General features: G+C 41.5%; 8 protein-coding genes and 1 long non-coding RNA gene across 13 annotated transcripts; 2 read left to right on the top strand and 7 right to left on the bottom strand.

The window, feature by feature from the left end:
• Nucleotides 1-22,550: 22,550 nt before the first annotated feature.
• Nucleotides 22,551-26,476, top strand: LOC139606355 (cilia- and flagella- associated protein 210-like). Its single transcript, XM_071458460.1, has one exon. The coding sequence runs from the start codon at nt 23,874-23,876 to the stop codon at nt 25,674-25,676; it is 1,803 nt and encodes a 600-aa protein (XP_071314561.1). The 5' UTR covers nt 22,551-23,873; the 3' UTR covers nt 25,677-26,476.
• A 7,940-nt stretch (nt 26,477-34,416) lies between these two features.
• LOC139637823 (uncharacterized) lies at nt 34,417-41,335 on the bottom strand. Its single transcript, XR_011694694.1, has 3 exons — nt 41,243-41,335; nt 40,509-40,633; nt 34,417-34,549 (listed from the first exon to the last, which is right to left on the bottom strand). It is a non-coding gene; the product is annotated as an uncharacterized lncRNA (long non-coding RNA).
• On the top strand, nt 39,131-42,235 carry LOC139637822 (rho GTPase-activating protein 24). The gene is made up of 2 exons (XM_071506718.1): nt 39,131-40,348; nt 41,188-42,235. Exons 1-2 carry the CDS (start codon nt 39,387-39,389, stop codon nt 41,423-41,425), a joined length of 1,200 nt encoding a protein of 399 aa, XP_071362819.1. The 5' UTR covers nt 39,131-39,386; the 3' UTR covers nt 41,426-42,235.
• Nucleotides 41,580-57,057, bottom strand: mapk9 (mitogen-activated protein kinase 9). 2 transcript variants are annotated; one of them, XM_071506716.1, is made up of 12 exons: nt 56,829-57,057; nt 51,830-51,976; nt 50,294-50,423; nt 49,764-49,822; nt 49,293-49,431; nt 48,694-48,859; nt 46,189-46,260; nt 44,978-45,160; nt 44,430-44,554; nt 44,260-44,323; nt 43,868-43,939; nt 41,580-43,661 (listed from the first exon to the last, which is right to left on the bottom strand). In XM_071506716.1, the coding sequence occupies exons 2-12, from the start codon at nt 51,943-51,945 to the stop codon at nt 43,525-43,527; spliced, it is 1,263 nt and encodes a 420-aa protein (XP_071362817.1). In that variant the 5' UTR covers nt 51,946-51,976; nt 56,829-57,057; the 3' UTR covers nt 41,580-43,524. The 2 variants fall into 2 exon arrangements, with proteins under 2 accessions (XP_071362817.1, XP_071362818.1); XM_071506717.1 differs by having other exon boundaries at nt 44,430-44,551; nt 56,829-56,970.
• A 2,028-nt stretch (nt 57,058-59,085) lies between these two features.
• Nucleotides 59,086-75,563, bottom strand: gfpt2 (glutamine-fructose-6-phosphate transaminase 2). Its single transcript, XM_071506715.1, has 19 exons — nt 75,431-75,563; nt 74,191-74,298; nt 72,922-73,029; nt 72,407-72,532; nt 71,174-71,232; nt 70,097-70,231; nt 68,956-69,017; nt 66,944-67,023; nt 64,583-64,700; nt 63,950-64,113; nt 63,592-63,687; nt 63,126-63,223; nt 62,871-62,991; nt 62,512-62,669; nt 62,197-62,311; nt 61,878-62,005; nt 61,600-61,767; nt 61,158-61,319; nt 59,086-60,270 (listed from the first exon to the last, which is right to left on the bottom strand). The coding sequence occupies exons 1-19, from the start codon at nt 75,435-75,437 to the stop codon at nt 60,226-60,228; spliced, it is 2,058 nt and encodes a 685-aa protein (XP_071362816.1). The 5' UTR covers nt 75,438-75,563; the 3' UTR covers nt 59,086-60,225.
• Nucleotides 75,564-82,825: 7,262 nt separating this feature from the next.
• Nucleotides 82,826-90,129, bottom strand: kiaa1191 (KIAA1191 ortholog). 2 transcript variants are annotated; one of them, XM_071457561.1, is made up of 9 exons: nt 89,903-90,108; nt 89,077-89,228; nt 88,766-88,892; nt 88,393-88,580; nt 88,078-88,189; nt 87,758-87,885; nt 84,989-85,140; nt 84,637-84,803; nt 82,826-84,110 (listed from the first exon to the last, which is right to left on the bottom strand). In XM_071457561.1, the coding sequence occupies exons 3-9, from the start codon at nt 88,791-88,793 to the stop codon at nt 83,905-83,907; spliced, it is 981 nt and encodes a 326-aa protein (XP_071313662.1). In that variant the 5' UTR covers nt 88,794-88,892; nt 89,077-89,228; nt 89,903-90,108; the 3' UTR covers nt 82,826-83,904. The 2 variants fall into 2 exon arrangements, with proteins under 2 accessions (XP_071313662.1, XP_071313661.1); XM_071457560.1 differs by lacking the exon at nt 89,077-89,228 and having other exon boundaries at nt 89,903-90,129.
• A 1,488-nt stretch (nt 90,130-91,617) lies between these two features.
• On the bottom strand, nt 91,618-92,815 carry LOC139605778 (C-X-C motif chemokine 11-1-like). The gene is made up of 4 exons (XM_071457554.1): nt 92,637-92,815; nt 92,344-92,458; nt 92,071-92,145; nt 91,618-91,944 (listed from the first exon to the last, which is right to left on the bottom strand). Exons 1-4 carry the CDS (start codon nt 92,698-92,700, stop codon nt 91,884-91,886), a joined length of 315 nt encoding a protein of 104 aa, XP_071313655.1. The 5' UTR covers nt 92,701-92,815; the 3' UTR covers nt 91,618-91,883.
• Nucleotides 92,816-98,608: 5,793 nt separating this feature from the next.
• Nucleotides 98,609-100,860, bottom strand: LOC139606296 (uncharacterized). Its single transcript, XM_071458379.1, has 2 exons — nt 100,653-100,860; nt 98,609-99,743 (listed from the first exon to the last, which is right to left on the bottom strand). Exon 2 carries the CDS (start codon nt 99,739-99,741, stop codon nt 98,950-98,952), a length of 792 nt encoding a protein of 263 aa, XP_071314480.1. The 5' UTR covers nt 99,742-99,743; nt 100,653-100,860; the 3' UTR covers nt 98,609-98,949.
• Nucleotides 100,861-107,720: 6,860 nt separating this feature from the next.
• LOC139605811 (A disintegrin and metalloproteinase with thrombospondin motifs 2-like) lies at nt 107,721-236,076 on the bottom strand. Of its 3 annotated transcripts, XM_071457614.1 has the most exons (24): nt 235,965-236,076; nt 230,370-230,414; nt 230,223-230,258; nt 209,139-209,563; nt 164,187-164,361; nt 134,503-134,708; nt 125,975-126,058; nt 124,018-124,174; nt 122,926-123,031; nt 122,586-122,729; nt 121,823-121,955; nt 119,785-119,898; nt 119,538-119,683; nt 119,123-119,298; nt 117,053-117,186; nt 116,839-116,962; nt 116,203-116,283; nt 115,932-116,095; nt 115,626-115,782; nt 115,375-115,507; nt 114,977-115,184; nt 114,469-114,598; nt 113,945-114,034; nt 107,721-110,530 (listed from the first exon to the last, which is right to left on the bottom strand). In XM_071457614.1, exons 1-24 carry the CDS (start codon nt 235,975-235,977, stop codon nt 108,279-108,281), a joined length of 5,433 nt encoding a protein of 1,810 aa, XP_071313715.1. In that variant the 5' UTR covers nt 235,978-236,076; the 3' UTR covers nt 107,721-108,278. The 3 variants fall into 3 exon arrangements, with proteins under 3 accessions (XP_071313715.1, XP_071313714.1, XP_071313716.1); XM_071457613.1 differs by lacking the exons at nt 230,223-230,258; nt 230,370-230,414; nt 235,965-236,076 and adding exons at nt 121,054-121,083; nt 211,239-211,718; XM_071457615.1 differs by lacking the exons at nt 230,223-230,258; nt 230,370-230,414; nt 235,965-236,076 and adding an exon at nt 211,239-211,716.
• Between the last annotated feature and the right edge of the window lie 25,669 nt (nt 236,077-261,745).

The raw sequence follows: 261,745 nt of genomic DNA, 5'->3' as shown, positions 1-261,745 counted from the left end.
AGTCACTTGAACTAATGATTACACAACAGAGCTGTGTTGTGGCGCCCGTGCACATGTGAGAAAGGCTGTTGTTACAGTTTCCAAACAGCTCTTCTAGAGCAGCAGAGGAAGCCGACAGAGGCGCATTAAAATGTTTCACGTTGCCTCTGCTCCTCACTCTCCCCTCACAGGCTCACATTATACACTGAAGGTGTTGCAACAGTATCAGTGATGGAGGCTGATTGCAGCGTTCACACTCACAATGTCTCAAAGTTTGTTTGCTTTTTTCCCCCCACTTCTTTTTTCAAAATCATTTGCATGCGGTATGTAACACCCGCATTGCGCCTCTATCAAAAGCTGTTGCTTGGTGCCAGCATGGGGGAACAACATCCCAGAGAAGTGCTGTTAATTATTTGACAGTCACAGATCAAATCAAGCACTAATACCAGTATAAGTGAGAATGCTGCTTTTTCAAATGCAGTCTTTCACGGGAACTGCAGTGTACAGTGTTACCACAATGATAAAGCCATTTTAGGCACATGGCTCTGCAAATTCTTTCATTTAGGCTTAGGCCTGACACTGAGAGAGAGGTAGCTGGTAGCAGTGGAGGTGACCTTGCTAAAAGTTAAGTTGTTACATGGGTACTGATTGACCCAAAGTCTCAGAGCAGGGCAAAGACTGTATTTTAGGACCCCTCTTTCTCTCTCTGAGCTGTGCTTTAGTTTTTCTGCTTCTGTCTCTTCCCTCTCTCCACCTCTCTCTTTCTCTAACAGCTCTGTTTCCTTGGCTCTGCTGCAGGGCCCAACATGCCCTGCCAGGGGTGTACTCATTATTTATGAAAATAAAAATGTACCAAAACAACATCAAATTGCTTTTGCGTCTGTTACAAATATAAATCATTTCTAAATGGGGCTATAAGTTCTACTGAACATATGAGGTTTTCACTCGAATGCTACAAACACACTCAGCTGTGCAGTTCGACCCTGTTAATCCTGCTGTACGTGGAAAAAATTGGTTGTAACACTCAAGAAGGGGGACCTATGATGTAACGTGAAGATGTTCTGGTAGGGACTGTTCAGCAATGCTCGATCTGCGGACAACAGGATGGACAGACAACTAGCTGCCAGAGTATGAGTGGGAGGAAAGAGAGAAAAGCGAGGAGGCATTCAGGGGAGCGATAGTTACATTGAAAAGCATGAATAGGGAGCTCAAAGACTTCACAGGACAGACTCCTGGAGGCTTTGCTTGAGAGTTGAGAGACCTTTGCTGTCTGTCATTTGTTGGTCTGCTGCTACTTGTGAAGAGCAAGCTGGCCAAAGTGTTGTTAGTGCCAGATCCCAGTCTAGTCTGCCACCCTGGCCAATCAGTCCTCATTTCCCCAGGCGCCTCTCTGTCTCTTCGGGCGAATAGCTCAGTCTGTACGCCACCCGTCCCGTGCTCCCCCCTTTCAGAAGTAGGGGATAAACAGAATGAGGTGACAAAACAAGAGCGCTTCTTTGTGATGGTTTAGGAGAGGACTGTCTGACACTCCCAACCACAGGCCCCCCTCTGGCAGAGAAATCTAGAAAGTAGCAGACACAATAAAAACGCCTGAGAGACCCAAAACAAGAGGGAGAATACTATGTTCCAGGGTAAGACACAGACGGTCAGAACAGTGTGATCTGGAGCTGACAACACAGGTAAATATGACCTGCAATGAGCATTTATTGTTAATACCAACCCTATACCGCTGGACCAGTCTTTTTAGATTCTGATCTGATCATCTACGCTGAATGAAGCCAGCAATTCAGGTTTCCAATCAAGTGAACTGACTATTCGCTGTGCCTTGCCTCCCTTGGTTTCTGCTTGTAGGCTGTGCCAGTCAAGCTTTCTGTGCACACAGAACAGTGGAACATTTTCACACCAAGATTCACAGTCCTTGATCTCACCTATAGGTAGAAAAGCACAGGTGTTTCACTTTAGTAACTGTCATTGCTGGCTTAAATTTCTGCTTAATAAACTGTTGCTGGCAGATGTTATTGTGGCAAATGTTCAGAGTGGATGCATTGTGAAAGGGGCTATTTCTATTGTAACCTGTAAGCCTACAAAATAATGTTAGTTAATGCTCTTCCTTAAGCCCCATGCACACCACTTCAGCATATTTATATATATATATATATAAAGAGGAACTTCAGACAAAAACTGAGAACAATTCTCGGATGTTCTCATTTGAAACAGAACGTTTTACAGAACTCAAGCAGAAATCTAAGAACCAGGCATGTGATCAAATGTACAGATAGATATAAAAAAAATGAAATGTGAGCAAACAAAGTTAGTTACATGTCAAAACTTTACAAACTTCTAAATCTAGGTTATATTTGGTTTCTGGGGCATCACTTCTTAGTTGTCTTGTGTGTGTCTTAGAAACCATCCCAAGTCATGTCGACTCTCTGTCAGTAAAAAGTGTGAGATACAAGCTACCGGTCGGTACCTCATATGTGTAAAAGCTCAAAGAGAGCTGTCCCATGTTTGTTGCACAGAAAGAACAGCACAAAATTGTCAAACTTTCTTCCTGGACTGTAGAGCACACAGTGGTATTTTTAGCCTTTCACCATCCTCCCATCAGCTTGTGTAACAGGTTGATAAACCGATGGCAATTCACAGGGCATTGTGTTACTGTAGCTGTGCACAGTGACTGCAGTGCAGTTGAGATGACTAAAGGTGTCTGTGGGTCTGTTGCTAACACTGAGGAATGCAAAGATGTTTGATAGGATGGAGATAAATCACACCAGTGGGAGAAGGGGAGGAGGAGAGAGAGACACAAAGAAGAGAAGAAGAAGAAAGTGATTGCAACCGATTTTTAAAAATGACTGTGTGTGACTCAGAGGGACATTTTTAACCTTCCACAGAGTGTGTGTCTGAGGGGGTGTATGAGAAAGCTTTATTAGCTTTTCTTTCCTCACCTGTGCAGCCTGCCACCTGTCATTAACAACTGGAGGAAACTGCGATGACGAGCATCTATTCACAGAGTCGTCCTCCCACACAGTACTTACCCCTGCTAATCCATCAAAGAGGAAGATGCAATTAATGACCTCCTTGTCATGTATAGTGCATGTCTCAGTGTCAATCACATGCTGAGTTTTCAAGCAGAGATTACAGTCCTTCTCATGTTTGCTCCTGTGGTGGAGGGGTCTGTCTGTGTTTAGCCGGCCCAGGACAGAGCTCCTCAAATGGGCTACAGGCCTTTGCTACTCCCCCTGTGGTGCTGGGATCAGCAGGGCACTGAGGATTACATGGCCACATACAGGGAAATGTGCTTTCTGCTTGAGACAGTGGGTTCAAGATTTGTTCCTATGGACACTTGATGGAGCTTAGATTGACAGTAATCAAAGTGCTGTCAAAATGCTTATAAAATTGGAGACATTCTCTCTAAACTCATTCAAGTTGAGGAATCTTCAGGGTTGCAATATTCCTCAGTTTTCAGACAAGAGAGGGATTATCTGATGTTTCAGTTGAGGTCTGTGCTCCTCATCAGAGGCACAGACGTGCAAACAGCACTGATCCAAATCCGTGTCAGCTGCAATATTTAGCACGACTAAGGGGAGAGGATGTGTAGTCTGGTTTGACAAACAGCCTCATGAATCTTTTCTGTTGTTTGCCCGTGCAGACGACAATTTTAGGGCGTGAGTATGTTTTATTTGAGCTGCACTGACATGGCTGTGCCTGACAGTTTCAGACATGTGTCATGTCTTATGCTGACACTGAGATGGAGAGAAAGGATATGGGACTGATTGCTTCACACAAGGTCAATGTGAAGCTCCAGGAATCCATGTTGACAGCTTTGGGCCTGACATCATGTATCTCCCAAGGCTTCAGAGCACACACTGTACATAGTGCACGTCTCAGTGGCACTCATTCTTTACAAAATATTACAGCTTCAGATCAAATAATAAGAGCATTCAGTGTTGCCTAATGCAATAATTTTCCTGGTATTTGCCTTCACAGTTACAACAGAATTAATGACACATGAAATATAAAACGTGGTATTCTGAAACCAAACATTACTTTACTGATCTTCTCAAAAATAAAACAGCCATATCAGTGGCTCTGTGAAGTTGTTCTTCAACACAGCAGTGCTTTGAGCTAAATGCTAATGTTAACCTCCTAACATGTCAATGTTTAGCAGGTTCATATGTTAGCATGCTGATGGTGCTAATTGGCATAAAACACAAAGTGCAGATGAGGCTGATGGGGAGGTTGTTAGCTTTATGGGTATTCAAATTGGGTATTATGGGTATTATAACAAATTCAAAGTCGAGTGGTAGAGAAAAAGTTAAGGGATCTAAACTCCTTACAGTTCATCCATTCAACTTACAGTTCATGTGTTTACCAAATTTTATGACGAACCATTCAACAGTTGTGTGGACGTTTCACTCAGAACCACAAAAGTCAATCTTGTAGTGGCATTGATGGACCGATTGGCACAATATCCCCAGAGTCAAGCATGATAAAAACAAATCTATAATCAAACAGTCAACACTTATTTATTTAAAGGAAGCAGAGGAGCACTTCCATTACACTGAGCCTCGCCTCCATTAAAGCAAATGAACGACTTTCATTACATGTATTATTATTACTAAATCATCAGTCATCAGTAACTGCTAAGCTAAAGAAACTAGCATGTATAGCATGCAAACAACAGAAGTGCAACTGGACATGAGACATTTTGCTTAGAGCAGCACAGCAATAAAAGCCTAGTTAAGAAATAAAGGGTTTCTTACCACTGAAACACTAGAGGGCTTTTGATTGGAAATGATTGTTGAGTTTGTATTAACATGTAATGCAGCTACTTTAACACGGCAAACAGGAGCGACTGAAAATGAGGCTTCGAACTAAAATAGGCCAACATATCAAACAGAGGGAGTTAGAAATAAAGACCTGCCTCTAATAAAAGTCTTTTAACGTTTGGGAATTGAGGTAAATAAAGGCTAAACTGGTGTGGATCCAAGCCAGAGGCTGTGCTCTTTGTGAGAGACAAAATAAGAAAGATATTCTGTCTCTACTAATTTTCTCTCTGAGTGATCATTTTACATTAATTACAACTGAAATCACAGCAGCCTTTGTCTTTAATTTATGTGTTTGGTGATTTTGTCACAACATCATGGATGTAAAAGCAGGATTTGACCATAGGTGGTTCAGCCATATACTAAGTTTTCACCTAGTCCTCTTTGTTAATTTTCTTGAACTTTCTGATTTGACTGTTCAAACAAGAGTTTAAGGTGCCTATAATCTACAAAACTAGAAAAGCTAAGTTTGAGGTAGCTTAAATAAGTCGCTTGAGGTTCAAAATGTTCTGGATGTGCGAGCTACTGTAAGCTATTTGCATTTCATGTACTATGCATAAAATTAACTTACAGAACTTTTACTTCTGAAGGCCCTACTAAAACTGGGAGCTTTGAACAGAATTTATCCAGGAACCTTGACCAAGACTTTACTTGAAAGGAACAGTGAAGCTATTTCCGTCTCAAACCTGGACGCTGCTCAGTTTTAAAATGAAAGACTGACAAGCATGTCACTGGATGGGACTGAATGAGACCCCATTAACAACAGCAACTTCACATGTAAGACATCCAATCCTCAACATGTACTTGTGCATCTGAGTTTACAAAAGGCTGACAATAAAATGAAAACAACCTTAACCTCATTCTCACTCACTGTTTTACCTCTTGTTGTCATATTTTATTCCAATACACTCTTTCCTCTCATCCATCCTTGGATGCAGGAGGTGGAGTGATTGACAGGCCTGTGCTCTGTCTCCACTGGATAATATCCCTCCCACCTCTCCCGTTGCCAGGGTGACAGATGGGTTTTCTCTGCCAAAACACTCTGTCTCCATCTCTGTCACCTCAGATTGGTGAGCGGGTGGGAGAGAGGAGGGGTAAGGGAGGCTCAGTCAATCCAACACGTCCCTTGACAAATGACAGTGCTACAGACAAACAGTGTACAGTGAGTGTTCGTTTACGTTTCCAACTGCGACAGTGTCTCATAGTCTATCACACTCTGCTCAACACCAATCTTGCACACTATTCTCTGGCTGGAGTGTAAGCCAGTGCCTGTGAGGGCCTGTTCCTGATTCACAATCATCATGTTCCTCTGCTCTGCCATAGGATGCTTAAGCACAGTATTCTGGCTGCCTGCATTATCAAAGGTAGGAGTCTCTGATTGAAAACCAGATAAAACAGATATTAAAACAGCCTGGAGGCAGCTACTCCTCCAGCTGAAGCGACTCTCGTTTTGTTTCTCTCTCCCCTTCTATTCCTCCGTTGGGCTTTCTCTTTGTCACTAAGCATCAGCTCTAACTGTGTTGCTATTAGCACAGTTCATCATTCACACAGGCAGGGCCCATGGCACAATTGGGCCAGTGCCAAATGAGATAGATGACATCATGTATTGTGCTTGTCGCCAATCCAATCAGGCTCCCAGACACCAACGTGGAGCCTTGGAGATGATTAGTGTTGAGCCCATGACATCATCCTTCAGTCAGTTTCCCTAAGGAGGCACTGACATCATCCAGCGTGAGTCGATTATTAGAATCGTGGGTGTTTAATAATCTGTTTTAGTGTCTACAGTAGTAATGATTACAGGTGCTGGGTCAACCCTGACAGAGTTAAGGCATTTCTCATCCTGAACCAGGTGTGAAGAATGACTCATCTAGACTGTCTATGTGCTGTTCCAACCTTACTGGTGCATTCAAACACTCATACATGCACGTGTCAACCTGTGTGAACGTTAAGCAAGCAGAAGCTGTTGTTGTTTCTGGTATCTATCCTATTCTGACTGATCCTAACTGATCCTGTGCTATGTGATTTATTCCTATCTCATCTTTTCCTTTCAAACTGATCCAGCGCTATCTGTTTACATCCTTGTTCCATCCCATCCTATCGTCTCTGATCATGTACAATGTGATCTTGTCTTATTCCATTACATTTCAACCCATTCCCCATCTTAGTCGCTCCTTGTCAATCTATGAAAAAAAAACAAAGGTAGCTATTATTTGAGGTATTGCTTTGAATTGTACTGTTAAGTGGTTCTGTTACTTTCTCAGTCCCCTGTATTAGTTTACTATCTGATTCAGTATCATGTAAAATCATATCTGTCACAGACATAACAAACACAGTAGTAGAAAATACACCGTAGGTTTAAAAAGTCATATTTCTACTTAAGTCGAGGAGGAGGTAGACAAACGGATCTCACTTTTATTAGATATGACTCTTGGTTTTGGAATCCAAACAGGATAGTTCACTGTACAGGAAAAGAAGACAGTGGAGCCTCTCTAATGTGACAGGGACCTTTAGAGAAAGATGTGGCCTAAACTTACTTCCTCCCTTCGCCCTCTTTTTCAGTTATCTAAACAGTGCAGAGTCTCCGCTCCCATGCTCCGTTAACACTGGCCTCCAGTCCATCCTGACAGGGTCTCCTTGGAGAGCACTCATACATACACACACACACACACACACACACACACACACACACACACACACACACACATCTATGAGAGCTACCTGAGAATAATGGAGTGTGACATTACCTCATTGGACTTTACCTGAAACATGCACACAACAAAACGCACACACACACACACACACACACACTCACACACACACACACACACACAGAAGGTAATAAGAGTTGATGGAGCCTATCAGCTTCCCGAGGGTTACCTCACCCTGTAGATGTCTTACACAGGGCCACAGGGCAGTTCAGTTGTCCAACTGGCCCACTCACACACACAAACATAAACAAACACAAACACAAACACACACACACACACACACACACACACACACACACACATACACAAATGCATATATATACTGTACTTGCAGGTGTATCACCTTGGCTACTGAAAAATTCTCTCTTTATCTTGTATGTATTTTTGTTTGTTTATAGCAGATTCCAGCATCCATTACACACACACACACACACACACACACACACACACACACACACACACACACACATTCAGTCACAGTGCATTTATGTGTGGGCACAGTGGCTGCTGAGTCTAACTAAGCAGTGGATTACTGATGTGTCTTCCTATTAAGCCCTGTCTTTTGTTAGATCTCTGCCCGACAACACACTACATACAGTAGAGTTTTGTTTTTCTCTCTGTCTCTGAAACAGGCAGACACTCTGAGCATAAATACAATAAATGGAAAAAAATCTGGGAAGGGCTCATAAGATTTCCCTACAGAAAGAGGTGAGTTCCCACTGGAAGATAAAACAGCACAACACCTCTGAGGAATAGATGACAAACATTTCTGGAACGTGTGAGCACACACACATATACACACACACACTGACAAAGACACTCGAACAGGGACTGGAAGACAGTACCAATCAAGCTCCTATCATGTGTGCTGTGAGGTCACAGCTTTAAGAGGTCATGTCCTCAGAGAGAAATCTCTGAAAGTCTGTCATCTCCACACAAGACCAGAAAAAACTTCCATTAAACTGGTTTTGCGGTTGTCATAACTGTCTCCTCTTTTTCTTATTGTCTTCTTATTTTGCTGCTACTGTGTTGTTTCCTATTGTACCCCTGGACCTTGCTTTATAAACTTTGCTCCCCCTGGTTCTGCTATATCTTCTGTGTTGGTATTTCGAGGTGAGTACCTTATCTCCCAGTTAGGGACCAGACGTGTGAGAGATGAAGCAGACGGGGGAACGAGGTGAGACGCTGAGTCGTCTACACTGATAATTAAAGAAGAACCAGGTGGACGAGTGTGACTGTTGGATTAGTCATGAGGCACTGGATACATGTGCACACACACTCTCAGACATGCATGTGTGCACACATAAGTACTCCGTACATAAACATGCATGCACAGCTGCATCCTGTCAGATTCAACAGCAGTTCAGCTGTTCTGCTCAGCAGGTATGTGACATGTTTAATTATGGGTGGATAATGAACATCATTTCAGATGCTCAGACATGGTGAATGGTGTGTTACAGCATGAGGAGGATGCTTCGCCGGTTATACCTGTGCTCTTATGATCGATCAGGATTTGGATAAGTTTGGACACGAACACACTCAGACACATACAGATGCATACAGACACACGCGCTGCCTCTGAGGTATGGTGGGCTATCAGGAGCCAGAGGGATTTGTTCAAGGAGGTGCGTTTTGATTCCAAATGCTGAATCCTGAAAACGGCTTTTCAGCGTCAACCTACACAGCTGTCGACATCACCGGTAACACACACATGCACACAGAAACATCTTTACAATGAAACTAAAGTGTTTATTAGAAACCACAAAATATAGCAATGATGCAGCCAAATATGATCAGTGCACAAATTAATTTAAAACAAGAAAAATAAAAGGAAATATCTGTTATTACAGTAAAAAAAATCTGCTCTCACCATGATTACTGAGACTTAAACTTGATTTGGGAAAATATATCTTAGTTTCCTTTGATCTTCCTCTGTGTGACAGACACACAGGTGAACACAGCACTTACAAGACAATATGAGATAAAACAGGAATATTCCACCAACATAGCTGCTACCCTTGGGGGTTTTGTCAGCATTCAACGGTGACACTAGAATAATATGCATTGTCAAAGGTGAGGGATTGTGGGTTATATTTTCAACGTGAAATTTACCATACAAAGCACATTTCTGGCTGCACACATCCTGGTGATGGTCCTGGTAGTTGCTAGTCAGCATTGTATGTATCGGTAATTCTGACAGCACCCTCTCAGTATGAGAAGGAAAATAAGGAGAGATGTGCTCTCTGCAGTAAAAAAAAAAAAAAAAAAAAGCCTCAGCATTAGAGCGTCACATCCACAGAGACATCCATACAGATCCTACCTACACATACACAGGCACACAGGAATGGAAAAGGCATGCAGACTGTCAGTAGAAATCCAAACCAAAAAAAAGCCAACATTCATTTAGACTCTGAAAACTTATTCAGTGTGCATGTCCACACAGAGGAAAAAAGACAGTCCATTAAAGCCATTATAGCAAAGGCTGTAGAGGGCCGCTTAAGTTGGCCATAGTGTGTCATCTGTGGCTTTACATTACCAGAGAATCCATAGTCCACAGATTATTACATAAAGCTGCCCTTTGGAGCATGAAAATCATTGTAGCAGTGCTCCAAGTCATGGACAGCTGTAGAGAACTATTCAGGGCCACTGAGTGGGTGTACGACTGTGGTCCTCCAAGTAGAGTACATTATGCAAAGAGCAGCACTACAGAGGGCAGCCACAGTATGACTCATAGACAGTGCAGTCTGTCTTAGGAGTGTAGGTTAGGACTTTAGGTGTGTGTGCCACCTTTACCCCAGCACGTGGTGGGTACCCTGCCATTGCTTCGGCTCCTGTTTTTACTGTAACAAGTCGACACAACAATGACCTTCACCAAAACACAACTTCATGAGACTGTTTTTGCTGTTGAATGAATCCTGACGAAAAAAAAAATCACTTTCAATATTTTTCCAGGAGACCATTCTCCCTTCGCTTCATTGCTCCCTCTATGCTGTCACATCTCCTGCTCCATATCTTTCTGTTTCTCCCTGGGCCTGCTCTGTACCCCACTGCCTTTGCCCAGATCTCAGTGTAGCTAGTCGCCCTCCAGGCCTGCAGGACTTTTCACTCCACATCCCTGGGGGAATTCACAAAGACAGCAGAATCAGCAATTAGGAAAGCAAATGTATTATAATTAGTGTGAGTCTGAGAGAGAGAGAGAGAGAGAGAGAGAGAGAGAGAAAGAGAGAGAGAACAAGCAAATCAAGAGAGGGTCAGTGAGAGAGAGAGAGACTGAGAGAGAGAGAAAAAGAGAGAGAACGAGAAAATCAAGAGAGGGTGAGAGAGAGAGAGAGAGAGGTAGTGAGATTATGTGCTTGTGAAATGAGAGTGAGTGGGAGGGAGAAAGAGAGAAAAGAAGAAAGTGAGACAGAATGGTGGAGCAATTGAAAAGATGTATGAGGAAGAAAGATCTCGTCTCATTATCTGTGATAATTAACCCGTGTTGTTCCCTCTTCTCCATAATTACTAACACACTGCTCCACCATTACTGGGGTGGATACACACTGGGCACCACATACAATAGCACTGATAACGCGCCTGTGGAGACACAAAGAAAGCACAACATGCGTCAGAGCCTATTCATAGCCTCTCTCCTTGCTTCTTTAACCTGGCTCACTGAGATGGATACATTTTAGACTGCATCAAATAAAAACCAATCCTATGATGAATTTAATGTCATCACATAGCCTTTGAAACCTATTTCCTACCTGTGGGGGAAGCTATTCATGCTATCGGTCCTCTTTCAGCCTTACATTTGTTCCATCACATCACCATGTCTGTATTTGCCAGTGATACCTTCCTTGATGCAGGGAATTTATTATCAGGCACAAGGGTGCTTTGTTTTTGACAGTCCTTCCATGAGCCCTCTGTTGGGTTTCCTAGCAACAGGTCTCCGTGAAGGCTAGCACAAGGGTGGATAGCAGTGTCACCATACTGATTACCCTCTAATTACTTTAATGACAGCAAGGCTCTCTGGGTACGCACCTCCTACCAATTCATTGTCTTTACCTGGACAGCCACAGATTGGCAGCTATCAAGGTGGTCACCCATTAGCCATTTACTCCCCAGCCACCCCTGACTCAAAGCTGCAGGGGCCACAATTTCTTTTCCTTCTTTCTTTGTCAAGTAGGAGCGAAGGAAAAGCCGAGCGGGAAGGAGGAAGAGGAAGAAGTGGAGGAGGCCGAGGTGGAGGAACATGAGACAGAGCCAAAATTTGATATTTTTGATTTGATGTTTTGCCCGGTACAGAGAGGTCCCACAGGGAATAGAAACACTATTTCTAAATTTGTGATGTGGGCTCTGATGTGTACATGTCTTTGTGTATGTGTACATGTGTGCTGATGCACATGTACCCCACCTGGCATTGTGTGGGTGGGGATGTTGTAAACAGTGCACCAAGTCGAGCAGTAATAAAAGATGTTCCTTCATGCTAAATATTCACTTCACTTCTGCAGCATTAAAACTCTTCTCAAAGGAGCTTAAAGGATGTGACAGAATAAAGCTGCAAAATCCTCAGCTTCAAAATGCCAAAGCCAGTTCGTATATAATATTGCATACTTTCTATACTCCTGCCATTATTTCTTATGTAACACACACGCTGAAATGCCCACATCCTGAGGGCATAGCTTCAAATGCAAATGAACACAGGCCAAAAAAAGAAAAATTCCACTAAATGTCCGTGATCCGTCCCGGCTCAGCGCATTTGTTTGTCATTTCCACTCAGCCTCGAGCTATGGCCCACCTTCCTGCAGAGAATGGAGTGGTTACTATGGTGAAGAGCTGGGAAACAGTGTTTACCAATGTTTCAAGACATTTCCTTTCACTACTTTCTCGTTGTGCCAGAATTTACTGGGAGCATCTCTTCCTTTAATCTTTTTTCAAAACTCATGGAATAGGGGACGTAGCCAACACACTGTTGCCACTTCAGTTTGGCAGTGACAGTGTCTATCTTCAAGACACGATGTTGAGGGCTCAGCGAGGGGCTGCTGGTGAGTCACAGTGTGTAGGCCTAGTGCGGGAGGAACAGAAAGAGGCGCCTATGTATAGAATGAGTCTTTGCATCCAGCTAAAGACTCTGACAGCTTCAATACACAGCTGATTACATAACGTCATAGCTGTCATAGTTCTATATGTACGTGGCTGAGGTTATACTCCTCGTCGCTGGGGTTTGTTTTTATTCCTACCTCATCACTAAACAATGACTCTTTGAAGATGTTGTGCCCACTACTGCCCACACACCCACACCAATCAGTCAGGGCAGCTTATCCCAAATACTATTCAAACCCACTCGTGCTGGCATGTGTGAGCTGTGTTATTAGAGGATTGGGTGATAAGAGGGGGCTCATTTTTTGTGCATGTGTAGCTGCGTCTTCACAGAATCCCCCGTGTTTACGCTTATGTGCTTATCTGTCCATGCATTTTTTTCGAGCTGCTACACAATATTTGCACATGCACGAGCGTGTGTGCATGTGTGTGAGCAAAATGTGTGTACGTCTTTGCGTGTGAACATTTGCGTCTGCGTGTTTTGTGTGCGTCTGTCATTTCCACCCTCCTGCTCTTGCTCTGTCTATACTACATCTCTCAGTGTGTATTTCCCGGCGCAGAGAGAGCCTGTGTAGTAGAAGTGAGCGAGGTGTCAGATTCTCTACAAATGTTCCAGCCACAGTTATCTGATGATTGTTCGCCACTTCCACAGCTAACTGGGAGCCAAATTGTTTTCGTGGTGTTCACTGTGGCGGCTGCTCAATTTGATTTGAAGCTGAGGAAAGACGGAGCTGGGGGATTACTAACAGAAAAACGTGCGTGTGCATGCTTGTGCGTGTCTGTGTGTGTGTGTGTGTGTGTGTGTAACAACCAAATCCCGTAGAGTTTGTACTAAGCAGTATTCTCTTGCTTGCATTAATGAGTCAGCAGATACAGGCTTCTGAAGTGTCCCTCAGGTGCAAAGAGCAGAGGGAGCATTAGAAAAGGGCATCTCCTCATTCGACGTTCCATTTATTGCATAACTACCTAACCTCCTGTTCTGTGTCATCCATGTTTTCCTGAGAGGAAATAAACCCCTGTGAGGAGGGGGAGGCTGCTAATCTCTCACTGCCTTATTGATATACAAGGAAAACATGAGAAAAGTAAATGGGAACAAACACAGCAGCAAAAAATGTGCTTGTTGCAATTTCGTGGGTTGATTTCCAAACGAAAGACCAACAATTATTTTCTTTTTTGGGGGGAATAAGGAGATTTTATAAATTTTTTCATTTACTTAGTTTTTTCTGTTGTCAACCAGCTATAAAGAAAATTAATGTTGCTTCGCCTGCCTTCTTGATAATGTGTGAGAGAGCTGTATCACACATGTACATAGATGGCTTGTGTGAATCTTTTCCGAGGCCACAGGGCAGGCTGCATTTATAAAACAGCTGCCACAATCAGACGCACTGTAATTTCTCAAGTGCATTACATTGCGTTTACAAAGAGAATTGCTGTGTTTGATTGCGCCGAGAAACACTGAGGGAATAAATATTGTTCTTATGGTTGAACATTACGCAAAAAAGTAGCATGAGTCATATAAACCACAATGTAATTGTGAAACCACTTTTTACCCTGTGCCTTTGCAGGGCTTTTTTTTTTTTTTTTTTGCCTTTCATGCTTTTCATGAAGATGTTGAAAGACTGAGGATGATGATCATTGTTTGATTTTAGTAAAACAAATTCTGAAAAAAAGCTTAGAGCTAAGATTCCAGAGCCATGTTAGTGCTTTTGTGAACGTCAAAACCAATAATACTGGAAAATTTGAAATTTTGACCTGCTGTGAGAGGAAAAGTCAGTAACCTTAGTCCTCTGGGCACAGTCAGTGAAAAATGTAATGGTAACCCATCCAATAATTGCTAAGATACAGAGTCTGGACTGAAGAGGTGGACGACTGCAACAACCTACTGACTGACTGGCATTGCCATCTGCTGCGAGGCCGTTATCCCTGTCAAAATATGATTGCAACCATAATCCCTATAATTGTCTTAAATGTGCTCTGCAATTTGGAGTCGATGTGCTCAAACGAGAACAAACTGTTGCTTATTTTCAATAAGCTTTATCAGCGGTATTTCTACATTTTCCATCACAGAGCCATTATGTTTGCCTCATCTATTACCTTGAGTATTTTAAGCTGTATGAATAGACGTCTCTACCCTCACAGTGTCTCTGTAGGCCCCGGCTGTGCACACAGAAAGCCTCGGGGAAATGGCCTGTGAAAACAGCATGGCTCGCTCCTCTCTATCACTGCTCTACAGCTGGAGCACACTCCCTCTCACTCTCCGACACTACCAATGGAATTCCTGCTCCCACCGATCATAGCCATCCACCGTCATCTGTCTTCATTGCAGGGGCCTGGAAGACAGCTCGTAGTGCTGTGTTGGGATGAAAGATTAGTCTCCACTATGTTCTGCTCCCTACATGAGGTCCAACATCAGCAAGTGGATAACTAGCCCCTGTCCCTGTTGTTCTCCCTCCCTCTCGGCTCAATCATGAAACCATTCCCGTAAGTGGGCCCTAATTCACATGAACAACAACGCTCCTGCAGGGCCCTTGGACAGACAAGCTTCCTTGTTATGCAGAAATGAGAGAGTCATTTTAAATATGGACAGGTAAGGCAGACAGTAACATCTGCATTCTTGTGCCTGGAAAAAAAAACCAAAAAAAAAACCACACAGACAGATGGAACGGTTGCATGCGTAACATCTGAACAGTTGTTGCTCTAAAGGATTCATGGAAATAAATGCAGGGACTCAAAGCCACGCAAGAGCAACATGTCCTCCTCCGGGCCCCTGGGAGTCTGGTTGATGTATAGACGGAGCTCTGCAGGCCCGGAGGCTGCTCAAGACACATGGTATTGAATGGAGAAAGCCTCTGTAGAGCAGCAGCTCAATAAGAAACCTGCTGTGTGTGTATGTGTGTGTTAGAGAGAGAGATGTGGTCTGTATTTTAGGATGATTGTGCCCCTGGGTGATTCATTACATGGTCCAGTGTTGAAGGTCTCCCCATCAGAGAGAGAGAGAGAGAGAGAGAGAGAGAGAGACTGTGTCCAGGGCCAGTGACCACAGTCTGACCATTGAGACAGGACAGAGAAAGCGAGAAAGTGAGAAGTAAAAACCGAGCCACACTTTGTTCTCATTGCTTCAGAACAAAATATAAACAGATTAGAGGCTCATATCTGCCAAAAAATATTGCTGAGGTCCCCACATTTCCTTTGCTATCACAGATTGAAAAGTTGAATATTTTATGAGAAGAAAAAGTAACAGACTGCAGAGTTAGCAGGACATAGTGTTATTGTGTTACCAACTGCAAAGAGTTACTGTGAGTGAGACAACGTGACAGAATTCAAATATATAAAAGACTTCTGTTGTTGTGCACACTGCACTGAAATGAAACAACAGTAGTCCATTTCATGTATATGCGTATAATTCTGAGAAATGCCAGTAAAGACCTCCGCATTACCTGCACCAGCCCTTTCAATGTGACATCACCAGTGCTTCAGTAATCTCATTTTGCAGAGGGGTGTATTTCTGCTCTCCAATTTGTCATCATCAGACTGTAGTTCATTACGCTGACATTTCCGGTGTGTGGTCTCACCCATACACACACACACACATTACTATACTTGTAAGGACCCTTACTGGCATAATGCAGTCCATATTCCCAAACCTTATGGCCCAAGAAACGCTACTGTTAATTACATCATCATGAGCATAATGACCATTATAGTGAAATCAAATTAAACAGATCCATTTAAATTTTATTTTTGCATTATGTCAACTGTGGCTCTTCAAGTTGTTGATTTGTCTCTTCTTCTATTCTCATAAGCATTATATTTGTTGTATCTGTCAGTGAGGTTTTAACCTTTGACCTTCCACACAATGCTTCTATTCTCTATAAAGCTGGTGAAAACATAGCAGAAAAATATTGAAACCGAGAAAACAAAACTCACAAATGATAAAATTCAACTGTAATTGTAAAATCTAACCTGCAAATGAGACAACCAATTGGTAAATGTGCACAATAGCTGTGTGGCTCTGTGTGTCTTAATGTTAATGATAATATCAATATTAAAGTAATATTAGAAATGATAAATTGCAAAGACTGAGTTTGAAAACAAATCTGTTTGCCTTTCACATTTTGTATTTGGCCGTATTTTGAAAAAGTGTATACAATGTTTGCAACCAGTGTTTTTTAATGATTCCTCAAAATAAGCCTGATAACTAAAATGTTAGAGGCAGAAAAAATGCCCTCATTCTATTTAAAACTGAAATTGCCTCTTGCAAAGATAAAGATTATTACGCAGTTATGTGTTCCTCATGCACTGGAAAGGTAGAATACAATTTCCCGTCGCTAGCACTGATGTGTCTTTCACACTAAATGTGTTATGAACTACTGAGACAGACCATCTTTAGTCAATTAGCCTGCTTCAGAGAGGAAAAGCTGAAACTGCTTTGCCAACAGGGAGCCGTGTCTTTAGTCTTGTCATACACATGAGAGGCAGCTTGGATCTGCCTCATTTATCCTCCGTCAACGGTGTCTTGGCTTTTAAGTTGAGCTGCTACAGCAGCACTTGTGTTTCTGTCTGGTATGACATTATTACAAGAATGCTTGAGCTGACCAAAATAAAATGGCAATCCAATCTCAATCCATAACATTAGCATTATAATAGCTAACTGCAGGAGGGGGGCAGTCCATGGCGGTGCCAGTATGACAGTTGATGAATTAGCCCACATGCTAAAGCTGACATGTACGTGTAAATAGCTCCAAGTCTTTAAGAACTCTGTCACAGGACAATTTATAAACAGGCTAAATGCTTATTAGATTTTCTAACAGTGAAACAATCAGACACAGTGGGCTTGACACATAAAGGCTGGGTGGCTGAGAGACTGTTATGAATGTGAAGAAGAGAAGAGCAGATAGTCCAATGAAAAGTGGGACGTTAAATCTCTGTGGGAAATAACCAGCATCTTCACTGATAAACAACCACTCACCAAAGGTTAAAACAAAGTCAAAAGAAAATGGTTTCAACTGAAGATTGATCTAATATACAATATGTGATCATGTCAACGATGCCCGGAGGACTTGACCTAATGAAGATGGTGTTTCATCCTCAGGTGGATCCAATTTTCTGAAAGGCGACAGACGTTTATCAGTAAGGCTGTTTTTTCTAAAGTGGCTGCATGTTTTAGAGGTTTTTGAAAGTAGCATCCAACAAAACTTTAATGTTAATTGTAACTTGACGATTTTTTTTCCTATTTATTTGATTATTGTTTCATTCACCACAACGCATTGATAATATGCACAATAAGCACGACATGCCTCTTACTATTAAGTTTTGAAACTTAAGGTAATTAATGAACAGATCAGGGATCATGTGCCACAGTCATTACACTCTTCTGGAAAACTTCACTGTGCATTATCCTGTGTCCCGGCCTTTTCCACTGATAATATCTAAATGCAACTCAATTTATTTTGAAAGAAATATGATGCTGTGCAGATCACCACAAAATTTTTATACACTGAACATATCTGCAGCATTTTCAGTTTTCCATACAATATCAGTTTATAGCAACTAAAATACTGAACTCGGACTTGTATCATGAGACAGGACACCCACCTTTGGTGTTGGATTCAAAAGTCAGATTCGCATAGCAGCCCACGACCCTGCCCTCTGGCACCTGTTCTATGTGAACATCACATTGCAATGTTGAACATGAATTTAAATGAGTTGTATATGAAAACAATTCATGTGAGACCAGTGATAAGAAGCCAAAGGCCCACTACCAGAGATCTGTGTTCATCTGGAAAGTTATAGTTGAAATGAAAGTTTCTCTGGCAGAGATGTGGTGTGGGGGTAGAAGGTCTCTGGGGAGGAAAGAGAAGGAAAAATGATCAAATGTGGGCGTATGGAAGGACATGTGTACAGGAAAAGCAGAGATGTTTGCAGACAAAGGGGAGGCTGAATGTGTGAGAATGAAAGTCAGAGGGAAGTGAGAGGACGGATGAAGGCATGTGAGGCGGCTATGATAGTTTTCTATCTCAGCGATGCCCAGGAGGTCCTGTTACCGAGCGCGTCAATATCCTTCAGCTTATCCTCTATATATTACATTTTGATTATGTGTAGGATACATGTTGCACACAAAGACACTGATACTGACAGAGATAGACATAACACACACACACACACACACACACACACACACACACACACACACACACACACACACAGGGGAACAAAATACAATCACTGCAATTTGCTAGTTGGCCCATTGAGAATAATTATAGGCAAAGTCATTTTGAGGTACATCATTTATTTACTGTATGTGCCCTCCCTTGGAGCATCTTTCCTCCTCAGCCCATGTTGATTTACAAAACCCACCTGCATCTCTGTTTTACTGTATTGTGCTGCTGTCATACCTGATAAGTCTTCATCTTACCTGGATAAAAAAAACAAACGAAAAAAAAAAAACAACAAAGAAAAACCAAGATGTCCATCTGTGGTTTTTACTCCACACACAATATATACTTCTTTCAGCTTATCTTCCCTTTGAGCTAATCTGCATCACCGCACTTCATTGTTCTAACATCTTAATCCTTTTGTTTGTGTCTCATTCTTTGTTTCTGGATAATGCCTTTTTTCTTAACAGGTCCTCAGCAATGCACATACCGTGTCGTCATAGCAACCCTGTGTACCAGAGACCGAGCTTGAAACTGATGTTTTAGATTAATATATCCTGTTGCTACTCATTACACATTCTTACTCATTACATTGGCCACTTGAAAGCATTCAACTTTTGCATAATCATTGTGCCCATTAATGTACAGGGTGTGTGAAAAGAAGGTAAGACAAGCATATCCAGGGAAAGTGTTTTTAGAGTTACTGAAGGAGAAATAGAAAAAAAAAATTAAGTAAACGTAAGGGAATTTAGCTCATCCATGACCTAAGTCTGGGAGGTTAGAGGAGGCTGAAGGCACTGAGGCAGACAAACTGACTGTGTCTAGAGTCTGAACCCAGATCTGCATCTAGAATCAGGCCATTTCCAGCAGTCTGGCTCTGGCTGCCCACCATCAGAAAGCCCTCCCCTCAAACACTCAGCTGCCGCAGGCCGCGGTCACATAGTTAGCCAGAGGTCTGACAGACAGAGGAATCTATTTCTACAGTATCAAACTGGGACTACATGTTGTGGTGGAAGGAATCGGGTGATGCACAGTGCGATGGCCCCGCTCCTGACCTCTTTTAAATAGTGTATGTGTGTATAGTGTGTATGTATGTGTGTGTGTGTGTGTGTGAGAGAGAGAGAGAGAGAGAGAGTCTGCCTTCCATTAGACAGTATTAGATGCTGAACCTCTGCTCTATCCCAAAGGTGACAGCAGATTGAGTGAAGATTACCCAAACAGCAGTGCAGTGTGGTGTGCATACGGCCCAGTTTCTGATGCATGACTGATCTATAAATTCACTCTGCACTACAGGGAGCGAATTTTTGGTGTATTTATGTTCCTCTGGACCACGAGTGCCCCTTGACAAGGGCATCACACCTCAACATTTCAGGTCAGATGACACACTCACAACAGGACAAAGACAAGTGAGGGGAGCAAATGCAAAGACACAGAAGTGTGCCAAAAGTGACACACGTTAAGATGAATATACGTTATTTCAGCTGGTATCTTAATCTTCACAGTCATGTGTATGATGTAGAAGCATTTAAGTAGTGGTATTATGTTGCAATACAAAAAACATGACAGTGCCTCTGTGTCAAGTCGAGTTATTTATAGAGCACCAAATCGCAACAGAGGTTATCTCAGGGCACTTTTCATATAGAGCAGTTCTGGACTATGGTTCTGGACCAGACTGAGGGTGGGCAGACACCTGCCTCGACCAATAGGGTTGACAAAGAGAGTGGGGGTCTTTGGTGTAGAAAAACTTGACTGGTCTGCACAGAGTCCTGACTCCCAATACGGTAAGACCTGTACTGCAGCTGGTCTTTTTCAGGCCCAAGCTATCAGTGGCCAAGCTCGTTAATTTTCTGAACTGGAGCAGATCCCTGTATCCAAGATCCACAACCTTGTGTAACATTTTTCCTGATTTAGTGACTGTTGCTATACAAACATAGTAACGTCCAAGGTTTTGGAAAAAGATGTTTGAGTGTTCCTGTACCTTGTTCATGTGTCCATGATCGTGTTCTTTTTTTGGCCCAAATGTAACTTAGACTCACATAATTCAAGTTTCACAACAACAGGGAAATTTACAGCTAACGATTTGGACTTGGCATTTGTATAACTAGCTCTTGTTTTGCCCATAGTGATAATATTAGAATCTGTGTATGAACAAAAAAAAAAACAAAAAAAACGTCTAACTGAGGCTACTGGAACAGAGGCTCACATGAAAAGGGAGCAGCCCTTCATCTCCCTCATAATATCTATTCTCCTGTTGAAGAAGAGCAGTAGCACATCTCCTTCAGATAGTGCAGTGCCCCATGCTCTGAACCAATGGCCACATCTCATGCATAGTGAATAAGAGACTATACAGTGAGTTAATGAGTGACCAGCAACAGGGAAACAGTCGAGAGGAACGTAATGACTGACTTGGCAAAAGTAGGTCACAGGATATTTTCTACATCGTGTTTTCGCCCATGCTGAATGCCAGCCATCCACCTTCTCCTGACTCTCTTTCATTTTTAAAGCCATTTCTTCCTCCCCCATCCCTCTCTCTCCCACCACCCATTTATTGTTACCTAACTCTTCCTCTGTCTCTCTCCACGTCCTTCCATCTCTCAGGAAATCCCTTTAACAGACTGAGGACCTTTTCCTCTCCTCCTTCAGGCATCTCTTTGGTGCAGTTAATGGGTAGTTCAGAAATGACTACCGGCAGTGGGGGAGCGGGGGGAGGAGGAGGAGGAGGAGGGCTGGCATGGGCTTCTCTTTTGTCTGTAAAATACTATGGATAGGAGACAGGCCAAATCACATCACAGCCCTTTAGAAAAGCTCCGGACACATTTTCATACCGCACACATACTGAGATGTGACCTATTGAATTTGGCTCGTGGGATATAAAAGCTATGAATCTTGGTTTAAGAAGTCAAACTGTCTAAAACGATGGCTCATTCAAACGAGGTTTACCTTCGGAGAGGAGGCACTGTAGACTTTAGTGGAGCCTTTCTAATGTGACAGGAACCTTTACAGAGACCTGGCCCACATACCCAATGCTTTTCTCTCTCTCTCTGTCCTTCCTCAACTCCCACAGCTCTCCACAATGGGCCAATTTAGATTTTTCTCTCTTTGACAGCGATCAGTAGCCTTCCTCCCTCTTCCTTTCCTTCTATCATTACTCCCACTCTGTCTGTTGTACTGGAGCTGGCTTGCTGCCTCCTCTACTCCTTGTCTGTCTCAAAGTGGATCTAATGGTTAAATAATGACTAAACATCTCATCTTTAACTGCTGCCTGATCAGGGTTAGAAGTCTGTGTAATCTTTCTCTAGGCCCTATTTGATTTCCTGAACACGAGGCCTAATAAGATCCAGGGGAATAGTCATTAAGGATGGGTGAGACTGGGTGTTGCCTCTCCTTTAATGAGGCCTCTTATGAAACACAGAAAGCAATTACACAAACCAAGGTAAGAGGATGCCTCTGTGCAAATGTGATGAAACAGGCCTAAGTAGTGTTGTGTGGAAAGAAAAGAGGAAAGCTCAGGTACAAATAACACTTGCTTCCAGCTCCTTCAGCAATCAGAGTTTCTTCTGAAACACAAATTTGATGATTAAAGGGAACATGTCAGAAAATTGCTGGGGGAAGCATAGAGCACATTGTGTGAATAAAAATATATAGAACAAACCATGTGTCTGTAATACTGACAGAACTCCTCAGAAATTCTCTATATTTGAGGTCTGATGTAATTTGCAGCAGCAATACTTTGATTTACTGAATATTAAGTCTATGTCTCCAATACACCAATATGGGAACTTGAGAGAAAAAAAAACTAAATAAGCGACAGAAAAACCATCCAACTAGAACATATAAATAGAAGAAAAAGCAAAGAAGACGTGAGACAAAGGACAATTACAAATCAAAGACATGCAGTGTTTACAATGAGATTATTATTTGGATCTGATTGTACCAAACAAGTGAGGAAATGAGACAGAAATGGTGTTGCCAAATAACAGCCGTGAATTTAAAAAAAATCCTTACTCACCAAACAAAAATGCTTTGTTTATCTTCAAAAGGACCTCTTCATTAAGCTCTCAGAAACCATCTGTGCGTGCACAGTGAGGACTGTTCCCCACAGTGAACTCTGCCAGTTTTAAAGGAACATTTCATATTCTCAGTGAGTCCAATAGGGCAAGAAACAAGAGCAGTAAAATTATCAAACCAGATGTAAACAAATCCAGAGGCAACTGTTAAAATAATGAAGGTATTTGGCCATTGCAGACTGACTTTGTGTTTCAGCTTTGAAACACAATAATAATCATATCATACACATATATTACATTTCTGTAGACTCTCTTTACACAGCATTAATGTAGGAGACTGAATTTGAATCTAACCAAAAAGAGCTGGGTCTGACTTTTTCAGGTGTGAAAACTCTATACTACTCCATATGACCCCCTAATTTCACATCAGGTTTTAAACGTAGTAGTAGTAAAATGTAGTGGAATCACAACAGAAAAGCAACAAACTTAAATATGCTCAAAGATCAAGTACTGAATTTATTCCATTTTTCAGTGCTGATGATGGTGCTGTTTTTCAGTGCTGTTTCATTTGCCCAAATGAAATAGGAGAACTTCACTTGGATGTATAAGAATGAAACAAACTAATGAAACAGAGGAGAAACAGCTCACTCATAATCTCAGAAAACAAAGTATTACATTTTAGGAAAACAACTCTGTTGTCTCTCTGTGATGTGTCACTGTAATTTTAAAGCTGCAGTTTTGTTGATGACAATTTCCATCTAACTGTAAATTAAAAAATCTGTTTTTCTTTCTGTCTGTCCTTCAGTTTCCTCAACAACCGTTCATCCATTTGAAACTGGGAGGACGTGTTGCTGACAACCTGAGGAAGCGCAGAGCTGACTGTGAAGTTTTTTTGGATGAGCGCTTGTTGAGACCCTGCACTGCTCTTACCACGGCAACCATGTTTTCTTTTGGTTAGGTCACCAAGAACTCTGATGTCACAGTTCCTTATGATGCAACACAGATATCAAAGCCAGTGATGTCGTATAGAATGACGTCAGCAGCAGCCAGGGTTAGACATTCAGAGCACGGCACAGTGTGTTACTACACAATAATTTAGACAAAATTATTTAGTCTGAAATGGCTCCACCACAAGAAGCTATTGTGTCCAGGGCTGACTGGGAAAGAATCCAGTCTCTATTAAACCAGCCCAAGACCAAAGTACCTACCAGGCAGGAGATGGTAGAGAGAAATCTTCAGCAGCAGTTATTCAGAGCAGAGGATAAACTCCTGAAAGTCCAACAGAGAAAACTACTCGCAGAAAGAAAACTTAAGGACCAGGCGAAGGAGGAGCATCTGAATATGCTTGCTGCAGAGGAGAGAGAATTGAAGAAGCAGGACTGGCAGCAAGCAGTTGACAAAGCCAACACCAATAAGTTTTACCAGAGTGGCTGTGCCAGAAATTTCAACTGTGCAGTCCAATGGACACATATGCAGAAGGAGAATGATGCACTGATGGAACTTCACAAGGAACGGCAGAGAATGGCTGAAGAACGCGAAAGACAGTTTCAAGAGGCCATGATGTCTAGACTGGAAGAAGCTCTGAGACAAGAGCAAGAGAAGGTCCATCAGAAAAGGCTAGACAACCAGTCTGTGGCTAATTATCGCACTGAGCAAATAAAGGTGAAGACACAGCTGAGAGAGAAAGAAAAACAGCAAGAGAAGGAGGAGAGAGACAGGTTCAGGTACCTCGATGAACTGCATGCTCAGGAGCTAAGAAATCTGGCTGAAAAAAAAGCAGAGTCAAAGAAAAGCTATTTGAAATGTCAACTGGAGGATATCTCCAGTAGAAACCTCCGCAGACAAAGGGAGGCAGAGAAGCTGAATACAGAAGAGAAAGAACAAACACGTGCCAAGGCCGATATAGAACAAAAGCTGCGGCAAAGAAAAAATGACCAAGCAGAAAAGTTCAGAAAGCGCCAGGTACCGATAGAAATTGCGACGGACAAATTGGCAGTCAGAATGAAGGAGCAGGCTGCCACTGCAGCTCTCATAGAGGAGGCAAGGCTTTCTAAGGAAGTGGCTGAGCAAGATGCTGTAATGGCAAAGCAGCAGAAGGAAAAGGAGGAGAAAAGGGCTGCTATGCTCATCTCTATTGCTGCTCACAGAGAGGCAAAGATGCAGGAGAACAAGCACAAGGAGGAGGCGGAGCAAAAGAGCGACCTGGACTGGTTTCAGGAACAGAAAAAGTCTACCAGCTTGTTTCTAGAAGAACAAAAACAAACGGCTCAGAGGATCCGTGAAGACAAAATCAAGGTTCGAGACTTCAATGCCACCCTGATGGCTAAAAAATGTGCCCATGTTGAGCAGCTGAAAAGGGAGGACCATGAGGCTGCCGTGAAGGAAGCAGAACAGGCTTCTGAGAAGGAGAAGAAACTCCAGCAGTACGTTCAGTGTGAACTTCACAAGGCAGCAGAGGATCAACGCTGTGTTTCACATCTTTTAGCTGCAAAGACAGGAGAGCATGGTTTCCTTCTAGATGGTGAGCAGCCGGATTACTACTGCAAAACCACTTGGGATCCTTTGCCTAGACTTGCCACTGACAAAACCCGTTTCATGAAACGGTACCTCGAGCGCAAAAGCCTGCAGCTCGGCATGGTGGATATGAACACCACTCGCCTACCACCACTTATTAGAGCACCGAAGCTGAACTTCACTGCAGAGGGGTTAGTTGGGGGACGTGTGGAGGAGTCCAACTACGGTGCTAAAGGTAAGGAGAAGTTATTACCCAGACTGGGTACTTCCCAATCCTGGCCCCCCAAGCAGAACCAGGTTTGCAACAAGGTACAGCTTGTAAATGAAGAACCAACTAAGCCCTGTCTACCAACCCGCTTACCGCCCATCTCCATGTTTCAAAAAGCAAAACAAACAAGCACAAAATGAAACAACAGAGATGAGAAATAATAAAAGAAAAACAGGCCAAATTAAACAATGCATAGAAAAATAATAAAAAAAACAAATAAAATAAAATAAAAATCAATCATATTTTTTTACAAAGTAGGAACTAGGTTGTATTAAATCACAGACTCACTGTGTTTGAATACAGGGTGGGCTTGTCAATGTACTGAAGTATATTTCATTGAAATGTTCGAGCTAGGAGGTGTATGCTCATGGTGTTCTCATTTAATTTCCTTCACGGTTGCAATATACAGATGCAAAAACATTTCTGTTATACGACTTACTTTGAATTGAACTTGAACTGACTTTTCCACGACCACAACCATGAGGTGTGATCTGAGTGAGACTGAGTGAAACACGTTGATACATTGTCCTCCTTTCTAATGTGTAAGTATCTGTAAATGTAAGAAAATACAAAGATAGAAAGAAAAACACATATGTAGCAGTGCATGAGATGATTTGGTGTTGTAGTTGATCATCATGCAGGAAGCATTGAGGTCCGTTACTGTTACAGGTTCAAATAATTAATGAAGATGATGAGAATGGTTTAGGAGAGGTTTAAATGAGTTCTCCTGCCAGTGTTTTCTTCAGGCAGGAACATGAATATAATCTTGTGAATCATGCTTTTGCTGTCACAATCTGTGCGCTGAATCACTGCGCTGTTTTTTATTTGTTTATTATAATTAATTTATGTCCATGTGCCGTAAAGGCACAAACTGCCTGTGCCTGTGTTTTTTGTCAAGAATGTGTGACCTCACCCGTACCAGGCCCTCTCCTGGAGTCAGACCTGTGAGGGGAGTTCTGATGACTGGGTCCACACCCATGGGACCCAGTTGGGCACAGCTCAAATAAATTACATGGGGCTGCCACCCTGTGAGCCCATCACCGCAGTCGAGTGCGATCTAAACTGGGTGGCAGACAAGGCTGGTGCATGCTGAACCCTTGCACTGTGGACAGGTCCAGGGGACGTGGTATGTCACCTTTCTGGCGGCGAAGGAGCAGGAGTTGGTGTGCGAGGCGGAGCAGCACCAACTATAGTCATAGTTGGACACCTCCACACACAGCACTGGCCCTGCAACTAAACTCCCGGAGAGAGGCTGGACTCAGAGGAGCTGCCCAGAGTATGAGGCCCCTGCCAGCAAGCTCTTTAACTCCCACCTCTGGAGGAACCTCACGACATCAAAACTGAAACATGTCGTTAGAAAATATGAAAAAGAGAGCATGAATTTAACAATTCATTTCAGTTCAAAGAGCTTTATTGGCATGAACAATTCCGATATTAAGATCTGACTTGCTTGTTCAAAATAAGACATTTTTATATACTAACTGCAAAAGCAGAATACTATAAAAAATATCAATAGCGTGGAATAGCCCTTGTTCACTGAGACATTTTGACACAGTCAGAGAAGTGCAGGTGTAAATAATAAATCCTTCTGTTTCAGGGTGCTGGTATTGTGCACGCTGGCTCACTGGCACACTTGAATAAAATGGAGCCATTGTTAATGTTATTAGTAACACCTGTGCTTTTCCTACTATCACAAGTCAAGTTGTTTGCTGTAAGAAAAAGGCCCATTTTGACAGTTATGAATAGTGGAGCAGAGGGAAAGCATGAGAGAAAGACGAGGAGAGCAAGCGTAACACCACATCCTCTTGACTGTCGTGTAACACGGCTGTAATGGCTGTGATAAGGATAATTTACAGACAACACTGTGAATGTCGCGGCCTCGTATCCACACAGCATCTAAGACTACTGTGTAAATCCCTGTCGATCTGGAGTAGTGGAATGGTGTGGATCAGATGTGAGCTGACATTAAAATGTGAGTGCCCTCATGCTGTTGTGTCATTTCGCTGAACAATCTTTTCATTCTAAAAATAGATTAAAGACGTCTCGCTTCCTTTGTCATTTCTCCTCATTCTCGTGCTCAAACTGCAAATGGGCGACACATCCAAAAAGATTCTAAAATGATCCTCCTTTATACAGAGAAGCAAATTACCATCCTCCTATTTTTTTTTTTTATACTCCGATGCAAATAGAAAGACTATTTCAATTGTTCTGCCTGACACATTTACTGACGGGAACCAAATCTCAAAATCTTTTTTTTGAAAAAAAAAAAAAAAAAACCTGTTCATGAAGAAGAGAGAGTAGAATTTGTGAGGAGTGAGCGGGGAGTGAGAACTGATATGTGCAAACAAGAGAGACGGAGAGATAGAGACGGAGCAGGAGGAGAAGGAAAGCATTATATTCAATAATTTGATCCTATGTGGATATTCTAAGCTTGGATGAGCCCTTTTCCTGTCATTGTGTGAGAGAATTTAAAGAGTATCTGATGAATGAGGGCCTCTGCAGCGGCAGGTACATTAAAAGATTGTCTCTGTATATTAAATACCTGCTTTATGGCCTCCGTCCTCACTCATAACTACATCTTGTGGAAGATAAGACTTGATTTATACCTGAATATTTGCTCATGGAAGGAATGATAATGGTTTGGGTCTTATGTGTGACAGATGGAGTATTGGCATTCGTATTGTGCACCATAAAACCCTCCCACATCCTTCACAGGAATTTGAATGAATATCCAGAGGAGGAAGCAAACGATTGCCCTGCGAATCTTTTATTATTGTCAATTGTTGCACAAGCGTGCACTGAGCCTGAATTAAAGAGCATGCAATCTTTCTATAGACAGCAAATGTCTGTGCTTGCAGGGCTGGAAGTGGTGGGTGTGCAGAATCACGCACAGAAGGGGACAGTTGAATATGTGATCATCGGCCCTCCCACGGAGGCAGACAGTGGTGTGAAATAAGAGACACACAGCACATGCCCCTGGCTCTTCTTAGAGTTACTTTTCACCCAGCTTCAGCTTTGCTTTCCAGTCTCTCTGTCTCTAGTTTACCCGTCTCTTTCCTGACACGCCAACTACTGTTTAGCAGCAGCAGCAGCAGCAGCAGCAGTGGAGCAGAAACAGACATAAACCAAGAAAAAAGGACAGCTGGGGATACCGACCAGCGCTCAGATATTGGAGCTAAAACAACACCTGCTATTGGGCCATTGTCACAATGAAGTTTATCGTCACACCAACTTTTAAACAGGAAGCTAATAATTTTTAATTTCAATGTCTGGCAATGAACAAGGGAAGTGCATTTAGGGTAATGTGCCAGGAACACGGATATACTTCCTCATAGGGTTTCCTGTTGTACCAGTTTACCATTAATATTCAGCTCAGCTTACCAAAATAACCGAAAAGAGAACAAGTTTCTTCTGTAACTACTCTGCAAACACAAATGATACAAATTAAATGAAATGAATTGAGATTTTCTTAAACTCAAGAAACCACATGACCATAAAAAGCTTTAAGACTGAGATGTATGTGGTTATATGTTTCTATATGTTTTATTGGCTTTGTAAAGTGTCCTTGGGTGTCTTGAAAGGCACTTATAAATAAAATTGATTACCATTATTATAATTATTATTATAACATGAGGTATGTACAGTATTGTGAAATACCACACACATGGAGCCTGTATGGATTACTAAACAGTGGAATTAATTTACAGGTGTGTTTCAGGTGTGGTTTGACTTCCCATACAACAGGTTACTGCCTTTTCTTTCTCTTTGTGTGTGTTGTTCATTTGCAGCAACATAAAGGCCATTAATGTCAGTAAAGTCCTTCCGCTGTTTTGTTCTCTACATTATGAACAACAGCTTCCTTCTTTTATTAACTTCCCTATTCTGTTCTTTTATTCATTCACCCATTAAGTTTTAACCTTCCGCCCTTTTCCCAGTATTGGTTTTACATTTTCTCATCTTCACGTTAAAAGGAAGTTCCAGTTTCACATAATATGGGTCTCGTGATCATTGTCATAACTAATAATAACATTAATAATAACAGTGTACTCATCATGTTAACTGCTGAGATGTGGGGATGCAATGACACCAAATACTTTTGGAAGAGACCGGTACATCATGATGCCCCTACACTGTACTTGCCTTTTGCCTTTTGAACAATGACAGATTCTTTTTTTAAGATTATTCTTTAAAGCCTATTTGCCTTTATTTTGACAGATGACAGTAGAGATTGACAGGAAACATGGGCAGAGAGCAAAGAGGATGACATGCAACAAAGCCAGAATCAAACAGGGAACACTGTGATTATACAGTGTCTTTGACTATAAGGCAACAGGGACTTCCCAATGAGGGATTACAAGCAACATTTAGGGAAGCCCCATTTTTAGGCTTTACTTTGAGTAAGTGGTTTAGATAATCCGGATAAAGTGTTGCTAGTTCCCAGATCTCAACAGGCCAGAACTACACAAATAAGACACACGTTGCAATAAACTGGAATTTTGCTTTGAGAGATCTCAGGTCTGTACTGTATGTTGATGTGTGAGATAGAGCCACAGTGGTTCTGTGTGTCTACTACAATAATAAAAGCCGGGCACAGCTCCTGTCCGTTTACAGTGTAAACAGCATGGAAATGGCCTTCTTCCACTGTTCTCAGAGGGGGGATGGGAGCCTGGCAGCTCTGGCAACAGAAACACATCTACAGTTACACACACACACGACACACACCATCACCACAAACAAAAATCATCACCCATGGAGTTATTATGATCGGTCTCCTGCTTTCTGTTAAAACCCCTGTAGAATGTAAAAGCAGAGCGATCGCCAAGATACATAAATGTATCTCCTTAAAACACAGCAGTCTCCCTTTATACAGCCACACTAACCATGAGCTCATTAATACACACATCCTTGTTTATCAGCAGAATAACAGCCCTCAGTTCTGCTATCTCAGTGCGTATCAGTTGTAGAAATAAATATGAGCTGTGGCTTTCCCTGAGCCTATAAATAGAAAAGGACCCTGGGTAAAGCTGGTGCATGAAGGCCTGTTAACCTGGACAGTATGCACATGTAGTGCTGCCTCACACACACACACACACACACACATTTGGGGAAAAGCCAAGAATAATGTGCTCATAAAAGATGGCTAAGCATTTATTTACACGAAAAGATTTTGTGCGTGTCTGAAAATGTTCAGGGATACTGAAGAAAGTGGTAGCTTCTTACATGTAATCCACCCTGCTGACCTTTGACCCACACATTGGCTCTTCCCATCATGCTACTGTTTACTCTCCTGGACCCAATCGGCCATCCCAGGACCGTCTCCCACGGCGACCACGGAGCTGGCCAATGAGCTGAGCTTTCCCAGGGCTCTGTGCAAACTGGACGTGTTTCAAGTGTGTGCTCAGCCACACCCACCCACAAACACACACATGCGCACACACACACACGCACACACACACACACACACACACACACACACACAAACACACACTGAGCCGACACTGTGAGCCTGACTGAGAAATTGTCCAGCCTCTGTTTGCCCATTAGCCACTGACTAGAAGGTTGGACATGTCCTTACTCCTTGCAAGGGCGTGGAAAATCCAATGGTCCCTGCAGCCCCTGAGGTGCAGTTACATCAGTTCCTATCTCTTATGTATTACCATTTTTTACCATGTTGTTTTCTTCTCACTGTTTCTTTTTTTTTATTATTGATTTGCTAATTTTTTAATTTACTTTTTTACTTTCCTATATGCTGCATCGTTTCCTGTCTTTGTTAAAGCATTTTCGATAACATCTTGCTCTCCTGCCTTCCTTCAGCATTCCTTTACTGCACCAATCAAGTGTGAGAGATCAGGATTAGCCCTTTTAATAACCCATTTTTCTGCCCTAACCTTGCCTGCTGAGGCCTGCACAGAGCAGAGGAAAGCATTGATATGCTGTCGTTCTCGCTCACAACCACTTTATTTCCAGCCGTCCTTTTCCTTCTCCTTCCTTCCTCACAATCTCACCTCCTCACACTCTGTATCTGTCTTTCTCTCTGTTCTAGCACCCCCTGCTCCACCTCCCACTGACAGACAGGCTATCACATATGCAGACACTTCAAACATGCTCCTTTTCAAAGAGATCCTTGGAAGAGAGCTCCAGAGAAACCCTGAATAAGTCATCAAATCAGCGGCGTGTTTCTTTATTACCTTCCATCTCCTGGCCTGTGTGCTTCTGTTTTCTTTCCACTCAGACAAATATTTTCATCCCTCTTATAGCTTTTCTCTTTCTCCATGTCTGCCAGGCCTCTCTCCCCTCAGTTCTCCCACATTTATTCTGTTTACTTTTTCTGTCTCTTCGTTTCCTCCTCTGTTTATTGCCATTATTTTACTCATCACTCCTCTCCCTCTAGCCATCCATCCAATATATCTGTAATAATTGCTTTTATTCCATTTTTTGTCTCACACATTTCCTCTTCTCACCCAGGAATCTCACAGCCGGACTCTCTAATTACTTCCCGGCTCAAAAGGGATTTCCACTGAAATTCTTTTTCCCTCCAATTCATTTTCAGCTCGAGGTAAGCGAACAACTGTCTCACCTTTCTCTGGGATGACAGCCGTGTGATGCAAAGTGGCGGCTGCATATATACATACAGCGCATGCATCAGTGGCTCCTGGCAGCAGTCAGTCAGAAAGACAGGTTGGTTGTTAAAGGTGTTGCTCCTGAGTGCTCTCTCCTGTCCTGTCTACTTTAAGAGAAGTTGTTCCCATGGTAACTGCCAGGACTGCTAATTGACTGTCAAAATGTGTGATGCTCTGCGATGAGAAAAAATCCTGCAAACAAATGTATATCGTCGTCTTACTGGGTGGATAATCACATCGCACAGTCGCCTCTGGAGATGAGAGTAAGAGCTATCTAATCAAAATGTTAATGGTATGAGCTATAATGAAACTGTAGAGCCTGTGGACAGGGAAGGGCAGGCGTGAACGTGTCAGAAGTTAAAATGTGCCGAGCGTTTTAATTGAGAGTTATGGTTTAAAAAAAGCAATATAATCCAATTTAACATGGCAGCATCATAACCTACCCACACACGACTACCAATGACGCACATCTCCAATGTATAAACCTATGTTTGTGGGATTGTTTGACAGTTAGAGCGGCGGTGTGCATGCATGTGAGTGCGCCCCGTTGCTCAAAGACACCTTGTTCATGTTCTCAGATAATCCACTGTGGTGAACGCAACCTTGAAAGAGACACTCATTTAAAATAGATGAGAGCGAGGCCGAGATGCTTCATGACATGAAGAGTTAGGACTCAGTTCAACGTGGTCTGGGTGAATTCAGAATTTGAAAAAAAAAAAAAATTGAAGTGTTGGCCCCCGAGCAACGCAGAGATACAGGTGAACCAACCAGTGTGATGCACACATGCGTCAGGGCATGATGAGAATGAAAATGAACAATATGTTGAGTAATGCTCTATACTACCACCATCATCAACAACAAATGAGGTAATATATGTTTTGTAAGAGCAGTGCTGAGCCCTCCCTTTGAGTTCCAGATATTTGGAGAATCTATCCCAAGTAGCACTGAAGCTGACCCATAACCCATGACCCATGTCACCCATAATTCTCTTCAGTCACCTCATTCTCACATGTACAGAAAAATACACCTAACTGTTGCCTTTACCTCCTTTAAGGATCCTGGTAGCTGTGTACCTCACTGTAAATTCATTGCATGAAAGTCAACATTAGAGAACAAAACAAGGTACAGGAGATAAGGGGTCCAAAAATCCCACTGAAGGTGACTGTGCAGGGCAATTTTTATATTCTCTTAAAAAGTTGAGACATTGAAGGGAGAACTGAAGAAAAACGTGCAGTAAATACATCTAAGATTCTACTAGAAATGAAGCAACACATCGTTGTGGATACATAATCTCATATCAGTAGCATAACATAAGGCCCCAGTGCCATGGAGATGCTCACCATGTTACTCCCATCCTGCAAACTAGCTTTGGTTCAGCACATTGCACAGTTTCTCTGACAGCCTGTCCTGGACTCAAATCTTTTGGAAAGAAAGTACCAATCAAATAAGTTGTGGGTGAAAATAATATTTATTCTTAATAAAACATGCTGTTTGGAGTTTCAGAAGGGGGTCATAAAAATTTTTAAGACCATGACTCAAAACTGTAAATGTGATGGGCCCCTGCCAGCCACTGCTCTCTGGCGCAATACTTAAGATTTTGTCAAAATATATTATATATTATATTGTCTGACATTTGATATTAAACAATTTTTGTATGTATGTGTGTAAACATATTCATCGAAACCAAGCACCGGTATGAATATCGTTATGATGCTAGCAGAGACTTTGAAAACATGTTCATTTTCATCAGTTTTTTGACCCTTTTTAACTGTAACAAATGTACAATATTATGCTGTTGCTGACATTTTTAACACTCATCTTTGTGTTATACTTAAACACACATGGCACCACCACACATTTCACTCAAATGTAACTTGTAACACATTAAGTGGATTTCAGTACAGTACAACTGAAATGATATAATATGCTGGTGCTGTCTGTGAGGACTAGCCCTCTCTCAGAGAAGTGAGAGGCAGGTTCTTTTTGATGAGAAGAAGCTTCTCTGCAGCTGTGAACTGCCTCCGTTTACATCCACAACATGTGACACTGAACTACACAGCCTTTCATTTCCCACAATACTGCATGGTGCTGGGAGGTGTTTGGCCCAGACTGGAAAACTGCTCTTTGTTAACCCCCCCCCCCCCAGTGGTATGCAGTGGTGTGTCTTTACAAGAAGCTGTGGTCTCTACTACACTACTGGTGCTCAGTGATGCTGATGCTTGCTCCTCTGCCTCCAGACTGCTGCAGGCCTGGGCCCTGAGCAGCTTTCTAGCAGGTTCCAGATCTTCATGCTTGTCTGCCTCTCTTCTAGACACTTTCTGCAGTTCCAGCATCAACATATTTTTGGCCTCTGTAGCAGTGTTGATGTTTGAGGAAAAAAATGATCTTTACACCTAAACCAGAGAAAATATTTTGTTAGCTGAAATTGTTAGAATGAATATCAGTATAATGCCTCCAGATCACTAAATGTATTATGTATCGGTGAAAAAGTATAAAGCTTTATGTTGGTCATAATGACAAAGTTGTTTTCTTCATACTCTCTCTCTCTTTCTCGCATGCTCAGCAAACACACTCACACACTTGACCTCAGATCGAGTACAGCTGCAATGCAGTAGAGTGGGGTGTTTTCTGTGTCAGTGAAGCGTCTCTGGACGTCTGCAGCTTCGTTGTTTTGATGCCATCGTCCCCGTCTGTTTCTTTGGTCAAAAATCTCTGAAGCGCAGTTACAGCAGGAATCACATCTTCGGCTTAACTCAGAAAAGATAACTGCCTGTAGCATGAAGTACATGTTGTTCCAGCAGGTCTGCACATCCAGGCAGAGCCTCCTTACAGGCTGTTTGAGCTGCACCTTTATGTCCTCCAGGCTGGAGTAGGCTAAAGTGAAATGCCTAAAATGTCCAACTCTTTTACGTCCGACTGCCACTGCATCAGTTACACTTCTCTGAGCCAAGAGACCCTAGTTAACAGCCAGCTGGAGGGTGTGTGCCAAACATGGCAGCATAGGGAGTCCAACATCACTCGTGGCCTTAATCATGAACAGAACTTTTCAGAATGCCCTGAGTCTGAAGCACTTTATCAAACAGACCTGCTGTGGCATAGCTAGTGTGCAAACCCCAAACCTGCTTTGCTTGTAGATCGACTCACCGGGGAGTAAAATCCTCATCAGTCCACTGTGCAGTTAAACTGAGAGACACTGGGGGGCTGACACAGCTGTACTATAATGTGGTGATGGCTGGGAATCACATACTGCTGCTGCAGCCCACTAAGGAGACGACATAATCGAGTATTATCTACAACTGGTAATGGCTGTTCATCAAGAGCAACGTACTCGGCCTGTTATTTTTACCACCCATGGGTTGTTTCTAAAAAACAGCTCATGTATATCAAAACCAAAATAACAGTGGCAGTAATATAGGTTGTGGAATATTTCTTTCCTGGTAGTAACCTACAGATCCAAAGCAAAGCCGATGTCAATGAATTCCAGGGATTATTAAATGAATTGAACAATGATGTCCAGGACAGTTTACATCAACACACACCCTGGAGCAAAACAAACCAATCAGCATCTCTGCTTCAAGGGCCATTTAATGAAAATAAAAATACACCTTCACACATGGTCCACGATTTTATTGTCAGCTGGATTCCCCCAGTAAAATTGCCTTTCTAACCATATCTATGTAAACCCGAGGAGTGAACAGATATTATGAGAACCAGTCGCCCACATACTGCAAGACAGAAGACACATCCAGTGACACTATGACTAAACTATAAAATGAAATATAATAAAACAACAATGTATGTTATCTTAATGGTCACACATAACACAACAATATCCAGTGCATAGTAACTTCAAAGGAGCTTTTAGAGACATTCTGGGCCTGTTGGGCCCAAACGTTTTGCAATGCCCCTTGGCGACCTCCTGGTGATGCTCAGTACTGCGCCCTGAGGCCAAAACCAAGAGTCACGATCAACCTACAGTTTGGTACAATCATAACAGACATGTTGAAGCAGAGACAATGTAAATTTCAATCTCATCAACAATGTTATGACTGTCTTATTAAATTTGAAATAATAATAAATTAAAAAGACAAAAACAGTATTTTCCTTACAACAATTCCTCGCATGAGTTTAAGAGTTGTGAACAGTTTAAAAAACGAGCATGAAATACAGGCAGAAATGATCATGGTCACGAAGTGATCCTTAAGTGCTCAAGAAAAAAATCTGAAGGTCTGGTCCTTTCATGACAACTGGGCAACCTGTTGATGAAGATCATGTGATGTGACTGGAAGCTCCACGACAGCTACTAAATGGACCCTGAGGTGAGATTGTTTTGTTACCTTAATATATAAAATTTAGTCTCTGGAGCTAAGAAGATTAAAAAAGGAGAACAAAAAAACAAACATTTTTTCAATATAAAAAAAACAGTAAATGTCGCCACAATAGAACCACCGCCACACTTGGTGTGGTGCTGGAGTTTTGTTATGTCTATAAATGCTTCTGAGGTGACTGCTGAAAAGGAAACCATGGTTGTTTTAATAAAACATGAGTAAACAGCAAGGAAACGGTATATAATCTTCTCAGGGAGCTGCAGCTTTAAAGCACACGCACAGGGAGAGGTTGGGGATCAGAGGCAAGAGAGGCAGGGATGTTAATCTCTCAAAACACACCTGCATGCAGGAATACACCTTTGCATTACAGACAAACACTGTCTGCTTTTTTCTTTATCTCTCTTTCCTCTTGACAGTCCAAGTTGCCGCCTATCTGCTCGACTGCTTGTCGCTCCTCTCCAAAACATCCACAGCTATACGTACTATATGTAACTGTATATATATATATATATATATATATATATATATATATATATAAATATACATTATATATCTCTGTAACCACTCAGCAGTTGAAAGAGGAACTGACTCTGGAAGCTTTGCCTCTTGCAGCAGACCACATCTCTAGTAGTTAACAAGGGCCCTCTTCAATTAGTCTCCATCGAGACACTTGCTAAAATAGTCACAGAGCCCTTCCCCTCTCCAACCCCCTCACTCCCTCCCCTCCCCACCTTCATCCATCCACCTTTATTATTTAGAACCAAGGGGATCTGTGTTGCCATGGATTCTGTTGTCATGGCTACAAACAACTACGCACATGTACAGGAAGTGCAGAAGGACGAAGGAGAAGGGAGGGCCGGGGCGATAAGGGGTCTTGGAGGAAGCTTAACCTCCGCATGGTGGAGATCCAGCTGCGATAAGTCTCAGGGTGACGGGGTGACGGGCGGTGAGCCCTGCGAGGTTGTCCATCATTTCATTCAATGACAGACGAAGGTCGGGGCAAAATCCTCCGAGGGATATGAGAGAGACTGCAGCAAATATGTGACATTCCAGATGTGTTGTTTTCTTTCTCGTGCCTCTGTTGTTTCAGAGGGGACATTTTAGATTTTCTACCACAACTCTTTACCCATATTCCAAAAGCATCTTTCTGTATTATTTCAGAGCAGCATATCTGAGATGCAGAAATCATTTAAATCCTGCGCTGTGCAGCTACAACAGGATAAAACACTATGACTCCCTCTCTGCCTGCGCAGCCTTGAAGGACATGGGACGATTTACATAGGGCAGATAAGAGTGGAGTTTTATCAGTGTTGATGGACAACTGACTGTTTAATGTGCGCAGGCAGAAATGAAGTTTGCAGCACGTCCTTGATTTTGTAAGGCGCTGCAGTGACACTCCAAGGCTCTCGTGGAAAGCTTTGTTTTTAGTAGAGTAAATCAGTGCTCCCATAACAAAGCACCCATAGGCACCACGTGTGATTAAAGAACAGTTTGAGAGGCGTCACTTCCTGTTGTGCAGAAAGGTGCAGAAAAATGCCTGTATAGATGTTTCCTCTGATCAAGAGGAAGTGCCTTTGATAGTGGTTCCTCCATGGCACCGGCCTAATGAGGGAGTTCTTCACTGAGCTGTTAGATCAATAGTGGATCAATCATTCTCACCTGATCTTTATAAAGCTGCAAAAAATCTCAACACCTCAAACATGGACGGTGAGAGGCAAACATCTCACAAAATTACTTATATTAATCAAATTATTATCTCAAACAGTAAAATTATATTTGAGCGTCAAATATAAATATGTTGATCTGAATATTAAAGCTCTGAAGCATCATCCTTGTCTTCATAAAAAATGCCATCATTTCAAGGTACACCACCCATTTCAAGTAGAAGCTTTTCATAATGTTGCCTGCAGCTCCACCTTGTGGTTTGAATACACACTGACAACAAAAGCTGTTACCCAGTGTGTGTGAGTGTTTATGGCCACTTTCTTTCCTCTCATTTTCTCTCTCTGCCTGTCATCACATCATGTCTTTCACCCGTAGCTCTGAAAAATAAACATCTGTCAGAATCCCCTCTCTATACCATATGGGTTAAATCTGTGATCTTCTGTGATTTGTCGCCGGGCTCTTTTTTGTGGTAGCATTTTACTGATTTTGTGCTGAGCAGCTCTCAAAGATGAGATAAATGCAGTGGAGTTCATTGCACAGAGTGAGTTCTGTCCAAAGTACAAGCACTTGGCTGCTAACACATCCTACAGTGTTAATGCAGACCGAGTGCATTGAAAGAGAGGAGGAAAATCAATGACCCAGCTGAGGTAAGAGGCCCATGCAAGAAGTATGCAGTACTTACTGTAGTAATCCTAATAATCTCTGCGCTATTTCTCTCAATGTTTCAAGTTTGTATTGGATCATATATTTCGGTGTGCGGCAGATCTCACTGCACTAATCTTGTGTATAGATTATGGGGTTCATTGTGAGTGTTTCACACTTTGTGCTCATGGCCACTGTCTATTTCTGTGGTTGCAGTTATGTGTGACTGTCTTTAGGAATGTGCCCGACTATATTATACCCTGGTCCCTCCCTCAGAAGCTGTACTAAAGTAACAGCTGATGTCACGTCAGTCTTGCTTAAAGACATACACACTCACACACACAAACAGTCCCTGTTGGTTACGCCCACACTACAACCTGTCTACCATTAGACAGTAGTGTGAAGGGCGCAGGAGAGAGCCAGCCAAAGGGGAGGAGGGCTCCTGCACCTTCCTCTCCCCACGACACATCAGCACTTGGCTCAAGGAGGCTCCAAACCAAATCCACAACCCCAGCCTTGAATCCCATTACAGCAGTCCGAGGAGGGGAGGGCAGTTATCTAAGTTTCTCAGCTCACCCATGTGCTTGGCTGAATCATGGAGCTGCACTGTCTTCCTTCTGAAACCCCCACCTCAGCCAGCTCTTGCTCCACGGACCCCCTGTACGACAACTGCCCACCTTTTACCCAGCGAGGGAGGGCCAGGGAAAAGGAAATGGAGAGTAAGGTTGTGTGCCCGGCTGTAACCAGACTCCCAGGCCCCTGCAGCCCTCTGCCTGGTCTGGCCCCAGCTGTGGCTGAGGTTCCCACACTGGTTGGTGGGGGAAGAGGGCCTGGCGCCTGGCCAGATCACAGCTACTGCAGCTGGGGAGGAGGCCTGGGGAGACAGGGCTGGGAAGCAGAGCTGGGTCCAGGCATAAACAGAGCAAGAGGAGGAGAGAGAGGAGGAGAACAGGGAGGTAGCTGGGGAGTTGAGGACAGAGCTCATCTGAACCAGAGCCCCAATACATCAGAGATTGGGCAGCACAGGAGTGCTCTGTCTCTGTATGACAACCTCCCTGACGCCGTCACCCCCGACAGTCTCCAGGAGGTCTTTCAAATGGAAACAGGTTTCCAGGAGCACGTGCAGGACCAGATGTATCAGGCATGGGCCCCTGAACAGATCCAGGCACTGATGGAGGGTGAGGGAGTGAGCCCCTGGTCGTCCTGTGAGATCATCCTTGCTGAAAGCGGTTCCAGTAAACAGGACCAGAATTCAGACAAGGACAAGAAGCATGAACAGGAGCCAGAGCTGGACTCAGGATCCTGTGGATTAAAGCAGGGGGACCGGATGTTGCATCCCCAGTTCCCAATGTCACCTCAACGCCTTACAGCAAGTTCCCCTCAGCTATGCCTAACTGAGTGCCAGGCCCAGCATGTAGAGCAGCGTTCCTGGTCTCCCAGGAGGCCCCCTCCTGTACCCCTGGCTGACCCCTCTGCCAGCGCTCTTCGCAGCCTCCTCACCAGCCTCCAACAGCAGATAATGCGACAAAGGGAGGAGTATGAGGAAAGGATAATCAGGTAATGTTCATTTTGTTTTGTTTTGAATTTCAATTTAAAACTACATGGTGCGCATCATCACTTTGCACATATTAGGCACACACCATGCAAAAGACTGAATTGTCCTAAATCTAATGTGCGTTTGCTCTGGGCTGCAGTGTTACGGTTGCAGTTCACTGACTTGACCATGAGAATTTTGCAGCCTGTGGTGTATTTCCAGCGATGTTCCCAGGCCCTGAAAGTGTGTGGGTCCACTCAGCTGTGGTGCTCTGGTCACTCAGCTGACCCCGAGCTTCACCCTATATCCTGTTTAGTTCACAGTGCACCAACAGCTGATTAAATTAAAGTTTCCCAAATCTCACATGACATAAACAGCCAACAGTTCATATTCATAACTAGTATGTGTCATATTTTCTGTTTGTGCATATATATGTGTTTTCAATTGATCTATAAGTCAAATTAAAACATTTTGTATTAGCAAAAAGCTGGTTGGAGAACACACACAGTCTGTGTGGTTGACCTATAGAAAGCTCAAGGCACTGGAAAGAGAGCTAATTTAAGGGGCCATGCTGCTGACCTAGCCAAAACACATACCTCATTTATTACTGATATAGATAGAGCAAGTCTGTGTAAGGTTAGGTGTTGGTAGTGGTTGGCAAGGACAGGAGGAAAATGACAATTCTTTCTTTACGGTAAGACAGATTTAACTGTGCTGTTTGAACCCAAACCTCAACTTCACCTGTTCTGCTTTTGCCAACCAAATCAGGCATCAAATTCAACAACCAACTTAAATATCATCGACTGACCAACAAATAAACTAATCTTTACTCTCCCTTGTCTCCTGTGTTTTTAACATCAAGCCTAGAGCAGAGGAATGAAGAGCTGCAGGTAGAGGTTGTGCGCTTGAAAACAAACCTTGCACAGCAGCGGCACTGGTACCAAGCTATCCAGGCTAAGATCGCTGAGTCTGAAAGGGCCCGGGCTGCTGCAGAGCTACGCAATGCAACGCTGCAAAGAGAGATGGAGCAGTTTTTTGACACCTTCGGAGAGCTCAACAATGAGGCCAAGAAGACAGAACATATTGTCAAAAGCTTTTGAGGAACAGTACGCTTGGTGTGTGATGGTGTGAATGTGTGAAGAAATGCACAGTACCTTGTATAGTAGTTTCTCTCTGCCTAGCCAGAACTGTTTTGTCTCTCTCTGGGAGGGATTTAAGTGATGTATAGCTATTTCTTCACTGAAAGGAAATGAATCACTGATGTCCACTTTATTAGTTGCGTAAGGGCAAAAGATGCTGGCCAAGTGATAATATTGTGGTCATTGCAATCACACAGGACATCTCTGAAAATAAAAGGAGAAACAAACTGAACAAAAGTGTGAGATGTACAGTGTATACAATGGAGCTTTTCTTTAAACATGGTAAACACACAAGATGTTCTGAACACTAATGCTCAGCTCTGATAAGATGTTCAGGAGTGCATTCGCCACTCCTCAGGTCATTTAAGGCATGACTGAAAGAATAAGGTCATGTCAAAAAAGGAAAATATAGTGTACAACATGGTGCGAAAGTCCTCAGTGACTCCATAGTGTCATATTTCTGCATGTCCATCACACTGTGCAATCAGTTCAGCAAAAAGCAGCTCCACAGTCCATTTTCAAGGTTCGCCTCAGTTTCATTTTTAACAGTTGCAAGGTCCAGATTTTGATTCAGGACTCCAGTCACGTCACACCACAATGTCTGCTTTTTGTTGCTGGGCCAACTTCCTCCATATATGTTGCCTTCACGGACGGGGTGACTGCTGTCTTTGAGGGCGATTCAAAAGAGATAATGAAGGACAGTGATGCACAGTACATTTGGTAACACATACACACATATAGGTTTACAAGGCAAAAAAAAAAAAAACATCTCTCAAATAGGCTTTCAGAACCAAGAACATCAAGGTACTGTAAGTAAAGGAACTGACCTGAACAGCTTTCTCTTTTTAACAAGAATTACAGTATCTTATAGGCATTGTTAGTGCCTTCATGCAAGTTAAACACCATCCTTTGTGTTTTACTGCCTTTGCATGTGTTCTACATGGTGTCTGATTCGTGATCAATTTTGTCACTGTCCCAGTAATAATGGAATGGTCTAGAAAAGGAGCAGCCCATGCATTTAACTGTCAATGAAATGATTTGACAAGAGGCTTGATTTCCACGGGCCTCGAGGAGATTGTGTGCAACATTTTGCAAGATCACAAAAATAAATATTACATGTAACTTTTTTGCCTCCAAATTTATATGACTATGATGTTTGATATACACATTGATAGTACCTTATGTCAAATGGGGGTGATTGTATTATATAGTTGTACAGATATGTTAAGTTTTTTTAACAAAACAAGCACACCTTATCTACTGTATTTGTCATGAGGGGCTGCAGCCACTATGAATGTCAGATCTTGACATCTTTACATACAGTACATTATAACAGGAAATAAAACTAACACTGCAACCACAAGTTCCTCTAGCTGACAGGAGGAAAAAGCTCAAAATCCACATCACTCAAGCCAATGAATTAAAAAACACTGTGCAGAAAGCACCACTGTGGAGCTAAAGCTACAGGAGCGACCAAACTGTGGATTAGTGTTTGATCATCAGATGAACATCGGACGGTTGGTGTGCTCGACTTACGGGAAGCTTTTGTTCTTATTGGCGTAACATGCATGTGAGCAGCCGGCTCTGTGTTCAGTGCGTGTCTGCTCTAATTTGATGACAATAACCTCTGGTCTCAACTTAATATTCGCTAAAAAAATAAAACTATTAAAATACAGGCATACAGAACAAACAACAATCCTCCACCTTCTCCTGGCAACCTGAAAATCAATATGGATGCATACATCTATACACTTGATCAAGTTAAACAATATCCAAAAAGAAAAGAAACAGAAACCTTTAACCCAAGAAATAGCATAGACAGCTTTGACCTTTAGGCAGCAGTACAAAACAAAGTTTGAAGGTGAAGTGGATCAAGAAGATCAACCAGATCATACAGGGAAAGAAAATAGAAAAATAGACCTATTCATTAACTTTAAATGGGGGAAACATTTAAAAAAAAGATTCCAAAATGGGAAGGGAGTGAGTAAAAAGAAAAAAGGAGGGTGGATGTTGACTGGTATTTGGATATTGTAAATGGGAGGTGGGAACATGGGCTGCGTTCACTGACTCTCGTCCAGCGGTCCCGTCAGTGTGTCGATGCTGCTGCTGTCTGTGTCCGAGGCCAAGGTGTGCTCCGTGGACATGGATGAGATGTCGTTGGCTGAAGAGGACTGGGAAGCTGAACCTGACACCACATCTGATAAATGACACACACAATGGAGAGATACAGAGTTTAGCAAGTTGTACAAATGAGAATAATATTTGGAGTTAATACAGTAGATTTCCTATACAGATGTGACCACAGTGACAGGAAAATAGTCTTAAGATGAAGCTACACCACTTCTTACAGCAGTTTTGTAACCAATACAGCTGATAATAAATGACGATGGTGGAAGTACATACCGGAGCAATCCTCTTTCATTAGTCCATTCTTGTTCCTCTCTTCCCAGTCAATCACCTCTTCATAAATGAGTTCTGTGGAGAAATAATGGTATTGCATAATTTATTTGGACACTGGGTTTAAGAATGATTTAACATGTGTTTTAGATGCGTTTTGTCATTTGCATCTAACTGAAATGCCCACACCATTCTGGTATGTGGATTTTCATGATAAAAGTCAAAATAAACAAAGGTGATGTTAAACTCTTCTTTGGACAGTTCATCACATGAATATCTACATATACATATAGAAGAAACATAATTCTAAATCAAGTTTCCTGTACATTTAATTAAAATGTGAAGGTTGAGTTAAGATGCACTGCTGATATGTTTCAGCAGAGGGCAGTGCATCCTACCTTTCCACTGCTCGATGGTGTGCTCTCTCTCTTCCAGCTGCTTATCTGAAATCTGGGGAGGAGGCTGTGAAACAAAGAGAAATAGATGCATCAGAGCAAGATCACAGACAACCGCTGCACTGACAAAGAGTTAAACCACTGAACTGTCTCGAGTGGAACAATCGCCTCACCGCGTCGGCTTCTGCAGGGTCGTACCACACGTGAATGTAGGGGTGGTTGAGGGCCTCCTCCACGGAGATGCGGCACTCGGGATCAATGACTAGCATTTTGGACAGCAAGTCCCGTGCCTGACCTGCTGTTATGGCAACAGAAGAAGGGCAGTGTTACTATGGAAACAGGCCTACGACATTACATCATTTAAGCAGTCTTCATGAGAACTGATTACTTCCCTTCATGGTATTGGGTAACATCTCTGGGAATGTCAAGATTTGTTCTCTTGTTTTAGTGATGTGCTCTCTAGCTCTTAATGCCACAGATTAGGCAGATCTGCATGGTCATTCTCTGAACTAGTTGTGTAAGAGGTCCAGTTTTCATCTTCTGTGCCCCTGTAATTTTTTTAGGAACTGTCTGGTTACATCAATATACTGTTGACAAATGCCTCTCTTTCACTATAATCTATGCTTACATCTATACATACATGGCTGTGTCCTTGGTAAGACATTTAAATCCAAGCTGAAGGTGAATTAAACTTGTGTTTTTAGGTATCCAAAATTCTTACTCTTCAGTTTGTCGTGCTCTGAGTCAGACGGAAAGGCCCAGTCGGGGAAGAGCTCAGCAAAGCTGACACCAGGATACTGTGGCTTGTTCATCACATAGTTCCTCACAGTCTCCATCAGTCGGTTCATAAACTCCAGACTGGGCGTGCCCAGAACCTCAATGACCTTATTCCACTGGTCGATGTCTGGACAACATGCTTGTTATGGAAAAACCCTGCTGCATTGTGGGCATGTATGTATTTAAGCAAATGCAAAGAACATATGAAAAGGCAAAGGATCAAGTGAGAAATACATGGAATTGATACACTTTGCAATCCAGTGGCAAGTATGTGAACTGTTTGGAATGACCTGGTTTTCTATATTGATTGGTCATAAAATGTAGGGCTGATCAATTAATATTACTGAAATTGCAATATGGCCAAGTGAAATATCCAAATCGCATGATGATGATGATGATGTGATTTTTTTGATGAAGGTAAATGTCATATTCTTCACATGTAAAGGAACTAGCTTGTTTGGTACAAATCTCAGCAAAAATCCCATCCTCATCATGTTTATGTTTTTCTTGAGTCAAAGTGTAATGATCATGACTCATATTACAATATCTGTCAAAATAATCTCAATATGATTTTTTTTTGCACATCGTTCAGCACTAATAAAATGTAATCTGATTCTCATCTATGTCAATAAGGAAAACAGCAAAAAAATGAAGCCTGCTGACCTACAAATGCAGGAAAAGACTATTACTTCCCTAGATGAAAACCAATCTATCCCAGAATCACACTACACCCTGCATCCATTCCCTGCTCCTCAGGTGTAAATGGACTGTGCCACTGAAAGGAGCTGGTGAGTGAAGAGGTGACTAAACCCATTAGAAACATAGAAATGACCAATATAAATGCAAATGATCTGAACCGCTTCAATTCCATTCGGGCTATCAATTAAGGGGGATTACAGATATCTGGACAATAGCCCCACAGATTAATAATCATTGAGGAGGGTGGGAAACACAGAAAGTTCTCTGGAGGAAATCATGAGTCGCCCCGTTGAACAGAAAACACTCAGAGGGCATGACAAGGAAAATGCCTTGACAGACAAGTGTGCAGGAAGAACCTTAACACAAGCGAAATGTCAAGATGGATGAGATAGTTTATGCCAAATGGAAGTGAGATGGAGGGTGAGCAACAAAGATGGTGAGAGCGGTGAAGGATACGGTCGGTGCCCTGGAAGATGACGCTGCCCTTTACCATCTCTCCCATGATACACCCCACTGACCAGATGTCCACTGGGAACAGAGAGCACACAAGCAAACACAAATACACACACACACGCAGAAACACACACACAAAAGGTGTTAAATAAAAATGATCACATAACATCAACCACATAATATAATGCAGACTAAATATACAGTAAAGTGACATATGGAGGCTGCACAGATGAGTAACATGCTCCATGGTTTAAATTTGAACGACAAACACTGAAATGCAGAACACCAGCTCTGGATATTTTAGTCTATCCTCTAGCTACGCCATGGCCGAATGCTTTCATCATATTCATCTTCAGGCTGGCTTTCTTTTCTCTCTCTGGCTTGGGAAACCGACTTAGCCTTCCAGGCCTTTCTCCTCGGCTCCGCTTATCAGTTTACACAGCTGTTGCTCTCTCCCTCACTTTCCCTGTGAGTTTGTGCGCTTAGCAGAGTAGGATGTTGTTTGTCTGTCTTTCGTCCTCTCCCTCTCTGAGTTGACTGTTTGCTTTAGAGCGTTTATATGTGGCAAATAGCCATTAACTCCTCTCTTTCCTTGATTTCACTATCACTGAAGCTGAAAGCCCTTTGTGCTCTGATAACAGCCGCTGATCACTACAATGGACTTTAAGTCAGGTCAAACAATGCATAAATCACAACTTTAAACTTTGGACTACTTATCATTGTAGCTATGCTCTGTACTTGGTAAAACACTTCCCTGTTAGTTTAGGAAAAGGACACAGAAAGGGCTTGATTAGTCCTTCCTGTTTTTAATCCTTCCTCTATGTGATGTTTCATGATAAAGGCATCAACTTGTAGCTAAACTAGTTCAGAAAAATATGAACAACTTTACTGTAGGTCTGACAGAACAGATAATTTGAAGCACAAGTCTGACATCACCCCAGTGATTACAGTGGATTTATTGTTGACTTGCATGGCTATCTGTAGAATATGCTCTTGGCAGTGAAATAACTGCGTAAAAATATGAGTCAAATTACTGTTTCTAGTTTTTTTTTCACACGGAATATGTTGTAATAAACTAAAACTGTTCCTGATTTAAGGAAAAAAAAATCCTTTGAGTGTCTTCTGTCTCCACTTGGAGAAAATAACTGGTAAGCTTTAAGAGACAAACAAGGAAGGATACAGTCTTTTCCAGGAAAGAGGATTTTGTGAGAGATCATTTCAGCCATTATGCAGCCAACCGACCACAGGTCCACTGCAGCAGAGTAGTAGCATAATGAAGTCATTCACTGTCACCATCAATGCCTAGTAAAACCAAATTTAATAAACTAGAGCACGACTGGATCAAAGACTTATGACTGTGTAATGTAGGCAGGTTTCTCACAAATGAACAATAAACTCATTCTCCTTAAGAGCCAGCTGTGATATGCTTCTTTGCTTACTCAAATGCTGCTGTGTATTGTAAACAATAGAGTCTATTGGACAAACTATGTAATCATTATAATGTTTTTAAATTTCCTCACGCTTTCCTCCGCATCACGTTCTGTAATGTATGTTTTGTATATTAGCTGATATAAGATTCAAATGAATGTATGAGAAGCCTGTATCAACCAATACTGATGGCTCGTTCCACACTGAACCACATCTAATGGGATTTCTGCAATGAAGCTTTGGACAGGGAAAAAAACAGCATCAACAAGCTGGTTTTCACAAAGGTGGATGACTGGCCTAAAAAGAACACGAAGCTCCGGGGGACGTGCCACCTTTGTGTTTCAAGTGATAGTTCAGGTTATTTGATTGTGTGAGGTAGTCATGCATAGTCCATGTGTTACCTGCAGTGGATTCAGATCAGTGCACTGCCAGTTTAGAAAAGCAGCCGGGAACACTGGCACAGGGGTAGAGAGATGTGCTGCTGCAGACGGGGGGCCAGCAGAAAAGCGTGTTTTAGACACTTTAAAAAGACGCCCACTGAAACAATCCAATATCTATTTAAATGTACGCTTCATTTAGAATATTTTCAGCGCTTTCTCTTCCCATCAAAAGTTTAGCTCTTTCTGATTCACTCAGCTGACCTGCGGCTGCGGTGTGTGCGCTGTAGGGGCAAGACAATGCTCTGAAAATACTCTAAATGAAGTGTATATTTGAATGGATATTGGACTGTTTCGATGGGCTTCTTTTAAAGGTGCTAAAATACGTTTTTTCTGCTGGCCCCGTGCACGGCAGCACATCTCTCTGCTAGTGTGTCGTGTTCCCTGCTGCTTCTCCTAGCTGGCAGCATGCTGATCTGATTCCACTGCAGGTAATGCACAGACTATGCACAAATACCTCACACAACACTATGTCAAATAGCCCAAACTATCCCTTCAAGCAGGTATAATTTAATTTCCTTCCTGTAAACACATGGAAGTATTGCATTGATATATAATGTTATGTTAATCAAATGATCATAATGCATTTATTGATGCCAAACCTATATGCTCAGCTACTGTTCTGCCACGTTATCCTACTCACCATTCTCCTTATACTTCATGCCCAGAATGACCTCCGGGGCACGGTAGTATCTGGTCACGACGTAGGGGGTCATCATAAAGTTAGTGCAGGCTGTCCGTGCCAGGCCAAAGTCCAAGATCTTCAGTGTGCAGTCTGACTTCACCACAATGTTACTGGGCTTCAGGTCCTGAGGGTACAGAAAATCTATGAAGCTATAGAAACATACACACACAAAAACATTACACCTGAGGTATTTATGTCTAGACTGATTGTAGCTGGTGAAAAATTAGAAAAGACAACTGGACCAAAAGGGGTAAATACCTCCACATACTTCCAAAGTGCAAATGTAATTTTAGAATCAAAGAAATTATCCATTACTCATGGAAAACCCCTTGAATAAGCAGACATCTTAACAAGTATTCATGGCAGAATAAAGGCCTGAATGACTTGACTTTCAGCTTGAAAGTAACAAGCTGAAATTTTCAATCAAAGAGGGAAGTGAAACACTGCTTCTGAGTCTGATACTCAGTCATTCTTTAATATATTTCTGCAGTGTTTAAAATGTTGTCGTTTGTCCTATTATCTCCTCTCCCCTCAGCACAGTCATTCCTTGTCCTTACCCTATGGATAATGCCAGCAGAGTGTAAGTGTCTGATGCCACAGAGAATCTGGTAGAGGAGGTAGGACATCCTCTCGTGGTCCAGGTCCATGTGAATCACCTGACATAGGCTTGCATCCATCAGCTCCATCACCAGATACCTGAGAGGGCAGGAACAAATGCAAAACAGTGAAGTAGGATTAAAATCATGACAGAGTTGTGCATTAACAGGTAAAAGAGACACAACGAGAAAGAAAAAGCAGTACAAGAAAGACATAAAGGCACAGCGACATGGGGAAAGAAGTCATCAAAGTGGAGAGAGTATATAAAATGACAGCAATAATGGAGGCTGACAAGTTAATAGAGGGATGCCAGTTAAATGGCAGAAAACACACAGAGAAAGGAAGCGCTTCAGCTAAAATCTCTGAATCCTACTGAAAAAGGAACTTAAGAGTAGATTGTTGCAGCCAAAAAACACTCCTCTGCCACTCACAGATCCTGGAATTCCTCCAGGGACTTCTGAGGCGTGAACACATTGATCAGACGGATGATCTGCAAGCAGAAAGACGGGCCATTAGTCCACTCTCTTACTCTCCCATCTACATACACTTCACTGTGGAGAGCTAGCCAACCGAGGGCACAGCACCACGAGGGTTTGCCTGGATTCTCTCACTCTGGGCAGGAAATTTTATCAGCATTGCAGAGAGCTGACTGTCTATGTTTTCTCTAGAGTAGTTTTTTTTATAACGGATAATTAAAATGATTTAGGTTTTGGCTGCCAGTCATTCCCCCTGTCCTCCTGCAAATCACATCAGAAGGAGGCTATTTTTAACCCGGAGAGGATATGAACATGAATGTTACATTTTAAATTTGACTGCCAGCAGTTTTTACCAGCCTGTATAATTTATATAATAAAAACAGCCTTCAGTGACTCACTATGTCTCTTTATATCTATATCAAACAAAAAGCACACATTCCATCAGGTAGAAAACAGTCTTGTTTTATATCAACATTAAGTCTTACATTTTTGTGGTTGACGCATTTGAGCAGCACCAACTCCCTGTAGGCACGCTTAGCATGGGTCTGATTCTGGAAGGGCCGACACAGCTTTTTCACAGCTACAGGTATACCGAGGACTGTATCTAGAGCAGAGCTGGTCACACATCGCACAGAGGAGGGAACAGACAGAGACAAAGGAAGAAAACAAATGCATATTACAGAGATTTGGTTTTGTTTGTTTTTTCAGAAAGAAGACTTCTGCCAACAACATGAGATGCTGAATTGATGATTGGAAAAAAAAAAAAAAAGGTTGCTATTTTTGAAGCCTTACCAGAAGTACAAGCAAATTTCATTGCAATGCAGCTACTGGAGCTTGTATCCAATGATGGCATTTGGGCCTTAGGGTAGAGCTGATGAAGTGTCCAAAATGGACAGGGCTCATCGTGAATATGCTCATGCTGCTTATAAGGTTTGATATTTTTTGTGAATGAGCAGAAACCCTGCCTTCATAGTGGCACCAGAGAACATGTCAGTGGTCTCCCCAGAACATCATCAGAGCCATAATATCCACAGCAAATTTCATGATTTCATTTCTTGATACTTTGTCATGGACCATGGTGTTGCTCAAGAGGAAAATTTTGAACTGGTAGCAGTGCTTAACAAAAGCTCAGCGGTTACCCACACCATCGCAAACAATCCTCTGAAGACTATGAGTATCAATTCTAAATGTAAACACTTCGTTCCCACTGTTTGCACAAACTCATGATGTGCAGCCAAACAAACCCACACAGCTTCCTTTTAAATTCCTGTGGAAATCCAAAGATACTAAACATATCAGTCTGAATTACCGAGAAATGTGTAAAAAAAGTCATGCACATGACATTTTGTACATTTCCATTTAATGCAATGATGTAGCCATAAAAACTGAGTCTAGAGTGTAAATATTTCACTCAGAGTAAACATCATGTAGCTTTGAACAAGAACAAGCTAATATTATGAGAATATACTGTATATGTGATATTATAAATGTGGCATGATTGATGATTTTTTTTAGCTTTGAAGATATTCACAGGGTAAATTAAATGAAACTTGATGTTAAGGGACTGATAGTTATCAAGGTATCTTGTGTGGATTTATGTACTGGACAGACTGACAACGCAACATTGCCATAATAGTTTTTACTTTTCACAGCAGACATTTAAATTTTTAATAGGAAAAGCACAGTTGTAATTTATAACATTAGTGATGGTTCTATTTAAGTGTCCCTGCAGAGCAGTGTAACAGGCAGTCAGCACGCTCAATATCAAGACCCTGAAAGCAGAGAAACTAAATTAATTCAGCCATCAATGTTTTTATCATTTACACCTGCGCATCTCCTCCTACAAAAAAAGTGTCAGCTGTGAAAAAGGCTTTTTAAATCACACGGCTAGCAGGGCAAAAGTTCACTTCACTCATGCAGCAACTGATATATTTTTTCTAATTAGGAGAACGCGGGGTATCAACATCACCCTGGGCTGGTGACACAACGAGCAAAATCATAATAAAAGTACAGCCTCTCACCAGACGATGCCCTGAGCCCCAGAGCCGATTGCACGGAGCTGCTGGTAGCGCTTGAGTACAGTGAAGGTGGAGTCCCCCACCTGAACGCTGTAGAACTGGCCCTCTGCCTCACTCATCCTGCTGAACAGTCAGGACCACCGGCACTGTCTGCAGGGGGTCAACAACACAGACACACACACACACACACACACACACACACACACACACACACACACACACACACACACACACACACACAGAAAAAGAAACAAAAACACAGATTAAGAACCATGCGGTTCAGCTGTGAGGCAGAATGGTAAACAAGTTACAACACATTAATAAGCCCACATCAGTGTGCGATGCAATTATTACATTGTTATGAAACCTGAACCCTTTTTCTTTAGCTCCCTGAATCACTCAAATGATCCTCAGTGAGTGGCAGGGCCTAATATGGTTCCATCTGTCAGTCCCTGGCATCTCTCCCCTCATTTTCAGCCCAGGCCACAGCCAACCAATGTATCACCGCTTTCTGCCCAGTTTGTTCAGCTGACAAAGGTAACAGTGGGCTGGAGCCGAAGTCAAGGCTGCAAATGCTTTGGTGAGTGTGTAGTGGAGAACTGAGGCAGCTGACAGCTTGGAGTTCCTAAGGCTCTCACTGCCATCTCCAAACTCATGCTGACACATTCATGCTCAGTAAACACATAACACACACACTCATGCAGTCAGCATTACGTTTGAGAATGCTCATTATTCCTTGAGCTGTTTCCAGCGTCACTACAAGTGTATACACAGCCATCAGCACATGGTTATTGAAACATGTTCATAGATGTATTGTGTGAATAGTGTTTACAAGAAGAAAAAAAAAGCAGTGTTAGCATTGATTCCTCAGGCAGGAAGTGGAGGAGGAGGATTATTCTTTGCCAGGGTTTGGGTGTGTGTGTGGGCGAGGACACACATTTGTGTAGCTATGCAACAGTGAGCAGTCATGGCTGTTTGTCATTCCTTCAGAAAACAGCCACAGGTCAAATGGAGTCTGATATTTTAGCCTTTTCTGTTTGACAGGAAGCAAGGACACGAGCACTCGCTGGTTCTCATGGCCAGAGTGACAGTGGACTAAAAAGAAAGAAGCAGCAGGGGGGAAGTTATGATCGATTAGAGCTAGAAAAGTCTCAGTCTCGGCTTTGTCACCATGACAGCATTGAAAAGAAATGCACAGTGTGAGCAGTGAGCAGCTGTCAGTTGACAGACTCCACTTGTCAAACTTAGGTCTGAAAGAATTAGTGGAGTGACAGAAAATGAACTGTGTTATTGACAATCAATTACACATTATTTTTTTTATTATTATTATTATTATCAATGACTGATGGGAATCTTTTGTGAAACTGCACATTATAAATGATTACTGAATCAATGAATATATTATTTTTATTATAACTGGCGAAAAGAGGAAAAAATATGAAGAGTTTTGGTTCAAAGTTTGACTTTTTTTGCCATTGTAAGTGATAAATTACTAAATAAAAAGTATTGACAAAAGTCAGGGCACCAATGAACTGTGAACATTTAATGGTGAAATAAACCTTAAATATCTGGGGACTTTGGATAATTTAGGGAAAACATATATAGATTGTTTTATCATTGCAATTTATAGAATCTGCCCAAGCGTTTCCTGTTCTTTTTATATATGTGTATATAAAATTGCACAATATAAGGATAAGGCAAAGAAAAATGCTTAAATAACAATCTATGTTTATCAGGCAGTGAAGTTACTGGCTTCAATAATATTCTTAAAAATAAATGAAAAACAATTTTTACTAAACTCCACATGGTCCCTCATGTCTCCTCTTCAAACACACATATTAGCATATGATACTACAGAGACACAACCCCTCCTTCTTACGATCGCTCATTCGTTTTCATGACAACTACAGTGACTTCACTGGTTGTGTTTTCTTATCTCACAGGGTCTCAGCTTGTCATCTTGTTTATTTCCTCTAATGGTTTATTCTGAATTGTTTGTTTCTTTTCTTACCCAGGGTTTATTTTTTTTATCATGCTTGAACATGCCATCTTTTCTCTTTTGTGCTGCTTTGTAATCGTACAAACACTGAAAAACAGATCCCTTCAGATGTCCGAGGTGTGGGTCTGCGACTGCACCATTATTCAGATGAAAAATGAATCCTTCTCATCACTATCTACTATCTATTCCTATGTGTCCATGCCTTTTTCTCCTTCTCACATGGACATCCAGCTGGCTCCCTCTCACTACACCCAAGGGGAGAGACTTTTAGTTTCTTCATGCTTCTCTCACTCTTTCCATTTTCCTTGGCTTTGTCTTCTTTTGTCATTCTTTCATCCTCCTGACATTTCCTCACTCCTTTGCCCTTTTCTTGTTTTCTTCCATCTTCCCTGTGGCCTCTTCAAAGATTTTCTGACTGAAGGACTGAACTGTACTGACAGATATTTTTGATGAATATTATGATTATGACATGCAGGCAGAGCTTTCCCCACTTGATTACATAAACGTTTCAAATGCAGGTGCAGAGGAAACACGCTGACTGTGGTTATTTAGAGGATACGTTTTCTTTGACATGCAGCATGGATTCTAGGTCACGTATTCAACACAACATATGAACACCTTGTGCAACAAATATCCAGCAACACCTTTCCCTCCGAGAAAAATTCAACTCTGCTATTCAGCCGCACTGTGGCTGATATTCTTCTTCTGTGTTTTATTTTTTTTAACCTTAACATCCCTTTCACTGATTCACAACACACACACACATCAAGCTGAATAACGCTATGAGAGGGTCATTAATCATAACCAAAACCCATTCCAGCAATAACAGGCACAGCGTATGTACAATCTTTCACTTGCTGTCAAGCTAAGAGTGACTATAGGCTAAATGTACAGTTGACTCAGCACAAATATACAAACACTGACAGGGAACAACTGAAGTGAAATGAAAATTGTGTGTAAGCTCAGAAAGTCTGACAGACAAATGAGCAGCCACTTGTTATAGCTCTGTCCAGCAGGCACTGAGGAAAACCACAAACCAAATGTCACAACTGTCAGGCAATTCATTGTAGAATAAGGGAGATCATGAAGTGCCAGGTACACCCGTCTATAAGGTTCAATGGCTGCACGATCAGAGATGCTTCATCAGAGGACACTGTGATTATCATGGCTTCCCAAACATCATTAAGACCGCATGCTAGAGCACTTTCACTGCAAAGAAAACCTGCCAGTGTCATGTGACAGTGTCTTCTATGTAGAGCTAGCTGGTTGCTTTCTCTTTGGGAAGATTATTGATCCAATTTCATTTATATTTAGCTATAGAGAGATAGACTGCAGATTTAATGGGATGACTTTTTTTTTTTAATCAAAAGATTAAATTAAGTTTCATTTATAGCTAAATTTTAATAATAGAGCCCACAATTAATCACATTTATCTAACAGACACTTTTTTCCCCACACAAATAGATCTGGAAGCAATGGGGTCAGTGCTCTTGCTCAAGGACACTTAAACATGTGGACAGCCCGGGATTGAACTACCAACTCCTATGATTAAGGAACAACCTGCCCGACCAAGATGGAAGCTCAGCTACAGTTGCCCGAGTATCAACCACAACAATTGCAGTGTCATATTTGCCTGAATTGTGCAACCCCAAATCCATTTAATAAAATTTATCTAATGCAAAATAAAGTCTTCTTAGTTTCAGTTTGTTTTAGGGAAATGAGATCTGTGTTTAACACGCGCAACATGTTATATCATTCAAATATCAGATGGATATACACTGGCAAAAGGCCAAACTGGCAGAAAACAGAACAGTTAAAGAGGCTGTGCTTGATTGTGCCTGATTCAGTGTCATACAGGAAATACAAATGAAAAGATGGGAGGCAAGTGCACTGTGCTCCTAACCCTATCTCTGTTATTTTGTTGAAATATGATTTTGTACTGAAGGAGTTGATAAAAGAAGTGACCTTCACACAAACATCCTCGACCCCCCGAGCACATCATCATGGTGACTGTCCAGTTCAGTCCAGCCCTTGGGTCTGACATGGCCATGGCTCGCAGCTGGGAGCTGGATGGGGAGTCAGTGAGCTGGCTATGATATCGGATTAGCATGGCCTGAAGACTCAGCATCTCATCCTGATGTAGCAGAGTTAAAAAAATAAATAAATAAAATAAAAAAATAACACAGCACGGGCGGGTAGAGCTACATGTAGGCTCCTGCTGCACTGTAGCTGTCTGCTAAGGCTGCAAGACCAGTCTCTGAAAGAGGATGAAGGATGTTATGGAAAAACGCACCACTATAAACATTCCTGCTATCCTCTCATGTATGTACTGTGTGTGTGTGTGTGTGTGTGTGTGTGTATGCCCCCCTGTTTATGATTTCACATGCTTCAGACTTCAGCCACGGCAGATTAATGCCGTGCACACATGGCGTCTGACATGTTGACAAGCTGAAACTTGCCCTGCCATTGCTCATGAAGTAGATGAGGGTGAAATGAAGCACTTCAAACATCTACACCTGCGTTAGTGGCAACTGTGGCACTGAAAACCACAACACACCCGGCCTGCAAAAATGTCATTCATCTGGCTTTAATCTACATCTGCGACCAGCGTGGGTCTACGAGTGAGCTAGTCCTATGATGTGAGGTAGGTGTGAAATTGATTTTTTTTTTTTTTTTTTTTTTTTATTTCCACACGCCGCATGTCTGCTGTAAAACACACACTCACTCACTCCGAGGTATGAAGTCACCAGTCATCCGACACACGGCGGCCGCAGCACCGGTGGCACACGGCGGCTTATCACACAGAAAACCATCGGTTCACACAGCTGAAGCCACACCAACACACACGTCGGTTAAACTCGCCTCGCCTTTGGGAGGTTACAAAGTTACAGAGGCCTGCTCCCCCCGTCTTTTTGACTTCAGCTGGCAGCAATGCGGTAGTCAGGCCGGGGCTGAGCTGAGAGCCCGGACGGACCAGGAGGAGGCGGCGGCGGCGAGGCTTACCTTCTCCCTTCGCTGTCCCCAGGGCACTCCCATGCATCTAAAACACAGATAAACCACTCTCTCCGTGTTGCAGGCGCAACCGAGGCTTGGAAAAGTTTAGGAGAAGGGCCCGCCGGGCTGTCACGACAGGCAGACCTGTCTCCGGGTCCTAGCTAACTCCAGCGGCAGCGCGGAGGGACGGGTGCGGAGGAAGGCGACGCCACAACAAGCAGGGAGAGAGCAGGCGGGTGACGTCATCACGCACATTTTACGTGGTGCAAACTTTATTTATATATATATATATATATTTTTTTTTTCTCCAAGAAAACTTTGGAAAAAACTTTGTGTTCTGCAGCTTTACTGTATCGGTATATAAGATCAAGAAATAATCAATTACAAAAAAATTCCTGCGCTCGAAATACAGAATTTGTCAATTTATCAAAAGTGTTAATACATGCAGCAGGATGACCTCAGTGTTATGCTGTATTAGCATATTGTATTATGATTACCGATTCATAATATTCACATTACATTAATGAAAGTAGTATTGGCACTGCAAAAATATCAAGAAATAATCATTACAAAAAATTCCTGCGCTCGAAATACAGAATTTGTCAACTTAAAGTATCAAGAGTGTTTATACATGCAGCAGAATGACCTCAGTGTTATGCTGTATTAGCCTATTGTATTATTATTACCTATTCATAATATTCACATTACATTAATAAAAGTAGTCACTGCAAAAATACTGCATTAGCAGTAAAAATCCTGCATTAAAAATGATAATTATGTATAAAAAAGAAATGTAGCCTACTTCAAAGGTATCAAAGGTAAAAGTACTAAATACAGAAAAATGCCCCTGTCATTATTTTCTTTATGATTGATTTGTACAAATGTTTTGTTCGTAAAAATTCAGAAAATCATGAGAAATGCTGTCACAATCGCTCATCTACTAAACTTCCAGGACAACTTCCTTTATGGCCGAAATCTCCGTTTCAGATCCCCGGCGTTTTCTCAACCCATTAAGGAGAGTATACTCGTATATTATATATATATATATATAGTATAGAGTATGCAACTTCTTCTCCAGTATCCACCACACTTTTACCTGTATTGATTATTTTATTTATCAGCTCCTTCCTTCAGTTCAGCTGTGTTCTTATAATGCTATTTTAACCCCATCATGCTCCAATCGTATTGGCGTTGCACATAAAGCGGTGTGATAACACATGTCCCCCCTGGCATCTCAATTGTCAAACAAAGATTTTGTTAAAGTTGTGTCTGACCAAATTGATTTTTTCCTTACTGTTCACAGAACTGCAGGGATTTAGGCCTCTTTTCTCTGGGAGACTTTGAAGGCAGATATAAGAGGTGAAATCATTTCATACAGATAACCAGATATGGTTCTGAGCAGAAGGTCTCCCTTTATGCGGATGATTTGCTTTTTTCTGTATCTAATCTTTCCGTATGGGTCCCTGCTACGCTTGATATCCTTTGCTCATTTGGCTGTATTTCATGATGTAAACATAATTTGGACAAAAGTGAGTTGTTTCTTTTAAATGTTGCAGCACATAATTACTCTTTGCAACACTTTCCATTTAGTATTAAGATTAGAAATAAATCTGAGGACCTGTTTAATATCAACTTTGCCCCTTTGGCAGCTCAGATACAGTAAGACTTCCAGAAGTGGTCACTGCTGCGTTTATCCCTTGTAGCCTGGGTTAACTCTATCAAGATGAATAACCTCCCCTAGCTGTTCTGCCTTTTTCAATGCATACCCATTTTTACCCCCTTAAATTTTTACCCCATTCTTCCTCTCCTTAAATTCCTTGGTTAAGTCTATTCTGAGGATTTGGAAACAACTCAGACACCATCTAGCTAATCTGGTATTTCATCCTTGTCTGATTGATAATATGTTCTCCTTGTGGTACAACTCCAGCATCTAGACTTTTGGCGGCCTATACATAACACTTTTGCATTAGCATTCAGCAGCTCTCTGAGAAGTTCATTTTACCTTGACATCATTTCTTTGGGTATTTACACATCCATTTGTAGTTTTAGCTCATATTTTCCCAATCTCCCTGAGCCCTCACCTGTTGACTCTCGCTTAACCTCATTCCCCTCCAAAAAGGGTTTGATCTCACATGTATATGATGTTATTCAAACAATGCGACCAGCCTCTGTATATAGTATAAAGACAAGACGCGATAATTTTGTGTTGTAGAAAATCCAATAAACAAATTTGTGGTTAAATTAGCAGAGGATAACACACTTTGAATAGAATGCTTTATCTATTTATTGATTGATAGTGCCTTATGTCCATAAAACATACATATAAAATAGGACCATAGTTACAGATATAAGTCAAACCCTCTCTTTAGCCCCTATAAAACAAAAATCAGATAAATACAGGATATTATAATTACTATAAACCCATACAAATAGACATCAACAAAAAAATAACAAAAGTATTATTAAATGTTACGGTACATAATTTTTTGCTGCCTGACTGCTCTTTAAATAAATCTAATGTTTGCCTACATGGAAATGCCGGAAAAGATGGTCTGGAAAAAACGTGAACTGACTTTGGAAACTGCGATTCTGTTAAACAGAATAAACATTCAATATATTTTAAATTAAAATGAAATAACAAAGAAGCGGAAATATAGAAACAATCAAGTAATAATGATAAAGTTAGACGGATGAACTTACTTCTGCTAGCTTCTGCTTAAAATTACTGAATTTATGGGTTAATAGCCCATCAGGCACAGTGATTGCATAAGTATAAAATGAAATATATAAAATGAGATTCCCATAACTCAGAGAACTCTCTGGAATAAAACTGTGTAATTCCTACATTTCCCATTGTGCAACAGAGAGGCAAGAAGCTACCCAATGGATGAAATAAATTCATAAAACAGGAGGAGGATGAATCACCTCATTCATCATTGTGTAGCCTACATTCATAATGCACATTTGGTCCCCATATTGCACAACTGTAAACACTTCATATCAATGTTTTTCTGCTGTTCCTTTTGTGTGTGTTTTTGGCTCAAGGTGAGATGAGAAAAAGGCACAGCATTATCTTTGGATGAATGTTGTTTTCATAGATTGTTCCGCAAGGCCTCAATGGCACCAGCACTTCCTCAGCAGTGTATTGGTCAGACTTCACATTTCTCTTTTTTAAAAAAAAGGCATTGTACCGCATGCCACCCTCTTTCATCTGCCACACTCGCTCTCTCATTCACACCCTCATCCACACAAACACTAACACGGCCCCTTCTTCGCCCCAATCCCACCACACACACACAATCACATACACATGTGCACACACAATCATACTTAACGTTCAATTGCACGATTGCACTGTAAATCTGAGAGCCTCCTCTCTCCTCTCTCTGTGCTTTGTGAGCTTCATTTATTCCACAGTCACAGACTTGGCCAAGTTTCTGGGACAGTCAACCTGCAAAAAGACAAAGCAGTGTGTTATAGCAAATGACATGTGATCACTGAATGTGGCTGCACTGTCCATGTTTAGCACATCAGATTGTATTACGGTGGGTGTTTTAATTATAGCACTCTGACAGAGAGGTGCCATAATATGCTATATGCTATAATACACACCAGAAGTGTTACAGAGGCTGCCATGAGAAAGTGAAACACACTGCACATACACATAATTATTGTTCAAGTTCGAGCACATATGTTGTACTCCCTAGTGATACATCAGGAAGGAACATGTTATAACCGGTGCATGTACCTGAACATGGTATTAAAACTAATTACCATATGCAAACGATAATGCAACTGACAGTGTTTGAATTGCAAATTATATGACCATAAGATATTTTACAATATCTATGCATTTAATTTCTTGTATCAGGTTTGCCTTAGTGTTGGGTGCGGTTAAAGTAGACACAATTAATATGGCTTCATCAGGGTATAATCTTGATATTGAGTGTATATCACATATCAGTGTGCATATTATATATTATTATTATATTATTAGCATAATATTATACACTGAGGTAATGAAAATCACAGTAGTAGATAGTTTTAGATATGCTAGTTATCAGGCACTCTATCTCAATATGAGGATTTTGTCCTGATAGGATTATATAGAAAGATAATGACCTTGTAAATAATCAAATCAGTAATCAAATTAGCAGACAAAACGTCTCACAGTCGCACATCTCATTGATTTTTTTGGTAAAAAGGCACTCAACTGCTCTATTACTGAAAACAAACGTTAAAGCAAAAATACTTGTTAGTTCAAAAAAAGGTAAAAAGACTCATATACATTGAACAATTTCATAGATGGACTGAGTGAAAACTGTGTCGACTGCTTACATCATATCCTCGCAGGACGGCCAAGTGGAACGACAGGAGCTGGAGGGGGATGACACTGAGGATGCCCTGCAGACAGTCCACAGTATGTGGCAGCTCGATGGTCTGGTAGGCATTTTTAGACACCTCAGGGTCGTCCTGGCAACACAGGATGATGGGCCGACCCTGATGGCAAGAACATTAACATTGGTCAGTCAATTTAATGTCATCATTTATGATGGATTTTAGTAGTTTGTGACCAGACAGTTATTAAATTTATTTCCAGTGCATCACATGATCGGTCTATATTAAGAAGATTACTGAAATAATAAATGGGCCCTTTGCTCTTTGTACCTTTTGTGTCGCACCTTCATGACTTACAAAATGTGACTTTAGTCTACTATTGCTCCCAAGATGTTATGTTTGTGTAAATGTGTCTGCAGGTCTGTGTTTTTCCAGGACCTACCGATCTGGCAGTGACTTGCTGCAGAGCATTCTGGCACTTAGTGTAGCAGGCGTCTCTCATGATAACCATGATGACTGGCATGTTTTTGTCAATGAGTGCCAGTGGACCGTGTTTCAGCTCCCCAGCCAGGATGCCCTCTGAGTGCATGTATGTGATCTCCTTGATTTTCTGCATTAGAATAAAAAGGGTAAAATATTTTTCACTCTGTGCCCATATTTTATGAACCTGTAGAGTGAATTGCAGTTTTTTGACAGACCACTGTGGCATTCTCAACTCACCAGCGCCCCCTCCAGACAGGTGGCGTAGTTGAAACCTCGGCCCATGACCAGAAGGGACCTTTGCTGATACAGTTCATTGGCAATGGCCTTGATCTTCTCATCCAGAGACAACACTTTCTTTATCAGCTCTAAGAGATAAGAAAGAAAAAAAAGTTAAGTTGAAGGTCTTATGGTGGAAGTATAAGTGTACACGTTTTACACAACAATGCAGTATGTTGTTAATGTGGTTTTGTCTGTCAGTCTACATTTAAAGATGCTATGTGCTCACTCTGGGACCATTTCGTGTTTGTGATGTATTTGTGTTTGTTGGAGAACTAACCAGGTAGCACCCTAAGGCCACTGATGATCTCCAGTCTTCTCTTCTGTAGGGAGATCCTGTCTTCACTCATCATCAGGCCAAACATGATGAGGGCCACGAACTGACTGGTGTAGGCCTGGATCAAACACACAATAAACACTAACCTATAAGCTGTGCTGAGCAGTGTGGCAAAAAGACGAGCCTATCTAGCACCACGGTTCCGTGTTGTCATGCAGCTTTTAACAAGGAGAGTTTTTTCATCAAATTGAATTGAGTTGTGGTAATACATGGTATCTTAGATGTGAGATTAGATTAGAGGTGGAATATGAACTGTACCTTGGTGCTAGCCACTCCTATCTCAGGCCCAGCATTGATGTGGACTCCACATCCTGTTTCTCTACAAATGGAGCTGCCCACAGTGTTTGTTATGCCAACTGTCAGAGCACCACGGTCCTTGCAGTAGCGCAGTGCCATCAAGGTGTCTGCTGTCTCTCCTGAGGGAGCATAGGGAAGGAAAAGATATGTTTATGGTGCAGAATTACAACTCAATGAGGCCTATTGGAGGAGAAATTCAAAAGAGGATGATATTTTCCACAGGTTTCACCCAAGATGGGACAAGTGTGAAACAAGTTCTTCTTTAAAGCCAGTTTCACGGTCAAAATGATGTTGTCTGACAGACTGTGCGATATTGTCACCTGACTGACTGATGAAGAAGCAAACATCATCTCTGAAAACAGGGGTGTTGCGATCCAGGAAGTCACTTGCCAGCTCCACCATGACAGGTAGCTCCGTCAGCTCCTCCAGGATCTGTCTGGTCTAAAAAGTGAGTAAACAAAATCATCATTGTCACCACTCTCAATATGAAGAATTTCATGTTTTATTAATCATTGCTGTCTTTCTCCCAAAACGATCATTCATTCTTATCCTAATTTTCTGACAGCTTTACTCACAGCCACTGCAGCGTGGAAGCTAGTGCCACAGCCAATCATGATTAGCCGTCTGCACCGTTTGATTTCTTTCAGGTGGTCCTTCAGCCCACCGAGAACCACTGAGGAAACAGGAGGTAAGGCAGTTACATTATACTGTTGACTTAATGCGTGTTCATTCAGTACATGTTAGTCATCAGTCAGAGCTATTGCACACAAATTCACCAAGGGACAGCCTCGTTATCTTGGATATATACTCTAAAACTAACACATATTTAGGAAGTACATCGGGTACTTACAATTTTAATATCTGTAAGTATATAAGTTCAAACAGACAGTGATAAGACAGACTATCGACAAACTGCAGATCCTGTGTGCATAGCCACAACCAGTCACTGCTAATATTGATTCAAGGGATCAGGGAGCTGCTCATGTGTCCTGCATATCCTTAAACTTTGAAGGTAGGTAATGTTATGAGATCACTGGTCACCTGTGTTGGAATCAAAACAAATCCGGCCTCTCATAGTGTTGACTACTGACTCCGGCTGCTCAAAGATCTCCTTCTGCATGAAGGCATCGAAGTTACCTGCAAGGGGGGGGGGGGGCATATATGTACATCTTGTTAGCTGGTAAACTGAAAGAGGGTGAAAAATTTACAGTGTTATGTTTTCAATATTCAGCCAGCAGAGGGCGAGCAAGCATAAGTCTACTCAAGAGACTTGACGTGGAGCACAACTAGCATATGTTAATGTTGTTAGTGTGCTCATATGTGTTTTGATAATATTCTTTTAAGATAAACTGTAAACTAAACAAAAATAGAAGCAACGGTATCCGAGAGTCTATCTGACCTTTCATGATTTGTTGCAGCTCCATCTGCAGGGTCTGGATCGCCCTGACGGGGTCCTCACCGGCCTGCCGGTTCACCCTGTGGATGGAGAGTTTCCCTTCGGAGACCACTGCGATGTCATCATCCTCCATGTACAACACCTTGTTGGTATGCTCAATGATGGCACTGTGGGTAAAGAGAGAAGACGGATACATGTGTGATGAACTAATGATGATGTCCACTTGTTGGATGTTTGCAAATTTTGTTGATTCTTTTTTTTTAGATAGATATGGTAGCAAGACAGAAGGAAGAGGGTGACAAATAAGAATTCCATGATACAGTCCCGTATTAGATCAGAATCAGAATCAGAATCAGAATCAGAATCAGAATCAGAATCAGAATCAGAATCAGTTTTACTGCCAAGTATGTCTTCACATACAAGGAATTTTTTCTGGTGATTGGTGCAATTGATCAGCAACAGTGGGGCTCTCTAGCCTTGTTGATGAGGCTAATAGCAGATGGGAAGAAGCTATTTTTGTGGCGAGAGGTTTTGGTCCTGAAGGACCGCAGCCTCCTGCCAGAGGGGAGTGTCACAAAGAGTTTGTGTCCAGGGTGGGAGGAGATTCAGCACCAAACACAACAAACGGTTTCTCACCTGGCGTCAGAGGCAAAGTAATACTCCACAGCTCTGCCATCCCCCACAGAATTGATGGCGCTGGAGCAGTCTGGGCGGTTATGGCTGTTCTTCTCCTGGAGACCCTCCTTTATGTGACCTACAGTGTCAGAAGTCAGAGGTCAAGGGTCAGAGGTTGCACAGTGACTTTGAGTGACTAAAACAATCAAGATGTGATCATCCCTTGAATTCTTCCTCTCAACTTCAAGATGTAGTCAGGTCCCGGCTGTGGAAATGGGTTTGTCCTGTCATGAAATTCTGATTTGATGGTAAAAATCTTACATGGAGCATTTAACCAAACTGAGAGGATTGACTACAACCTACTACTCATCAGTGTGCAGTATATGTAATTCTATTTTAGTTTATTTATTTATTTTTTTTTCTACTTTTGCTCAAGTTGTTGGTTATCATAAGCAGTGTACATCTCTGACAGTGTCTTGTCGTGCTGCGGCCATTTGGGATGCCAAAGTTGAATTTTTTTTAATTGTACACAAAATCTGCCAGATTACTTTACAGCAGATGACAGTGCTGTTCTTTGTCCATGACAACAAGTCATAAGATTTCAGTGTTTCATTATGTGGCAACAAAACAGGAAAGACCTCAGAAAGAAACACACAAACACAAATATGCAGAGGGATGCCAGCAAAAGGGGGAGGGGGGTGAGGTGGTGTGGGGGGTTCCTCTCTTGAGTTTACAATAACACTAGCATGACACAGAGGCAAACATGGTCTCATTTTGTAAATTTGCTCTGATGTTTATGACAACAAAGAGGATGTGTGATGAGAGAGATTTTAGTCAGCATATAAAATGTGGAAAAAATGAGGGACAAAGAGAACTGAAAGGAATTTTTTCAGCCTTTACAAGGCCACACCCAGTTTGGATTTCTCCAGAACCTAGATCACCAAACCAAGCCTTGGACTTTGGACTGGACTCACTTGAGCCATTAAGAACCATAAATTTTAAAGAAATTGATAAGATGGTGAAGACACAGTCCAACGCACAGTAGACAATTGTAAAGTAAACAAGAGTATTGTTAAACAGCTAAAAAGTCCCTCCCCCTCACTCCCTTTTTCTGCTGGGAATTCTGGGATTGGAAACCATATACTTTTCAGGAAGTACTTGAATTTCTAAAAGACAACTACATTTTAAAACTACACACAGAAGTTCCTGGCAACACCTTAGGAAAAAATGGCTTTCTAAGAAGGTTTTTTCAAAGAATCATTTCACAATAAAAAACAGAGCCAGAAAACATCTTGTATTACCGCCACAGTTAGCCAAGAGATTCATTTTGACAGAGTCAATGTGGGTTTGTTGCAGAAAATTTAAGACAATCAGTACTTAGAGCAACATTACACTGTAATCCAGTAAGAAAGTGAAGAGAAAATGCTCCCTTGATAGGAGACATGTTTAAAGCTTCTGCTCTGTATATAGAGGATTTAGTGTGTGAGGCCTCTGAACATTTGAGGAGCTGTGGCGACGTCTGACTCTGCAAAATGGGAGTTTTTAACTGACTGTCTTGCTGAATAAGTGCTTCAAGGTGTGCTATAAGTTTACTTAAAATTTAGCACACCTGCTAATACCCCATTAAAAGTATAAGTTGTTTAAGATATTTTTATTGCTGTAAACAAATTCAATGAAAAGATCAAAACCAACAATGAATCGATCCTAAATAAGTATTCCCATGTAGCCATCGCCTGATATAGCTAATTCCTCTGTGCAACAAGCCTCAATTGCTGACCAAAAACTACGCCAATAAGTCACAATGTTGCACCGGGTGACACAGGCACTGTAGCGTATTTAGAGTCCATCCCACATTTGCCATCTGTCTTTCTGAGGCTCTAAATACTCAAAAGAGCAACATATCAGTGGCTGAAAATAGTCCCCACAAATATTTAATCCTTTTTCAGTTTGCTCAGAGCTACAGTGCCTGGCTGTTTTAAGAAATTATTTAGTCTTTCTTTTTTTTTTTTAATTAAAGGATACATTCATAATCTATTTAATTGATTTCAAACATCAGCAGGAATGAATGGGTTTAGGACTGAGAGCTTTGGACTGAGAGGTTCTGGAAGTCAAAGTTTTGACAGACTAACGCATTGTCGATTCTGGTCCTCGTCTGCTTTATCCTCTTAAGATGTGTTTAAAAGTAGTTTCAGAAATGTGATAAAACACAATGTAAAGATAGAACTGATCATGCCATTTCTTCATCTGCTTTTTTTAAAAATACTTTTTGTGCTGTAGTATAACAAAGCAAGCAACTCATATGTCAAATTTCACATCTGCTTTACCAATAATTACTTGACCATTATAGTTGGAGTGTCAGACAGAAAGAGGAAAAGAGCTCACCACTGTTGTACTGGATGGGGATCTGTTCGGTTGGCAGCTCATGCTCACTTCGCACACCAATGAGCAATGGACTTCCTCTCCTGCCGGGACGAGAATGAAGCAGGTAGGGAGGAGGAGACGGAGGGAGGGAGGGGGAGGTGGGAGAAAGTGTGGGTAAGGGAGAAAGGAGCGGATTAGGCTTGGTAGATGCACAACTATGTCAGTTAAACACTGTCATGTGATGCTTTGTGAAAATATGAATGTTGAGACAACCCGACGTCCTGTCCTGCTGTATTATTCCAAAGAAGACACTCCTGGCACTACTTATGATCCTCTTTCTCTTTCTATATCTATATCTCTATCTAAATCGATATCTATTTCTATGTATTTACCCTTTACAACCTCAAATTCAATACTTCATCCTGTTGAGTGTGTGTCTGTACAGACAGGAGCTCAGATATACTCACACTTATTAACACACGTCTCTTCTAAATCTTTTAATCGTGAACATTTGACAGGTAAAGTGATCCTCCCTTCATTTACATCCCTCTATGATTTGCTTGCTTACATATCCTGGACTGAGTCACTGCTTCCTCATTGGCTACTGAGTCCACATGGGGTTTCCCTACTGGCCGTGAACCACAGGTGACAGAGGGGTATGTGAGGAGACTAACCTTTAAATAAATGCAACCATTAAAATGCTTATCCTGTGACCACAATACAAACTGTATAGCAAAAACAAAAATTATTGTGACACTGACTCTTGAGAAACTGAAAGCCTCTCCTTTTTTCTTTTCTTTCTCTATCTGGATCCCGTCTTTCTCTCTGGGGCACAGCTACACTGACGTAAGAGCGCTGGTTGTTTTAAGGGGTGTGGGGCTGAAAAAGGGAGGCTTGCAAACAGAAACATGTGGTCGCTATCCAATACAATATTTACCCTGAGGGAGGGAGAGATGAGAGCAAGGGATGAAAGAAGAGTAAGAAAAAGACTAGGTGGTGGAAAGAGAAGAGGCAGAATGTGAAACGGTAAAAGTAAAAGGGGCTGAGGAGAAGAGAGTAAAAGTCCTGCCAGGGGGTTGGTCCTTGACGACAAAGGGTGGGTGCTGACAAGCATCACTAGATAATTACAAACATTCCTCCATCCCTACATCCTGGAAGACAATGCTGACTGTTCAACATACTAACCACAAAACTACACTGAGTTTAGCCAAAGCTGAGCAACACTGATATCAGCTCTCAGAATCGTTTCTGTCAAAATCAACAGGCACACAATAGACAACTGATATACCAAAGCTTCCTGACCTTAGCAGTGGGTGTGAGGCAGCCTTTCCAACACTGGCACTGCCAGGCAACCTGTCTGCATAAACCACAAGCTACGCTTATCTGCCTTCATTCTGTTGCCCGTCTGCCCTCGTCCTTTTTCTCCCTCACTCCCGTGCTCCAGCAATCTCCCTTTGCCCTGATCCATGACGGCTCACTGAACCAGGAAAGGTATAAAGTCAAATAAAATGATGAGAAGTGATTAACCAGGAGTCTTGCTGGCAGCTGCGCTTCCCGGAGCTGAAACAGGAAACTCTCTCGTCTCTGTTAATGAGTCACAGAGAAGGAGGTGTAGGGTTGGCAGCCCAGAGGCCAGAGGCCCAGGAGGGAGAGAGGGAACCTTGATTCAACCTCTGCTCCTCTCGTTGCCTGGGTCTTAAGATGCAGATAGGACTGACACATGCGGCCGGATGGGAATTTACACACATTCTCACACGCACATGAAAAATAGCACAACTACCCATTATCGTAAGCAAAGCACGTCCCAGAGTCATAACATGTCACATGTAATGGATGTAAACTGAGATAACCCACAATGAGTGAATCAAAGAGTCTCCTGAAATCATATTTGGTATTGCTTCACAGTGATTTTAACTTGGATGAGTCATCTCCAATGAGTCTTGGATCACGGCACAGACACTGGACCATAATATGAAGTGAAATGCCAGTGAGTGTGTGTGTGTGTGTGTGTGTGTTTGAGTGTGTATACTAACCTGGTGGACACAGCCTCTCCAGGGAAATGACGGCTTTTAAACACCAGAGCGAAAGCCCCCTCCTGAGACAGCCAGAAGCAGAGGAAACACAGAGTTTACATTAGCTTGACGAAAGAGTGAAAATACACCGAGGTTAAATGAGGCTGTGAGGGAAGAGGAGGAAAAACAATTCAACATATGAAAATGTAAAAGGTAAAGTAATCTGTATATTCCTCGACAGTGTGTGTGTGTAACCTTTGAGAGAAACATTTTCTGAACACAAGCAAATGTTTCTTTTAGCCCTATGGGGCTTGGTGGCTGTGGTGGGGGTATGGGTGAGTGTTGATGTGAGTGGGGGGGGGGGGGGGGGGGGGGTAATAAGACCTCTATTGTATAACGTCAGCTGTATTTCGAAAGCACTGACTACAGTGCTGCCTGTGGTGGTTACTAGAAGCAGAACTGTGTGTGTGTGTGTGCATGTGTGTGTGTGCATGTGTGTGTGTGTGTGTGTGTGTGTGTGTGTGTGTGTGTGTGTGTGTGTGTGTTTGGTGTTGGGGAGGGGGGGGTGTCATGGTCGTGAGGCTGTTAGTGGTTCTAACTATCTGGTTCCCATTACTCCCAACCCAAAATGGCTGCTTTGCCTCCTGTTCTTGTGAACAGAGACAACTCAGCTCGGCTGAAAAGTGTGAAGCTCTGGACCATGAACATCACATAATGGAAAATGAAAAAAAGTTGGTTTCTATGACTGATGATGTCACTTGTGATGCTGTTAGGGTGGTTGCCATGGGGACTGTTTTTGTGATGGTGTACTGTGTTTTACAACACAGGGAATTTAAGCAGTTGCTTAAATGAATATATATATGTGTGTGTGTGTGTGTGTGTGTGTGTGTGTGTGTGTGTGTGTGTGTGTGTGTTTATGACCAGTCACTGACACATTTTATGACACTAAGCTACATGACGCTGCCCTTCATAGTTACCAGGAAGCTAGTTATAAAAATTTCCATCCCCTAGCACAGAGCTACGGCAGAAAAGCAAAAAAAACGTGTTGTGTCTCAGTTACAGAGGAAAGAAACAGAGGCGAAGACCTGACTTCTTACAGTATTACTGGAAAAGGAAGTATCACATTGTTTGTGTGCATTGCTGCTGTGTGTGAACTACTCACCAGCTGCTGAATGACTCTCTCGACCAGCGTGGAGAAGGTGATGCTGTCACTCTCGCGGTTGTCGTAAATGTATTTGATCAATTTTGGGATCACCTCTGTGTCCGTCTCTGACTCAAACTCATATCCTTTGGTGATCTAAGAAAGTTAAGGGATACAGTTTATATTAATATAAACACACTGAGGAGGTACTGGCTGAAATTTCTGCAGGTAACAGATTAAAGGAAATTAATGAAATTATGTTCAAACTACAAAAAAGTTGTGCTAAGCATCCAAAGTGTCTCATATCATTGTCAGGGTGAACATTAAGTGAAAATGTCCTCAACTGACCAGGTAACATCTTCATACTTCAATTGTTAAACTGATGATATAACACTGATGTTGCACATGTGAAGTAATTTTACATTAATGTTTTATGTGCATCAATCTAGTTTGAACAGACTCAAATGGTATTTTCAGCCAAAAGTTGAGCTATTTTAAACAAAAACATTTCAGCTTTTAAAAATATAATTTGCTCTCCCCATCAACAAAAATATGCTCCCCACTATTAAACAACGTCCTCACTCGAGTTTTTAATCCATGCTTCTTGCAGACTGATAACATGAAAGTTATTTTCTACAAGTTAGTATATTCCAGTCAAAAACTTCACTTAGAATGACTTTAAATTATGTGAATATAGCGCTCGTGAATGTTAACGTAGCCAAGTGTTTTCTTTATATCTATCTATCAAAAATTATTCTTGTAGATGCATTAATACGATGTTCCTCATTTTTACAGACAGTCCTTAGCCTGCAGAGGTTACCTATGCAGTGGACAGGCTGACTTATAAAACAAACACAGCTGAATATAAATAAATGGTACAGCCAGAAATTTACATTTGTCTAACCTTTGGCGAGTGTTGATATTTTGGTCAACCCTGAACACTGGGCTAAAAAGAACAGAGTCATGAGCAGGACAAAACTACCTGCCTTTAATGTTAATACTAGCTTTAACCTGAATGACAGGCCCCACAACGGCACTGAACAGAACTGCAAGTAAGTTGTTTGTACGACATGAATTCCCCATGATAGGATGACTTACCAGGTACTCCTTCAGCTCTTTGTAGTTGGTGATGATGCCATTGTGGATGACAACAAACTCTGAGAAAAGTCAGTGAGAGTGAAAAGATTAGATTAAGGGGCTAAAGGTCAAAAACTAGTCTTGTAATAAGACCACTCGTACGCTCTCTCCTGATGATGCTCGTAAGCATTTACACTCTAATAGCACAGTTATGTTGTTCAAGGACTAAACTGATAGTTGAGCAATAACTGGCTCATCAACAAATGACACATTAATGATATGGCAGGTTGAACAGGTTGTTGTAATTCAAAGAATGTTACTTGAAAAGTAGAAAATGCATATAGACAGAACAAGTCAAATGACACAAATACAGTATTAGCAGATTGTCATGGCAGAGCAGGACAACTGAAAGGGTTACGAAGAAACAAAAAGATAAGTTATCATAATAATAACCAAACTAAAGATAACAAACTAATACCCATAAAATAATACAAATAAATGTTACTTTGTAGGAGGCTACAGTTTTCCTCCTTGTGATATGGACTTGGACACTTTGGACTTTTATGGGCATATGTACTTTCGTGTACATCCAAGGCACGTTACTGACACACCTTTGAACATGGTATGCTACTGACAAAGAGATATCAGGTATACCGGTCTAAAGCATCTTAAACCTGTTATTGTAATACCAATAAGCTATGATTACAAGTTCACAATTAAATGATTAAAGACAGGGGAATCATGAGTCTCCTTTATACAGAGACAGTGAAGAACACCCACTGTTATGCCGGCTTTTCTTGTTTACGCCGAACCAAACAATGTGATTTAAGATAGCATTCTGGCGTTCAGGAGTCAAAGGCATGTGGTGTATCATAAGTGTTGACGTCTGCCGTGCCATGACATCTCACTCTTTTACACAGACGTCAATCCAGCTCTGTGACTACCTCAGCTGCCATATTAAAGGCACAACAACAATGCCCCCCACCCCATTCCATGTTTGTAGCTTTTATACAGAAGGGCGAGGTGGAATAAAGGTGCAACACGCCCACCTTGAACAGGCTACCTTTATAGTCAAAGTTGATCTCAATTTTTTTTCTTTAATGATTATCTAATAAAGCTAATGTGTTTCATTCAAGCCATTTATATTCCCTCAGTATGTTTTGCATAGATTTATAGTTAGCTGAGCTTGGGTGCATTTGTAAACTGTATATGAAAGAGTGTCAGCATGCATATAAGTACATTAGTACATATTACCATTATCCTTGTCAGAGCGATGAGGGTGGCTGTTGACAGCGCTCGGCTCTCCGTGTGTGGCCCAACGAGTGTGAGCGAGGCCAAAGTGTGTGCACAGCTGCGTGTCCAGGTCCAGTGTGTCTTTCTCTGAACAAGGAAAACACAACATCATCCTATTACTGAAATGAAAAACTGTGGGGAATTTTAAAGACAGAAAATGCTAAATGTTCAGGGAAGGGGGGCAAAGGTGATTTTAAATTGTGGAAAATTTCTTCCAAATGTTTGGATGAAGTCAAAGTAAGCAAAAAACTGAAGATGTGATTTTGAAATAACCATAACAACTACACTACTCATGCAGGTATACAAGGCAGTCACACACTAAAATAAAAGTCACCATCACATATTATTTAAAAAAATTGAATCTTGAAGTGATAATATCTCAATTTTTACATTGATCAGCAAGCACTGAAACCTATTTAACCTTTTTGAAAGAAAATCAGTCATAAGAAAATATAGTGAAATGTGCATAAACCCACTGTATAGCTCCTCATCCAGAGCCTTGACCTTCCCCTTCTTCTTGATCAAGCAGATGGTGTTACCAATGATGTCAGAGGAAGTCTTGTTAGGGCCATCCACAGCGATACCTGCAGACAGACCGCACGAGAACAGATAAATTTCCACTTTCGTAATGTCACACAGAAAGGTGCTAAACACACAAATGTCACACATTCAAAGTCATCCATATATTAGTGATGGGAGGTCGACTTCAACTCTTCACCAGGAGAGGATATTTGTGTTCTTAATTATGAGAAGGCAGGTAAAAGTATAAATATTATTTGAGATGATCAAAGTGGCTTGTGATTTAATACATTAAAATCTGATGTGTTATTTATCTTATGTTTGTTTGTGTGTGAATGTGTGTGTGCGTGTACATGTCTTTCAATGATTGTGTGGATAAATTTTGGTTTAAAAACCATCCTTGTGAGGGCATTTGTGGCCGGTCCTCACAACCTCAGAGAGCTGTTTGATGGTTAGACTAGGCTTTAAAGTCCAGGTTAGAAACAGGTTTAAGTTAAGGTAAGGGTTAGGGTTCGGCATTTGTTTGTGATTTGTACGAGGCTGGGGAATGTTCTACGTCAACAAGTGTCCTCTCAACTATAGACTGACTTACATCAATGGGCGTGGGTATGTATGCATGTAGGACACAGTATTTAACCACCATGAAAAGACTTCTTATTTCTGTGGCTTCATCCTGCTCAAATAGGATGAACAAATACAAGGGGTGCACATGTGCGTGTGCATGTCTGTGTGTGCATGTGTGTGTGTGTGTGTGTGTAAGAAAGAGAGAGAGAGAACAATATTAAGGATCTGCTATCAGCACTGTTGGCGATGAGACTCCCTCTTGTCCCTGTATGACAGCCAGCTCACTCTGACAAGTGGCTGGTTTCACCTGTTACACCAGCTTTCATTGTATTTAATAAAGTTATAAGTGGGTATCAGGCAATTCAATGGATCAGGGTGTGCGACCACAGTATCAGCTGACTGGAATGCCACCTTTAAACATACAGGTAACTGCATGTCTGTGTTTCAGGGCTGATAACAGTAGTTCAACTCAGCATTAAATCTCAGGGTATTTGTTTTTCTTCAAACTTTGAATAGTGTGAAATGTTGCCTGGATTTCATTTCTGTGGAAATGACACACAGGTGCTGCCAAGGATTACTATTAGTGTGTGTGCAGGGTGTGTACGTGTGTGTGTGTGTGTGTGTGTGCGTGTGTGGCAACTCTGTGAAGCTTAGTGTCTCACCTGCTGAATCGTACCCTCTGTACTCCAGTCTCTGCAGACCCTTCACCAGCGTCTCAAATATCTCCTTCCTAGCGCGAGGCACTTGGTAATTCAGGTAGGCAAAGATCCCTTTTAGAGAGAAAGAAGGAGAAACACAACTTGAGTCCTCTGAGATGCTCAAAGTTGTCGGCAGGAGTTTACACAATGTGGGTTAAAAGAACAAACAGCAGCCAACTCAGTCATTAGGTGACATTAAAATCCATTGATTGGTTGTTTGCTTCCAGCTCTATTTTTTATTTTATTTTTTTTACTGCCCATGGACTTCATCACTTCATCTAATTCATTCACCTTAGAAGGACAAGAATACAAACGGGCAGAATGAGAAATCAGACATTGAGTGTCACTACATTTAATCACAATCCGACCCCTCTTAAGGCTATATTAATTTAAAATAACTTTCTGTACACAGTATGAGGTTTACTGTGTGTGTGTGTGTGTGTGTGTGTGTGTGTGTGTGTGTGTGTGTGTAGGAATGTTCTGGGCAGCTCTCCTCCTGCAGGCACACAGCTGGCCATTGACGAACGCACATTGCGCGCAGTGTTGGAGCAGCCAGGTAGGCAGGCTGCGGTACGACGACCGTGACCTCCTCCTCGCAGACGTGAGGAGAGGCCGAGCGACTGTTAAAGATTTACTCTGGGCTGTAAACGTGCCTGCTTCAGAGTGGGACGTGTCAGCTTGTCAAAAGGTGCGAGAGGCACTAATGGTTCCAGTTTAAGTAGGCTAATTGCGAATGATGGAGGAGTCATTTCATGAATGCGATGCAACCTTCCCCTGTGTTTTCCTTTTTTTTTTTTTTTTCCCCATCAGTAACTGGTATGACCTGCCTGTCTTGTCGTCCACACCAGTGCGTGAAAACAACTGACACGTAGCAGTTGTGCGCAAAGCGCTTCAAGAATCCACACACTTCAGAAAACAGACATATATCCAAAGGCTGCGGGCTCAGAGTTAACATTATAATTACCAATAAAATCGCAACAAGATCGCAGCAAGCAGATTTCACCAATTATATGATCTGACAACTTTGCAAATTTCTGCTTTTACCGCCGGGGCAACAAGCAAAACATCGCTCGGCTGTTACAGCGCGGGGCACCGCAGGAGCCCGTCAAGACTACTTTCGTGGGGAATACGCTCAATTTCCTTGCAACAAGTTAAAAATAAATAAATAAATAAATAAAAATAACTCGATGAGAAGAAGCCTTACCACACATGGCTCAAGCCTTTGCCGTCGTTGTTGAAAACGTTTCTGTGAGAAAACAACCACAAAGTTCCCCGGCTGGAGTGATGCTTCTGCTTCCCCCCGTGTTAAATCCAGAGCGACTCCGGCACACACCCACCGTGCATTTAAATGGTGTTTCCTGAGGAGGCGGCGGTCCCTCCTCCTCGGACACCTCCCCTGTCCTGTTAACACTATGCTGCTCCCTCACAGGTGTTCATCCCCTCAGCTATCGCAGATGAATGGGGATTAACGTCAGCAGTAGTGAAGAGTTTGCTTTTTTTTTTTTTTTTTTTTTTAAAAACATAACACAAAACGATAGGGGATGGTTAACCTGTTGCAATGTGTCGGCCACATCTGAAGTGTGTAATTATTTTCAACTGTCACTCCTGTCTTTGACCTTTTATTTGGTGAAGGTTTGGTCCCGATTTCTTTGAGTCAACTTGGAGCCTTTTCATTAAACGTTCAGGCTGCGAGTGAAGCATGAGGGGTTTAGTTTACGAAATGAACTGAATGTTTCAGCAGCAGTTTTATACATTCATTTCTCCATCACAAGAGATCTATTTGCATTCATGTGCCTGCTGTTGCTGGTGAGTTACTAAGGAATGAATCGGGGACAAAAGGGGAACTAAATGCTGATTAATGAGGTGAATGCTTGAATAAAGAGAAAAAGACAGATTTAACAACTTTTCACTTAAGGGAGCAGAAAAATAGCAAGTAACGAGGAAGCGTCCAGTCATTGGTTTAGTGTCATCTGGCACATGATTTACGCATGAGCATGTCAGGGGCATACAGATTCCTGTACTAATCACACTGGTTCATCAACATAGAGCCTATGATTCTATTCTTAGGTACCTTGTTGTTAGCCCAGAGCTGCAGGTTCATTGTGGTTGGCTTTGTAATCTGCTGAGTCCACTGTGGGTGGGGGTTGGCTGTGACAGATTCACCATGGCCCAGAAAATGGTGAAGAACACACGTTTGGTTATGTGGTCGATGATTCAATGTTATTCAGGAAATACTCGTTTTTTTTTTTTTTGTTTGTTTTTTAAAATCTAATTAATGATCTAGTTCCTCATAACCTGATAATTACTGAAAAAAATGCCCCTTACCTCTGTGCATTCCTTCATCAGGAGGAACTACTCTGAAGAGGGAGTGACGCCTACTCAAAGTGAACAATGGTTTTCAAATTAATTTTGATTTATTTTTTTTTAAATGCAATGACTCAAGTTCACCTTGTCGCATGGAGTACAGGTGTGGACTGGTCATGAATGTGTGTGGAAAAAATATCATACATTTGTACTTTTACTGAGGATGATCTGATGTCGAGCAAAGCACAGAGCAATAAGTAATTACATATTTACTGTATTTATATGATAGATATGTGAGTTTTTCTTTTAAAGACAGACACTGAGGAAGTTAAGCCCACTGGCATCTCTTCTGCCCCTCCCCTTCTCGAAAAAAGGAGGTTGTGTCCTTATCACCTTTGAATATTTCCTGGGAACATTTGTTACTTCATTGACCTTTGAAGTCAGTTTAGGTTTATTGAAGTTCCAGACAGGAAACAGATACACTTAAATGAACGGTGCCAATAATGACAATCAGATTTACGTACTGTATTATGCAGTAGTTAGTTTCATTCATTTAGTTAGTTAGTAGTGAGCACTTTAGTTGTTTTACCATGTTACTGAAACAAAAGTCAAACTGAATCACATCCCTGAAGTCAAGCACTTCCCTTCACTTTTCACTATATCACTTAGCTGTCTCCTACTGCTTCTGGTTTTACCTGCCAGAGCTCAGATCTGATGCCAAGACTGCATTTAGAGCAACCGTGAACGATAGAAACTGTGACATGGACAGGTTTGTATGTGTTTATTGCATTTACTCAATGTGCATTTGCCTAAGCCCCATACTGAGAAAGATTTAAGTCTTGATAATATATTTAAGCCACATCTGAACTATGGTTTCCATACTAATACATATAAAAGACATAGGCTAAGTGGGAGGCAGAGAATCAGAGACACTGCTTATTTCAATTACTGAGATACAGACAACCCCATTCTGTATCTCAGTTGGATGGCTCCTAGCTGGCATTGAGAGGGCAGTGTAGAATGTACAGTGTAAAATGCCAAAGGAAGGCACAAAATCAGAAAGAATATAATGTTCTTCCTGACGACATCTTGTCCACTTACTGTCCACGTCTCTGCTTGAGGAATGTGTGAACGTCTGGCCAAGTAACACGCCTGACCTCACTGTGTCCAAAACCACGACGGCCCATATGTGATCACGATGAAGGAGAACAGGGATGGACCACTTTACAAGGCGCCTATTGTGAGTGTATTACAAAAAATCCATGTCCCCCAGCCTCACACCTTGGAAAGGCTACACAAAACTACAGATACTTAATATTTACTCAATACCATGCCAATATCATTCAATTACCGTGTGCTTGTTCATACAGTATTTGTCCCCATGTATTTGTCTTTTATATAATGTGCACACAAACTATTAAGGATATTTTTTCTGATGTTGGAGTGAAGTATATTTGCAGAATCCATGTCTCTAAGCTTGTACCTTTCAGCATCTTTATTTGTGTTGTATGCTGACATGTCCTCAGGTGTGCTGTGGATGTGCGTGAGTGAGAACCAGTGACACAAGCCAAAGAACTGCATTCCTCTCCTGGCTTAAGGGATTAATAAGTATAATTATGTGTGGACCATGACTTTGTTATCCAATGAGATCCAACCCAAAGATCAAAGGTTCCTTAATCACTGTGGTGATATAAAATGATGGGCAACAGCAGTGAGGTTTTGCTGTAGCTTATCAAGGAATTTCAGGGAGTATAATTCATCTTCACGTTTATCTTTTGAGCCTTTTACCTTTCACTTTTGTAAAGTAATGCCTTTACTTCATTACTACTATGGTGATTCATCTTCTGTAATTGTTCGATACCTGTTAGGAATACCAGGCTCTTGTGTCATGGTCGTGACAGTGTTACGTATATGAAAGGATACACCCAGATAAACTAGTCCCATGTGATGAGTGTGCATGAGCCCACGGGAACGAGAGCAGTCACAGTCTGACAACTTCTTATAATCACATCATATAACGATGAATAAAGAATCTCTTCGTCCATTTCCATTCTCACCAAATGAAAGTAGTGATTTGTGAAAAATGTAGCAGTGAAGTGAAGTGAACTCTGAACCTAATTCAAAGTTTATGTAAACAGTAATAACAATAACACATTTATCTGTTTGACTGCTGATAAAAACTTGTCAGTAGCTAAGTCTAAGATAAATGATGATGGAGACACCTCAATTTTATTGATCTCTTATGGAAGTTGTGAAGTCTGGACTATGTCATTTCGATTATCATGTACTTTAGTCAACCGTACAACACGTGTCTTAAGCTAATCTCCTATAGTAGCACATCCCAGACATGAGTGATCGCACACGCATGAAAAAAGCACGCACACACAGGCAGAGCTGAGCTGAACACACAATGCGTGGTGTGGTGTTTCCTTTCAGGTAGCTTCCTTGTATTTTCTCTTTAAGTGTGAGGCCATCAGCAGCTCTCGGAGTGTGGGTAATTCTAAATGAATGTTCAAGGTCTGAGTGCATCAGCCGGATGTGACTCTGGTGAGTTGAGCACCTCCAGCTGACTGTTCAGACCTGGTTGTATAGGGGGATCTCCCCTTCCACATCTGCTTCATGTTAGGGCCTGGGGGCCGGTACAGGAGGGCCCAACAATACTCTCTGCTTCTCTGTCTCTCTCTCAGTGGGGGATGGCAGGAGAACGCCTGAAGAACCCAACTGAGACACACAGCCAGAGGCTAGAAACTAGGTTATATAAAACAGGTAACACTTTTTACTTCAATAAATCTACTGATTTTTTTCCCCCAGTTTTTCCAAAGGCACAATACACAAAACAAAGAGAAAAAACAAAACAGTGATGTACCCAAAAATATCCCACTCCACATCACTATTACCCTCTCCACATACATACCTAAACATGAGAGGTGGAAGATAGACAAAAAACATGCATGTCTATGGTTAATTTGTTACAATGCTCTACAAAAACAGTGTAGTGCCCCAATACTTTAATAGAGGTCTGGTCTTTAATAGAGTATATTACCTTTTTCACACCAACAGGCACCTCACTTTTGTTGTCTCTATGCATTGCCAATTCTTTACCTGCAGGATACAGAAGCTAGAGTACGTCTGTATATTTCTCAGATGCTTACATCTTTATACGTTTCCTTACTGCTCAAAGATGTGAACATTTTCTTTGGGGGCCCTTCGAGGACATAGAGATGCTGTAACAGAGTCTTTAAAATTCACGAGGTACAGCAGTTTGTTATTACATAACATAAGCACACTGATTTGATTTGTGTGTGACCTATATCTGCGGTAACACTGTAACCCTATCCCTGGGTAGTAGGCTCGATTCATGCTTACTTTCTCAGGATACAGTACCTGAACACAGCCATCAGTTCTGCTCAGGGTCCCGTGTACCCCCCTCTAAACTGCTCTTAGCTTGGTCGGTTCACCTCCGGGCCATGTCACTGTGAATCAGACCCAGATGTGCTTCTGGACTGTAGCGTACGACACAGAGAACCCACCCAGCTGCAAATGTCAAGCGGACCCCCTCCAAATCCCTCGCTGTTTGTGTCATCGCGTGAGTAACCAGATCAAATCAGGAAAAACAGCAGTTAGTCATCACCATGATTGGTGACGCTTGTTACGCAAACGAGTTTAGTGGATAAGTGAAACTGTGTGTAACTTGGACGCAATAAATGAAATGTAATTCCAATAACAATGTCTTGTCTGTCACTTGTAGATATTATAATATTATTATTATTGTTCTTTATAACTTAGCAAGTAACACCTCACGTACTGCTGATAAAGGAAAAACCAAAGTACCACATACTTTGCGTCACAGGAGTCTTTGAAAGAGTTTATTGCTGCTGGAAAATAATTACTCTTTGTAGGTCAGGTATCACTAGCCCAATCACTGGCTGTACAAACTCAATAGCTGGAGAGAGGATTTCTTGGCATCCTCCTGGAGTCGCCCTGACATAAAGTGCTTCTAACACTCCTCTGTGTATCAGATGAAAGTTCACACACTCTTCCTCAAAGCTGACCTTTATGCACTGCACATTTAGTGTTTGATCATGACATAGTATCACTAACGCACATAAAAATGGATCAGAGGAGTGAGCTGAGAAAAAAACAAGGAATCACATGGTGTCTTGTAAACTGCCACCAGCATCGCCTCCAGACTATGCCATGATAGTTTGGCCAGACTGGCAAGTCCAAGTTGTGTCATAAGGGTGTGAGGAATTAAAAGACAGTCTGTGGAGGGAAAGTCATTGTTTTGAGGTTGTTAGGGAAGGAATTCAGACAGATCAGTTTTTTAAAATATAGATGAGTAACTGAGTGTGTTGTGTCAGATTACAGATTTGGACTCTACTGTTTGTTTTGGTGCACGGTCACTCCGGTAGGGTGGTGCTTGCCATTGCACATCTGCAAGTGAGCTAAATGATTTGTGTGGGATCAGAGTGAGTTGGGGGGGAGGGGCTGGCTAAAAACCACGTCATGTCGGACCCAGAGAGAGAAAGAGAGCCATCTGTATTATGTCATGACTGCCGGGGCACTCCACCCTTTGCTCTCCATTTCCCTGCTCCTCCGTTTCACTCCTTCCCAGACTCCCCCACCCACTATTTCTCTTCCCTTTGCTTTACTGCTGTGTGCGTTTTTGGTTTAGTGTTACTGACACACTCATCAGCCCAGTTGTTTATGTGCCACATTGCATGCCTCTAACAGAAATGTGACCCAAGAGTGAATATCTCCATCTGTTAGTAGTTTTACAAATCTCGTACACCAAATTCACTACACTTTCTTCATCCTATCTTTCTCTCTGCCTTTCATCTTGTGTCCGTCTATCCATCACTCTAATTGCTGCTAATGACTGTCCACATCTAGCTTTTGACCGACAGCTCTCTGTCTGCACTTGCCTGTCTCATTTGATGTCCACCTTCGTTCCTGGCGCACCATCTGAAAACCAGACGTGAAGGCTCAACAGCCTGTAATCAAGTGGAAGAGAGTTTCCTTTAAAAGCTCCAGATAATTTATGAATAAATGAAAGTCAGAATTTAGAATGAGGGATAAAGAAAGTGAAGTAGAGGCTTGCTTCAGTAAGAACACCACCAAATTCAAAAGTAAGATTCGTTATGCATATATTCTCTTCAAAATAACAACATACTGTGCAATATATTGTAAATGTTCTGTATCTACATTCTGTTGGTTTTGTAAATAATGTAACCAGGAGGGCAACAGGCACACCCTATATTAAATCTACCACATGTACACACACTGACACACACACGCTCCTGCTCTCTCTCTCTCTCTCTGTCTCACACACACACAATAAACCTAACATCAGACAGTCACTCCTGAGAGCTTTCACAAGGCTGCAAACCTTGCCAGTTCATGGCTGAGCCCACAGAGAAGTCTCTGCTCTCTACCGATCCTCCCTGCTGGCTCATTGTCTGATGGCCTGGATGTTTGCTTCATTGTGGAGGGTGGGTGTGGTGGGTTATGATATTCAGTTATCATGCTTTATTGTTGACAATGTAATTGCTGTTACAAAAAAATCTATCTCTCTGACAACAATAGGACAAGACTAATTAAATGTGTGTATACACAGCAGATTCCAGCAGAATTAATTTCCTGATTATCTATCACGCTTTTTATTTTACAGTAAAAATATCATCATGGCTACTTAATACATAATTGAAGTGATATATGTTGGCCTCTGTTCTTGATTCATATCTGATGACACATCAAGGAATTCATGTGGCAAACTACTAAGCAGGAAACAACCCAGTGATTGCATGTTTAACTTATTGCGCCACCTTGTGGACAAAGAGAGCAGTTAAACGTTGGGGCCAAATTCATGTATATTATCACCTTTATGAGCTAAACCAATAGAAATTTCCACTTAGTGCCAGTTGTATTTTTTTCTGACAAGGGGAATATACAAATACCTGGAAACAAAAGGACAGTTCAGTCAGATTTTTAGGCTATACTTCCACAGCACAATTCATATTCAATTGCATTCTGATTACTAAGCAACCATAAATACATAAGGAACTGTCCTATGTAAAAGTCAAGTCAGTCAACTTTTCTTCAAACACACAGCTGCTATACCACAACTGCTAAACACAAAAATATTTCTTCAAAATTAAATGCTTAATACTATACATATAAGTGGACACTATGGCATGTGATTAGGCTGCCTGTACACACCCCCTGTACTTGTATTGCCAATAGCTTTCATCAAGAAAAAACAATAAACAAAAAAAAAAAAAGAAAAAAAAAGCCATTTTTGCTTGTTACTATCAGATTTATTTACAGATATAAGTGGGAGACAACCTCCCTTGTGCAATTACTTATTGGAATTCATCAACTTTTTCAAATTAAACAGCAGGGATTCTTGGATTGTGATACACAAAAAAATCTAAGTTGTAAATGAGCAATGCTTTGTATTATTATAGCATTTTGAAAAAATGTGATGCAATATAAAAATGCAATAAACCAGAAATAAACCTACTACTTAGAATGAACAAAGTTGAATTAAAACTGAACAATATGAAAATACTTAGGTTGAAGAAATAATAATAATAATAATAAAAAAAATTCACTTCAGGTCAGCAGTCATACTGTCATAAAGTAAAATAGGATGCTCTTCCATATAATACAAAAACAAAAGCTGAACTTAGATGGCAAGAAAGCCAAAAGCAAACACGCCGCAAGTTTAGGCACAATATCAGTCATACCACACTATACTCTGCATGCTAACAGAGAAACGCACTACACAGCTACAAATCTGTGATCTTATTTAAAATAAAAAAATTATAATACAAATGAGGCAACTGAGCATTACGAATTGAAATAGCTGGTCAGTTTTAGTATGAGAGGCAATGCTAAAGTGATGAACTTAAGCAAAGGACTGACAAGATATTTCAATGACTTCAATGTGATGCCACCACTGACAATGGAACGAGGACAGCAACTTAATGCATGCCAATGCACCCATTCCGTGACAGAACAACAATAATACAAAGCAGTAGGATCTTTAGGGATGACAAATAAAATTACTTCATTTTGTGTTTTATTTGGACCAATGAGTTGGAAAGGATAATTAGGGGATGGTGTGTACTTTCAGAAGAAGAAGCTATCCATCTGAGTAGGTCCACTGGGAGAAGTAATAGTGTGGCGATGTCTCTGGGGCTGGTGAGCTAATACTAAAGGGGTCCTCATTCCTCGCAGCCTCAGTGAATTCAAGGAGGCAGAGGGGACAGAGGAAAGCAAATGAGCAACCAAATGGAGAGAAACAAAACACTGAGGATGTGGTACAATACAGTGTAGTTACAGAGGTGTAACTACACAGCTGGTCTGGGGTCAGAAGCCCGAAGGTGTTAAAACATTCATATCCCGAGGTTTAAGTTTGTGTGGCCGTGGGGGCACTGGCTTGGCCTCAATGCCCGAGATTTCAATCTTGGGGGGCATGAAGTTGGCATGGTCCTCCACCTTGAGGGTGACTTGGGTGTTGGTGCCATCCATGGTAGAGGACTTCTGCAGGCCAAAGTAGGACTGCAGTGAAAAACCTGCAGGAGAGAAGAGGAAGTGGTAGATGTTGTCATTAATAACCTAAATCTAGGTGTTAAGCGATCACCTTAACTGTTATGATTTTCAAGAGTAACTTTAAAAGCCGTTGTCAAGTCTTGCTTTTTATGATGCCCAGTGGTTTAAGTTCTCATCTTGCTGCAGTGATCTACAGGTGTACCCCAGGACCCCATGACATCACTGATAGGTGTGGTATAGGGTGCAAAATGGAAAACCACACGAGCAGAAAACATTTAATTTTTCTCAAATGTCAGTTTTTGCATGAAAACAACAACAATCCTGTCTAATAATACAAGATTTTTGGGTAGTGGGCAACCTTTTGTTTACATTGGGATCACAGATTGCGGTTTCAACATAACCCCACTCTGTCAATGAAAAATCCCCTTCACCCCAGTTGGTCATGGTGCAGGTTCATCCTACTACTACGACAAACTATTCTATCTATTGTGCATTAATAACATAAACAATACTGCTATACAGTCAATATCCACATGCAGGATCTCTCACCTGTGCTGCTTTCAGATCCTGGGTCAGTGGGGGACTTCTGCACCACAGACCGAGTTCCAAAGAAGCTCCACCTATCACCTCCTCCTCCCTCATTTCCTCCCATGTCTGTGTTTGGACTGTGCTCTGGGGTAGTAAGAAAAGGCGCAGGGCTCAGCTGGAACCAGCTCCTGTACTCCCGCCAAGCAATGAGCACACAAAACAACATGTGAAGGGATAAGCCATATGGCACCTCATATAGGCCATGTTAGGAAATGAAACATGTTATGATTAGGGGGTCTGGCTCCACCCATTTCAACATAAGATTTTTGGTCTGGGCTTTCAACAATGTGAACTAGTCATTTCAGCAGCCTACCTGCGACTAACAGCTGGTGATGAGTGGGGACTAACGCAGGGGGTGACGGAGGGGGTGACGGAGGGGGTGACAGAAGGGGTGCCACTTGGGGTGGATTGTGCTGATGTTGTAAGCCTGTCCTCCTTGAAGTCCCCGCTTGGCATTCTCAACTTCTGCACAGACAGAAAAAACAAACAAACAATGAAACAAAGAAAACAATGAAGGAATGACCTCCGCTGATCCAGAATCACCCTGTACATTATAAGGTGACTATAAAATAAGTTTTAATATACCATGGTTGACTGGGATCTCATTTTATATACCCTGTAAAAACAGCAAAGCTGGGACACTTTTTTCCCCCGCAACATGTTAGACTATGTTTGTGACAGATGTGTCAGAGGCACAGCATTGATTTTATTTAAAGAGCAAACACTCCTTGAATACACAATACAAAAGGTCAGCAGTGTTTTTCTGGACCTGCAGATCAAAAATGATAACAAAGTGCGTCACAGGTACTCAGAGCCTATGACCAGTGACCATGTGATGGGGGTGTAAAGAGACAGAGGGGGGAAAGACATACACAGAAAGGACTGCTCTGTTATAAAATTTTGGTGATCTGATGATGACCCACATTATTCAAAATAAGCTTTCACAGCATAAGCACTGAGCCTGAGAAGTTGCATTACTTAAAGGCCATTATTGCCATGAATATAAATTGCTTAAAACTCACTGGCTCTACCTGCAAAACCTCCAGTCCAAGTGATTATAACTTGGTCTCTTCTAGCCAAATAATAACCATGCAAAAGCTGGATTTAGATCCTGTTAACTAAAAATGCACATTCAATCATACTTGCCTTAACATTTAAGTCTACATCAGTAATTATCTCTGGAAGAAGGTTTTCAGTGTTCAGTCTCCATTCAATGTGGGCACATTCCCATCCATATGTTGCAAGTCCTTCAAAACTCATGTCAATCTTGTACATGTGGTCCTGCGTTCTGTTCAGGGCAATGGCCACCTTACAAATGAATAACATGGAGCACCCCCATGACCTTTAATACTGTCTGTATTATTTGGGTCGGTATCCTGTTTAGATTTCATCACTGCTCCATATCTGAGCTCCACCTCAGCCAGAATACTCCAAATCGGCAATCAACAACATTTTACGTATGACCTATAAAAGTGTGGGAGAGCTGCAATGGAGACAAAAAAGCAAATAAAAAAATGTTCCAGGATAGACCCCGGCTTATCATATCTGCATTAGATCCTCTCATGTGTTTATCAAAGAGAGGCACATATATTTTATTACAAATTATTTATATTATTTCATGGGAGCAAAGACTTGGCTAGTATGGATTATGTTTTCAATGAGTGTAAATGTCAAGAGGCAAGTGGAACCAGCCTAATTTTGTGTCACTCATTTATTATCATTTGGGTCGATGAGAATATGAGGAGCACAAACTGGGGCTAGCGGTTGCCTAGGTACACAACAGTTGCCTAAACAGTATGAATTAAAACAAAACGCAGAAGAGTCATGGGGAGAATCTCTGGTGTAGTAGTCTCTGTAGCTTCCATTCACGTTAAGCAATATAACCGTTTATTGCAGAACCACCGTTGGTTAGCTGGTGCTAAGCTATCTGTGGCTGGACAGTGACAAACCAGCTACTATATGAACCTATCAAGCAGCATAGTAAGCTAACGTTATCTAGACAGCTATAGTTAATGCTTGTGGCACAGTTATGAGCTCCACAGTACCTTACCTAAAGCTGGGGTAGGCTGATAACAGACACTTAATATGATAAATTAGTTTGTTCTCTAGGGTTAGCTCGAATGCCAGCTTTACTAGCTAGCCTACAGGGTTGCTTTGCTAACGGCCTGCTTTCCGGCTGAAATGTAGACATAGAGTGCTATCTTAACACAATAACTTCTCGACCTACCTTTTTATGATTAGTTTTCTTTTACGCTCCAGTCCGATATACGCCTTCATTTTGCCCATAATTTGCTGTTTTTTTTTTTTTTTTTCAAGTTTAAGGGACTATTGTTTCTCGAAAACACAGCCGGTACCGTCCGTACACACCACAGTCGGCCTCTGGAACGTCGGCTTTGTAAGGAGCTCAGTGATTGGTCCGTTTGAGAAAATAAGGGGGCTCGATTCATTTGAGGGCGTTGCCTGGCAACACCACCGATAGTACATATTACGTAATTTGTTTACCAAGGTGTTGCACAGTTGCCCTCCTCTGTGACTTTCTGCAAGCCTTGACAAATAAAGCTCAACACATAATAATCTGTTCGTGCAAGCTATATATTTAAAAAAAAACAAAACATTATTCTTGTTGTCAGTGTTTATGGGATGTTTGTGCACGAACATATTTCAGAGGTTGTGTGACATTTCCAAAGCAAATTTCCTCAGTCTGCAGCAATCTAATAAACTCAATCTTGCCAAAAGGTCACTGGTTACAGGCTAGAAAAAAAATAACACTTGAACAACAACTCTGTAATGATCTTGCTTAATCCTTGTTTTGTTATAACATTTTAGCCTAAACCAACTTCATCAGATATCCCTGATCAGATGATAAGACCTGCGACCTCTCATTTAGGCCTAAAATTTATACTGTATCAACAAGCAGTAAGTGAGACTGTGTGGGTTTTTTTTCCACCTTGTGTGATACTGCCCTTTGACACATGAGTCACACATTAACATGTAAGGATAATTATGCAAGTTATTTGAGGACAGGCACAAACTTTTTACTTCTGCACACATCAAGCTACTCACATTTGACATCAATACTCACTGGCAGTGTGCCGTCACCCAGACGGTGAAAGCGTGTCTCCTCGGTGGAGAGGCCCTTGTGAGGAGAGTAACCAGCGTCTGTCAGCCCCGCCTGGTGCTCAAATCTCTGGAGGCTCTCCTGGGTTTGCTCTAAGTAAAGATGGGCAGCGTTGCAGATGAAATTAGTCAGTGTTTTAATGTGGTGCACTCCATTATAGCCTGCTGATACTCTGAAGATTGTTTGTCAACTTAGTTTATCCGTGTCTTTATATGTTTAGGTATTTATGAAATGAAATTAAGATAAATGTTTTTCAATTAAGTTACTCCGTTTGGTTGACTTACTGATCATGAGTGAGCTCATTAGAGAGGTGGCTTTGGCTTTCACCACAGGCACTGGGGACTTGGCTGGCGTTGCTGCCTCAAAAGTCAGACGCTTCCCACCACTCTCACCTTCCTAGTCACACAAGTTCACACAAGTTGGTATTAACTCACAAACCAGTTACCAAACAGATATGTGAGCAAATCAAAAGAGTGCCGGCATGCACCTAACCTCCAAGAACAGGCTACACACCAGCCAGAACAACCAGCGTTTAGTTCGGGTAGCCAGTTCATGTCACCAAAACAACTTGGTATTAGTGCAAGCAAACAGGAAAGCACCTCTGCAGCGTTCCTGAACTTGTGCTGTGGGATGACAGGGTCTTTCCACAAGATGTTGACAGTTAGGTCTGGGGGCGGAGAATGCATGGGGGCATCCATGTGCTCATCATAGCTGATGTTACGCCGAGTCATTCCAATAGGAGACGATAAGGCCCCAAAGAGTCCAGATGACGTGTCCGACTCCAGTGCTGAAGTATGGAAATAAACAGACATGTTAAAGTTGTGTTTCATTTTGCTTAAGAAAATTATTTCTACTCTTTTACTTCTATTTCGATATCGACACAAACTCAACAATCAATTTCGCACAGTAGAAAATGTAAAATTATCATCCATATCTCTCTGTTAATATGCCAAAATTAAACTCCTACATTACCTGGAATGTCTCCCCGTCTTGAGGCCATTGTGACACCAGATCAGAGAGGATGGCCACAGGAGACTGTGGAGGCTGACAGTGTGGCCGTCAGCTATACTTGCTTGAGTTTGGACTCCAAATCTGAACACTTCATCACATGATATCACACAGTTATACAGGGCCATTAGAATTAGACAGATATAGTGGCCTGCCCCTATGGATGCAAAGTATGTAGCGCAAGAACAACACATCAGCCCTATCACCGCACTATGTTTTTATTGGCCAAATCATGGTTAAATCCGAGAATAAACACATCAGAGAACTGTATTTACTGTGCACAGTGCATGGTGTTCTGTTTCTGCCCTGCTCCAAATAGAAGCTGAGAGTCTGGTTACAGCAGTGTCGTTAATATCGGTGAATGTCAGAGTCACCCTCATATACCAGCCTCTACTTCTCTTCATGGAAAACTGTGAACTCAAGCAGACTGATAGTAACACGGAAATGAAACTTTTGGAATTAAGGAAATAGGTCTACTGTTTGTTAGACAGACTGGAACCCGTTCTGCAATAGGTTCCTCACTATGCAAATTACAAAAAGCCTCCCTCAGTCTCATGTGTTATGATGAACCTGTCTACCTCTGTTATCAGGGCTCCTTATCAGCCTTGTCTGAGCTCACTTTCCACTCACTGCAGTCCACCTGCATCTTCCTAATTTAAATGAACGATGAGAGCCACATGCAAAATCTAAACCGAGATTCTCACATTGATCAGATCTAGGTTGGTGGTTATTTCCTGGTCTTGTCTGCTCTCCAGACAGCTGCCAGTTTTCTGCTGTTCACGTCATCACTGTGGGGAAGCCAGATACGGTGACTTGCAAAAAAAAAAAACAAAAAAAAAAAAGGGAACCGAAATCATGCGACTCTCGCGTTGGAATAACGTCTAAAATAATCTGTAAACTATAATCATAATAACAAAAGCAGTTCTGATGTGGTGATAATTTACCACAGCCTACCTGATATTAAATTAAAAGAAATGGAGCCATTCATTGAAGTGGTAGCTAATATCTGCATTTTATTATGTGTCTCTTTAATAGTGCTCAGTCATTTGCAGCGTTCCCATGAAGGATAACAGCTTGTCATGCGTGCAGCTGAACACTCACCTCAACCTGCCAGTGTCTCCTCTCCTCTCCTGCTGAGATTATTCCACAGCCGCAGTGGTTTCTCTGGCAAAGCTGCGCCGATTTGACAGACTGGACAGACAAATGCTGTATGTTTGCTCAGCGGTCGGTTCATCCATGACTTTTGGACATGCAGAGGGTAAACAGAGAGCTGAGGCGGCCACACAGCACCGGTGAACGCAGCCGGCAACGCAGCCGGCGGAAGTGCTGCTCTGAAACTTCAGACTCTGCAGCATGTTGGGAATAACAAGTGTGGTGCAATACAACGACATTGTCAAAAAAACAAAACAAAACAAAATAAAAAAAACAAGTGCGAGGAAACACATATTCAATTCAAATTCAAATGATTGGTGACTTGGTTCTGTTCAGACATTTACATTATGGACACTCAGTTGCTTTTTGAAGACAATAAACTGGCCCCAGTTAGTTAAAGGTGAGGTAAAGGTTGGGTTTAGGCATGTATAAACGTAGTGGTAATGGTTAAGGTTAGGGTAAGTCCCCTGTGTGTAAATGAATGCCAGTGTGTGTGTGTGTGTGTGTGTGTGTGCACCCATGTGGGTGGGTGTAGAGGATTGCAGCCTATGAGACTCAGTTGAGCTGAGCCACCCCTGTCAGAGCTGAGCAGGTAACCGTGGTGTTTGCAGGTTATCAACCTGTAATCCCAGAGTCTGACTGCAGCTTTGGTGCCCTGACCCCACTCTGATATCTGATACACGTAAGTAGTAGTGCAGGGGTCTTCAACCTGTTTTACTCTGAGAGCTACTGCGACAAAATAAGGGGGACTGAGCACTCTCCATGTCTTATATTACTGGTTATATTTATTCAGATAAAATATTCAGATCAGATTGCTCTCCAAACCAAATCAGATGAAGAAAATAATTTAACAAGTCATCAAATGTCAATACCCACAATTTTTTACCAAAACCATCTGACACTCACAATGGTGTAAATTTTTTTGTTTAGAATATAAGTCATGATTCAGTCAACCCTGAACACACGGACATTACAAAACAATAGCAACTAAACATCATAGAAATAAGACGGAAAAGAATCTCCTCAGTAAGTAATCCAGTGATATTTGTCAGCACGTCTAACAAACAGAAACTTACAGAAACAAACAGAAATAAAAAATAAAAAAAAATAAATCGGGGCCCAAGTTGAAGTCCACAGCTTAACCCACTTAATCCACCCATTCCTGTTTCTTGGGAAAGTTTAGTTTATATCTGTTCTGTTACCCAGAAGTTACTATCACTGCATGTCGCCTACAGCATATCACATGTAAACAAAGTTGACAGTGTAACTCATTTTACAGCTTACAAATGATGATTTGGTGTTGAATGTCTGTGTATTTGATTTAGTTGCATTTGGAGTAGCTTTACTGAATGAAGTTGTTTATCCAAAAGTTTGAACTATGCATCCACGGTTTGTACAGACTTTATTCTCAGAACCTTTGATGAACTACTCTAAACCAGGGGGTGAGCTACTGGTAGCTCGCGAGCCACCTGTTGGAGACCCATTCATTGTGTGTAAAATACATCTTGAAGTGTAACTCTCTCTGATGTTTCAAGCTTGTCTAAGATCACAGGATATTTGAATTGATGAATATACTGTATTTTATGCATTGGCAGCTCTGAACCACAAGATAGCACTGTTGATACTGGACACAAACAGTGGAACACAAAACAATTACTCAATGCTGCATTGATTTTTTTCTTTTTATTTCAAAAAACTGAAGCTATCAAAATGCAGAAAAACTTGGTTTACAGCACATAAATGTATTTACAAAAACAAACAAGAGGAAATAAGATAGAACGGAGATATACTGTAAGTGCACACCAGTATAAATAGAAGATAAATAGATTAAAAGCTTAATTCATTTCACATCTACAGTCATCTGAAGATGCATTTGCTGGGGCAGGTCCGAGGTCATATGAGCTTCTTGTTCACCGAGTTTAAGAGAGAGTCAGTTGTCAGCTGTGTTGGTGCTAGCTGGTCTGACTGTGGTCAAGGTTTTCTTGTTCTTTCTACAAATGACAATAAAACAAGAAGAGCAAACATTAGACTCTTTACAACATTATTATATATTTCTAACAAATGTGGTGGTCAGTATATTCTTAAGGTGAGGCTTGAATTCAGCGCTATATACTTACAGGATGTTAACCAGGAGGTTTTTCACTGCCTTGTTTTTGGGGTTCAGGCAAAAGCGAGCATTGCTGGCAGTAACACTGTTGAAATTGACAATGGAAATAAGTTCAGTTGAAGAGATTGAGGGAAAACATACAACATAAACAGATATATAGATGAGCCATGCAGGTAGACTAATAGAGGTATTTCTCAGAGGATTCGCTACATTAACTCTATATTAACATCAATTCTCCCGATAGCATCCTACTGTCGTACTTAAAAAAAGCAGTGTATCTTACACAATCTCCACTTTGTCACAGAAGATGGTTGCTGGGTAGATCTGGATGTCCTTTATTTCTGACTTTGTAATGCTGTTCCTGACACGCTGACACAGACACTGCTGTCCAGATTCACCTAGAGAGGAGGACAAGGAAAGAAACATTTTACCATAATCCTTTTGACAGCACAGAATGCCAGTTTACATCCACCAAAATTGATCAAAATATATAAACAATAGTTTTGCATGAATGCAACAAATCTCTCGGTCACTATATTAGAGTCAAAAATGATGAAAAATGGGATAAAAACTTACGCTGGGCATTAGAGATGCAGACCACAACAGCCAGAAGCAGAAACACTTTGATGATGCCAGACATTGTTGGTTTCCTCTTTGGTCACGATGACACTGGTGCTGGAAAAAAGTCTTAGTTTTTGTGTTGAAGATGAGAGATTAGCTGGTGTGTTGACAGAAGCAGTGTGAGGGGTAGAGGCAGAGGCTGGCTTTAAATACAGTCTTTAGCACATACATCATGCTTCAAGGGAATTTTTTGCAAGTGGAAACCGAAACTTCAAAACCACAAGAGACAAAAAAAAAAAACAAAAAAAAAAAAACCAAACCTACTTATTCCACTGTCCTTTCCCTCTGGTTATATCAATAATTTGAAAAGATTTTAGATTATAGAAATATATTAGATATCATGTTGTTTCATTCATGAGAATGAAAATGTAAAAAAAAAAAAAAAAGTTGTAAAAACTGGCAGGTATAGTTAAACTTTTTCATCAAATTTTTACCTACTCTGTTTGTGTAAATAGCCATGTGTCGAATCTTATCTTATTGGACCTTTTGCACGTTTTCTTCATGTTTAAACAATGAAGAGCAAAGCTCCAAACAAATGGGTCATATCAAAATAAAACTAAAATATGTTGATATTAAGATCACTTCCTTTCTGTTTCCGTTTTCTACCTATTTGCAAAATGAAGTGAAGCTATACAAGAGTACAGCTCTAAGCTTTGTGTCTTCATGTTGAGATGAATTGAGTTCATGCAGGAGTCATAAGTTATCGAGCAAAGACACAACTGAACTGAATATGTATCAATCATGATGACGACAAAAGAATGACAAATTAAATCCTTGTACTTTGGCATATTGTTATATTCCTTCTGCCTCAAGATAGAGAAGATAAAGTTAAATATCAAAAAGGTCACATTATTTGACCTATCCGTGAGAGTCATTCTTATATTTCGGATTTACTTGGTAAAAATGTTTTCAGTTGTTTTTTTTTTTCATCCAATTACTTTAGTTTTTTGTGGGTTATTTTGTATATGACAGTACAAAATGTAGGTGGTGAGCTTTGCAAGATGCTCTGTTGTATTTTGTGTGCATCCGTGGTTAACACCTTCAGTGTGTACCAAATCAAATGTGTGAGTCGGAAAAGACTGAAGGCACGATTTCATGTCTTTCCGCTGTAGTTCCATTCTTGCTACACTTATGTGACTTGTGTGGTGAGAAAAAAGTCAGTAGTATTGGGCTTATCTGATAGATTCTTATCTTGATTTCCTGATTATATTTTATTTTTGATAATAACACCACATCAAATAGATCCGATGTTATATGTCCTCCTAAGGTCACTGGTTTGAAAGGAAATGCTTAGTTTCAGCAGAAAGCTTGGTCTGGGCATGAGTTTCAGTTTTATGTCCTCTTTCACTTTTCTGGACAAGGTCAATTTCTATCACAATTTTTGTCCATTTCTATTTTGGTGCCCTTCTCTTTTCTATTGTATTTACGCAACAAAAAACACAAATCTGGTAGGAAACAAAAGCAAGATGAAGTGTGAAGATTACTGAAGTTATTGTAATGTGACATTATGTAGTATCATGGAACACGTGACTGTTAAAAAGAAAGGATGGTAAAGTCAAATGAACATGACTGCTGAATTGCTGTAATTTCATAGAACTTTGACACTTACTGTACCTCCATAGTCGTCTACAGCCATACTGATAGTTTTGGTTTCAGTTGTGCAGGTTTTGAGATTTCTGTCTCCTTTGGACTAAATATGGGAGACACATCTCCAAACCAGGGCAACTAAAACCAAAACCATCCATATAGAAACTACTACATAGTTATTGTAATCTGGGTGATTCAACCCCAAAAACATGGTGACAATGAAAGTTAAGATTATAATATATATCTTATCTTGTCTTATCTTATCTTATCTTATCTTATTTTATCTCATTTTATCTTATCTTATCTTATCTTATCTTCCTCTGGTTTTGACATGCCAACAAACAGATTACAGAATTCTTTCGAAATCTGTCAAGCCGTGCTAATTTAAGACATGGGGTCTCCCCTGACAATGAAGTACAGTGACAGGGACTTTCATCTATTGCTGCACATGGAACAGGCTAAACATTAATGGTAAGGTTGTCAGAAATCGTAACTTCTCCGTTCACAAAAGATAGCTTATAAAACACATTAAATTCTATTACAACACAAAATGTGTGTTAAAATGTGAGTCATGAATCTTGAATTTCTCTGGTTGACTAATCAGGGGCATTTAGAAAACACATGACGGCTGCTACAGTACAGCGCCAAGATACAATTTCATCCTGACAAGCAGACTGCACTTAGCAAGCTTGAATTTTTTATACATCCCTTCAGTTAATATTTCATAGGTTTTACTTATTGGGGACCGAAGAGTGCACCGCCTCTCATCAGTAAAGTACAGCTTGTTCTGCCACTCACTGGCACAGGAACAAAAACATGTAGCTGCAGGCTAATGTATATATGACCACTAGCATGGTTCATGGAAAAAAGGTGTTTTTTTTAATTTGGCCTATTCACTGTGGAGGGGGGTGAATGTGGATTTGTGCAAGGGGATTGCCAGCCGTAACTGTTATAAATTATTCATGTTTCCTTTTTGTGAGGCAGCTCATCTCTCCACCAAAAGCAAATACCACAAAGTGTGACCATAAACCAACAGGAACTAATAACATCAGCAAAGTCTCTTCCTCTGTAGGCTTTTGGTGCACGGCTTAGGGTGGTTGCACTTCTCATTTCATTTGAAAAGTCATTTTTACAATCAGCGACAAGCTATGATTAAATAAAAAGTGAATGGTGAGAGAAAGTTGGATGTACAGTACACAAAGTCAGCGGTGGAAGAAGTATTAAAATCCTGCAAAAGTACCAATATAAATATTAGTATTACAAACTCCTTGCACCTTTTTTTTAAGGCAGTAGTAGAGATAGGCTATGCACAGGAAGTGTAGGGGGGTAGATGGAGGGGTATGACATACAACAAAGATCCCCCAGCCGGCAATCTAACTCACTCTGCATGTTGAAAAATGACCCCTGTCAATGATCATCACATGATTAGATTGTAAATATTGATGAATTAATTAGGTAGGAATTAGGTAGTTTACAGTTCAGCAGTTCAATCCAGTGGTTCAGGCCTGTAGGGGTCCAATCCTCCTCCAAAGGCTCACAATATAAATTTGGTGTGTGAAATGATTTATGAGAAAATAGAAACAAAACATTCTACCATACAAGTTAGGGAGTCTTTTTTATCTATCTATCTGAACCTATCTGAAATGTGACTAATGGCTTGAAGTAGTCACTGATTTTGTTGTAATAGGTCAGAAGCCAAAAAGCTTGAGAACCACCTGTTTAATTTTTAACAATCTATTCATTATTTTCTATCTTATCACATGCTTTTAAAATGGAAAGGCACAAGTAAAGTATTTCAAAACTCTACTTAAATACAGTACTTGATTAAATGTTATTATCCACTACTGCACAACATCTGTCACACATCCACCTTATCCATCGCCTCAGCTACAAATCCTGGTTGATCAATGTCTACACAAATATACTGTATATTATTTTATACATTGAGGATAAGACTCTGGACTTGTGGATTTTCTTCATACATAAATGAGAGACCTATTGCTGTATTCTGCTGTAGAAGGAGAGTTGTTTTTTGTTGCTGAATTGATGCTGGAGGTTGAAAGGTCAAATGTCAGTTTCATTTGGTGATCCGAGGTTTGTTCCTCTGTGTGGTTGTTTTCCTCCACTACAGTGGTTGAGATTATTCCATATATGTTAAAGGTCCCATATTGTTCAGTTTTCAAGTTGTTCTGAAATGCTATATAGCCTAACCCTAACCCTAACCCTAATAGTTTAGCTATATAGCTAAATGTAAGAATGATGTTTTGCAAATTCATTTGAAAAGAAAGTTTTTTAACCTCATAGGTCAGTAACAAAAATGAAACCAAGCTATTTTACAAGGAATCAAACAAGATTAGGACAGTTACTGTAATCTGTCTGAAAATGCATCGTTTTCAGAAATTCAGTAATTTTATACTAAACTAATCAAACAAAATATTAAAAATGTTGATGTATTTGACCTATATTATACATGCTGATTTGACTGGAAACCAGGAAGGTAGCAACAGGCCTTGCTTTCATCCGGCTGTGCTGAGGTGTGAAAAGACAGAGAGCTGAGAGAATCTTGTCCTTTGCAGTGACAGTGAAGATGGTTTTCTGTTCCTGGAACCATCGACGTTTATGTTCCCTGCTTCGTTCTAGCATTTCTTCCAGTTGATGTCCACGTGTCTATGTTCACCGACAAGCTTCTTATTAGTTAGTTAACAGGACTATTCTTGTGCTGCCACAGTAGCTGCTGAGATCTGGGGTCATGGCAACATGTGGACATTGAATAAAGTCAGAAATTAATTTAGTTTAAAAATATATTTGATTAGTAGTTCAACAGCAACATCACTGTCCAGAAACAGTGTCCTTGTTACTCTGGATGATCTATTTAACACACTGGGAACAATTTAAGACTATTTCTACAGGAGAAACTAGTTCAGACAGATTCAACCTGTCCACACCTTTCATTTAAAAAGTGACCTCTTTTTTCATCACTAAAGGAAAAAAAAAAAGCTCTGACAAAATAAAAAGGAAATGTGTGGGACACAAATTCAGTGGTAGAAGAAGTATTAAAATCCTGTAAAAGAACCAATACAAAGATGTTAGAGTACTCTATTATCAGTAAAAGTCCTGCATTGAAACTCTTTAAGTGAAAGTACAGAGGATTTTTTTTCGTTTTTGTGGCATTTTTACTTTATTTCACAGCGGTAGCAGAGATACAGACAGGAAATATAGAGGGGAGAGAATACAATGACATGCAACAAAGATCCCCTAACTGGGGTGGGGGTGGTTATCACATGCTTTCAAATTAAAATCATCATTTGAAAAACAACTGAAGAATAGATTGCAACACTGTTCCTGGAAATATGTTTTGTGTATTTGTGTACTTTATATATTCATAGTTTAACGCTGTTGCCAGGCTGTCCGAGACAAATTTCAATTCACAATATAGTATTAGATATTGAGTAACTAACTGCATGGCCCTGACATCACTACAGGTGACTGATAAAATATGTTTTTGCTTTGTTTTTGTAATTTGAGTGAACTGACCTTTTACCCATAACCTCTGCCAGTTTAGAAAAAAAAATCAGCAGATACTGTTGTTTCCTTTACACTTTTGTTACAAAAGGAAAGAAGGAGGGTCTGAAACATGTGGGTGCCAACGCAGTTTTTATTCTTGGGCGCAGGTCTCTGATCCTTAAATCTTTAACTGTCGGGTTAGAATAACTACACACACAGGGTTACTTCAATAACATTAGTACTGCAAGGGATTCTGCTGCTTATGAGAGATTTAAGGTTATAAAATATGTGATGGGTTGATTATGTAAAGTATTTTCATGAGGGGTGAATGGTATAAACCTGCCCTCTAGTGTTTCACTTTCAAAACTACATCCAAGGCTTACTTTGTGATGGCCTGTGTTTCCAGCAAAACCCACTCAAACGCCTCACTAATCATAGCAGATAATATTTGTAAAATGTTTTTCTACAGTTAAAATCTTCTTTAGCCTGTTGAAATGTATGTTGAAATGTATTAATGTGAATCGGAAACCTCACTGGTCAGGTCATGATTGCAGTTTCCCTGCTTTTTTCTTGTGACATGCAGGTGAATCTAATGTAGCAGTGAAACAACAGATGACCTGCATCTCGTGTGTTTAGGTTCAGCGGTGTCATCCCCTCTCAGCTCTGAGCTTCTCCACTCTTGTGTTTACCAGCGCAGGATCCCGCGACAGTTACCATAGAAACTCCAGTGCCTGGCACCAGCAGAGCCGAGAGTGGAGTTCATTTTCGAAGGGTTTACACATGCAAGAAAACACAGATTGTAGCTCGGAGAAAAAAAACTGATCACACAGTTTGGCTGAGAGTATCAAAAGACTGGTTTATTCATTCATACTCAGTTCACAGAACACAGAAAGATATAAAAGGATTTTGCAGATTTGTCCATTTTAATGATTTTGTATGATCACCAGCATACAGGGTGCAAATAATGACAACGATATAACAATACAGATGGACAATCATGACAATATTTATTTGCCTCTGTGCGTTTTCAACTGTGTATTTAATTGTATCCCTGTTATATATCTGCATAATGGATTTCTACATATCTCCTAATGCCAATGTCTCATGCACTGACAGAGAAAGAGCAGGATACTTTATTGAGGAATGTCTTCTGTCACAGTGTCTGTGCATTTGCGCCCTATATCTCAGCAATGGCGGGCAGCATACAGGCTCTTACTCGTGCCTCCCTCCATGCTGACCTGCAGTCAGAGATCCACTGGGAGATGAGGGATTGTTTGATGGTTGGATTCTGTCTCTCCCCCTCTGCTCCTCTTACTGCTGGGCTCCCTCTCCTGGCCTCCAACCTGGATAAGCTGTGTTTTGGAGAGATATTTGGAGCTGAGGTGTGAGTGCTGGTGACTAACTCAGGGCAGCTGCTCTTGCGCTGGCGTGGGAGGTCTGGACTTGAAGCACGGGGGATGCTGTGTGCTCTAGATCGAGCCTGGCCCTCCCATTTGCTCCCATGTTGCCTTGTAAACCTTCCCTCAACAAACACCCTCCTCACACCTCCTGAGAGGTTGTTCTGGTGTCCGTAAAGATACTCCAAAGGGTCAGAGTTGCCAAACATCAGCTCGCCACTCAGTTCTTTCTCCCCTCCCTGCTCTACATCCACGGCTTGTGGCTCCTCTGTGGGGTTGAATTCAGAGGTGGTTGATGTAGTCCCACTGTGCCGCGACAGCCTCAGCCTCTGGTACACAGCATCCAGCTGCCGTGTGTGGACGTTGTCAGGGGAAACATCTCTGGTGGGAAAGGTGGGGTGGGCCAGGTGGCAGATGGAGAGGAGGTAGTCCTCTGAGGAGACAGACTGGCTGTGGCTGGCGATGAGAAGTGCGTTGGCTTCATTCAGATCCCTCACTGTCTCCTCTGTGCCCTCTCTGATTGTGGGCAGCAGGAGTCTTCTCTTGGAGAGCAGTCTGGACCGCGGTCGCATAGCTGGGAGAGAGACGAGGAGGAAAGAGGTCATGGTTACAGCCAGAACATCTGTCAAATGTTTGCAAGCACACAGAGAGAGTAATGGACAGTTTTGAGTTTGACAGTCTTTTGGCCAACGTGAGCAGATTTAAACACAAAAACTGGATATAGTGAACTGCTCCAATTGAATTTATATTAAATATTACCACATGCATGCTGCTGTGCATGCTCTCCATCCAAGAAAACATCATTTGATTCTTCAGCATTTCTGAGACGTATAATTGAGGCTTTTACTCTGTTGTCCAACCATGAGATGAAAACATTATTTTCTTTTTGAAGCATGGTGGTTTTCGAGAGCGCTTTCTGTTTGTGTTTTTCCAGTCATCTAATTTTACAGTTACATCTTGACATTATCCCTTATACTATATCAATCCAATTTAATTCACATATAAGCCTTCCTCTCCTCCTGCTGACTCTCCTCTTCCCCATTTCAGACACCATCCTCTGCTTACTTTGGAGTGGCAGTGTAAACAGCCCAAAATACAAACAATCCCAGCAAGGAGCAGCAACATAAATAGATGACTATTTTAAATGCCTTCTCAGTCGTGTAAAGCCACAAAATGTGTCAGCCTTCATTTTCTTATGCAACCCCATATTGTTATAACCCTGAGTGTAGCCCACAATGTATTTTTGTCTCAACCTCCATGCCAAAAATAGCGTCAGCCAAACCAAAATACCAGCCTCTCCCTGTTTCTTCCAAGGTGTAACCATTGCTAAATTTAGACCACACCTTCGGTATACAACAGCTAAAAATGGTTCCACAGCAGCAGCTCTGGGCTGAAGCACAGAATAGGCATCCTGTGTATTTTCACCTCACGCATTATCAGTAATTATGTAAGGTTTTTCTGCACAATTTGCTTTCACACTCACCTGCTTACAGATGGTCTTTGTTGAGTCCTTTCTTCTTTCCTCTGCTCGTGCAATCTCAAAATTCAGTCTGCAGGCTTTATGCAGCTGGATATGCTTTTTCTTTTTTTTTTTTTAAATGTATGATACTGTGTCTTCAGCCAGGGATGCTGCCTCTCCTTGTAGCTCCAACTGTCTCTGACCAGAGGCAATGGCAGAATGCAGATTTATCTTCTCCTCACATCCCTCCACCTCCCTCTCCCTCTCTCTCTCTCTCTCTCCCGCTCTCTTACTTTTGGTTTGCCCTCCTTCCCTGGTTCTAAAAATAGACACACCATCCATTTCCTCAGCCCCAGCACTGTCATTGGCCAACTGTATTGATGGAGAGAGAAAAACAGAGGCAGAGAAGGAGGGAAGAGAGAAAAAGAGAATACAAAGAAACAGAGGGAGAAAGGGGGGGTGGTGAGAGTGAGAGAGACAGCAGAAAAACAGGAAAACAGAGGGAGGAAAAGAGATGGGGGTTTATTTTGTTTTTGTTGTTTTCAAGACGTGCTATTTCTAAAAATAACTGACTGTGAGTGAACACAGTCACCCCGTGTAATTTTGGTAAATCTGCCAAAATGAATGAGGCTTTGTGAAAACAGAGATCTACATACTGTGGAGCTGTTATAAAGAGGTTTGACCTTACCATTCAAAGCATATAAGGAGCATCATGCAGATAATTTGACACGCACGTGAGAGCTTTACACATGTTTACTTGTATGTGTGTATATATATGTGTGTGTGTGTCTGCACAGCTCTTGGTTGAGATCACAGGACCACTGGCTTTAGGAAGCTTTTTTTTTATCTGAGGCTTCATGTACAGAAAATGTCAAGTCAAGTCAAATCAAACTTTTTTTATATAGTATAAAAATTGTAAGTTTGCTGCAAGGGGCTTAATAATCTGTGACAATCTGTACAGTAGTATTGCACCCTATGTCCACCCTCAAAAAAACAAACAAACTCTTTAATGGAAAAAAAATGGAAGAATGACAGGATGACAACATCACATATTGTAAAATATGATGTTGGGGAATATTGAACAACCGCCAGGGTCTCACTAACTGATATGATCTGAGCAGCATGACCTCCTCTCAAAACAAAATGTTACAATAACCCAGTCTGGATTGAAAGGCATGAATTAGGCTTTCAGCGTCAGCCATAGACAGAAAAGACAAGTTTAACTATATTATGTAGGTGAAAAACAGAAGTCGTGGTGATGTCTTTAGTGTGCTGATCACTGGACACCCAGCTTTTCACAGCAGACAAGCAGACCTCTAATTTGATCATTGTGAATAGTTATTAGGAAGTTACAGCAGAGTATCATCAGAAACTTATTTTATGACTGTGTATAATTTGACCAAGAGATTAAATATAATGAGCAAAAAGCAGAAGGCCAAGGGCAGAGCCCTGATACACCCCACATTTCACATAAAATACTGATGTAGGGTTCTTGTGGGAAACAGTGTCCTTTCAGCAAGTAAGACTTCAACCATGTGAATGCCAGGCCGGAGATGCCAAATTCCAGTCAGTCTGGGAGTATACAATAATATATGATTACAAAAGCTGTAAGAGAACTCTAAATCCATAGTAAGCAGATTTGGCCACTTTAGTAGATGCATTTTCAGTAGAGCGACAGGCCCTGAAAGCAGACTGAAAAGGTTCAAAAAGATTGCTGTTATATACAGTATGTGGGCTGAAAGCTGCTGAGACACAACTCTTTCTTGCACTTTTGAAAAGATTGAAAGATTAGAGACTGACAAATAATTATTAATGAAACCTGGATCAAGGTGTGGTTTCCGAAGTAACAGTTTAAGCACAACGGTTTTAAAGCTAGAGAGGATGAACCCAGGTGTAAGTGATAAATTAACAATATTTAGGATTGTAGATTGTGGATTGAGATCTTTGGAAAGTTTAGCTGGTAGAGGGGTCAAAGAGACAGTTGGTAGGTTATGAAGCCAATGACTGCAGAGATACAGTCTTAAAAACAGACACTGTTAGGGATACAACGTAATATTCGACTGGCTCCGCAGAAAAAGCTGGAGTTTCCTATCATACAAAAACTCATGAACCATAAAGGGCGAGCAGCTAGGAGATGTAAATACGTTTGGCTACAGTTTCAAGGATTATGTTTATTGTTATCAATTAAGAGAAACAAATATGCTACACTATCAGTGGACAGGGCACGCTTGTAATTCAGGCCACATTCGTGCCACTGGAGGTAAGACCAGGGTGTAGACCTTTGATCTAGTTTGATGAGTTGATGAGTTTGTTGCCCTGGGACAAAGCAATTTATAGCTGATGGAGATAGTTTTAATACAAGAGCTTCAAAAGAGTTAAACATAATATCCAGTTTAAAGGTTAAACTGAAAACAGACTTATAGATTAAGGCACCCACCTTGTTTAGTAGCCCGAGCAACATGGGTGTTGGTTGGAAGCATTGGTTGGAAGCAATGAATAATAAAACAGATACAAAGATATTTTTATCCAGCACAAGGATTTCAGTTTGTATTAAACAGGACAACATAATGAAGAGCCCATTTTTAAGGATTTGGGGCAGAAACAGGGACAGTTATATAAACATAAAATGTCCACTGGACAGTATTTGTGTCTTGCTTAAGGGGAAAAAAAACAAACAAAAAAAAAAAAAAACGGGGCAGCAGGTGTTTGGATAATTTTGGGTAATGCTTTTTTATTTCTCCTGCTTAGATTTTTTTTTTTTAACTGATTAGCCCTGTTTCTCTGACATGCATGACATAAGTTGTTAAGAGGGCATTTGGAATAATCCTGGTCGGCAAAATTACTGAATTTTGAAGTGTCTAAATGTTTGTCACAGTCGCATTAATTTTATTGGGGATCATTTTGCAAATCTCTAACTGCTGTCAGATTTTTAAAATTTCTTCATAATGTTACAGTTAAAGACATTGTTATCATATGTAAGATAAAATACTTCAAATACAAGTTAGTTTAGTGGAGAGAACTGCTATTAAATACACATCTCACAATGAGAAGTCACTAGATCTTTCAACAATAGGCAAATATTTCAAATACAAATACTTAAATTGCAACATTGTACGTGAAATAATTGAATACTCTCGCTAATAATGTGTTCCATAAGTTTTATGAGACAACTAAAGATGTGGACGTGTGTTTCAATGTAATTATGATGTGACGTGTTCATTATCAGTATTACATGGTGTGGATATATGTAGGATGTCAGCACTGTTCACCAGAGGATTTATACACTGGGGAAAAAGTGTCTGGGGAAAAAGCTTTCAGTTGCATGTGTGTGTGCACGCGTGATTGCATGTGTACGTGTGTGCGTGTTGGGGGCAGCATAACCCCTGATGAGTCAGATGAGTCACGTCTTCTTTGCATCCAGCCTATAAAAAGATTCCTGGCTTTTTATGGATCTCTAATGGACGAGTCACAAGGAGCTAAATTTGCCTCAAAGACACACACACAGACACAGACACTCACACACATGCACACCCTGGCACGTGGCGTAGTTCAGTTATAGGCTTGACAGACTCTCAGGCACCACACTGACTACATTCATTGATGTGCATTCTGCTAATGACAAACACCCGGCACAACTTTAGCCACAACGGCAGGATTTAAATTCATGAAAGAAACAACAAACACAAGATCCAACAGCAGTTATGCTGTCATTTGTATTTGTTGCTTTGCACGTGTTCACAGTCTTATCAGCTGTCCTATCGGCAGCCATAGCAGGCATATTACAGTAAGGGGCTCTGAAATGGGTTCCAGTTGTTTTTTTGGTGCCTTTAGCTCAACACCAACCCACAGCCTGTGAGCCAACTGCATTCAAACTGAGATAAACAGGTAAAATCATGGAAACATACAAGAAGTACAAAATTTATTTTCTTATTTTTTCCTCAACATTTGCATAGACTGACAATTAATATTTCACTGAAAATTTACCATGGCAATAACAGTCTTAGTGAGCATGCTGTGTACCGTAAGTGACTGTATGTTTGTATTAGGGGTGTCAGTAAGTATCGGTGCAGATGATAACCAGTACTGTCAATAAATACTCAGCAGGGAGGGTCCTCTGCACTGACATTATACACAAACACATTAAGCACATAGTGTTTAACAGTAGTGCATAGAAAAAAAGGACTGTTTCACAAAAGGAACATTTTTATACTTAAAAGCAAAAGGAGAGTTAAACACTTCCAGTCCTGTTCAGAACACCTCTTCCCCATCTTAAACTCTTGTTCTCATCCACCTACGGGTTCAATAAGAATTAGAGTGATACGGGAGGATGCTTATGTTTTACGGCTGATAAAAGCTTCATTGTGTAGAGAGCTGGACAATCTAAGTTGAAGGATGGATAAAATGGAAAAGCTCTGAATGTTGAGCCTGGTTATTGATTTTTATCACTGAGCTTCCAGCCGCAACAGAGATTCTGAGAAATGGTCATACAGTGTAGGTGTCCTCTGAGGGGCAGGGAGGGGAGTTTCCTCAGAAAGATTATTACTTTTTCCAAGAAGTTGTTTAGAAATATTTTTGGGAGAAAAAAAATTGCAGTTGGTTGGCATCACACACGTCTTATCCAACACAACTGCCCTATATACTGTATGTGCATTTGTGAAACTTATAATGCTTCTATTGCATCAGCTGTAAAAATAAATAAATAAATAAATACAGAAGTAGACCAAAAACTGCAAAGTTCAGCTATAAATGCCACTGGAAACCTAAACTCATCATAATCTGTCACCTCTGGCTTCTGGATTGCATCATACCTCAAGGTGTTACAATTTAACATTTTGTCCACCACTTGCTCCTTGTGCAGGTGCAAGCACAAGGGGTGCGTTATCCAAAACGAGTCAGTACTATCATCAACTTATTACTTGTATTTCAAAGAAGACTCCAGTTCAATCACCACTGTATCTAAAGGAGCAGCAAACAAGGCAACCCTGATGTTATAAGAAGAGGATCAAATTAATCTCACAAGACCAGAGGAAAAAAAAAACACATTGATGAGCCTCATAATTTTATGGCTCTGAGGGCTGATATTATATTGCATTGGAGTGTTATTCATTATGACTATTTATAATCATATCACACTTCAAGACATGCATGTTTCTCTATGTGTGTATAACTATTGTGCACTCACACTACCCCGACGCAAAGGAAGGTACCGAGCTTATGGGGTGACACCGTATAGATCTTAGTATTTTATTTCATATTATTTGGGCAGACATACACCACACTTTCTGTTTGTCTCCCAGGAAATGGTAACAGTTAGCATTATTGGCCATGCAGTCCTAATTTGCTGCACAGTGTTCCTGACAAGAATTTATTAGTAATCTAATATTCTGATGCCAGTCATGTTGTTTTCGAGCTCTTGACAGACACAGTGGAACCTTTAAATACTGTAACAAGAATGGTGTGGACACTTTACAGAGGCCAGGCCAGCTTTGGAAAACAACCAAAGTGGGAAAAAGACAGAATCAAAGAAACAACAGATTGGTTTATGAAAGATGTAAACAATTAAGGTTCAACTTTAAGTCTTGTATATCTAGGGAATTAGAAAAATTCTCTTGGTCATGGTTGTTTTTATTTTTAAGGAGCTGAAGGTTGCATATTTAAAGAATGCAAACTAAAATTGTCTTTTTTGTGTCAATAAGCAAAGTTTGACTGGAGTGACTCAAAGTATAAAGTTTCTCACAGTCTGAGTCTAACCAGATGCAGAGTTAAATGCTAAACCTAATCTAATGAGTGCAGTGTAATGGCATATTAACCGTGCCGGTGGTATTCCCATTAAGTTTGTTTACAACAATTTTGTACTCTTAGTAATATGGTAATACATTATAACAATATTCACTTATGTTTTAAACTTCCACAGAAAACTGTTCCCGATGAAAGAATGTAGGGCAGTCAATGTCCTAGGCTGAATCTCTAAACAGATATTTTGTAAAGTCATGCTGACTCATGTTCTGGACCTGCATATCTTTGTGTATATATACATATAAAACACACTCTCACACTCACACTCACACACACACACACACACACAAACACACACACACACAGTTTGGATATCACAGCACAAAGACAGTTGTGTCCTGACTCTGATATTCTCATTCTGCCAAGATAAAGGAAGACAATATAAAAGGCTGGATTGAGTGAATACTGCTAATACAAATACATGTCCTCTGTCTCCCCCTATGTGCCAGATACGGCATTACTCTGGAATCGTAAGCTTGTAAAATAATATGATGAGAATCTGGATTAGAAACTGTGAAATTTTATATCACTGAGTTGACCTCAAACTGATGCTGCAGTCAGACTCACAGGAGCTGTGTCCCACATGTCAGGACTGACTGAGTGACATAGAAACAACTGGTTGTGGACCAGATACATGAGGAAGGGCAGCATGATAATTGGATCACTGGAACAAAATCACACAACACTGGCAGTTTGCAAAATTCCACAGGCACTTAAACTTTAATAAATATTAAAAATTAAGTTCTTTTTCATATGTACAGATATTGTACAGAAAGATCCATAGGTGCCTTTGCAGTTGCTGCAAGTTAGAGATGTACCAATAATAAAACTTTTATAAAATAAAATATACTGGCCCTCAAAGCTTCTATGTGGATACAGTTAATACAAACAGGTTTATTATATTTTTTTGTTTTCTTTTTTTCTGACAAAAAGCACCATACTTGACTCAAAATATTTTTTTCTCTCTTCAATAAGTTTGTTTTTACAACTAGCTTAATGAGATATCAAAATATATCATCAAAATCCAGGAAGCACCAAGTGTTCAGCAATGTCTCTCACCAGACTTCTACGCTGTATCTGAACTTCCTGAGAGAAGACCCCGTGCAGTCAGACAGACTGTTTGCTTTGGTAAAGGCAACATGATCCAAGCAGTGTAAACTTTCACAATGAAATTAAACCAAAGAGAAACTTTGACTTTTTGATTGTTTGGCATTATCATGATTGCCTCATTCAGGCCTCCAAAGGCTCCAATTGTCAGTGAGTGTGTAGGGTATTCAGAGCGCTGGCCACTTAACAAGGAGCTGAGAGATATTCATATCTGTTTGGGGGAAATGAGCTGCAGTCCTAGGCAGTAATATAATACTGAATGGAGATTTGGATTGTAGGTTGTAGATTTTGTTGCTCCATAAGTGCCAGTACAGATAATACCATTTTACAAACTACATTACATCTTATCTACATCATCCATTGAGTGAATCCTCAAACAAGACTGTGGGTGGTTTAGAGGGATAAAAGCTTGGCTTTGTAAAGTGCTGGTCAAACTGGATGTACACTTTTTGTCCCTTCTGTTTCTCATTATTGTGTTTACACAGGCAAGGCGATTTGCTTCAAATCTGAAACAGTCTGTCCTCTAAAGGGCTTTTCTTTATTCAAAGCAACTGTTCAAACATTTGACCATGATAGTCTCTCTCTGCAGCAGTCCTGATTGTCATGATAGTGATATGACAGAATTTTTTTTGTGGAGAGGCCTGATAGAAAGCATCATGGCAGTTCACAGAGGGGTTTAAACAATGCTTACAAAAGTCTGTAAAGAAAATGTTCATCTCTATAAGAGAAATGAGAAGGCTTGGTCTATCATGCTGTGTGGCCTCTCTTCATCCTGAGGAGAAAGTTCCGCTTCTCCTCCAGAAGCTCCTGAATGCGTTTGTTCCTGGTTCTTTCTCGGAGGTTGACCCGGCGCTTCGGGATCAGGTTGTTCTGAGTGATGTCATTGTCTACGCCGACGATCCTGTTGTATGAGATGTCGATGGCGTTGTTCTCGCTATTCTCCTCTACTCTCCCCTGAGGTCTTATAGTAGAGCCTGTGGCGGTTGTAATAGCTGGTTTTTCTGTTGTTGGAGCAATGGTGGTGGGAGGTGGGGCAGTGACGGACTCCGAGGTTGTCGTGGGAACACTCACAGGGATATACTCAGACAGGTCCAGCCAGGGTGTGGAGGCAAGATCTGTCATGTCCTCACTGTTGATGGTTGGGATTACCATGGTGAGGCCATCATCCAGCACCATGGTGTCACTGACCACTCCCACATCACCATAGGACATGGTAATGTCGTCACCACTGAGAATCGTCCCGCTAGTTACTGTGACATCACCACTGCTGGTGATATCACCATATGGAGTGGTTCCACTGTGCATCATGACATCATCAAAATTACTTGTACCAGCAGGTGTTACGAGATCATCAAAAGTACTTGGTGTTACTGGTACAATGTCTGTGCTGTCATGGCGCCACAGTGGAGTTTCATCTGTTGTTGCTGTGTTGTTACTGATGAATGTAACATTGACTCCTGACCCAGGGAAAGGCGATGGATCATATGAACTAGTGGTAGAGGAAACAGTGGAAGAAAAGTACTCTCTTGATGGTTCTGGGCTTGTGTAGGGAGAGGGAGCTGTGGTGTAATAAGATGATGTTTCAAGTGTTTTCTTTTTTTGGTTAGTCTTTTTTGCTGTGACCTTATTCTGATTAACCTTGGCCTGTGAGGCTGTGGCATTTTTGGGTCCTGGTTTTGGGTTCTTTTTATGGTTTGTCTTGGTTTGAGTTTGTTTTGATGCATTTGTCTTTGGCTGCATGTTTGTTTTGGGACCAGCCTTTGGTGGAACCTTTTTGGGCGTTGGTTTGAGTTTTTTCTCAGGAGTAGGCTTCACTGCAGTGGTCTTTTTGAGAGTTGTTTTTACCAGAGTAGTCTTTTTTGGTGTGGTGTTTGCTGGGATAGTCTTTTTGGGAGTGGTGTTTGCTGGGATAGTCTTTTTGGGAGTGGCTTTTGCTGGAGTAGTCTTTTTGGGAGTGGCTTTAGATGGAGTAGTCTTTTTGGGAGTGGCTTTTGCTGGAGTAGTCTTTTTGGGAGTGGCTTTAGATGGAGTAGTCTTTTTGGGAGTGGCTTTTGCTGGAGTAGTCTTTTTGGGAGTGGCTTTAGATGGAGTAGTCTTTTTGGGAGTAGCTTTTGCTGGAGTAGTCTTTTTGGGAGAGGTGTTTGCTGGAGTAGTCTTTTTGGGAGTTGTTTTTTCTGGTCTATGATTTTTGGGATTGCTATTGACAGAGGTATTCTTTTTTGGAGTAGCATTTTTCTTTTTGGGACTGATCTTTGGTGGAACATCTTTTCTTGTTGTATTTTTCAGAGCAATATTCTTTTTTGGATTGATCTTTGGTGGAATCACCTTTTTGGGGTTTTTCTTTGAAGGAATATTCTTTTTGGGCTTGGATTTCAGCGGGGAGTCTGTTTTTGTGCTAAATTCTGTTGGATTTGTGATTGTTGGACTGGTGACTGCTGTAAGCTCTAAGGTAGTTATCATACCAGATGTGGATAAGCTATTTGTAGTGCTCTGCAACTGTGGATCTGTGCTCTCCTCTAGGTCTGGGACAGGCAGGGGATGAGCAGTAATACTGTGAGAGGTAGTAATAACTGAGGTGGTTGTCATGGAAAAGGTGGTAGGGAGGACAGGAGCACTGGTGGCAGATGACACATGACTTGTGATCAACTCTGTGTTGCTGAGTGAGGTTGGGGTGGAATGAGGGACAGGAGTGGTGAAGGTAGGAGGATGAGTGATAGTCCAGGGGCTGGTGGTAGAAGCTGAAATGGTGGTGATGACAGGTTTGGTGGGTTGGATGGTGGAGAAGCCAGAGCCAAGGGTGCTGGTGGGTGGAGGAGTTGTAACACCGGGTTGGATAGAGGTGATAGGGGTGGATTTGGAGGTGGAGTTGGGTGGAGGTTCTGCGATGGTGACATTGCTGCAGGTCTTGCAGCACATGCGCTGGAAGTCCGGTAGAGAGCAGTAGCGCCTCAGCATCTCCATACGACAGAACACAGAGCGGTCTCCATGACAACGCTGGCCTGTGAAGGAGAGAACAGAGAGCTGAGACTGGGTGCAGCCAGGGGGAGAAACTATGTAGGGGTGTGTGTGTGTGTGTGTGTGTGTGTGATTGCTGGGATATGTCTTTGTGTCTAAAAGAATGTGCATCAATAAGAGTATATTATCTGTGTGCTAGTTTATACAGAAAGTATATAAATGTGTGTGTGTGAGTGTGTGTTGGTTCCACACCGTGCAGAGTACAGTAGTAAAGCCAGACCATTAGCAGAGGATGCAGGGAGGAAGAGGAGAAAAACCCAAACATCAAGAGCAGTCATGAGATTAGTCCAGAGCAACTGAAATGGAAAAAGAAGGGTCGCCAGTCTTGTGTTGTAAATATAACTCATCTGAAATGTTTGATGCCTAATTTTGTCTCGCTCATGCAGCTTTTGGTGCCTTTCCTTCAGGTGCACATCATTCTTCAGTTAAAATTTCACACTCTACTACTTGACTTGTACCCTTTTTGTACCATGCCAGTAAAAATAACTGTGTTCTCCTAGCAATGTTTGACATTTTCTCTGACGAATAATCTAGCCAGTGAGCATTCCTAGTGAGAGAAAGATCACACTTTTTAAAACATTTTTATTGATACAACTTTGCTGTTGAGAATGACAGGAACTGAAACAATGAGATGTATGCCCCCCCTGCTCAATATATAGATATATTCTTTTCTTAAGAAAAATAATTCAACTGTATTGAAAGTTACAAGTTCACAGTCACTTTGGTAAAACACTTCATTACTTTGAAATCAACCAGTCAATCTGTTTATCGATTGAAAAAAACAAAAAAAACAAAACATGAAGTACATAAATGATATTTGCTGTTTAAATAAAATACATAATTTCCATGATGATGTAAAAACTGGAATGGCACATTAAGTGTCATATGAAACATTTACAAAACATTAATAAAATTTCCCTGATAAATCAAAGTGCATATAGACGCAGTGCACGTAGTCCATCTGAATGTTTCTTCAACGTTAGCCAAACGTTAGCCAGCCCCACGCAGCAGGCCAGTGAAGCCACAAAACAGTTACCCATAGTATAGAATATTATAGAAGAAGATAACAGTCATGAACATTATTAAATACAGTCAACACCAATGTTATATACAGTATCGCACTGCTAGGTCTGGCTTGGTCTCATACAGTCCAACTCCAGCAGAAGGAAACCTTGGATAGCTCGCTACATAGTCACAACAGAAATATGTGATCACAATACAATGACAAGTCTGAAGTGTTTTTTTTTTTTTTTTCTAGACGCCATATGTGTCAATACCCTAGGCCCTTTATAAACCCTTCCCAGTAGTCGGACATTGGTCCAACATCACCTTGGTAGGTTTGATGGTTGGCGGGTGTGAGTTTGTTAAGTTGGTTTGAAGCTGCCTCTATTCCGAGTGAAACTTTGAATGAGTAAAGCCATCTCTTTCACAGATAAATGCCATTACATTCAATCCAAGATAAGGCATTGTTCATGTGGTTAATGTTCATCAAAATAAAATGAGATCATCGGACGCTCTCAAATCAAAGTTTATGAGGTATTTCTGTATCTGATTGCAATGTGTAAAAGCCCGAATGATTAAGCACCCTTACACACAAACACTCACACACACATACACAATCAGACACATATGCACACAGACGCGCGCGCGCGCACACACACACACACACACACACAATCACAATCACACAAACACACTTTCACTAACAAGACAAATATTTCTCTTTCACTCACCCTTTCACTCACTCATCTTGACTTATCTCACAAGACACACATGCATCCATCCACATATACACACAGACACACATAGATGCACTAACTCACTCACTCACACACACACAGACACACACATTCACACACACAAATACACGTGTACACACACACACACACACATGCACGCACATACACAAATACACATGTACATGCACACACACACATACACACACACACACACACACACACACACACACACACACACACATGCACACACACATGCACACTCACACATACAGGTGATGGATGCAAATGCGCATGACAAAACGTGATCCGATCCTTAAAGAAAACAAGAAGCGACAGTAAACCACTGATCCATCTGAGAGAATGGAGAGGCAACTAACTGACCAAATCCTGCATAATATAGGTCTTACCCCTTCCCCCGAAACACTTTACCTTTATTAAATATTCATCTGTATTCATGTAAAATCAATAAAAAAATACACATAACAGTCAAGGATCTAAGCGATCAATAGCAGTCCAAAGGTTTTAGGCAAATAAGCTACAGCTTATTCATGGTAAAACATTATTAATATTATTGTTACTCATATAGATTTAGATTTATAGGTATATATAAATACAAATATATTTATAGATGTATTTGTTTAAAGTCTGCAAGCACAAATAAGCTGCATTTATTGAACTTTTAGTATAACAGTCAAAGAGAAGATGGCTGATGGTGAGGTGAAATGGGAAGCAACCTCAAGCGGTCAGACTACCCTGTTTTTTTTTTTTTTTTTTCTATTTGCCTTTACTTCAAGATTCTTCAATTTCCCTCCCCCCCGAAATCAGAAGGTTTGCTTATGTCACTTCCTGTTCCTGTGCTGAGTTCCTGTCAATCTGAGAATGGAACGTAGAATGAGACGCCATTCTCATCCCCGAATGGAACCAGGATGTCAGATGAGCACTTTAGCAAAGATGTCCTCATTGTGACAAGATCACATTCACAATAAAGCTTTCATATTTTTTTTATAACTTTTTTTCTCTATATAGATATTTATATACCTTTTCTGTTTATTTTCACACCTGTTTCTCCCCACAATGACAGTGCGCTACAAAAAGGAAAAACCGCAGCTGCATCTCAGGAGTGGTAACCCATGACAACACGCAGCTAGCTCGCGCAAAACACGGCCGCCATATGTAGAGACACACATGAACGGCCCTTTGACACGTCTCAGGAGGTGTCACTGAAAACCTGTTCGCCTTGCCACTTCGAATCCTTTTCACATCAAATTTTTTGTTGATCTTTTGAGTTTTCGACTGGCCAGCGGTTACAACACAATGCTCCACAGAGGAGAGAGAGAGAGATAGAGAGAGAGAGACAGAGCAAGAGAGAACCAACTAGCACACACAGGAGCCAGAGACCTCCCCCCAGTCAGAGCTGTCTCAGACACAGAGAGAGAGAGACAACATCCCCCCCCCCAAAAGAGAAGCGAAAGCTTTGCCGCTCGCTCACGGGCGTGGGCACAGGCACGGGGCGTAGGGGAGGGGCGGGTCAGGGGGCCAGCCGAGGCCGGCCCTGCAGAGACAGGAGGACAGAGATGGGCAGGGCCCAGCAGAGGACAGACATGCAGCTGCGGCTGCCGCTGTGGAGGCCAGGCTGGGAACTAATGAGGGAGGTTTTACGTGAGGAGATCTTCGGGAAGTTGGGGTTGGGGCGAGACAGCCACTGGATCAGGATGTTGCTGTTCTTGTTGAGGAGGTCTGATGAGCCCTCTGCAGAGACAGGAGGAGAGAGTTATGGAGTTTAAAAGTTGAGAAGAGAACTTTTAATGGTTAAAGTATTTTTTGTCTGAACACCTATCCATCTTTCATTCTGTGCAGAGGTCAGGGTCTGTTTACTGTTTAGTTTACTGAGCCCCACCTTTTTCCCCTTATATAGCTTCAAGACTGTAAAAATCATCTTATTTTCACACTGTCTGACAGTATCACATACATTATATAGTCTGTCTGTGTGTCACATTGTTCAGGGTCCTTATTTTAGATAAGTGATCTTCACATTGAGTGAAACATTCAAACTGAAGAAGATCCTTTCTGTCTAAAAATTTTCCACAAAATTCAGACTGACATATTTAGTATCAGTAATATTTAAGAGGTTAAGAGTCATGTGCAATTAAATAAAATTTGGGTGGAGGTTCCTGAGCACTCACTGGGACATGGATCCAGGCGACAGACTCTGATGGTGTCAGGCTTACTGTCCAGACACAGGCCGATGGTGTTGTCCCTGGTGTGGCACAGAGCCTGCCTCTGCTGGGTCCCATTACCACAAGTCACTGAGCACTGGAGATAAAGAACATTAACACAAACCAACACATTTTAACAAATCACCTGGTAAATGTGGATAAAAATGTTTTCAAAGCAAGTACAAAGCACATTAACATCACAACTGTTTTTTTTATCATCATGCTTGCTTCACTGTAAGCAGTAACAGTCAAGATCACATGATCTGTTTTTCAGAGGCTTTTCAAACCTGCCAAGTCCTGAGGAAGTCTTTTGAAATTTAAAACTCTGAATGTCTGACAAAAATGCATCCTGTTGGGCTCCAATACAAAAATATCATTACAGGTATTTCCTCTCAAAACCCCTTATTGCTCAAACATTATTTGCAACTTTTCAGTTTCATTTTTGATAGAAGGGACCCATGTTCAGCCTGCGCACCTGTGACCACGGTCCAACTCTCCACTGGGTGGGACAGGGGTGTCGGTTGCAGGGTCTGCGGGCCTCAGGCCGGTCGTCGTTGCAGTGTTTATTGTGGATGGAGCGTGTGGTGTTGTCATCTGACGGCTGGACACAGCTGACTGAGCGGATTTGCATGCCCGTCTTTCCACATGGTTTGCTGCAGTTCTGCCACTCCCCTGTCACCCAGCTGGAGAACACCACGGGAGAGAGAGAAACAAGAGGGCATTCAAAATGTCAAAATGCCGAGGTAAACAATGTCAGAGGAAGTAAAAAGGGCAGACTAAATGCAGAAAAAGCATAAAGTTGTCTGTATCACAGTGTAGTCAGGTTCCCTATGTTATAATTTTACAGTTGGTGGCATATAATACAATGCATACATGGGTGGAGGGCAGGGCTTCTGGTTGCAGTCTCTGGTGTCTCTAGGTTTCATGTTGGACTTGTTACAGAAGCTCTTGTGGACCATCTTACTGTCATCTTTTCTTCTGCAGCCGTATCGCAGATTCTGCTTCCCTACAGCAGGAGGGGATAGAAAATGTTTCATAAAACAAGACAGGCATGCAAAATGCACACAGGTGATCTCAGAGACACAACAGTTTCACAACAGGTATCCTTCCTTGCTCTAGTGTACCTCCACCGCAGGGCTTGGAGCAGTAAGACCATCTCTTTGGGGCCCATTCATAGGCACTGTCTTCTACCAGCATGTTGTTCTCAATGGCAGAGTCACTGTCCATGTTCATCATGTACTTATAAGACAAACTGACGTCCTCATCTCCATGTAATTTCATCTACAAACAGAAAGATCAACATTAAGAGTGAGAGACCTTAATGACATCTTAGGAAAGATGACTATTTCAGATGAAACAGTGAGGTTTGAGTGTAATTTAGACAATTTAATGTGCTGAAAATGTTTGTGTTTTTTTCTTCATTTATTTACCATGATAAGAATTCCATGTCTGAGAGGGCCAGTGGTCTGAAGGGTCTCCTTTTCATTGTCGTTCTCATATTCCCACTCTATGCCCTTTTCTATGACAGAGTGGGATTCTGGGTATTCACTTTCCCCGTTCAAGAAAAACAATCCTGATGCCACGTTCTTGACAGCTGTAGAAGTGTGAGAAATATGCATTAATTGCACTTGCATAACAGACAATTACAAGAGTATAGACATACACACACATGAAGGAAAATCATTGCAGAGTGTCAAATACCTAAAATGTGTAAAGTTGCTTTCAGCTCTTGGATCAGTAGGTGTCTCGCTCCTCTGGGGATTTCAAGAACTTTGAGGAAACCTGAAATAAAATGAACATCTGGTTCACGACTCCAGCATCATCAGAAGCTAATTTTACAGTTTCCTGTCAAAAAGCCTCAGCTAATCCAGCAAAGAGCTCTTACTCATTTCAAACAAGCAAAACAAACATACCTGCTCACTAGTTAAAATCCCTGTAGTCTTGACTATTTTCATGCAGAATAAACATTGAGTCTGGACATTTTGCAGCTATAATGTGGATCTGTCCTGGCATCAAGAGTTATATAACATACTTTATTAGCTAAAGACTTGGAGGTTTGACGTAACTTCTTGGCAAATGCTCCACTCACATGGAAACAATTTCAACTCAAATGTCACTGAGGTTTGGACAGTGTTATAACTCTTCCTGTAGAGGGCGATGTTTAGTTAAACATAAGTAAATACAGAGTTAAAGTGTCTGGCTTATGAACAAAGGACACTGGCCAACTATTTTATCCTGTACTTACCAGCATGACAGACATCTGCTACAGTGATGGAGCCAAGTCAAGCCCGTCCTAGATGTAGATGAGGGTTACTGTGACTGTTCGTGTGTGCTTACCTTGTTTCTTGGCAGTGCGTTGGATAGTGTCTTTGAAGGTTTTGCAGCTGGAGTTGTCGCCTCCACACACCCCACACTTGTCCTCCTGCTTTGAGGAGCCGACCACGCCGTCGCAGCCCACTTTCTGTTCGGGGCGACACGGAATGATTAACACACGTGTATCTGAACACATGCAGCTCTCCTGCTCTCATACACGCACATAAACATCACTCACCTCGCATTCTCCACGCACACACACACTGTGCGGGTCCTTGTATGAGCAGCGGGTGCCGTCAAGGACCATTCTTTGCATGAACACCACATCTCGTGTCTCCCTGGATTGGCAATGCAGGTGGCAGCGTTTGTTAGCTGGAAAACAAACACAAACACACAATAAAAGTGACCCATTTATTCAACTGATTGTCAGAATGACACATTTGCAATATATTCTGATGATTTCATCTTTACAACTAACGTGTGGTTGTTTTTCATGTTCTGAATGAGCTCTCCATGAGTCAGCGTGACGCTGTGTCTCATTGTCTGTCTGTGTGAGTCATACTACAACTACATGAGCCTCTAGAGACAAACCTGGCAGTTCATCCCAGTGAGAATGAACACTCCTACTTCATCATGTTACAGATGGACATAATCCAGAGATCTTTTCTTATGGTGCTTTGACACTAATAAACAGGTGTCAAAGTGCTACTGAAGAGTTCTGATATGTAGAGAAAAACACATTTCTGTCAGGGCCCCAGGATGTAGACTGTGCAGGTGCAATATATTTGTATCACAGTGTAGGTAGATTTAAAATACAGTATATGTATAGATTTATACAGACATATTTATCTATATACACACGAGAACACCCATGTCAGTCATTCAGTCCAAGTGGTTATAAAACAACACCACACGTAAAAACAAACATATTCTATATCATGAAAAAATGATTTAAAATGTTTAAAAATGTCAGGATTTCTAAAATTATCTCCTGAATAAAAGAGTTTAGAGAAACAAAAAATAATTAGCAGAATTTTTAATTCCTGTAAAAAGTTTATTTCAAGGTTGTCAGAAAGGGAGGGGTGTTATAATAAAAAAGTGTGAGACCCCGCCATATTTTGCACATTGAGGAGTTCCAGGAGACATCTGATCTCATCCGTGTGAGAACACTGAAAACAACAGTTTTGGGCTTTAGATCAAATGTGATAGAGCGAAGGGTCGGAGGAATCCCTCTAACCAGTTGGTTGAACAGCCACACAAACAGGGCAGCCTTACATTTGATGTTTCTTTGCTCAAGAGTATTTTACAGTATCTCTGTTGACACGGGAATAGATCCAAATAGAGACAAAAACCCAACAGTGTGTCAAACGTCTCTAAACAAATACTACAATTTCACACTTGGAGCAGACACTCTTCTTCTCTCCTCACACTATCTGGAACTCAGGAGATGACAGACCATGAATGGAATTCAATTTCACCTCCCTGTTCACTTTTTTCTCCCTCACACACACAGACATGCACATCTGTGGTTGCACACACACACAAAAAAGTAATTTGAGACTGAGAAAGCCTTGCTGAAAAATATGGCATTTAGAAATGATAAGAAAAGAGAAAAACAATTTAGTGAGGCACCTCTTAGCCAAGTGTGTGTACTGTGACCTCCGATTAGATATGGAGACAGCTCAGCACTTTTCTCTAGGGATGCCCTTTAGTTGGATGATAATTTAATACACATCAGGAATGCAGTGACACCTCCACTTAGAGACAGGGTGGGTCTGACAACCACACACACACACACACACACACACACACACACACACACACACACTTCTAAGAAAATGTAAAAGGGTTTTTGGATATTAAGTGGAGAACTTTGGGCTGGGATCCCATTGGGGATGTGATAGTTTGTCAACTGATAGCAGCTACATGGACGGAGAAAAAGGTGGAGGAAGAGGGGGTTAGTGATGTTCAAATGACTTGGGTGGGGAAAGAGAAGACACCTAGTTCAAAGAAGATTGTTTTTAAAGAGATTTTCAAAGACATGGGGTGTTTTTATGGGAGGGCGTAGACATACCTCAAAGCTGCACTCAGACTCAGCAGGACAGCCAGATGTCAATGGCCATAACAGAACACAACCTCTATATATAAAACCCACCAAAACCCCAACCACATTCAGGAATTATGTGTTTGCTACCCTGTTTTGGCTTTTATTCATACAACTTCCACAGTGTGTTATCATTTAAGGTTTGCGATTCTCAGGTTGGTGTCTTTGTTCTGACAGTCTTTCCATCTGTGGGTGTATACTCACGGTCTGGGTGTTCATAAGGCAGCCAGTGGTGCTTGTTGCTGTGGAGTTCAAAGCGAGGGTCCCAAGCGTGGCATTGCTCCTCTCGTGGGTCACTGTAAATATCCTCGCATTCATTGGTGTTGCACATCTGGAACTGATAGGTCGCCCCCAAACAGGTACGGCCCCCGTTGGCTGGTCTGAGGAGGTGGCAGGACAGACGACACATGAATATTTTTATCTGTCTAAATGTGCCTTACGTTTTACTTCTATGATTCATTAGCTTTTATTTGAAGGCTGGGACTAGAAAGGATACATTTAACACAATAACACAAATTATGGTGATCTATGTTAATGAAGCAAAGTGCCTCTCTACCATCATTTTCTCAAGTACAGAATCAAAACTTGTAATATCACTTTTTAACGCACAGTTTCATACCTTGGATTGTCACAGTCCCGTGTGCGAAACTGTACTCCTCCACCACAGGTGCGGGAGCACTGGCCAAACTCACTCCATGAACCCCAGTTTCCATCTTGCTTTATGATGTCAGGGGTCAACCAGATGCAGTGACCTTTAAAGCAGTGCTGCAACAGGCCAAGAACAAAAGACAGATGTGGTTTCATGAGGCCAACAAATGATTCTTCTCAGACATAATGTGGTTTAAAGTACAGAACGGTATAAATACCTTCCCATTGCCACAGGTGGTGCCATCAATGGGCGGTCCTTTCTTGGTCTTGCAGAAGAAGGGATTGTCTGGGTGGCTACACCACAGCTGCTTACATGGGTCAAATGTGCGATACTGCGGGGCACAAAGAGAGACTCCTTCTTACAATCAACAGCCCAAACATACAGTACACACACACTGGGCAACAGACTGACCTTCAGTAAAACAAATCAACCATCATGAGACAGCTGGAATGAGACTAAACACTAAGAATAGGAAATAAAAGAGAGATGAGGAGAAAGATATCACAACAACAATAACCACAACAGTGTTATACCCAACAACAACGACACCGACCCTGTAATGTGTCACTGCACTGTACACTACGCTCCACTGAGAAACACACAGCCATTCATGCAAACTAAACCAAAGGATGAACGAGAGAGACAAGACTCTCAGAATGAGACAGCTGTGGTTTAATTAGGTCACTAGGGAGGTCAGAGGGCAGAGGGCAAAAGGTAAAAAGGCCAAAAGGTGAGGTCTTAGTGACCTCTAAGATGCCCCTTGACACAGATCAAGGACCAAATTCTCCTCCTTGTCTGATATGAACCATTGATGAGGATACCACCAAAGTAACCTGCAGTCCAGTGTCTGAGGGGCCGTGCCCTCCTCCCTCCTTTTCACAGATTCCCCTACCCACCATGACCCCAGGGGGCCTTTGCAGGTCAGAGAGTGAGTCACAATCAATGGCTAGACTGTGGTAGGTAATCACTAATGACATCAGACTGGAGGATCCTAAAAGCTGAAGTAAAACATGGAAAAACAGCCTCTGTTCTGGCTCAGCTGTTTCCCCCTGGATGGGAAAGACATCTTTCCAGCCTTTTCCACTCGTTTATAGTCACGAGTGTGCCAATATAATGAGACTCTTCCTGCCAGCACTGCACTGATTTAACACAGATTTGCAGGAAAAGAGTTGAGGTATGGTGCAGTTCAACTGTTGAACTGCACCGTAGCCACTGAGCCAGTGAAGTAGTAGAGTCACAGTGTTTTGAGGGATTTGAAAGTCACTTTCTCTTGAAATGTGAGCGTTTTAGAATCCTGCAGACTAACATCCAAAACATGACGATGGGTAGAACAGAGAAAGAAAGTACAGTAAAAATAAAAGGAGCAACATTACAAACAATTACAACTTCAGAGGACAAATATAAAAAAATAAAATAAAAAAATAAAAAAAAATCGGAGAAAACAAATGACGGGCCACATGTCTTCCGGGAGGTGGGGTTACCTTACCTGCGTTCCTGACTGGCCCGCCTTTTGTAGCTGAGGGGAATGGGTTTGACAAGAGAATAGAGGGTAATCTAGCAATGTGTGCAAAGCCCCTGAACAAGCCCTTTTTTCAATCAAGCAACAGCTTCCCAACAGCGTGCCACAGTGGCTTCACAGTCATAGAGAGGGTGAGGGTGATGGGGGGAAGGTAAGATGCCTGGCAAGATGCTGCAGCTGGGTGAAGCTCATCTACCGTGTGACGTTTTGTGTTTACAGAAATACTCTTGGTGACGGGTTCATGTAAAGGCACTGTGGTATCAAGGTAAGTGTAGTGTTAAAATAGGTATCATTTATCATAATTAACATTAACAACAGAAAAAAAGAAATAGCTATCAAAACCAATTACCTGCTTTTAAGCAAGATGTCAATCCCACCAGTGGCCGGGAGAGGAAAGCAGAGGACATCAGAAGAATGTGAATAGCTGTGTATGTGTGACTCTCATTTCATTACAGTGTAGACCTGAGATAGATGTCAGTGCTGAGAGTGAATCAAAATGTATCTATCCTAAAAACTTTAACTCAGAATGATGCTCTTTGAAAAGAAACATCAGCTTGAACTGACTGTGTTCAAGACACGCATCATCTCAGGAGACAAAATGATGCTAAGCTTGAAAAAGTTAGTGGCAACTCTTATAGAAATTGTCTTCAGTCTGTCCCTCACAATATTAGTGCAGGCAGTAAGTGTTAGTACAACCTGACTATGTTAGTAAAGTCGAACTATGGGGATCTCTTACCGCGGTGCACATTGTGTAGCCCACCCCGAAGTCAAAGCGACACTGTTCGTTCATGGAGTAGTGCAAACCAGGGAGCTGAGGCAGAGAGGGCCAGTTGTGGTCAAAGGGGTCGTCACGGAGACAGTCATATGAACTGCAAGAGCAGACGAAAAAAAATTTATGAGATTTTACCCTCTTCCTTTATTTTCTTCCATTTACTCAAGTCATTGTTCATAAAATAGGGAAAATTAGGACCACAAGTATTTCCTCAATACTATTTCCTGAAGTCTATAAAATGTCATAAAATAGTGGCAAGTGGCCTTAACAGTTTCCCAAAACCCAAGGCGACATCTTCAATTTGTATGTTTTGTTGAACCAAAAGCACAAGATGAAAGATATTTGATTTATTATTATTATTATATAAGGCTAAGAAAAACAGTCAATATTCACATTTGAGAAGCTAAAACCAGTGAATGTTTTAGCACTTTTGCTTAAATATACTTTCGCTTAGCCCTATGTTTTACGTAAAAACAGTAACATGTTTTACAAACAACTATTATACCATTTCGACAGTAAGGCTTGTTAATTTTGCAATATTTCAGGTAACCTTCAGGTTAATAACATCTCATCTTAAAAACACTGATTATTGGCTGAAATGATCAGCTACGAGCGAAGTGATAACCTTTAAAAAAATATTTACTGTCATAAAATCCTAGTTTGAGTGTGTGTGTGTGTGTGTGTGTGTGTGTGTGTGTGTGTGTGTGTGTGTGTGTGTGTGTCTCACTGAAGGTAGCGTCCCAGCTCTTGCATGCTACATCTTGACCAGTGAAAGCGGTGGAAGGCAGCTTGCACCAGCGGAGCCATGATGCTGCCCATGTGCACCTCATCTCCACAGCGGTTCCCCTGGCCGTCGTGCTCCATCCCCAGCCTGCACAGAGAAAGGGAGGTCAAGAGGACAAGGAAGACGGAGGGAGGCAGAGGCAGCCCTCTCATCAGACATTGGCTGAGGTGACCAATGGACCAAAACTGTAACAAATCAATACAGTCCTTTAAGTGACTGTCTTGCTGTCTTCTGCTGTATTGTGTAAGCAAGCTTGAAGACATCATTATGGCAGCACACTTACACGTGTCCTGTCTCGTGTGCCACCACAAAGGCAGAGGAGAAGCCATCCTCGTGATTCAAAGTGCAGCTCCTTACCGGATGGCACATGCCCGTCACTGGGGCGTAACCTAGGCAACCGGGAGGAGAGACAAACACTTCAAAATCTATAGTCTTTTGTTATATTATTGGAATTGTTCAGTGTTAAACCAAATGGGACACAAATGACTTTATTTGGCCGTTAATATTTCTGTTTTATATTTGTGTAATATTTATACACACTGTGTCATCAGAAAGGATCAGAGAAAGGAGAAATCTTTTTAATTATTTGCCTTTTTTAAACACAGACATAAATGGTCTTCATATTTTTTCAATGAATCAACGTCATTTTGTTCATATTGTCCAATTAGTCCATCTGTATTCTCTTGAACTTAATAATACTTGAACAATTTTCTATCTTAGGTAATTTCCCAAGTAATTCCTCAGTTTTACTGTACATGCATATGTCACTCATGTCATCAAAAGACCCCAGTGATCAGTGAGATGTAACCAGCATGGGTAAACTATACTTACTGTACAACTCACCCTAAATCTGAGACTTATCTATGTCTAGTACATACACACACACACACACAGGAGTCTGTCGCATTACACATAGGGACAAATGTGTGTATATTTGTGTGTCTAATCCTAACCCTAAACCGTCGCCCTCCGCCCCCACATATGCCAATCTCCAACTCCCAGTGTGCTTGTCTGTCCCGTACTGCCTTTAATTGTGGAGCTGTGGCTGGCCCTGCTCTGTCTATTGATTTTCTGCTGCTGAAGGCTGAGCCCAAGGGCAGCTGAAGGGCTTCTGGATAGCTAGGCCACTGCCTTTAGAGGCCTCTCCCCTGGGCCTGCCTCTTAGTCTGCACTCTGCTGCACAGAAAACCACCAACCACCAAACCCACAGTGTGCAATGCAGCTGTATAAGGCAAAGGAAGGAAGAGGGGAGCGTTCTATGAGCACTTATGAGCTTTAGGTCCTCAAGAGGTTTGGCATGTAGCTTAGATGTATGTACTATATGTTAAACAGAGGGGGTTATCAAGGCTTTAAATTGTGTACATTTCCTTATTACCCTGCATGCCCGTGGGGCCAAATTCCTGTCGTGTGAGGAAGATGGCATGGTCATGATACTCTGCGTCCCCTGTGTCCTGCTTCTGCTGCAGGAAGGCCCAGCGACACACATTCTCCAGACTCTGAGATGGGTTCCCCAGTTCAATCAGACTCATGGACTGGAAAGAAAGAAAGATACACACACACACACACATACACACACACACGTGTGAACACACACAGAAGGAAAAAGAGAAGACGGTGTAAAGATTATACAAAAACGGGAAACTATACCCGCTTTGTGTTTCACTTCTGGTACAACAACATTTTATTCAACCCTGTAGAGGGCAGTGTCACAATGTTATATATTGTCAGCACATCTTGCGAATTGCTGAGGTGTACAACACAGGCACACACACACACACACACACACACACACACACACACACACAAACACACACACACACAGTAGTCACACAATAATCCTGGGATCCTGTAATCTTGATGATTTCAATAGTGAACATGAAACTACACACAGAGCTGCCTATTAATGAGCTATGCACTAATAGCCAAAAACATGTCCAATTACAGAATATTTACTTATAATTAAATGCATAATACCGACACCCACGGACACACAAACACCCAGATGCCCGCAATTCCTTCCATTCACCTTCACCTCTCCTGCTCTTCCTCATTAGGAGCTTCACTCCCCTCCCCTCGTCACATTCTGCTGTACAAGTCTTTCCATCTCTCTCTTCCATTGCTTCCTTTTTTGCCTCGCTTTCTACATTTCCTCGCTGTTTTCACACATGCACAATGCAAAGCTGAATCAAACGGCAGAGACTGTGTGTAGCAGGAGTGCGTTGCAGCAAAGACATATGGGCCTGCCTCTGCACACATGATGGATCGTGAAGTCCACACTCTGCACTAACGCCCCTTAGACAGAGTGCACTGCACACGTGTGTGCACTCTCTCATGTTCATCAGGTGCTTGAGTGTGTGTTTCAGTGTGTTTTTATGATCTTTGAAATGTGTTTGTAATTTTGTGTATTGTGTGTACATGTTGTTTTGTAGTGTGTGTGTGTGTGAAGTGTGGGTGTGTGGGTGCGCCTGCATTCAGGGTCACATAGCCAATCTGCAGGCTGTCTGGGTGCAGCTCTGTTGCCACGGTAATTGGGGATGATGGACAGCCGGAGCTTTGGCTGAAGCTGCATAGGGGCTGGCCCAGAATGACCAATGTAGGGGCGTGTGTGTGTGTGTGTGTGTGAGTGTGTGTTCCCAGGCTCCAATGGGACTGTAGAGAGGAGAGGAAGAGATAAGGCTACAGCAGTATAAGTGTATCACAGAGCACCTATCCAGCAGTAAAATCATTTGTATCATCCTGTGGGGTAATCCCTGCCCTCCTCCATTCCTGTCATCTTTAGCTTTATCTCTTTTTCCCTCTCTCCCACTCTTTCTCTCTCTGCCTCTCTTCAGCACAGACAGGCAGATTGAGTTACAGTCAAGAAGAAAAGGATGCAACCCCCATCATCTGGTCTCTCCGTTTATGAATGAGGGAGGGCTATCATTGATTGTTTATCTTTGCCTGGACTTCCCATGATTCTTTGCTGCAACCTACTGGGAGGAAGGCTGATTGCATAACGGGCAGAGTTTCTGTGTGCTTTGGTGCTGAACTGTGAAGGCGTGCGACTTGAAAACACTCCCCTGGGACACTGCATGCTTTTAGTTCCTCTTTTGCTCAGTCCACTGGAATAACAGGCTCCGGGCATCAGTGCGTGCTGATGAGTGTGCGCGTGTGTCTGTGTGTTTGTTTATGAGTGTGTGTACGACTTGGCTGTGCTTACTGTAGGTACTTAAAGTGACTGTACCAAAATCCCAGTATCAAAGATGGTGCTGACAGAGAGACAAGGCACGCACTTTCCAGGAACTGCAGCTCACTTGACTTTTCACAAGAACTCGTGTCTTGTAAAGTCTTACCTTGCCGTAGCCCAGCATGATAATCCGCACCAGCACCACATTGATCTTTGCTCCCAGAGACTGGTCATGGTAGATCTCATTCACCTGGAGTCACATAGAAAGAAACACAAGCAGGAGCATAAAAGATCAGTAGCAGTAATTGAAGAAAAGTCTAAGATCTAAATGGGTTGTAAATTGTAACTAATGGCTTCATTAATAGTTAATAATAGTTAGTAGTTAATAGACAATAAATACATGATCATGCTTTATAGATCAGTTATAAACATTAATCAGGCCAACAGTTTTTGTTGAGGATGACCCATTAATTAATGCTAATGAAGTGCTTTCTCACTTTCTAATAAACCACCAGGTATGCAGTTATAAATGTAAAAAGTAAATAACATAATATAACATATTATATAATAACATAAATAAAGGGTTTTTTTAATAATCCATCGGTATTTGGTTGTTAATGTGAATAAAATGTCAAAATAATGGTTCATGATTTTGGAAAATATGCTTAATTGCTTTCTTCAGAAGATCCACACCTCTCTCATGTCTGTCCTTTAATAATGAAGCTGTAGTCAGCAACTGGTTAGCTTAGGTTAGCAACATTGACTGAAAACATGAGGAAAAAATAGCCTGGTTCTGTCAAAAGATAACAACAGCCACTAACTAGAATCTCAAAAGTTCACAAATTAATATATATATATATATATATATATATATATATATATATATATATATCTTGTTTGTGTCATTCATACAAAAACTATGACAAGTTATTCAGGGAGTTATGTGCCAGACTATTTCTCGGGCAGGCGCAGTGACTTCCTGGAGACACTATGCTGAAGTAAGCTGGCCACCTGCTGGCTGCACCTTCACATTAAATGTATCAATCTTTTCATCTAACTCTCTGTAAGGAACTGAATAAGTGTATTTCATAAAATTTCAAACTTCCCTTTAAAAAAAAAAAGATGGTCCAAATGCTCTGTAGTTCTTTTCCATATAATAGTTTGATTAGAGTGATTTTCCCAATTAATTAGAAAAAATGAGGGTGAGGAGAGGAACTCAGTTTCCCATGAGCACAGATGGAGAGGAGCTGTAGGAAGGAAGATGCAAAGGAAAGAAAGAGACTAATGCACGGAAACAAGGTAATATGGTAAAACACACACTCACAGACACACAGACACAAAGTGAGAGAGAGAGGGAAAGGGAGAGAGAGGGAGGTAAATTGGCGCTGGAGTTGAGGCCTGCTGTCCTCAGTGGCTGTGTGTGGTGCCTAATGAGGCAAAGGGATGTAAAAACAGACAGCCATAATGAGATGGCTGATGGACATGCTGTGGAGAAAGAGACACATACTGTACACACACACACACACACACACACACACACTCACAGAGGTACAGAGATGAGGAGCAAAATTGCCAACACATCCAGTGAGAGAAAGGTATGAGAGAGTTGAGGAATGCTATGAATAGAGACAGAGGCAGAGGGGAAGAGACAAGAAGCAGAGAGGAGAGAAGGAGCACGGTGGCAAAGTGAGAAAAGAGTAGGAGCTTGAAGGCAGTGGAAACGATGCATTCTTAGGAAACAAATGCTGCATGGAGCTGCGGAGAAGGTTCTGGAGTTACTCAATGCTCTTTTCCATACGTGGTGTCAAGTTGGAAATTCCAGCTTCCTGTTAGGAACAACTGAGTGAGCCTCCAAGTCAGAATTATAATTTGCTAACCACAAACCATCTGGAATAAATGTATTTGATTACATCAACATATAAACATGTTTGCAACGTAAAGCCTTAACAGCTTTACATCATGTTCAGAAACCGCAAAATAAAGTCATGTTTGATTTGCAGTACTGCCTGACCTTTGTGTTATTAGGACCATCTGTCTGGTAAATGATGAGATTTACTAATTAACCTTCTGAAATGTTAAGTGTACTGGTGCCAGCATTCTAAGCTAAATTTCTAATGTAGCCAAACATCAGTAAAATAACATTAGCAGTGCTGAAGAGGCATTTTACATAAGGAAAGTCACATCTTGTGGGAATCCATGGTTTTCCAAACTGAAACACTAGAAATTATGGATACTTTAACTGTCTAACTGAGACTATTTGACCTTGAGCTGTGAATGGAACAGAGTATTAAATGAGGGAAAGGATAGAGTCATGCTTAGAGTTGTGATCATAAGGCATTGTAAGCCAACACAACTGCATTAAGTAGCATTGAGTTTTGGCATTGCACCTCGATATAGTTGCTGGTCAAAATTGATACAACAGATGCTGAGGTCAAGATGCAATAGCACTGGATCCTACACTTTATAATGTGTCTTTTTTTAAACCTTCTGCCTTCCTAACAATGCATCATATTTTAATAAACAGGATATGTTTTGCATGTTAAATCGTAATCTGCAAAGTAAGTAAGATGAATGTAAAGTATAAAATATAAAGTACAATGACTCAAAATTGTACTTAAACGTAGTTCTTTACTTTCAAACACTGAACACAATATATAAAATGTCTATGGGCTGCAGACTATGATGATAACATGTATTCTTGGACTGGCCATCTTTTAATACTTGATAATGGGCTTCAGTTCCCGATATGACAGGTGGAAGAGCAGATGGGACGAGTTTCAGAGTGCGGGTCACAGGAGAAGACAGGGAAAAGTTTTCTTCCAGCAACCTTCAGTTCCATGTTTTGGACGCTCCTTTCACACATTAAAAAAGACACCGAGTTGCTAGGCAACCACCAAACAACAAAGACAGAGGGTTCTGTTGTCTTCTCAATTTAATCCTGTCTGTGTGTGTGTCTGTGTGTGTGTGTGCGTCTGACTACCTACTGGTATTTCTGTCTCTCATTTGGTAACATTTGTCTCACTCCCTCGTTATCTTGGCAGGCTAGAGTATATGGAAGTGACACACAATGACAATGTGTGTGTGTGTGTGTGTGTGTATGTGTGTGTGTGTGTGTGTGTGGGACTGTGTTTGTTTGTGATGACATGAACACTTGGGTGGGTCAGTTCACACTTGGCCTGATCCAGCCCGTTTCCTTGACAACTGTTAGGCCAATTAGGAGCGGTTGACTTCCAGGTGACCCAGACACCACACGTTCCACTCTAATGAGACACACAAACACACACTTTCACACACACACACACGCAAAAAGGCAATGTAGAGTCTGTTCAGTCCCATCTTTAGTCACTTTAACTCTTCCATACAGTTTGACCCTTCTCACACAGATGCTGTACACTGGAGGACAGATGTGCCACAGCAATTCATAATCCCAAACACACCCACATATTCAGTGAAATGTGCTCACCCATGCATGCACACATAAACATCCAACACACACGCCCATGCACAGCTCCTTGTTAGCAACTGTATGGGCATGTCTCTCATCAATGCTGCTGGCTGAGCTCTGACGTTCTGAAGGGCGGCGGCAGGTGTCAGTACTTCCCACCCAGGCTACAGGTATCCAGGTTAGCCTAGATTTGTCCAGTTGTCTGTGTGTGTGTGTGTTAGTCTGTATGTGTAGTAAGTAACGCAGGCCTAGAGGTCAGCAAGGCACAAAATCATTACTAGGAGATAAATAATGCAGACAGGGCCTGCCTCTTAACTCTGCAAGGAGGACCACAAAATTAAGTAGAAAGACTGGAGAAAACTTGCAATGTGGGGAGTGAGTGATATCAAAGGCATCATTAGTAATTATATCACATTATTAATCACATAAATTGTAGGTATAATTCAAGTGTTTGATTTCAAAGTAAACAAGGATTTAGTTTGTTTACGTGCATGATAATTGGAAAACACAAGCCCACTTCACTCCTGTTTACAAACAAAACCCATGTAAACAAACCTTGAGCAGCATCAGAAAACATTAATTTTGTGCATTGACAACATGTCAGTGAGTTTGTTTTTGTAATTTCAGCATTGGGTTAGAGGCTGAATTAAAACCTGAAGCATGAAAAGGGAGGAAGGTACAGAGTTGTACAAGGAAAATGGTAGTTGTTTCAGAAGACAGAATACAGAAGGGAAGAGATTCACACCTCCATTTAGTAATACAGTGACTCCTTACCTCATATATCAAAATGAAATATAAAGAAAAAGAAAATCTTCTATGTCTGTGTGGATTTGTCTGTTTCTTGGCCCTTACTAAGACTAAGTGATACATAGTAGTAATAAGCTCATCAAGGCTTAAGATACATTCAAGCTAACTGTGTAATAATATGAATATTTTCGCAGGGCTTTATTCACTGGGCTCATGCGTTTTAATCAACTCATCACGGTGAGTGGGCTTCATTTAATAGGCAATGAAAATTTGACAGGAAACATTTTGAAAATATGCATTAAAAAACACTCTCAGCTGCTGATGAGACAGAAATGAGTCATCTAATAAAATTTGGCTGGAGTGATACATAAATTAGAAGACTTTGGACAGCTTTTCTACATCTTTTTGTCAACACGCATGGGAACATTTAAAAACTGGGACCCAGAATTTGAGCTCACAGTCTGACAGTACTCCTTACATGTCTGTGACACTTCCAGCTAACAAGGTGTCTATTATTACCTGGACTACCCCCCTTTCCCAGCTCTTCCCTCCACTTATTAATGTGACTTTTCTCTGCCTACAGGAGCTTTGGTAAAGACCAGACAGGACCATCTGCACCCAGCTCTCACAGAAATTATGCTTATCACATACTGGAGGCATGAAGGTGCAGACAAAATACACCTCAGTAAACCAATATGCATCATTAAAATTAAACATGCACACAGACACATATACATACACATGTGTGAGCACACCCCTAACACACACACACACACACACACACACACACACACACACCTCCCTCATCAGCAGTGACTATTCATATCCATTGAGAGTGTGATTAACAGTGTGCAGCACCTCTGTAAAGGTCTCCATTAATGGGTGAAACAGACAGGTAGACAGACAGATCACCATTGGCTACTAAATCTATCACCACGAAGGAAGATTACTGCACAATGGCCTCCACTTGGCATTTGGCACGCAGCAGATTTACAGCAACACTGTTGCTATAACACTCTGTTTTTATTAATTACTTAAATGTGCATGGACACACCATTCCAATAATGATTTATCATGCACATATGAATGCAGGGACACTGCAACACAACATGTGGTGATCGTAGAGCCACATACATTAAGATCACAACCTGTAGAGTACACTGGTAATATGAAATAAATTCAAAGAGCAACAGCTTTTCATATCAGGCATGGGGCAACAAGTTTCCCCAAACTAAATGACAAAATGATGCCAAGTGTTTCCTGATCTGATGCTGTTGCTGGCTACATGTCAGCTTTTTGTCAGCGCCCTCTTTGGCTGTTACATCTGAGAGCTTGACTAAAGTAATTAAAAAGGGTGTTTTCTAATCTGCGACCACTGTGTAAAAAGTTGGTTAAGTTTAGAAAACCAAAATCTTTAGGTCATGGTTAAAAGAAACCGACACTGTTGACACTGACTGTTGTTAGGAAACAAAGCAAACAGCAGCTCCTGTGTCACGGTGACTAGCTTCGGAAAAAGTCAAAAGACTTAACCCACAATAACGTGAGCTGAAGTTGATTTCTTTTTGAGGAGTCAGGATTACAGGATTACCCATCCTCTTGTTTAAACATGGAGGGTTTCACAATTCTAAAAAAGAAATGTTCCCAATTTTAGTTTTTGTCCTTAGCATGTCCTATCACAATTATGAAGCCTCTCTTCAGCAGTGCAAGTTGTTTTTAACTTTTTTTTTTGTCCAACTTTGCCGTTAATCCATCCGTTTCCCCAGATCTCTTTAATATCTCTTCAGTCATAGAAATCATCTCAAATTAAATCCTCTTTTTATGATTTTTGTTGAATGAGAGACAGAGTGAGAGAGAAAGAGAGAGAGAGAGAGAGAGAGAGAGAGGATGAGAGGCTAGAAAAGGCTCTGGATTTTTTTTTTTTTTTGATGCAGTTAAAAAAAAAGTGCCAGTTTCATTAAGACATTAGTGAGCTTTTCACATTCATGTGTCCCATTTCCTCAGCTGTTCTTCTACATGGACACAGTTCTTTTTGTTTACAATGCACATGTTCACTATTTTTTCATATCATCCACTGATAGTTTGTGTGTCACATGGTCAGACCTATTCTTAGTCCATTGATGCCATTGAACCTGAGGAATTGAGGTAAACACATGGGAAAGGAGTGGGAAGGTGAATTACCAATTCACACACTTAACACACACACACACACACACACACACACACACACACACACACACACACACACACACACACAAAACCCTTGAACCCATGACACTCCTGATGAACTTTGCAGACAGGATTTAGTGGTTTTCTGTGGGAGTGCTTTGATGTCCTGCAGACAGCAGTACTGCCCACTATTCTCCAAAACACACACACACACACAAGACCTCATAGTCCACCTTGACCCTCACTTCAGCTGCCAGTCAAAGAGACACACAGAGACACACAGATAAAGGAGGGGGATGCAGAGAGTAATTACAGACACAATAGATGAGAAACAATGAATATATTTTAAATTTTCATAATAATCCCCTTTGCACTGAAACACAAGTGCTTTTTTTATCCTTTGAATTTGCCTGTGCAACAGTGTAACAGCTGCTCTAATAAAAGAGTGAGGATCACTTCGCACACTTTTTTTCAGGGGTGAAAGTGTAACTGCATACAGAAAGGCAGAGATCACATACACTCAATTCAGGCTGGAAGTATGGAGAGAAATTGGGCAGAAGAACTGATGTGGAGAAGAACAAGTAGAACAGAAAAAAATACACGAGTGGCAGAGGAGCAGAGGGGAGACATCATGAGATAAATTTGATGGTTTTACAGTGCTGAAACAGTGCCCTTATTTTCTCAGGTTTGTGTTAAACATTAACTGTAAAAACCATATAGACATGACCATATTAACTTTATTACACCACTAAACTAAATTAGTAAAACACCACTTCCTAATAAAACTTATACCCTTAAATTAATGACCTAATTCTCTCAAAAAAAAGGCCAAAACAGAGAAGAAAAGTATTTCTGTTTCTGTGTGGTTAAACAGCCACACTATTACAATAATTCAAAAACTTGTCCTTTGTGTGAATGAATCTGAATGCCTTTAGAGGGCACCTGTGGCAAATACATCTTCTAAAATCACTCTCTTAAATTTACCTTGTATGTCTTCTCATAAAGCTGTGTTTTTTTTTCACCATTGGTGAGGATTAGCTGCCATAAACTCCCCCAGTCAGGGAGGAGTAACAATGCAAAAGAGCTCAGTGTAGAGCGAGTCAGTTCTGCCGCGCGACTGGGAGGGTGAGAGGAAGACAGAGGAAAAGAAATAAAACAGAGACATAGAGAGAGAGAGAGAGAGAGAGAGAGAGAGAGAGAGACAGAGAGAGAGAGAGAGAGCACACCCATCCTGAAGTGAGCAAAGCAAACTTTCAAGAAGAAAGTCGCCCAGATGCCACGCGTGGGAGGCAGCCCTTATTTATTTATTTCTGTTTATCTGGCTGTCAGTAATTTATTCCGAATGCGCTGTTTAAAATACTCCTTCTCCCTCTGTCTCTCCATCTCTTCCCCACAGATTAGAGGGGGGCTGCGACACGGCTGCGTATTCCCCTCTCCTATATTGTCTAACAAATATCTAAAAGGGGAGGCAGAGAGCACAGCATCTCTTGTTCTTTCTCAAGCGCTGAGCTGAGACAAAGAGGTGCGGTAGGATTTGTTGCTCTGTGCTTGCACCTGCTTAACAGTTGGAGATTGGTTCCTTGCGCAATATGAGTACGAAATCGGAGCAAAAGTAAACAGGAGAATGCAGACAAACAGATGTGCACACACACACACGCATGCGGAGGGCATGCACGCGTCCGAATGCGTGCAAACAGCACTCTCACCGCAAGTTTAATTTGCAAAGATTAAAGCCTGCAATGTGTTCGGTGTCACTCCACCACACAAGCATATGTACACACACACACACGTACAAACACCTGGGAGTGTGAGTGCTTGGCAAAGTGTTGTTGTGGCCTGGAGCTTACTGCCTGCTGTTTCTGCATCTCTCTCTCTCTCTCTCTCTCTCTCTCTCTCACACACACACACACAAACACTCACAATGAATGATGACATGACACAAAGCCTGATGAAACGATATGTAGGAGCCCTTTCAGAGCACAGGGCTCATCTAACACACACATATATACACACACACACACACACACACACAAATGAAATCTCATCATATTCAGATAGAGAAGAAAGGATTACCTGCGGCTGATTGCTGGATGAGAACATGTAGGAGGGGAATTGAATCCTCATTCAGATGGGGTGTGTGTGTGTGCATGTGTGTGTCTTTTACCCTCTCTCTTTGACCTTTCTGTGACTTACTCCCCATTCAACTCAATTGGAACAGTTTTAGTAATTTCATTTTTTAAAGCAAAATAACAAATGTCACATTTAGGTGCCTCTGTGCGAGGTGTGTGGAGCCCTGCGTTGATGTGATACGTCACATGGGCCACAGCGACACTTACAATGTTCATGAGTGTAAGCAGGTACTTTTGGACATGCTCCTTCCCGTGAAACTGGACCACCGAGTCGTCGACGCCCAGCAGCACCTCGATGTTGTAGGCCCTGTCCAGGCTCTGTCTGCGTGTTCGCCCTGCTCGCGTGTGGTTAATACTCTGCTCCACACCGCGGTACAGAGACTCCAGGTCCATCAGACCACCAAGGTCAGCACCTGGAGTTGGAAAAACACACAGGATTTGCAATAAACGTGAGACAAGGAGATTTAAGACATTAAAACTGGCACATATACTCGTAAACGAATATCAACATCGCAGGGATGAAGGAAGGAAAAAAAAAAAAAACAACTTTTTTAATTGGAATAAATAATTGATTGAGATACTGGTGTACCAATCTGTGGGCCAGACAGCGAAACAATGAGCTGAAACTCTCTGTAATGAAGCTGAGGGGAGCAGCAGTCAGCTGATAATTCTCTGTGGGTTCATCACTACAGTAGAAACGACGCCTCTCACATTACACATTGTCCTTATAGCTCCTTTAAATACATCCTGACATTTACCAAATGTAGGCAATATTGTTGTGTACTGTGCTGTTTCTTTACTGTTACCTCACTGTGCAGCGGTTCCTTGTTAATCTGTCAGCAAGTGTTTGCATTCTTTCAAATCTGCTCAGCTGGTGTGTGTCTGCTTCTCTCTGACGCGTTACAGTAGTTTCCACACTACTGTCATACACGTTCACATATGCACATGTACTTATTTGGAAACTTGCATGTTGATGTCTGTGTGTCTGTTTGCTTTCCTAGACACCAGTTGACAGAATCAAGCATGTGTGTCCTTTGTAACCGGTGGTAACGGTGCGGCTATCCTTCGCAGATCCTCTCCTAATCAACAAAATATTTCTGCTCCCATCTGAATAAAAGCAGCAGATGGTGCTTGCTAAACACATGGATTAAGACAGCTCCCTCACACAGGGGCTGCCCATCCTGCTCTTTTCTTGGCTTAGTACATGCTGGAAAAAATGCTAATTGCACAAGAAACTTAATTTGAGGTTATTCCGTTGGAAAGTGTGCAACCTACAGCAGCCCTGATTTGCCCACATCACTAATTACTTCTCTGGTTTTGCCTTCACAAGTATGTCACAGTGTATGTTATGTTATTCTGCCATTTTTTGGATAAACTGTAGTCCTGGCCCCTAAGTGTCTTAGTTAAGTATTTAGCCTGATCATGTTTCTTTTTCCCTTTTTAAACCAGTTGCAGTCAGTGAGGATACAGAAGATAAATTGTCCCGTCTCCGGAGCCAAGGCCATCCTTCCCTCATCATCCCTCTTTCTCCCCCTCTCTCTCATCCTCCTGGTATGTAGACACAGCATGACCTTGCCTGTATGGAAGCCATGGAAGGCCAAGTCATGCAGTCTTGAACATGTGGTCTCGGTGGATTCAACAAAGCACAATCCTGCCTGACTCTAGCCAAGGCCTCCCACAGACAAGGATGATACACAACACAGTTCATGGAGTGGTGTGTGTGCAAGTGTGTGTATGCAGGTGCTCATGTGCGAGCACCGTGTGGACAAACATTTCCAACTGGGCTATAAATCACTGTTCCAACAGGAGCTTTAATTTAGGTTGAAGCTTGGGTGCAGGGCCGACTAACTGTAATAGATATGCTGTTGTTGACTGCAGCTCTATTTGGAAGAGCTGGGCGCTGAGTTGACTCAACACGTGGCATGAGGGGACAGTTGGAGCTTCAGTGTTTTGACACATACAGTTAGAGCGAGTGTTGAGTGGAGGCAAAAGAACAAGATGCAGGAGGAAGATACAGGGAAGACAAGCGGAGAGAAAGAGAGATCTGCCACCTTGTCTCCCAATCAGCAAGGGGCATCCCGCTTTCCCACTCCCTCTTATGCAACGTTGCCAAGGCAACGGGCTCATGGGTAAAACAACGACCGCATGGCTAATATTGGCTCCTGAGTCGCTAGCAGAATGAATCTGGAAGTCTGAATATGATCCCATATCTGCCCACATTCGAGTGAGTGACAGAGTACCCACACAGAAAGAGAGAGAAACAGGAGGCGGGGGGCAAAGATGGAGACTAATATAGAGAAAGACAAGAGACTATGAGAGGAGAATTTAAAGCTTTTTGCAGCACATACTTTTGTTAGGTTTCATAGCTTGTCTCTGACACACACACACACACACACACACACACTCTAAACATTTCTTCCTCTTGTTAGTAGGGGAAGCTGGATACAAGGCGGTGTACTTCACAACAACCCTTGGCTCTTCCTAGTTATAGCTGCCTTTAACGAGCCTGATGTCATAACCACACCATCTGCTTTTAAAGACAGGTCCAGATATTTTTACCTTTTGCTTATGTAATGGTGAAACAAAACAGAAAAACAGTTTTAACTGCGCCTTTGCAAAATTGCACTGCCTTGAAAACTGCAAATCAGACAATGAAGGGACACTGCATAACACGAGGCCACAGCTGTATGGTAAGTGGAGGGAATAAGGTAGAGATAACTCAAAGTGACACAAGCAGAGTGGAAAACAACAACTGACTAAACCAAAGGTTGGAAGGTGCTTGACCAGGTGGTGAGCTCTAACTATTTAAACCTCCCCATTTCATCGCGCCTCTGTCCTTGTTTACACTTGCTTAAACACTATTTTTCTCTTGCTTCAGCTGTTTTGGAAAAAGTTTTGCAGAGAAAACTGTGGAGGAATAAGGTGCAAGAGAGACTGAAGGAGGTGGTGAGGGAGGTGAGAGGTAGAGCTGAGGGGTGTGATGGATGAGAGAGAGAGATGAGAAGAGACCAGAAGGACCTTGGGTGCTGTGAGTTCCGCTTCAAGCTCCTGCAGTGATGGAGAATATCGCTCTGTTGTAGAGCATCCGAGTCTGTGTGTGTGACTGCAGGGCGAAGCATCAACGCGCTGCCATGTCCCTCACAGCAATAGCTTACATTAGCCTCTGTGACCAAACTGTTGTCGCTCTCTACTTACAGACGGGATTGATCATAACAATGTTCACTTTTTCTTTCTCCATAGAGGATCATTCACAGTCCCAAACCTCATCCTCCCACAGCACTTACCTGCATGCACATGCACACGTGCACGCACGCACGCACGCACGCACGCACACACACACACACACACATACACACACACTCTTCTTACCTGCAGCTTTCCTTCCTTTTCTGGTCCTACCCACTCATTCTCAAGCCTAATTTACATTTTTACGCTCACATCTGTATCCCTATACATGCACCTCTCCTCTCCACCTCCACCGCCACACACAAACACCCCACCCTACATGCAGACCTCCTCACACGCCCCCAGTATTCTCATTCAGGTGGGGCATAGAGCGCGGCCTTATTAGGAGACAAAGGTTCTTTGTCTTTCAACCTTTGCAAAATGTCAAGAATGTCTGGTTGCCCGCTGAATATGAGGTAGGGGGAGCGAGGGTAAGGGGAGACTACAAGCCACAACAAGAGAGAGAGAATGGTAATGATAATTCAGGTCATGCCACATCTTACTAAAGAGCAGTGGTCTTTGGTTTAAGGTGACTGTTTGACAGTCAGGTGTGGTGCATCGCTCTGCTCTGCTGTAATGACTGGCTTTGACCTTATGATGGCCACTCTAGCCAGACCATAAGTGTGTGTGTGTGTGTGTGGATCATGTTATGTATGGTTCATTCAACATAACATAATAATAACTGCAAAGTCCATCACAAAGCTTCACAAACAGTGATTTATGCAGCAAAGCAGACTCAGTAAACACAGTATTTATGTATAGACCAATTACAATATATTGAATTACACATTATTACAGTGTAAATACACACACTTTCTCTTTCACACATACACACAACCACATGGTGACAATATATTTATTTAATGGGGCTAGTTGACTGGCAGTGCAGGCCCTTTTACAGCAACGCCCAATCGACATTTAAAAGAAACAAAACAGCAGACGCAGACAATTAAGAACCTCTATAAAAGTAATCAAATGCAGTTAGAGGGTGATTACTGGAAATGGCCTTGACTGACTCATGTTAAGGTGCCTGTACTTCGACAGAAGTTCTGGTCGAATGGCAGAAGTGTCTGAAACCCCCTTGCCCCACACTGCATCCAATTTCTGTAATTTTCTGAAACCGACAATCTAACAATCACACCCACTTCACACCACGATTGGCCAGCTGCGCAGAAGGTGAAGAAGGAGGCTCTCTTTTTTCATTTGTTACATAACCATTTCTTTTGTGTGTACAAACAAGTGTAACACCATGAATTCCTTCTGGGAGAGACTTTATAAAAGTGTGTTTTGTTATTCCCTTGTGTCAATGATTATTGTGTATCGCCACTTTCTGCGACGGCTGGCTTTTCACTTAGGGTGTGTGCAAACATTATACAGCCTTTCCCCTTTATGGTAAAGTAAATATAAGTAAGTATATTAAGTAAATATAGTAAAGTCTTAAAATATAAAGCTGGTGTTAACTTGTGTGGATTTTGAGGGCTGCTAAGTCACACATGTCACACCATGTGTTTATATGGTGTAAGTCCAGGTTTTAGGAATGATGATAAATTTCAATAGATATTTGCTGTATTGATGATTTCCATGAATTGAGAAGTTTCAGTTCTGAAAAAGTTGCCTGTCACGAAATAGTAATAAAAGCATTATATTAATAACTTGAAAATTACTTACATATTCAAATGACTTTGAGGCTGTCTGCCCACACACGCGCACACACACACACACACACACACACACACACACACACACACACAAAGTCTTCCCTTAAGAGTGATTAAAATCTTTAGTGTTATTGTGTATTTTGGTTATTTTTCTAACACAGTGAATGACTCATGAGTGGCAGCAGGTAGGAGGGGAGATGGTGAACTCATTAGTGCTCACCTGAGTTCAAGGCTGTCTGTGCACTGGGAGGCACAGTTAACCACACACGTGAACTAATTTACTTAGAGACACGTCTTGGTCACATAGCTCAGGGCATGGACATTTTTGTCTCCCTGGTGACAGCTTTATGGGTTGTCAAGGTGATAAGTGGCTCAGACAGTGGATTGTTAACGCTGCTGCTAGCATCTGGGCAGGTAGCAACATGCCACGCTGTCCCACACAATGCCTCCATACTGAATGCTCATTATTTCTAAGCTGCCATATGACAGCTGTAAAGCCTACAGAGTGTGCAACACAGTGAACTACGCTTCCCATAATCACACTGCCGTTAATTATTTAGGTTGGCAGCAATCTAATTTTACATGGACAGCTCCCTGAAGACCATAATAATTATTCATACATCAAGTACTGAACTTTGCCCATTTATTAATAACTGCTTTAGGTTAGGGCTGTTTATATTTAACGGTGATTTCTGTGCTGATTAGATGTTTTGAGTGGTTGAGCCTTTGCTGTGAGTGTGTCCAAAGATCCTTCATATTTAGGCTGGTGCATCACAGTATATCTACATATCTGTGCTCCCTGAAGAGGAGTAGAGGACCATTTTTAATATTGCATGAAGAAGCCTTTATAATCAGCAGGCAAGAGGGCCACCTGTCCTCACCGCTGCTTGGTGTGTCTGGGTGGATTTCTGGTGGTTCAGGAGACAAGGCAACCTTTAGCTCTCCCCTCTTACATAACTGTCTGTCTGTCAGAGACACATCGGGCTGCTTGCTGCTGGGGAGGTGCTGTGGTGCACACCGATTACCCCAGCGTCCTGCTGTATACCACAGTTTTATTAGTTGAGCCGAGCCGCTTCTTCATAAAGTCTCTAATGTATGCAGTTACCTACAGATTCATAATGCAAGGCAATCAAATGAAATAAGCTTTACTGAGGTTCGAAACTGACAGAATTCACACTCATGATTGCACATGTTGTCACAAATGAGCCTAAATTAAGAGACGATACTTCTCACAAGCTGCAAGGAGCCTAGTGAATGCCTCTTGTAACATCAATAATTTCAGCAAGAAGAACAGCCCATGTAAACACTGCAAACACATCTCAAAACACGGTAATCCAATCATTGCCATCCACAGAGGCAATATTGTTGGCAAAGATCAATCATGTCCCCAAACTCTCTCTCTCTCTCTCAGCTGTGTGGTTGGACCTACAGAGCTCGATGTAAACTGGAGAGCCTTAGTGTCCAATAAGACAGCAAAGCCAGGCTGATATAGGGCTTACTGCAGGTCTCATCCAGTCTGAAACTGACCTGTCTGAGTGGCTGTCGGCCTGTCCTTCCCTCTGTCTGTCTATATCAGCCTCAGAAAGCCAGACATCTATAAAGGTCTCTTATGAAATCAAAAAGTAGGAAAACATCTCCAGCCATGACAGGGCAGCAAAGATAAACACGTAACAGCACCAGTATGTAGATGACAGCGTTCGCAGATAAGACAAGACAAATTCATCTGCATCTCTTATTACTGTCTTATCACACTCCACTGCCTGTATGTCTACTTTAAGAAAACATGTACAGCTATAGATCAATCTTACTGGGGAACGTGGTATGCATCAACAGGAAGATGAAGAGAGAGAGGCTGACAGCGAGGTGCAAGGTCCAGCTTACAGAGCACCTATAAATCTCAGTAGAGACAGCCTCCTGCTGGCTTGAAGGGTTTGTGGCCCCCTTGCCACCTCTCTCACCAACCTTGCAACCCCTCTCTGCCTATCACCTCCCCATTTCTGTCACCTCATCCTGTCCTCTAATGTATCAACCCTGTCTCCTAAAAAATGATGTTCACATACAACTAATCTGAATTAGCAAATATTTTTTGTGGGCAATGTAATTCTGCCTGGACTATGTTTTCATCAGCATAAAGAGGAAATGTTCATATTGAACGTAACAGCAAAATGTTCATCGTCAGCATATTTCTTTTTTTTTTTTTCCTTACAATATTTGCTCCAGCAACTAAAGCAGGGTTGGATGTTTTTATGGTTTATGGTTTATGTTTGAGCGAGTAAAAGGTTGTGGTGTTCATATAAGATATATGTGGCTTTATATAAGAAAAATATTGATTATAACTTCAACCTCAATGATGCGTTTTCATTGCCTAAAGGTGGAATTCAGAATGGACACCTGTCCTCTGGTTCAAAACCCTTGTGAAGGTTGGACTGCATCTATTCCGCATTCTTGTTTTTCTCCTGTTTTCCCCTCCCTCATATGTGTTGTCCCTGGTCAGTTCCTCTGCGTTTGTGTGTCTGTGTGGCTGGGCGTGGCTACAGTTTCCTGCTGATCGACCTGCACTGCTGCTTTTCATCCTGTAATCAACTACACCCACTGGCTGCAGCATGTATCCTCCTGAACTTCACTCTCCCTCTCCAGATAGTCGTATCTACCGAGCGATATCTACGTCTAAGCTGACTCCAAACCTCACAAATTATTGTTGAGTTCTTGTTGTAACCTCAAGTTTCCTTGTTGCTCCAGGTCTGTTTGTCAGTCACAGTGTTCCTGTTACGATCAGCATCCCTCATCCCCTAAGTCTACTTTGGTTCCTGAAGCTCCTCCCTCCCAACTATCAAGAACTTTCTGGTCCGACTAATATTGACTTTTGTTATAATAAATTCTCACACCAGTCAACCATTGTCTTGAGTCTGTGGTCTTGGGGTCCTAAGAAATTATTCAGTTGCTTTAACAGTCCTGTACTTTCAAGTAAAGTATTCCAAACATCAGTTACGTGCTTTCTAATAGTATTTGGCAAAACAAATTTAAGTTTTAGCAGCAGGGTTGTTTTTATCTTCTGCTGCTACACCTCAGAGCTTTAGGATGGTCATTGCACCAACTGGCTCATAGACAATCAGGCTGCAATGTGTTACTGACTGTCTATGAGATGGACTTTACGTCCTTTATTGAGATGTGTCTATTGTATGTATTGAGAACCTGGGTAAAAGGCATTATGAAATCAGCCAATATTAAAACTTTAGTTTCCGGTCTTAGTTTCTCCTGTCATCCCTGCTCTTATCCTCATTTCTCCTTCCTTCACCCATAGCCCCAGGCAATGTCCTGTTCTGTCCTGTCCTGGCTGTGAAGTACTCAAAGAGCAGCCAACGCCAGCCACCTGAGACATCCAGCTCCACAGTTATTATGACAGGCCAGCCAGCCAAACATCTGTCAACCTGAGCACTGTGGGGATGGAGGGAGTGGAGGGGTTGAAGTAGGAGGAGAGTGGGAGCAAGAGAAGAGACAGATAAAAGAAGAAGGCGAAACATGATGGAGACAAGATACAGTATATAAAAAAGCAATGAGGTGAGAAGGGGGAGAAATAATAATGAGAAGGTGGAATTGGGACTTGCTTTAAATCTTGAGAGAAAATGTTTGACTGGTCAGCGAATTACTGGTCGGTATAACAAGTTTAGTTCAAGATACCGAGCAAAATACAAAAGCTTGGGTTACAACTATAGCCAGTGTCTAAAGCCCAGATCTTTTGATGAAACCATTCAATAATTTTCCACGAATTTTCTTAAAAAGTTAAAAATAGGTTTCTCTTTCTTGGATTTGGGACTTTTCAAAAGTTAATGCACTGTTACTTTTTATTTTATGAACTTTATGAATTCAAAATAAAATTTTCCATAATAAATTTCCACTGTCCGAATAAGTGTTAAGGTAGTTAAGGAGAACCGTGGAAGTCAAGACAAGATCTGAAAGACCCAGAAAACTTTCAGATAAAGCTTCATGTCTGCTGGGAAGAAAGGCAAAGCAAAACCCCCGTACGACTGAAAAGGAGCTGCAGGAAGGTTTAGCTGTCACAGGAGTGGTGGTGCACTGTTCCACTGTGCAGCCTTGATGCACAAACAGGGTCTATATGGAAGAGTCATTAGATGGAAACCTTACCTGTGAGCTCATCACAAAAGTCGACATCTGAACTATGCAAAGTAACATCTGGATAAGGGAGTCATTCTGGAAACTGTGCTGTGGACAGACAAAGTTTAAATTGAATTTGAAAAAAAGCTGCTCCTTTTTTTTCATCAAACGTGTGTTTGGAGAAAGAGGAGCAGCATTTGATGGAAACAATACCTTTCCACTGTGAAGCAGTTGGCAAGGTGGGGGTGAAAATATTATTCTTTGAGGGTGTATGGCAGCCAATGCCTTACAGGTGAGACAGCCTATCTTGGATCTTGGATCTTGGATCTTGGATCATATCTATCTATCTATCTATCTATCTATCTATCTATCTATCTATCTATCTATCTATCTATCTATTTTTGACATGTGTTTGCTGTTGCGGTATTATTAACTTCGTTTCACATCAAGAAGTACACAAAATGCCCAGGGGTGGGCAATATTTACCTTACAACTGTATCTGTTTAAAGCATTTTACATGATAGCATTCATTTTGCACTCCTACATTAATGGGCAGTATTTTTATTTCATTAATTAGCACCATTTGGCAGCTCGCGAAGTCAGCTGGTTTGTAAAAGTTTTCTAAAACAGGCAACAGAAAACCAAACAGACTATTAACACTCTATAAACAGGACTTTGTCATGCTAAAATATACTCAGGCAAAGTGTAAATGGCAGTGCCTCGGTGTTAATGCTTCTGCCAACTGCCAACCTGCAGTGGAACAGAAGTGTCAAACAAGGTGTGTCAACAGTCGTGTCTGATGCATTTGGCCCCATTATCCTTCTCTTTGAGTTGATCTCTTTCCAACTCTTTTTCTTTCCCTTATTTTGTATTTATTGCTAGTTTACACATTATCTGAAGATCTAGATGAAAATGTTGTGTTAACACCTGGAGGATTCTATATACGACAGCCACAGGTGGACCAGGAAACACTTACCCCACAGGCAAAGCAGGTGGAAAATAACCATCAGCTCACCTCTGTGAATGGCCTCCATAAAGAACAAAAGACCAACCAGTTACAGGTGTCTCAGTCTGTAGGCCTGCTGACTGACGACCTCCTTCAAGTATGCTTCAATCTTCACATTCCTCCCCTGCTTCCTTCATTTCTTCTTTTATTCATTATATGTACCTTTGAAAGTGCTTTTGAAAGGGTAGATCTGGAGTAAGGAGTGGGTGAGAGAAAGAGAAAGTCTATCTAAAGGTGTGAGACAATATGTATGCAAATGTTCTCTCCAAGCAGCTCAACAGTAGAGCAGAGCGTGCCTGCCACGGGGTAGCAGGATGAGGATTTATCATCCAATATCACGTCATCATAAATGCTAATGATAAACACATAAGCCAGGCTGTAACATAGTTATAAACCATCTCTAACCCAGCTACCTAAACAGAGTAGTAAATCAGCAGAGATTATATTGTTAGGATTTAAACAATTAAGGCATGGAGTACTTGAATACACCAAAGGCTTGGACACAGGGAGGTGAATAAAAATAAAAGGGTTTTGGCATTTAAAAACTGGCACACTCTTACACCAAGAAATATTACTGCCTAGTCGGCCCACAAACACACAGACGGAGTTCTTTTCAATTGCACAGTGCTCGAGCCAGACGGGAGAGAATTAATAAGGCACTACAGTGTATCGGTGTTACTAAATTGGCGGTGTTTCATAACAAAGTCTTTCAGAGCAGTTATCAATTAGAAACAATTAAAAGAGCCATTCATCATTCTTAAAAAGCTGGCTCCGTACAGAGAGCGGCGCTGACAGAGAAGCTGATAAAATGTAATCAAAACCATAATCAGCGAGCGCTCTTCAACAGAGACTATGTGGCAATCGCACCTCAGACTAGCGCCACTGGACAGAAGACTGTGCATGTCTGTCAAACAAAGACGTGGCAAAAAACACAGGGGAGAAAAGCTGGAGAAGAGCAGGTTTAAAGTCAAGATGCAAATAAACTTCAAAACATGCTAGAGAAATTAGACAAAGCAAACCATCCTCAGGCCCTTGGCAATCTGTTCGTGTGCATTCTGCTGATTGACATACAGTTTCCTTTTTTCCTGGAAAACCCTCGCCAAGGCTTCCCATATTAATGTCCAGATTATCACTGTGTTATTGGTAACCAATGCAGATGGGATCTTAATGCAAAGATGCACTAGGGGAAAGTAGCCCCTACCCTGCACACAGTATATCTCTGCACATCCAGCTTCCCCAGCTCTCAGTCCCCCAGAGTCAATCGTGATGGCACAGGGTGAGGCTACAACCCCCTCAGCCTCCCAGGCATATGGCTAATCAATGCTGCCTCTTCCGTGCTGAGGTAACTCTATATCCGAGCAGGGAGGATAGGGGAGCTACCAGCGCGGCCTCCCCTGTCTCTCTGTCCCTAATGAAGCTCCCAGGTAAACAAATCACTGTACACACAGGCAGATGGCCAATAAGGGAACAACCACTTGGGCTTTTTGATGGGATCATGACAAAGTTTTTAAACTTCCCAGTGAGTTATATCTTCTCTCTTAGCATCTACATATTATTAACTAAAACTAATTAAACATGCTGCTACTTTAGTTTAAAATGCTCAGTGTGTCATTTAATTATATGGGACTTTTTCTTTGTGCACAGTGGACTGGAATAAACTTGCAAAGTGGGAGGAGTGATTTTAGGCATCCAGGGTTTCTGTTCGTTCTCTGCATAGATCAGTAGTTCCCAAACAGCGATGTGTAAGAGGGACAGACTTTTGCTCATCAAGCAAACCTGTCACTCAAATTAAAAATATATATAAGATTATCTAGCACTTGAGTTCACCGCCTGAGATTCATATTTCCAGTGGTGGGGGCATAACAGGTGGTTTGGGAACCACTTGTAATGACAACTGACAGTTGAAGCACTTTTAAGGCTTGGATGGGCATGAAAGTCTCCCTGTTCAATCATTAGTACAAAGTGTGAGGTTCAAAATAATCTAGTTCTTTGATAAGAGGTCAAAGAAAACCTGTGAACACCAACACTTCAGGGAAGTTAAGTGAAGTAACTATGACACATTTTGAATTTGCTACAGGTCTTAGTACTGCTGTTCTCACCACAGCCCCTGAGGTCTGCGTGTATCAAAGTGTTTAGAGCCATTCACCACACCAAACATGGGAAAATGGGGTTTCTCAGAAACTTTTTGGAGCTTGTGTGTCCTTCCACTTCACTTCTCAGTAAGCATAAGGTCATATGGAAAGAGAAGCAATGAGAAGATTGTTTTATACTGGCCACTGTACACTTTCCACGATACACAGCTTGCCATTCTGTTAATAAACACCTTACCACTCCCGTTGCACCATGCAGTCACTATAATCCAGTGAAACAGACAGACAACAAAGTTTTGTCAAAATGGAAAGTGTGTGATGGACAGACAATTATCATGCTAATCCAAGGGGGATTGTGGGAGATAAAAGATTAAAGTTGGCTCTAAAAACTCTAAGTGTTCTTTCCCAAACTATTATCTGCTTTATGTTGGGATGAAACTCATATTTAAACTAATCCTATTCACAGCAGTAATCCTGCCCGTATTATAGGATTCACCATTAACTAATTACCTTTCAGTCAATATGTTAACAATGACTCAATCAGAAAAAACTTGGCATTATCTGAAGACAACTGTTGGCAGCTATACAGACAACCAGCTCAGGGGGGCGAAATAGGCTGCTGTATGTCCTCCAGCTAGATTTAATAAAGAGAGGTTATTATAAAGGAATATTTTCCCTGCTCTCCCAATCTAGGAACTGGCAGTAAGACCTGTCTCATTCTCCTCGCTCTGCAGAGCAAGTAATACCCACTAATCCTAGACACAGAAAGAGGCTGTGAGGGTGAGAGAGGGAGGAAGAGAGAGAGAGAGAGAGGGAGAGAGAGAGACAGAGAGCAGAGCTAATGTCATTATTTACTGTTTTTATGCAAAGTCTTTTCTTCAACCATTCACACCCTCACCCTTAGACCCCATCATGTTGGTCTTTGGGTGCGAGAAGAAGCGTGTGTGTTTCTGTGTATGTGTGCGTGTGTGTGTGTGTGTGTGTGTGTGTGTGTGTGTCTGTGTATGTGTCCATGTATGTGTGCTATATCACCAGAGCATACCCAGTGTGGAGGACTAGACACAGACCAAAGATTGCAATCCCCAACAGTGTTCATTTAGAAGGGTTCACACTGGCAGTGCGGACACACACACACACGCACACACACACACACACACACAGGAAGCTCCCAAGCCCATCCTATCCAGTGTGATGTAATGAGATATCTGCTGTTTCTCATTTGAGCCTCTTCATCCTCCACGGAACAGAAACAACTGGCAGAAAGGAAAGGAAAGAAAAGGAAAGGAAAGGAAAGGAAAGGAAAGGAAAGGAAAGGAAAGGAAAGGAAAGGAAAGGAAAAGAAAGGAAAGAGAAAAATCAAGTTCCTGTGTTCCTGTCTTCCTCCCTCTCTCTGTTTAAGGGAGTAATATGTCTCCATCTCTGTCTATCCTATTGTAATGGAGAGGGTCTCACTACACTGCCTGAGGAAATTGCCTTATAGTCCCTCTGACCCTCTTCTATATGTGGACACACACACACACACACACACACACACACACACACACACACACACACACACACACACACACACTCTCATGGCGGTCGCCTCAGTGACACTGCTTAAATATTAATGACCTGATTCTCTCTCATTAATAATAGCTGCAGCACTGATTACTCTGTGAATACCGCTGTGTGTGTATTGATGTGTGCTTGTGTGCATGTGTGTACACAAATGGAAGTATGCTTATTCACCAAGTTTTTGTTCTGCCTGTCACCGGCATATTACAAGTGCGGAGCACTCCAAAAGAATTACGGACATTGCATCACCAAGGTAAATTAAATAATATTGAATTACATAACAGCGAGAGTGTTAAAGGTTAACGTACAGTGATGAATCCATCGTCGCCTTGTGTTAGCGTGTGTGTTTATGTGAGTGAGAGAAAAAACAAGTGGGGATGGAGTGTGCATGGATAATATGAGCAGACATGCACATACACACATAAAAAAGAATCCAACATGGTTCAGGAACACACACACTGATGCAAATGCACAGACTTACAAATACACAGAAACGTACACAGAGGGGCGTTCGCTCAGTTAAGCCATGCATGAGGCATGTGAGATGCAGCTGGCTTAAGCTAGCTTAGTACTAAATGCAACACACACATAGACATACACATGTACATACACTGGGGCAAACAAAAAGCATGAGTAGACACCAGTAGACATCAGTATCCACTGGGTTGTAATGGAGAACTTTGCCTCCCCCTGCTAAGAATAGCAAGAGGCTACTGTAGCTAGCCATGAGAGAAGAGAGAAAGGGAGGCTGTGGGTAGAAAGAGGAGTGTGGTATAATGAGCTGTGTGTCCTTTAGTAACGGTGAGTCAGCGGGTTACAGTCGCACATGTGGTAGATGGAAATCTAAAATAAGAAAAAAAAAAAACTTTCATTGAGTTAAAACTAAGAAGATCATACTATACTTGTGAAGTATAGGTTTGAAATTCATTACTAATTTTAGTGGAAAAATAGTGTATTAATCTAAAGCTTAGATTATTCTGCCTTTATATTCAGGACACTACAACAACTGCTCTTCATGTTTGGCATGTGTGTAACAAAACTGCATATTTGTTTTGTGTTTGTTTATATGTTGGTGTGTGTTCCCTGGTCTGTGTGTGTGCGTGTGTGTGTGTGTGTGTGTGTGCATGCGCGCGTGTGTGTGTGTTTATGTGGCCAACGACCCTACAAAATTCCCATTTCCCTGATGAATTACACTGAACTACACTGAGACAGGGAGGGAGAGAGAAGGAGTGAAAGAAAGAACTAGAGAGAGAAAGAAAGAGAAGGTAATCATTGTTTCTAAAGCTTGTAATGCAGTTACAGGACGGCTGAATCTGCTTAGAGATCAAAAAGAAGCAGTGTTCCCCAATTTTTACCACTCACTCGCACACAAACACACAGAACTAGCTCTGCCATCTACGCAACACATGCTTCATAATCCTGCTTTTCAGGCCGACCTGTTCTCCCTAGTCTCCTATTCTCCCACCTGACTGACACCCTTATCCCCACCCATCCCTCCTCCACCTGTCAGGCAGAGGCACAAGTCAGATTCAGTCCCCAACCTGCCGCCCACCCACCCTGGATCTCTCTGGCCCTGGCTGTCGTTTCTTGCATTTTCTGAATATGGCTGATGGAAATCATCTTATTAGCGCTGTGCTAATGTCTGCTCTGGATTCCTGGGACACTCTGGCTGCCCCTATTTTAATTGGCTGACTTTTTAAATATTTCATTCTTTTAAATACAGCACATCACCTTTCCCTTCACTGAGTCTGACCCCGTGGCTGGCTGCTCGGTATGTCAGACTGGGAATATAGATGGAGGGAAATTATTTTCACAGTGACATACCACTATATTGCTATGGATTTTTTTTTTTTTTTGATTTTATCATGTTTGGTTAACGATATGAGTGAAGTGAATTTATTTAATTTTATTGGTTTCATTTTGAATTTGTATATTAAAAGGACAGTAGTAAAGGGATATTTAAAAGCTTTTTATATGAATATGCAAATACAGAAGCAGAAAAATATCCTGAGCAGTTATTTTATCAGGTTTCAACAAAACATGTGATTTTGATCTGTGGAGAAATATTTCTCAATCTTTTCTGGACTGTTACCCAGTTTTTAAGGCCCAAAAATTCTCATGACCCTATTATAATGTTGTAAAATTATTGGGACATATGTGAGTATGGCTTTCCTCTGTTTTTGACTGAGAAATGCACTGAGGGGTTCAATTTAAAAAACAATTTAAAAAGTGTATTTCCAATTACAATAAATATTTTACATTTTTAATAAATGTAAACATCTGAGTCTGAGATATCTCCCACAGGCAAGTCTGCATGTCAAGTGATGTCATATAGACTCCAAACCACAACTGATGTAGTGTGAAAGAGGGGGTGGGGGTAGTGGTATAAGAGCAGTGGGGACAATTCAGATGCCCAATAAAGTACAAACATGATGATTCATGGACAGAAAGAGATTTGGGTGCATGAAGGCTGAACGAACCCAACAAAGCCAAGGAAGATGTGGATTCTTTGTGCACTAGCAATAAAAATGCAGGTGAACGCGTTGCTCACTCAGAAACACACACACACACACACACACACACACACACACACACACACACACACACACACACCTGGCAGCCCTGGGGCTACCTCCAGGACAGAATGGGTGATGGAGCTGGGGGAAGGAAAAAAAACACAAGGAGTGGAGTAAGTTGGGGAGGGTGATATAAAAAGATAAGAGAAAGAGAAGAGTAGAAATGTGACAAATTGATTTAGATCAACACAGTTCAGTTGGTTCCTAACTTAGCAGCCTAGTTGTGCTATCATGAAATGCAGCATAATGTCATTCTGATTAACTAATGCATAACACCCAAGAATTTGCCACCAAATTGTCTGCTGTTGAGTTGCATTATGTGTCATGTTGGTGCAACATTTTGATAAGAAAGAAGAATGTGTGGAATAAAAAAAGAATATCTCTGGTTATGCTGCATTGGTTTTGATCCTCCTTTTAAAAACGATCATGTCCATCATGAGTCTGCTAAATACTCTTTTAGCATTATACAAGATCTTTTTTAACTGTCGTCGAGTTGTAAGAGATCATATTTGCCTGCTGTCGTGGCAGTGGTTTTGGCCCAGAGTATGAGAATCTAGCTTCCAGACTTAAGATCTTTGTAGAAAAATACATCCATTGCGACATTGCGATGATGGATGCATCGTGGGAATGTCCACTTGAGTGCTATTTTAAGGAATCCCAGTCAGCTCTGACTTACTGGAAATGCAGAGAAGATGAGACATTTTTAAGTGCACAGATACCTCTTCTTTCATAAGCATTTACATGTGCCATACACCTTTGTGTGTAACTGTATCCATGTGTGAGCTAATGTGAGATTAAAGTGGAGGGACAGGAAGCTTGCTGAAATGTAAATCCCATGATTCAGTGTTTATTCATCATCTCACTCTGAATTTAAAATCAATATTGTTCTCCATATGTTAGCACAACACTATACTTCACATGCTCTAGCTGAACACACTCAAACAACTCTTATTTAGCTGTTTTTTTTTGTTGCTTTTGATTAAAAGCAAAACTAACATTTGCTTTGCAGCTCCATAAGCTGCCTGGGTGTGAGCCCCTAAACCTGGCAGTTTGACACAGTTAGGCACACAGGACCAAGAAAGCAAACACAGCTGTTATGAGTTTCAACCCTTTGGGGAGCATGAAGTAAGTAAAGAGTTTGAAGAAGTTATCAATCTGTAAATACTGTCTGCTCTTCTTATTGCTGAAAAGTTCAGTATTTGGAGAAAGCTGAGAATTTAGCACATTATTTGAGTCTGTAATAGACGACAGAGTGATGATACTCAAGGTTGACATTGCACTAGACTTTATTTGGCAGCTGTAAAAGTGAAAATTGGTGCTAGGAGGAATGTAAGCACAGGTAGGATTGTGATGTGACAGCTTCAGCGGCTCTGAGTGCGCACACACATGTGTGTCTGTGAGTCATGGCTGCTCCTGCGGCCTTTAACACCCAGTCATCTGTCATCCATCGGCTCAGCTCTGCACTGCTGCCGTCTCAATCGCCTGACATAACATTGCACACACACACACAACACTCACTTTCTCTGTCTCTCTCCTTCTCCCTCACACACACACACACACACACACACACACACACACACACACACACACACATACACACAGTATTTTGACAATGTGCCACTGGCACTGAGTGTGAGTGGCACAGAAACACACACAGTGTTCCCACAGCGTTCCCTGATTAACGAGATGGTTTGTTCTCTTCCTCAGGCCTGGACCAATCAGGCACTAGGACACAAATCTCTCCCCGCTGGTGATGCTGAAGGCCACCGGCCACTATTTATTGGCAATCTCAGTCCTAACTATCCAGACAGAGACAGCAACACACTTGCCACAGGCAGACACCACCACCATGTCTGTCTCGGTGTGTGTTTTTCATGTGCTCCCGGTGAATTTATATGGGGGGAATAAATATGCCTGCTAGCATCATGAAGTAACAGTTTGAAAGAACATTAAACAAATACACAAGACATATAGAGGAATCTCCCCATTTTTAGATTGTGTGGGTGTGTCAATAGAGTAGAGGCATTAGAGCCACAAACCCATCAAAGCTGTGATTAAAGCAGATTAGAACTTCTCCACTAAAAAAAAAAAAACGTCTTTTTATATCTCAACAGAATAATTCCTTCTTTTTTACCTCTCTGGACTTAATTAGCTGGATTTAGCATGCTCGGTGCTGTAGATGCTCAGCTAAACATTAGTAATTGCCGTGTTTATCTGGTTTCAGAGTAAAAATATCCCACACAGAGAGGTTGTGACAGTGCGGCTGCTTTCACCAAAGCAATATTCCTGTTTTGTTCACTGAAATCCGCAAACAGCTATTCATGGCAGATTCTATTTTTTTATTTTTTATTTTTTTCTGAAAGGCCTCGATGACAGCTTTGTTGGTGAAACATTTAACAGTGTTCCCAGCAGTTATTTTAAGAAGACTTCAATTGTTTACAGTGTTTCTCTTTTTAATGGCTTTAACATCACATTAGCAGCTAAATTACAGATAGTCCTGGCATGAACTTCAGCCTCAGAGGTTTGAACTGGTGTGACGAGGAGTTAAATGAGAAGGCACTTTCCGTCTCATCTCCTCATTTCTCTTCTCTAATTTGCCCTCTGCTCATTCTTTACTCACTAACCCATCTCTATCTTCTATCTTGTTTATTTCCCTCATAAGAGAAACCTTTGATATTTGTGCCGACTTATTACTGGTTCATCACCACAGACAACAAACAGCATATGTAAGGCACAGACACATGAAACATTCGCACCACAAACATTGCAGGTGTGCTTATTTATCCAACTTCACATTCCTAAACTAGGTGATGAATTATAATCTGAAAGTGGAGCCAAGAGAAAGTCAGCAGCGTCTACTACACACTTGTGCTATTGATACCAAACAGGAATTCAAATGCAGAGAGATGTAGTGGGAGGAAATGTGGAAGAAGAAGAGCCAGAGCTGAACTTGGCCTATATTCCTTTCTGTAGTGTACGATATGTGAGTCATTCTTTGCATAGTCCGACACATTGTGATCCCAGACCTGGCTCAAAGTCATCACAGCAGGGAGGCCAGAGGTGAGTCACGGGCAGGAAAAATTAGGAAAGAGTAAGAAGATTCAAATTTTATTTAAAGTTATAATCCCTCAGATTTACATTTTATCAGATCCTGCTTTTGACATTATTTGTGGCTGCCATTATTTCAGCAATATTGCCTTTACTCCTGCAAATATCACAAGTTCAAATTAATGTTCTCCTAATGTGCTCATTCACACACCCTGTGCATTTCTGGCTTTGAATGCATTTTTTAATCTTGTTTTTGCTGACATTCAACTTCTTAGTTTGCAGCAATGATGGAAAATGTTCCCCAAGCTGTTTCAGTTCACTGTGAGATCGGTGTATGGTGTGGTTACTGGTGCAATAGAGCACACTTCTGACCACACCCAACAGAGGTGAAGCAGAGTTGGAAATTCGACGGTAAAACACTGACTTTTTTCAGTCCAGTGCGAGATTACTCTTTAGAAAGTGAGGAAGCGGAGAAGCAGGAGCCAGAGGAAGAGAGACAAGGACAGATAGTTCAGGTGTAGGAAGAAAAAGCTGAGGAATAGAGGTCAAGAGGAGAAAGCAAAAGAGAGATTAGGGAGGGGTTTAGCTACTGTGTATGAGCAGGGTAAGAGTAAAAGAGACACAGACACACACACACTCACAAGCCAGAACACTGGAGTTTGTCAGCGTGACTGGGAACCCTTTCAGAAACCTCCCAGAGTTCTGATAGGAAGGCTGGAGGAAGAGAAGGATCACAGGGGGAGCGTGGGTAATATGCCAGAGAAGTGAACTAAGTTTTATCTGGCGTCAGCACATCTGCTATGGAAGATGATCTATCTCCCTCTCATTGCAACAGGACGATACATATGGCAGGAGAGGTAGAGTTTGCACATAAGCTGCTCTGCTCGCACGCACACACACACACACACACACATACACACATGCAAAGAGCACGGCAGTGAAGACATGCCAGCGTGCTCTGTAATTATCTCAGCGTGATTGTGACCACAGCTGCAGAGGACACATTACATAAAAGCAAAGGGCTTCCACTGTCACTTTCAACTGACTGTGTAAACCACTGGCTCAACTATATTACAACTACACACACACACACACACACACACATACACCCCATCTGGCTCTCCCAGCAGAGTAAAGCTAACACCTCAAACTGATCAGATTTATGTAAATTTTGATGTGATCAGCATTATTCTCACACAGAGGCTTTCACATGCCAAATGAAAATCTGGACAGATACCTGTATGTCATTCACTGTCAGTGTATTTCATAGCTGCTCCTGGCAATCAGCATAATTAATATGCCTGACTAAAACGTTTTTAATACACCTTTTCTCCTTGCTCTGCTGAAGTATGGTCAGTATTTTCTGTCTTCTAAAGCATCTTATGGTCACTGCATGTGAAGCTGATTGAGCACTTGGCCTCTGTATTTGTTGTTTATGATTTATGTTTTCAGGGTTATGTTTATGCAATTCTAAATGCTATGTTAATGTCAGTGTCAGTGACAATATTATATTATTATTAGATTATATTATACTGTGGATAACTATTACACTTTCATGTGGTTTAAGTGCCGCACAAAATCTTTTTTGGTCTTCAAGAGCTAAGGTGTGGTTTCCTGCATGGCAACCTTGTATGTGTATACAGACATACTCACCAGCACACAATGGACAGACTACCCAAAATATAAACCATTAATTTCAAATTGTATTGTACTGTCCTATTCATATCTCTTCAAACTCAAATTTGATGGTGAGCTAATATTTATTTTGCTGTAATATTAAGGATAATTTACTGTACTAAATTGTATGGATTGGAAATGAAATTGCAATACATGTTAATGAATATACAGCTCCAACTGCAATTAATTAGGACAACCCAATTCTCAGTGAGGCACATTGCCCTGTTTGCCCTTTTATCCACCCGAGGGTGGATAAATCATGTTGCTGCAGCCACAATATATGTATAGTGTGTGAACAGAGCCAGAGCCTGCAAGACAAGACAAAAACACAATTAGAAAGTTTAATTAGATTATTATAGTATCTTTGATAAATGAAGACTAATAATCCAGGCTGTAGTTTCCCTCCTACCACCACTGTGTTACAGTAATTGCTCCACACAAGCACACATGATTAAAGGTCAGGGTACAACAGTGTATGGATAACCACAACATGACCTATCTGGATTTGACAGTCACTCTGGTTCACTGGGTGCAGTAAACAGAATGACAAATGTGTATTTTCAGCTCCTGCTAAGCTCTAAGCGGGCTTTGTTTTGTCCTCCCTCTCTCTATCCTCTCATCTCTACAGCCATTCTCTACTTTTATTCGAGCTAAATCTGAACACATCAGACTAATGCTACAAGACGTATCAGCCAGCTCAGAGGGAGCAAAGAGCTGAAGACATAGGTGGAGATGAATTTCTGTTCTCCTCCTAGCTCTCATCTATGCTGATCCAATAGTTCATTACACTTAAAGTAAAAACTCACAAAAATACTAATGTGCTACATTGATCACATACCCGTTCCTATTCCTTTTTCTTAAATTTCTGACTGTCTGAGCCATAAACTGATGCTCATGGCTAGTATCATAGACACTGTCAAATGAAGAAGCACAGAGCTGTGTTTTATTCGATTAAACTTCCCTAGGGGGCGCAGCAGCAGATGAACTGCAGCCTAACAAACTCCCACCACTAACCCATCACTCTGCTAATCAGACAGCAGCCACGAGGCCACACGGCACTTTTACAATTTTATTCTCACTACATGGATATCTGTCTGTTATTGCCACTCCTGTCTTTGTTAGAGACAATTAAAAATAAGCTTTCGTTTAAACCAAAGAAAATGACCTAATGAAATATTTGGACCCTCATGCATAAAAGCAAAAGTTGAGTCAGGCAGGATTGTTCTGTCAAATCTTTAGTCAGACCACATTTTTGTTCTTTCGTGTTTCAGGCAAAATACACCACTATCATATGAACACAGACACAAACTAAAAGGGTTAAATCCACACACTTCAACCAGTAGACAACCACTACACAAACTAGACACACATACATGCTCTGAAAGCCTCATTCACGAGAGGCTCCATTAACCTCTGAATATGCTGCCATAGTATTATATCCTCTTTACACACATTACTACATTAACCTACAGGGTGTTTTAGTGAGAGGCTGCTCAAACCAGGGACAAACATACTGCAATTTAAAGGCCCTGCACGCCCACACAGGTGTGCTCAGTTATTCTGGCCGATTAGAGCTCAGATGTTGGGTGGAGCCGTGCTGGGAGTCACTAAACTATGTATACTTATAAAGATGATAAAGGTGCAAATTGTCCTCCCCTAACAAATGCAACTAAACAAACAGGAGATCACCCACATAGTCTTGAAAGGAGCTATAATCAGCCAAAATAACTTACTGTGTAAAGCTTTAACATTAGAAAACAATGTCAAATTTTCCTGTTCGAGTGTGAACATCAAGGAAGCTTATTCAGCGAGGGCAGTGGCTTCCACACTTCTCTGAGTTTAGTGCCAGATTTAACACAGCATGTGTGTGTGTGTGTGTGTGTGTATAGACTGTGTTTGCAGCACTGTGACAGTAGTGGGAGGAAGGAAGTCACACGCCATCTCATCTTCTATGAGCTTCTGTCCCTCAGGTTGACTGGTTACATAACTGATGCTAACACAGAACACTGGCCACCTCCAGGGAGGTCTGTTGCATCTAATTGTATTCACACGGTTCTACCTGTTTCGTGGGAACCCTGTGTTTTAGTCAATGTACATACAAATTTAAGATAACTAGGATATTATGAAATGTATTATATTATCATTGTACAATCATAGTCCAGCCACTGCATGTATACATATATTGCTCATAAAATTTCAAATACAAATTGTATTATTTTCTGATTATGATGATTACCATCATGTGCTCAATAGGTTTCTCGGCCCTCATATCAATAAAACATATTTTCTTAGTTTTTTTTTCAGCCAAGCATTAGTACTATGCACAACATAACTAAGACTGTGCAGCTATATGATCTAATTATAATGCCTGAACAGGTTTTCTGTACTCACACACAAACTATGAATATTGTAACCCTACACTTAATCCCTATACTACATTAATAAACCTTACTGAAAACCTTAAACTTAACTATTCAGTATTTTGATCCCTAGACCAGACAGGAATATTCTCATTTGACAGTCCATCCGAGAATTTCCCAAATCACATAAAATGACACTTGCTGGCAAATAAACTATGGATATTACAATTAAGATATGGTAGAGTTAGACTACTAACACACTTGGTAAGGGGGTGGTTAAGGTAAAAACAAAAAAAAAAAGTAAGTGTTAATTGCATGTCTGTGACAGGATATAAACTCCAGCCCCCCATGTGAAAGTCACACCCATCTACCTTCCTAACTGTAGAGCCCTTTCTTTCTTCACAAAAGGACACAACACTAGCACTGCCAATGAAAGTTAGCATCTGTGAGGTGTCATGCAGGATCACTATTGTTCATTGTAAATATGAAAGTACGAGGAGACATGCTTAGCTATGTAGCAGGATTTTGACATCAAAAGTCTGGTTCTGAAAATATGAACACACCATTAGAGGCAGCACCAAGGCTCAGAAAGGTGCTAATCTTGTCAAAACACTATGATCACCATGATTATAGTGACGCTCTCTCAATCACTGAGGCTGTAATAACACTATTCCTCTTCATCCCTCCAAGGCTTCCCTTCTTCTCCACCTCATCGTCTCCTTGCTCACTCTCTCTTTGTCTCACAGACAGACAGAAACCCACACACAGACACACACACACACACACACACACACACAGACAGACTGTGTGTGGGTCAGTGCAGCAGCAGTGGCTGCAGACAGGAGCAGAGGTCGGCCGCACCCTGCTATTATCCCCAGAGTCCTGCTCTTTTTAAAGACACTGCCGTGGCACATTGAGTGACGGCTCAATGGAAGGCCTGCTGGGAGCTTACTAGCAGGTGAGGAGTCAGATGAGCCAGAGGGAGAACACACACAGAGGGACACAGTGCAGGCAGACAAATACACACTTACACACCAGTAGACGCGCAAATGCTGTCAGTCAGTCATGAGTGAAACAGGCAAGAAATAAAACCTGCAAAAGCATGGAGCACACATACATGCAGGAATGCATGACTGCACAGACTGCACACACACACAAACACACATATGCTGAGTGAGGTAATAAGCCAGTCATACTCTCCAGGGATAGAGCCAGTGGCCACAGAGAGGGAGAGAGGAAGCAGCTGGCTGCTGAAATACTTCCCCTCCTAGCACTGTAATTTCCTCCCAGAGGCACACCTGGGCCGGCACTCATTCACGCATAGCCTATATACTGTATCTGTGTGTGTGTCCGTGTGTGTGTGCGCGTGTGTGTGTGTGTGTGTGTGTGTATACACAGTGACCATGTGTGAGTATTTTTGCACCTGTGTGTTTTGTCTTTTGTGTGTGTGTGTGTGTGTGTTCCTGCTTGGCTGCAGTGTGTTTACACAGGTATTCGCTGATACACACTGCTGATCCAAAGTGGGTCCCTGCTGAAATTAACTTTTTAAATACTGGGTCCAATTAACACCTTTTATTTTATATATAGTTGTATTCTATGTATATTCTATACATTTATTCTGGATGACTATCTTGAGCTTTACAGCATATATTTAACTGCACTATAATGGTTCACTGAGGTTTATGTTTCCAGATCCTGGAATTTGCTGCTAAGTTTTAGGTTTCCCCTGCTAAAAATGTTGAGCCTCAGACAGGCCTTGGCAAATGACATTGTTTACATAGGCTATATGCGGTTAAGGAATTCTCCTTGATGACTACTCATTTTAGAGGTTAACAGCAGCCTCAAGTCTCTCAGGACAGGTGGCTCCTAACTTCATTCCTACTTGGGCTTAGGTGGCCATCTACCTTCAGGGTGAATGGGGAGACACTGCTGGAATAGGGATATGTTGCTTCAGGAACTGGGCTACATAATGGAACAAAGCACTAAAAAAAGAGGAAATGTCCTGTTTATTCAAATGTTTTTTAACTTACCCCTAACCTGGGGGTTGTGTTTCCTGACTGCACATGTTCCCTGACCCTGCTAACTTCTTTTAAGCATGCAAAAATAAGACCTAGGTTATATGAAATTGTAATTTCTCTTTAAAGTTGTCCTCATCCACTTGCAGCTGGTGGTGCTGCAGGTCCAAAGGAAGGTGATTAGAGGATGACGTGGCTCTTAAATAAGCCTCATAATAACGTCTGGAGAATGTCACCTTCTGAGTGTTTCAGGTGGCTATTTGGGATTCCAACAAGAGGCACGCTGTACTGCAAAGTGTCTGCTGGGACACCCTGTTACACACTGAGGATGAGTTCAGGCCATTTATGAGTTGTGTATGTGTGCATGCTCACATCTCTAAGTGCTTAAACACGAGTCTCCTCTTAAAACCCTTGCACCATATGACTATCCTTGTGTCACACCGGCAGAGGCAGAGATAGAGGGGAGCAAGAAGGGGGGGTGAAAGAGAGGGGCAGAGAGAGAGGGTTCTCAAGGGGGCCCCCTTCATTTTCTAAATGCAAGAGGCAGACATTAAGCTACAGTGACTAGCACCACTGGCCTCTGTCTGACCTGCTTCAACTTCCTCTCAGCCCAGACTGAGGCTGATGCGTCATTGTATCAGCACTGTGCAACGTGGCATGCACCAACAACACTGACCTAACAACATCACGTCAGCCCAGAACCATAAAACATAATAGAATACAGGAAAAACATACTGGAATGACACAGAACAGCAGCGCCTGAGGGCGTAAAACAAATGCAGGCTTTGTGCAGATGCATGGGGTCCTGTGTAGCTGCCTCAGTCCTCCGCCCAGTGTCAGCCCACCAGCTAATTGCAATGGCTTAGCCCCATAGGCTGCAGGGAGCATCTCTGCTTTGAGAACAATACAAAGACATGTAAATGAAAACAAGTCAGCTGCATAGGACGACTGTTCTGTATCAGAAGTTTATAGGCTACTGTATATGACAGCTCAGAGCAGAGCTAATTGGATACCATGCTACCAAAACATAACATACAGCCTGTCTTGTTGCTTCTTGAGTGCTGAGAGGAGCATTTAGGACAGGAAACAGTTAAAAAAAAAAGAAGACACCTGATTATTGCTTAAAACAGGTGACATTTATGCACATTATTGAGGTGGTATTTGAGTCTAGGTAGCAGACTAGGTGAAGAGGATTATGGGAAAAAGCCCTGTGGTAGTCCGACAACACTGCACTGGCATGCACACACATGCTTGTATACACACAGCTGAAGCAACACACCCACACAGACAGTCCAGTCCCCCTGGACACAACACTAAACGCCACCCTCACTGTCAAACCAAAAAATAAATAAATAGATAAATAAATAAACCAAAGTCATATCTGCAGACATTAGAGAATGAGTGGGAGAAAGCAAGATGAGAGTTTCTATGGGGCAAAAAGTGACACTAGACCCAGAGAAAAAGAGTAAAATTAGCAGCACAGAAAGACATTGATCAAAACCACAGATAAAAGGAGGAGATAAAATGAAATTGTAAGGGGGGAGGAAAAGACAGATTGAAGGATGGAGCTCAGTCTGCCCGGCAAAAAATGAATGGCAATCCTTCGTTTTCTATCGCAGCAGCGATTAATTGACGAATGTGCCACATTAATAATAAAGCTTGCTCTCTCCACTTAGGACATTGATTCACACCTTCTCAGCTTACGGTGTAAGAAACCGATCAATCTCGCTCTGTCTTCATCTCTCTTTCTCTCCTTCTAGAGCTCCTCTATTACCTTGCTAAATATAACTTCCTTACCTCTGTCTTTAGCCAGGAAACGAGTCCAACACTCAATAACTGGCTGTGAATTAAGCAGGCTTGGCGAAGGAGATCTCCAGAAATGATTGATTATTAATTAATTCACTAATTTCCCTGATTGATCTACAGAGAGTGGTTGTCTGAGAAAGAATTTGAGGGAATACAAAATGAGAGGAGAGAATCTGATTTTATTTTAACTTGGGGGGAAAGAAGCAGAGTGTAAAGGTAATGTGCCTCCTATGTGTCCATGTGATTGTGATATTAGTGATATGATGTAACAACTGGAAGGTAAACCTTATGTTTACATAATGTTGTGGTCTAGAATAGCTAAGACAAAAGATAAAAAGGAAAAAGAGAAGAGAGAGATCCACATCAAATGCCACTGGGAGCAGCACATGCCTGCTTGTCTGTCTGTCCGTCAGTCCGTCTGTCTGCTTAGCCTTGAAAATCCCAGCAATCGAAGCCAGACGACCACAGAACTCATGCCCACGCCATACATGCACGCACACAGACACACACACACACACACACACACACTGAGGCCTGTTCTATCCTACGCTATTGATCTGCACCCCACTCTTCATTAGAAAGAGAGATTCAAAGGCAACAAGGAGCAGTGAGACGTGTTGTGTGTGTGTGTGTGTGTGTGTGTCTGTGTGTGTCTGGTGTGTGTGTGTGTGTGCGTGTGTGTGTGTTCAGAAGTGTAAATGTATGATCAAGGGAGTTGTGTAAGCTGCATGTGGTTACATCCTGTATGTGAGTGAGTTTCTGTATAGGTTTTTTTTTTTTATTTCCCCAGCTCAGTGTGTGTGTTCATGCTTACATGTGTGTGTATATGTGTGGATGTACTGCCAGGTATCAGTAACAGTGGGAGCAGATCTGTGTTACTCTAATGCAGTCTGTCCTCACTGGGTGTTCCTATGGAAACTCTCTCTCTCCCTCTGTATATTATTAGACATTCTTGAGTCAACTGCTCAGAATAGGCAGACACAGATCTCATGTATTGCGATACACTCGTTATAAAGCGCTTTGACTCGCGCTTGTTTAACACGGCTCTCTGAGAATATTTTTGCTTGGTGATTAGTTGAGATGCAGACTCTTGCTCTGGTCGGGGTCACGACTGATTGACTCTTAGACATCAGATCAGTCACAGTGATTGGACAGCCACTTCTACTGACACAAGCCTGAGGCATGCATTGCAGTAATATTTTTCCCAGCATGCCAAGTTCCTGACAGTACAGCTGACAATGCTGATAATGCCATTTTTTTCTTTTTTTTTTCTTTCTTCTTCTTCTGTTGTGTTCAACAATAAGATGTGAATATAACATATAGTCTAGGTCACCTGGTATGAGCCAAGATGTAGTACTATCTCTCTATCTCTCTTTATATTTTTTATATCTCATTTTGAAACGACTTTTAAGGGAGTGAAGTGTCAGTGAAGTGCAAGCGGTATCTATTAAATGAGAGTCTTATTAGTTGCTGCAGTGGATCATATATGTTGCACTGCATATTAGCCTATGACATTGCTCCTCTACATCCTTGTTCATGCACAGCAAATGTTGTCCCCAGGCTTTAGATGAATAAAAGATTGAAACATGTGTTACTATGCTTTCTTACATGTATATCTTAATGTAGGGAGTTACTGAAGTGGGGAAGCAGCATTAAGTGCTTTTACAGTTGAAACATTAGACTGAGAAATGTATAATTAAAGAGACAGTTTTTGTGCGTCTTGTCTCTTGGGGTTACATAAAATAATAAACACATGCATATTCCCAACTTCCAAATCAATGATCAAAACTTCCCTCAGTTAAAAGACAAAGTAAAAAACGCTGTGAGATAAAATCTGTTGATTCATTTGATTTAATTGTGACCCCTCTCTTTTTTTATCAGTCATATGACTTTTCATCGCCAGATTTTATTTTTCTCATTTCACTGAAAATTAACAGCTTTGGGAGTAATACAAATAAAAACAGATGAAGAGATGACTATTTGTAATGAAAACATAATTTTTCTTGTGTGATCATGTTCGAACCTTGTGTATTAAAGTCTATTTGAATAAACATTTGTCCTGCTTCCCTCTAATCCTGGAGCCGACATGCTATGTCAACCTCTAAGTATTATGCTTCCTCTAATATAATGGCCTTTCTTTGTTGTTTCAGTTCATTTATTTCATCTGTAGAGTGGAAAATGGAGTCAGACACGATGAGAAACCAAAGACTTGAGAGCTAGCTGTTAACTGTTGAAGCAGCCAAGGCAAGCGTATAAAAAACATTCAGAGGGTGTTACCTTACCAATCAAACATGTGTCTCCATATTTCACTCCTTTCTCGCTGGAAAATTAGTGCAGTGACGGAAGGATGCATTTGAGTGTGTGTAGGTGTGATCTTTTTGACAGCAGGGTATGCTCACTGTGACTCACTGTCTTTGCATACAATGGTTTGATATGATTATATAACCAGGTGTGTATGAGGGAAGAATGGTTTAATACTTGTCTGTAGTTTATCTGGGGAAGAGTGAGCTCAGCCAGTGCAGTGTTGCAGGATTTACTGCAGAAAACATTAATGCTGACAAAAAGTAAATATTTGCAAGATATAAAGAGAAATATTAATTCTTCTGTGGGTTTAAAATTTAGGGGGAATGATCAGGGACCTGGCATGCAGCTTCCAGTCTAAGTTAAAAATGGAGACGATGGAGCTGAGGGGTGCATGAGAAGCATCTTATGAAGGATGAACAAAGGTGGAGGATGGCACAGTCGGAGCCACAGACTGACCTCTGGAGTGGTAGTCTGCCGCCGTGCTGCTGATGGGCGCTTTCTTTACGGCTGAAGAGCGATAGACGATGTGTGTCCTTCCTCCTCCTCCCTCCTCCTCCTTCTCTATCACTCCATCGCCCCTCTCCACAGGCTCGATAAAAAACTCCTCTTGCTCCGTCCTGATCATACCAGCCTGAAAGAGAGTGTAAGAAAATTAATTGGGTGACATGAATATGAGCAGGTGAACTCTGACACCACGTTCAGCACGTAACACCCAGCTTCTGCTCCTCCCTACTCCATCCATCCTTCACCTCCTCTCTTGTCCTGACAGTTTAAAGAAAAAAGTGGCTCTTAGCTTTATTCCATTGCAGTGTTAGGAGCATGCTGGGAGAAATAAGAAGAGGAGGGGACAGCAGTGATCCCTCACAGCCCTGAAGAGGACCAGAGTGACACCTGGCATCTAAAATGGCCAACACAAGAGCAGGAGATGAGACTGTCCCACTTCCATCCTGAACTAACACATTCTGTCAGGTAATTCCCCTCATCCACCTTCCACACACACACACTCACACAAACACACATCAGCCATGCACAAATGCAAGCTCACAGGAAGAGAGGGAGAGAAGGGAGTGAGCAGGAAGCCTGAAAGAGATGGAGAGAAGTAAAGAAGCGTGTATACAGAACACACGCAAAAAGGAGTTGCGTGCACATACACAGGGAAAACAGGCACTGGGAAAATTGCCCGTCACTCTCTCTTATTCCATCTGTCTGTTTAAGACAACTGGTAATTACCAAGGCAACGCGCTGCTGTAGAGGAAAGCCATGGGGGAGAACACACAGAGAGGATGGTGAGGCTTTGAGAGGAAGAGCGCAAAAGAAAGAGAGTGATAAATGAAGAAGAGAGAGGACATCGATACGATCAGTGCTTCTCTGCTTCTCCTCTCCACTCTGACAGGAGGAGGAAAGGATGATGAGCGAGCTGAAGAGAGGAAAGTCAGCTGATGATAAAAAAATACAGTATACATTACAAAAGAAAGTGTGATGAAAAGCTGCACTGAGTCTTGCAGACAGACATGGGAGATAGGAGTCAGAAAACTCAGCCTGGAGCACAATGACCAGCTACCAATGACTGACTAAAAGTCTGTATAACTACAGCCATGCTTGAAGCCACATTCAGATCAGCATTTAACCTCCTTCACCTATTATACTGAATATTTTGAAATTTTATTTCTACATAATGTATTTCTGCTACTGGTACTTTATTTCTACTCTGTACACGCATATTAGTCTATCCCAGAGGAGGGATCCCTCCTCTGTTCCTCTACTTGAAGCTTTTCCCTTTTTGTTTTTCTCTCTAACTGCTTTTTGTGAAGTTTTTCCTCCTCCAAACCAAGTGATTAAAGAGGGCGTTTTATGTTGCTAAGATGGTGAAACCCTTCAAGACAAATGTATGCTATATTTTGGACGACATTACAGAGGCCGAGAGAGCCCAACACACTGCAGCTTCGGTAAAACACATGACAACAAACAAAGCACAAGGCAATTAACAAACTCAACCGCCAATCTGACAACATGCTGTATATGCAACATGCAGAAATGTGCTACAGACACAAGCAAATAGAGAAACACTGCAGATTGTACACAACTGAAGTGAGTTGAACACAATATAAGATTTCTTGGTAAATGAAAAACTGACGAGTGCACTAATAATTAGTTAAATCAGCTACAATTTTTAATAAAATGAACCCATGAGAATTAATACCCACAACTGCAGTTCTCATCAGCTTTATGTAAAAGGATTTAGTGTCTTTCAGCTCATTGTTTTGGTTCTAAGACCTGCAACTTCACTGTTTACAACAACAACAACAACAAAAACTCTGGTAATCTCCCTGTACACGATATGCACAACACCAGACAGAGACAGACAGAGACAGACAGTAAGTTAGTGACTAGGCATTGAACATAATGACATATTTGGCAGCTAAAGGGCCAGATCATTTTCCAAAGCAGAGCTAAAAGTAAAGTGGCTCCTTCCATTTCTTAGGTGGCAAGAGTCACAGCTCTACATGAATGTTGATGTTGTTTGACATATCAACTTAAAGGTGATGATAAGTCAGTGCTGTGTTTGCAACTTATTTCCGCTTCCCCCATGTGTGGCCGAAGAATCTGTTACTGTAGGTTTAAAGGTTAATGCTAGATGTATAAACATATCCCAAATACTGGAATCACACTATCACAATGTTATGACTAAAACAAGCTTTTCTACCTTATTTGGTCAATTGATTCATCAGTTTTTTGTCTCCCAAGGACATTTTTGTCCAACTGGTGAATGTTTCTTAATTTGTTTACGCTTTACTTATTTGTTATGTTTTTTTCTAACTGTTGCCTGCAGTGTGAAACTGTTGAAGACGTTTTATCATTTGCTTGTCTATTTGTCTATTTGCACGTGTTTTCTTGAGTTCCACTGAGTTGAGATTTCTCAAACATGGTTCCATATGAATAAAATTTAACTTCATATGAATACAAGACAACAGATACACTGTATATACTGTGTATTATTGTTTTGACTGTCTCAGGGGCCCACTGGGTGAAGTGCAGTCATGAGAGAAGTGGTTTCACTGGCCACATCTGTATCCATAATGCCTCTATCATGTATGGTAAAGCACTTTGTATGGAGCCTGAATGTAACAAAAATGAGAGCAGTTTTAATCTATGAAAGCACCTCGGCTCAATTCTTCTGTGGATACAAGTATGCATACCTCTTATTGAATCCTTTGAGCTCTAAATAAAATGGAGTTTAACAACGAGCATGCTCCTTGAATACCCCAGAGAGGCTAATTTAAAAGGAGCTGGATATTAACAAAAGTGGCCCCTCAGAAATAAAAAGGTTTTCTATTCTTGCTTTTACTCTCGTCCTCTCCCGTTCTCCTCTCTCTCTCTCCCTGTCAGTCTGAGGCTTTGGTCCCGGAAGGATGTCGACAAGCCCCTGACCTGCCCTCTCTCTCTCTCTCTCTCTCTGTCCTTCTCTCCCTCCTCCTCTCTCTTTCTCACTCCACCTCTCTCTCTCTCCCCATCCCTCCATTTCCCGGAGCCGTGGTGCGGCATTCCGATCGGAGCTGATGGATCTGCGATGGTGCATGCATTCCTACTCCAGAATACCAAGCAGAGGGGAGAGGAGAGCTGTGTCAAAGAAAAAAGATGACATGTGGGACTGGGAGACATGGTTGGATCGATCAGAGCCGGCATAGTGGGGGCGGAGGGTTAGAGAGGGGAAGGTGTGAGGGAGCCGAGGAACTGGACACGTCCTTTGAAAAGCCGAAGTGAATAAAGCATCAAAGCGTCTGCACGCATTTCCATAGTGAGAAGCATTGTCTTCATCTTCTCTAAAGCAGAAGCAGCCAAGTCCTAGTTGAGGGGATTACAGGGAGGCTTGTCCAAACACTGTGTCCAGAGCAAGTGAGAAAAATTCAGATTGGCAGTACACTACCAGCCTTAATCTTAATGTGCCGATTCGAGTTATTCAAAGGAAGGGTTGAGGGCCACATAGTGATAAGCTGTAGATGAAGATCAAAGACATAGGTGGTAGGGGTGTAATGCAACGTTTCTAACTCTCTCTGTATTTGTTTATTTCCTGGATAAACCCAAGAAGTGGTAGGAATTAACACAACATATTTCATTCACCTAATTTAATCAAATTATAGAGAATGAAATGTATTTGAACACCACCTGAGAAACTAATGAGAACATAAACAATGAAAAAAAAGAAAATGTTCAAAATTTAAATAAAAAAATAATAATTTTCATATCCGAATAATGTATTTATATTAGGTTCTTAGAGGTGTACAGGTGTGGTATGATCAAATTAGCACAGTAGGTCTGGTGTATCTTGGCTGAAGGTGATGGAGGACATTAAAGCATCCTGTGTTTTCACATGGTTGTTCCCCTGCTGCTACAAAATATGTTATTCTTCAATCATGAATTCTTCTTCAGGGAGTGCTGTAGCATCAGCTGTCTTGCTAGTTGCTGCTCTCTTATTACAGTGAAGTCATTGTGCTCCTTTGGGTGATGAGCCTGAAGATGTTTTACAAGGTTAGATGTGTTAAAATTTAGCGTATTATCCCCAGTATACCCTCATGAGACATTTAAATTTGGCACAGTTGCTTTCTGCGTCTTCCACAGTGATTATAAAAATGTTTCACTTCACACACAATATGTGTCACTGCACATCTGGCTGAAAAGGTCAGGGCAGAGCATCTCCTTCGATATTCTTTCTATTATCTGCTTCAGTGTTTCAGGGGTTTATGTCTGCTTGCCACCACAACAGCTGATCATCTGCATACAGTCCAAGCAATATAGGCTGTAAACAACATTGTGATGGAAAAAAAATGCCACCTGTGCAATCGCTTTCAATAAATTACAGGTACATATCAAAATAATCCACCAACTTTTCTGTGGAGAGTTTTCACAGTTTAATTATCTTCCTGTAACTTGGTCCAATGAAAAGTGTCCATAACTAAGTCTGTGAATTACCTGGAACAACTGGGACAGGTCTGGTAAGACACACTGCTATTTAGGTTTTCAAATATTATTGTTCAATGCTTTACCTTGTACAAAGAAAAATGTATTCACCTCTATTGCATTAGGGAGGCGGGCTAGGTACCACTAGGACTAAGTTCGGAAATAAATCTCCATCATCAGGAATAATGATGTAAATTACATCTGAGTAATTTACATTATCAAGATTAAAGGAGGGAAAACATTAGCACATTCTGCAAAGAGTGCATGTGCACCAGCCACACACGCTCACAGCTCAACACATATAACTGGGATATAATTACTGTCATGGCCACTGAGATGGTGACACTAACCACAACCCTCCCTCTGAGACCTGAAGCCCATCGGCAGGCTCCAAATCTGGATCCTACACACTGAGTGTCCAGTTACAACAGGAGGATCCTCTGTGTTTGAAGGCACACCGAGCTCTATTTGAAGATCTGAAAGAAGTAACTCGAGTCCCGGGTAAGTGTCCTGAGGGGCACGTGAGACAGATGAGAAGAGGAAAAGCAGTGTTGGCGTGGTGGAGCGGATGTTGTGGTGAGGATCAAAGTCACGCCCGGTTGGGGCCCTTTAGCTCAGTCCAGCGCAGGCAATCTGTGTGTGTATGTTTGATCTGGTGTCACTATGTGTGTATGCGTGTGTTTGATCTGATTCATAACCCTGCTACCACTACCTAACTGCACACACAGTTGCACGCGTGCATCCACAGGCAGGCGGGACAGACACAGTCACACAAACACACATCCACGCACAAATATAGCTTTGATAGTGACTCACTCATACTGTGTAACCCTCCAATTCATTCACCCTTTGAGTCATAAGAAAATCAGGCTCGTACAATAGCAAGGCTGATTTGAAAAATTAGACACATTTCAGAGAGAGAGAGATTAAAAGGACACGTCACTGCGAATATAAACAGTGTTTTTATTTAATCGCATCAGCAGCAAATTATACCTTTATGGTTCCCTGCCAAGCTCGGAGAAAGCCAAGTTTTGTGGTTGGATTATGAATATGGCTTTGGCAAAAATGTAGATTTATATGAAATTTATGAAGCAAAGCTATTTAAAACATCCAGAGAAGCTAAATATATAAGACATTTATGACCCTTGGCAAACCTTTCCTCTCTGCTGCTTCACTCTGGCAGGAGAAAAAGTAGAGAACAGAAGGAGCAGGAAGAGGGAGAGAACCCGCAATTAAGGTTAAGTATTATGACAGATTCATTAAGTGAATTAAATTATTTGCTTAATGTCCTGAAGAGCAATGCAATTGCCTAATTATGTTAATCAGGGATATGCGCTGAGGATGAGGAGACTAAATCTAATGCAGCAAACAAACTTTATCGAATGTAAACACGGGGAGGCCTCTCTTCATCCAGCTTCTCATACGTTTTTCTACTCTGTCCTCTGTTGGCTGCACAAACACTGACACACACGCATGCTCACAGACACTGACAGGTTGTGTGTGTTTATGTGTGTGAGCAGGATCCAGATGCCAGTGTGATCTAAGCCGTGCAGGACTTAGTGATGCAGTCCCATCCCTGTCACACTGCTTAGCTCATTACATAGAGTGGTTTCTAAAAATGGTCACTGAAAAAAAAAAAACAACAAATAAAAAAAACCACACCCTTACACGACCTCTCATACATATATATAGATGGAAGCCCTGTCCCAGTCACCCTCTATTTCTTTTTCCCTGCTTTCATTTGCAAATTGTTCATCTTTGACCTACATTTTTGATCACAGTATGTCAGCCAAAAACCAAACACACACACACACACACACACACACTGTCTGGGTCAATCCAGGTTTTACGTCTTCACTTAGGCCAATACTGTCTGCAACTCCTGAAAGAAGAAGGAGGAACTGTAAAAATAGGGCAGATAAAGGAAGGAGAAGGAGGAGGAGGAGGAGGAGGAGACATCAATAAACGAAGGAAACTCCTTCTGTGAGTCCCCCACAATGGCACAGCTATCTACAGGAACATCTTCCATCTCATGAGTCTGACCCCTTTCTGCCCTCATTTTGTTATTTTCACTCTCCCTTTATGTCCTTTCCCTCCTTGCTGACATATAATTTGCTTCTCTGTTGCTTTTTTCTTTCCTCTTTTCCATTTCACTTTGTGTTTCTCCCTCACTTCTTGGTTGGACTGCAATTGTGGGGCAAGTTGCTGACTGACTGACTGACTGATGAAGTTACTCCATTAATCAGCTGATTGCTGTGTGACTGAGTGATAAGGTTACACCACTGATCAGCTGACCCAGTGTTGGAGATACCATTGGTCACTGTTGCTTTGTGTTGACAACTTAGTGCTTTTGTCACTAGATTTACAGACTTTTCCGACCCCTTCAGCAACTTTTTTTCTTTGTTTGTTTTGTTTTTGTTTGTTTTTTTCAAAAAAGCACCTACCAACAAATCTGGCACCTGCTTGGACAACCTGAACTACTTTTCCATAGGAGAGAATTGCCACTATTACCCCACAAGTGTGAGCTAGGGCTTTACCTTCACAGGCACACCTCTCTATGCTGATCGCATGGAAGCTGTCATGAATGAGCTTCTAACTTTCTCTCTGTGTGATCATTTTGCAATTAGGTCCAGCCCAAATCACAGCACAGCGGTTGTCTGTATCATATGTTTATGGTGATTCTGTCAGATAACATCGCAGTTATAAAATCAGGATTTTAACAGTGCAAAGCAGCAGCTTGGAAATGACTTGGAAGTCACTGCTGGTTAACATGTATCCATAATGAGCTGTGTTTTTGTTTTAAACTTCCACTGTCCGACAACAGAAACAGAAAAACATGTAAATATAGTTTTATTGGGAATACGTTGCATTAAAATACTGTATCTGTGAGCACAGAGAATAGGAGAGAAGTCAACAATTAAAGGGCTGAAAGCAGCTGATACTGGCCAGAATGCAAATAGTCCATGACATGGTCCACCCATATAGTAGATTTTGATCTGGTCTTGTCTTCTTACAATTCCATGAGTATTACTTCATTAATTTCTGTTTTTAATAGTACTAAGTGGTAGAGACACCCTAAATGTGTGAGAGTGAAGACAGGGCCAGGTGTTGGAAAAAGACGACAGACAAAAGACAACAAAACGCAGGTCATATTATTTAAACAGACACTGGATGGCACGAGCCTAAGAATAGCAGCAGTAAGCCAAACCTGGTTAGCCTGACCGCATCATATGTGGAAATTTTGGTTCAGGGTGAGAGCGTTGACACAGACAGAAATACAGTCACTGACAGTCTGGCAGATAGACCGAGAGACAGAGTGCCAGCCAGGCAGGCAGTTTGCAACGGAGGCTGCCTCAGTATCCCGTTCTCACTTTCTCTCTCTCTCCTAATTCCTGTTGTTATTCATTAGGACAGAAGCTCCCTCCCTCTGTTTTCTGTCCAAACAGAGATTATGAATCAGCAGTATGAAGGAAAAGGAGAAGAAACGGAGGCAAAATGAGCAGAGGACTTAAAGCAGAAGAAATGTGTGATGTCCAGCTGGGAGGTGATGGGGGACAGGAAGCAGTAGGTAAAAAAGAGACAATTTGAAAGTGACACAGGAAAAATGAAAAAAAAAGATGAGAAGTGTATAGATAAACTTTATGGGGAAAAGCTGAAAGGAATTATAGAGGAGCAGAAAAGGAGAAAAAGACTATTTGCAAAATAGAGTGCCATTTACTCCGTAATCAGCTCAGCACTACAATAAAGCAAAGGTCCTCCTCTTCCTCCTCCTCCTCATCCCTTGTTCCTTTCTCCATCTCACCCCTTCCTTCTTTCCTTGCAGCAGTCTGACAGCTCTCCTCGCCAGCCAAATGTTCTTGGCCTGGCCAACATGGGGGAGTCAGGACAAGTGTGGGGAATGTTTACACGATCCAGTCATCAGAAGCATCCACACTTGGTCTCCACTGTTTTCTTTTCACAGTGTGGCTCAGGTATTAGCAGAAGGTCTGTACTTTCTTAAGAGGGTGGCAGGTTTGCTGCAGAGGGCCCACAGGCTGTATATCATAAAACTGATATATTGTTGGATCAAACTCAGTTCGGGCCCACAGGAAGGTTTGTTCCAATCATGAGCTGTTGTGTGGAGAGTTGCTGATCTTGTGTTACACAGCATCCCCAACAATAAGTGCCATTAAGGAGAGCTCAGAACTCCAAACAGACCCTGGGGCAGCGCACCAAAGGCAATCTCTGAGGAAATGCGTGCCTATAGGGCTCAGTGTTTGTTTAGACCTCGGAAATCCTCATTTTACCTTGTGCATATCACAGAAGAAGCAGATCTGTGTAATAAAAGTACTGATACATATTCGGGAGCCTGTCAAAATCAGTCCTGCATTCACTTTACAGGTTTAGGTATATGTGATTTCTGCAATTCACATATGATGCCAACTACAGAGCACTAAAGTTTGACTTCTAATATTGTCAGTGGATATTATTATCATCATTGTTATTATCATCATTACATGATCTACATGTACACTGAAGGTTCAAGTAGATAGATCAGTGTGAAAATTGTGGAAATTTGTCAGAAAGAAAAAAAAGAAATATAATTAATTGCGTAACACAACTAGTTTGTAAGTAACAAGACTGACACTGGAGGTTAATCTTTACAGATCTTTATCTTTTGTGTGCTCCCTGCCATCACTGTGTTTATGCCGGCACACTCACACTTACTCTGAGATACACACACACAAAGCACCAGCCAAGCGCCCATCAACCCCTCTTACCGGCCCAGCCCAGCCATCGATCAGTGTGTGTGTCTGTGTGTGTGCATATGTGTATTTCGGTGTGTTCACATTTGTGCGTGTTGTCTTCCGGATTGATGAATGACCCCGATTAGTGGCGACTGACCACTCTGTGATTGCAATCTAAGTGCAGCAGAACAGCTGTTCTCAGAGCAGTGTTGTCTAGAGCAGTCTGTCATTAATATAACAGCACTTTAATGAATTACAAACCAACCACAGGCCTGGGATCTGCTGGCCAGTGATAATTACACTGCTACACCTGTACATTTTGAGACGGTCAGTGGATAAATATGACATTTTGAGCTGATCTGTGTCTTATATGTGCAGTCAATAATGAAGAATCTGGTGTCTTTTGTATTTAAAAACAATAAAATGAACATCAAACAAAAAACATTTTCAGATCTCTCCACGCTTTGTTTATTGCAGGTGTTTGGATAACTGTCAGTTTGCTTTGTTGGAATGTGGATAAATGATGTTTGTCAGTATGAACAAGACTCTGCGCTAAAACACAATAAACCTGCTTTTTTTTCTTCTCACTTTCAAGAAATCCCTCTGTCTCGCTCCCCTCCTTTCTCACTCTTCTTTCCACCCTCCTGACCCTCAGTCCTAGTGACCCCTCCCTGATGCTGACAGTCTCACAGACACACACACACACGCACACACACACACACATTTGCACACACAGATCCACGCTTAGATCCGCACCCATCCTCATCCTTATTTCTACTCTATCGCTGTATCTCCACATCTATTGGGTATACCTGTAACCTAGCAACAGAGCAAAGCGAAGACCCTCCCCTACCTGCTCACTGCGCTGACTGCTGGACCTGACAGCCAATCAAAGAGTCTCAGGGCACCAACAAGAGCCAATCAAATGCTTACTATGACAGGGAGTTGCCCCCCTGCACTCCATGCTCTTGACCCCGCATACGGCCAAAAGAAATGAGCATGAGCACACACATGCACATGTAACACATGCTTTTGCACACACACCACCTCACACAGCCGCACACACACAAGCGCAAGTCTCTTGAGGCCACCAGGAGAGATCACAGGATTGGGCTGACTTGCCTGTTGAATTCATAACAACCGATCCTTCATTAGCAGAGTGAGAAAAGGTACCTGAGGAAACACATTACATGGGTGAGTTGTTGTTGAGTGTAACTGTTGATGAAAAACTGCAAAACTACGCTTCCATAAAAGTGCTTAAGACCTGCAGAAAACGCTCGGTGAAATGCACTTCATATCAGAACAAGCACAGTTCATTCTGTCCTGTCAGGTGATATTTCTCCTCTGTTGCAGAGCTACCGACATCATGGTCTAATCAAATATGTCCTCTCTGTTCTGTCTCTTTGACCACTGCTGACTACTTCTCGATTTATTTCTCTCCGCATGTGGTGATGAATAAAATGTGTGATGGTAAAGTGTATAGTGGCCTCCTGCTGTACTGTAGTGGGAAAAAAAAAAAAATCCTTATGCAGTTAATATTCACATGAAGTTTGCTGAGGCTAGGAGACGTCATATACATTTCCAACATATATGTCACAGATATTAAATGCTTCATGTCTTACAAACGAATAAATTAAGGCAAATCAGAAATGATCCAAATCTTTATTCGTTCCCCCTTCTCCAGGTATCAAGTGCAGACATTTTGGTAATATTTAGGCATCTTACTGCCACAGAAATAAATAAATAAATGACACTAATCTAAGGCAGAAATGTTTTACTTCTTTTGTGCTGAAACCAAGCAACAGATAAATAAAGGGCTATTTCTTCCAATTTCTTCCAATTTTTCCTAACTGGCTCAGAGCTGGATGAGGAAGCAGGCTTAAAACAAACTAGAGGCAGTACATCAGCAAAAGCTTAGTACTAAAACCTTTATCTGAATTAATGGCTTCTTCCCATTAAACACTCTCACACTATAGAAGATCCTCAGGCAGTGATTTTTTGGCTCTGTCAGAATGTGGACTTCAGTGAAAAGGTGACCACAACGATTATTGTGACACATTATTTTCTCCATTGATCGTTTAGTCTAGAGAAAAAAAAAAAGGCAAAAGGCACTCACATTTTCCCAGAACCTAAGGTGACGTTTTCAAAAATGCGTGATTTCCTCAACCAACACTACAAAACTGAACTGAATCCTTCATTTGAGAAGCTGGGACCAGTAAATGTTGGACATTTTGGTTTAAAAAATGACTGAAATGATTAATCAGTTATTAAAATAGCTGCAGATCTTTCTATTGACTAATCGTTGCTGCCCCAGATGCCACACAGATGAGATTCTCTACTCGCTTTCATCTCTCTTTATCTTTTCCTCTAACCTCTCTCTTTGTCTCCTGCTTCCTTTATTTTTACATTCCTGCTCCTTTCCACTGGAATCTGTCAAAACACCACAAAAGTGGGTAGGGAGGAGGGCTTCACAGAGGGAGAGAGTCCCTTGTCTACCTTTGAATTGTAAGAGCTCCCTCTCTCGCTGTGTTGATGGCTCTGGTTGTACTCCTGTGTGGAGCGATCAAAGCAGCAAATTTATGAGAATTAATCAGATTCTTGTTGGATAGATAGAGGGAGAGAAGAGACAGAGAAGAGGGAGAGATGTCCCGGTCCACACAAGTCTGTTATCACAAACACTTCCTTTCACATGAGCCCTGACTTCATCTGCACACATGGAAATATGATCAACTTACTAGAGGATGAAAGTCTTCAGCATTTAAGTGTAATCAGACCAGAAAACTTCCCACTGTCACAGACATATTTAATCTTTTTATAAAGACATATCCAACATTTCCAACAGAAAAAGACCAAGGCCCCCAGCTACTATTCCAGGAATTCCAGGTATGAAATCCATTGTGGATTTGTATGGACCACTGTGTGTGCATACATGTGTGTGTGTGCACATATATGTGTGTGTGTGTGTGCGTGTGTGCGTGTGGTAGAGTGCTGATGAGGTGAAGAGGCAGGATGAAGGCAAACTGAGCATTTACAAAGTTGGGAAGTGGGAGTGGTTTTCCCATTTCAAATTTGTCTTTATACAATAACCTCAGTATTACTTAACATAGAAACGTGGGACTCTTCCCCGATAACAATCCTATAGGTTTATGTAATGACCGCCATTTTACATTTTTTTCATCTTTGTTTCTGAGAAATCATGTTTCATGCATGGCAGACAGCTCTAAACATACAGTACCCATGAGCCTATTGTATGATAGTTAACTTCACCCCTGAAGTGTACACAGATTTGTCCCTTTGACCATTCTTTTTTAGAAAAGAAGAAGATATTTTCTATTTTATTTCTATCTTTTGTGAGTGTGAGTGCTGAGTCGTGACATTGTCAATGGGAAAAAATTCTTCGAATTTTTACTTAGAGAGCCAGACTCTGGTCTGATGCAGTGCAGGGTCCTTCAAGATGCTACAGCACATGCTAATAGCAACACAAGTGGGACTGTGTTGGACAAGCGTGTTCATAAAATGTTGTTATACCACATTTTACAACATTTTTTGTTGTAGTTTTAACAATGCTGAAGAAATCAAAGCAATGGAGTGATGGCTGAAGTATTTCTGTGATATATCAACAGCGCTGTCTGTTATCTTATCCATTATCTATCAGTATTCCTGTAGCAGGACTGTAAATGTTTACACACTAGTTACACTAGTTAGCAGACCAGATTTCAAAATAAGAGTCATAAAAGGCTCAAACATATAGACTCTTATGATCTTAAAAAGAGAATAAGGCTAGGCATTATGCTGTGCAGCAATATGAGTAACAGTAAAACTAGAGGGGACAGTGGTTTTAAAATCAAAATCACACTTCAAAGTGTATCTTTCAAGAGATACTTTTGTGACTGATCAAAAACAGACCTTTGATTGGACAAAAGTTTACTAAAGGCAAATGAATAACAGTGACATCTTGAGGCAGATCAAGTTGGTTCAGTGCTTTTTGCGTGATCGTGCTGACAACTAAACAACCAACCAAACAAACAAACAGACACAGCTACAAACATAACCACCTTGGCGAAGCGAAGAAAAGTTGACACATGAAATCAGAGTCACATCGTAACAGACTGTATAAAGCCACGAATGCAGATTTCAATTCATTTCCTTCCGAGGTTTGAGCGCTACCACCAGAGGGCAACACGGTGATGTTCCAGGCCCGAAGGAACTCAGTGGGCAGCAAGGTCTGTCTGGTGGGCAGAACAGAGAGAGGTAGACAGAGACGGGGGGAGAAGAGGCAGAATGTGTGTGGGAGAGAAAAAACACTAAACAGAAGGTGAGGCGAGACAACTGAGTGGGGGGCCATGAGACTGAGATGTACTCAGAAGGAGGATGTGTGTGTGTGTGTGTGTGTGTGTGTGTGTGTGTGTGTGTGTGATTTTGTGTGTGGCTTATGTATGAGATCTTGCATAAGCGCAGGTGTCAGCAGGTACATGCAAGCACTAATACGAAGTGGTGCATTGGCATCTGTGTGTGTGTGTGTGTGTGTGTGTGTGTGTGTTTGTGTGCCTAAGGACAATACTGCTCCCTCATTACCAAACTGTTTCCTCCAGTGCAGCACTAATGAGGAGCCTCACCGTCACCATGGTAATCAAGGTCAAGCCTAGGCCAACACACAGAAACAGACACACACACACACACACAAAAACAGACTTTCACACAGTGTGCAAGTGTGCGCATGCGCACAGCTGGAATTAGCGACACATCTGTAATGAGTGGCCTCACTTTGTATGGATTTACACCAAAAAAGAAAGAGCAGGACTATGTTAAAAGCAAGAGGTAAATGGGTGGAGTTTGTAGGATCCCACATGATCCCAACAGTTTCATAGGAGGGATGTGGGTGTGATGCTATGTTCCTCTTGTCTCCTCCTCCTCCTCCTCCTCCTCTTCCTCCTCTCCTTAATGTGAGATGAAGATAAAAAGATAGAGGGAACATGAGGGAGAGGATGCATTCATGGAGACAGGTAGAGTCAGGTAGATAAAGAGGAACAGACAAAGAGGCGTAAGGATGAGACACAAAAGAAGGGGAGGGAGAGGAAGGCAGGGTGTAATATACAGGGGAACAAGGCTGGGGGGTGGGAGGGAGGGAGGCAAGGAGAAAGAGAGGGAGGAGTAATTAAATGAAAAGAGCAAGACTTAGCTCTTTAGTCTCATCCCTCAAGACCGGCCTGACACTGCTACATCTAGCTAATGTCATAGCAACAGGGAGAAGGAAAGTCTAATGGGTGCGGCACAGAAGAGGAGTAAAGAGCAGGTACAGGCAAGAAAGAGGAGGTAAGGGAGGAAGAAAGTGTGTGAGGAAGGACCGAATGATGGAAGGGAAGAAAGGAAGGAGGGAAGAGAGAAACAGAGCGAGAGAGAGATGAACACTGCAGAGTCAAAGGCAGAGGCATTGGGCTAGGAGTGATGGGAATGATATAAACATGGAGGAAAGGGAATGAAACAGGAGGGAGAGGCACACACAGAGAGAGAGAGAGAGAGAGAGAGAGAGAGAAAGAGAGAGAGAGTTGGCAAAGAGCCAGAGGAATAAAGGCCATGCAGTCCCCTTCTCCTTCTCCATTTCATTTCCCCTCTCTATCTTCATCTGTTGTGCAGCTGTACCTGTGTTTACCATTGTTTCTATATCTAATTATCCCCTCTGAATAATTCACTAGCGTATCAATAATTCAGCTTTAATTAGCTAAGACACACCAGACAGACTTGGCCCTCACTTTAACATAGACAGGGCAGTCGTCAAACAGAACCAAGCACACACAGTGGGAGCAGTTTAGTTTCAGGTGGCCTGAGGAGGGAGTGACATGAGCTGGTGTTGAAACTAGTGCTGGTGTGACAAAATCTTAAAGGGGATGTTGAGAAAAAGTTAACAACATTATCTCAAAGTTATTTTGTCAGCAGGATAGCACACTTAAACTGCAGTTGACTAGGGAGTGTGTGTTTCCTAAAACGTGGCAGAGGTCACTGTATGATGGGCTGATGCATCAGCTACCCAGATAGTCATGACAGCACCGCACAACTGTTTCATAGCTTGGCACCATCTGCATTCTCAGGAATCGGCTGTAACTTTTTTCTTCAAAATTTGAAATACTGGTCGAATGAACAACTGAATCCGATCTGCCATGGTCAAATTTTAAATTCAAAGGGTAAAAGCAACAGATTTGTACCTTGAGCTCCAGTCATAAACAGAACTGTCACTCAGACTCATTACTTCCCCTGTCAGTAAACTGGACAATGTGAGAAACTATTAAGCCATGCTGAACAGATAATCATGACAAACCATCTGAGAAGCAATGCAAGAAATCAACACCGTAGATTAAAAAACCCATGGATAAAAATAAAAGTAGGCTGTTTGTTGTTACAGTAACGCTACCACAACAAACCTGGAGTCATCTGTTAGTTCATCACTCAGGTGAAGTAGAAGTCCCCTAAATGAACAGAGCGACACAAATTTTACGATCCTACATGCTAAAGCTCGTTCTGTAAATAAACTTGTTCTCCAACACTGTTAATGATGTATTTACACATATCCTACAGTAGTTTCCTCATTAACACAGTGAAATGACAATCAGGTGGATTTCAATAACTCATAAGAAACTACAGTTCTAACAAGAGTACATCTCTGGACCTGTGGCTTCATGCAACTTTACGATCACGGTTGTGAACATTTGTCAGTTTTCAGTGTCACAAACCAAATTGACACTGACAGCTTCATCTCTCTGTCCCCACCACCTCTCCTTCTTCTCCGTATTCTCCAAGTCATTTTGTTTCAGTGTGAGTCGCTGGCAGGTTAAGTGCAGAACTGGGACTCTTAAAAGTGCCTGTTTTATCCGTCAGCTCCCTCTGTATTTTCCAGAGACACATGCACGCACACACATGACTCATACACAGACATCCCCACAACAGCATCTATGTGGTAGAGACAGATTAGCAGCTAGGACCAAAGCCACTATAAAAGATTCCTAGAGCTTATGACTCATGTCTGTGTATGTCTGTGGAGTGTTTCTGTCTGTACAGTGTGTGTGTGTGTGTGTGTGTGTCTCTGTGTGTGTGTGTGTGTGTATGTGTGTATGTGTGTTCTAGCCCAAATAGAGTGTACACCAATAAGATCTGGCTCTGGATCGATTGGACTCAGACTGTGCCTCAGTTGACAGGCCGGGCCTGTTGTTCTCTTGATTGATCCACCCTCTGTGTTTTGTGAGTGTGTTTATGTGTGTGTGTATAAAACACAGGAAAGAAAGGTTTATAAAACGATTAAAATATTGGTTCGCATTCTGTGTTTTTTTTGTTGTTGTTTTTTTTCACCCAACCATCGTCTGTTTAAACCCTTTAAAAAAAATCCTTATTTGTGTTCCTGTGAACACAAATGCACACGCTCAGACATGATCTCCACCTACTGTCAAAAGTAAAGTCCAACACCAGTGTTATTTCATTCTGGGTCAGTGCAACGATGCTTCATAAGTTTCATTTACCACTTAATGATTAAAAGACTTGGGCTTCAAACAATACTTTACCTTACTGTGCTGAACACAAAACCTATTTTTTTCATTTCAAAAAGAAGTAAAACTTTCCAAATGTTACAAGTTGTCTGAACAAAGCGGCCTCACAAGAACTGTGCTAAAACTCAAAGAGCCTAAAATTAGCAAAAATAAAGACATAAACCAGAAAGTGTCAAAGAATCAAAGAATAAAACAGAGTATGAACTAAAGCAAGCACTAATACTCTGAGCCGTGGACATTTCAGCATATGGATTCCTGTAGGCCTGTAGTTTGGTTCATTTGGTCTGGACCACAGAACAAAACAATATATTGTTGCCTTTTAGTTCTGGTCCAGTTCATGTTCACACTGGTTGATTACAAACAAATCAACAGGTACACACATAAAGACTAACAGGTCAGTCATTCATTGGACAGATCTACGTCAGCATTACATGAGCTCATGTTGGGAAATCAAAATCCAGGGCCTGACGGCAAGTCAAGCAACATCTACTGAACCTTATTGGCTTATTTATCTCATCCAGTGGTCACAAAGAGTCCCCCCACCCCCACACAGAAACATACTACAGTATATACTATATACTGTAGGCTATATACACATACGTATATAATGTATTGTAAGACTGAATAGTCGAAATAGCAACTGTACCTTTTATATCATAGCCTAATTAGTAACAAACATGTAGAAATGGGACAGAAATTGATGTAGCAAGGTAACTCCCCACATTCATACATATTGCAAGTTACAATATGATTTGCATAAATATATATATGACTGCAACTGTCCATTGTTGAATATTTTCAGTATCAATTTTTCAAATCAAACCAGATTAATCTGTTGATTGTTTTCTTGATTAATAAATTCATTATTTGTCTATAAAATGTTAGAAAATGATAGAAAATGCCAAAAATGCAGAAAAATGCTCAGAAATTCCAGAGACAAAGGTGATGTCTTCATAGGGTTTGTCTGACAAATGATCGATTTACAAAAGAAAGACTAGCAAATAAGTCTTAGCTGTCCAGAAAATATACATATTTGAGAAGCTGGAAGAGATTTCTAGCATTCGTTATTAAAAAATGACCCAAGAGGATAAATCAGGGAGAGGAAAATAAAGTTGTGAGAAACAAAAGAGGGAAAGTATAAAGCTAGGAAGCAGAAGCAGCAGGTTAGCACTAATGGTCAATGACATGTTAGCGCTGTGGCTAGCCTTAGCGCAGGCGCCTAAACTGCTGAAATATTTAAAAGGCTTATAGAACAAGAGACTCATTCACTTTAAATGAGCTGGAGCAGAGAGAGAGAGAGAGAGAGAGAGAGAAAGCAGGGCCACTTTTCTACCTCTTCACTTCACTGAGGTAACAGCACATGCAGTTCAAATGGACAGCATCACATGAATAATGTGCACGTGTGACTTTTTGTTTTACTTATTTATTTTTGCCTCGGCATGTTGGACCTTTGCTGCAGTTTGTTTACAGGCGGAGGTTTAAAGAAAGTGGAGGAAGTGTACAGACAAACTTATTTGTCCTCGTTTGCTTTCTTGGTGCCTTATCTGACCATATTTTTCTCTAGCTTGTCTCTGTGGTCATACATTCACATGCAAGAGCTACTTTTAAAGTTTTGTGTTAATTCCTTTTCTGCCACGTGTGCATCTTCTGCACTTCTTCCATGTCTCTCTGTACGATGAAGATAACTCTCCTCGTACAGCAGCTATATGATGGGGGTGTCAAAGACAGAGGATGTTCTTTTGACTGACAGGCCCCAATCAACTTCGATTTCAACACTTTCATGCCTGAGATCTGGGTTACCTTGTGTGTGTGTGTGTGTGTGTGTGTGAGAGAGAGAGAGAGAGAGAGAGAGAGCCTGTGTGGGTGTGTGAAAGTGAACCATCCAAACTCCTCAGTGTGTTTTTCAAGTGGTTGTCAGCTTCAAAGACAGGGGTCAAACCAACAGGCACCTGACACAAGCTAACTTCACTTACCGCTGCCATGACAACAGAAAACAAACAGAAAATGAAAACACACTTCATTTTCATAATGGCAGCACAGTGTCTCTCTCTCCCCTCCTCGCGTTCTCTCTCTCTCAAACTGGACAGATGACTGGAGCGAGGGATGCGGGAAGAGAGACAAATCTTTTACTAGTGTTCTTCTTTTCCCAAGAATTTTTCTCACTCCATAGTAGAAGTGTTTTTCTTTTCCCCTTCGACCAGAAATGACTGAACTTCCTCACCTTCTTCCTCTCATTTCTCCCTCTCTTTCTTGCTGGGAGCCTGAGGTGGATGTGCCTGGCAGCAAAGTTCCTTCAGAGCAATCCTGACAGTTCCAGCTTAATATTTAACCACTGGACAGGCACGCACACGCAGACATGCACACCTACGCACGGCAATACTGTACACATGGAGATGGATAGTTGCAGAAATGCACAGACACAGGAAAAACTCAATCTTAAAGTTCAGATGCAAAATTGATGGTGACAGTGATAACAAAAAGAGGCGGCTATCCCTCCAGGAAAACTTTGTGTCTTACCTAAGTGACGGGCTTTGTGGCAGAACCCACGGGCTTTAACATGGCGGTTGCTGATGGCACTGTTAATGACAAGTTATGTTTTCAGGCAAAGCTGCATGAGGTTGTCCATTATCTTTCTCCCCACTGGCCTCTTTCTCTCCTTCCCTCCCACTCCCCCCCTCCCCCACCCCGTTCTTTCTCTCACTTTTCTTTTTAATTACCTGATGTCTCCTCTTCTTGCCCAGACGCCAATAGAGATGTAAGCGGCACCGTCTGCACTGAACTGTCTGTGTACATCTGATCTCTGATCTTTCCTCTGTCTGACTGTGTGTATGTACTATGTGTGTGTGTTTCCTTAAGTGTGCCTATTATATATCTAGACACAACCTGTCTGTCTTTTCTGTCTGTGAATATGATGGTAGCACTCATACAAGCGTGTCTATAAACATTTCCAGCAAAATCTTGGTCAAATTTACACCAGAATAAAAGAAAGATTGATTTAAATGACAGGTTTCTGGGATTAAATGAGTAACAAATAAATAAACAAATAGGATGAACAAGACAAATCAATGTGGTCCTGTAGACTTTCAGATGTAAGAATGTAACGCTAACAACAATTATCAGCATTAATAAGTCAGCTGATTATTTTTGGCAATTTCCCAAGCTGAAATATTTAAATTGCTAGTTTTGTGTGTCCAAAACTAAAAGAGAATCATTTAATACCATGAGAGACTAAGATTTCACATTTTACAGGCTGGAACCAGTAAAGCTTTTTGCATTTTTCCTGAAAAACTACTTAAAATGATTCATCAGCTGATTAACAGATTCATTGTTTCAGCTCTAGACCTAAAATGTAAATTGATCAGCAACTAAAGATTTTGTGGTTTTAAGTGTAAACACGTTGATCTGACATGGCGTGCCTGTTGGCAGCTTTTGCTCTCTGCACCGATTTGGGTTTACGTCACAAGAAATAGACAATCATAAGACAAGAGGAATTAGAATAGAAAACAAAGGGAAAAAAAGACAAAGAGGAGACAAACGACAGTGAGAACAGAAAATTGGGTTTGGAAGGATTTGGAAAGATGATCATAAACTAACGCAGTTAAGCTGACAGGACAGAAATATAGAACCTACACAGATGGGATTCAGAGGAAGTGACATTGATGCTCAAAAGGATTTTGGCTCACTCTCAGTCCTTTTCCTCCACGTTTTAGATCACAACAAGGCATTCTGTGTGAGTGCCATGTACTTTCCCTTCCTCTGTGGCCATGGTTTTGAGCTGTTCTCTGTTTCCTGTGACCGATCTCACTGTAATGCCCCGCCTCTCTTCTGGTGCCAAGCTCGAGTTCCCCATCTGCGACATCTACGACGACAGAGGCAGCTTGTTGCACTTCAAACGCAACTAAGAGGCCTCTAGCAACCTTGGCGCTGTAGCAGAAGGGAACTGGATACAGAGACAGGAAGTTACCTGCCAATGGAGTCCTCTCTGTGTGTGTATGTGTGTGTTGTTAGTGTGTTTGGCAGGAATTTAAGAGCCTTCATTCCTCTTGTCATTGTTGGCATGAAAAAGCAACATAAGTAGTACTTTTTAGCATCAAATATTCACCTGCTGTAGCCTGGAAAGATTGTTCAAACTTCTATAACGCATTAACCATGTTAGTCAATATCACTTTAAAATAATCTGGTATTTACATATTCTCGAATGTCAAAATAATTGAGCAACTTTAAGGTATCACAAGCGATTTATGAGGTTATAAGTTACAACCAAACAAGGATTTGAAGCTGGTTACCAAGATATTGGTGAAAGTCAAGATGCAAGCTTATACCTACACTGTCTCAGAGTCATAATGGAGATTTGGTAAGTAAATCAATGAGGAATTTTCTATTTGTATTTTGGAGAGGCATTGAATGAAACCAAAACAGAAAAAATAACATCTGTTTTCCTGTTTTTTGTGAAACTAATCATAATTTTCTGAGTTAATAGTTCATAATTCATTGTTCTGTCTACAGTGTCAAAAGTAGTTTAAAAGCCTCTCACAATTTCCCAGAGAAAAAGGTGTCATATTCCAATTGCTTGTTTTGTCCAACTAATTCAAAAATCGAATTATCAAATACACACACACACACACACACACACACACATACACAGTATATGATATATATTATATATTATATATTACATATATATATATATTATATATATATGTTTACATATTTTTTTATTTTTTTATTTTTTTGCTTGATAAATGACTCTGACAGTTGTTGATATCTGAATGGATCAACTCATTCAAAAATGGAATTATCATTTTAGCACTGCAAATGACTGTAAGTCATCCACCAAACCAGATAACTATTCAAAAACATGTATCCCTGAACACACCACTTTGAGAGAAATATCAACACTAGACCAAGTTTCGACAAGACAAATAAAATCCAGAGCATAGGAAGTGATAAAATCAGATCTCAAGTTCCACAGGGAGCATTTGGAAATGGAACTATTAAGCCCTCTGACAGAGTCAACAGCCTCTGTGTTTACAGTGTGGAGGTTAGTTACGATCCTCTGAGGTCTACAAGCTTTAAAACCAGATCTATCAGCCATCTTTTTTAAACACTGTGGTTGTGTAGTAAATGACACTTAGAGACAACCCAAGTGCACCTCTCTGTATCTTCTATATAAATAATATGAATACTGTGAAAGTATCAAAACACGCAATTAAAAGAGAAATCTACACAACCCATACTCAGAAACTATACCTTTAAATTAGCTTTAAAGACTTTTGTCATTTTGTGATGACACAACTATCCAGTCAGCCATGCTGCGAGCACAGCCCACCATCCAATCTTTTTTTTTTTTTTTTTTTTTTACTTTATTAGCAAAACAACACCAATCGGTCATTCCATTGCTGAGAAAATGCTGCACAATCTTCAGATGTTAGGAAGCCAATATATCATTGCACAGCCATCCCAAGGATAGTAATATTAGAGACCAGATGCCAGAATTTTACCCAGCTACAGTAGTAGGCTATAGTCTGTTAACTGTGGTTGACTTTGCCGTGCATCACTCAGAAAACTAGAGACTGACACCGAGCTATATTTAGAACAACAAATATATCTTCCTATGGACATCAAAATGTCAATAAATACTGTCAAATAAATACTGGAAAAGTGTAAAACATGGAACCTTTAATTTCACAATCACACAGTTTACGATGCATTTGTGTACCAATCTTGTTTGGGTTGAGGCCATCCTACCTTAACCAAATCATGAATAGACTAATCAATATATTAAACAATAATAAAAGTCACAACAACACATATTTTGTTGGACTATATATGAAGGTAAAATATGCTAAAAATTGAACAGGTATCAAAAGATTATCAGGTAAACCTTGTATCCTGTCCCTCTTACATCAGGCTACAACTCAAACAACTTAAAATCACAAGATGTTGTATTCAAGGACTGAACTAGATACAGTACGATGACTGACATTTGCACTGATCAAAATGGAGTGCTTCTGATTATCAAGAACATGAGGGAAAATGAGAACGACAGAGAGAATGAAAGATTGAGTGAGATGAGAGGATAAAGTACTCCATTACTGTCAGCACATTACACATCACGTCAGATTAATCATTAAAAATAGGCCAATGGAATTTGTTTACTCTGCTTCATGATAGGGATTTTGAGATTTATATTTTAAAGGTGATTTCACAGTAAATTATGCTGTGTAATAGCTATTAATCATACACATATGTATAGCAGTTATGTTTTAAATTAGTATAGTGAACAGCTGGAAGATGTGATCACATATACAGAAAGATATATAAATTCATCAACAGTCAGAGATTTTTCTATACTGTTTACTATATATTTCCTAAATATCTCTGACAGCATTAGAAAATATTCCAAGTTCTATGAGTAGGGCTCTTTTGACAATATTGGATTTTATGTAATTATTGCATCAGTGTAATAAAATATCCTGATTTGTAAGACTCGAAAACATAATTTTTCGTCTTGTTATTAGCAGTTTCTCAATTGATTTTCAAGAAAATTGACTTTAGATGCGCATTATAAAATGACCAATATGACAGAAAACATCAGTCATATTGCCCACTGCCTGGCACAACCCAGCTGTATCTTTGACACTGTACCTGTTCCAAACATTTCACCAGAAAACAATGTAGATATTAGACGATTCTGCAGAACCCTGGCTTTGCCACCCTGACCTCTACACCCTTTATTTCTGCCTTACTACAAACTACTTCCTACATTTGGCACTGAACATTGGCCTTGGACATAAATCATAAGTTGTGGAATCATTCCATATGGATGTAATTCCTCGAAAAGCTAGGCTGAACTGTTCCCCTCAAGCCCCTGGAACTATCCAGCACTATTTATAAGATTTTTATTTGATGCTCTGTGATGAGCAGCTTGTGTTCATGAGGACATATATCTGATCATCTGGCTGTTTGCTTCTCCAAGGTAAAATGCACTCACAGCACAACCTTGAGTACTCTGCTTCTGCTCTCATCAGCTGTGACAGTTTGTCTGTGGCCAAGCAGCCACCAGGGTAAGAAATGACACATAGTTAGCTGCACAAGCTACATATCAATGGCTGCTGATGCAAAAGGCATTTTATGAATCGCAAGAAATCTGCTTTCAAATAACTGCATATAGTTGTTTTTTTGGGGTTTTTTTTTAGCTAATGAACAGGTTAAGCGTGTGAAATTGAATAACTTGGTGGTATGGTAACTAGTGAAGATACAGTAGATAGACGCAAACACAAACTTTGCTTTACTGCATTTCTGCTTGACCCTTTTCCCCATGTCTTTCAGTGATTATGCACACACATACACACACACACAGACACACACACACTCACAAAAACACACAAGCACAGTGGAGGTCAACTCGTCTTTATGCCAGAAACTTTGTAGAGGGCCACTGTGTGAATAGCAGCCATAACAGCTCTGCACAGCAGGCAAAACACAAGAGAGAAGGGCACAGCGTGCACAGCAAAGACATCTGTCAGAGCGGCCGGCCTTTTGAAAAGCATCACAACATCTATCAGCTAGAATCTTGTGCGAGGAGATGCTTCAAGGTGTGTCAAGGAAAGCACAGTCGTAATGCTATTGATATTCCTGCGAGCTGTGAGGTTGCAGAGGACTCCTTTCCAATGAAACTGGGCTCTTTGAAAAGATACCACTATTTAGGCACATAGAAACAAAGCTGTTTTGAGTTTCACAGGTACACAGTTGATTTTGAATGGAGTACATGGGAGTGCAGATGAAAGTGTGGATGAAGGACTGCAACCTTTCAAAGCAAGTATCGCACACTGTAAGCTCCAGGAAATGAATACAACATCAGTACACTGAGTGTTTAATCACTTTCAGTTGCTATGGTAACGCACAGGTCAAGAGGTCAGGAATGCATGTGGTTTTGCAGGTTAGTGATGCCAGCCATTCATGTCATACACACACTCACACACACTGGCTCCATGTCTGCATTTAGCCCACATCCAACATGACCTCCCTCGTTAGCTGGAATTAGCCTAATAATTCCTGAACAGGCCCACGGAAAGGGAATGGGAATGGGAATGGGAAAATGCCACATTCCCTTAAATTCCCTCACACTTATTTAACCCTCACTGGAGGCAGAGATGGGAGAGATAGAACAGGATCCTAAGGCCTAAGGGGCTTGATATAGATGGCGGAGCAGGGATAGGGGCAACAGTGGAAAAATGGCTGTGTGTTATGAAGAAGTGAGGCATAACTGGGTCTACAAATCACCTCTCCACTCACATTGCCTCTTCTTGTCCGCCTATACAGCAATTTCTCAGCAGCCTGCACTAATGGGAAAACTTGCAGTTATTTTCACCATCATGATGCTGCTCCGTGATTCTCTGTCACATTCAAACTGAAAATAATTCTATATGGTATTTCTTACACACAGTTAATTCCCTGACCCCAGCTGTGAGAAACCTGATCTGAAGCATGACTCCATGCATATTTTTCTTTTTCTTATTCATTCCTCGAAAAGCAGCGCTGCAAGTGTTTTATCCAGCAGCTGCACTATCCAGAGAGGTGCTGTCCCCATGGCTAAATTTCTCACTATTTGTGTTCACACAGACAGAACATACAGCACATGGGTGGTGATTGGTGAGTGTCAACCTAAAAAGGGTAATAATGCAGTGTGTACTGTACATAGACACAGGTGAGCAGGTGCTCAGCAAGAGAAATATGGAGGATTCATGAATCTAAGGTATGCTACATTTTTAGATTATTATGTCTGGAATTATGGTTCACCAAAGATACAAGTCAATGTCCTTACTCCGTGCTTGCAGCCTAGAGGAATATGTTCCATCTTTAAATCGTTAGGAAATCTGAAAAACATTAGTGTTTTTGTAAGCCTGTCAGTATCTTAGACTTCATGACTCAAGAGTGTTTGTCTGTAGTGTAACCCTGTAAATATGAAGAATTAGTCATTTTCAATAGTAAATAACAGTTGAAGAAGGTTGGTAGCAGCTGTCCGAGATGACAAATAACTCATGTTAAGCAATGCCCGCCAAGTATTTTCAATTCCGCCTCATCAAAATCACAAAATTGTTGGTTAACACAAATTAAGCAGTGATTTAAAAGAAGTTGCTTAGCATGTAACTGGGGGTTAGGTGACTGTTGTCTGTCTACAATATATGTCTACATGAGGACAAGTCAAGCTGAGGGTTTACAGTGAAGACGTTCTTCCTGTGTTATATTTTCTGACATCCACTAATGTGCAGAATAGCTTTAGGAGTAATTTCCGCCCCTCACTCCTCTGTGTTGTTGCTCTCCTTTGTCTCGCCCCCTCAGGCTTCTGCCCTTCTTCCAGTGTGGTGATCCTGTCTGGTTATTAATTCATAGTTAAATCTAAATGGTCTGGACACTCGCATAACCCCCTCCACTGCTGTTCATTTCACATTTGGGCGTACCTCACACCCACTAATGTCTAACAGACATGCAAAAATCACACATGCACGTACCCTCTCTCTTTCTTTCTCTCTCCCTCTTTCACACATGTAAATAAAGTCACACATTTTTTTTCCCCACTCATTTGTATACATAGCAACCTCTCAGTGTATTAACATGAAGAAGTCCTTTTTGTTTTGTTTTTTCTTTTGACCTTCTCAACTGAATTGCAAACAGTGCACAGCTACAATCATATTGTTTGGACACCACAGAGAGAATGTAAAGTATGGCTGAAGAAAAACTATGAGCATTAGCATAGTTTAGATGCCATTTCCAACAAGCAATTCTTCTACCACAGTCTCAAGTGGCCAACTAACTACAAATTTGTAAACAGGTCCATACTCACTACTTCAACATGTTGCTTCAAAGAATTCTTTCACACATACACATACAACCAAAGCTGCACACACGTACACACCATTGCTGTCAGGATGGTGATAAATTGCAGGGAAAATGAAAAGTGGGAGCAGTAATCTGACACCTCCAGTGCTGGGCAACCAGTAATTAAATCCCTTCATTAGGTCAAATATTTGATTATGAAGAACCTCTGGGGGGAATCTAGTAATGACCTCTTTCTCCTGGGGGAAAGGTGGGGGCAAAGGAAAGGAGGAGAGGAGAGGAGAGGAGTGTTAATGAAGGAAGCAGAAAAGTGAAATGGAAACGGGAGAAAGCACGTTGAGGAAACAAGGCAAAACATAGACAGAATGGCAATAAAGTCATCTACATATTGTCTGTAGTCAGTGACTATGTTCTTCACACCTCCTCCCCACTTTTCCCTCTGTCTCTGGATAGCGTCTGTGTGTTGTTGTAGTAAGTCGAAAACGCTGGCCACAGCATATTGCTAATGTGTTGATGAAGACAGCCCAGGCCAAGGGAGTCTCTCTCTGGTGGAAGACAGACAGTGTGCGTGTTCGACAGACGAGTGAACATCGCTGGCCTCCACCTCAACCCTCTCTGGGAAGCTGCTAGCTCCAGACTGCGAGTGCATCTCCTCCACTCCTTGTACATTAGCCCGAGATAACACGGGGAGGGATTATGCACATTAAAAGGCAAGAGTGTGGAGGACTAGCACAAGAGACAAAGACAGAAAATGTCAATTCATTTGGTTCTCATTGGTGAGATTCATATTTTAGTTTTTACTTTCTTGTCATCAGTACTGAGCTCTGCAAGTGAAAGACAAACCAGATTTAAGTATGATGGGGAAACAAATGCTGAAAATTTTACTAAATTAGCCTAACAAACTTAAGAGCTGATTTAATCTATTTTGCCCCAAAGAGTAATGCAATTCAAAGTTGCATTATGTTCACACTATGTGGTTCCAAATGCTAATTTCTCTATTGATTAGCTTATTATCCCATCTTAATCGCCTACCAAATATAGAACTAGTGGCCATGCTGAGGCCATGCTGTAGATATACAGTATACAATACTGTTGATGAAGCACAATTATTTGGCCATAAATCACAGAGAGGGGCCAGACCTGGTTCTCTGGCCTCACAGGCCCACAGAGAGACAGGAACACACCACGGTTTATTCAACAGAAGTATATAAACTATAAAGACACTTAGCAGCCTCTTCTCTTATGAGCTGCTGGCTTCCACAATTAATTAATGGATGTTTATGCAAGAGTGTACCTGAACTTAGATGCTCTTGTTTCATATTTCACAGCTTTCCCTCGATCTCCCCCCCTTGCCGTCTCTCCTGTGTGTGTGAGTGTGTGTGGCTGCTCGAATGCCAATGCCGTCATCAAAGGATACGTCAAAATGAAGGCTCTGGCAGAGGCAGCTATCGGGATCTCAGACACGCACACACATAAACATGCACACTCGCACACACACAGCTCCAGCTATGCTTTCATATCACGCCCTGGCAACGCCCACTGACTGCAGCATATCTCCACCGGTATCACCAAGGTTACCAGCGGTAGCCAGGGATACCGTTGGAGCCGCCTGTGAGAATGTAGAAACTGGGTGTGGCCAAAGTCTAGTTGGTCGACGTCTATCTTCATGTCAAAAATTCCACAATGAAGGATACAATTTTTTGCTCCAGGATACATTTTTATATGTATACAGTGGAACTGCTTGTTAAGGTTTCACTAAACTGACTGATATTTCTTACTAAAGAAACAAATTCAAATTCACAAAACATTTCAATGTGTCGAATTTGCAGAGATGGTGATGCTAATCCTTCCACTGTCTATCACAACTTAGTTTTTTTTCACATGCTGTGAAGGAAGCATTATTCTTTTACAAATATCAGTTAACACCTCGCCTTTAACACTTATCAGCATGCTGACTTTGTCTCAATACTAATGCAGCCACATGTTATTAACAGTCCAGGTGTGGTTTGATCCTCTGCTCCTCAGCTCATCTTATTCTGCTTTTTTACATGTCTGGTTCCTATACTGCGTGTGTGTGCCCGGATCTGACAGACATTTCAGATGCATCAGTATACCAGGGTGCGTGCATTAGTCAGTGAGTTAGTTAGCTGATGTGAGAGGCTTGAATTCATTGGTTTAAGGACCCAAGATTAAAAATTGGTGTTTCCATGACAAAGGAGGGCCTCTGCCAGCACCCGTGCATACACAGCACTCACATACAAATTGAGAAAGAATATTCCCAGGCATGCTTCTAGCTTCACTCTCTCCGCCTGAAGAGGTGTGTGTGTGTGTGTGTGTGTGTGTGTGTGTGTGTGGATGAGAGAGGAAGGTATCAAAAACACTTAGAATATTTGGATCCATCAAGCTGAGGGACAGAAAAAAAGTGAGAGAGAATGAAGGAGAATTTTTTTTATATGTGTGCATCTGTGTTTTGTCATTAGACCTTTCTAAACCATCAATCATACACACACTGTGCTTACCATTTACATTAGAATAAACACATGCATACAATATATCCACACAAATGTAACGTGATGACAACGACATTTTTTTCCTCACATCATAATTCTAACATGATATGTATTCCTGCAAGTGAGAATTACATACAGCTGTCAAAGCGTCTCAGAGCATGTTAGGTGTGGCGAGAAATAACAAGGATAGCAGAGTCTTCAGTGTATGCCTGTTTCCAAGTATTCAGGACTTGTGAAGACAACTTTGTGGTGATGTGGCAACCCCCTTCCCCCACTATTCCACATCCCGTCCTGAAGCAATTCCACCTGTTTATAATGTGCAACTAATGTATTTTATATTTCTCTGTTACATTCATTGCCGGGTTTTATGTGTTCTTTTACACATTGCTAAAATGTCATCATGGACATACTGCATTCTCCAATCCAATTTTTGCAGATGGTTGTTTGTCTTTGGATAAAGACATATATTCACTCTGTTGAAAACCTGTAAGATAAAATAGTATGAAGTTGCAAAAATACGCCCTTATGTCCTGTTCTATAAACACCCACAGAGAATGTCAAGAAAGAAATGTGACTCTGACTTTATGAAGAAGGTCAAATATTCTAGCAGCAAGGACTGTGTCTATCCTCCCCTGTCTTACTGTTACAGAAGTGTGCAGCTGTCCCTGGAGGCACTTGTTAAAAGAACTGGGTTTGTGGAAAAAAGTGGTGAATGAAAAAAGCAGCATTCTTTTTGAATCTATACTTGGAGGTTTACAGTTGATGGTCAGGTATGTAAAGATGTGAATTGAGAGCATTACTTTTAGTAGAGACAAACATTTTTGCTTTCATAGTCAGTGCGGTTCATGGACACTTTAGAGATCCTTGGCACAAAGTCATTTTAGAAGACCAAACTTCACAAATAAATACATTCAGATGTTTTGAAAATGATTTAACACAAGGCTGGAAATTTACCATGAAGCGCAGACTATGAGGCAACAACTCAAAGCACCTTGGCCAGACTTTTAGTGGGACAACTGGCTCATGTGGCACCGCTAATATCTACAGGCATGGTGTTGTCTCGTGAGGTGACACACTGTCTCCATTTCAACATGTTGTCTGTGATGATGCAGCGATACAACAAACATTTAAACAAAAACAGAGCATAATAAGATTATTTCTCATTCCAGAATTTATTTTGTGGAACTACATTACACTGTGTAGCAGTACCATTATGAAATCATTTAAAATTAATGCAGAAGTGGGGTATTAATAGCATCCTTACAAATGAGCAGTATTTAATTATGTTTCAAATAAAACCTTAATAATTTGTATTTGATTGCTTGTTTAAATGTCACCTCATTAAAGAGAGTGTGAAATTACACCTTTCTATTGAAAAATAGTGTCCGTATGCGAGCACACACAGGGGACAAGAAAGAGGAGTTAAGGATGCAGCCTAAGGCTGTGTGTGTGCGCAAATGCACACATAAGTATATGTTGCACTACATACATTTGTGGGTGCCAATTAAAACGTTGACACATCTACACGGCATCACAGTTCCAACATCTGATCTGCAGGCTCTTGTTAATACAACATATCAGGTTGAAAACAGATATCTCTAATCCCAGCTCTGCAATCGAGTCCAAACGCAGTCTGCCCATCTACAGCATTATTCACTTGTGCACACCCTCAGTCACACAAAAAGAAAAAAGGAGATTTATACAGAGTCTCCTCAGAGAAAACTCACCAGCAGAAAAATAAAAGACGAGGCAAGCTATCAAACTCACAATCACCGGGGAATCCCACCACTTTCAAACAAATAAATATGTGCCTGTGCACCCATAAACACCCTCAGACTTGTTCTACCTCTCCTGCACACACGCGCACACATTGACACACAAATGCATCATCCTCTTCCTGAGCTGAGGAATACAGTAGGCACTGTAATTCACACCCCGTCTGAGCTAAACCAGGGATTTCATCAACGGGGGAAACACCAGGCTCCTCTACTGCCCCCAATTACTGGGGCCTGGAAGCAGAGTCAACAGCCACAGCTTTATACAATCACATCGTCTGGGAGGAAATCTGCCCCTTTTTGTTTCTGCTTTGAGCTGCGCATTGCCGGCCGAAGCTTCAGCAAAAGCCACTTAAACTATCATATTCTGAGAGAAGGAGCAGAAATTACTGGAGCTCCTTGTGGAAAAGGATTTTATACGATTTCGCAGAGAGACGTTCTCCACATTATTCTTTTTCATGTAATACTTTCACTGAGATCAAACGGACACCTTAATCCTGAGAACACACAAGGGCTTGTGCTTGGTAGTTCATATCGTAGGAGGAAAGCCTATAGGTTCAATTTGTGTGCAATTTTTTTTTTTTTGTTTGTGTGTGTGTATGTGTGTGTGTGTGTGGTTCATGCAGGCCATTCTGCTCTCTGCGAGCTCACTCGTATTGCCATTATACATCACAGCACAGCACCAGCGAGTGGTTGTGTCAAAAAGCCTGCCTTCCTCTCCACCATATCTCATAGTTACCTCCCCTAACCAAATTACCCCCCAACCCCCGCCTCACCGCCCCCTTCTCCTGTAGACACTGAGAGATGAGCTTTAGAAAACAGCTGCCTCAAAAAGACAACGGCAATGTCCAGCAGCATTTGAGAAGAAATGAAAGCAAACAAACGCACTCAAAGATCCTTGTTGTCACATTTTTGCTAAAATCAAATGCCATTTAGAAAATGAATAAGCAACATTTATTCAATGAAAATGAAAATCTCTGACATTTTTTATATAAACACTTGTCCATTTTACTACTGTTTTTTCCGCCAGTACATCATTTAAAAGCTTTCACATTGAGTGAAAATCCACTGGCACACAGGAAAACAGCAAGGGGTGATTTGTTTGAAATAAGTAGAAGAAAGCAAGCAAAGAGCTGCCACAGCTAAGCAGGAAAAGAAAAGACCACCACCAACAACAACAACAAACTCACCCTTCATTAACAAACAGTAACCTGAACCTGCTACAGTAGAGCAGAATTTGCTGCAGCAGTATGTTAAGGTTACACCTCCCCCTGTGGTAAGTAATTTTTCCAGCCCTGTATTTTGCATCCCAAGTGGTCAAACTGTAGATGTAGTATAAACAATGGTAAAATTATCAGGCAATACTGAGAGCATCCGTGTTTGATAGGGTTACACTGAGTTTTGACAGTCAGTGACTTACATTACTTCAGCATCTCTTCCTTTAAATCAGTCTGAACTGGTATGAGTTCTTTGCTATGTGGTGGATCAAAATGTGAGCATCTGAGGCCTATTATATGCCTGAGTGGTACATAGTGTATGTACACAAAAATGTATATTACTTTGTACAAAATGCACAAACACTCATTACCATTTTATCTGTGCAGGTGGAATGCAGAAACACCATCAAAGATTTCATCAACATAAAACAAATCAGGATGTCAGGTTTTCACCTTAATGCAAATATGATAAAAGCCAGTTTTTGGTGCAGTTGTGGTTGTTATAACTGTTTATGGATTTCATTTAATAGCCTACACCATCTTATTTTTACTAGTTAAAGATTAAAGCTCTGTGTGTGTGTGTGTGTGTGTGTGTGTGTGTGTGTGTGTGTGATCTTCCTCATGCAGACCTTGAGAGTAACACGATAAACTGGGCTCACTGGTCATATTAGCAGGTAGAGCAGTCAGTGTAAGGCAACAACAGCTTGTGGCTCAGCCGGGGCTATGACCTCTATGCACTGTAGTTGGTAGGTATGTATGTATGTGTGTGTGTGTGTGTGTGTGTGTGTGTGTGTGTGTGTGTGTGTGTGTGTGTGTGTGTGTGTGTGTGTGTGTGTGTGTGTGTTTGTGTGTGTGTGCGTTGGGGGGGGCATGGAGAGGACAAAAGAGAGATAAAGATGGATGGGCTGTGGAGGAAGGAGAAGCAGCAAGTAAAAAAGCACATCGGACGCAGAGTGCTTCAGTCCAAGACATCAGCCTGATCTGAGCACCCTTCTCTCCCTCTCCTCCCAAACACACACACTGCACATTTAGTAAGAGGTTGTTCAGTTGAATTAACAATTTTAATGGTGATTAAACCTGCAGTTTCACAGACACATGCACCGCAGCTTTTATTCTGTCATATCTACATGTAAAAAACAATAACTAGGCCACTGGAGAGGGATCCAAACATATCATTTTTATTAGTCTGTCCTCCTGCTTTCAGCTCCCTGCCCATATGAAAAACTCACATGGGCCTCAGCAAAATGATTCCCTCAGCCCATGATCAGCTGCAATTATATGGTCACCTTCATCTGAAGGAATTATTAGACCACTGTGCTTTCTAACTAAACCAGTTTGGCGGGAAACCCATGGAAGTGACAATCCAACAGTAACACCACTACAACAAGGACAGTGTGAGTAATACAGAATACCACGTAACATTTGGAGGCAATGACAATTTTAGAACCGATTGTGTTGAGTCATTTTATGACACTATGAAACACTTACTTTTCATTTTCAATCCCAAAAATAGAGAGTTGTGATTTAGCAGCTGACTAAAACGAGTGTAAGGAAATGCCAAATACTACTCCTTCCTTTGACCACTTTAAATAATCTTTGTACCAGTCTCTGAGTCTCTGGTCTGACCGATGCATAGACTAGCTCACTAGACGTTATCACCATATTGGACCTTACATTAACTCTACAAGTCATTTAAGAAATTCCTCCTGCGGTTTATGAATTTTCACTGCAATACTAAGTGTGGAGTAAAACAAGCAGCTTGTAACAATACATGCTGGACTGAGAGAGGCCTACACCACTTCATATCCATTCTTCAAAAATAGCTTATGAAACCAGTAATCCCTGACATATACCAAAACTTCACACCTTGGACCCTCAGTACAAGCATATGAACGCAGTGATGGTCCCATTACATCTGACAACTGCATCTGGATTTCTCCCCCACGAAAGGCCACAGTTCATTTGGCCCAAACAAAATACAATTGTGACTGACCCTAAACTGAGAAATTCCTTGACCAGGTAGAGGCTTCGTTTAGCACAGAGTGGCTGTGGAAACAGACCAACACAACTACAGAAGTGCTAAATGGGAGGTCACCCTGCTCTCAAGAGACATGTGTCTACTGCAAACACTGCTGAAAATATTAGGAAAACATATTTCTCCAAATTTCAGAGCGCCACACTAGCTGCAGGTCCTCTCAGATCATTTGACTAGTTATTGATCATAATTTCTTTGAGAGATTCATAATTCAAGAAATGTTATTCTCTATTTATTGTTTTGCTGTGGACACAAATACCGTGCTACTTCATGTTCAGTCGAAACTGAAAAAAAGGTTACATGGGGAAACCTGCAAACACACCTCCAAACAGACCTAGATAACCACACACACACACACACACACACACACACACCATGCAAAACAGACAGTTTGAGAGGAAGAGCACCGAAGCTGGTCCTGGATTTTTTTCCCCCAACTGCTGATAGAAATGAAGAGATAGGATGGGAAAGAGATGGAGGTGGATGGCAGCTTCATGCTGTCACACACCAGCAAAAAGGACAGAGAGGAGGGCTCTGTCACATCGCATCAGAGTCAGCTGCAGCCACACCCGCCCTGCAAGCATACACCCTGCTGCTGGGAGAGGAGAGGAGAGGAGAGGAGAGGAGAGGAGAGGAGAGGAGAGGAGAGGAGAACTAGAGCATAAAGCAGGGGGAAAAAAGAACATCCCCTCCTGTTCTATTCCTCCATTAGTCTCTCCTCTCCAGTGTGCCTCATTTCAATTGTATCTCATTCCTCATCTAGTCTGCCTCACATGCAGCAGTCTCCCTCCACCCTCACCATGTTGCCAGGCTCCCTGATTTAGCCACAATGGGCACCTGTGTGGTGGATCTCAGCCTTGGGACAGAGCTACTACACACAGTTTGGGTGGTGGTGGTTGTGTGTGTAGGGTTTGGGTGGCAGTGGGGAGACGGCACTGAAAGGGAGAAAAGGGATTAGAAATGAACTGTGGAGATAGAGCACAACCTGACAATAAGTCGCTTCTCCCCAATGTGTCTGTGTCTGAGTGTCAGTGTGTGTGTAAAAGAGAGAGGCAAAGGATTAGCTGTGAGAAAAAAGTCATTTCCCTTTGTGTTCCAAGTGATGCTGTCAATCATAGCGCTGTAAGAGAAGCTGTGTGTGTATGTGTGTGTGTGTGTGTGTGTGTATACGCACAAGTGTGTATGTGTGAGAGTAGAGCAGCTATAAGGATGCACAGTTTTGGCTTTGGCCATAAACATAACCAATAATAGACAAAGTCTGACAGCAGAGCTATTTTATCATTTATCTTTTGCTCCTTTATCCCTTTAACACTTACAGACGCTAAGCCACACAAATGACAACACACACCCCTGACATCTACTGAGATATCTCAGTAGATGGGAGAACTACACAGCACTTACACAAATGCACAAACACAGTCAGTAGTAAAGAGCTTACTATAAACATGCTTGATTATTGATCCCTGCGAGGCTGTTCTTTCCTCTTTCTGGTAAGGTCAGAGGTCAGGGCTGGCTACAAGCAGCAGCTTGGACCTGGTAAGAGCCTTTGCTCAAGGACACCACAGCAGAACAAAGTGATATGAGGGTTTGAATCTGATACTTGCAAAAAGGGCTGGGCAATCCACAGTAAGCATATAAACAAATTCAGAAACTTCAATATACTGATGATAAGTCGTTGCTAAGTAGTTGCTCGACATCTTGCTAATAACTCAAACCCGAAGCAGAAATGAAGGTGTTTCATTATCATTTGTTTGACCATGCAGTGCATGAGCCGTCTCAAACAGGACTAGGATAATGTTACTTAAAGTCTAACATGAAACTGATACAAAGATACCACAAAATAAGTTAATCACATGAAGCATTACTATCTTATAATGCACACAGAATGCAGGTACCTGCACTTTTACCAGTAATAAGACCTGTGCCCCAGAATAAGCAGCATTACTACGTGCAACCCCCCCTTAAGACATCACAAATGCAGTTAGAAAAGATATGGTTCTGCTGGGTATCGTCATTAATCAGGGATTTTAACTGATGCACGTAACTAACCCAAGATATAATATGTAAATATTTCACACTATGGGATTTAAAAGGATTTAGACTAACAGGATTTGAGATTTGTGTTTATTTGTGTATATATTTTTTTATATACATAATTAAAAAAAAAACATTTAATTCGATTTTCTAATAACAGACGTGTTGTGATAAACACGACATATCGCCCAGCCCTAATTTCTAACTGTATTGCCCTGCTGTTGTGAGCATTGAGGTGCTGGGCCCTGTCCCTGATTCAGAGGATACATCCAGCGCACCTTGGAAGCCCAACTACACAGTAACTCAATCTCACACAGAGCCATACATGGACAAGGTCATCTCAAAGTCTCCATTACATCTTGGCAAACAGATTATATAATTGTAAGGCAGTATCCAAAGCTTTCCTTGTACACACTGGCAGATGATCAGTCACAGTGATCAAAGCGCTAGATGTGTTTCTTTGTTTCTGCTGCTTCACTCCAGCCCCCACAGAGTCAGTTATTAGAATACAATATATTATTATATAATATATTACATATGCTGGTACACTAACAATTCCCGAGGTCCTCATGCACTGGCAAAAACCCCCAAACATAATACACTGGGAGAGAAAAAGTGATTATTTCTCTATTGCAGAAAACAAAAACAGGCAGCCTTAGTAAGATGAGGAGGGTGTGAGTTTCTGTTATGAGGTGCGATTCTTGCCGCTTAGCTCCCTACTGCACTGAGCACAGGCAAAATGATTTTCCACCACAGACACTGCATGCAGACAGACAGACAGGCCCTGTTCCATTAAGGAACATGTAAACAGAAAATACAAACGAGACAGCTAAACAATTCAACCCAAAGGAAGAACAAGCACAACTAATTAGATCAAGCTAGGGCAAAATGCACACATATTTTTAGAGTGTAGAGGGGGTTCAAGTATGAACTCATGCAGTGAAAACGATTGGCAAAGGAGTGTACTAGTTTCTAGAAGCAGGAAAGTGACTTGAAGAGAAGAAAGGCAAATTTCTTCAAGTTAATCGAGGAAAGTTTTAACACTGAGCAGGTGGTGACGGTTATGATGTTGCTGTTGTTCTTGTTCAGGTTTGGGCATATTCAGATTCCACCAGCTCTGCCTCCCTTCCCCTTTGTGTTACTCTTGTTTTCCGCCACCTAAGCGCCCTCCTTCCTGATGCTCCCTCCTTTCTGTCTCTCCCCCTCTCTCCCTCTCCCTCATGTTGTGTTGTGCTTGTGAGGATTATGTGGGGAAAACTTCCAGACGAGTGGAAGCTTTAAGAGTACAAAGCCACCTGTGTGGTGGCTCGGAGGTAAAACAGCATGGCCACGGGAGGCATGGGCCGGGTCAGCCGCGGGTAGGCAGGCAGAAGGCTTGTTAAGGCACTGGAACACAGGGAGGATGTCTCGTCCTGTTTTTAAGATCCTCCACAGAGGCTGCTGAGGCCTGTTAGCTAGAGAACTGCTGATGTGGCTAGCATCGATCAGTTTCCTGCATGGCCCTGAGGCCTGTGGGACTGACTGGCTGCGCGACTGACTGACTGACTGACTGACTGACTGACAGGCGCACTGGTGGTGGCTGTCTGGCAGGCAAGAAAAAAAATCCAACATGGCCTGGCCTATTTTATCACTTATTTAGATTCCACTGAGTCTGCAGAATAATGTTATCCATTTAGTATGTCACTGCCCTTACGGCCGATCTCGCCTTAGATTGTGCTGTATTTTTACCCCTGTAACATCACAGTTGTTCTCCTCATTGTGATCCCTTCTTCTTTAAAATGACACAATGGGCTACATTTTTCATCCTGACCTGATGTGTTCTGTCCTTTCACCTTTTTTTTTTCCTTCACTGTGTATATGACATTCACAGAGGAAGAGCCACAACTTGTTTGCATTAAAGTGTAGATTACTGTGTATGAAAAACATGCTACACATACATAAACTTACCAGTCTGCACTTCTCAGAAGACATCATTTTCCTGCCTGGAGACTCTGCACTAAACACTGGGATGGAGGTAGAGCTATTTTCATCACGTGTGCTTGTGACTGGCCAAACTCCAGAATCTACATCTCAGTGACATCACAGAACCCAAGATATCCACATTATGACATCACAGGTACAGTGTGTTCTTCCATCTCTGCTGTGCTTCAGCTGATTTTAGTATCAAATCAAAATAACCTGCTGTAATCATGACATCACGGAGGTGTTTCCCTGTGATCACTGGGGTTCCACTGCTCTTTTCTCTCACGCGAATCCTGTTATTTCAGCCACTCAAACAAACCGTGTGCTCTGAGCCAGCACTCTGTGAATGACAGAGAGCGAGAGGAAAGAGAGGCAAGGGAGCTGGTTAAGTGCACTGAGTGAGCGGCAGTAATCACAGCTCTGGTAAAAGCACTCTTTTGCTCTGTGCAGCGTTCCTCAGAATGGGCCTGCTCTCTGTCTGACTCTCTCTCTCTCTCTCCTGCTCTTCCTCTATTTCTCTCTGTGTCTGATAATAGCTCTAGATTGAGTAATTGTGTGTTTGAGTGGAGCTACAGTGCAGGGTGGAACCTGCAATCAGATACTGAGAACACGTTTCTCTCTCGCCGCCTGCCTCTCCATTCATACCATGCCTCAGCAGTCTGGCTTCTCCACAACCGGCCCTCCCTCCAGCCCTGCAGTTCCTGCAGGCACTCCTCCGCCCTCACCCCTCCACAGCCTACTCTATATAGCCAGTGAGGGCTGGGGTCAATAACAGCTGTGCGCCGTGCTGTAATTGATGTCATCATTTCAATTTGAGCTGATTACAGTTGAGAGCTGCTTATCGTGTGACCTGGGGTGGAATAACACACTGTAGGGCCCAGTGATCTGCCACGCCTGACCAAGCTTAACTGCCGGGCTGGCTGGATGGATGGATGGGTTGGCTCAGCCCAGGGCTGCCTTCTCTATTGACTCCTGATGTCGAGGTAATGACTGAGCATATTCTAGGGGCATGGCTGGCGCGCAAGTGTCTGTGTCTTTGGCATTTAGCATAGTACTGGGGCTATTATTGTGATTGGCCTGCCCCTCTGTCAACACACTCACACATGATTAAGCTTCCTGCTGGCACAGAATTTGAGCGTGTGTGTGTGTGTGTGTGTGTGTGTGTGTGTACATATTATGTGTGTGTGTTTTCTGATGATAACTTTACAACCTTTCTAATTTTAATCATATGACAATCACAACATCATTATATATTCAATTAGTATTGAATATATAGTACTGAAGATAATTTTTAGAGTATTTGCAAGGAATGTGCCATCTCCAAGCACCCACCCACGGAAAATAAATAAATAAAACACCTGTCAATGCTTTGGCATTTCTCTTTGCTGTTGATGTCTGAGTCTTTTCAATGAAAGCACCAAAATAACACCGACGCCTTCCAGCATTCCTGCTGTGCACTAATAACACACATGAACAGACTGAAGCACACAGCCATACATAAATATGGTGTATGAGAATATACAAAGGGCAACACCTGTGCAGGATCAATGCTAGTTATCTGCCAACAGAAGATAAAGCCCATACTATACAAACAGTAAGCATAACATAAAATACCTCCTGGTTAGTAAACTGTAGATCTAGCTCCTTCGCGCGAAACTTTTTTCTGCATAGGCAGCGGGCAATACCCTTAACCCTCAACACCACTTGTCTGATCAACGCTTGGGAGCAGAGCTGCTGCTAAAAACAGACAAAGACTGCTCACTAAAGGAACGCTGTCTCTTGCTGTCTCTTTCTTTTTTGCCGGAGCTCTGAATCTGTGAGTGTTGGGGAGCAAAAAGCTGTCTGCCACATTCTTTTTCTTTCTCTTTCTCTGTCATTTTCCTGACTCTTTTAATACCATCATTAGGAGAGCTCTCCTGCTTGCTGCTACCGCTGCTGGCCAAGAAACACGAGACAGTGAGAGCGAGAGAAAAGAGCGAGAGAAGCGAGGGGTGGAGACAATAAGAGAAATGTGTGCACAGGTTTTTGTCATGCGGCGAGGTAAAAATGGTTCAGGGGAACTTTGCTGCTGGCGGCCGTCTGTCCCTGCCATTTGTCTGCACATCTGACTGGCCGTGCTGTAGATGTGATCACGTGTGTTGGAGAACATGGATCCCACGTAGCAAAGGTGTGCGGCATGTTTATGTTCATGTATGTGTGAAGGTGTACAATCTACATCACAGCTGTGGGAACATGTGTCTTGTCATCCAGGTGTGCATCCACCTGGATTTTAGGAGTAAACCCTGAGATGACAGGTAACACACTTCCTCTGTTACAAACTCTGAGACATGAAGATCACTTCTCACCCAGCTGGATCTCATCTCTGGCCTGCGTGCACACCTATCAGCTCCATAGACTGGTGTGACCCTCTGTTCTCACGGTAACCCGCCTACTATTTGTCAGAACCCGCTGATTATCTCAGGTGCTGAGGCCCATCTGGAGGACTGGAAGTCTCACACTAGAGACAGACATCTGGATGTGCAGCACTTCAGCGAGAGGATGTGTGTGTGTGTGTCAGCTGAGTACAACATGCATTTATCTCTCATTCTACAGCACTATTGCTATTCTAATTATTCTAATTATGGTTATTAATCAAGATTATTTGTTTCTGTTTCAGGAGTGAAATATTTCCTGGTAGAAGATGAAGGTATTTAAGACTTTTACTAACTTAAAAAGAACTCATTATCGTCTATCTATATTCAAGATTCCTCTCTTTCCTTCCCAGAGTCTCTTTTTAAATTTTTGCTGGGTCACATTGGTGCATGCTGAGCATTCAAAGTTTAGAACTGATCATATATAATACTAATCACTCTCAAAAGAATCTCTGTTTCCCTCTGTGCTTTTGGCTACTTAAAGGATAAGACCACTTCACCCTCTTAAATCATGACTGGGTGAGGGAGGAGCTTAACAATGAGCATCAAGAACCTGCTCTAGTAAACGGGGCTCATGAACAGAAGTAGCAACTTTCCAAAGCAAAAGCTAAAAAAACTTAAATAGACAAGTGGCACTGATTTATAAGATCAAAATGGATGAACTTCCAAAGTAAAAATGAATGCATGTCTGGCTGAGAGTGTGACAGTGTTGCTCTCAGACAGTGTGAGCACACTGTGTTCAGTGTAACAATCCTCACTTAACCGCTTCAGTATCTCACAATGACAAAATTACTTATCATGGAAAAATGAAACAGCAGTAATTTTGTTACTCCTGTTCTTCCATTAATATGCCTCTCTGTTTCTTCTGAAAAGAGGAAAAGCAGGAGCTCTGCTGGCACTTAACATTATACACAAGATCCCAAAAGACACATCGACACGAATGTATCTGACATCACTCTCACATACGCACAAAATCAGGCCACACACACACACCTGCATATATGCATTCACATGGTGCCAAAGTTGAGGAACTTACATCCTGGTATTTACCAGCATTTCTCACCAAAATCAACTCCCTTTGGCAAATGAAAAAAAAAAAACTGCAGGATCCCAGCACTATTAAGTGATTGATAATATAAATGAATTTAAATATAAAACATGGAAGAACAAATTTAAAAACCAGGGTAAAGCATTCAACCCTTATACATGTATGTAATCTAATGTAAAATTAAGTATTTACAGATGAGCACATCTGAACACTCTAAACACCACATGAAGAGGAAACTTCCTAAGCTTATGAGTTTTTATTTTGTTTGATTCATGCAGTCACCCATTCTGCGCTCTGCACGCACAAACACACACAAACAGAGTCTCAGCTGCAGTTTAATTTATTTTGCCCCGTGCACATGTAGGACTAAAAACACATTAACACACACTCACACATACTCCCCAGTTCTCATACTGCACTACCTCCTCTCAACTACCCAGAGAACTAACCAGCTGATCACAGCTTCTGTGCAAAGCAATCCATTTCACTACAAAGGTAATTTGTCCATTCAAAGATTTTCCTTTTCCCCTCTGCTCTCTCTTCCTCTCTTATTTATTCTGGTCATTTGTTACTTCTTGAAATCTATAACCTTTGCCCTCATCATTTTCCCTCCTTTGCCTCTTTAATATCATTTTTTTTGTTGTTTGGTTTGAACCCTATCTGCCCCTTTCTTGGCTCTCTCCCCTCTTCCCCTCATCACACACCCTGGATCACGGCCAGCCAGATGTTCTTGGCTGCAAAAGGCAGCACAGGGCAGAAAAGGCTCTAACCAGGTGTCTGGGTCACTGAGGAAGTGGGCACAGCAGGGCAGAGCTGGGCTACGTGGCTCTGCTAGGTTTAAAAAGGCAGATATAGGCAGAGCTAAGCAGCGCCTGACAGAACTTGGCTGTATTTCTTGGCATGCATGAGGAGGTTGTAAGAATTGATTAGCAATGACACGAGTTGTTCAAGGGCAGAGAGAAACAAATTAAATATAAGTGGACAGCACTAATGTGATCAGTGTTGTGCAAGTTCACACTTCACAAGAGCTAGCTCAAAGTTCAGTTCACACAGACTAAAATGGACTAGTTCACATTCATAGTTCACAATTTTGTTCATAGCTCATAGTTCACAATCCCAAAAAATGAACTTGCTCATGCTCATGTCTTCCTGTTTTTTAAATGAGCTTCTCTGAACTCCTCCAATCCCAGCCCCAAATCACTGCCACTTCCCAACCTAAATTAATTACTGCATATACTACTATAGAATCACACAGAGCTTTGTCAGAACCTCTGGTCTAAACCAGTTCCAAGTCAGCTTCTGGGCACCAGCCAAGGTGACCTGTCAGGGGACCGTGCAAATAGGACCCAAGGGCGCTGTAGCCAGACAGATCTACAAGAAGGGCCCGACGCATGTCCAGAGTTGCTGCTGTCGCCAACCACAGTACCTGAACCCCTTGAATTACCAACACTAGCCACGCTAGATGCATGGTCGGGGCTGTAAAACCTTTGCTCTGCCATAAAAGTTCATCTTCTGATGTTTTTGTGGCAACTGGCAAACTGCTTTTGAATGTATTACAGTCACCTTCTTCTTCACTCAAAGGTAAAGTTTTCTTCTCCTCAAAATACATTGCGTGAATCCTTGAGGACTGGCAAACGTGTTGAATGCACTTCCTCCCTCAAAAACATCTGCAAAGCCAATGTTTTAAATATATTTTATATGTGCATTGTTTACATCCATGTTTGCTAGCTTGCGGTCTTCCTATTGCTTGCCTTTGTTGCCGCATTGCTACATTTCTTTGCACATTACCACCACCAATTGTCAACAAGTGGAACGGTGTAAAACTGGCAACAAGAATGTGCACTGTGTCACCCACATGCTTGTGTGCGTGCAAGTGCGACCTGGTTTGTGTTGCATGACACAAACAAAACAGGGCCCCACTTGTAAAAGCACTGCTCCACAGCACTACTAGTGGTCAAACCTGCACTGGGTACCTTTAAGAATACATTACTGCAGATAACACATTAGGGATTTCTTGATGTACAGTATGCACAGGAGGTATTGGTATAAAACAGTTTCAATGTACATGAGGCCATGTGACAGACTTGAAAACATATGAGCCTAACCTTTACAATCCTGGCATGCCTGTCACTCAACAAACCAGTGATGTGATGATGCTGACTGGTGATCTGTTGTCAGTAACCAGCTACACTTTGACAATAATCTTTCCTTGGAATTGCCAAAAGGCCCTGGAAGGACCGTGTGGAGTGAGAAGCAGCAGCAGCAGCAGCGAGTTGCCGCTGATGGTGTCAAGCTAAGTGGGCATGTCAGGCCTGTGCTGTCCTGGCTCCCTGCCTGCTCTCTCAGCTGCTCACTCAGTCCCCAGTGTCCCCAACCCTAAACGGATCCAGTTGCTGCTACTCAGCTTCAGTGGTGGGCTGATCTGGCTGACTAATGAACTCCTTTTGTAATGAGGGGAACTCCTCCTCCCAATCTTATCATTCCCTGCATACATCCTCTCCTATTTACTTGCCTTTTTTCCTCTACCCTGAAGCTTATCTCTCACATTTGCCCCCTCCACATCTTCCTTCGGCACTGAACTCCATCTTTCTGCATCCTCTCATCTGAGCAGGTATTGTGCTCAGTCTTCACGCTGTCGACATCTCACTTCTCTCCCTTGCCATCATTCAACAACTGTTTGCCATCTCTTTTCCTTTTCCTCAGTTCGTCGTCAGCTCTATTAAAAGCGTTTACAATTCAGGTTCTTTGAGCAACTGTTGTGCAACCAAAATATTTTACAGTGTCAATTCAAATGCTGGTATTCGTTCAGTGTTTCTTTATCTTTATCTGTTATCTTATCTTATCTCTTTATCTGTATGTAGAGCAGCACACACCAGCTAAATGTAAATCTTAAAGCATTGTGCTGAGATGACATCATAAATACTGAGGTTATCTATGAAACATCAGTGCATTCCTTTAATAATTGCTCCCACCCTACATGAAAATTAAAAGGGGCAGAGGAAAGAGGAGTGAAAACATGACCCCGGTATTTCTAATGGCAGACTTGGTGTTAACAACCAGTTTAGAGGACAACAGGGAGAACAGTGGTGTTAATCATAAGGTTGACCCATGATGACCTCTGAGCTATAGGGTCAACCTGAAAGAATCACCGGGGACACTGATGGGGTCAAGGGGCAAAAATCTCCTGCTTTTGTTATTTGGTTGTATCTTAATATCTATTTCTAACGCAGAGTTCCCCTTCAAACTCAGACACACATCGTCTGCTCTCTTGTGTCCTTCTGTCCATGCACATCTTCACAGCAAACTCAGTGAACACTTGCCAGAAAGATAGGAGCACAGGTAACACAGGTTGTCCACTCACCAGGCCGTCACAGTTGCTGATAGCCACAGTGGCTCCTGGTGCGTCTGTGATGTCACCCACGTACAGGCATTCATCGTGCAGTAGCTCAGTGTGCCGGTTGCTGTCGCTGTCATCACGCCACTCCATCTTGGCTCCGGGGGCCACCAGCCTGGCATTGTGGTGCAAGCGCAGGTGGAACTCCCGGCCGAAGACGGTGACGTTGTAGTATAGCCTTTCCCGACGGGCCAGGGGCTCTTGGTCCTCCTCGACTCCTCTTGGTCCTTCCCACTCATCATTGCCTTCTCCTACCTCCCTCCTCCGGCGCCTACGGGACTGCCCTCCTGCCATGTGGACGGCCGAGACAGCGTGTGACAGATAGCGGCCCTCTGCATCCACACTGATTGGCCTCACCAGTCCATACTCCCCCAGGACATCCTGCAGGGAGTCTGGAAACAGAGCAGTTTGTGGGAGGGGAGAGGGTAATGGGTGAGAACAGAGTGGAGAAGATGAGGCAGGAGGAGGTGAGAGAGAGGGGAAAATTGTTATTTGGTGAGTAAGATATGAAAATGTAGGAAAGGGTGAGAAGGAATAACATTAGAAGTTGAAGATAAGAGAAAGAAACCAAAGAATGAAAGAGAGACATCATGGGGGAAGCATGGGTGATAAACAGTGGAGAAAATGAGGAATCATGGGTAGAGGGTGAACAGGAGGATGGAAAAAAGAAGTAGGAGGAAAAATAAGGCATTAGAAAAATGTCAAACATGTCATGGAATTATTTATTCCTTATTCCAAGTTGCGTCACAGGGAGTACAACAATAAATAAAAGAAATAAAAGCATAACCTTTCACACACACACATACACACACACACACACACACACAGCCCCACCCATGAACCCAGAGGCGACCCTGGTGCGCGTTTGGAAACGGCAGCCTCAGCAGTGCGCGCTGCGCTCCTGACACCTTCTGTGCCCTTCCACCGTCAACAGGAAAGCCAGTACAAGATCAAGGTGCTAATTGCGGCTCTCTCACGCTGTTTTCTCACTGTCAGGCTGCTCGATCCGAGTGAAATGATTTCTATAACCTCGACGGCGACTGAATTAAAAAAAAAAAAAAAAAAAAACTGAACTGATCCGACAACTGAAACTGGCATTCTTTCTTTAAAAGCGCTTTTTTTTTAATTAGTATGATAGACACCGGCCTGTATTTTGCAGTCGTTTATCCTATCATCATCATTACCACCACCACCATCACCATTATCAGTAATCATCATTATCATATCTTCACAACAAGCTGATTACCACACTGCGAGTAAAAGATTAACGTTTCCGTTTGACTCCAGTCTCTGCGTCTGACATGTTCTTGGACTGAGGAACATTTCTCTTGTTCACATGTGACAGTGACAACACAGGTGCAATTTGGAGGCGACCTGAGAGATGCTCACTGCGCACACACACACACACACACACACACACACAGAGCCAAGGCCACTTAATGTCAATGTCATCACAGAGTGAGACACAGTTATGCCATCACACTGTATGTGGTGTTAAGGTGCACTTGGTATTATTATAATATGGTCATCATATCTATTTTATAAAGTTTGCTGATTGACAAAACCAAACACACGCTACTAATATTTCCTGGGCTCCCATGTTGGAGGAATGATTTGATAATAGTGTGATCAATAAGCCGAGATCCGACTCCAGCGTCCTGTGACAGATCGATATATGCGACAGCGGCCGAATCAGATAATGTTCGGCTACTTCCCTGCGAAACCCGACAGTAAACCAGTGCATCTGATGCCCCTTTACACCCCAGATAACACCATCCCCTGGATGGGAGAAAGCAACATCACAACACTGCTTGCGCTGCTGAGGGACCTCCGGAAAGTCCATGCAAGCAGCACAGCAGGACATACAGAAGTTGCAAATGCGTCCTATGTTGTTTGCAAGAACTGCCAAAGCACGCCAGAAATCACACAGAAGCAGGAGAAGCCGGACAGTGCTCTGCCGCTACGCCGAGCACCACTTCCAGTGAGCGCATGAAGATCTCCGTGCAGAGATCAGCAGATACGGAGAACAACATAAACACTGACCACGTTTAACTGAGCCGTACGTACCAACGCTACTGGCGATGTAAAGGCCGCTGGTGTGCAGCAGAAAGGCCGGGAGGATAATTAGGACAGTAAACCCAGGCGAGAGACCCATGGCAGCTCCGAACTGCGCAGGTGAGAGAGTGGGACTCCGGGCTCCAGTGTGGTGAAGTTCCCCGCCTGGCGCAACCAGCCACGCCACGACAGCAACAGCACAGCAGCCCGCAACTAGACTGCCAAGTGCACCGGGAGAGACGGAGCTCTCCTCTCCTCCCCTCTCTCCCTCTCTCTCTCTCTCTCTCTCTCTCTCTCTCTCTCTCTCTCCCACTCACACACTCTCACTCAACTCTCCTCCTCTCTTTCCTCCCAACTCCTCTCTCACACACTATGCGTGCTCCCCCACTCTTTGCCTTAGTGCTCTGACAACTCCCCGACTCCACACACACACATACACACACACACACACACACACAGACAGACAGACAAACAAACACACACGGGGCATCGGGCGCCCACACACACTCTCCGTGTGTGTCGGCTGTGTGAGAAGAGAGGATATCTCAGGGAGCGCTGTCCGTGCTGCGGGCTGGCTGACTGACAGGCCCGCTGACAGCTCGCATCGACAGGAGATGCAGTGAAATTAACCAACAAGCTGCTTTATCACACCTCCAGTGCCAGGCGCGCCCAAAAGTGATTTTTTGCAACTCGGACCCTGGGGTCGTAAGTAATGTCCAACTCTCCGCCGGTCCCTGATATGCTGCAAGCCTTGCATAAACTTTGGACATCCCGTCCAGCGTCCTGAGATGTGTGAGCAGCAGCGCCCCGTGTGGCTCCCTGGCGGAGATGCACTGGGTTTTGCAGGGCCCAAGGGTCCAATTTACAGACAGAAAAAAAGAAGTCTTGTTGCTCTAACCTGCATTGTCCTCATTTAGCACATCATTTACCCCTCTTGACCACTAGTCTTATACTGTTATAAACACTGATAAGCAGCATAAGATATATAAACAGATATAAACAGAACCAATTTTAGCCTATATTCAGAAAATGCTTTCTTTTTGGCTTTTTAAAATAATATGACAATAACAGGGACAAAATAACATTAAACAACTGACAACTAACTATCTTCCTTTGAAGTAATAAGATCAGCTATTCAGGTGAATATGTTGAGTCCCAATTAGCAGTATGTCAACTTCAAAAAAGCTTTGACTTTATTTATAGTCTTTGGTTTCTGTTGACTTCCACTCCTGTACCCAGATTTTCAAAGCAATGCTAAGAAATAACAGAGCTCGAAAGAAGCAAAATAAAGGTATGCTAGTAAAAATACTGTAAAAAATACAGCATAGCAGTGTAAAATAATAACTAAATGCCAAACAATGACAAAGTCAACAGAAGACTTACCACTCTTTATGGTATCTTAATGAGTGGTCACTGGTTGAACATTTTTTTAATAAAGTAAATAATATGATAATATTTAAAATTATAAATATTGTACATGTATACAATATACATCCATACAAATTTAGAAAAAATAATTCTACATCAACTTTATAATGACTTAACAGATAATATGTAGTCTGAGTTTAGACAAGAGGGATAACCTTGAGTTTTTGGTGTTGACCTGAAATTAACTTCTATTACTAATTTTACTCCTAATTACTATTACTATTACTAATCCACTCTTAACATTAACCAAAATGCAAAACACAAAGTTGCTCTTGGAGGGGTTTAATACTATTGATGAAATCAGATTGTATGTCGCTGACCTAGTCCTCTTTTTCTAGTTTTCCTTGATGCTGCAGTTTTTTTCACAGAAAAGTTTTGAATGTGTGAAACATTTGAAAAGTCTGATACAACTATAGGTTTTTGCAATTGCAGTTTCTCATTGTGAGTGTGTAAGAACGCTGACATTAGGACTGACAAAGGAGCTCAAAGCACTGCTGTACCCACAGCCTCACAGAGCTGCTAGTCTGACTGTTCACTTGTTTCCACAAGTACTTATGCTTCCATTAAATATCACATCCTTCTATGATCAATACGCATCAAGAGGAGTGTGGTTGAGTGATTGTTTGCTTTGATTAACAGATCTCTCAGCTTATTACATTCAGTCCTGGTTGCAGACTGCTCACCCCACCTCCTCATTCAGCCACAATGCCACCGGCCAAAATGGATAGAGTCCTCTGGTTCCTGTAAAGTAAGCAATCCAAACTAAGGCATAAAACCATCCTTTCAGAAACCAGTGATCGATGCCACAGACAGCATGTTCATGTCTATTGTTTCACCTTGTGGTGTCAAAGGAGACTCTTCTTCACTTGTATTCTGTGACAGTCACGCCCCTAAACTAGCACAGATTTCGTGAACAATTGTCACACCACCACTCAACTTTAAAGTTTCAGAGAGCAGACTGAACAAATTCCCACCTCTGTTCCAGTTGACAAATCATCCAGTATCCTAATATGTACAGTTCAGGACTTGCATGCCAGCACCGTAGTAGGAGTAAAGCCATTCTGAAGGTAATTGCCTTTGTTCTTTCAATTTCTTCTAACTTACGTCAGTTCAGTACGTCAGTCCTGCTGCTATAACATATTTTGGAACGTAAACTCAGCCAACCGTATCTCCTGTAAATTAAATTCATTTGCAACAATTTAGCATCACCAAAATACATTCAGACTGTGATTTTGTTTTTCTTCAACATACCAGACAGCATGTTAATATTGTACGTGTCTGTCCAGTGTTTTATATTTGATTGTTACTACAAAAATGTGCACGTGGCAACTAAAATGGTTGAGGTTAGGCAAATAAAGCTGCTTCATTAAGGTTAAAAAAGTGACCACAGAGGAGCTCACAACTACAGTAGCAGGAGACATGACATGGACCAAGCACTGAAGGCAAATTCACCCTTCACCCTGACCTACACACCTTTACATTTCACTGCCATATATGAACATCACACTTCTTCCTTCACTGACACTGAACACTGAGCATAAATCACTAAGTGGGTTTACTCTCCAACACATCTGCTTATCAGACTAAGACAAGTCCAAGTAAATAGCCAGAATGTCTTCTCTGCAAATCCTGTACATTTTTCATCCTCACTCCACTGTTAAAATTGTGTGGAAGTTTATTTTTTATTGTTGAACTAGACATACCCTAACACACTGACACCTATAAGCTGCTCATGTACTCCACAGCCTGCACTGACCCTAAAAAAGATGCAGAGGGAGAGGAGCAAGACAGACAGTGGATTGAAGAGGATAAAAAATGAGGGTCAGGCTTTAAAAAGGGAGAACTAGATGTTAGACAAAGATGGAGAGATAGGCAAAAGTAACTAGAGGAGAGTAAAGGTCAAAAGAGAGGGAGAGGGAAAAAGATTAGAAAAATGTACAGAGGTGGACATATCTGGGCCAGCATGGACACATGTACATGTAAACACAGTCCAATAATACCTGGAGGCCTCTGTTATAGAAGCACAGATACTGACCCTCCACCTAGAGACAAAGGGTCTGTGTGTGTGTGTGTGTGTGTGTGTGTGTGTGTGTGTGTGTGTGTGTGTGTGTGTGTGTGTGTGTGTGTTGTTCAGTGAGAGGTCATCTTTCACCAAGCATTGAGATCACACCTGGGCTCTCAGAGCATAGATTTCCACACACACACACACACGCGCACAGATGAACACCTTCAGAAGAAAGCCACACCCTGCCTTTCGTCAAATGACACACGAAAATGTCACAGTGTTCCCAAGTCTATGTACCCAGCATGCCTATTTGTGACCAGAGAACCCCCATCTTCACACATCAACACCCCCCATCATGCCTCTCCCGTTATCGACGCCTCCATCCCCACTGCCTGCCACCTCCTCCCACCCACTGCTCCTGGTCGCTTTGCTGTTGCTATGGAGATACCAAGCCCTGTACCTTGAAAAGTGCACTTGGAAGGAGCAGGGGAGAGACAGACAATAATATCCCTCTTCCCAGACAAACAGACACACACAAACTCTTGTGTTTGTGGAGTTTATTATAGCTAGGTTGGGCAGGGTGGGGGTTTGTCTGTGTATGTGTGTGTGTTTGTGTGTGTGTGTGTGTGTGTGTGTGTGTGTGTGTGTGCAGGTACATGTTTGTGTGTTTGTCTGGGAGGTGGGTGTTCAGATGTCCGTTGCCTGTGCATGTGCAAACAGATTGAGTGGAGAAACAGAGCTACATGGTCAGATGAGACAAGTGGAGAAAATCTGTTGTGTTGCGAACATGTTACGATGACAGAGCACAACACGCTAAGTTAATAGAGATTTGGTTAGTTAATATAGATCCTAATCACAAGTTGTCATGTTAGCTGACTGCCTTCAGTGTTCACCCTTTTGTGAATTACAGTCAGTGCTATGTAGTGGCATTCAAGCAAATTCTTAGAAAACTGTATCATAGAATGCAACAACAACAACAACAACACAGACTAAAAATAAAACCCACACACGTACTTACTTTATTATTCATTTATTATAATTTGCTCCAGTTGCTAACAGCAAAGGAATGTCATCTTGTTTCTAAGAGATGTTATTAATAAAAGGTGTTTTGGAATCAAAAGATAAGCTGACTGTTGTTTGCTCAAATTTGTATTTTATTGGTCTGACTAAGTACTGTAAGTGCTGTTGGTGTTTTCTGCCTGAGCAGAATGCACCTTCTCTCACCAACAACTTGACTATGCTGCATGTGTTAAGGTCTATACGGAGTGAGCATATGCCACATTGTGTCCTGCAGTGCCGTTGTGGCCTGTCTCTCCAATGACTCCTGCTGTCCTAGCAAGGTCAGGCAGCAGGCCACCATGTGTCCGCATGTATTAGCATGCCTTATGAGTGCAAGGACAGGTGTTCCTAGTGTCTCAGAGAGGTTACATGATGAGGCATCAAAGCCCCATGACAGCACATCAGGCCAAAGCCATGAACCCCGACACAGGTGGCTGCTGAAAGTCAATTCTCATAACTCCACATGGAGAGCAATGGACAGGGAATTCTAGGTGTGTGTGCATGCATGCATCTTTGTGAGTGTGTGTGAAAAATACAGGTGTGCACACCACAACCTAGAGCTAAACGCTCTGAAGACAGTGGAAATGATAGTGGACTTCAGGAAGAGCCCAGCCCCACCCACCCCCATCACCCTGTGTGACTCCCCCGTGGCTACCGTGGAGCATTTTCGCTTCTTGGGAACCACCATCACACAGGATCTCAAATGGGAGCTAAACATCAGCTCCCTCATCAAAAAAGCTCAGCAGAGGATGTATTTCCTGAGGCAATTGAAGAAGTTCAACCTGCCAAGGACTATGATGGTGAACTTCTACACCTCCATCATTGAGTCCATCCTCACCTCCTCCATCACCATCTGGTACGCTGCTGCCACGGAGAGGGACAATAACAGACTGCAGCGTATCATCCACTCTGCTGAGAAGGTGATTGGCTGCAATCTTCCGTCCCTCCAGGACCTGTACGCCTCAAGGACTCTGAGGCGTGCAGGGAAGATTGTAGCTGACTCCTCCCACCCTGGACACAAACTCTTTGAGACACTCCCCTCTGGCAGGAGGCTGCGGTCCTTCAGGACCAAAACCTCTCGCCACAAAAATAGCTTCTTCCCATCTGCTATTAGCCTCATCAACAAGGCTAGAGAGCCCCACTGTTGCTGATCAATTGCACCAATCACCAGAAAAAATTCCTTGTATGTGAAAACATACTTGGCAATAAAACTGATTCTGATTCTGATTCTGATTCTGATAATGCACATGTAAATACAGTGGACTGCCATTCGAATTGCTAGGCTGAAAGTGTAGTAGAGTGTCACTAGACAAACCCACAAGTCCCACGAGAAAAAGAAAAGGTGGGAGAGATGCAAAGGTAACAACGAGCGTAAACTGAAGTGAGTTCGAAGTGAGTTAAGCTTTGTATGACTGAGGTTGACTTCAGCCTAGTGTCTCTGCACCAAAATCTAGGTGCATACCACACTATATGCCAGCTGTTTTTGGCTAGTTTTATAAGTAATTTTCTCCAACTCAAACCTCTGACGTTGGTTCCATCTACGGTTGTAAAAATGTGATATGTTTAAGTTATAATCTTAATGGGAACAACCGGCATTAAATCAAAACGCATAAGATTTCCTATACACCCCAAACATACTCAGAGATTACTGTAGTGAGTTTGTCAAAGTCAAGAATGGGCGCCACACTTTAAACATAATGACTCAGGAGGGCATTAATCTTTCCACTTAAATAAGTTAGCTCGTATTTTCATTTAGCAAATCCAAGTCTGGAGCAATGCCATAAATGGCAGTCAAAGGATTTGGCTCAATGTCGTGGGGAAGGGTTTCTGAAATAGTTTGAAAGAAAGATGTCCAAAATTTAACTAAAAAGGGTTACATCCTGTATATGTGAGGGGGTAAGGCAGATGAACATTTATATTTATCACATGTAGGGTTGATATCAGGATACAGTTGAATTAATTTGTTTTAGATATGTGAATATGATGGAGTGATGTGGAGCATTTATGGAAAAAGAGTCAGTTTGATGAAGAAATAAGTCCCATGTGCCATTCATAAACAGAATTAAGTTCCTCTTCCGAAGCAGTTTTTATAGCTGCAATTGAAGGGCAGAACGGATACAATCTTAAAATAAGGATTTAAATACTGGACATAATACCTTTTGATGTGGTGTTGGCAGAGAGAAATATATCAATATGACTGACTGTTAGTTAGAGGAAATTGGGATATTCAACACTGTACAAAAAAAAACACTGTAAAAAAAAGTGTCAGCGATACCAAAGGTTTCTGCTTGAGAAAAACAAGCAAAGTGATTATCAATAAACAGATCAATACAAATGAAGAGAGAGCCATTACCCAGCCTGATTGGTTCTTTGAAGAATTGCTTTCCACAGATTGAGTAAAACTAATTTAAACAAGTTTTTAAATTCTCTGGTGACACAAAATCCACATGATCTTTAACCACTTTCAATCGAAAATGTGTATAATTAAGTTTAAGAGGTTCCTTATTTAATTAAGTTTATATCCCAAAAACTGAAAAGCTCCAATAGTCAGGGCTTCTGATATGGAAAAGACTGGTTTTGAGACAAACAGAAATACATCGTCTGCATATAGTGAGACCTTATGCCTGACACCTCCATGCCATATCCCCTCTATCCACTGGCTGCTACAAATGAAATCACAAGCAGCTCAATGGCGTCCCTTGTCACGGGCCAAAATATTTCAAATAATGACTGTTAAGACAGTGACTGAAGAGCATGTATACAGCAGTTTAACTGAGGAAGAGAAAGACAACCAAAACCCAATTTTTCAAGTGACATAAAAAAAGAATTCTATTGTAGCCTATCAAATGCTTTTTAGACAAGGCAATCTGACTCACCGTGTTTTGGAGATTATAAAATGTTAAATGACTGACAGATGTGGCATTTTTTGTAAACCTAGTTTGATCAGTGAATATGAGGAGGAGAAAAATATCCTTCAGTCTGTGGGCTGGGACCTTCAGGTCTTGAGAAAGGGAGGGTATGTCAAAGACGTTTTCCATGACATTTAAGTCTACTGTACAATCTGAGGTATGAAAATTTGAAAAACTGTCTCTAAACCTCTCATTGATCATTTTCTGATCTGATGTTATATTCCCATTATTTGTGCATACTCTCTGTCAAAACATGCAAGCGATTGCCATTATGTTAATAAAAATTACTTCTTATCCAAGGTACTTTGACTCACTTGAACTTTCAACATGGCAAGAAGAAAGAAAATTCTGTCCAAAGTTTCAAACATTGTGGCTGAATTTACATCTTGTTTATCTGTGTTTCAGATCTTATTACCAGATTCAGTTTGTTTCTGTTTTGAGCACTGTTTATTTGCCGCTGATCATACAATTTCAACTCTTAAATATGCTTCCATATCCTCCCAAATGATTTTATTGGACACATCCCATGTTTTGAGTGAGTGTAGAAATGTGTGTAAGCAAACTTTCTCGGACCTAGTCACCAGTGCTTCCTTGCATACTCAAAGTCTGGCAAAGCCAGTAAAAGAATAAGGGTTGTGTGTTAAAATGATAATACTTAAGTGCAGGATTTAGGATTTGAAATGAATGGATCATCTACAAACAAAAAATCTGAGTATGAGTATGGTGGATGTGGGAAAAGAAAGAGTATCCTCTTCCTATGGGGTATAAAAACGGCCATGGATCAGAAAGGCTGAAATCAGTGTGAAATGATTTAATATAACCAGGGGAGGAGCAGTCTAACACTGAATCCAAGTAACAACTTAAAATCCCCTCAAAATCCCCCCATGAATTAGAGAATGAGAATGAAGATCTATAACAAAAGAATGACACAAGTTGAGCCAGTGAATCAAAGGTTAACCTGAATTCTCCCCCTCGCCATTGCTCCTTAAACTTCTGTGAACACCCTGAAAAAGAAAAATCTTCAGAGAATCAGATGAGCTGACTAGCTGTATTATGCAACAACTATTCATAAACATTTGGTTTGACTTGCAATAGTCAAAATAATACTGCTTGAGAACATCTGCACTGCAGTCCTCTTAAAATTGGAGCTCGTGGCCACAGTGTTCCAAATCAACTCATTTACATGTCTCCCTCATTACCAAGTCCTTGCTCTGGTATCAATGGATCTGAACAATGATGGGAAATGGTCTGTCCTGAGAGCCAGGTTTTGGGTGGAAGGCTGCGGTAGGCTCTGTGTAGCTCTGGGAGAGAGGAGAGTCCTTTATTGCTAACATATTGAGGAGAGGCTGGGAGAAGAAGACATTGGGGCACACACCCTCAGCTCACTCCTTGCTGTTCAAGCAGTTCTGAAATGTATGTAGCTCTCATGCCAGCATTGCTGTCTGCACTAGCAGTGGCGCTCTCCTCTGCTGAGTCCTTTTGGCTCGTTTGCCTGGCTCCCTATCGTTGTGTTAGTGCTGTTGTCATTAAAGACTCAGATAGTCGACATTGCAGATAGAAAATGCAAAGTTTTTAAATGGGAGCTAAAAAAACCACACACCTACTATTCTCAGTGCCCCATCCAACACCACAACTTATTTAATCTCCAGATACCAACAGGCCAAGGAAAAGGACTCACAAGAACCTGGTCAAAAGTGGTCTGATCTAGGGCTGTGACATCCACACTGAAAATGCATCAATATCAATATTTTAAATCATCACATTGTTTCCCACTCATTAATTTGTATCAACATTAACCACTATTTATGTCTTTTCTATCTTATTATTTAAGCTGACACTGTTTCTCTGTCCTGTGATCTCTGGGCAAATCACAGTTCAAATTATTTCACTATAAGCCTTGTTTATCCAGTGTTATTTTGTGATTACTATTTTTTATGGAGCACAGTCCAATCAGTCACAAAAATGTGAAGGATTACACCTGCAAGTGTTGTCTCTACCCATTAGTAGAGAGAGAATTTTAATATATTTTGCCTTGGTAGCTGCTAAATACTTTCATAAAGCCAGCTGCCTTAGAATTTCCATTGAATAAGAATATGGGCTTATTCTACCTTAAATGACCGTGCCAGTGTGTTATTTAGATTTTCTGGAGAAAAAATTAATCGTTTTGATGAATAGACTAATCAGTAAAATAGTCAATAGATTAATTGATAGAAAAATAGTCATTGGTGGCAGCCCTAGTCCGATCACAATCATAACTCTAATCAGACCAACAATCTCAATGTGTTTCTGCACCTTCAACAAGCATGTTGATCATTGTGAACCACAGTTAAAGCAACAGGAGGAGGAACAAAGTACTGCGGTACTGATTTTTAAGACTGTCACACAAACAATGGATTCCACAGACTATAACCACGTGAGAAGCTACAGTATACTGGTCTTTTATCCATCTCACAATGCAAAAATGTGCATATGAAATGTACAATTTATATAATTATATAACAGAAAACATGAAGAGGCTATAAGAAAGTACTGACGAACAGATAAAGCAATCCACTTCAAACACAGATTTCTTTTTTTCCCCCACAATTTTATGTTTTCACAGTAAAGTTAACTTATTGATTTTGTCAATGCTTTTCACTTTTCATTGGGTGGAGTACTGTGAAAGCCCATGGAGTTCAGCCATCAGGTCAATAGTGCCTTAACATATTCACTTGCAATGTCAATACACCGCCGTCTACTGCAAGACCACCTTCAGGTATGTCTTTAGTTAGTCAGTCACACACTTTCTCACACACACACACACACACACACACACACACACACGGACACACTTGCTGCTTTTGCTATTGACTGTTCATGCTCCATATGTTATCTAAGCTCTCAGTGGGAGCCTGTGGCCTATTTCCCTTCATGCCCTTAACTGATCTGATTGGCCCAGGTGCCCTTTTTGATAAGTGATCACCATGGATCTGGAGCATGGAGGCGAAACTCAGCTCTGCTCAAACAGAGTAATCTATTTTACTTGGTATAACTACAGTATTATTTCACAGAGAAAGAGGACAGTGAACTCAACTTCCCAAATATTTTCAGACAGCTGTTGGGAAAATAAGCTATCTTGTTTTCTCTTCTAAATTCCTCTCTTGTCCAGCACTAAATTAATGTCTTAATCTCCCATTCTTAAGAGGATTAGGGTTCAATTTTTTTTATTTTTCTGGATGATGTTAATCTTTGCCTGGACCTGGTTTGTGCAAGTGACCAGGGCAGTGGACAAGTGGATTTTCCCAAGCTGCCTCAAGTCAAAAGTCTGGCCAGTAATTCCAGCCTCATCCCACAGAGAGGTAGCCATGCCAGCAGAGACAGATTCTGCTGCCTGACCTCTGTGGCGCAGTGGACACCGAATTTAACCTGACCACAGGATGCTCAAGGTCCTGCCCAGGAATGAGTACTACTGTTGTACTGTAATTATCGGTGGGAAAGTATGTGTGTATGTGTGAGAAAGAACGAAAGAACGAAAGACAGAGAGTTTCTATTTGAAGAAGAAATGCAAAGACTGAACTGGGTTCTTTTTTAAGCTCCTGTCACTGGATCAGGTCAGAGAGTGCACAAAGCTTATACACTGACAGACACAAGATGTCCTCCTCACCAGTACAACTCTAAAGGTGCTTTCACACTGACAGCTGTGAAATCTGGGAGCACTTTGTCTAATAACTCAGTATTATGAACGCTTTCTCTGGACCTGGGTGCAGACCAAAAACTAATCATGATGTGTGAGATGTGTTCCAGAAAAACAAAACTCTGGTCCCACAGGATGAAAATTCATGTGCTCAAGCAAGAATTCATGCATACAACCATGACATCATTAGGGCTTGTTCACTCAGCATTTGCAACAGTGAAACGTTAAATGTATTTTTGTAGGCCAACCTGTAACATAACCCTGGTTCCCTTGACGAAAAGCCAATTGGATCTTTTGGATTATTACAGAAAATGAAAATACTGCACTAACAAGCTTCCATATTGTAATTTAATTTAGTGTGCTTAATTATTCTACAAAAGCCTTATCAATAGTTTGAAAGGTATAAATAGTTTGCAAGAGTAAGTCTAAACACAACGAGGCTGTGAAGGTGGACTGGTGAGTAGATTGGTTTTTGTTTTGGCGTGATGATGCTTAACGTCTCATTTAGCCACTTGTTAGCAACAGTCTATGACAAGATTCCTTTGAGATTATTTCCCATCATACTCCTGGTGGACATTTACAGGAGGAAAAACTTTTTCCTGACTTCTTTCATGTGAAATTCTACATTGATATTATTATTATTATATAACGTTAGTAGCTTAACACTATAATTGCCCCTAAATGATTGTGTTTGAACTTTGTAGTTATGATTTCCTGTTCCATTTTCAATTTATTTTCCTTGTGACCAGTTACCCTGCTGGTCCTACACCAAACAACTCACAGTCTTGCACCTCCCCGGAGTCGCCTCAATGCTTACTATGAACTCGTATTGCTGCTTCCTGTTTTGTGCTGGAAAAGTAGACAGTGTTCAAGTCATTGAACATAACTATTTGCATGAGCCAGGGCTAAAAACTTTATAATATTAAACATGTAAAATTTTATTGGAATGTCAAAAAGAAAAAAAAAATTGACTTAAGACAGCTCAACTACCACCTTAGAACAAACAAATCAAAATAACAGGAGCAAAATCTAGCATGTTGTGAGCAACAGTCAATGTGACATCACTACTATTTTCTATCTGCATTTAAACAGTGCTTGTAAACTGCATTTGTGAAACAGGCCCCAGGTCAGTAAAACAGCTATTTGAAAGCTCTCCTCCTGACTCACAAAATATACAGTGGAAATGCACCTTGTGCTATATTACTATTCACTAAGAGATGTATTACTTCAAAGGATTTATAGAGAAAAGGATTGAATTGAATTAAGTTTATTGAATTAACAGTGAGACTTTTATGCTAACTAAAGTCAAAGCGTCTTTACATTGCTCCATTATGGTGTTGGTACTGGCTGTGTTTTATTATGTTCCCCCTCAAAAGAGCAGGTAGAAATGGACATGTGGCTAACATTTCTATAAAGTGGACAAAGGACTTTTAGTCACAGTGCTGCTCACGAGGTGGGATAATCCCTCAGAGGCATGTCCAGCTTTCAGAGGAATGAGAGGTATGATATGTACTGTAGGTGCATTATCAGTTCTGCAGAGTGCAAGGGGGCAAGAGGGCCTGGTAATTGAATGGAAACCTTTCTTCTCCTCTCCTGCATAGTGTGGGTTCAGGGTCGAGGCTGGCACAGTCACACGTGAACCATTCATTTCTGTAGAGACTGGCGTGACATTGGTGTCATAGTGACACAATGATAGAAAGGGCTTTTACTGATGCAGCACAAATGTATTTGCATGAGTCTATTGTGAATGTTATCCCTGGTGTAATGGACTCTATTAATTCTTTGCCAATTAATCGAATGCAGAGTTGATATCAACATACAAGATGTCATCCAGCGTTAATCACTGTATAGAAGCCAGAGTGTGTAATGAGGTGCAGTGGAAGTTATACAATTGAAATGCCATGAGCACTGTGAGGTGTTAGAAAGAATCTGTTGTGCCTACCTAAATGTAAGACTTTAGTTATGAATTTCAGATGAAAATGAGCCAGTAACCACTGTTTTCCTGCAAATATTTTGTCATTGGAAATTATTTTAAATAAATAAAATTAATGTTAATGTGAATCAACCAAAATATTTTTCCATGTCTTACAGATGCATTATAGCCTCAGCTGTTTGTAAAAGCAGGAGTAGTAGTGGCTGTTTCCTGCAGTTGTTGCCCTGGGTAGCATTTTCAGCAGGGTCAGGGTCTGAGGCCAAAGGGTAAAGGACTGAGCGTGTCAGGGTGAGCAAAGGAGGTGGTTGGCTGACAAATTAGGTCATCAGTGAGAATAATGATGAATTGAGGACCAGACAGAAGAGAGATGAAGATATCTAGCGACAGAGAGAGCAAGAGAGATGCTGGGAAGAGTAAGACAACAAAACACAGCTAGTTGAAGAGGAAAGGCAAGAGCAAGTTGAGGCTTCCTGTTTAAAGCCAGCAATTATTCATGAATTATCAGTGCAAACCAAAAGTACATCCACACTAAGCCAACTAAATTTCAAATAATCTTTTCTCTGTTTGGGCCTTCTGTTCAAACTAATCCTGCATTTTTCTTACCCAAAAGCTGAACTTTTTGTAAATAGTCTCCTGTGTGAATACATCTTAAAAACACCAGCTGTGCATTTTTGTGGGAAACTCAGACATGAGATTACTCAGATAGTAGCTATGTCAAAATGAAACTAAAAGGCAACTTTGCTGCGTAAATTTAAAAATGAGTGATCAAAGAAGACAACAGAGGAGACAAGGAAGTGTGGTGATTAAGTTATATTAATGCTGATTGCTTTGTATGTTTTGTATGCTTTGTATCCAAAATATGTAAATGATAACTACTAAACTGTACATCCAGGTGCATTAAAACACAGCAGAGGTGATCACAGAGAGCAGAACCGAACAACCTGAGACTAATACGTGGATTAGCAAGCAATTCATATGCAGACCAGAAACTAGGCCTGCTGGAAGATTATTTTGCAACTTTAAAGTTGACATGTCACTCACAAACCACATGAGTAAACCTACATGTGTATTCTGTTGCTCCTTAGGAGTCACGTCATGAAGTTGAGTCATAAAAGGGGAATGACCACTCTCGTCCTCCAGCAGATATATATAATCAGTCCACTGGCTAATGACTTCCATCCTGACCTGACACTCCCCATATGGACACACACATGCACTCATTCAAAACATGCATGCATATGCACACCATAACTAATTCATTGTTATTTTGTGTTATTCTAAACACGCAAAAATATGGGAAGAGTAAAAGAGTTCTTCAAAGAGGGAGAAATAAAAGTTATCATCACTCCAGCCACAAATAAAAAACAAGCCAGCAATCAGAGTGAAAAACACACAATGTTCCAATCCATATTTGTCTCTGCATTATAAATACTTATCCTTGGATTAACATAGCTAAATGTAAAATGTGTCATACTATTATTGCTATGATAATAAAACATAATCACTGCTCTAATCCTAATTAATCTTATGGCGTATTTTGTTGCCATGTCAAAACAGTAGGACATTCACAGTGCACACTGAGCCATATTTTGAATATCAAAACTTATTAAAGTAAACCTAAAAGAGACAAGGCCCAGCAAATACAACAGCATTTTCACAAGGGTGGCCAAACTTTATGATCCTGGTATTTAACAAACATTGATCCTGAGGAGTTCTTATGTCAGATTCTGGACTTATTGGAGTTAAGTTTATTGTGAGAGTTTATTGTGTGTTAATTAATTGTTTTTATATAATATAGTATGCACATGATGGTGCACAATTCACATGCATTCTTGGTATTTCTGTGTCTTTGTAATTTTGTGCCCAAACAGTACAAGAGGGTAAGGAAGGAGAGAGAGACAATCTTTTGGAGCTCAGTGTCTTATTAAGCAGTGATTCTGCAGTAGTGCGTGCTGTGCTAATAAAAGGAGTACATTCATATAAGGCAAGTAAAGTAATGGTCCCATCTCATGTGATTATTCACTGTTGTATATATTGTTGACTATTTAAAGGTTATGTAAACAACATTAAACAAGATTTTAAACAATAATATAGCAGTAAGCAATTATTTTCTATGTAAAGATATAGTGGAGTAATGGCCCTCTGTGTCTGCTGTAACCTGAGTTTCTCTGATCACTGTTTTGCTATCTGGCTTGGGAATCTGTGCATGTTAATGCATGTACGTGCATTTGAATCCCTTCTGTTGAACCGTCTGCCCTCCCAACATTTGAACACACAGACACCGCCCACATGCGAGCTTACACAGTGCAGTATGCAGCCTTCAGGTGAAAGTGAAAGCATTCAGATGACAGTGACCTTCCAGAATGTCCTTCACTGAAGAAACCACTTTTTACTCTAAAAAGGCCTCCAACAAAGAAAGAGATATAACCAGGGCACAGGCGGGCTGGCCATGGGGACAACTGGCTCAAATCCAAGTCAGGCGGTGGCCTGGCGAAACATCCAGAAAGTTTTCTTGTTCAGCAAGTCATTGCTGGCTCCATCAGTGCCTTTACCTACTGGCTCTATCAGCATCATTTGTACAACCACGATCCCAGTGGATAAATCCATGGCTGAATCTCTTTCCCAGTCAGGCTGTAGTGGGATCCCGGATGGTGGACCGTCAAAACAGCCAGAAAGTTTTTAAAGTTTTTGCCACTTTCATCAGTGTCTTTACCGGCTCCATCAGTGTCATTTGTTTGGTCGCTGTCCCAGCGGATAAGTCTAAAGCTGAATTTCTTTCCCAGTCTGACCACTGATTGCTCTGGCTTTACCGAACTATGAGCTGCTAAAGCGCTCCAGCTTGGATCAGAACTGACTTTTCTTCTCCTCCATGTGCAAGGGCTGGAGGTGTGGCTGACGAAGCATTTAATGAATTCAATGAACTGAACTTTTTACAAACCAAAAAGTTTTAGTTGCCTTAACTTAAAGAGGCATTAATCAATATTTTCATATAAATGTTGGCTCAAATATTAATGTTAAAAGTGAAAGAAGTCACTCATAAAGAATAATCCACAAGGATCATCACCCAATTCTGTGTTTAGCAGTCCGGCCCACAACTTTTCTGTTTTGGTTTACTCTTAGCACTGTCATCAACCCTGTTTCCAGCTGCAACAGGCTGATATTTAAAAGGAAATTCACTGTACACTACCAGACCAACACCAAACAGCAGACAATAATAGTGGACAATGTTAGCAACCAGCTATAGTGAAGCATTTAGAAGTCTCGGATATTGTCCTCAGGAGCTGGTGAAGACCAAAACAAACCTAAAAGAGGGATGAATATTGAACTTGCATTCATCAAGTGGTCAGAAACATGACTCCAAACGAAGGTGTCAATAGGTAACTGTTAGCTAATGAGTTTACCACAACAATTTTATATGGTGATAATTTTTCAGACAGCTATATCAGCAGATGAAAACAGAGGCAATGATCATGACACATCAATGAATATAATCCAGGGTTAGAAGAAATGTACAATGTCACACTGAATGTTTGGCAAGTGGAATGTTTTGGCATCTTATTTTGTATGAGAGCCTCCTCAGAAACAAATCAAACTTTTGCACAAACATACAGTGGTCTATTAAATAATTGCACTTGGTCATTTGCAGCAACAGTAAACAAAGCAGACAGCAGCCACACAGCCTGATATAATGACGAACAGAATTGCTACCAGAACCGCTTTCACTTCATGCGAATCACTGCTAACAGCGGTGCCATGGTTTCTACCCCTTTTGTAGCAAGGCATGTTTCCTTTGTGTGTGCGTGCTTATGTGTGAGTGTGTGTATATCCTCCGCAGCACAGAAACATTTTATGCACCCCAACACAATTTAATTTAGTTTAATCTCAGCCCTTCCACTGGGAATGCAACATATAATTAAACTTTATGGAACTGCCCTGCAGCTCATGCGGAGAAGCAGATTGTCTCACACACACACACACACACACACACACACACACAGAGACTGAGGATGCAAAATAATTTGTGTCGATGCATAATCAAATCATTATATAACTTATGATTTAAAATTCAACACCTAAAAATAAATATTGATAAATCCTGAGAACACGGCAGTGCATAATTGAAAGAACAGGAAGAATAACCATGTAAACCTATAATGCATCTTTCCTATTACATGAAAGCGGGTGGATTTCATTGATTTGATTCTACGCTTCATTATTTCTCCATGTATAGTGGGGCAAATGCTGTGGATGCAATAACACCAGTTATTAGGAATGATACACAGAAATTGGTTCTGAATAGATTTTATCCAATACTGCTCCTGTCTGTTCATAGCTGCTGAATGTTATGTGGTGCTTTTATTAGGTTGCTAAGGACATAACATGGTCATCCGTCTATCTGGATGGGGCTTAGCACAGTGGATTCTTATTGGACTTTCCACGGAAAAGGAGTGGTCAGGACGGTAATGCCTCAGTAATACTGGGCTCAGGGTCTGAAAGGCATCACCTCGGAGACGGCGGGAGATCAACTGAACCTAGATGTGTGGATCAGATGTTGTGTAACCTGCGAACGCACGTGTTGCACAATGGTCACCGCCAAACATATGGGAGAAATGATTTGTCTACATGTGTTCATGCATCACATGACGACTTGTACAGGTTACCTGATGTGTTTTCTGCACCTTGGGGAAAGGCCAGAGGTATTTTGTTGATGTATCCACCTCCTATGTGGAACAAAGGCCTGCTCCTCTGAGACCGCCTGCATCTCCCTCTCCTCCCCTCCCCTGACCTAGTTTACCTGATTGATTTCTACCCAGCTGGCCACTTGTATAACACGAAACAGTCCTTAAGTGTGTGTGCACATGTGTGTGGTCAAAGCATCAATGCAATGTGCACAAACTGATCTAGGTTAAGGTTTTACTTGTTTTGTTAACATTTATTGAGTGAGGAGTTTTGCCTCAAAATGTAAAGAAAACATAAAGTAGGAAACAACTGATAATAGTCTTCTACATCATCCCACGTCCTCTCCCATTTCTTTTTCAAAGCTCTCTCATCACCCCTGTGTCTGTCTCTCTTTCTGAGTCTGTTTCTCTGCCTCTCCGACTCTTCCTGAGCCTAACTCTAACTTCAGCACAAATTAAGTTTAAAGCACACAATGCAGTACAATGACATCTTGTGCAGAAGTGTTTTTCTACAAGGATGTAGCAAATTCAACAGGTTTTTAAAGTCCATTTCCCAGGCAACAAAACGACTCTTTTCTTCTTTCCAAGTAACCTCAGTACAGTCCATCTGGGTCCCACACACGCGCATACACACACACACACACACACACACACAATAACGGAGTGTACTGCCAGTACTGCTCTTCACACCCCCTTCATGTCCCTTTGGCCTTGCAAAGTCTGTTTCTCACATGGCCATGCTATTTATAAATTCATTTTTTCTTGCTTTCTTCCCATCTCTCTCATTCTAATTAGCTCCACCCTTTCCTGTCATGCAATTCCCAAATAATGATACATTCCTAATATGTGATATTCACTCACTGCTGTTGCTCCAGGCAGAAATTACACGTCACATGTGCAGCACAACTCCAAGGCAGGCAGGCAGTTTTGGTTGTGCAGCCTTGACTCAGTGAGAGCAGAATTATGGCTGCACTTCAGACTGGCTTTGTTTCACCACTTTTACTGTAAAGGTTTAGGAAATTACCGGGAAGTCTTCTTACATCAGCAAGGGATGTTGAGATGTCTAAGCACAACTGCTATGGGAGCAGAAATTAGTGCTGTAATTACAGTTAAAGCGCAAGAAAGGCAAGAAGCACTGGTCAGAAAGTGGTATCAGTTCTGTTGCTGACATACCTGCAGTGTTTTGTCCTCAGAACTAAATACCTTTTGATTATACTTGTTGGTTGAAAAAGTCAGGAGGTTGTTCAAGCTGTTGTACTGACAAGAATCAAGTCTGCTGAAGTGTCCTTGAGCAGCACAGTGAGACATACCCAAACCGGTGGGAGAGGTGTAGCTGACGGTGTGGCCTGACATCATGGAGGGGAGAAAGAGGAGATAAATTCAGCTTATCACAACTTTGGTCTTATTTTTGTAGTTTTGGTCATCACTTCTATCAGCACTGACAACACTGTACTCACCAGTTGTTCCTCTGATCTGCGAACTTGGCGTCATTTCAGAAACATCTGATCGGGCAAGAAACACAACAGATGATCAAACAACACTGTAAACAAACCAACAGTTTAGCCAGGTAAAATAAACCACTTTGTATGAAGGTAAAACCTATGGCAAGTCATGTTTACAATGGACAGTTTGCATTATATTTTTTGCAACTGTGTTTTTCCAGACATCAGCAACTTAGGTAATTATTACCAGTAGATGATAATGGCCCAAAACTCTTAAAATAAGACCCAGGTTGCAGGGATTTCCTTTTAAACTTACAAGGATCAGCAACAGATTGAACACTTAAGTTAGAGCTCCTAACCGAACATCCAGTGAAAGTGATGAGGTAATAGTAATGCTGTGGTCTTGAGCTTGTGTGCTCCAGATTAGTGTTTTCTGGGCACACAAATGCTGCCTAAGCCACAGGCTGTGAGTCACTGGATCAGGAGGAAGAATTCACAGCTAAACAAACGTAGGCCACCAGCCAGGCCAACCCACTCTACTGGCAGCCATGCGTGGACATGAGATCACACACACGTATGCACATGAGAATGTACATATACTGTATGAGCTTTACACACGGAGCAGCACATGCATACACCTAACAATTACACACCCATGTCCTCATACACCATTCACATCACTGCTTCTCTTCCCCAGGCCTAATGGTTTCTCAAGCATAGTTTTTCTTTAACTCCCAATCTTTCTGATGCAGCCTACGATAAATTTGCTCTTTTTACTTACTTACTACTTACTACTTACTTACTATCTATATCTGTTCCACTGGATTTTTCTCTTATGTCTGCAGGAAAATCTACAGTATCTCTCAAGCCAACAGAGATAAAGTCATTTTTATGGTGTGGACGTATTGCTTTAAGTCATAGGTGGCTCACAAGAAGAACAAACAGCTGCAGGATCATAGAGTTCCCTAGCTATCATTTCCCCACCTCTTCCACCATCTACAGAGAAGGGCATAGAGCACATTTATCTCACAGGCTATCTTCTTACTCTGTCCTCTTTATTTCAGCAACAACATAAATGCAGGCCATTTATTTAACAGGATTAGGAGATAAGGCTGCTTTCCACTTGACCAGGGCACAAGCGCCACACAGAAATCCTACCTTGTCCCACACCCTGAGGCAAATACACCACTAACACCTTCATCAAGAAGAAAAAGAGAGGAGGACTGTACAGATAGAGATGATCCCAGCCAGTGGGCTGGGTGATTTCTCTCATCCTCTGCCTGCTGCTTTGGGAATATGGGAAAGGAGCATGTGGCCACCAGGGCTGAGCGTGGCAAAAGTGTCTCATAGCATCACTGTTGTTCTCAAACTGGATCCAATTAAAGAACAGAAAAACAAAGGAATGACTCTTTTTCCATACAACCCACTCACAGTTTCATTCTGACTTATGTCTAGAAATTAACTCATGTTGGAAATTTTACAAGAGCATAAAATCTGTGGTGTTTACAGCTGCCTTTCATAGCAAAATGAAATATTTATTTATTTTTTTTATCTTCCTGTTGTTGTATCTACACATTGCTGACAACTTCTAAAAAGTCTGTTGACATAGTCTAATGAGAGGGTTCGAGACTTGTTGAGATCAGCCACACATCTGTTGCCAACTGGCTATTTCCACCAATGAGGAAAACTAAAAATAGCCTGTGAAAAATAGCTACGCTCCTTATTAGTCTGCAGTTCTTTAAATTTCCATGTGGGGGCGTGGCAGGGGGCATAAACTTACGGTAGAAAAGAACAAGATGCTCCATCCCTGACATTATAAAAGATCAGAGAGCTTTAAAAGGTCGCCGTTGCCATATTCTCATTCTCGGTGGTATTGACACTTGGTATTTCTCTGATCTTTTGCTCTAATTAAAAAAAGAAAGAAAAACAGTTGCCAAGGCTGCAACTCAAGGGTGTTTGTGAGCTGTGAGTGTGTCCTTGTCTATGTTGCACAGACTTAGGATGTGTGTTTGTGTGTGCCCGTGTGTGTGTGTCCATGTGTGTATTCATACACCAAGCCATCAGGACATTCTGATCAAATGTATATCACCAAGCCATTCCAAGAAAATCTAACTTCTTCACACTCTTGTTGGTACAGAGGCAAATATCATTCTAGGACGCCATAGATCATAAATGGTCTTGATGATTAACCGTTAAAAAACTCACAGAGGTAGCCTTGTGTTGATCTGTGTACATAGCATGTCTCTCCATTTTAGACTTGATTGACAGACATTCACAATAACAGAGGATGTGCTAAAAGGAGACGACCTTGTCAGCTGCAGAATCACGCATCGTCTGTGGTTTTCTCTTTGTCAGTATTAATCTGCCTCTCACTGTTAAAGTATCCACTGTGTCAATGTTTTATACAGTCAGTCCACACCTGTGAGTTAATTTAATATGTCTGATAGTTTTGAACAACTGCCACAACTGATTTCAGCTCTATCAGCCATCAAACAACGCTGAAATCAGCACTTGTCACCTCACAATAAAAGTCAGTCATTAGTGATGAGCAAAGACTTTCCATATGCATTTGTGAAACAGCCACTGCACAACAAAGCACACAGTTTGAAAGTAGAGGCACAAAGAAATTTGAGACAGTCTGGGTTCTTTTGTCCACAACAAAATCACGTAAAAGCAAAATGTGGTCAACTCATATAAGATGTCAAGAAGTAACACTTGTGTGAAGTGGAGCTCTTGACTATTTTTGATGACATCATAAAGATAATATTATATCCTGAGGTGTGGGTGAAGGTTCAGAGTAAGTTTGGAATGAGCTAAAACCTGTCACAGGACCATTTCAGCTGGAGGTAAATCCCAGTGTTCCCTGTGGGTAAGTTGTATGTACCAGCATGTCCTGGCACAACAACTGGATCAAAAGGCTGATGAATCATGTTGGACCAGTGTTTGCTATATGACAAGCATGGGCAGAGTGCAGTTAAGACAAGCTGGAAAGAAGGGAAAGGAAAACACAGGTAATGCGTGCACGCATACACACACACACACACACACACACACACAGACACAATCTATGAGTTCAGTCAGACAGTAAGTACTTGTTACTTAAAGCAGACCAGCATACTGTACATCATACATACCTTCACTGTCTAACCTAGTCCTTTACTAGAGAGTTAAGGCTGATTCAGCACAATCACTTAACCACTACAAGTATCAGCAACACATTCTCCATAAGTGAGACACTTGACAGGTGAGACCAGCATCCTTGAGGAACCCCAGACTTCTTGAGCTCATGTATACTGAAATTGAAATGGAGCAAATCAGACAGAGACAGAGGGAGGAACAATGGAGATATAAACAGATGAACTGCTAAGTCCTCAAGTATTTCTGCCATTTAGTTTCCATATCCACAAATGCTGGGGCAGATCCAGAGTTCATATTAGTTCCTAACCCTTACACAATACACACATATACACACTGTCTGTTGATAAAGATCACTGGTGTCTTGTGGCACTAAAGCGCGCAAGTACTTGGCAGCTGAAAGAGACAAGAAAAATTCACAAATACAACACACATGGCCTACTGTATATTTAAACATCTGCCTTGCCATACAGCACGTACTGTAGACAGCTGCAGTCTCTCTATGCTTTCAGTACTTTTACTATTCTGCTGTTCTGAAGCAGAGAAAAATGTCACCCGAAGGTCATGCCTTCAGCTACTTAACCCCCCTCCCATATACTATATTTAGACAATTAGAGTTAACCCTTGAATCTGTACGATGTGTAAGTATCACATACTCTGACTTTTTTCATTGTCATTTGAGCCACTAACCAGTAGCTAGTAACCTTTTCGTCCTAAACCATTCTTACCTTGAATTTAATAAGGGTTTATATTGTGACAATAAGAAAATATGTTCAATCCACTGTGGTGATGTTCAATTTATTCACACATTTCTAAAACAATTAAGCTAGCAACCCTGACTGTTAAATGCTGATAAATCTAACTGTCAGCAGAATGCTGATGGACTTTCAGCAACAGTAGATCAACTTCAGTCCAAATAAGGATTTGATTTGTGTGAGCTAGCTGCCTCTACCAGGCTAGCAGTAGCTCGTAAAATTAAATGCTTGTTGTGTGATTAAAAAAAAAAAATTGTTGAACTGACAAATTTGCAGTTGGGCAAAGGTCAAAGGGTCAGACAAGAACATGTTCAAGCTGCTCGGTTGGTACGATGTGAGATGACACTGTTAGTGTTGGAGTTGACCATGAAGAAGAAAAATGGAAAGTCAAGCTACACATTTTACTTAATTTAGTAAAACTCAGCACTTTATTATAATTTTTCAAAACCCTTCCATCATGTTATGTTGAAACGCTAAAAGAACATATAGTTGTTATTATATTATTATATAATAATAGACAGGTATTGTTATGATTTTATAAGAATTACTTATATATATTATCCTTTGCTTTAGGAGCTCAGTCTTTCTCCATGTACTTCAACTCACTTACACACTATGACTAACATTTAAACTTTTTTCACTGCTTACACTACAGTTTGCATTCTTCATCCCTTTTCCTTTTTCTCTAAATGCTACTTCAAATGTGTCTTCCGACAAATCCAAGCCAGCAACACAGCAATCTCACTGCAATTTCTTCAGTAAACAATTTTCTTGTTTACTATATACTAAACGACTATACTATATACTTCTCATTTTTATAACATAACCCTGAATACAGACTTTTATACTTAATCTCCAATAAACACATATATACTCTGTGTAGTTTCATTGTGTAAGTAGCCTAATGTTACGTTAAAGCTATATTTTGTCAGAAATATGTGTCACACTGAGCATATAGATGAACATAGGAGAAGCAGGGATATATTAAGATGTGTGCATGGACATTAACACTTGTTAACCTTAAATCTAGGTTGAAATCATTACTGTTCCTAAGCTGCATTCATGTCATATCATTCAGAATTATGAGCAGCTAAGTGTGAGAAAACATTCACAGCAGCCCCTTGTTGTAATTCAGATTCTGAGATATCAGCTATGATAACTCCCTCTTGGTGGAAAAAAAAAAAACATTATCAAGCCAGTGGTGAAATAGCTGCAAAACCACCTTAGCTTGCTCTAAGAAAATACAATATCTAATTGAACCCTTAGCTAAATAAAAAGAGCTAAAAAGCCATTTGTATCTGGTTTCACTTATCAAACAACTGCAAAATTAAACCAACAGTCAGCCAAGTTTAATTCAAGCTTGTCATCAAGTCACTGACAATTAATTGGTGACAGTTGATATGACCCGCAGCTGCAGACCTTTGTCATTTCTAAGCAGAAACAGTTAGCACTGGCTAAAAAATGGGAAGCTGCTAGCTCAGGGTTTGTACACTACAACTCTTTGCTATTGAGAAAAGACAGACAGATGAAGGGAGCTTAGTGAAACTGTGTATGTTCCCAGTCCAGCTATCAGAAACCACAGTCACTAAATTTCATTTGCATATGCGAGCGAAGTGCATCGCAGTCCCCCCTGAGGAGCGAACGTCACACTAGTGTCTGATACACTGTAGGTTTTGGGTGCATTCAGAAAACTGAAAAAAAAAAAAAGCAAAGTGCTTACCAGGGGATCCCATGAGCCATGTTTGATGTTTCAAGCTTTCAGCTTTACTTTAAAACCATCATCAGGAGCAGGCAAGGGTGTCAGGAAACAACAGGTGTGTTGGGTGAGTGCTCAGGTGCCTTAATTAGGCTGATGATGTCACAGGCCTACAGCTGTTTGACAGATAGAACAGTGGGCTGGTGTTTCTATAGTAAACCTGAAAATGTGAAAAATGCTTAAATATAAGCAGAGGTAGTCTAATATATTTAGTCTAACTTGACACTGTGTATTTTGAGAAATAATAAAATACAGTTAAGAACACACTTAGCGTGCGAACATTGGACTTGTCAGATGGAGCCTTGGACACATGGGCCATGGCGTCAGTTTGGTGGTGACTGTGACATTTGCTAGCACGATGGCTGAATGAGACAGGATATGTATGTATGTGTTTGCAGACTTCAGTATTCGTTTACTGCAAGTTATCATCATTGCAATATTGAGCATCGCACATCACAGATTTTCCTCATTTTGTGCAGGCCTTGTCTTAACATGACACTAGATTACGTTAAATTTAATGAATCCACTCCTTCATTCAAACAAGGTCATTCGTCACCTAGCCAGGAAGTTAGTTCTGCTTGTAGAGTAGGGATCACAGAGCTCATCTATTAGGTTCAACAGCTGAATGCAAACAAAACAGATGTAAACAGCTGGAGTTTATAAGCTCATTTTGCTCAAGTATTTGCTGACCAAGGGAAACGCATCCTTACACACTTAGATTAAACCTCATTATTCCAGGCACACAGCAAAGCGAGGCAGGTAACAAACCATCCACTTCAAATGCTGTGGGTTTTAATCACACACCAGCCCCTCCCTTCACCAGCCTACCACTGTGCTGTCATCCCCAAATATTATGAAAAATGAATTATGGGTAATAAAAGCTACTACACCAGAACTGATAATGTTGTGTCATTTTCTGTAATATCCACGGTGCGAGGTGGTAAGTATTACATTATTATTATTGGCTCATATCCATATGCCAATAACAGACTGGGCCTGAAGTACAGACAGGATTTGTCCCAGTGAGGAGCAGGCTGTCTGCCAGACACACCTGACACTACTGCCAATTGACCTGTGGCCCTTTCTGCTGCTGCATACACGTGCACACATGCACGCACACACAGAATTGTAGTGGGAAAAGAAGGAAATTCAAAACTACATGGAGCATCAAACCTAATTTGAAAATGCAACACCTAAAGCAAGGGTGGTCTAAATGGTTTGGTTCCCAATGGTTACTAATTTTGGTGTGTGTCCTTGTGCGTGTTTATATACATGCATCCATGTGCGTGCGTTGAAACTCTGTGTGTGGAATCAGCGGTATCTATTTGTATAATGAAGACAAACTAGGGTTGGGTGTTTTCGTAAACACGCCTCATTCCTAAATGCAATACGCTCCAGCTGTAGCAACACCAGATCAATCCTGATGCTCATTCATCATGTTTCAGCTGCTGCCAAGATACACAGAGCTGAGCTCAGAACACATGCTGTACACCAACACATACATTTCAATATGCTGCAACATTCACATGGGTTGCATGCATGTGTTCATAGACTTCACTTCTTACATAGCGTTGTTTCCTGCACAGATTGTTCCTTTTTTGTTGGGGCTGCCTTTGTTGTTGAGTTGCTTAGCTAGTTGCTGCCCTGAAAAGTTAAAAAATTCACTTCAAACTGCAAGTAGTTAAAAAAAGAGAAATACTTTTAAACTCATGTAAAGCATCTTTGAGTACCATAAAAAGTGCTCTATAAATAAAATATATTATTATTATTATTATTATTAGTCTGAGCTGCTCCATGTTGTCATTTTTGAATGATAGTGAATGTGTGCAACCTCCACAGATAGCTAGTATGCATAGATTTGGGTATGGGCAGTAGGGACATGTCCCTACCAATTTTTTTGCTTATCTCAAACTATCTTGTCATTTTAACTCCAGTTAATGGTATGCAGAATTGCCAGGTTTGTGTGTTTTCTGCAAAGCAGTGGTTATTATGATAAAGGGTGAAAAGGTCGGGAATGAGGATACTCAACTATGATCTGGCAACCCTCAATTTCAAACTATATTACGCATTGTTGACTCGCCGCAGCCCCTCAGTGGTTATAGTGGGGTTGGTGATGAATGGTGGTCAATCTAAAGTGGTAAGTATTTATTGTTTAAAGGCTTCGAATGTCACATAATTGAAAACATCTCCACTGGAAAAAAAACTAATAGGCCCATCAGTTGATATTATATTCACTATGTTACAGTGAAAGCCCTTACCCTTGGTTCAGAATCCCAATGAAAAATAATACAAGAGGAAGTTTTTGATACAATTTAAAGATAGGTCTAAGCATTACTGGTGCTCTGTCAGGAAACTCTCGAGTTGTGTTGCTAATTTTCTTAAAGTCTGTGATGTAAAAAAAAAAAACATGATACAAGTTTCAGGCAAGTTTTATCAGCAAATACATATTCACCAAAGTAAACTTTTTGCAGAGCTAGGCTCTTTATGTGTGTGTTATGAGCGTGCACATACACAGCTGTAACCCTAACTCTGACCATTAGACTTCCTTACCAAAGATTTTGTCCACAGTGAGCATAATCTCATACTCAACACATACCAGTTTACAAGTTTCACTTCCTCGGAGAGAAATCACTTGATTCTCTCTTTTCTGTGACTCTCTACCGACCATAATAGAAACTACAGAAGTGCCTTGTTCTTCATACTTGGTTTAGCTAATCCAGACAAATACAATGCCAGCGGCAAGTAAATGCTCTCTTAAAGATCAGTGAGATATTAGGATTATTTTTATAATCTGGGATTAAGTTATGTTGGATAACTGTCAAAATAACTATCAAATTGAGCACACATGACAAAACAATTTAATGCCATGTTTATAAACATTATTAAAGCAAATAAGCCTTTAACAGCATCAGAAAACATTACTAACATGGATTTAGTTTTTCTCTGGTGTGAGTCAGTGTATTAAAACACCTACATCAAACAGGGACTCACAGAGGTTTCTAGTTTTCTGTTTAGAAATCCAGTTCCTTTAGATAAAATACAGGGAACATTAAAGGGGTTGTGACTCTCTCTGGAGAAATACACTTTGCATCTACAGGCAGCGTTCAATTAAAATCCTTAAAGCCCCTTCTGCAGGCAGGGGATAGGTGACAATTACTCATACGCTCACATACACACACACACAAACACACACAAACACACACACACACACACATTGGGAGGGGATTTAGAGAGATGGCTTTAGAGTCTGACATCAATAAACTCAATTCAAACCTTCAACTTACATTCTGCCACGGAGCTGATTTCCAGTTACACTCTTGTTCTGCCTTGATCATTATACAAATGTGTATACACACCATGGATGAATTATCCACATAAACACACCGTGTACACAAACACTCATACATGTTATGTGTGTACTCTCTGTTCCTCTCCCTTCCTACACACACAGACACACACACAGAGCAAATGAAATCCCTCCCTGTCTGTGTTAGCTGTCCAGTAATGTATTCGGCTGCACACCTCCAGTGTTTACCAAGCTCACTGTGTCTGGCATCTCCTTTAAGGTGAAAACACCTCAGAATGTCCCTGGTGATGACCAGCTGCACCCAGTGAAATGCTCACGATTACATCATTGATTCCTCATGTACAATGGAGTACAGTGCACAACATCAACAACACACCATCAATCAAGAATATCATTGTACAGACCACAGTCACAACACATCAAGAAAAGACAACAAGTGAATTTGGCTGCTGGAGGTCACTTGCTACACTGGCAGTGGGCAAATGCCTGCTAATATAATGTACTTTAAATTACTTGTGAAAACATTTGTCAAAGAGGAAGTCCACTTTTCTTGCGCAGTCCATATTATGTTAATAGAGGGAATTTTTCCATCGATACTCATACTGCATTTTGACCAAAAGCTAGCATTACCACATCGCGGTTGTATGCCTCCAAAACTCCGACTAGTTTCAGATTACATCCCTGTTTATAGTCATATAAAATATTAACCATTTGTGTGAAATTTTCTTAAAAACCTGTTTTGTGAGGTCACACTGACTTTGACCTTTGACATCTGACCACCAAGTCAAATCAGTTTGTCCTTGAGTCCAAGTGAATATTTGTATCAAAGTTGAAGAAATTCCCTGAAGGCGTTACCGAGATATTAGAATCACAAGGCCAAACCATGTTTTGTGAAGTCACCATGACTTTGACCTTTGACCGCCAAGGTCTAATCAGTTTGTCCTTGAATCGAAGTGGACATTTGTGCCAAGTTTGAAGGGATTCCCTTGAGGAGTTCCTTGTGATTTTGCGGTCACAAGACCAAAATCATGTTTTGTGAGGCCACTGTAACCTTGAACTTTGACCTTTAGCCACTAAAATCTAATCAGTTCATCCTTTAGATGAATGTTTGTTCAAAATCTGAAGGAATTCTGTCAAGGTGTTACTGAGCTATTGTGTCAGATGGACGGATGGACAACCCAAACACAATATGCCTCTGGCGCTCCATAAAAGCATTATTGCTACTCAAAGTCAAACAATAGAAAAGTCTCTGATAAAATAGCCAAAACTCTGAGGTACATTACCCTCAACTGTGCTGGACAATGTCCCTTTTTGTAAAAGTCAAGGATTGACACAGAGATGCCTGAACTTCAGCTCATCTGGGAGTTGGATTTTGTTGATTTGAATGACTTGAGGAAATCCAGTGGAAGGCCTCGCACTGTTTTGTTGTGTGGCTAGACATGGCTCTGCATGACATTTCATTCCCATTTATGTATTCTTTCACAGCTAGTGGTAGGAGGATGTTTTTATTTGCACTTTGTTTTGAAATTTTAATGCTGAATAATATATGATTTATATGGTGTATATAGAGCAAAACAACAAAAAGTTGGATGATGAAATACACATATATCTTATTATGGCTGTCATGAGCAAATATTACAAATCTTATCATGGTGATTTTCACGTTTTAAATGAAGCTTGACTAGCCTTTTACAAGCCACCGTCTGATTGGAGATATTCTATCACCCTCATGTTTGAAACATAAATGTCAGATCTCACCAGATGAGGCACAGTGTCTGTCCGTATCTACATCTGTAGGACGAGAGAACTCCTCTAAAAGTGAGAATCCCAGGATTTAAACATTCAAACTTTACTCTTAAGCACCTCCTTTACTTTCCTCTTTCCAATTATTCAGTTGCAGCTGTTAATTAGATGCCAGCATGAACCACATGTTGTCTCAGCTGCCAATTAGGGAACAGCTCATGCATGAATGAGGTAACGGTGTGGCGTGGTCACAGCTATCTGAGCCATGTGATTGGTCGGCTTTCCTTGCAGATGAAGAGGCATTACCACGGAAAGGAGAAAGAAAAAAAGGGACAAGCGGTTAGGTAAGTACCCGACCAAAAGTTATGCAACACTCATCGATTGAGGAGGAGTGTAAACATACAGCAGAAGCCACTTACCCTGCCTGAAGTTTGTGTTCTGTCGGCTTGCCGTCCCTGTCTGAGGAACTCTGTCTCCAGACACCCCTAATGATTTAGAGAGTAAATGATCCGCGATGGAGTGGATTTACACAGTTGGGCTTGGCTCCTGCCTGATACATCTGCGGCACAATGGGTATGAAAAGCTACCATCACTTTCATTAGTGACCTTACTAAATTCACCTCAAACATTAAAACCTCCTCTAGAATGTATTCCAGGAGGTCCCAGTTGTGTTCTGATTGGGGGGGGGGGGGGGGGGGGGGTTACTCCAGACAGTCAAAATATCAAGTCTGCTTTTGGCCAGCTGTGGTAGGTCATCCACTTCTTCCATTCAGACAATATTGTGGGGTAATTTACTCTGAGATGTTGCTAATTATTTATATCAGAGCTGAAAGGCATTCAGAAGCATGAGGTTGACACATAAAGGGGCCATAAAATGTTTTTCATCCAAGAAGCGCACGAAACATTAGGGGGAAAGCGTTGCTGGCTGTACCGCACTGGAAAATTGGAGAGATCCACAGGCGCGACTGACAACCAGAAACCTGACCTCGTCTGGGAAAAATGATCCTTACATCGCAACAGAGGAATGTGACGATTATGAAATTTTAGGTCAGTGCAGAGGAAATCAGGAAGATATGTTTTACATCTTACACTTTTCCTGCTCTTTTGGGATACGGCTGGGAGAGAAGATGTGTCTAAACACAATGTTTGTGGAAGTGAACATTCAAACAGCTTTTTCTTTCTGTAACACACTAGATACACACACACACATTAATCAAATCCACCTTCAAGCATAAAATGGACGCCACCTCAACCTATAACTTCCCGGAATCTCCAGAGTCGTCTGCCAGACGGACATGCTGACGTCAACACTCACACACACACACAGTTTTCTTCAGATAGTATTAACAGCACAGCTGCTGAGCATTTGATCACTATTCTAACTACCAATGTAATGACTTAAATGAAATTGTCTCTGCAAACTTTTGAGACAAAGTACATTCCTGAAAATGACCAGGCAACAGAACTTAAACAAAACATACTGTATGTCCTGGTGATGTCAAACATCCCAAGCAGCTGTGTTAACAGATGTATCAGTGAAAAAGTGGAACAGAAAATATAAGTTGTACTGCTCATTATTGTCCAAAACAGCAGTCTCACTCTTTCAGCTGTTCTACAACATGCTGCTTGCACTTCTTCCATCATATATTTGTGTCTTTTATGTCGTAGCCACAGCCAAAAAAAAAAAATACTGCTTTGTCTTGCTTGTCTGTGCCTGGTTTTACAAGAGGAACCCATAAAGTATTCTAAGTCTGTGGATTTGAATGTGTCTCTTCAGTATTGGAGCAGTGATCAGTGGCCTGTGCATGCTTCATACACATATTCAGACATATATGCAGGCACACACATGAATGTACATGCACAGTATAAGTGAAATGCAAACACGCACACACCATGGCCCCAGGCCATTATCTGAGGCAGGTCCGAGCGAGGGTCTCAGGGTTATTGGAATGTCATTTCACTGTTTTTGGAGGGGGATCAGATTTCCAATTCCTCCTGACCTCACTCCTCTCTGCCTCCCCTTGGGCTCCACAGAAAATGAACAGGGTCGCCATGGTAAAGTAGGCCCTGCCAAACAGCTGATCTGCTGCAGGCAACCTAGTGGCAGCGTCGATCCGATCTATGTGGAGCCAAAAATGCAATAAACAGCACATCATGCTGTGATTAGTTTTATGTCTGTCACCATGAAGTAACACTGAGGATTTAGAATATTTTGTCACGCGCTGGAACCTTTTCAGCAACAGCTGGAGAGCTGTGTGGCTTTATTTGAGGTTTGGGTGAGAGAAAGACATGAGTTTGTGGTAAATGGAGAGTCTCTCGCCTTCATGTTTTGTGTGAAACAGTCTCCGTTTTTTAGCACCCTCTCATAGCACCTCCATTCACACATTGACCCCTCTTTCAAACTACTGTTGACAACCACATAACCCTGTAATAGAGGGTGTCAGGAGCAATCTGGAGACATTGCTCTCTGGGAGGGCTCCCTCAGATACAAGATGGACACACAGAGGGAGTGCATGACATAAAACAGATGATTCAGGGTCAGCAGGTTCAAAGCCCCACGATGACCCTGTACAAATCCTAAGACATTGATGCTGTCATCTATATTTAATTTCAAAACACATGGTTATTTTTATCTGTACTATTTCCTCCACGCTTTCCCAACTCATGCTAAGCATACGTTTAATTTCTGATATGGAGTGTAAACTATTATAGCTAGAGACAGAGCTGCTTGATTCAAGAACAAGAACGATATCTTTGAGAAGTTTCAGCTGAGTTTGGGGGTTTTGTAGCAGTATGAGAATGGTTTGTTTTCAACAGCTGATGGTGGTCATTTCTCACTTCTAGTTCATCTTTTTTAAGTTATTTAAGTTATTTTTGTGCCTTTTTGTGCCTTTATTGGGTAGGACAGTGTAGAGTGACAGGAAATGAGGAGAGCGAGGGGACGTGACATGAAGCAAAGAGATGGGCTGGTCCGGAGTCTAACAGGCGACTCACCCACTCACAGAATATAAGGTGCATCCAAACTATTGGGTTGCCCCAGTTCTGGTTCATCTTGACCTGTGGTTTGTTATGGAATGCCATCTAAATCAAGATTAAATGAATAAATAAATACAGCTATAAAATAAATCCTGAAATAAATAAATTAGGTAATAAATGTAGAAATATACAAATAAATGTCAATGTAAGTGAGTCAATAAATAAATAAATAGCTATATAAAAAAAATAAAATCAATAAATCAATGAATGAATAAATAAATAATTAGTAATATATTTATATATGTGATATATTTATGTTACCTTTGGGTCATCTGTTGAATACCTGCATTATTAGTTTCAATTTCCTTATGCTGATGATACCCAGTTCTACTTGTCCTGCAGCGTGCAGTTTCCACTTACATATTCAAAGCTGTACAGCACATACAAAATTCAATAGTTTTGTAGCCAACTTGATTAATGAGCTTAGAATGTCGTCAAGTACTGGAAACACATGAGTGTTGTTTTTGACAGCAATTCAAGCCCAGACACAGTTAACACAGTGATGTAGTCACGTACATCTCTTAAGTCAGGACAACTGCTTTTATTCATGCATTTATCGCATATGGCTTGACTGTTGTAATGGTCTTGGATTTGGCAACAAGCCCCTGGCACATCTCCAGCTGGCTCCAAAAGCAGCAGCTGGACTCTAATCAGGTACACAAAAAAGAGAACACAGACCCCTGGAAACTGCATCCCCTCACTGAAGTGAATTTCTTGAAGTGATTTTAAGATTGCTCAATTTTAGAGAACAACGTCTGTTGCTCGCAGACATACCGGTTGTTGCAATATCAAGTCTAAGGTTTAATGATAATTTTGCCTTTGCCATGAAGGACCCCGAGCTTTGGAATAACCAGAACTCTTAAAGAAATCCAGTTGGCAAAGAGATAAAAGAGAGAAAAAAGAGATATAGAGAGGGGGGACAATTCTATAAGCAGGTATTTTATGAAATTATGTGTGTTTTTTACCTTTTTATGAATTTTATATTTTTTGCTTATTTTTAAAATATTTATATTAGGACATAATTATAAATAATAATATTCTTTAAATCAATTCAATTCTGCAGAATGCTTCACTTAAATTCTGAAACTGAAAATATTTGATTTTAACAAGTCAAGGGGGGCACGATGTCTCCCCCTATTGGCCACAAGAATTAGCATCTGGGAATTTTAGAAATCACAGTTAAGCGTTGTGTATTAGGATGAAGCACAGAAAGACACACAATCACATAGATCAGCCCCCACACTTCTCATAGTTCCCCTCCACAACACATAAACCTTCACACACACACACACACACCTTGTACACCTCTCTTTGAACATTTCATTGTGGTTAATCGACCTATGGCCCACTAAGAGGATGATCGCAGGTATTAGAGCGGAGCGGAGAAATACCTGGGTGGACCAGGTCACTGGAGCAACACCACTCATGTTGGAAAAAGTAATACCTCATCTGCATGAATTAGGATGGACTTGTATAATCCCAGTGGCCTCTGTGTGAGTGAGCAGAGGGTCACACATTAATGCATTTGTGCACAAATACAACGAATGCACAGACTAATGCATACAAAGACACAGAACCACAAGCAACACACCTTTGCACTAAACATACTGTCTGTGTTTATAATGAGAGCAGCAAACCATTCCACTTACTATCCTTTCTTTCTCCCTGTCTCTAGATTTGTCTCATCATGGCACCTGGACTACAGGTGTGTATGGAATCCTTTTGAATTTCTCTTTCTCTCCCCCTCTCTCTCTCTTTGCCCATTGTTTGAACTCAGTTCAATTCAATGAATATTTATTGGCATGACATTTTGATTGAAAAAACATGTTATACAAGAGTGAAGTGGGTTATATGTAGGCTATACAAGGACAAGGTCTCCATGTAGTTCTGTGTACTTTTGGATGGGGACTGTTTTTCATGGTTTGATCTTTCTGGGCCCTTCGTTCTGATTAATAGTAATCATGCTGCTACAGCACAAATTCTTATTCCAGAATCTCTCGTATTTTGGATATTTTTACTACATTATTCTATACATGTCATTTCATAGTGTTGATGCCTTCAGCATCGTTCTACAATGTAGAAAATAAGAAAAATAAAGAAAAACCATTGACTTTTAAGGTGTGTCCAAACTTTTTACTGGTACTGTATATCAGAGCTGGGGGTGGACACCTCCCTCTCGCTCTCTTTCTCCCTTTGGCAGTCATCAGGTCTCACCACACCCCCTGTCTTACACTTGACAGAGATATAGCCCTACATTCCTTTAATCACCATTCTCAAACTTAAAAGATTCCTGCCTTGTACCATCTTATTGCCAAGATTCCTCATACTTCTCCCTTTACCCTGAGCATATCCTCTGGATAGTAACAAGGCACTAGCTTGTCCATAAAGGCCCATAGCTTCTGTGTCTCCCCACAGGACTATTTAGAAACTGTAATAAAAGTCAAACCAGACTTTTTTTCTATGAAACAGAAAAAGGAGCGTGTAGGGCATTCCCAGCGGCACAGAGTCACTCAGTAGTGACCTAGTGTTGATGGTGCCTGTCTCTGGTCTTCGTGTCCTCTGCATGAGCTTTTAAGGGACTGTGAACAATTTGGACAAGCATCCAATCATCTGTTTGTGTGAGTATGTGCAGCAGGCTGATGGCATCAGTTCAAATTCAACCTGAATATAATGTGTTTACTAGGTTTAGATTTATACATCACTAGATTAAAACAGATTGCATCACACAAACTGGCTCTTACATAGAGAGTTGTTACTAAATATACAGCTATACCCAGTAACAACAGGTGTAGCCTAAGTGTTGATAGCTAACCGAACGAGAGCTTGCTAACACCCTAACTGTTTAGAGTAGGGTTGCCAAGCATCAGCAAAATACTGGATCATCCCGTAATTGGAAACTAAAAGACGTTCCGTATTGAACTGATACAGGACGCACTTTGTCCTGTATATTTGAGGTTCAATTCAGTGCATATATGAAAGAGGTAAATATTACAGGTTAGACAACTAAAACAGGGCAATTTGTAGAAGTAAACGCTCCAGTTCTCCCTCAGCATGTTGTGTTCCACTAAAACAGAGAATGCGCATCTTATTGATTGCGACTCACCTGTATCTTGGTCAATTATTTTGTTGAATTTGTTGCTATTTTTCCATACCAAGCTTGAACAGAGGGCTCACAAAAATACAACTGACAGAGCCGAGCCTCTTAGAACCCATCCGGTCAATGGTGACCAGTTTACGGCTCGTGCAAAACAGTGTAGCAAGAGTATAAGGACACAACTTTTGTCAATATTTACATGCTAAACATCATTAGCTCAGCTCGGTTCTCCACAATTCAATTGCTCAGTTCATTTTAAAGAAACCATGGGTACAAAAGTGTAATTAATTCAAATTTACAGGCATGTAAACCAGCAAGACGAAAGTGGCCACTCCCTACATTTAAACCAGTCGTGAAGTTGATTGTCTACTCCTCAATTATTTATATTCATTGCTCCAAGGGTCCACACATAAAAAAAAAAAAATCAAAAAGTTTTTTTATAAAAGTTTTCCAAGCTCTGAATATTGTCTACATAGCAGACAGTGGGGCAAGGTCTTCCTCACTTCTTGAATGTGAAAGCAATTTTTTCGACATTTAAAATGCTGATATGTTTGATATGATTATTATCATGTTTTATCTTTTCACAAAAATAATACAACGTAATGCCATTAATATTAGATGTAATGTCAACTAGGTTAGCATAATCAGACATTTCCCACTCATTCTAAACTGCAGAAATACAACTAACCGAAACATATATCTACATAGAGACAGAAATACCTACATCTAGAAAGGATAGGCAAGTAAGTTTATTGATTTTTTACCCCTGAAAAAAAAATATTTGGAGGATATGCTACAGCTATTGAAGCTAAAGTGAAATATTTTGGTGTAATAGTGATTTGATGGCACTTATTAGCAACAGATTGATAACTAGCCAAGACATTTATGAAGTTTTAATGGTGCAAGCCAATTACTAGTTTCAAACTAGCTCACATGGATACACACATATGGACACATATACACGCCCATGCTCACTGCAAAAATTTCAAGTAAAAAGTGCACCCACATTTTACCCTTCCACATCTCAGCCTCATGTGGCGTGGTGGTGAATTAAAGAGGGGAGCACTGAGTCCGTTTCCCCCTTTAATTAATAACTGTCTCTGTTATTATCAAAGCCACACTCATCTTTAGCAGGGAGGAGAGAGGAAGTCCTCCCTCTTACCTCATAAAAACCAGAAAGGGTGGCAAAAGTAAAGATTGACGTCTGCAGGAGAAAAGTAAAATACAGGATGTATGAACTATAATAGCAGTCGGCCGGCAAGTTTTGCTACCATGTTGGTTTTTCTGTCACTAATACATATGATGAGGGGGTACATGCATCTGTTTGCACTTCCTTTATGGTAACAGTAGAACAGACTAGACTTCTTTTTAACTATGTAACATATTTCTAGCATGTTTCCACGTGTTGTGTTTGTCTACTTATACACTTGGACATTGTGTGCATGTGTGTGTTTGCATGTGTGTGTCGTGGGGGTTATTGGGACTCTAATAACAGCCTTGATACTGTTCTCACAGAGGCCTCTGAAGTTGCCTCCACTCCATCAAGTCAGTGTGTGGTTGCCCGGCAACCAAGGGTCCGGTGTTCCCGAGCGGCGCAGTTTGTTCCCTACGAATGATCCGCCAGAGAGAGGGAAGATGGGCGGAGGTGAGGATGTGAGAAGGAAAGACACAAATTGGTAAATGGAGGACGCAGCCTCGAGGGGCCCTGAATCAATGCCTGAGCAAACAAGCTCTGTCTGTCTCTCTCAGCCGCCATCTTTCTCTCTGCTGGATAGCTCTTCTGCTTCACTGTCTTGTCTTGCTCTCTCTGACCCTCTTTATTTCATATTGTCTCTTATTCAATTTTTACCATATTACATGCACTCTGTCAACTAATTAATTCCAATATTTACTTTCAAATTGTCTTAATTTCCTCCATATTCAGCTTTATGTCTCACCACACAGGCTATTGTCTTCCCAATTCATTTTCTCTTTTCTTCCTCACTTCCATGCCCACATTTCTGTCCATGTACCATTAATAAAGATTGTGTCTCACAAAATTCCTTGTAACTGACTGATGAAAACAGGCTATTAATTTGTAATGTTTTGCACGAGCTTGATGTAAGGCAGATGACCAGTAATAACCGTGCTTCTAAAGGACACACCCTGCTATAAGCTGCTATTTCTCATGACTTGGACCCAACTACTGCTAATGTTTTTTGTCATTTATGTACTAATTTCCTGAAAATTAACTGTGTTACAGGAGTGGGTTGACAGTTATGGGATGATGATGGCAGCCCAGCGACAGGTGCATTCACCCAGTCAACTGAATAAATTCAAAATATGTCAAAGGAAGTAGAGATAGTATTATCAAACACAAAGAAGCAAAGACCTAATGTGGTGTGTTCATGGAAGCTGGAAATTGACTGTATGGTTCAGTCTTACTGTTCTCAGCAACTTCATTTCCAGCGTCTGTAGGCAGCTATTTTCAGCACAAACGCTGATAGATCTACTGTACAAGCTGACCAGTAGCAGACTGATGGTGAATACAGGTTGTGGAATTTAATATCCTGCCCCCAAAGTTGCCAAGAAAAGAGTATAAGCAGCTTTAACAGATTCTATTTATTGTTTTTTTTAGGTTGGGTTTTTGTTACTTTACAGCCACCTGCAGCAGCTTTATTTCTCCTCCGCGTTGTCAATATTTTTGGCAGGTCAGGATTACATTTACAATATTGCTGCATAGAGGACAATATGTATACTGTAGGAGCAGCTTACGTCTTTCCCAGTCAACCCATCCTCTACAGATCACAACGAAACACACATACAGTGGAGTGGCTTTATATGAGCAGTATCTCTCATGCAGAGTGGAATGTGAGAAATAAAGTTAGGCTCTGCTGACTTTCACAAGTTGAACCAAAATAACTGTGGCTTGTCCAAATCATTCCAAAGGCCAGGCTATGACGGCAACAATCAAATCAGATTCATACACCATGGAGCAATATGTGGAAAATGTGCAGATCGAGACTTTGTTTTCATTTTGAGGTCTGTGGATGCTGTATGACATCAGCGCATGTCTTCACGACTTTGTGGATCTGCTGTTCAGCAAGCTGTCATTTGGGTAAATGTTATGAAAGCATCTTATTAAACTAAGCACTCTTTTTCTTTAGAACAGTAAGTTAATGGATCCTGACAGATCTTGTTATGTAAAGGTTCAGACAAAATCAATTTGTTAAAGTTGGTCCCAATAGAGTCAGGTTCAAAGCAACCACTGAATGCACACTGAAGCGTGAGAGTGTACCTGGCCTTTCTGCCAAGTTCAGCCTTCAGCAGCGTTGAGACCTAACCAGCTAGGGGCCAGAATACACACACACACACACACACACACACACACAAACACACACATGCAATGAGCTCCACAAAGGACACAATGTACTCAGCACCATCTCTTGTTCTTTTCCTCCTTTTTCACCCTTTCCCCTTTCCTTAACCTAATTATATCTGTCCTTATCCTTCCTTCTCCTCCCTTGCACTGCAGTGCTGGCGTTCTCACCGCCACTAATGACACGGTGTGATCTCCAGAGTCCCCAGCCAGCGAGCTGGGGTCACATATGTTCTATATCATCTCCTGAACACTTCCATATGGAAGCATGCCACCCAAGCCAAGACCTGACACAAACACGGTGCCTTAGCGGGAAGAGGGAGAGAGAGAAACTGAGATCGACAAACTGACAGAAATAGTTGGGTGTAAGACAAGAGAGCAAACAATAAGAAAAACAGAGAAAGATGGAGAGGAACAGAGGAGTGCAGAGAGAGAGGGAGAATGGGAGAGGAACGGCCAATTAAAACCAAAACAGGGAGTGTGTGAGTATGATGGAAAAAGAACGCATACCAGTTCTACTTTTCCCCTGCCTGGCTGTTGACTTAGGCAGACAGAAGCAGTCATAAACAGGAAAGCTCTAAATGATGAAGCACCACGCTGCTACTGCATGTCTCTGCCTCCCCTCCCATCCTCCCATCCCATCAGTTGATTTCTTGTTTTTTTTTTTCTCCCAATCCAGGCCTTACTGGAATATAGTTTGAATTGTGACGGATCTACTTTTTGAGGATAGAAAGCCTGTGTCTATATGTTCTAACAATCAAAAAGAGGTTCTCATGCTTTCTGTGGGATTTATTTGGACTCGATCTCTTCTACGTGGGTGCCAACAGCAGAAAGTTCCACTTTTAGTAAAGGGTCATTCACACCTTTTAAAGGCCGAAATCTTTGTTTAGTTTGATTCAGTTTAAAACTGCATTCATTTTTTCCTTTTTATTTTTCATGTCTTAGTGCTGCAAAGTTGCAAAACAACAAACTAAAAATATAGCACATACATACCATCATCTTAAAAAGTTATTATGGCATGTTTAATAACAGTTGCCTATTTACATGTCCCATAAGTATCAAACACAAACAGAGAAACCAAACCTTTTTTTTGGTCTCCACCAAATCTTGAGAAAAGTATCTGGCTCCTTAGCTGCTAAACGTGTGATTGTGTTGACGAGCTAGTTGCTAACTTTGCCTGTGTGCAGTTTGGTGTAAGGCTGATGGTGTGCGATGGATTTATCTGAGCTTTCTTTGCTGAAAACAGCTGCCCCCATGCTGCTTGGGCTGGGTTGGTGATAGTGGACTTACATATAGTAAAACCAAAACAATGAGCTAAAGGACATTAAAACATCCCATACACCTCTACGGAACTGCAGAGTTGGGTTCATCTTCTGTGGATTTGACACCACAAATAAACTAGCAAATGTGGATTTCGATGAACTCGGAATACGATGCTTTTGTGATTTATACAGCCTCATTATATAACATAAGTACATAAACACAAATGTAAACACTCTCTTTCTAACAGAGCCTTAATAATTTGCTATGACCTTGAGTTAAAGACAAATGAAAGAAGGACAAGAGACAGAGGGAGACAAACAAGTTGGTTGCCATGCAGATGTGAGTGGAGGTTGTGAGAATGCAGCTCTGCCACTAATCAGCCCATCACCCAGACATGGAGGGGCGATGAAACCTCATGCTGGAAGAGAGGCAAACAAGAAAACACAGCAATATGCATGCAGCATTGGAACACAAATAAATTAACAATTTTCACAAGTTGTAAGTGTGATGACAGAATTACTAATGCAGATCTATGTGTAAAGAGTGTGGACACGTGAGCACATGTACAAACAAACTGCAAATAAATACACATGGTGATATGAGATTTTGGAGCATGATGCAGAGCATGCACACTTGATATGGCAACAGCCTGAGTTAGCTTTTCCTCCAGGGGTGACATATGGTATGGAGTGCTATAGGGGGCAGAACAGCCTGTTCATACATGTGTGTGTTACTGAAGAAATGTCCTTTAGTGCAGCCTGTATCACGCAGGAGATATGAGATACACATGCAAAATATAGACTCATGTCAAAATTAACAAAAAATAAATAAAATGTAGAATACCAAAAATAGCAGCATATATTGTAGTAGAGTATTTTACAACATGGTAGAACATGGTGAAAACGCAACATTAATATATTATTACCATATACTATAACCATGTATTGTACATTTGTTATAGAGAACATTAGTAAACAAATGCTAGTATGAAAAATGTAAGCCGAATGTTCACTTTCACACGTTTTTTTTTTTTAACTCACCAACATCGCCTGAAGGTAAAACCCAGCTCGTTAGCCTCTAAATGCTCCTCTATGTTCACAAGCTAGTCATTAACTTTGACGGTTAGTGGTACAGTTAGCTACAATGGATTTATGAGAGGTTTCTTTTACTGAAAACACTGCCGCTGGAAACAGGGTTGATGAGAGTGGTGAGACAAGCAAAACAGTAAAGTCGTGAGGTGTTAAACCAAAACAATGAGCTGAAAGACACCTTAAAGCGCTCTAAGAGATAATGGGAACCACAGAGTCGGGTTTCATTTGATGTTGGTTCTTCACGACATGAGACCTTTCACATTATGCATAGTAATTTTCAGCCACTGATCATTTAAAAACCTTCATTAGTGCAGCTTTAAAGGAACTCGTGAGACAATTTGGAAGATACGTTACTCACACTTTCACCCATGTGTGTGTCATCATTTGAATTGCTTCGCCTCAATCACAGCTTTGCTTACACACCAGAATTGTGTTTTGATGCAGTAACTGAGAACCTGTAATGGGATTTTGAATGTAACCTACCAAAATCTGACACCCACACGTCTGTGAGGTACAGTAGACAAGTTTAGATGTGATCCTCCCTACGCTCTGTGAGATGAAAACAGCACAGAGATCTAAAAGTGAGAGATTGTGTTCCCATTACCCACTGATAAAGTGATGAAGACGCACTGTGTGAAAAATTGAAACTGTAGAAACTGTGTCCTTGATATGTCCTTTTCAATTCTTTTGCTGTTGATGTGTGATTTTCCACCAAAACATCATGTGTTGAAAACATTGCCGACGTTACTTGTTATTTAGAGACAGTTTGTGGTGAGAGTTAAGTCAGGACAGTCTGCTCTCCTAATCAGGGACCATATTGGAGTATGTCTGTGTTTGTATCTGTTCTTGTATGTGAGGCAGCCAAACACGTGGTGCACACACACACACACACACACACACACACACACGCACGCACACATATATGAGCAAAGGAATAAACACAGCATGGTCTACAGATGTACCAAACTCGCAGCAGGCAGACACGCACATAGGGTTATGTGTCACGTTTAGTCTCATATATTTCATATTTCTCCATAATAAAATGCAAGTGCTTACACAGCAGCCTGTTAGTGTCAGAGAACAAGAGCGCGTGTTGGAGGATGAGATGGGCTGATAATGGTGGCTCAGTGGACATATGATCCAAGGAACTCTCATTTGCAAACATACCTGTCCTTGAATTCTCTGTTCCTTCACCACAGGTTTCCATGGAAACCGGGGAAAGCAGCGAGCTTGTGTGTGTGAGTGTCTGTACGTGTGCGTGCATGTGTGTGTGTGTGCGTGAGTCTCTCTGTGTGTGTGTGTGTGTATGCATGTGCAAGAAAGAGAGAGAGGATTAGAGAGTTTGCAAGTAAGAAAGTGCTTGCACCTTACAGAGCTCACTTCAGTTTTAACACCTGGTTGTTCTCATTAAAAACTTTGGCATAGGGTGATTTTCAATGATAAAAGGATATTTGAGGTGAGTGGCTGGAACCATAACGATGTAAAATTCAAGTTAAAATGGTAATGAAGACATCAAGCTATTTAGTGGTTCAAAGTGTTTTGAAAAGTTGCTGTTTTGCTAACAGTAAACACCTCTGGGGAAGACCTTATGTGAACCGAGCCTACGACTTTGCCCTTGACACCAAAGTCAAAGATCAAGCGCATAAGCACTGGGCTCATTCTGAGGCAGCCCTCATCAGCCACAGCAATACCAATGATGTATTTACAAGCGACAGACAGAGAGGTCCCAGTGAATTTTTAATGAAAGCTCTGTTTGAAATTTTGAACAACCTCAAATTGATTCATGATTTTTTAATGGGGCCTGTGGAAGCTCCCAGAATTGCTGATTGTTTCTCCCACGATGAGCAAACATCCACAGCAGGGAAAAGGGAAAAAAAATGGGCCATGACTCAGACAAATTTCTTCCATCTTCTCCCCCTCACAAATTCTAAGAAGCCAATTTCTTGGCCAATCAGTTTTGATGTTATTGCATGTGACTTGATGACATTGAGATTCAAACACTTTGTAGTCGTGTCATTCTGGAGAACGTCTCCCTGCTCATTTAAAACTGTTTAGCTAAAATCAACATGCCTGAACTTGACGTTGAACTCCCAAGGCTGACGTGGAGGTCCTGACACTGCTGTTGATTGCTTGGCTCCTTTCGCTCACGTTCAGAGGAATAGTTCAACATTTTGGGAAATATGATGTTCCTCTAATAAATATAATGCTTTAGTCATTAAGCAAGTAGCCTAACTTAGCATAAAAACCTGAAACAAAGGGAAACAACTGGCCTGGCTCTCACCATTGAACAAAAATACACCTACCACCACCTGACACATCATGTCATATCTCATTTGTTTAATTATACATAAACGGACATATAAAAATAATAATTTGTGTATGTATTGGCAAACAAGAGTCAGACTCAGTTACATCCCTGAGTGTTGTCGTCACAGCAGTTTGCCAGGTTTGGTTTCACTTGCCTGTACAGATACCTTTTCTAAAACCTTCGACCATACCTGAGCTGTGACAATGTCACTTTAATGATTGTGTATAGTAATATGAAATGAGATACAACTTCTTCATTGGTTAGCTTCAGAGTATCTCTCAATTTTGGGCTAGCTCTTTCACTATTTCTTCACTTCCGTTTTTTATGCTAGGCAAGGCTAATTACTTCCTGGCTCAAGCTTCGTACTCAACTCACAAATGAGTGATCCACAAACAAGACACTACATGCTCATCACTAGCCTTTAGAAGTGTTGGGAGGTGTGTTTTTGGACTTCGGTTTAAGGTGCTTTCACTTTTTAATTGAAAATGTAATTACCATTCGAACAAGGAGAAAAATAATAATATTCAGTCTCTAAAATTTAAACTATTGGCTACTGCATTGCATTTAAATATGATTCAAATTCATTTTAAATGGACTTTTTAAAGTGACAGTCACACTTTAGAGAGTGCCAGGTTAGCCGTTCGATCCTCGCTTCCAGTTAGTACGCTAAGCTAATTGCCTCCAGCCCTGCAGTTCACATACGGACATGACAGTGGTATTGTGCCTCGATCCTCACTCCATTTCTTAACAGATAAAGAGGACTGAGTATGACTGAGTGTGCTGTGGAGTTTACAGATCACTCTGCTAAAACACGTTACTGTGACAGATGCTGCATATTCTTTATGTGTGTGTGTGTGTGTGTGTGTGTGTGTTTTGAAGCAGAAAGGGTTAATATCCTGCCACTAAGCCTGTACAACAGTCTGTGCGTCCAGGACGACCATGCTTGTGAGCAGAAGGAATCTTTCACAACAAGGGCTTCTGGTTTGTGTCCCATAATAGAGAATTCCTGCTGTTCTCCAAGTGCTCTGCTTATGTTGTTGAAAGACTCAGATTCAGTCGATCTGGAATGAAAATCAACAACAGCTAAGCATCAAAAGACCGCAATTATTATTAACAGCAAAACTTCACAAGTCTCCTCTCGGTTTGTGTCAACACAGGATAACAGGAGACATATTCAATAGAAATGAAAATTTTAATACAAGATGATATATTATATAAGATAATCCTCTGGCAACCTCATCACCTTATTTAAATATTTGAGCTTCTCTGTAAATTGTCCGCCTCAAACAGCGATGTAAGATTATTTCCCGCAGTAAAAGCTTCAAGCAGAATGAAGTTCAGATGTGTAGCAGGAGGGTTTCGTGGTGTTACTTTGACTTGTAAACTGAATATTTGCTGGTTTTAAGAATTGTTGGTAAGGTCACCAGAGGTGGACTTTAGGATTCAAAACTTAGCCTTGCTCCATCCAGCAGTAATAAATCATGAGCCGGGAACATCAGGTTGCAGCTCTTGCTTCGTGGAAGAGGTTCAGGTGTCCATGCCTTCCCCTCGCCTGCCCACACTTAATTTATATTACAGGTGTAAAGCAGTCTCTGCTCAGCTAAAGGTCTCCTCCAAAACCCTCAGGGCCACAGCCTGCCCCGGCATGCAATAATTTATGAACAAAGTTGCCAGGCTTTACGAGACAGGAGTGCCAAGTTTGTGATACCTTTATCTATTCTGGACACGGACTCTGACTGTTTAAAATATAGATCAAAGATTGTGGCCTGGGTATAGATTAAGACAATGTAGTGTAAAAAAAAAAAAAAAAAAAAAAAAGATCGACTCATTTACAGAAATTGTAACTCAGTATTAATTCAGTTTTAGTGTTCGAGCAAGAACCAAGTCTTTGCATGGATATATTTGTGCTAAAGATGCACGTCGTATGACAATGTGGAGACATTACCTGCTTACACATCTCCAAGTGAAAAAGACATCAGGCTTGGAGGGTGATCATTAGCCCAAGGAAAAGCCATGGACCATCTATCTGCACTATGTGAAGACAAGCAGCCTGACAGAGCTGAGATCTCTCTTCTCTACCTCTCAATGTCACTCTAACCCTCCTCCGTCCCCGGTGCATTCCTTTTTGCTTTTTGTCTCATCTCGTTCTCCCTCTACCTCTAAATCTCTACATTCCTCTCAGTCGTGCTATTTGTCCGCACGGCTCTCTCTTACACCCGAAGGAAAGCCACATGAGAGAACCTGGCATACTGTATGATGATGGGTGCAGAGGCCACACACATCATTCAGCCCCAGTAGATATTTGTTCTCTTTCTGTAGAGGAGGGCAACACTATTAGACTGCTTAGAGCCATCCATCATCCTCCGCTCTGACTCTGCGCTCGGTAGCATCTCTCTTTCAACTTTTTGGAGGTCAGAGGAACAGAGTGAGCCATCTCAGCATTCCCTGGCATTTCTGCCTCATGCTGGTGGCGGGGCACTGCAGGGCTGAGCCACGACAGGAAGGAAAAGGCTACCATTTCTGCGAGAACAGGCACGGGGTCAAACTAATAGTCTGGTTTCTGACAACAAATACTCAGGTGTCGCCAGGCACGGGTTAAAGAGATGGTGGGGTGGCGAGTACAGGTGCCCCCACTGGTTGTGTAACAGGAGGAGGTATTTCAAAGGCTCCTGCTGCTTACACAACAGACATTTACCACCTCTCTGCTGTCTGTCACTGTGTTACACAGGCTTCTGTGCAGCACTGTGAGGAAGTGTGGATTTTCTGACGACTGCTGCTTTCTACCCACTTCCACTGGGCATATTTGCAAGTGTGCTATCCTCTATGCCATCTGTAATGGTGGAACATTTCCTGCGAGGAATGTTTTCACTTAAAATGTATTCAAAAAAGAGCCAAACACCGCCACTCCAAGCCTCTCATTACCAGCTGAAATAACATCTGACACGAGGCATTGTAGTGGGAAGTTAAGAGAACTGACATCAGTTCCAAGGAAGTTAATGCAGCCACAAAGTGTCCATCTGTGGGTCTGCTGCAGGTTTCAAAGAATAGCGAACATGCACATGCACAGGCACAGATGCTCAAACAAACAGCTGCGTAACACTCACCACGAATGCAGCCAACACATGAAAGACAAACGGGTTGATGGATGTGCTGAAAGCTGAATCAAGACAATGTCGGACAATAAACAAAGGAGGATAAAGTCAGAATCACTCATCGATACAAACACGTTCGTGCAGTTGAATCTCTCTACCTGGTCTCATGACATCAGAACCACCACGTGATCTCTGCCACAAGACGCAAAGGCGCTTCTCCCAGAATTCTCAGGGGTTCACACGCCAGCTGCATCATTATCTCTTCTCACCTCAGCTCTTCCCCTCACTTCCGTCTCTCACAATAGCTCGCTCTCTCAGCAGATTACTTGTCAATCCCTTCTCGACGAAGTTAGTTTAAAGCACTGATAATGCACTTCCCTTCAGCCTGTGTGATGAAGAACACAACGCAGCAACAAGTGCAGGGAGGCCAAACATGGCCTTTATGACTGTGGAGATCAAGTCAAGTCTCTGCTCTTTGCTCAGGGATTGTCAGGTAGCACATGTGAACTTGTCTCATTTGAACAAACATGACGGGCAGAATAAGTAAAACAGTGATTCAACTTGTTTTATGATCTGACCTCGTTTTTGAACAGAAAGCAGATCAGCAATCTTATATCAAGCTGGTTGTTGCAGGCTGTGTGGCCGTGTGTTAGCATTGTGAATACAATAAGCACAGGCGTTGATATGCACTCTCAGGCAGGCAGACATGCACACATTCACACATTTGCCTTGAGGATTGCTGCAGGACAAAACAGGCCACGCAAGACAAGAAGCAGTACATGATAAAGCAACCGAGACTGCATAATGAAATGAAGAAATGAAAGCAGCGACTGGCCGCAGAGGCAGCTGTCAGTACCTCTGCTCTCAGATGTTGCTCTGGTCAATAGCGATCGATTTTTAGAGACAAATGCCTTCCAACTAAACACACACACGCACTGGCTGAAAGTCTCTACGAATCCCGGTTAATTCATTTGTCTCTTTACTCCTAACTTCTTGTCAAAACTGTCATCACATTATAGTCCCTAAGTTGCCTTTCTTTGTTTCATATGCGAATTCAGTTTCTCACTAGAGGCCAACAGATACACTGGCCAGGCAGAAGAGTATCAGCCCGTTTAACCTATCACAGACAGAAACAAAAGAATTCCAGCTAAATTATGGAAAAGTGAAATATAAAGGTGAATTAATCACTGGTGAAAGGCTATTTGAACTGTCACAAAGTCATTTAATGTTCATAAAACAGTTTTCCCCACAGCACACTTGTTTCATGTATTGTTTATGATAGAGCAGCGGTGCTCCTTTATGAGCTTATATAGGCTGCATTTCAAATATTCTTGACTCTTGTTTTTCTTCATCTCTCATTTCTCATCTCTGTAACACATTATTGTGGTCTGTTCTAACTTATTCAGCTTTGCCTTTCTCAGATGTCCCTTGACTCCCGGTCAATGCCTTCATCATGTGAGCAAGTTCCATTCGCTGAATGGAAGAAGACCACAGACTAGTTTTGTTGTTAAGACTGATTATTGCAATTTACAGCCTTCATCAGGGTTGTCCTTTGTCACCAATCCTGTTTGTGATGTTTAAATGATGGACAAGAGTCAGCACCTCCAAGCCTGAGGCCATGGCTCTCTGCCAGAAAATGGTGGATTGCTCTTTGAGGGTTGGGATTCAGTTGCCGCCCCAAGTGAAGGAGTTTAAGTATCTCTGGGTCTTCTTTACGAGTGAGGGCAGGATGGAGTTGGAATTTGCCTGTAGGATTGTGGGTGGCATCAGCAGTAGAGTGGGAGTTGTACCGGACCATTGTGGTTCCAATCCTCACCTATGGTCAAGACCAAGAGAATGAGAGTGTGGATACAGGCGAGTGAAATGAGTCTCTTCTGCTCCTCCACTTTGAAAGGAGCCAGTTGAGGTGGTTCGGGCATCTGATTAGGATGCGTCCTGGGCACCTCCCAGTGGAGCTCTTCTGGGCTGGTCCAACCGGTAAGAGACCCTAGACAAGCTGGAGGGATTATGTGTCTCATCTGGCCTGGGAACGCCTCGAGATCCCTCAGGAGGAGCTGGAAAATGTAGGTGGGGAGAGGGACGTCTAGCCTACCTTACTTGACCTGCCGCCACAGCTACCGGACCCTGGATAAAGAGGTTAGGTGGATGGAATGATGGAATGATGGATGGACGCATGGATAGATGGAGCAGTTTTACATTGTTTGTTCTGTGAAAAAATAATTATATTGGTCATTGTACCATTGTGGGGAATATTGTGTTGGTCTAAAACATTCAGCATAAGTTGAGCTCTACTGTACACACACATTCAAGTCATCATTCACACAACCACTTGTTAACGTTTACATTACGTATTTTTCAGTGAGACCACACAGTTATTTAGGCAAAACCTGTCAGCGCTAAAATGCAAATATTACTTATCTACAGTGGCAGCTTATTTCAGATTTCCCTCAAAATTCTTCATTCCTTCTTTTCCCTTCAGTAAATTATTTCAAACCCAAGTGTTCATGTATAAACATGAAGCCTCTGGAGGTTGTGAGTTTGTGGACAGTTAGACAAGATGAGATGTGTATCTCCAGCTCACACCAGACTGTTTTTCTCCTGTCAAACCTCACTGACCCATCCAGCACACTTTCAACCCAGCACGCAGTGTTTTGAAAACGTGTCAGCTGTACTTCCAAACTATGCTGGTAACGTCCGCAGTCCACATGTGTGTGTGTGTGTGTGTGTTTGACTGGATCTGGGCTGAATTATCTTTCAGGCTTTACTGAATGAGCTCTCCATGTTCCTCTGTGTGGGATCAGAAGTCTTTGTTGTTTACATGCGAGTGGGAGGCACACAGGCACACAACACAGACAGCAGTCTCTCTTAGAGATGTGTAAATTCAGCATACCTCCCTGTCACTGTCTGCATTCTCCTGATGCAGCTGCAAACCAGCTACACCACAAAGAAAACATGAGACTAAATGCCAGGAATACTGAGAGTTTTATCAGATGAATTCAGACACGCAGAGATACACAAAAACAAAGAGGGGGCATTTTGAAGTTCACCCTTGTTCATTCTTAACATCAGCCTGTGCAACATTTATATGTGGGTGTGCGGACGAGGACCTTGTGATGAATGTTAGTTGCATCAGTGTTTAAGTTGGTTAGTATTTGTCAGGAGGTGTTCAGGGGCCCTGTCTGTCTGAACAAACGACACTCTGAACTCTTGAACCAGAAGCCTGGATTAACAACTGACCTGGGAGCAGCAGAGTCTGGGAAACTATAATTAAGGTTGATTAAAGAACATTCCTGGGGTCTGTTTCTGCATGTTAAGTGAGCTGTGGAGGTTGTAGGAGACCTGGGCCCCTATCAAATACGCAATTGTAATAGCTGAGGGATGATCTATGTTCCTTCATCATGAGAAATACCACAAGATGTCACCCCAGCGTGTTCATAAACATGTATTTTTGCT

Source organism: Trachinotus anak, unplaced genomic scaffold, assembly GCF_046630095.1.
Source record: "Trachinotus anak isolate AG129_WGS33_773 ecotype Australia unplaced genomic scaffold, CSIRO_AGI_Tana_v1 ptg000021l, whole genome shotgun sequence".
Taxonomy (NCBI): Eukaryota; Metazoa; Chordata; class Actinopteri; order Carangiformes; family Carangidae; genus Trachinotus; species Trachinotus anak.
Note: the sequence above shows the minus strand (reverse complement) of the source record. Positions and strands in the feature narration are given on the sequence as shown.

What these genes read in the sequence shown, in the direction of transcription:
- gfpt2 (XM_071506715.1), bottom strand. An exon ending in GGAGAGGCTGTGTCCACCAG is followed by an intron (nt 67,024 to 68,955) that starts GTTAGTATACAC and finishes TCGTCCCGGCAG; the next exon opens with GAGAGGAAGTCCATTGCTCA. An exon ending in AGCAAGTCACTGCCAGATCG is followed by an intron (nt 61,320 to 61,599) that starts GTAGGTCCTGGA and finishes TCTTGCCATCAG; the next exon opens with GGTCGGCCCATCATCCTGTG.
- LOC139606355 (XM_071458460.1), top strand. Translation starts at nt 23,874, where the DNA reads ATGGCTCCACCACAAGAAGCTATTGTGTCCAGGGCTGACTGGGAAAGA.
- mapk9 (XM_071506716.1), bottom strand. Translation starts at nt 51,945, where the DNA reads ATGAGTGAGGCAGAGGGCCAGTTCTACAGCGTTCAGGTGGGGGACTCC. An exon ending in AGAGCACGACAAACTGAAGA is followed by an intron (nt 44,555 to 44,977) that starts GTAAGAATTTTG and finishes TTGCCATAACAG; the next exon opens with CAGGTCAGGCACGGGACTTG. An exon ending in AATGAAAGAGGATTGCTCCG is followed by an intron (nt 43,662 to 43,867) that starts GTATGTACTTCC and finishes GTCATTTATCAG; the next exon opens with ATGTGGTGTCAGGTTCAGCT.
- LOC139637822 (XM_071506718.1), top strand. Translation starts at nt 39,387, where the DNA reads ATGGAGCTGCACTGTCTTCCTTCTGAAACCCCCACCTCAGCCAGCTCT. An exon ending in TATGAGGAAAGGATAATCAG is followed by an intron (nt 40,349 to 41,187) that starts GTAATGTTCATT and finishes TTTAACATCAAG; the next exon opens with CCTAGAGCAGAGGAATGAAG.
- LOC139606296 (XM_071458379.1), bottom strand. Translation starts at nt 99,741, where the DNA reads ATGCGACCGCGGTCCAGACTGCTCTCCAAGAGAAGACTCCTGCTGCCC.
- kiaa1191 (XM_071457560.1), bottom strand. Translation starts at nt 88,793, where the DNA reads ATGGCCTCAAGACGGGGAGACATTCCAG. An exon ending in AATGAGCTCACTCATGATCA is followed by an intron (nt 87,886 to 88,077) that starts GTAAGTCAACCA and finishes ATCTTTACTTAG; the next exon opens with AGCAAACCCAGGAGAGCCTC. An exon ending in AGGATCTGAAAGCAGCACAG is followed by an intron (nt 84,111 to 84,636) that starts GTGAGAGATCCT and finishes TCTCTCCTGCAG; the next exon opens with GTTTTTCACTGCAGTCCTAC.
- LOC139605778 (XM_071457554.1), bottom strand. Translation starts at nt 92,700, where the DNA reads ATGTCTGGCATCATCAAAGTGTTTCTGCTTCTGGCTGTTGTGGTCTGC. An exon ending in CTGCATCTCTAATGCCCAGC is followed by an intron (nt 92,459 to 92,636) that starts GTAAGTTTTTAT and finishes CCTCCTCTCTAG; the next exon opens with GTGAATCTGGACAGCAGTGT. An exon ending in TGTGACAAAGTGGAGATTGT is followed by an intron (nt 92,146 to 92,343) that starts GTAAGATACACT and finishes CAATTTCAACAG; the next exon opens with TGTTACTGCCAGCAATGCTC.
- LOC139605811 (XM_071457613.1), bottom strand. Translation starts at nt 211,326, where the DNA reads ATGGGTCTCTCGCCTGGGTTTACTGTCCTAATTATCCTCCCGGCCTTT. An exon ending in TCATGCTGGGCTACGGCAAG is followed by an intron (nt 124,175 to 125,974) that starts GTAAGACTTTAC and finishes CTTTCTTTCCAG; the next exon opens with TCCATGAGTCTGATTGAACT. An exon ending in CGGGACTGTGACAATCCAAG is followed by an intron (nt 119,299 to 119,537) that starts GTATGAAACTGT and finishes CCACCTCCTCAG; the next exon opens with ACCAGCCAACGGGGGCCGTA.